The sequence below is a fragment of the Lissotriton helveticus genome, chromosome 5_1 (genome assembly GCF_964261635.1).
Source record: "Lissotriton helveticus chromosome 5_1, aLisHel1.1, whole genome shotgun sequence".
NCBI classification, from domain to species: Eukaryota; Metazoa; Chordata; class Amphibia; order Caudata; family Salamandridae; genus Lissotriton; species Lissotriton helveticus.
This window is the reverse complement of record NC_136065.1, coordinates 2,085,818,324-2,086,106,681: the sequence shown is the minus strand read 5'-3', so window position 1 is coordinate 2,086,106,681 and position 288,358 is coordinate 2,085,818,324. Positions and strand designations below refer to the sequence as shown.

At 46.7% G+C, this 288,358-nt stretch overlaps 3 protein-coding genes across 4 annotated transcripts; 2 read left to right on the top strand and 1 right to left on the bottom strand.

Moving 5' to 3' along the window:
* The first annotated feature begins 38,202 nt into the window (after positions 1-38,202).
* Positions 38,203-50,351, top strand: HSPA5 (heat shock protein family A (Hsp70) member 5). The gene is made up of 9 exons (XM_078646065.1): positions 38,203-38,553; positions 40,435-40,584; positions 40,893-41,124; positions 41,378-41,512; positions 45,941-46,053; positions 46,150-46,540; positions 46,893-47,130; positions 48,304-48,471; positions 49,419-50,351. The coding sequence occupies exons 2-9, from the start codon at positions 40,460-40,462 to the stop codon at positions 49,979-49,981; spliced, it is 1,965 nt and encodes a 654-aa protein (XP_078502191.1). The 5' UTR covers positions 38,203-38,553; positions 40,435-40,459; the 3' UTR covers positions 49,982-50,351.
* Positions 50,352-73,036: 22,685 nt separating this feature from the next.
* On the bottom strand, positions 73,037-128,865 carry RABEPK (Rab9 effector protein with kelch motifs). Of its 2 annotated transcripts, XM_078646062.1 has the most exons (8): positions 128,642-128,865; positions 118,918-118,976; positions 118,530-118,687; positions 117,276-117,428; positions 115,102-115,263; positions 97,756-97,905; positions 95,063-95,212; positions 73,037-73,402 (listed from the first exon to the last, which is right to left on the bottom strand). In XM_078646062.1, the coding sequence occupies exons 1-8, from the start codon at positions 128,642-128,644 to the stop codon at positions 73,101-73,103; spliced, it is 1,137 nt and encodes a 378-aa protein (XP_078502188.1). In that variant the 5' UTR covers positions 128,645-128,865; the 3' UTR covers positions 73,037-73,100. The 2 variants fall into 2 exon arrangements, with proteins under 2 accessions (XP_078502188.1, XP_078502189.1); XM_078646063.1 differs by lacking the exon at positions 97,756-97,905 and having other exon boundaries at positions 128,642-128,854.
* A 262-nt stretch (positions 128,866-129,127) lies between these two features.
* Positions 129,128-264,394, top strand: PPP6C (protein phosphatase 6 catalytic subunit). Its single transcript, XM_078646061.1, has 7 exons — positions 129,128-129,316; positions 201,870-201,965; positions 215,690-215,755; positions 241,284-241,425; positions 248,337-248,416; positions 252,251-252,460; positions 263,449-264,394. The coding sequence occupies exons 1-7, from the start codon at positions 129,242-129,244 to the stop codon at positions 263,695-263,697; spliced, it is 918 nt and encodes a 305-aa protein (XP_078502187.1). The 5' UTR covers positions 129,128-129,241; the 3' UTR covers positions 263,698-264,394.
* Positions 264,395-288,358: the final 23,964 nt, after the last annotated feature.

Here is a 288,358-nt window from a genome sequence, read left to right as displayed (position 1 = left end):
AAATGTCATCCCTGAGTCATAGACAGACGTATTGACCCCAAGAGTCAGCCACGGCCCGTGCAGGTAGGAGCGGTGGGGGGTATTTTGTCAGACGATGACGAGGGAAAATTAATTATTTATTTAATTCCCTTGTCATCGTCGGTCAAAATCCCCCCACACCCCACCCGGCTCACGGCCCCACAGCTTTTACCATCAAAGGCTGCGGCTGCCAAGAGTTGCTTTGCTGAATTCCTGTTTGTGAGCAGGGGGATGGGAACAGACTCACGGAGACCGGTACTGAGGGTAAAGCTGGTTTTATTTTCAGTATACGCCTCCTTAGGATCTGTTTGCGGTAGTATGGAAGTGGTAGTTCTGTTGCCGCTTCTATGGCGGAACGCCGCTCTCTGCGCCTTTCTGGTCCGGTTCCCCTTCTCTCCCTCGGGCTTCTGGGACATGTAGTCCGGTCCTCGTCACTGACGCCTTCCAGCTCGGAAAACAGAGAGAAAGGGCAGAGTCAGTCCTCGTGCAATGATTTACAGTGAATAGGGAGGGTAGTGAGGGTCACACGTGCAGAAACAATTCACCCACGTCCCAGGTGTCGGTATAGTGCAGCTGGGGTAGGGGATCAGTGCTAGGGATGCCGTGTGTTTCTCCTAGGGCGGCTTGCTCCACCTATGACCAACCCAGCCTGAAATGCGCGATCGTACCTGTGCAAGCCACACTCCCCTTGAAGTGTGGCTGGGCGAAGCGCCTTCCCGTTGGCCTCCTGGCTTGCTGATGTAGAGGTCGTCTCTCGCTCCGGGCTCTCCTCTCGCCGCCTCTGCTTCCGGAGTCCGGGCTCCTCCGCTGTCTCCGCTCTCCGTGGCTGCTACGCCTCTGGTTCTTCTCCCGTCCTCGGCTCGCGTGAATCCCGACAATCCGTCTTCCGCTTCCTTCCAACCGTCCACTCCTCCGGGTGATACACACACCTGTGTCAGGTCACGGCAGGGCTTTACGACGGACTCGTGGGCGGGGCTTGGAGCAAGTTCCGCCCAGTTAAAGAAACAAGGCTCCGCGGTCGAGTCAGTCACAGGTGGAAGGTTAGGCACGGCTGCTGTCCAATGATCAGGGTGCTGCGAGGAAAAAGGCGAGAGTAACAGGGTTCGGGTCACAACAGGGGGGTACATGTCTCTGAGTCCCGGGTCCCCCTCGTCACACACCTCCCCCCTAGGATTCTCCCGATCGGGGAGAGGAAATCGGGACAAGTAGTCGGCGTGGCATTGTCCTTCCCCTTCCTATGGCACACCTGAAAGGAGAAGGGCTGGAGGGATAGGAACCATCGCATGACCCTCGGGTTGTTAGACACGTTTCGACTCATCCACTGCAGGGGGGCGTGGTCCGTATAGAGTGTGAACGGGTGCCCCTCCAGGTAATATCTCAGTTTCGCAACTGCCCATTTGATGGCGAGACATTCCTTCTCGATGGTCGGGTACCTCACCTCCCTGGGGAATAGTTTACGGCTAATATAGAGAATGGGATGTTCCATCCCCGTCTCCGATTCTTGGGACAACACAGCCCCGATTACGAAGTCCGGCGCGTCCGTGTGCAGGATGAATGGCTTGGAAAAGTCAGGGGAGGACAACACCGGGCTGGTCGTGATAACCCGTTTAAGGGTTTTGAAGGCCTTCCACATCTCCGGGGTGGGATGCATGAAACCGCCAGTTGGGAATTGCTTTTTCAGGGTGTCCGAAAGAGGGGCAGCTATGTCCAAAAAAGAGGGTGTAAATCGGCGGTAATAACCGATCAACCCCAAGAACGCCCTCATGTCTTTTGCGTTTTTGGGAAATGGGGTGTCGGCGATAGCTCTGACCTTTTCAATTTGAGGTTCTATGATTCCGTGCCCGAGCATGTAGCCCAGGTATTTCACTTTTTGGAATCCTATCCGGGATTTCTTGGAGTTTATGTGTAGCCCAGCACCTTTGAGTTGCTGTAAGATGGTGTGTAGGTGCATGAGATGGCTCTCCCAGGACGGGCTGAATATTATGATGTCGTCCAAATAAGCGGAGCTGAAGCTTTGGTGTTCTCTGAGGACTTCGTTCATCAACCTCTGAAAGGTGGCGGGCGCCCCGTGCAAACCAAAAGGGAGGACGTTGAACTCGTACAGTCCATCTGGGGTGGCAAAAGCAGTTTTCTTCCTGTCTTCCTCTCTTAATGGGACCTGCCAATATCCCTTGGTCAAGTCCAGGGTGCTGATGTATTGGGCCTCGCCTAGTTTTTCAATCAGTTCGTCGATTCTTGGGATGGGATAGGCGTCAAACGACGATACCGTGTTTAAGGCTCTGAAGTCCATGCAGAACCTGCTGCTCCCATCTGGCTTGGGCACCATCACAATGGGTGAAGACCATTCACTGCGTGAGGGCCGTATTACTCCTAGACGTAGCATCTCTTGGACTTCTTTCCGTATGGCCTCTCTTTTGGCCGCGGGTATTCTATAAGGTCGTTGTTTAACCGTGGTTCCGACTGGTGTTTCAATCCGATGTTCGGTCAGGTTGGTTTTTCCGGGTAAGTCGGAAAAGATGGACGAGAAGGGTCGCAGGACCCTCTGCAGCCCTTCCTGATCGGTCTGGTACAAGTCTTCGTTAACCACGAGTTCGGCTAGGGTGGTGCCGTCTTTGTGTCCAGTAGGGATGGCCAGATGGTGGCTTACCGGTGGAGGTCCCAGCCATTTTTTTAACAGGTTTATATGAAAAACCTGGGATTTTCTACTGGTCAATCGAAGTTTGTAGGTGGTATTTCCTATGGTTTCCAGGACCTGGAAGGGTCCCTGCCATTCATTGTGGAACTTCTTAGTGAGGGATGGCAGCAGCACGAGAGCCCAATCGCCTACTGAGAGGCGTCTCCACTTCTTCCCTTTGTTGTAGTGGGTAGTTTGTTTCTTCTGGCTGTTCTCCAACTGCGAATACGCCAGGTCTCTTATTTTCCCCAACTTGTTTTTCAGGTTTTGGCTGTATTCCAGCAGGCTCTTGGTTTCTGCTTGGGGTTCGGTCTCCCACGCCTCTTTTGTCATTTCCAGGAGGCTCCGTGGCTGTCATCCGTACAACATTTCAATCGACGAGCAGCCCAGACTGCTCTGTCTCTGGCCTCGGATCACGTAGAGGGCCAAGGGTAGAAGTAGGTCCCACTCGCTCCCGTTCACAGTGAGCATTTTCTTTAAAGTCGACTTCAGGGTTCCGTTGTACCGCTCCACCAGTCCGTCCGTCTGTGGATGGTAGATGGAGGTCCGGATCTGGTGGAGGTTCAGGAGTTGACACACCTCCTTCATCACTCTTGACATGAACGGGGTACCCTGGTCTGTGAGGACCTCCTTGGGAAAACCCACCCTCGAAAACAGCTCCAGGAACTTGTCTGCTATATTCTTGGAGGTGGGCGCTTTTAGGGGAAAGGCTTCCGGAAATCTTGTGGCGTAGTCCACAATGACCAGCGCATACTGGTTTCCTCGTCGTGTTTTGGGTAGGGGCCCGATGAGGTCCATAGCTACTCTCTCGAAAGGGGTCCCTATAATGGGAAGAGGTTGAAGGGGCACCCCTGGAGGTCTCTTGGTGTTTTTCCACTGACATATGTCACAGGTCTGACAATGGGTTTTTATGTCCTTGTATACACCAGGCCAGAAGAAACTCCGCAGTACGTTTTGGGTGGTTTTCTCACTGCCGGTGTGGCCAGCCAACAGATGGGTATGGGCATAGAACATGATCTGTTCTCTGAAACAGACTGGTACAAGAAGCTGGAGAGGATCATCCGGACTTCCCTGTCTATATAGAAGGTCCTCTTTAATCAGAAAACGGGGATATCGGGGTGTGGGGTTGTCCTTGTCTGCGTGAGCTTGTTCCCAGGCGTTGATCAGATTCGAGTCATTGGTTTGGGCAAACCTGAAGCTACGGTCGCCCACCCAGGGGTCAGAGGCAGTTAGGGTAGAGACAAGTAGGGTCCCCAGACCCCTTTCCTTCTGTAGGGTCGCAGAGAACAAGTCAAGGAAGTGAGGGTTGTCCGTCCCTATGATTAGTTCCTCAGGGAGAGTATCAAGCACCCCGACTTTCACTACTAGGGTCTTCCCCCCCTCTAACACTAGAGCTTCATGAGGGGGTGAGCTATTTATCCGCAGCTGCCTTTAGCCTGAAGAACAGGGTTTTGGGGTTTTCGCCCGGGTCCCTCTTTCCTTCCGTAACCGGACCCGGTAGGCCTCGGCATCCAGGCCTAAGTGGTCAAGGATAATGGTCTTGATTTGTCCATATGGCGTTTGGCCCGTGCTGTTGGCCACCTGGTACGCCGCCTGAGCTTCCCCTGTCAGCAGTGGTGCAAGAAAGAATGACCATTTCTCGAGAGGCCACCCGCAGGCTAGGGCCACCCTCTTGAAATTGACAAGGAAGGCGTCGGGGACTTCGCCGGCGATGTACTTCTGCAGGGAAATGCCGGGCGTGGTGGGGTGTGCTCTACCGGTTTCTCTGACTTGAGTGCTTGCAGGCTCATGTATGACCTTCTGGAGTCCCTCGATCTGCGTGGCGACTGTATTCCTATATGCGTCCCTGTCTGCCTGCGCGGCAGCTAGCTGTTGTTCCACGGCCCATCCTAACTGTTCCTGCCCTTTTACCAATGCCTGTAGTAACTCTTCAATCCTCGTGTCCCGGACGGTCACTGCAGTGCCCGCATTCTCCACCACTTGTGAGCAGGGGGATGGGAACAGACTCACGGAGACCGGTACTGAGGGTAAAGCTGGTTTTATTTTCAGTATACGCCTCCTTAGGATCTGTTTGCGGTAGTATGGAAGTGGTAGTTCTGTTGCCGCTTCTATGGCGGAACGCCGCTCTCTGCGCCTTTCTGGTCCGGTTCCCCTTCTCTCCCTCGGGCTTCTGGGACATGTAGTCCGGTCCTCGTCACTGACGCCTTCCAGCTCGGAAAACAGAGAGAAAGGGCAGAGTCAGTCCTCGTGCAATGATTTACAGTGAATAGGGAGGGTAGTGAGGGTCACACGTGCAGAAACAATTCACCCACGTCCCAGGTGTCGGTATAGTGCAGCTGGGGTAGGGGATCAGTGCTAGGGATGCCGTGTGTTTCTCCTAGGGCGGCTTGCTCCACCTATGACCAACCCAGCCTGAAATGCGCGATCGTACCTGTGCAAGCCACACTCCCCTTGAAGTGTGGCTGGGCGAAGCGCCTTCCCTTTGGCCTCCTGGCTTGCTGATGTAGAGGTCGTCTCTCGCTCCGGACTCTCCTCTCGCCGCCTCTGCTTCCGGAGTCCGGGCTCCTCCGCTGTCTCCGCTCTCCGTGGCTGCTACGCCTCCGGTTCTTCTCCCGTCCTCGGCTCCCGTGAGTCCCGACAATCCATCTTCCGCTTCCTTCCAACCGTCCACTCCTCCGGGTGATACACACACCTGTGTCAGGTCACGGCAGGGCTTTACGACGGACTCGTGGGCGGGGCTTGGAGCAAGTTCCGCCCAGTTAAAGAAACAAGGCTCCCCGGTCGAGTCAGTCACAGGTGGAAGGTTGGGCACGGCTGCCGTCCAATGATCAGGGTGCTGCGAGGAAAAAGGCGAGAGTAACAGGGTTCGGGTCACAACAGGGGGGGTACATGTCTCTGAGTCCCGGGTCCCCCTCGTCACACTGTTATAGCTACAGGACCACAAAACCTTAAGAAGCATGACATGGTGAGTTATTAACGACAATCACTTGACCACAGCCTATCAGGAGACTGTGCCCGACCCTAAAAACTTGCACCCTGGTCTGCCTGACCTATGTAAGTCATCAGAGTCAAGTTTGGTGGCCCAAGACAGACACTAGCCTCAGTTACAGGGAACCGCTGGTTTCGCTGTAACCGGAGACCAATAGACCAGTGGCAACTGGTTTTTGGTTGGACACCAACTGGACTTTGAGGGACATTGACCCCAGTGGCCAAAGTTGCTTAACAATGGACAGAGGAGTAGCCCTAGGATAATCCCCGTCCCCGAATCAGCATCCTTCAGCATATTCAGCACCCTGTATCCCTTACATAAGAACCACTCCATTTAAATATATGGAGCTTCACCCATAGAGCCTGGAGTTGGACTGGAGACTACTTTGACTGCAAGTTAACTGTCCTGCCAAGCCCTATTAGCCCTGTGACTCGCTGCCTGCTGGAGTTGGTCACCTAAATCAAGACGGAATAGCTGAACACAACTTCATAAAAGTTTACAAAAGGTTTCAAAGTCACCGTTAACCGTGGGAATTGCCAATGCTTGTTTGCGATTTGAGTGAAAAGCAGTAAGTTGCGATTTGTTTAATAGTTTATTTCTTTGGAACCCTCTGGTGGATTTAGCTCATTTTGGTATCTAAAAATTCATGATCTATTTTTGTAAATTGGCGTCTGATTTGCTATGTATCGTGTTTCTCTCCCTTATTCAACTGTTTTGTTACTTTGGTTTGGAAGACAGAGAACTTTCTTCAATTAAATGCTAGTAAAACCAAGATCATGCTCTTTGGAAGAGCCCAACTGCTCTGGTCCCTGAATAGGTAGGCAACAGATTTAGACACAGCACCTACCCCCAAATCCTCAGTAAAACATGTGGGTGTTCGCTTGGACCAGACTCTTACTATAAAACATCAGGGAGTGCTTACCACTGGCCCTGCTTTCACATGATGAGTCTACCACGCACAGTCTTTCCTCTACTTCCACTTTCCATTTCGCAAAACCCTAGTGCGAGCACTAGTGATCAGCTGCTTGGACTATTGCAATGCTCTCCTAGCTGCCACAAATGAGTCCCTACTTGCCAAAATTCAGGTAGTCCAGACACAGCTGCTCGCCTGATTCAAAATATGCCGGCCAGATAAGCCTCCTCTCCTCTTCTACAATCCCTTCATTGGCTGCCCGTGCACATTAGAATAATTTTCAAGATCTGCTGTTTAGTGCGTAAATCACTGAACGGCAAGGGTCCCAGATACTTGGCTGAGAAACGTATTCCATACCAGCCGAACAGACCTTTAAGATCTACAGTTATAGCTCTCCTAGCTATTGCTCGATTTACAAAAACATGTACAGAGGCAGAGGGTAGAGCATTCTCTTACTTGGCCCCTTGGTACTGAAATAAACTACCCACTAACATTCAGAAATGCACAGGTCACCTACTTTTCAGAAAGCTTCTCAAAACCGAGCTCTTTCCATACTAGCTCTGCTTTGCCCATGTTCACTCCGGCACTGAGCTACCTCTTGCTGGGTGATTCAAGCCCCTACAAGTTAAATTAACTACACATAACATTATAACATGTTCCTTTGTTAAAGCCGGACTGCTCGAAGCCACAAATACCCCGTGTTAAACTAAGGTTTTGCAAATGAGCCTGAATGGCCCCAAGATGAATTTATTACACAGTGAGGTTGCACACCACACCAAATAATAATCCACTGTCCTCACAGCTGTCATGTGAAAACCTAGACCCTTCTGATAACAACCTATTCTTATGTCAAGTGTGACTGTGTGGTATGCATGTAGCACATGTTATAGTAGTACAGCTCTGTGGATAAGCCTGAGTCCATGGCACAAGATGGAGGATGAGGGCAGCTTCCCTGGACAATGGAAGGGCATTGGCTGCATTCTTGTGGCTGAAGAGTGGATATTGAGACACTAAAGTGAACAGCATTATGACATTAGATATAACCTGAAGACTTTGCTAGAAAGGAGCTGCTCATTAGGTCCTCTTGGGCACTGCCGTTCGGTTGATTATAGGGGAGATGGGTGGGACTGCAGTTTCTATTGTGCAAGATGAGAAAGTTTCTAAGTAAGGCATGCCCTTTCTGTTGTCTATCCCTGATTACTACCTTTGAGAAGCTGAAGACAGCCAGGTGCAGAAACCTCACTTTCTTCTGTCCATGTTGGAGTTGCTCCAGTTTTAAGACAAGCCCAATGTTACCTTGTTTGAGAAGCATCACTTTACACAAATGCTGTGCCTGAACAGCACTTGAAAGAGAACCACCCTACTCGTTGTGTATGTTGAGACAGTTGCTCCACATTTTCTGTCTAGAAAATGTGTATGAAGGTGGGACCCAAAGCACCTCACTTTGCATCTCTTCCAAGGTCTCAATATAAAGTAAAGGAATGCTAAACAGAGTATTAAATACACTGTTGTGTGACCAGGACAGGTATGTGTCTGATAGCCAGTCTCCCAGAGGTCAGGGCACATCGCCTGAAATCTACTTTTACTGGAGGGCTTAGTGCCTTAGTGCCTAGATACCTGCTTGACTTCCTGAAAATAGAGTCTGCTTGAGCCTGCAGCAGGAGAGGAGACACCCAGCATGTTTCTGAGCTAGAGAAGCACCAATAGAAAGTAGACTGTCTGCGTGAGTGAAACCAGGAGAGAACCATGCTGCAGAGGTTCTCCCAGTCTCTGTAGGGTATAGACAACTGCAAAAGTCTATATAATTCCACACTGAGGTGGACTGCATCCATCTTACTTGGATATCAGCCCAGCTCGGGCAGTATCTGAATTGCCGAATCGGCCAAGATGGAAGCCACGGTATTTTGTGACAAGTGTCTGCATAGGCCTAGCAGCAGGCTATAAATACCAAGTGTATCTGCACATTGAAGCCAGGGCCTGCAAACCCATGCTGGGCCATCCAGTGCAGCTACCCTAAGAGAAGATGCAAGCCATGCCTGACTTCCTCTGAGACCACTGCTGAAACTGCATGTAATGACTGTAGCCCTCTGTCAACAGTAGGACTGAGCCACTGAGCTTGTGCTGAGCGAAGAGTGAAGAATTAAAGACTTGTTTCCTACCCAACACAACTCCTGACATAACAACCTGAGTAAATGGTGGGTAGTTGACATTTGACTTCTGGGAGAAATTTCATCTGTGCCTCAGCCTTATTCATGTTTCTACCAAAGATTTCCTGGGGGACAGATCCAACTAGGGTCAGCTAGGTGGGAGATAACACGAAAGGGGTGGTAAGGGGTGTAGCACCCACATGATAATCATGATCAGGGGTAGTAATCTGTATGCATGATTGAATTGTGTAGTATGGCATACTGCTGTGAAATTAAAAAGTAATTTATTTTTCAAAACGAGAAACCTTGGGCTGGACATTAAACTTTTAGTCACCATTGGTTGATTGTTGAGGTCTGAGAACATGCTTCCCCAGCCCCAGCTACCTCACGAAGAAGCATGTGACTGCTCACTCGGACTTCCTAGAGAGTTAAGAGGAGAAAGGTTTGTACAAATTTACAGAGCCAAAGTAACATGGTCCCAGGACACCTTTGGAAAACAACCTCAACCACCACGGTTAGGGACCAGAAGCCCCTATCAGGCTTGTGCCTTATCGAACATGATCTGACAGCGAGTTTTGCTCCGTTTGCTCAACTAAACTACTATGATATATGCCCCTGCTACCACCCTTTCCGCCTCGCAGCTGCTCCTCCCTCCCCTCCTCCCCGTCTGCGCCCGTCCGCGCCTGGACCGTGCCCAGTGCCAGAACCCCTGCCCCCCCGCACCAGCCACGAAGACCGCCGCCGTTACGACGCCAACACCCTCGTCGCTCTCAACCCAGGAAGGACCCACACCTGCTGCAAGGCCGCCCCGAAGCGCACCCACGGTCCATTCACCTGCCTGAACTGCAGCTTCTCCTGCCTCGGAAGCACCAAGACGCCTGCCACGACGGAACCCAACCAGCTTAGTTGCATCCTGATCAACACCTGCTCCGCACACAAACAAGCCGTCGAACTCTGGGACCTACTCGACACCGCATCACCGGACGTCGCCTTCCTGACCGAGACCTGGATGAACAAAGCCTCCTCGCCAGACATCGCCATAGCCATCCGCGATGGGTACAAGATCACCCGCAGAGACCGCACCAACAGGGCCGGAGGAGGAATCGCTATCGTCCACAAAAACACCATCAGGGTCTCAACAAACACCAACGACACCCTCAGCACCTCCGAACACATGCACTTCCAGATCCACACGGACCCCAAGACCACCCTAAAAGGCACCCTCGTCTACAGACCACCAGGACCCCGGCCTCAGTTCTGCGACTCCATCGCCGACCTCATCAGCACGCACGTGCTGACCTCCACCGACTACATCCTCCTCGGAGACCTGAACTATCATCTGGAGAACAACATCGACAACTACTCCTCCACCCTGATCGACAACCTTGCCAACTTCGGACTGAAACAGCTTGTCACGACGCGACCCACATTGCCGGTCACACACTTGATGCCATCTTCTCCTCAAGCCCCCACGTCACCTTCAGCCACGCCTCCGAACTCACCTGGGCAGACCACCACTGCATCCACTTCTCCTTCTGAAAACCCCTCACACACCACTGCGCCCTTCAGACTTCCCGCCGCTGCTGGGGCAAAGTCACTGAAGAACTACTACAGACAAGCCTCGCACTCAACCCCCGACCAACCCCACCAACCCCGATGATGGTGCACTCACCCTTGAACGCTGGATGAACGACTGCGCCAACACCGTAGCCCCGCTGAAAAAAAACACCAACAGAGACACCAGCAAAAGAGTCAACTGGTTCACCCCGGAACTCCTCGACTCAAAGCGCACCTGCCGGAAATTGGAGAACATATGGCACAACGACAAGACGCCGGACAGCCGCGCCGCCCACAAAGACGCCATCCGCAACCACCACCACCTCATCAGGACCGCCAAAAAGACCTCCTTCACAGACCGCCTCGACCACAACGCACACAACAGCAAGGAACTCTTCACCATAGTGAAGGAACTCTCCAACCCCAGCTCCAGCGCCAACGACATCCCGCCATCATAAGCCCTGTGCGACTTCCTCGCCACCTTCTTTCACCGGAAAATCACCAACATCCATGACAGCTTCAAGCCCCGGACAACCCCTGCAGACCTTTCCGCACCGGACCCACCACACCCCACTGCCCACGACACCCTGACAACATGGGCCAACGTGAGCATCGAGGACACAATCAAGATCATGGGCACAATCCACTCCGGATCCCCATCCGACCCTCTCGCACACCACATCTTCAACATAGCCAGCAATTCCATCGCACCCCACCTGCACAAAATCATCAACCTCTCCTTCGAGACCGCTACCTTCCCTGAGAACTGGAAGCACGCAGAGATCAACGCCCTACTGAAGAAAGCCAAGGCAGATCCGAGCGACCTCAAGAACTTCCGACCCATCTCCCTGCTCCCGGTCCCAGCAAAGGTCATCGAGAAGATAGTTAACACCCAGCTCACCCGTCACCTCGAAGAAAACAACATCCTGGACCCCTCCCAATCAGGATTCCGCAGCAACCACAGCACCGAGACCGCCTTCATCGCCGCCACAGACGACATCAGGATCCTTCTTGACAATGGCGAGACAGCGGCCCTCATCCTCCTGGATCTCTCCGCCGCCTTCGACACCGTCTGCCACCGCACACTACGCACGCAACTCCAAGACGCAGGGATCCGGGAGAAGGCCCTTGACTGGACCACCTCCTTCCTCTCCGGCAGAACTCAGAGAGTCCGCCTCCCACAGTTTTGGTCTGAGGCCTCCGAGATCATCTGCGGCGTCCCACAAGGATCTTCCCTCAGGCCGACGCTGTTCAACGTCTACATGGCACCACTAGCACGCATCGTCCGACAGCATGACCTCAACATAATCTCCTATACTCAGCTGATCCTCTCCCTCACCAAGGATCCTCTCACCGCCAAATCCAACGTCCAACGGAATGAAGGCAGTCTCCGACTGGATGAAAGAAAGCCGACTTATGCTGAACTCAGACAAAACGGAGATCCTCATCCTCGGGTCCAACCCCTCAACATGGGACAACTCATGGTGGCCCGCATCACTGGGGACCTCCCGGCCCCCACCAACCACACACGCCAACTGGGAGTCATCCTCGACTCGAAACTCACCATGACCAAACAAGTCAACGCTGTCTCTTCCACCTGCTTCCACACCTTCCATATGCTCCACAAGATCTACAGATGGATCCTGACAAACACAAGGAAAACAGTCACCCAGGCCCTAGTCAGCAGCAGACTCGACTACGGGAACGCCCTCTACGCCGGGGCCCCGTCCAAGCTCACCAACAGACTGCAAAGAATCCAGAACGCCTCTGCACGCCTGATCCTCGACGTCCCGCGCCACAACCACATGACCCCCCCACCTGAGGAACCTGCACTGGCTTCCCGTCGACAGGAGAATCTCCTTCAAGCTCCTGATCCACGCACACAAGGCACTCCACAAGACCGGACCAGGCTATCTCAACAGTTGACTCTCCTTCTACGTACCCAAGAGGAAACTCCGCTCTGCTGACCACGGTCCCGAGCATCCGTAGAACCACTTCCGGAGGCAGGTCCTTCTCCCACCCCACCGCCAAGACCTGGAACACCCTCCCCCTCTACCTACGACAAACCGAAGACCTTCAGGAGACAACTCAAGACCTGGCTCTTCGACCAGTAGCAGCAGCACCCCCCCCCCCCCAACCCCTTCCCAGCACCTTGAAACCCTCGCGGGTGAGTAGTGCGCTTTACAAATTAAATGATTGATTGATTGATATATGTATTCATACTTTGCTCAAAATATATCCTGGTAGCACAACTCCTCATTAACCACAGGCTATTTGAGTCTCTCCAAATTGTGGACCTTGTCAGGGTGCACGCAGGCCAGTTCCTCTTTCAATATGCTTACCTACCCCATTACTCGCAATAAAAACATTGAGTAAATGTTAGTACATATAAGAACCCTTAACAACATGGTGCACCTGAGTCAGTGCAGTATGTGTACCACCCCCAGCAAGGCGACTGTCAGGAGGTAATCACTGTGGGCCAAGAATATTTGCACCAATTTATTGCACAAGGATGTGCCCTGATCCACGAGCCCCCAGGGCCAATCCTTAGTTGTTTCACAAGTGCATAAACCCTAACTGGGAAAGCAATATTGGAGTGGGCTGCAGGTACATGTGAATTAATTTGGGTCCAAGAAGAGTCAAAAGAGCATGTGAAAAACCTGCAGCTATGTACTGTCTTCTACCACCATTAGTCACCAGCCCCAGCCAAAGGTGGGAGCACCGCCCACCTGGCCAACCTCCTCACTTGGGCTGGGAGGGAGGTACAGACACAGAGCTAGTTTCATGCATGACTCCAAACCTAGTTCAGCATCTCTAATTCCTGCTGTGCTCTCCCCTAGGGTTGATTTATGTATTCTGTAGAACCCTCCCTGCTCTACTGTCCAATTCACCGGGGGTTGCGAAGGTTCTACATTTTCTTTTGTGAATGAGATGCCCAACAGGCGTACAGCTTTACTTTTGTCTGTGAAGTGGTTTAATCTAATTTTGGAGCTTGAAGAAGATTAAATTTCTCCATTTGCCTGTGATCAAACAGAACTGGTGGCGTCTTAGTAAGGTGATGGGAGCTGTGTGGTCATCTCCCAGTATCGTGGAGAAGAAACCTACCAAGGATAACTCAAGATTTGCACTTTTCACACCCTCCTTCAGTCTTTGAACTGAAATGTTTTTGCTCCTCTGATGATTTTCTACATCTTCTGAGCCGGTGATTGCAAATTTAGCTTGTGATTGAAAGCTGGTTATAGATGCTTTCTGGGTGCCCTCAGCTCACTTTACTTATGCAATATTGGATTCCATGTCAAGAACGCTTTTGCCTACAGTCTACAACAAAGGGGAGGGCTGTAATTTTAGATCTTAGGTCTCCACTTATGTCAAAAAGATTCTTAGACAGGTCGGTTTACATTTCTTTGCTTAGTTAAGCCTTGAAGAGATGTAGGCTGGTGAGGGGTTTCCTTTACTTTAAGCAATGCTTCCAAGCACTGCAGTTTGCATTAACTCACGGGCTGTGTTGCCAGGACCAAAAGATCTCCTAAGTGGTGAGCAGTGATAGCAAACAAACTTGTGAATCTCTTCTGTGTGGTCCTTCTGGGCTTTCATGTTGTTCGGCTCAAATAAGGGTATCTCTTGTGTTAACCCTACCAGTTGTTTTTAGGGCTACTCACATCTCCCAACATCACCCTAGGACAGAGATCTTCAAACTTTTTGATGCTGAGACTCACTTGTCAAACTTTTTTAGGAGTACGGACCCCCTCCTGATAACAATTTGAAGAACCTGGTCCTCCTCATCGTCGACAACCGTAAACGCCGCCAATTCCCACACAAAATAATGTTTACAGTGGGGAAATAATATTAAACAGTGTTTGGCAAACCAAAGGTCAGGGAGCATGGGGGCGTGGTCAAAGGTGTAGCTGAAAATAAAGGGCCTCATTTATAAGGAATTGGGGTCTGACAGCTCTGCAAGTCCTCTTGCTGCGCTGCCCTATGCCAATGCGGAAGGGCAGGAATGCACCATATTTATAAAATACGGTGCATTCCTGTCCTTTCCCCTTGCGTTGGCGCACAAATTGCTGCCTAGCACCAATATAGGCAGGATTGTTTTTGTGCAGGAAGGGCACCTTCCTTCACAAAAATAATCCCAAGAGAAGTTTTCCCCTTTCTATGTGAGGAGCAGAATGCAGCACACATGGAAAGAGGAAAACACGAGGAGAAATGTTTTCACTGGGGAGACGTGCGTTGTTGGCGCTGCCCCAGGTTTAAGTGATTTTAATAATATGGGGCAGCATCAAAATACATGGATGTTGCGTGGGAACACCCATGCAGCGCACATGGAACACCTCCTTGACGCAAAGTTAGGCAAGGCAGCAACTTGCCCTGCTTTGTCTTATTCCATGTCTATGAGGCCATGCAAAGCCATGCAGGGTGACTTTGCGCAGCTCATAGGTATGGTTAAGCCGCTCGCGCCCCCAGAGCATAAAAAACGGGTGCTCTGGTGGCGCAAGCCTCTCATAAATAAGCCCCAAAATATTCTGTATGTTTTTACGGTCTTTCACCATCAGGTACCTACATATGCAATAATGGCCAGTGTAAATTAAAAATAAATGTAAAAAGTTGTTGCTCAGTGCACTGCAGTACATTATAAAAGCACTGCAGTACATTATAAAACCTCTATTAGTTAATGCATTGCATAGATCTGTGTGTAACCAGAGAGACACAGAATTAAATCTTGGTTGGTGCAAAGGCGACTAGTGTATTTTTAGTGCTACATGATCACAGCCTGTGACAGAAAGCACTGTGAGTATATAAGTCGTTATTTTATACTTGCATTGCATTGCACACAGTAAAATATAGACTGATACAAAATGTATAAATAGTTTTAAATAAAATGGTTCTTCCAAAATTTAGATTTTAGGAATCCCATGGCTTATGTAATGCAATTTCTTTTATAAATAACTGTCCGTTCAACACCTCCTTAGGGGTACCAAGGGCTGTGTAAATACAGTTATGATTAAAAGCAAACAATTCACAGCCTAGTTGTTTACTCTTTGCACTACCACTCAAAAAAACAACTCTTTGTCATCACAAAGGTTGGAGTGATTCACCGGTCTCAAGCACCCTTTACAGTTCCAGATTAAATAATGGGGCATCCGGGCCGGCTTTAGCACTGGTGGCGCCCTGTGCGACAATGTTAGTTGGCGCCCCCCTCAAAGACCACCTCTGCCACGGATTCCCTCACTACCATCATTTGACAATCCCCCCAAGTCTCCATAACCACTGTCTCTTAGATTTGTTTAGTTTTATAGCGCCACTCATACCTGTTTAAAGTGTCAGAACACTTAACATCACACATACAGTGAATGGAGATAGCCATATATGTGTAAATCAGTGTACAGGAAATGTTACATAAGACAGAGGACAGCAAGGTGTAGGAGTCACATGTCATCCATACAGGTATGTAGTATATTTTTAAGGGACTTTGGTTTGGAAAATCATAAATTCAGAATTTAAAATGTAACACCATTGTTTAATATTAAGAATTGATTTCTACCCAAATGTTTTTGCAATATCAGAATAAGGAAAGACTAGGCAAAACAAAACGTAGCTTTAATATTTTCCTTGCAGTTTGCATGTGGCACTTTGATGACAGTAAATAGCTTACTGCTCTGTATTACGATTTTAGTTTATAAACTGGAAGCAACAAACGAATCTTTGTGACAAAAACAATAACCTATTGACCTATTTATAGTATATGCACTTTGTGATCTGAATGCAACACTTTCATTGCAGTAGGCATATTACAATGAGTCAAAACTTCTACTACCAGACAAAGCTCTCTCCAGGAAGAACATTGATCACTTTGACATTTTTATGGATGCTTTAAAATTGCTGGGACAAGGAAGGTGATCTCGGGTGCTTTTTAAACAATTAACATGGCGCCCCCATCACAAGTCAGCGCCTGGTGCGGTGGCACCGATCGCACCGACCTAGAGCCGGCCCTGTGGGACATATTTGCATTTCTTTCAGGTGCCAGGCACCCTGACACAAAAGCCTTTCACGGAACAGGAGATTCAACAGTCTCAGCAGAAGCATTTCAAACAATCGTAATTAGTTGCCCCAGGACCACTCTCCTTTTCCAAAACCAAAGCAAATGTTTTTGAAATCAAGCAAAGCGAGGCTGGGGAATGCGCGACCCCCTTCCCAGGGCTCCATGGCCCCCCTGGGGGTTGCGCCCCACAGTTTGAAGAAGTCTGCCCTAGGAGGAAGCCACCGCAAAAGTCTCTCCACACATAGCTCATCTCTCCCAGCTCGGTGCTTCCTGCTGGAAGTTAAAATTACTTACAAGTGTGTCAGTTACAGTTCAGCAGTCTTACTCATGGCTTAATGTGCTCTTCCCTCCTATCTTGCGCTGTTAGACTCAGGACCCAGCGTAAGCATAGTGGTCTTCAAATCTCAATATAGGATGGTTCCAACAGTGCTAACACCCATTTTGCCATGTAGCACACTGTCATTGCAGTTGGTATCTCCCTTTGGAGTTGTATTATATAATACATAAGAGCTCTTTACTCAGCCTCCTCACCATCACCGAACAACCCCCATTCTACCAGGCCTCAGCACTGCCTACGTAGCACCCATTCTCACCTTTTCGACTTGTACTCATTGGTGTTTTGCAGTTGGTAATGTATTCCTGTTTCTTACTACCCCGCCATCTTAAAAGTGACGTTCTTTGTTGGGCAGTCACTGTGACCCACAACTGGGCAGAGACCTCCTGCTTCGACTACCATCCAGAGTCCCAGCATTCAGCTCCTGGAATCTGTGTTGCACCCTGCTCCACAGCTAGGCAGAGCTGATGCGGGTGGCGCACCACCTCACTGCTTTCTCCTTATTGGGGTGTATTTTCTTTTTTTGAGATTGAGCAAGGGCCAAATGGTGGCTATCGCCCCTGCTGTCTGTCACCCTTTAATGCGAACACTTTTTGCCACTGCTCCTTGGCACACTCATGGGCACCATCTTGTTTGGAGCCTGGAGACTCGCTGGTTGCCCCACGAATCCTATCCGCAGTCCAACATCGAGGAGGAGCCTCAAGGGTTCTTAGTTTACTTTCACACTTCTTCCCTAGTAGATTAAAAGAAAACCACAGATACTGTATTATAAATCAAAGTGGAATGCACAAACTTTGGGTGACCTGTTCTTTCTATCCCATAATCAATAGTTGAGGGCACAAAGGCTCCCCAACTTCAATTCTGACTGAGTGACTCTGATAATGTTCCAGTGCTAACAAACCTTTTAGCTGGCCATTGTCCTCAACATCTTCGCGTCTTAAGGAGGAGCTGTCTTTGTACTTTCTGCTTTCATCATTCCGCTTCTTCCAGACAGTCTCTGAATATGTACTGTTGAATTATAAGGCAAATTGAGGCCTGGCATGTCACATGGGGTCCACTTGACTGTTCATGAGGGATCCTACTTCTGACAGCTCATCATTGTAAGGGATGAAGCGGAATAACATGATACCAAGAAGTGCTAGGAGTGCATGGTAGAACACTTCAGCCAATGGCAGCTTTGGAATGTAAAAAATCAGTGAATATATTACAGCGACTCACCAATGACCAGGTGTGGGCTGGTCACGCCAACCACATTTCAAGTCATGGGAGAAGTTGGAGCAAGTTAGGAAACACCTCCCCCAGCTGTACCTCCAATTGCTACTACCTAGGTTCCAATGTCAAACTTATATTGAAATACTAGCTTACCCGTCGCGCGTTGCTGCGATCTCAAAAGAAAGGAATGTTGCTGCTGCTCAGAAAGATAATTATCTCAGTTTCCTATGTTTTCTGGGATTGGCCTATATCTTCTGAATACCTCAGAATGGCCTTTTAAGGTGAAATTTTAACTTTTTTCTCTGGTTTGTGTACGCTTTCTAATGATACTTGTGTCTCGTACTCGATATTGGCCCCTGTGTCTTTCACCCTAGACTACTTCCCCTCCGGTTCTATTTCAAACCGGATTAGACCTCATCGCATTTGTTATACTTTTGAATGCGAGCGCGAGAGCACAGCGCTTACACGCTCATACCTTGCGCCCCCATCACGACTCGGGTTCATTCCCAATCCCGCACCGTCTCGCCAACACTCCGTCTCGGCACAACGAAGACTGATTCGACATGTTTGGGCCCCCTCAACCCGCGTAGCTGCGCTCAAGGAAGGTCGGGTTACATTAGAGGAATTCACCTTCGGAGCTATTCTCGATGGTCGTTCGTTTGAGAAGAATGGGCTTGGTCAGTTTGTATTCGAACAGCTTCTAATCTTGCTTCGATATTTAAAAAAAATTTATGCCAGAAACCTTCGCGGGAGTGTACTCAACAACTTCCCAAAGTTTCATGGCGATCGGATGAATGGTGTAGTAATGCATAAAGGACAAACAGACAGACAGACAGACATACATTCGTTTTTATATATATAGATTAATTAACATTGCTTGAATATTGGAATATAGTAGATTTGGTTCAGTATGCGTCATTTGATGTGTGTGGAGGATATTACGTGTTGAGTACAGTCCAACCCACTAAGGTAGATCGATCAGATCTGCAGAGTGTGGTCCACCCGTCACATCATTGGCCCAATAGTTAAAGTCACCGGTCAGCAAACTTTTTGCATGGTTGGTTATGAGATGGGCCATCTGCTCACCTAATATTTGGAGGAAAAGGGGTATGTTCTGAGGGGCCCTATAAAGCAGTACACAAATTAGGGGTACTAGGGTCGAATGTAATTTAATGACTACGTTGTCTACCCAGATAGTGTCTATCGTGGTGAGTGTAGTGAATTCAATTCCTGATGTATTATAGAGGCTACCCCATCACCAATTTTTCCAACTAGTCGGTTCGCCTGGAGGATTTATTAGTTGTTGGGGAGGGTGGCCAAAATATTGAGGGCGGACTCCTGTGAGTGTCAAGTTTCAGTTAATAAAAGTATGTCTGGTTTAGTTGAGTTCAGTAGTTGAAATATGTCTAGTTTGTGTTTTGCCAGGGAGCGAGTGTTTAGATATATGATTGTTGTGTCCCAAGGTTATCCCGTCTCTGGGAGTGAGTTCTGGGAAGGAAACCCTAGTTTCCATGATCCCCAACCTAGTCAGTCTTGGGTCAATAGAGGGATTGAGAGGGTAGTTTTTGTGTTTAATAACTTGAGATCTGACTGAGAGTACAAGTTCAGCGAAAAGGTTTTGGAGTATTCAGAAAAATCTGGTGCTCATCAAGTTGCGGTTGGTGTAGAGGGAATGAATACTAAAGCGTTTACACTCTGGAACACAGATCTCCCGAGGCGCTCTGCCGGGAGCAACGTTACCCTGCTCATTTTTAATCTTGTACTTGGACATTGTGCACATCCTGTTGTTGTATTTTAATTCCCCTACCTGCACGCACTCCTGAGCGGCTCCTCGCTGATCGCTCCCCTCCTCTACCGAGTTGGTTGCTGGAGCGGGGACAGGCGAGGTTTGGCCGCCATCTTTGGGTGCTCTGGGGTTGACGCTGCAGTCTTTTGGCCACTCCCCCCTGGCAAGCTACTTCAGGCGCATGACAGCTACTGCGCCCATTTACACTCTGGAACACTGATACCCCTCGGCGCTCTGCCGGGAGCAACGTTACCCATCTCATTTTTAATCTTGTACTTGGACATTGTGCCCATCCTGTTGTTGTATTTTAATTCCCCTACCTGCACGCACTCCTGAGCGGCTCCTCGCTGATCGCTCCCCTCCTCTACCGAGTCGGTTGCTGGAGCGGGGACGGGCGAGGTTTGGCCGCCATCTTTGGGTGCTCTGGGGTTGACGCTGCAGTCTTTTGGCCACTCCCCTCCCTGCCACGCCCCCCTACTATCATACTTATGATACCACCCTCCCGACCGTGCAGCGGACGCGACGAAGGCGCGCCGAAGTTGCGCCTAAGTTAAGCCCGTCTGCGCCCGTCCGCGACCGGTCGGGGCCAGGGGCCACGTACCCTGTTCCTGCCCTTGCTTATTCCTCAGCTCAATTGCTCTCTTTGAATGTGATTCAATCCATTGCTCCTTCCCTGCTCCAGCGTATTGCTGCACTGGGCATTTCCGCCCCTTCGCCTGGCTCTACTCTGCTCACTCCCCTGCTATATGTTCCTTCACCCCCTCCTGCCCCTTCCCCCCCTCTCCACCCATCACGGCTTCTGCCTGCCTTTTAAACACTCGCTCGGCAGGCAGGCACCAGCTGGAGCTCTTCAATCTACTGGACATTGAAGCCCCTGATTTTTTTGTTTCTTACTGAGACTTGGTTCTCGGCCGATTCCCTGCCTGATCTACTGTCCACCCTCCCCGACTCTTACTACGCCCTTCGGGCGGATCGCCCTGACGGTAAAGCCGGTGGGGGTGTGGCGATGATCACTCGTTCCAACTTTCAGTTTCAGCTTCTTCCCCATCCTCCCATACCTGGTGTTGATTTTTTAGTCGCCCGTTCAGTTAACCTTCTGGCCCCTCTTACAATAGTCCTTATGTACCGTCCCCCTCAGAACATGCCTTCCTTTGTGCCTACTCTGCAGGAACTCCTGGCTACGCTCGTGGTCAATAACTCGTCTGTGCTCCTTTTGGGAGACTTTAATTATTGGCCGGGCGACCCCAGGGAAGACCAGTTTTCTAAGGACTTTTCGGCCACTCTCCAATGCCTCAACTTTCTCCCCCACGTTCATTCCCCTACCCATGTTCATGGCCATATTTTAGACCAAATATGGTCAGCCAGTCGCACTATCCTTTCCCCTACCATTCTCCCATGTACCTGGTCCGATCATTCTTTGATCTCATTTTCTATCGAGCTTGGTGTATCAGAGAAACTTCTCCTACCCAAGAATCTCTCTGCTCGAAGTTGGAACCGGGTCGATCTTAATTCTCTCTGTGCTTCCCTCCCTTCCTCTCCCCCTGATCTTTTTAACCTCCCCCTTGACTCTCAAGCAGACGCCGTGAATTATTGGTTGTCTTCCTCTTGTGACCTGGTTGCCCCGCTCAGGAAAGTCAAGGCCTGCCGCCCTCATGATGCCCATAAGTGGTTTACAGACGAGTTGAAAACTCTCAAATTGGACCTCAGGCGTTCTGAGCGCCATTGGAGGCGCAACTACTGTCCTCTCTTGCGGGCCAAATATAAGTCTCTCCTAGCCAACTACAAGAGGGCTATCCTCTCAGCTAAAACCCTATACTTTTCGGAGAAAATCACATCATCAACTAATAAGTCTAAAGAGATTTTCTCCATAGTTCGCAACTTAGTTGCTCCTGATAGGGCCAACCCCAATCTTATCCCTTCTCAAGCTCTCTGTTCGTCCCTTAATGACTTCTTTATAGAGAAGTTTGTGAAGATTAAATCTAACATCCCCTCAGTATCTTCGCCACCTCCTTCCCCTGTTTTTCCTCTGCCCTCTTCTTTTCTCGACCAGTTTCCCCCGATCCCTATGGGCTCCTTTCTTGCTTTACTCCAGAAAGTGAAGTCAGGCTCCCCGGTTGACTATGCTCCGGCTCACATCCTGAGAGAGCTCTTTAGCTACTGCCCTGACCCCCCTCTTTCCCTCCTCAATGCCTCTATTTCTTCTGGTCTAGTCCCGAAATTCTTCAAATCGCCATCGTTCTCCCTATTTTAAAAAAGCCTGGTTTAGACCCCTCTCTTCTGTCTAATTTTAGACCTATTTCCCTTCTTCCATACCTAGGGAAGATCCTGGAGAGCTACATCACTACTTGTCTCTCTACTTTCATTGAGGACAAGCATCTCTTGGCCTCCCTCCAAGCGGGATCCCGCCCGGCCCACTCCACTGAGTCAGTGGTCCTGTCCGTTCTAGACGAGCTAAAGAGCAAGGCTGATTCCTCAAGCCTTGGTGCTCCTTGATTTGTCCGCTGCGTTTGACACGGTCGACCACTCCATCCTTCTCGGCCGTGTCAGCGCAGCGGGCGTTCGGGCACTGCCCTCGCCTGGCTCGCCTCATTTCTTAAGGAACGGACTCAGGCGGTCCACCTTTCGGGCTTTTCTGCCTCCACCCGCCTGGTTCCTTGCGGGGTCCCCCAAGGTTCCTCCCTGTCCCCCCTTCTTTTTAATCTTTACATTCACCCCCTTATTCTTTCTCTTCTTGATATGGGGGTCTCCTTGTACAACTATGCGGATGACCTCCAGCTAGTATTTGATCTCTCCTCTCCCATGGATTCCCTGCCTAAATTCCACTGCACCCTAGTTTTCATCTCTGAGTGGAAGAACCACATTCAACTGAAACTTAATCTGGACAAGACGGAGCTGGTCCTGACTGGCCCTACCCCCTCCCCTTGGTCCGCCGCCTTTTGGCCCTCCATCTTCGGCCCCCCTCCAGGTCCGGTGGCCTCAGCAAGGACCTTAGGCATTAAAGTCAGTCGGGACCTCTCCATGCATGCCCAGATTAGTTCAGTTGTCTCCTCTTGTTTTCTTTCCCTCCGGATTATTCGGAAAATATCCAGTTTTTTTTCTCCTGATGCCCCTAAACTTATTTTTTTGGCAATGATTCTCTCCCGTCTTGATTACGGGAATAGCCTCTATGTGGGCATCCCGGCCTACGAACTACACTGCCTTCAGGCTATTCAGAATCAGGCCGCCCGTCTTATCCTTCACCTTCCCAAGTTCCATCACATCACTCCTGTCTTGAAATCCCTTCACTGGCTTCCCATCTGCCAGAGATCCCTATTCAAAATGGGATGCCTGGCCTTCATGGCCCGTGCCCGCACTGCCCCTGTTTTCATCAATTCCCTTATTAGTCCCTACACCCCCAGTCGTTCCCTCCGCTCCTCCAATCAAGCTCTTCTCAATGTTCCCCGCTTCCGCAGGTCTAAAACTGGAGGTACTAGATTTTCTGTACTAGCTCCTCACTTCTGGAACAGCCTTCCGCTGTCCATTAGATCTACTCCAGTTTATTTTCAATTCCGCAAGGCCCTTAAGACTTTCCTGTTCTCCCAAGCGTACTCCTGCTGAATTCCATCTCGGTAGTTTTCTGTGGTCCTTAGTTATAACTCTAGCACCAGGAAGCCGCTTGGTCACAGTGCGCTCTATTAAGTATTTTTAACTTCAACTTCAAGAGCGGTGCTGCTAGAACAAGGGAAAAACAAAAACCCCTGTACAAGAGCGGGGTGGGAACCCCCCTCAACAAATCTTTTACAAACAAGGACTAGAGCACACGCAAGAAGTTCTTTATGGAGTACACATAGGTGTTGCAAGAAATAAGATCGTTCACAAGAGTCAGTTTTTCTTTTTGCTTTATAGATAAATGTGGTTCTCCTTGCAGAGGAGATCCAAAGAACATAACACCAGCCGACACGTGTTTCGTCACAAACGGGTGGTAACCCGTGACTCCTCAGGGCTGAAAAAAGGCTGTACTGGGCGATATCGGGGGACAGGTGATATTTCCAACCCGGTCCTAGTCGGGTGAGTATATCATAGCAATAAGTAGGCCAAACTGTAGGTTTAAAATCGCAATTAAAGCTACCAGTGACGGGCGGGTACTGCCGTCAAAGTATCTCCCCCACTTTGTTCAACCTCGTCATGGAACCGCTCGCCACCTTGCTCCAAGCTTCTAATGTCCAATTCCATATGTACGCCGACGACACACAACTGTACCTAAAGCTTCAATCTCCGGAAGATATCAAACATCTGAATTCCACGCTTATTAACACTCAATCTTGGCTAGCCGATAATCACCTCAAACTAAATGCTCTGAAAACTGAGTTCCTTCTCATCTCACCCCCGGCGAAAATTTCCACCACCCAAACATGGCTCAACAACCTAACAGCACTCAATGTCCAACCCACCATCGTGGACTCAGCGAAATCCCTAGGCATCACACTGGACGCCAAGCTCAACATGCAGCAACACATCAGCAAAGCCACAAAAGCAGCTAATTTCCAAATCAACACACTGAGGAAAATCAAACCCTTCCTCCCGACTGAAGACTTCCAAACTGCTGTACAAGCGTTAGTCATCCCTCGAATCGACTACGGAATTGTGACCCTCAGCGGACTCCCGCTATCCACAACAGCACCCTTAAGAGCCTCCCTGAACGCTGCCGCAAGACTCATTACTGGCTCAAGAAAACATTCGCATATTTCCCCAGATTTAAAGTCCCTAAAATGGCTGCCTTTTGAAGCCAGAATACAATTAAAAATTGCAGTTATGACACACGCGGCTGTGCACCACAATGCACCCAACTACCTCGCTCAAAAATTGTCCATATCAGGAGGTTCGAGATCCAATAGAAGCTCAAAAAATCTACTCCTGAAACCCCGTAGATTCAGGAAAGAGAAAACTTACAAGCGCTCCTTCTCAGGAATGGCACCCAGGATCTGGAATGCGCTCCCGCCTGAAACTAGGCGTATCTCCTCCGCTGCACTCTTCAAGAAAGAGGTGAAAACCATCCTTCTGGCCAAGATCTCCTGAACCTTATAGGTGCTGGATCAGAGACTCTGCATTGCCTTGTATCAATGCTCACCTTGTCCTTTGGCACTATACCTCTACCTGATGGTGACACTACTACGCTACTTTCTTCCTACCGACCAATATATGAGACACATTGGGTCACTGATTCACCCTCCCGATGCCCTCACTCAGTGCGCTCTCTATACTAAAACACTGGTATAAGCCTTCCACACACCCAAGGTGTACCTGAACACCTCTGTAATGGGATCAATGACTTGTGCCGTTATATTACCTGTTTACCTGACTGTATATTGATATGTTTTATGTATTTTATTATTATCCTTTCATGTTAGTGACTACTACATTGCTCCCATTACCTCTGTTCATTCCTACTGCCCCTACCCTGTCATTGTGAAGCGCTCTGATATCTGTAAGGATCTTGTTTGCGCTATATAAAACTTTGAATAAACAAATAAATAAATAAATAAATAAATGGGTCCACGTGGCAAGAGCTGCAGCCAGCGTGGATCGGTGCAGAGTCGTTGACCTGTTTACCGGGTGCGGAAACGATAAACAGGTCGACGACTCTGCACCGATCCACGCTGGCTGCAGCTCTTGCCACGTGGACCCATACTTTGACGGCAGTACCCGCCCGTCACTGGTAGCTTTAATTGCGATTTTTGGCCTACTTATTGCTACGATATACTCACCCGACTAGGACCGGGTTGGAAATATGACCGGTCCCACGATATCGCCCAGTACAGCCTTTTTTCAGCCCTGAGGAGTCACGGGTTACCACCCGTTTGTGACGAAACACGTGTCGGCTGGTGTTATGGTTTTTGGATCTCCTCTGCAAGGAGAACCACGTTCATCTATAAAGCAAAAATAAAAACTGACTCTTGTGAACGATCTTATTGCTTGCAACACCTATGTGTACTCCATAAAGAACTTCTTGCGTGTGCTCTAGTCCTTATCTGACTGAGAGTAGTTTGAAATTTGGGCAAAATGGCTGAAGCCGGATGGGCGCAGACGGGCTTGCCATAGACGCTCCCGCTGCACGTGTCTGCTGCGCTCCCGTCCTGCGACCAGCATTAAATAGCTGGCTGCAGCCTTAGCTCCTCCCCTACCCACTGTGATTGGATGCCCCAATAGAATAAAAGTGTGAGTAGTTTAACAGTAATTCGCCCAGGGCAGCGGCAGAGTCCTATATAGCCCGCTACCGAGCTGCGACCGGCATTAAATGGCTGGCTGCCGCCTCAGCTCCTCCCCACCCTCTGTGATTGGAGGCCCCTAATGAGCGTTCACAAGGCAGTGAATCAGCACTTTCAGTGTCATAGGAACAACAAATGAAGGTAAGTTTAACCACTACAGCGCTAGCGGGTTTTCCCGCTGTGCGCTGAATACTCATAAATCACACTTTACATAACAAAGCCAGCTCGACAAGCTGGCTTTGTCATTAACGTGGAAGGGGTTAAGAGGAAAAGATTTTAAAAGCACATTCAGATTTAATAGAATAGCACAATAGCATTAAAGCGTGAGTAGTTTAAAAGTAATTGGGCACGGGCAGGGGCAGAGTCCTATGGTATACTTGTAAGATTTCACAATCTTTGTTTAAAAATGACACGACCCCTGATGCTGCTACCTTGTTTGTTCCAGAGCTGATCGAGAAGTCCAGATCAGCAACAACGCCCACTAGCCATTATAGTCTGTCTGTGTCCTCCGAATGTTATGGTATTTATGTGCGTCTCGTGAAAGGTGCTATTGAGATGAAGTACACCATTTCTGACTGTTATGAATGCTATATCATTGGCTGCTATATTACTTCTGGTAGTGTTTGGGTGCTTACCACGCTACGTGGAAACTAACAAAGTTCTTTAAACTAAGGTTTGACTGAATGAGCAGCACAACACAATATAATTTAAACATTGTTATAGCAACAAGTATTGCAACAGCACTTGACTGAAAACTGGTTTGGCAGTGACTATCTTCCTCTGGGAGATGACAGGAATGTCTAAATACAACAATTGCCGAGCACCCAATTTAGATACTAGTTAAACTGGATGTTGAGGTACTGTTGCACTACAGTAATTGAGTTAATGCTGTTATTAGGCTTCGAATCTCACTTTACAATGGCAGAATCTAGGATGCACCCCCTTCTAATGCACAAACCCTTCAAATGCATTTTTAAAATGTGCAAGTAGAACTGCCTCGCCCGCTTACCCGGAATACCACACCTCATTGCCTCGACACAGCATAGTTTATGTTTTCGTTTAATGGTGGACCTTTGACTTCCGAGGTTTCATTTTCCTTTCAGTACCCTAGTATTTTCAAGCCTAGTTCACTGGTGGTCCATTGTCAGTTTTGCTTTTTTTTATACAATTAGGGATGCACTAGGTTTGGATTTAAGTTTTTTCAATTTGTGATAGTTCTGTTGCATGTGCTTACGTTCATGACATAAGTTCAAGTTCAAAAATTTATATAGCGCACTACTCACCCAGAGGGTCTCAAGGCGCTTGGGGGAGGGGGGTGCGTTTACTTATCGAATATCCAAGTTTTTTGTTGTTTTCTGAAGGAGAGGTGGTTCTGAGTAAGGCGGAGGTGGGTGGGGAGAGAATTCCAGGTCTTGGCCGCTAGGTAGGAGAAGGATCTGCCTCCCAAGGTGGATCTATGGATGCGTGGGATTGCGGCGAGGGCTTGATTGGATGATCGTAGTTGGCGGGTGGGGGTGTAGAAGGACAGTCGCGTGTTGAGGCATTCTGGACCGAGGTCGTAGAGGGCTTTGTGAGCGTGGGTGAGGAGACGAAACGTTATTCTCTTGTTGACGGGGAGCCAGTGGAGGTCTTTCAGGTGACCGGAAATGTGAGCTTGACGAGGGATGTCCAGTATGAGTCTGGCTGAGGCATTTTGGATGCGTTGGAGTTTTTTCTGTAGTTTGGCTGTGGTTCCGGCGTAAAGGGTGCTTCCGTAATCCAGGCGGCTGGTGACCAGGGCGTGGGTGACCGTCTTTCTTGTTTCAGTGGGGATCCAACGGAAGGCTTTTTTGAGCATGCCTAGGATGTTGAAGCAGGATGATGAGACGGCGTTGGCTTGTCTGGTCATCGAGAGGGAGGAGTCTAGGATGAAGCCCAGGTTACATGCTTGATCTGTAGGTATGGGTGCGGTTCCCAGGGCCGGTGGCCACCAAGAGTTGTCCCAGGCGGGGGGGGATGAACCTAAGATGAGGACTTCCGTTTTGTCCGAGTTCAGTTTTAAGCGGCTGTTCTTCATCCACTCGGCTACTTCTTTCATTCCTTCGTGTAGGTTGGTTTTGGCGGTGTTTGGGTCCTTGGTGAGAGAGAGGATCAGCTGGGTGTCGTCTGCGTAGGAGATGATGTTGAGGTTGTGTTGGCGCGCGATGGATGCGAGGGGGCTCATGTATACGTTGAAGAGGGTGGGGCTGAGTGATGATCCTTGTGGTACGCCGCAGATGACTTCGGTGGCCTCTGATCTGAAAGGGGGAAGGCGGACTCTCTGGGTTCTTCCGGCGAGGAACGAGATGATCCAGTCCAGTGCTTTTCCTTGTATTCCGACGTTGTTGAGACGTTGTATGAGGGTGCTGTGACAGACTGTGTCGAAGGCTGCGGAGAGGTCAAGTAGGATGAGGGCAACCGTTTCTCCGTTGTCCAGTAGTGTTCGAATGTCGTCTGTTGCTGCGATGAGGGCGGTTTCGGTGCTGTGTTTGGCTCGGAAGCCGGACTCTGAGGGGTCGAGGGAATTGTTGGATTCGAGGAAGGCGGCGAGCTGATTGTTGACGGCTTTCTCAATGACTTTGGCAGGGAATGGGAGGAGCGAGATGGGGCGGTAGTTCTTAAGTTCAGTGGGGTCTGCTGGTTTCTTCAGATGGGCGCTGAGTTCGGCATGTTTCCAGCTTTCCGGGAAGGTAGCGGAGTTGAAGGAACAGTTGATGACATCGCGGAGATGGGGTGCGATGATCGAGTCTGCTTTGTTGAAAATGTGGTGGGGACATGGGTCGGTAGGCGAACCTGAGTGGATGGAGTTCATCAGGCGGATGGTGTCTTCGGTGGTAATTGCGTTCCAGGCGTAAAGGTTGTTAGAGTGCGGTTTTGGTTCGGGGGTGGGTGAAGTGGGCTGGTCTTCGGGCTGGTTTTTGAAGCTGTTATGTATGTCGGCGATTTTGTTGTGGAAGAATGAGGATAGAGAGTCGCAGACGTCTTGGGAGGGAGTGATGTTGTTGGAGCCGGCGGTGGGGTTGGTAAATTCTTTGACGATGTTGAATAGTTCCTTGCTGTTTTGGGCGTTGTTGTCAAGTCGATCCTTGAGTGCTGATTTCTTGGTAGATCGGATGAGTTGGTGGTGTTTGCGAGTGGCGTTCTTGAAGGAGGCCAGGTTGTCAGTGGTTGGGTTTTTTCTCCAGGCTTTCTCGAGGGTACGACCGAGTTTCTTGGATATCTTAAGGTCGTCGTTGAACCAGGGGGCTTTTTTGCTACCTGGCTTGATTTGATGGTTTTTCAAGGGTGCTAGTTCGTTTGCGCTGTGGGTGATCCATTGTGAGATGTTGGTGGTTGCTTGGTTTGGGTCCGATGATTTGGCAGGAGGGTTTTGGTGAAGCGATGTGAGGAGCTGGTCGGTGGTAATTTTGTTCCAGTTTCTTCGGGGAATAGGTTGTGGGGGGTTGTGGGTCGTGGTCTTTTTGTAGTTGAAGTGAACGCAGCGTCCAATGGAGAGCTGTGGTGTGATTGAAGGAGATGTACTTGCTGGAGGTGAAGATAGGGTCCGGCAAGGTGGGTGGGGGTGTTGACGAGTTGTTTGAGTCCGAGATTGGCTAGATTGTCCAGAAGGTTGGTGGTGTTGCTGTCGTTTTTCTTTTCCAGGTGGAAGTTGAGGTCTCCCAGTAGGATGTAGTTCTCGGAGGGGAGGGCATGTGGGCTGATGAATTCAGTGATGTCTTCGCTGAATTGTGTACGGGGTCCTGGTGGTATGTAGACGAGGGTGCCTCTGAGTGTGGTCTTGGGGTCGGTGTGGATCTGGAAGTGAAGGTGTTCGGCGGTAGCGAGGTTATCGTCGGAGCTGGTCGTGATGCGGATGCTGTTCTTATGGACGATGGCGATGCCTCCTCCTGTTTGGTTGGTGCGGTCCTTTCGGATGATCTTGTAGCCGTCCGGGATGGCTATGGCGATGTCTGGAGCTGATGAGGCGTTCATCCATGTTTCTGTAAGGAAGGCGACGTCCGGAGATGTGGTGTCGAGTAGGTTCCAGAGTTCAATGGAGTGTTTGTGGATCGAGCGGGTGTTGAGCAGGATGCACTTCAGGTGGTTGTTGTCGGAGCACTGTTTGGAGTTTGTGGATTTGGTGTGGGTACTGATGCAGTCGAATTTGCAGGAGTGGCAGGTGAAGGGTCCATGGGTGGGTCCTGGGGCAGCCTGGTGGCATTGTGGTGTGCGGCCGGGGTTAAGAGCTGAGAGGGTTGCGGCGCCGTAAGTAATGCGGGTGGAATAGATTTTGCGGGGGCCAGGGTGTCTGGTGCTGGGCGCGGTCCAGGCGCGGACGGGCGCAGACGGGCTTACCTTTGGCGCACCTTTGGCGCGCATGGGGCGCGACCGCTGCGCGCAGGAGCATCTGTCATAAGTGGCTAGTGGAGGGGGGTGGGTCGAGGGAGGAGCAGCTGGGAGGCGGGAGCGGGGTGGAGAGGACGGGCTCCGAAACACAACAACAACAAAATGGCAGCAAAAGCGAAACCGGGACAGGATGGGGCACAAAGTCGGGATACGCTGTGGGGAACGAGCAGTACAAACAATAATTAAAGGTCTAAGCTAAAAGCGAGCGATACAGACTAGGACTGCACAAATAATCGATCAATGTAAAGGAGAGGCACAGCGCTATAATATGAAGCAGGCTCAATGTATAGGAGAGGCACAGCGCTATAATATGAAGCAGGCTCAATGTATAGGAGAGGCACAGCGCTATAATATGAAGCAGGCAGCAGTTAGGAGAGGCACAGCGCTCTATTAAAAATCAGGCAGCAGTTATATTTATTTATTTATTTATTTTGAGAGTTTTATACAGCGCGAACAAGATCTTTGCAGATATCAGAGCGCTTTACAAGTAAAAATACAAAGTAGAAATACAAAGTAATAAAGCGTATATACAAAGTAATATATGAGGTAGTTAGGTACAAGGTGCTAGTTACATAGGTAGGTCAAAGGACATGAGGTAGGTTACAGGTGTGGTAGTGTAGGTACACTGAGAGTAGACAAACAATTGCGTCAATAGCATAAAGTGCGATACCAAGGAGCATATACTTGCTTAAGCGTGTTTAGAGTATTTAGAGTTTAAAGGTGGGCCAAGTTGAGGTGGGTGTGTGCAGGATGTATAGTCCCACAGGTGCGACAGTAGAAGGGATGTAAAGATCGTTGAGGTGGAGAGGGTAAAGTGTGCAAAGTCAACCAGGTGCGTCAACACTATAACAATATACATAATCAACCAGGTGCAACGAGCATTATAACAAAATACAAAGAGTGAGCGTATACAATTACGTAATTCGATAATACGGGTGGTACAATAGGCCAAGGTCGGACAGGCCTTACAGAGCAGATTTATGAGTGATACGGAATTAATAGGTCATGTGTATTTTGCCATGAGGATCGCTTTAACTTCTTTCTTAAAGATTGTATTGGAGGAGATGAGTCTTGTTTCAGGAGGGAGTGAGTTCCAGATCCTGGGTGCCATTCCTGAAAAGGAACGTTTATACGTTTTTTCCTTCCGAAATCTTCGAGGTTTCAGCAAAAGATTGTTTGTGCTCCTAGTAGTTCGGGAGCCACCCGAAATTGTCAACTTTTGAGTGAGGTAGGCGGGTGAATTCAGATGCACAGCCTTGTGTGTCATGCATGCGATTTTCAGTTGAATTCTGGCTTCAAAAGGTAGCCAGTTCAGTGATTTAAAGTCCGGGGAGATATGCGAGTGTTTTTTTGAGCCTGTGACTAGTCTCGCTGCGGCGTTAAGGGACGCTCTTAGGGGTGCCGTTGTAGTTAGGGGGAGCCCGCAGAGGGCGGTGCTCCCGTATTCTATGTGCGGGATGACTATAGATTGAACTGCAGTTTGGAAGTCTTTGGCAGGAAGGAAAGGTTTAAGTTTTCTCAGGGTATTGATTTGGAAGTTCGCTCCTTTGGTTGCCTTGCTGATGTGCTGCTGCATGTTGAGATTGGTGTCAAGTGTTATGCCTAAAGATTTTGCTGAGTCTACTACGATGGGCTGTACATTTAGAGCCGTTAATTGCTTAAGCCATGTTTGAGCCGTGGATATTTTAGCGGGAGGTGAGATCAGGAGGAACTCGGTCTTCAGAGCATTGAGTTTGAGGTGATTCTCAGCAAGCCAGGATTGGGTGTTTCTGATCGTGGTGTTCAGCAGCATGATGTCCTTGGGAGATTGTATTTTGAGATAAAGTTGGGTGTCATCGGCATACATGTGAAAGTGCACATTAGAAGCCTGTAACAACGTAGTGAGAGGTTCCATAACTAGGTTGAACAGTGTTGGGGAGAGGGAGGATCCTTGAGGGACGCCTAGCGATACAGGTACCGGAGAGGACAGCAGGTTGTTGCTTTTGATTCTTTGTGTCCGGTTGTGTAGAAATGAGGTGAACCACTTTAGAACAGTCCCAGATATGCCCATTCTTGTGTTTAACAGTTCGAGTAAGTTCTCATGTTTAACTGTATCGAATGCTGAGGAGAGATCCAGAAGGATGAGGAGACAGGTATCATTTTGGTCTAGGATTTGGAGGGCATAGTCCACTATGTGAGTCATGGCAGTTTCGGTACTGTGCCCTGCTCGGAAGCCTGACTGATGAGCGTTTAGGAGATCAAACTTATCTATGTGTTTAGTCAATTGTAGTTGTACACATTTTTCCAACAGTTTAGCGAGAGTGGGGATGTTTGTAATAGGTCGGTAATTGTTTAGATCAGTGGGGTCTGCTGTTGGTTTTTTTAGTAGCGGTGTGACTTGCCCTACTTTGAGGGCGTTGGGGATGGATCCTTGTTGAAGAGAGCTATTGATAATCTTAGACCAGAGTGGGAGAAGCCAGGGGGAAAAGTCTTTTACAGCGTTAGCAGGAAGGGGGTCAGAGAGGTGATTGGAGGGTTTCAAGGCGCTGAGCAGTCTGCCAATTTCTTCTACGGAGTAAGTGTCAAAGGATGACCAAGTAGCATTGTTCTTAGGTTGAGGCACTGCTGTGTGTCGGGGGTTGGAGTACAGGATAGCGTCATTGAGGAGATCGCTTCTTATTCTCTCAGTTTTTTGGATAAAGAAGGCAGAGAAGTCTTCGCAGGAAGGAGTAACGTCCATGGAACTGATTGTCTGGGGTTGCTCTTTGGATTGTGTTCTGACTAACTCAAACAGTTTTCTTGGACGGTTTTTAGCTTGGGCGAGCTGGAGGCTGAAGAAGTCTCTTTTTGAGCGTTTTATTTTCCTGAAGTAGGCGTTTCTCTGTTTCTTTAGACTTTTTAGGTGCACTGCAGAGGGGGCTGACCTCCAGGTGCGCTCTGCCATTCGCATCGCCCGTCTATCCTCATTGAGGCTTCCGTCATACCATGGGTTGGAAGTCTTCTTGGACGAGACTCTTTTTAGTTGCATGGGCGCCACCTCATCGATTATTGTGGACATAGTATTTAGATAGTGGTCAGTCAGAAGTTGAACGTCTGTAACGCCGGGAGGGGGAAGTAGCCTATTGCAGCTGTTGGGTGGTAGGGAGTTTGGGTTGAGTTTCTTCAAGTCTCTTTTCCACACTTTGTGCTTAGTGGGTTGAACTGAGTTAAGTCTGGTTTTTTCCTTGATGAGGAAGGAGACAATATGGTGATCTGACCAGTCACAGGGTTGGATTGACTCCAGTTGAATAGCGCCCTCTTTGGAGATGATAAGGTCAAGGGTAGAGCCTCTCTTATGGGTCGGGCTGTTGCATATTTGGTTGAGATCAAGTGCGTTGAGAAAGCTTTTGAGGCTGTTTACCACTGCGTCACTGCTGTCATTCCAGTGGAGATTGTAGTCGCCAAGGAAAATTTGGGTGTGCTGCCGTCCTGAGTTGGCTGTAATTGTATCCATGAGTTGTTGGACGAAGGAGAAATTGTCCCCAGGTGGGTGGTATATAATGTGTAGTGAGCATACCGGTTTGCTTTCGCTGATGATATCAAGGCATAGGTATTCACAGGAAGTAAGTGAGGAGACGGCCACTTTGGAGACTGAGAGGTTGCTTCTGTAGATGCAGGCAATTCCACCACCTATCTTTTTGTCCCTGTCAAGTCTAATGATACAGTAGTTAGGAGGGACTAGGATATCCAGTATAGGTGTAGAGGAATCAGACAGCCATGTTTCAGTCAGAATGGCTAGGTCCAGTTCCAGGGACATGATGAGGTCAGCGACCTGCGTGGAATGTCTTTGGGCCGATCTGCAGTTGAGCAGTATGCATTTAAGGCTAGGGGTGCAAAGGGTGGAGGATGATTCCAAAACGAGGGGTACATTAGTGAGGTTGTTGGGGACAGCGCCCCTGTTGTTATCCTTTTGATGCCTGAGGTGGTTAGATATAATCGTAGGGATGGACATGTTGTTGGTAGCTAGTGGCTTTTGGGGAGCCGGGTCGTAAGAGTGGAGAAGGGTGTGTACGTCAAGGTCAGAGATCGTGTTGGTGGTGCGTCTGGGGCGATTGATGGTATTGCAAGAGGGGGTAGAGGTCCAATGTGGGGAACGATGTGTGATGAGGCGAGTAGGAGGTGTGGAGGAGGTGTTGTTAGGTGTAGAAGAAGGAGGAGTATTGCGCTTGGTAGTAATGAGAATGCAATTGTTATTGCGATTGTTGGTATTGCAATTGTTATTGCGACTGTTGGTATTGCGAGGGGGGATAGAGGTCCGGTGTGTGGAGTGTTGTGTGGTAGGGCGAGTAGGAGGTGAGAGGGACGTGGTGTTAGGTATGGTAGGGGTGGTGATGGGGGGCGGGTGTCTGATGGGTTGTGTGAAGAGCAACTCTTTAATGGAATGAAATTCTTCTTTCAATTGGAGGAGGGTGGACATAATAATGTCCAAGGTGATGATGGGCGCGGAGTTGGGGGAGGGTACTGGCGCTGAACCGGCGGTTACGTTGACAGGGGGCAGACCGGGTGGAGAGGCGGAGCTGATGTGGGTGTTGGGGGCGTTAACGAGAGGATAGGTGTTATTGGGAAGCGCATCCGTGCTAGGGGGGGAAGGGAATAAGGGGGCGATGTGATGGCTGGCTGTTGTGGGGGAGCAGGTGGAATATTGAGGAGTGAGCGAGGGGGGTGGGAGGTTGAAGGAGGGATGCAGTCTAGGTGTGGCGGGAGTGCTAAGTGTGGGCGGGGCGGAAGTCGGAGAGAGAGTCATGTTGTGAGGGGTGCCATTGGGGGAGGAGGGGTGCTCTGAGAGAAAATGTGCGGGGGAAGGTACGGGAGTGCAAAGTGTGGGGGAGGAGACAGGAAGCTGAGCGGAGGTACGCAGGTTAGTAGGGGGGCTGGGAAAGCGAATGGTGTGTGGAGGGACCAGGTCTATGTCTGTGTATGAGGGGCGGGGAGGGGTAGCTGAGACAGGCAGGTTATTGATTGAGGAGCAGGGTGTGAAGGTGCGGTGTGTGTCTTCTTGCTGCTGAACTGGGTTAGGAGAGTTAAGGGTGGGAGCTGTGACGTTAGGAGAGGTAGGACAGGGGGTGATATGCGTGTAAGTCCGAGGATTGGAAAGGTGCTCTTTGAGAGAGGGGAACATGTTGTCAAGTAGTTCCAGGTTCCTGTCTGTCGCTTGAATTAAGACAATCCCGTTGTTGTATATAGTGATGGTGGTTCTGCCTGGGAGGAGTTGGGACGATGTAATGGAGAGTGTTAGGCCAGCAGAAGGCGCAAAGCAGAGAGCGTAGTTCAACGATACCACAGGCCAGCAGGGATCGTGGGGACATGGTAGGATGATGTTCAGCACTCTTTTGCTTCTTTTAAATAAGTCGGATTTATTTGACCAATGGCCTCAGGAAAACATCGCAAAACTGTGAGAGAGACTCCAGAATGGACCCAATCCCAGAGACTATAGGTCTCCAGGGAAGGGGGGGGCACATATTTTTATACACTTTGGGAATAGTGTAGAAGTAGGGAAATTAAGGTTGTTCTTGGATAAGAAAGTCTGCCTCATATTTCGTTATCCATTCATTCTCCAAGCCCTCATTAACTTTGTAAACTGCTTCTTCTTAAACTTCACTTGAGGGGTCTTTGTAGAGTCGTTTGTAGAGGTGCGACTCATTGATCCCTCTAATAAACTTGTTCTGATACATATCCCTTGGGAGAATCACTGTTGCCCTGGAGAAAGCCAGATGATGTTCAGTTCTTCAAGAAAACTATGAATCATAAGGTCATGTGGCTGCTTATCTGCGTGATAAGTCTCATAACCTGGGAAACTGGCTCATTATAAGAGGATAACGCAGCAGTTGACTAGAGGGCAGACAGCTTAGAAGAAATCAGAGTTCAGCACTACCTCGCTCTGCAGAAGTGATTTACTGCCATATTTTCCATCCTTGTAAAGTTGCTTTCCACTTATATACAACCTAACAATTTATTTCACAAAATGTCACCCTGAAAACTTCCCTTTAGTCTTTTCCCCTCAATGACAAACTCTCAGACTCATATAGTTCAACTTCTGCAGTCTGGAGCCATGCCCTTAACTTGCTCAACTACAGACTACTTTGTTTAGAAATAACTAGTAAATAATCCAAGATTCCCCAGAGGAAGGATGACGTGCAGAACATTTACAACCTGTCAAAAGCAGCGATGCTTTATGTTATACGTCATGACTATTGCTTAAAAATAAGAATACCGCTGGTAGAGTAACCGAATTGGTAACATGAACAAAATATTCCCCAACCCTTTAAAGTTACCCATTCCGCATACTATCCGGTGCTCCTGTAAGCACCCAAACGGAGTCGCGCGCCAGCCTACAGGCACTAACTAGGTCATGGCTCAGCCCTGGGTAGACTGGCACCAGCGAGGTGCAAAAGGTGAAAATATATAATTATATATCAGCGCTTTGACACATTCGGGTAAAGTCCGATCAATATTAAAAATGCATTAAATAAAATAAAATATATAAAAATAAAATTGCTAGCAAAGGAATTGCTAGGGTAACATTGATCACTACTCCTAATGTGAGCCCTACACCACACAAATAAATTGCACTCGTTGCTGAGGCTCAAAAGCAAATAAACCATTCAGTGCAATAACGAAACCCGGCCTCTGCTAGACTGTAAAGACATATCTGTCAGATATAAAACCGCATGGGGGAGCAGAGAGGTGAGAGAATACGTGGGCCAATGAGATAGAGCTGAAGCGATAGCCCTGCAGATCACCGAAGAGGATGCAATAGTGTGCGAGAATGATGACACTAGGAGAGTTGGACGAGCAATGCCAGGAGAGTTCTAGACCTAGTGAACACAGAAGACGGACTAGCAAGGGGTTGCACAGCACCGCATACCACGAGAGTCAGGTTAAAAGATCAGAGGCGAAAGATAGAAGATGGACAACGGCAAGTATTTAGTCGAACGGTGCACCCATCTTAGAATGGCATCGAACCCCGTTCAGAATGGGAAAGAAGTATTGATAATGTATAAACTGTACAATTAAGTAAAAATACTCAAGTAGTAAGTAGACAACTGAGTTTAGATATTCAAAAATACAATATTAAGTATGCACTGTAAAATAATATTTTTTGTTATATTTGGCATATTCGATTGGACAAAAACGAAAAAAGAGAAATATATTTGCATGCAACCACCCATTGTTTGATGTATTGTTCAAAATATCGTATAGAATACTAACAATGTGTTGCAACTCCCTACATTACACCGTTGAAGATTACTAGTCAAACATGGCTACGTCGCTGTTGAGTTAAAAGAAGACACAGTGAAACTAAATACAAGTGTGGTTGATAACAAACCAAGAAATATGAGGATAACGTCTATGGGACAAGCGAAGTGGCTTGTTGTCAGTTTAAATGTTGTCATCCAATATTTTATAATAGATATTGTAAAGTGTAGCATATCCAAATTTCTATAACGTTAAAACCCGATATTGACGTAAATTGCTTTGCAATAAACCTTGTAATCGGGATATAGTCAAAACGCATGAATAGTCATATTTCTTAAGTATCTGCTGTTATTGTATCTCAAAACTGAGTGTACCACGATGGCCGCCGTGCTCCTGTGACAGTTACGTGGGCTGTTTGAGCACTGTTCGCGGTATGTGGCGTAACTCTCCGGAAATAACGACGACTGGGTGCCTGAAGCGACAAGCCACCGCAGGTTCCCACGTCACAAACTATGAATGGCACGGGTAAGAGCACTAACCAATGAGGTTAGCCAGGCTGACGCAAACCTCCAGACTGATTGGACCGCGACAGCAACACAATGACTGATGAGCACACTGGGCGGAGAAGAGTGCCCTACGTCACCGAAATCAGTTACGTGTGCGAATCCAGAACGGCCAGCATATCGGAGTTGTCCAATAGTCTGCTTCCAACGCGAGTCAGTTCAGCCAATGAGTGTGCTCCACGACTGGACGGCCGCGCAAGAATATATATGCGAGCGGCGCGCGGACGCCGGTATCATTCGTCTGACAGGCTGACAGAGATAGAAAGAGATCGGTAGAAGCATCTGGAAGCCGCCGCCGCCCTGACAGAAAGTGTGACCGAGAGCCTGCCACCCCCCGAGCGCCATCTACCTGTCAGCGTGGTTTCGGAGCACCCCCACCCGGACAGGGCCCCAGGCTGAGATCTCCGTGGATTGCGTAGCGCGGCACAGCGGCCGTCCAGAGACCGAGCGCCCCAGGTGAGCCGGGCTCCGAGGAGGGGAGAGGGAGGGAGGAGGTCGCTGTCCAGCGGCTGACAGCCGGGCCCTCAGGCACCCTGACAGTGGGTCCCGGGAGGCCTCGTGTCAGCCGGCTTCTTGAACGGTGAAGTGCCATACCCGGCATGTGCTCCCCTGGGGTGGAGGGCAGGGAGGCCTTCCTGTCGAGCTCATCGGAGGGGCCTGGGGGGAGTCGGTTGAGGCCTTCCTGTCAAGGTTATCGAATGAGGAAGGTGGATGACGAGGCCTCCCTGTCGGCATCGTGGGGCCGGGGAGTCTGGACCTTCTCGTGGGTCAGGGCCTTCCTCTCAGCAATGCGATCCGTGGTGTCCCAGAGGCGGTTGTCCTGGGTGATGTGTCCCGGCTCTGCGAGGCCTTCGCTGGGAGGGAGTTCATCACCTACCCATCTGCGTGCCTGATGAGGGCTTCCGTTATGCACCGAGGTTTCTCTTCGGGGGAGGTGGTGTCTGGGAGAGGGCAGTGTGCTCCCTTTGGCCGCTCGAGGGGGGGCACGGGTGGAGAGATGGATTGCTCCTTGTGACTGCTCGGTGCCCCCCATCTTCTGGCCGTGCTGCCAGGGCGTGGTCTTGGGCCTGTCCTCTGCGGGAGCCGTTTGACAGGAGGGTCCACTCGGCCCTGGGTTTCATTCATCGAGTGCCAGTTGTGATGAGGTTGTGTTGGGCTGGAGTGATCAGCGGTTGGCCCATGTATCGGACAAGGAGCTACACTCTTGGTTTACGATCAATAGGGTTTAACTTTCTCTGAACATGTGATGTGTCCAGCTGTGACTGTCATTCAGATCTCACTTGTTACGGGTGTAAGGTTGTTTCATAATGTTTATGCTGATCCAGCCTACAAGATACGCTTTCCATATCCTTACATTAATTGTATACCTGCATGAAAATACCTAATGAATTGAGGAATAAATGATAATGCTTTGAGTTGCATGTTATGTTTTCTTGTAAGAACATGGAGTCTTAGAGATGTTGTTGATAAAACCAAGATGCACCAACCCTGGTCGTTCACTGGTCTAATGGCTCTGATCGTGTGCCCATTGCCCCCGGGCCCCACAGTGGCCCGTGTTTGTTCGCTCTTAGGCCCCATCGCCCACTTGAGTGGCTGCGGACCTTGCTCAGGCGCCTAGTTACGCTGCCTGTCGGACTTGAGAGTAGAGCTGCACCGAGGCACCCTCCTCGTAGTATCTGACCATCCCCTTTCTCATCCTTATGCAGCTGATAAGCTATCACCGGTCTGCCTTGTGCAGCACTGTTTGGTACGCCCCACCAGTGCTGCTTTAATGTAATCCTGTACTCGAAGGGCTTGCGCAGCACTTCTTACTGAATTCCCTGCTGCAGCCTTCTCATACTAGCCAATGCGCGTTGGTCATGAAATGCACAATGTGGCAGGTTGCTTGCATTACGTCTAACCACTGGCAGTGCGCATTAGTGATCACTAGACGCACCTTGAACAGTAAGCACTATTCATAGGTAGGTTTAGGAATGTGTTCAAACATAACTAGAGGGGGTGGGGGCAATTTGTCTTGAGAGGCCGCTTCTTGGTATTTGCTTGTACTCTTCATATGCATGCGAGGCAGATTTGCGTGTGTTGGTCTTTCTCATGTATCGTGTTTAACTCACTATTGCAGCTCAGTCAGTGGTTATGAATCTTGCAAACTCGCATTAAGTTACTTAACATCCTACCCGCAAACATCTCGTGCTTGCATATCTTGATAGTTGTTTAGTTGCCAGTGTGTGCTGCCTCAGAGCATTTGAAAAGTAAACTTGTCACTTACCCTAACCTTTCTGTGACATAATTATTTCAAATGTTGACCTTCTAATTATTATTTTTTTTTATCTGTTTTAGTTTACGCCTACAGAGTTGAGGGCACATGACCAGGATGAAGCAGTTTTTTATAGCCCTGCTGGTTGTCACCAGCGCCTTTGCGGATGACGATGACAAGAAGGAAGAAGTTGGCACTGTGGTTGGAATAGATCTTGGTACCACATATTCATGGTATGTTCCATTTATTTCTTGTAAGAAGTGCTTATTTCTTTAATTAAAGGCTGTAAAAACTGATGAAAGGCTCTTGAGTACTTGGTAGCCGCTGCACCCCAACCCCTTCTCAAGGACACTGTTTGGCGGTTACTGGAAGTGTAATTGTTGTGAATATTAGTGTTTATGTACTTTAACTCCTCCCTCAGGTATATATATATCATAATGACTTTATCTAGGCCGTTAGACCTATTTGCCAGAGATGTGAATTAACCACATGATTTGATTTATTTGGTTTCACATTAACTTTTGTATTTTTTCCCATCCAGTGTTGGAGTTTTCAAAAATGGACGTGTGGAAATCATTGCCAATGACCAGGGTAATCGCATTACTCCATCCTATGTGGCTTTCACTCCAGAAGGTGAACGACTTATAGGTGATGCGGCAAAGAACCAGTTGACATCAAATCCTGAGAATACAGTGTTTGATGCTAAACGCCTGATAGGCCGCACATGGAATGATCCCTCCGTCCAGCAAGACATCAAATATCTGCCCTTTAAGGTAGGTGATGCATTATCAAAGGAAGTTGACGAGGAGTTTGGAAATAGAGAATTGCAAACGTTTTTTTCTTTTGGACTTTGAAGATGGACAGTCTGTTTCCACTTAATGTGCTACAGTTTCCAAGTACATGTAGTAATTAGTCTGAAAAACATTCCATGTAGAAAGGTCCTAATAAAAACGTAATCAAACAAAAATTTCGTTTTGTTAACTGCAATGATTGATTTGAGGTTCATTGTGCACTTCTATTGCATAGGTCATTGAAAAGAAAACCAAGCCATATATTCAAGTTGATATTGCTGATCAGATGAAGTCATTTGCCCCTGAAGAGATTTCTGCAATGGTCCTGACAAAAATGAAGGAAACAGCTGAAGCCTATCTCGGAAAGAAGGTATGTTTTGAAATGCCCTTTCATGGCGTAACCCTTGTTTAAGGTTTGCCTAAAGATGGGGTCTTCAGACTTTACATATCTGTCATACTGAGGAATGATCCTGTTGCAGAATTAGCGGACTGGAACCAAGAAACTTTTCAAACAAAAAAAAATGTACCCCTCTATACCATAAATCCAATTAAACAATTTACAGGCTTATACAGTCTTGATGCATCTGAAATGGTCATTTATGAATTGTTATTTACTATATTCTATATTTTTTTATTTATTTTTTGGTCGGTTGGCTACCTAACACCCACTAGTTGAATAAATGTACGCACCTATCGTAAAAAATAGAGAAGAAAGAAAATATATATATTAAATTTTTCCATATTTTGTACCCATATGGGGCATTTATGTTGTCCCTCAGTGATGGAGTTACAGAAATACTGCAAGGCCCTCTTAGGGGTAGTAGGCCATTCAGATAAGACGGAGGTGCTGATTGTTGGGAATGCTCAATCGGTGTGGACCTCGGCTTGGAAGCCTTAAGCGCTGGGCCCTCTACCCTCACCTAGCGAACAAGTGAGGAATCTGGGGGTATGGCTCGATACTAAGATCTCGTTTGAGCACCACACAAGACTGGTGGCAGGCACATGTTTTGGCATCCTGAGGGGTCTCAGGAAGACAGTGGACCTCTTGCCAACGACAGCCAGGAAACCCATGGTCCATGCCTTAACATCGAGGCTGGACTATGGGAATGTCCTCTATTTGGGAGCTAATGCCAAGTGTACTCCGAGGCTGCAGCATATACAGAATGTGGTGGCACGCTTGGTCCTGATGCTGCATAAGAGAGCCCCTTCTAGGAGGGCGTTCAAAGCACCACACTGGCTTCCGATCAGGGAACAGGTGTTGTTCAAAGCCTTGTGTTCGTCACCGAATCACATAGGGGAAAGGGCCCATCTATCTCAACCCGCTAACCCTATACAATCCTACCCGGCAGTTGAGATCCAGCGGGACGGGGCAGGTCCAGGTTCCGAAATTTAGAAGAGCGAGGATGGGAGCGCGCTCCTTTCGCGTTCTGGCAGCTCAACATTGGAACCGACCTCCCTCTGACTCCGGATGGAGACGTCAGATTTGGCGTTCCGCAAAGAATTGAAAACTTACCTCTTTCCCAAAGAGTAGGCCTGGACTGGGTAGCGGATGAGTGGGATGAAATATGAGTTTCTGGTGCTCTTATAGCCATACTGTAGCGCAGTAACACTAGCCAGTGTAACCAGGTGCTTTATAAATTCAGATTTATTATTATAATAATCATAATAGTATAAACATTATTATTTACCTTGTGCATAGAGTAATTCCTTCTTTACTGTAGAATAAGTACCTCCTGGCCACTATATTTTGTATGCCGGAAGCGTTTCGACCTTATTGTTGGGCAAGTGTATTTTTTTGAAGGCCTTCCTCAGGTCGAGAACTATATCTGTACGGGACACATACAGATCTTGGGATGTCGAAACCATGGGCTCCGCTTTCAGCCTTGTGTGGCTCTGCGTATGTCAATCATACGCCTGAGGTATTCAATTGCTGCTGATCATAATAATGAATTGTCTCTATTCAGAACTGTGGTTTCACACACATAGGTCAGGTCCATAAACGAATGCCTGTATTTGTATAGTCTGCTTTGCAGGGTCCCTGAAGCAGTGTCAAATACAGCAAACCGTCTGTGTATAAAATTATATTGGCCAGAAGATAACTTTTCTAAAAGTAAAGAATGAAGTAATCAATAAAAAAGCAAAGAGTATACAGCTATGACTATTTGAATGACCTCAGACCACAAAAGCGGCTCTGCAGTATTTCTGTGATCTAATCACTGAGTAGCAAAGCAAATCCTGCAGCCCAGTGAAACACGTAACCAATCTGAGGTTACACTGTTGGACACTTTTTTTATGTACACTTCATAACACACAGTACCTGTGTTTATACTGTATGTATAAGAATATTTATTCTGTCATGGTTATCTGAATGGCCAATGACCACCGAGCGGGCGTTGCAGTATTTCTGCAACTGCATCACTGAGGGACAACACAAATTCCCCCCCAGCCCAGTGAAACAATTAACCATCCTTACGTTACACAGTTGGACAGTTTATGTTCAGTTCTTTATAACACATAGCACCTGTGACTATAGATGTTGGACACATATATGTTGTCATATAACAATGTTGTATTTTGAGGTTGTTTTTTTTTTTTCCTATTGTACTGTCTGAATTCTGTACCTGAATGATTTCCCGTGTCCCATGCTTGGGAGACCAGCTCAGTTCCCCTTTTTACATGCATGTGCCCCTTTTAAAAATACCCATCCAGTCCTGAAAACTTGATCTATATGCCCTCTTGAAATATCCTACAAATGCAAAATCTTATCCAGTACTTTCTTTTTAAGCCATAGCGAGTGCCCCTTTTTCAAGGCATAGATGCTAAGTTTCACAGGTCCATGCAAAACTGGCTGGCTCCAGTCCAGGTTTTTCATCTGCGTTCTCAGACTTATAGTTCTTGTTTTATATTGAACCAAACAGGACTACAATCCCAGAGGCCTCAGGGCATATTAAACTTCAATTATTGCAGGCTTATTTTATTATTAATCTATGAAACAAGATGCCGTGGTGCCCCTTACTATGTAACTGACCAGTTATTGTAAATAGATTTGGCAGACTTGACCGGGTTTCAAAGCACCCTCCAGGTCACCCAGTAAAAAGCAACATGCACTCCGCTTGAAAATGAAATAAAGTGAGTTTTATATAGCGCAACTGTCACTCCTAACCGAGTCTCCTGGCGCTGTACCTGACAAGGATCAGTTTTATATGATAAGACCTAGATTAGGCCTAAACAGCAGGCATCGGATGTCACAAAGATCCATGTCTTTAATGCCTTTCTGAACTGCCCCTCATGTTCAATTACTCTTAAGTTCCTTTGGCATACAGTTCCAAGCATTTGCTCCCAGTACTGTGGCTGATTTCCCACCTCTAGTTACTAATTTGAAGACCAGCACTTTGAGCAAGCTTGCAGCACCAGATCTTGGTGTTCTTGCTGTAGTAGTATATGGCTTAAATCTTGTTAAAAGATATATCTGGCCCAAATGACTATGTGCTCTGAAAGTCGTCAGTATAAGTTTGAACAAAATTCTTTTATGAACTGGAAGCCAGTGGAGGGTCTTCAGGGCAGCGGAGACAGACGCCCTATGCGGGAGCCCTAGGACCAGTCTGGCTGCATCGTGCGGAACTTCTGGTAGTCTCCTCGATGGTTTTATAAATTCCTGCGTGGAGGCTATTACAGTAGTCCAGCCGCGATAGTATAAGAGCCACCGCCACTGTTTTCTTGGCAGCCAGTGGAATCAAATTGAAGAACTTTCTCGAGGTTTTTATAAGACCAAAGCAAGTCCCGGATGTTTTCAGGACATGGGGGGGCTTATACGAAAGGGAAGCATCAAAACCAAACGCCCAGATTTTTTTCTACTTCCACCGTCGATTGTGGGAGCTGTAGTGTCGTCTGGCCGCCAGTCCTTTGGTTGAAAGAGATTGTTTTTACCGATTGGTAAAATCTGTTTTATCAGTGTTGCAACAAAGATGATTATCTTTCATCCATTTTACAACTGCTGCAAAACAAGATTTAACATTTTCATCAGCATCGGTAGAATTCTTATCCAGTGACAGAATCAACTGAGTATCGTCTGCGTATGATGTGATTTCGACCCCATTGGTTGAAATCGGCGAGATAAGAGGGGCCATCTATATATTAACCCCTTCCGCGCTAATGACAAAGCCAGCTCGTCATGGGCGTTACCTGCGCTACGCGAATGACGAGGTGGCTTTGTCATAAACCGCGCATTTTTGAAATTCCAGCGCACAGCGGGAAAACGCGGAAGCGGTTAAATAGAAGTGGACTGAGTGAAGTCCCCATGTGGCACGCCAGTGGAAATGGTCCGTGCTGGTGAAATAAAGATCCCAGCAAGATCACCTGCTTCCTATTTGACAAGAAAGATGTAATCCAAGCGAATGCATACATTTACGTTAAAGTTTTTTAAACCAGTATTGAAGAATTTGGTGTTTCTTATTTAAACCCTTTATGCCAAGGTCCCTTTAACCCCCCTTGCCTACCGATGATGAGCCCAGCTCGTCATGGGGCACAGTGGAGCTGTGCTCATGACGAGCTGGGCTCGTCACAACTGCAGCGCCACTCCCCCGCGTGGCGAATTCCACACCTGTGCGGACGTTCTGCAGGAGTGGGCTGAGTCATGACGAGCCCAGCCGCGCGTGGCCACACAAATTTCAGAACGCTTTGTATTCAAGGTAGTCCTAGTTGTCAGTTAACTAGCCAGTATTCTCAGAAAATGATTTTTTGTTAGCTAATTAAATTACACCAAGCTAAGTTGTCACTTGTATTTGCGTTCTTATTTTAGGTTACTCATGCAGTTGTGACTGTACCCGCCTATTTTAATGATGCTCAACGTCAGGCTACCAAAGATGCTGGTACCATTGCTGGATTGAATGTGATGAGAATCATCAATGAACCGTAAGTTCTCAAGACCTATTTTTACCCTGCTTTTCATTTGTAGCTGGTTGGCTGTTTGTAGGTAGACTAAATCATGTGATCACTTTCCTCTTCTAGAACTGCTGCTGCTATTGCATATGGTTTGGATAAGAAAGACGGTGAAAAGAACATCCTTGTGTTTGATTTGGGTGGTGGCACCTTTGATGTATCTCTGCTTACAATCGACAATGGCGTGTTCGAAGTTGTGGCTACAAACGGAGATACTCATTTAGGAGGAGAAGACTTTGACCAGCGTGTTATGGAGCACTTCATCAAACTATACAAGAAAAAGACTGGGAAAGATGTCCGTAAAGACAACCGAGCAGTACAGAAGCTGCGACGCGAGGTTGAGAAAGCCAAGAGGGCCCTGTCGGCACAGCACCAGGCCAGAATTGAAATAGAGTCCTTCTTTGAAGGAGAGGATTTCTCTGAAACACTAACTCGCGCCAAGTTTGAGGAACTAAATATGGTATGTGTTTTGAGGCTGAACAGTCCAGAGTGTGAACATTCTGTTTGTGAATACACGTAGTTTTTAAAGTGTCTGCCTTGCTCATTAACATGAATTTCATTATTTTACTTAGCAGTGACTATATTTTTGTCTTGGGTGGAGTAAGGGACTAGATAACAATGAAATAATAGGCTATACAACAAAAGGCTATACAACAATTGGTCAAACCTAAAGGCATGTCCCCAGCTTAGTTAATAGGTGTCAAACCGTGCTGTCCATTATTGGGTGTCGATCAGTGCTGTCCATGAAAGTGCTTTTTGATCTTGTCCATAAACTGCTTCTTGTTCCCTAAATTTCACTAACTTCATTTCAGGATCTCTTCCGTTCAACCATGAAGCCTGTACAGAAAGTTTTGGAAGACTCTGACTTGAAGAAGACTGACATTGATGAAATAGTGCTTGTAGGTGGCTCCACTCGAATCCCCAAAATTCAGCAGTTGGTGAAGGAGTTTTTTAATGGGAAGGAGCCTTCACGTGGTATAAACCCAGATGAGGCTGTAGCTTATGGTGCTGCTGTCCAGGCTGGTGTACTTTCAGGAGATCAGGATACCGGTAAGTGTTTGTGTAGTTTCTTTCCACCCCCCTTCTCTTCTCTCCATCTCCATTCTTTATTAACAAAATGTACTTTCCCGACTTAACTGTCTGTTAAACATAGATGTGCTTGTTTGGCTTACTGCCTTCTAGAAAGCTCATTTAATCGCACGTCATGACCAATCAGTCCTTAATTTCTAATGGATTGAGTGCTGGTGGCTAAAGCCCTACTTAAAAAAGAAAAAAACACAGCTGAAGGTTTTAAATTTCGGTGCGCCGAATGCTGTGCTGCGTAGTCTTGGATCAACCTCATGTCTCTTCTATTCGCTCTCGGACACTCACTGTACCGTATCTTAATCTTGCAGATACCTGCTTTCTCGCTTTGCTAAGCTTTTACCGTCTTTCTCTTCCTGCTTTTCCCTCGTTTGCCATCAATGTCTGCTGAGGAACACGCAGTCGTAACTTAATTTGTACCGTAAAACAATCTATAGTGTAGTGAAATTAAGTTAATTCGTACTTGTATAGCGCACTTATACCCTGAGGTGTCTTGGCGCTGTACGCATACCGCTGTGGGACCCATCCTGGCTTTTCCCTGTGAAATGCCCACTCCTGGGCACCCCCAAGGTGAAGCCAGGCATCCCAGCGCTGTTGGGGCCGTTGTGGAGATTAAGCAAGCTAAGCTATTGCCCAGAGTTGCAGAGTGGGACCCATGATTAGAATAGGCACCGAGGCGAGAATTATCAGGTCCGAGAAAATTGAGCCCAAGACCCTCCGAGGCGGGAATTGAACCCTGGCCCCGGGCCAGACCTCTGTATCAGGGTCTGCCGCTCTAACCATTGAGCCACGCTTCTTCCGACGTTCTCTTACAGATTTTGGCACTGCTATCCATCTAATTGAATAGAAGCTGAAACAAAACATAATCGATGGACAATTTGTGTTAATCTGTAATACCCGAACTTTATACTACCAACCTACTGCATACCTGCGTCCGGTTGTAATATTTGGCCCATGTTAACTTTAACTGTTAGTCCTCCGTTAACAAATGCTAGGACGTACTTCCAAATACTCTTCTGTCTGGGATGTTGCCACAGTATCTTAAGGGGAAACTGATTTTCGAGCCCCTTGCAAAATAAAGATCTTTAAAAATGTCTTTAACCTGATTTATCTAATAACGTTGCCTCTTGTCTTCTGTAGGTGACCTTGTTCTCCTTGATGTGTGTCCGCTTACACTTGGTATTGAGACTGTTGGAGGTGTCATGACTAAATTGATCCCAAGAAACACTGTTGTGCCCACAAAGAAATCTCAGATCTTCTCCACTGCATCTGATAACCAACCCACTGTCACCATCAAAGTTTACGAAGGTAAGAGTTGATACTTGTATTAAACCCTATAGTGGAAGGATTGTTGCAGTTTTGTTAATGTCTGAAATGACAGCCATGAAATCTTTTATCCTGGACTATCTGGTTACCTCCCACTTATTTCCTTTTCCCAATTCTTTGGGGTAAAATGTTGCTACACGTTTAGGTCTAAAAGATACAGAGGATAGAGGTCGTTGCTTCGAATACTTATGACACCATATTATCTATCTAATCCTCTAGCAGTTTTAAAGGAACCATGGCTGACATTACATGCTTCTGTAATTGAATGGCATTTGTAGCGGTCTCTTACCATTTTTGTGTAGTCTGGATCCCCTTTTAAAAACTGCACCATGTTCAACTAAAGGATTTTACTTCCATGTAAAGACCTGGATACCTAGTCACGCACTGTAATTTGTAACTGTTTGCTTCATCAGTATTGGTGCTTGGTATGATTTATAAGGGTACGTTTGCATTACTGATGGAGGAGTTGGTAGGCTTCTGGAATCAAAGCGGTTTAGTCTCGAATATTAATTAAGAATTAGGAGTCTAGTGTTAACAATCCATCTGGATCTAATTTGGTATAAATTAACGTTCATTCATCTCTGAAGGGAAAAGCTTAACTTATCTGCTATGACTGGTGATGCCTGGCAAATGGCTGTGTTAAACATAACTTCAGTAATGGAATGGAACTCTGGTCTGCCCTCAAGGTGAAACTGCAACTAGGCACTCGCTTCTTCACTATTAGTAGCTTTCTTATGACGGGTGTACATAAGTCCAGCTTTGATGCAATTACAGTATGCGGAATAAGGTGAGGTGATAACTTCCTGAGAAAGGAAGGGGTTTTAGAGAATAAGACGCACATTTTGAGATAACTAGTCTCTGGATTTGACTGAGTTTTGTAAACAGCCTTTGAACTTTCTTTCTGGAGTTAATCTACTTTTTGCTTTCAGGTGAACGTCCACTGACCAAGGACAACCACTTGTTGGGTACTTTTGATCTGACTGGAATCCCCCCAGCTCCTCGTGGTGTTCCACAAATTGAAGTTACCTTTGAGATCGATGTGAACGGTATTCTTCGTGTATCTGCTGAGGACAAAGGTACTGGAAACAAAAACAGAATCACCATTACCAATGATCAGAACCGCCTCACTCCTGATGAAATCGAAAGGATGGTAAATGATGCAGAGAAGTTCGCAGAGGAAGATAAAAAATTAAAGGAGAGAATCGATACAAGAAACGAGCTGGAAAGTTATGCGTATTCTTTAAAAAATCAGATCGGTGACAAAGAAAAACTAGGTGGTAAATTATCCTCTGAAGACAAGGAAACAATAGAAAAAGCAGTTGAAGAGAAGATTGAATGGCTGGAGAGCCACCAGGATGCTGACATAGAAGAATTCAAAGCAAAAAAGAAGGAATTGGAGGAAATCGTACAACCAATAGTCAGCAAGCTGTATGGCAGTGCAGGACCGCCTCCCCCTGGTGGTGAGGAGGAAGCAGAGAAGGATGAGTTGTAGGTCTATTGGATTGGTTTGAATGCTGTAACATTGTACATATGGACTAAAGAACTTCAGTTGAATATCGAATGGAGAAACTTCTCGAATGTGTGTAATCTTCACTCTGAGTGGAGTTAAAATGCTAGCCTGGAATGGCTGTTTACTGCTTTTCATTAGCAGTTGTCACTAAAGTCTTGGGTTTATTTTTTTGGGGAGACGGGGTGCCGAAGGGTGGTGGGCGGTGGGTGGCATTGGTAAAGGTGTCTGACCGTTTTTGGAAACATTGTGTTCACATCAAAAGCATTTCTATTTATTTGAGAATTGGTCATGTTCATTCTGTGTAGAACTTTTTTTCTACCATATTTGACCACAATAAATGTTTGATATTTAACCTGTTTCTGGCAAAATGTTTTTACAAATCTCGTAAGTGGTGTGGTGGATGGACGTTGGTTAGAAGGGTTTATGGGTGTATTAGCCCTTCAGTCATATGATTTCCAGAAAAGTGATTTGTATGCGTTCTTTCTACAGCATGAACCTAGAAATAAGACCCAACCACTTCAGAGTCAAAGACCACCTTAAAGGCAATGAATGCTGGGAGCAGAAGCTGTTTTGTGGACTGTTTGTTGTGATTTAGTGCATTTTAAAGGGTGTCTTCAACTCTTCCCTAAATAGCTGCGGAGTTAGTGGATATAGGCCTGTTGCTTCCGATTCTGGGTGCATAGAACCACCAGAGGTGATGGGTTTGTGTGCAAGATAAGGATGTACTGGTCTTGATAAATGATATAGCAGGTTTCAGGATGGTGTGAGTAGGGAATGGGGGAGCCAATTGAGCTCAGTCGGGAAGGAACTTAAGTGATCATATTTCGTCTGCCTTAAGATACCTGCTGTGTAGGATGCCCTCAAGGGGTTGCCAGCGTGGAGCCTGTGAAGCCCTGGAGTATGGTATTGCCATCACCCAGATGGGGACAGTACAAGATTTTGATCAGCAGTTATGAAATCCTCACTGTTTGCAAGAAAGTTTCTCTTTCTTTAGAAGAGGTAGGTTGGTCCCAAGGGGTCATCGTTGTTTGGCAGTGTTTTTTGAGGGTGAGGTTGGTGTCCAGGTGAATTGAAGTGTCTTTGCGTTTAGTGATTAGGTGTGAAGTAGTCTACTTTTGTTATTGAGCCAGGGTAGCAGTTTTTCTTGTTGGCAAATAACATTAATGCGGTCTTGGTTGACTTTAACTTCATGTAGGCACTGATCATCCATGTCTTGTGAATCTCTTAAAGGGATTCTGAGGGGGAATTAAAAACAGACAAGCTGTGGGTAGTAAAGAATAGGGAATGTATTTATGACCATGCCATTCTCACCCATCTTCAGCTATAGAATAGTGTACAGGTTAAGTGTTGGACTGGTTCTGGATGGTGGTATAGAAGGAACTCGACAGTTAACTGCAACCAAGTGTAGGCTAGTTGGCTCTTTCCCAACGTGGTAGTGAGACTGTGGTAGGTTTAGTTGCTTTTGTAGCTGGTCTAGCTATGCCCGCTTAAGAGCTAGATTTAAACTTTAATTGTGAAGTGAGCACACCCCCAAATTCCAATGAGAATTGTGCAAACCTCTCCCCTAACTACTTTAAATCTTTTGATCAGTGTGGGTAGACCTTGTTTCAGGTATTGCTATTGTCGTTTGCTTGGTGCTGGGATTTGCGGGAGCAGTGGCCTTATAGAGGTTCTGGTTAGAATTTGGGTACAGCAGGCTACCAGAGGTCGAGCACCCTCTAGTTTCTTGGACTCCCTGCCAATCCCTGTACTCCGAGGTTTAACTGCAGACTGGCTTTTGGTTTCCAGGTGGGTCAGGGCTCCCATTACCACTAGCCTTTCTGCACCTGCAATGGCTGCCAGTGCCCACTGCTTCAATGAGGCGCCAGCCTGCCAGTCACAAAAGGGGCTCAAGAAGTTTTAACAGGCCTAGTTCCAAGAGAGATACGGTTTTATGGTGGCCTGGTTTAAGGTCATGTGGTCCTTGTGCACCCATCCCATCGTATGTTAGGGCCTCCCCTGTGAGGTAAGTAACTATTGCTGTTATATTCTAGACTTGGTTCTAGACTAAGGAAACACACTTAACTCACGTGCTCCTGTGGAGAGGCAGTACAAAAATATAATGTTAGAAGGTAAATGTTAAATGATCGACCTTAATGCCCATTAGTAAACCCTCAAAGGTACCTTCCAATAGGGTTGCATCGAAATATGAAGATTAACACCTTTCTCGTAAGCACAGTTGTATAGCAAAGTTATTGTCTGTAGCTGGATTCTGGGGTTTGGAAGTAGCAAGAGTGGTTTATTTTCAGGCTAGTCAATTGGCACAAGAATGTTTACATTGAGCCAGGGAAATGTAAACATTCTTGTGCCAATTGACTAGCCTGAAAATGGCTTTCCCTGGGGAGTGTCCCCGCGCTAACTTGTACCTTATATTGATTATCTACTGGTAGCAGCTGCATCAAAGACAGAAGAAGATTGCAAATTAGATACAACTGCGCTCCTTTACCATCTTGCTGAAAATTGTCACAAAGGCTCACCCACCTGATAGCTCTTTGAGGGATTTAAAAGCCATTCAACCTGGCTCTACACTAGATCCTTTCCCCCCCAAATTTATTTGCTTCAGAAGCTGCTCTTATTAAGCGTGTGGCTAACTTTATACTAAATGCATATTTAGAAAGTGCCATGGTTCTCAGGTCTTGGAAGCCGACAAAAATTCTACCACTAGTGAAAAAAACATTGGCAGATATAACTATTCAAGCTGACTATAGACTGATCTCCTTGTTGCCTGCTTTATCCAAAATACTTGAAAAACGTGAATAAACAACTCTTTAGCTATCTGGAAGTTAATAAAGTTACTTACCTTGTTGCTGGACCGTCTCCTTGCGGCGTGCTCTTCTGTTCTTGCAGGAAGCACACAAGTTCCCCATAGCCAAACACAACGCTGCAATGTGATTGGTCTGAGCGCCGTGGGTTCGGCACCCAGACGGGGACTGAGCCTGTGCATGTTCCTCACCATGCTGTGTATTAGTCTGGCGGGGAAAATGCTAGACTGCCAGCCAAACCGACAGGCGCACTTAAGTACCCCAACTACTCCTTCCCTGCTGGCATTGACAGCCAAGCACCACCCTGTAAACCTGACCGACAACAGAAAAATAAAATGGTAAGTGTTTTTATTCTTCCTTTTTCCACTGCTCAAATTGCAGTGCAGGCGGCACTCCTCAGCCATAGTGGAGGAGCTGCTGCTGCTTATGAAAGCATATTACCTCTTCCTTCATCAAAGCTCTTTAAGGGTTCTGTTTCTACCCTTCCTACTCCTGATAGTCAGTCCCTTCTTCACTGAAGATCTCAAGACTGGCTATAGTCGCCCACGTGTTTTTTTTTTTTTTATTGACCTCAAATAGGGCAGTAAATACTTAAATACATAGGGTAAGTCAATATAAATAGTTAATATCAGCTTGACTGTTAAATTGATCGAAAAAAGAAACTAATAGGAAAAAGCATTCGTCTTTAACCCAGACATACCAAAACTATAACCTAGCATAAAAATGTATGGCATAGTAACCTAAGTTAGCCTCCTTATTTGATTAGTCTAATGTCGCCATATCCATGGGACCCCAAATTGCTTCAATTTTAACCATGGAACGAATACCCCTAGCTTTAGCCAAGGCAGTTTCCAAATAAAGTGTTTCCCTGATAATGGTCAACCATTCGCCAATATATGGCGGCGTCGGGGAAATCCAGGCCCGAGGGATAGCTAGTCTAGCAGCAACCGTCATGATTGAATAAAGTCGTACCAATGCTGGTTTATCTACCTTATAGCCTAACGTAATTTCTAAGACAGTTAGTGAGGGACCCAATCCTAATTTAAAGTGGAGCACCTGGCCTATCTTATGCCAGTAAATCTTCAATTCCGGACATTCTATAAACATATGGATGAGATTAGCACCAGAAGTCCCACATTTGAGGCATTTAGTCTTTTCTCCAAAGTTGTTCCCTTCAGCCCATTTAGCTATCCTTTCAGGGGTAAAAGGGAGCATACATATTGTACAGAATTGCTGTAATTGTAAGCTCACGGAGTGGACTGGATCGCCTATGTTACCCAGGGCTTGTTTGATCATGCCAGGTGTTACAGCTATAATCAATATTTGACTCCAACATGTTGCTAATTTTGCACATCCATCCAACTTAAAATTGGACAGAAGTTTGTACATGTCTCCCACTCCTAAAGAAACCTACATTTTATTCTGAGGTCCTATGTAATTATCGACTCGTTTCTCTCATCTGTAATATCTTTTTAAAAAGCTGTCTGTTCAATTTCATGACTACATTTTATGCGATCCATCTCCTGTGCTTCTACCAGTCTAGCTACTAATTAACTGCAGCATGGAGTGTTCTGCCCTAGTCATCGTAGGCCAGTTACTCTTCACTAGATGATGATGGCCCCTGCCTTCTGATACTGTTAAACCGCTCAGCTGCCTTTGACACAGTATAACGTCCTACACTGGAATCTGAATGGGATCAGCCAAAAATGTACTTCACTGGTTCGCCTCCTATCTTTCCAATTTACACCAGTTTGTTCACATAGGGATCTGTTGGGACCTTGAGATGCCCATCACCTGTGGAGTGCCCCAGAGTTTCATTCTCTGTCCTCTCCAACTTGTACGTGAAGGGAGATTTTTGCTTTTTTCATGGGTAACAGAACAAATATTCACCAATATACAGATGTTTAACTCTGCCTTAAAGTTTCTATTGCTTCAGCCATCCAATGCATCTAGCACTGCCTGCACATCACCTAGACCTGGATATTCATCACCTGCCTGAAGCACAGCACAGCCAAGGATTCCTTTTATTTGCCATGAGCAAGTAGCAATACAAACCTGCCTTAATGACCGAAATCACTGGACACCAACCTCCCTCGGAAGCATTGCCTAAAAGCAAAGATGGCCTGTACTACCTCTTCTAAAGAAAGTGCACTATTCTAAGAAGCAACTGCAAAATCGCTCTCCTTGTATCCGCTCCTCTGATTGGTTCTACTCCATGGCCTCCCAGACTCCACAATGGCACCCCTTAGTGCAATCCTGCGCAGGACCTAAAGAAATATGATCACATCCTGACGGAACTCCATTGGCTCCCCTTGCCGGCCACACCATTGTCAAACACAGCTGCATCCTGTCTAAAGGATTTCCAACTAGCATCCCATCCCCACTTACCTTGCAGAGAAGCTCACACTCTAATAGACCTGTGCACAGCTGCGGCAAGTACACCATCTCATTGCATACTAAGAAGCGTCAAAATGAATACAAGGCAGTAGGCCTCTTCCGTGTATGCCCTGTGGATCAAGAACCGCCCTGTATCCATTAGGACTGCCCCAATTTAGGAAAGAGTTGTGGATGTAGCTCTTTAAAGAACAGTGCATTAACGGTCCATAAATCAGCTGCTGCTCCTTTCACTCGTTAACCTTATATTGGACTTTGACCATGTACAGAGCTCCGCTGCCGTTTGTCTAGGTTTGCGTTAGAAATGCGTATGTTTATTGTATGGGCATCTTCCTTGGAGCCCAGAAAACAAGGGTTCACAACTCCTACTGCTAGGAGGTTACAATCACCAGAAGAATCTACCCTCAAGGCAGTGGACACCATGGTGCTCAGCAGTTCTGGCACTTCAAGAAGCAGAGCTCAGTGTCAAGCCTCATTTTTATGCTTCAACTCATGCAGTTGCAAAGGCGAGTAATCAAGGATTTCTCTTGACTCATGGCTTGCGTAATATTGATGTATACGGCCTTTAATACCTAATCTAAATATACAAACCTGCATGTTCCCGCTGACTCCTTTTAGGTGGAGTTCAGGTACTTATGAATGCTGCTCTCCCAGTCCTGTGGTTGAACTACTATCCCATCCCCTGAATATCCCACTGACTATCTTCTTCCTAAGATCATCTTGCAATTTGCCAAATGAAATAAACCAATCACCAGAGGCTGCTGTACACGTCTCGTGGCAAATCAAGCAACAACGTTCATTTAATATACATTGTCTCCTGTCAAGCTACCATAAGGGCTGCCTATGTCTGACTATGCAATATGTTCAAGTCTCGAGATCCTGCTTAGTTCTATAAATCTGAAGCAATTCAGTCTGATGCCCACACCATTGTGCTGGCAGACCGTACCACCATTCCAACCATATACACGCCAAGCCAGCCCATAAAGGCCAACCACAACCTGTGAAAATAGCCTGACAACCCTTCCAGAAGGGTCCAGAATATAACCTGGAACCAGCACCTTTCTCGCTCAAATACCTCCCCCGCACAAGAAAGACACTGGTGCAGTGAATCTGCCATGAACTTTGGAACCACCAGCAAACGGACCCTAAAATCCAGAACGATAACAAGAGCACTCCAACTTGTAGAATGAAAGCCTCCTTACCCTTTAATTACATTGTCCAAATGCTGCTTTATTCAAGCAAATGCTTTTTTTAGTAATGCAATCCAGTAAGTAAGAAGGTGTGCAAACGTTTCAACTTTTTCCACTCCTACATTAAACAACCAGCATTTGCAATGCAATAGGTCTCCCATTTGTGAGAATTAGAGCTATTGGCGGCGTAAATGACAATCCCCCAGATTCATCAAAGTCCTGTTTTGCGAGTCCTTAATAGCGATTATTAAGGAATCGCTATTAAAGACTCGCAAAACAGGATGCATGTAGAAATCGCAATATTTTTTGCGATTTCTACTGTTTCCTTATTTGCGATTCGCTAATTGCTAATCGCAAATAAGGAATGGCTTTCCCATTCATTCCTTATTTGCGATTAGCAATTAGCGAATCGCAAATAAAGAAGCGATTTCAAGGGTGCCAGGGTGTCCAAAGGACACCCTGTAGCACCCCTGAAATGGTAATGTACACTGGTGTTGCGCACACACATGTCCAAAGGACATGTGTGTGTGTGTGTGTAACATACAACTTAGAAAAATGCACTAAAGTGCATTTTTCTAAGTTTTCGCTATTTACCACGTAGTTAGCCTTCGCGGTAAATAGTGACCCCATATTGCGAATTCGCAATTTTAAAAAGGTTCATGAATTGCATTTAAGGAATCTCTAATTGAGATTCCTTAAATGCAATTCTTCGCAATTTAGCGATTTATAGAATTGCGATTTTTGCATTTGGGATGATGAATCCCAAATGCAAAAATAGCGCTGGCAAAGGGCCAGATTCCCAGAATCTGGCCCTTTGCGAGCCGATTTCGGCTTGATGAATCTACCGGAGTGTCTTTTACTCATGTGTTTTGGTTTGAAAAGGAGTGGACAAGCATTCGCAATGCAATCTGTTTAGCATTTGTGAAAGCTAGAGCTCTTGGCGTTGAAAATGACTGTTTTAAAAAAAAAAATTATGTATGCAGTGGAGTGATATTTGATTGCGTTATTGCCATTCGTTTGTCGCTGCAGTTCTGGAGAACATGAAAATGAGAAATAGGTTACAAGGGAGGGGAGACGAGTAATATCCTGGGTTAAAATTTAACAAAGGTAACAGCCTGAAAATCGCGAACACTTATAGGGGTTGCAAAAGTAAGTAAAGCATGTGAAATGTAAGCAGGAACAACATAGTTACCTTAACATGTTTACACTTATTATTCAGAAATCATGGAGTCTTTAACCTGCACTTGCACATGTAAACAAAACCGTTAATTTGCAGAGTCAGGACAGCTAAAAAAAGAGTTCGAAGTATAAATAACCTGAACAGTAACAACACATGTAAGAGGGCCAGTCATCATGGTAGGATACAAAATTCTAAAAGGAGGGACTTCCAAGTGTATTCACTAATGAAAAGTCAGCATTTCTAAAGACGGCAACAGTTACCAATGGAAAAGATGGGCGTTTGTAAGCCGCCAAGAAAGGTAGCCATAGCTATCCGCAGAGCCAAATGAAAAGATGGCAAACTGCATTTTATACATGTTGGTCAATCTGGATATAGTTATAACAAACTTGTTTTTGTGAGCTCGTTGACAGTTTATGGGCCTTAAGGGACCTGTATCAATGTCCAATGCTTATATCCATACAAAATGTAAGCCGTATGGTTTAAAAAGGCCACCTCCCTGCACATTTTATAAACTGCTGCCAGCTGCCACGTTGGAACAGGAGAATGGGTGCTCAACTAAAGCGCTCCAATACCTTCCGGTCCAGTTCGAGCTACAACTGCCAACCCCAAAAAAATGCTGACTTAGGGTGCAGTACCACAGGTTGTCACTAGGTGTCCCTTGGGACCTCCTTTTCGCTCCATTTAGTACTGCATGCTGCAACATTGCTAGGCAAAGGATATGGCGCAGCGGTGAGAGCTGGGGATCCGTGTGTGAATCTGCTGTTGGCTGAACATCCTATGATAATGGACAGATTATTAAATGTCCCCGAGCCCATGGCTAGGTGCATTATATAAATAATAGCCTTTAATGTAAAATAATATAAGAATTCAATGCAGTGATCTCATGGCGGGCAAGCAGTGTTGTTCGAGGGGAGATGGGATGGATGGCCTTGACAATATTAAACCGGGCACTGCAATGCAAATTATGTGTAAAGTTACCCAAAAAAATAGCAGTGACCTCAGAAGGTTGGCGGGGGCCTGCAAGTAGTGTTGTGGGAGAGGCGAGGGAGAGGCATGTAGAGCTAAAACAATGACAAGCAAATTATGCGACTGAAGTTTTATTGCACAAGTAAAACCGTTAACGATTGGTCAGGACAGCTAAAAAGAGTTCTCTCGAAGTATAAATAACCTGAACAGTAAGAACACATGTAAGAGAGCCAGTCCCCATGGTAGGATACAAAATTCTAAAAGGAGGGACTTCTAAGTGTATTCACCAATGAAAAGTCACCATTTCTAAAGACCGCAACAGGAACCAATGGAAAAGATGGGAGTTTGTAAGCCACCAAGAAAGGGGGCCATAGCTATCCGCAGAGCCAAATGAAAAGATGGCAAACTGCATTTTATATAGTTATAACAAACTTGTTTTTGTGAGTTTGTTGACAGTTTATGGGTTAAAGGTAGCAAAATTATAGATTTGCTGTATTTGGCACATAATCCAACATCTGCTGTACAATTTGCAGATTTTAACAAAAACATTTTGTTGCGGTGCAGTGAAAAGCCCTTTGCAAAGGTTGACCGGTCACCTTTCTTTTGCTTATTTTTATATTTAGATGTTATACTGGTACTAATGAGGTACACCCAATGCCCAGACGGTGTTAACAAGTGTAAAGATGTCATAATGCTAAAGTAATACTATTACAAAATGTGCAGCATTTTGTCCTAAATTTGCCTTTTCTTGCCTGGAACTAACTTTGCAAAGAATGGTTTTCGAACATGCAAAACACATAGAATATTTAATATGTGAGCTTTTGTGCAATGTCCGGCAAATGGGTCACTCTGTAAACTGAAATACTGTCTCTTAGAAGCATATAGTAGAACAAAAATTCAATCCTGTTCTGAAGCCCATCAGATCCCTATGGAAGTTCCAACTGATATTTTCATGCTATTACTATGTGTAGCACTCACAAGAAACCTTTTAGTTTGATGGTAGCTATTGTCTGTAAATCAAGGGCATGTCTAAGGAGCAAAGCATGCTCCTTAATGTTGCCATTCTGTACGTACATAGCTTTGACCGAAAACTATCTTTAAGGAGAGAACACCTATTCCATGAATAGATTATTTTATGGGAAAGATGTATAGACAATATATTGATGTTCTACATCCATGTAGATGTTGAAGAGGGTGAGGATCAGGGAGGATCTCTGAGGCACCCCGCAGTTGATCTCTGTGGATTCTGAGTTGAACGGTGGAAGTCTTGACTGTGCGTTCGGCCGGTGAGGAAGAAGTGGATCCATTCTAGGGCTTGTCGTGGATGCAGGCGTTGTGAAGATGTGCGCAGAGGGTGTGGTGGGAGACCGTATCAAAGGCGGTTGAGATGTCCAGGAGAATGAAGGCTGCAGTCTCGCCTCGTGCGAGGAAGGTGCTAATGCTGTCTGTAGCGACAAGGAGAGCGATCTCAATGCTGTGGTTGCTTCCGAAGCCCGATTGGGAAAGGTTCAGGATGTTGTTTGGTTTGAACTTTGAGAGTTGATGACTTACTCGATGACTTCGGCTGGGAATGGGAGCAGAGAGATGGGTCTGTAGTTCTTGGTGTCCTTTGGGTCGCAAGAAGGTTTCTTATGCAGGGAGTTGATGGCTGCGTGCTTCCAGTGTTCTGTAGAGGTTGCCGACTCAATTGAACAGTTGATGGTGTGGGAGAGTTCGGGTGCGATGGAGGTGCCGGCTCTGTTGAAGATGTGGCTAGGGCAGAGATCCAAGGGGGCGCCGAAGTGGATGCTCTTCGTGATCCCGAGGGTGTTGTCAGTGGTGAGGGTAGTCCAGTTGGTCAAGGTGTGCTTGTGGGCTGGTGCCATTGGGTGCAGTGGTTACATGTGGGGTGGGCGAGTCTGCGAAGCTGTCGTATATCTCCTTAATCTTGTGGTCGAAGAAGGTGGCACGTTTGTCACAGAGGTCTTGTGTGGGGAGATGTCTGCTGTCTGTGGCAAATTCTTTGACCACATCGAAGAGTTCTTTGCTGTTGTGTGCATTGGCGTTGATGGGTTCCTTGATGGCTGCTTTCTTTGTTCTTCTGATGAGGTGGTGTTGTGCGGTGATGGCGGATTTGAAGGCCGCGTGATCTGCGGTGATCTTGCTGATCCTCCATCTTTGATCGAGCCATCTGCAGGTGCGCCAGGACTCTTGAAGGGCTGGGGAGAACCAGCTCGCTTTCTTGGAGGGTTACTTACCTGGGGGTTTCCTGTTGGCGCAGTCGGAGATCCAACGGCAGAGATTGCGTGCTGAGGTGTTGGTGCCCGTGGATTTCTGTGGTGGGGTCTTGCTGAGGGAGGTAGTGAGCCGGTCTTCGGTGACCTTGTTCCAGCTTCTTCGAGGATTGCGGTGGGCGTGGTGGGTTTGATAAAGAAGTGGAGGCAGTGGTGGTCAGTCCAGTGTGGCTTGGAGGTGTGGCTCCCTGCCCTCCCTCGCCAATTGCACTCTCTCCTGAACCCATCGATCCTCCCAACATCTGTGCTCAGCCCTACTCTCTTTAGAAAACAAACTAGGACTTCTCATCTCCTCTATCTACCAGCTTGAACCCTCCATCTCACTCCTAAGTACAAAAACTTCCACCTTTCCCAACAACCCAATTCCCCTGGCAAGCACCCACTTCCCCAAACTCCAGAGGAATAACTTGCTCCTGCGCCCCAAAAAAGCCACGCAACTGGTGCATTTGCCCACTCACGAAAAGGGCCACACTCTGGACCCCATTTTCTCAAATGACCCCAGACTGAAGCCACTGGCCCCCATATGTATGCCATGGACAGACCACTTCTTCATTCCAATCCGGTTTCTAAACCCCACATTACAGACCCCAAAATTTTACGCCCTATACTGGGACGTAAATGGCCAAGGCAGGCCCCCCTAAGCCTGGATTACAGACCGTGAGTCATCTACCCCACCTGAATCGAAAGATTTAGAAGAAGCCCATAATAATTGGTTATCCTGGATAAAGTGGAGAAGTGTGGCTCAGGGGTTAGAGGCAGCAGACCCGGAAGCTGAGATCGGTCCTGGACCAGGGTTCAATTCCCCGCCTCGGTGGGTCTTGGGCTAAAAATTCCACGGACTCGATAATTCTCGCCCCGGTGCCTCCTCGACTCACGGGTTCACACTCTGCGACTCTGGGCAATAGCTTGCTTAATCTCCACAACGGCCCCTCGCGGCGGGATGCCGGACTTTCACCTTGTGGATACCCTGCTATCTCACAGGGGAATATCAGGAAGGGTTCCCTAAGCAAGCGCCGGGAAACCCACTGCGGGTAGCTGTGCGCTATATAAGCTCAACTACATTTACATTTACATTTAAACAGATCCATAGATCGTAACTTCAGGAAGCCAGGGCCTATAAAAACCTCAATAGATCGTCCTGGTTCAGCCCTGATCTGGTCGCTCAAAAGGAAAGTTGCAAAAAGCTAGAACGAAGCTGGGGGAAAACGTATAACCCTGATCTTAAAATAGCCTACAGATTAGCTATTCAGCAATATCATAAGAATATCAGGAAAGTGCAAGCTGCCTTTTTCGAAGAAATTTATTGAGAAGTCCTCCAACTCTTCAAGGAGCTGTTTAAAATGGTAAAGTCCCTCTCTGCAATTGACTCAGGCGCTAACGTCTCCCAATGCTCTAAAGAGAGATGTAATGAGTTAGCCTCATTTTTCAAGAGAAAGGTGGAAAATATTTACAATTCACTCCACCCTAAAATAAGCTTAACACAGCAGCCACCGAAGCCCCCAACATCTCTCCTGAACCGCCCAAGAATGCAGAACAGTCAGCACCCCGCCCCCGCCCCCCTGTTCTACTCACGTTCCCCAAATTGAGTGAGGAACAGGTTCGGTCCCTGTTACAGAACATTAAATCTGGGTCCCCTCTAGACCCAGGGCCACCTCATATTCTCGCCCAAGGGGGGAAATGTGTCCTAACTCGACTCTCCCACCTCATCTCCCTATCCCTCGAAAGTGGCACAGTGCTCAAAGAGTGGAAGCATGCTGTTGTAAAACCTCTTCTGAAAAACCCCCAACTCAACCCTGCCTCTCTGGCGAACTATCGCCAGATCTCACTGTTACCCATCTTGGGCAAGATCGCGGAGAAACCCGTGAATAGCACTATCTCACAATTTCTATAAGACAATGGTTCCATTCACCAGACCCAGATGGGATTTCGACCAAAACACAGCACTGAGTCAGCCTTACTTGTTGTCACTGAAAAACTAAAAAGCATCCTAGACCAGGAAAGAGCCGCTGCGATCGTGCTACTGGATCTAACCACGGCCTTCGATACAGTAGACCATGCTGTATTGGTCAACAGGCTCAAGGATATTTGAATCAGAGATACTGCCAACCAATTGTTGGCCTCTTTCCTGAATAGTAGATCTTCCAATGTGTGGAGGCTCTTGATTTAAAAGAGTTACTTACATAGCGCATTGACAGCCTGTTGGCCGCTTTAAATTAAAGTGTACTTCATCAGTTTTAGAATCGCATTATGTTATAGGTCGCTGTAAAGTAAAGTCAGGAATTATTATTATTTTATTTAAAATATTTATATAGCGCGACTGACACCTTGCAGGTTTCCTGGCGCTGGAGAATACTCTATAACTGAGGAGACTGAGAGCAGGAAGCAAGCGGTTCAGGTTTAAGGAAATAGCCATGTTTTGATACGTTTCCGAAAGGGGAGGAGTTGCGATATTTGGCGGATGTCAAGGGGCAAACTGTTCCACAGTTTAGCCGCTGCGACTCTGAAGGATCTACCCCCAGTCCTGACTTTGTTGTATCTAGGAACTTTTACCAAGCAGGCTGAGGCAGAGCGAAGAGTTCTGGTGGGGGTGTACCAGGAGAACAAGGCTTGCAGAGGTCTGGGCCCGACTCCGTGCAGAGCCTTAAAGACAAGGCAAAGGGCCTTGAAGGCCACTCGTTGCCTAAAGGGAGCCAGTGTAGCTCTGCCAAGGCTGCTGTGGCAGAGGACCTCCTGGTCCAGCCAAGAGCTAGCTTGGCGGCGGCCGACTGAATTCTTTGGAGTCGATCCAGCAGCACAATTGGAGACTCAAGTAGCAGTGCGTTACAGTAGTCAAGGCGACTCAGGATAGTGCACCTGACTATCAACGCCCAAGCTTGTACGGGGAGGAGTGGCATGATTTTGCGCAGAGAGCGCAGTAGGGCCGAGCACGTCCCCACTGTTTTTGCAACCTGGGTTTCCGTACTCAGCTTGTTGTTCAGCATGGCCCCTAGGTTACGAACCGAGGTGACTGGCTGTGGTTTTTCCGGTGTTTCCGGAGGCCAAAAGTTGCTAGGGAACAGGCGTGGTATTCGACTTCCAGCACAAAACAGAACCTCGGTTTTGGAGGAGTTGAATTGCAGGGAATTTTTGTGCAACCAACCAGCCGTCTCTCTTAGGCAATCGTGAAATGATGTTAGGGGGATAGAGTCTTCTCCCTCCCAAGAGAGAATGAGCTGGGTGTCGTCCGCATAGTTGATAGTTTTTAGCCTGTGGGCCTTTATTAACGTGATCAGGGGCTTGAGGTACACGTTAAAAAGAATGGGGCTGATGGACGAGCCCTGGGGCACCCCATGGGGCACAGAGGCAAAGGCGGATTGAAATGGGGGAGGGACACAGCCTGCTTCCTGCCCCGCAGGTAAGAATGGAACCATAGCAGAGCCGTGCCATCCACCCCAGCCTCACCGAGTCTCTCCAGCAGAATCCCATGGTTAACCGTGTCGAATGCGGCAGACAGGTCCAGCAAGATCAAGGCTACTGCCTGGCCCCTGTCTGCATGCATACGAAGATCCTCCATGGCTGTCAGGACAGCTGTTTCGGTGCCATGGGCTGGACGAAAGCCAAATTGGAAATCGTCCAGGATGTGATTCTGCTCCAGGTGAGTAGAGAGACAGGAGCTCACCCATCGTTCGGCAACCTTTGCCGGGAATGGCAGGAGGGAGATGGGCCGATAGTTCGACAGACATTCAGGGTTTAAGGAGGGTTTTTTCAACAGCGGGGTGATAAGGGCTTGCTTCCATGGGGTTGGAACACTTCCGCAATGCAAGGATTGGTTGCAGATCCTACGCAAGGTGCCGAAAAGCTCGGTTCCAAAACTGTTCCAAATTTTTGGAGGCAGAGGATCAAGAGGGGAGCCCGAAGTGATCCCGAGCGCCAATCTTCCGAACTCAGTTTCTGAAATGGGGGGGAATTCCCGCAACCTTTCCGTGGGGAGGTGACCTGAATGCATCGGATCAGAATCGATGGTGCTAGCCCCCGGGTTGTTGGAGCTGCCCAACGGAGGGGAGGTGTTCAGGTTGTGGATAATGGTCTCAATTTTGTCTTTAAAAAATAATGCGAGATTGTCGCAGAGTGCTTGTGTGGGTAGCATAGTCTTTATGGCACAATCGGGGTGGGTGAGGTTTTTGATGATCTGAAAGATACTTTTCGAGCTATTGGTGGCATTGACAATGGTTGAGCAAAAGTAGTTGGCTTTACTTTGAACAATTGCAGTTTTATATGCCCGAAGGTTGTTTTTCCAGAGAGATTTGTTGGTGTCGGAGTAGCCTTGCCTCCATTTCCTCTCCGATTGTCTACAGGCTAGTTTGAGGACTTTCAAAGAGTCGTCAAACCAGGGGGCTGGTGCTCTGCTCTTAGGTTTGCATTTTTTCTGGGGGGCGAAGGAGTCCGAGGCAGAGGAAATCTTTGTACAGAAGGCTTTGTAGTTGTCCTCCACCGAATTAGTGGGGGAGAAACTATTTTCCACTTTGAATACAGAGCCGGCCGATCTTAATTTGTCCAGAGCTTTCCAGTCTCTGTACAGAAATTCGGGAGAGGAGTTATGTGGCGGCCTTCTAGCTCTGTTGCTAGTTATGTGGAATTTAATGAGCGAGTGGTCGGTCCAGCACATAGGCAGGATGTCGCTCAGATGTACTAGCTGAGGGGAGGAAAAGATTAGGTTGAGTTGGTGCCCTGCTGTGTGGGTGGGTTTGTTAACTAGTTGGGAAAGTCCCACACTTTCACAGGAGAGTACGAGATTGTTCAATGCAGTGTCCAGGTTGCCGTTTGGCCAGAGATTGAAGTCGCCTAGAATGATCAACTTGTTGTGGGAGGTGGCCATATTGGTGAGGATGGTGAGTAGCGATTGCTGCTGTTGGGAATTGAAGGCTCCCGGGGGGCGATAGCAGATAATGGCCGTGAATGTGGCTCCGGAGTGACAGTTTATGGACAGGCCGAGGAGTTCCGTTCCGGCAACTGGGTCCATGTCTAGGATTTTTATAGACCAGGAGGCTCTATAGATAATGCCCACTCCACCACCACGGCCCTTGGGTCTAGGAAGATGCAATATTTTGAAGTCGTGGGGGCAGGCCCAGTCAAGTTCAATGTTACAGTCGGCGTGGGTCCACGTCTCAGTAAGGAATAATGCATCAAGGTGATGATTATCAATAAGCAGTTGGATTTCATTGGCGTGTTTTGGCAATGACCTGACATTAAGCAGGCCACCCGATAGCAGACCTTTACAGGTAAAATCATGCAGAGGGTAGGCAGTGTCGGAGAATAATAGGTGACCTTCATGTGCAAATTCTCTGAGACGGAGTAGGGACTCACGAGTTAGATGCGGAAGGAGGGTGGTGGACAGCGGGGGGGCCTGGGCGTGGAGGGCTACTCCAGTCGCGACCGAGGCGCGGACGAGCGCAGACGAGCTTGCCTTATGCGCACCCGCTGCGCTCGTCCGCTGCGCTTCCGGCAGAGACTCATGTTTTAAAGTGGAGCTCAGTGCGTAGGAGGGGGGGGCGTGGCCAACCGAGGTGGGCGTGTCTGGTCCCTCGACCAGGAAATGGCGGCAAGACGCGAGACCAGGTCAAAGCAACAAGCACTCTGCTGCTGAGCGCTAGTACAGGTAATGCCCAGAATAATGTGCAAAGGAGTTTTTTTAAAAACACAGTATACAGTCTTTAAAAATTACACAAGTTTCTAAAAATAGCTGCTCCCGGCTTTCCGCCTCAGTTTTCTCAGGTTGAAAATGCAGCGCTAGCGTTCAGCGCGCATTTATATGTACCTGGGAGGGGGGGGCGTGGCCAACTGAGGTGGGCGTGTCTGGTCCCTCGACCAGGAAATGGCGGCAAGACGCGAGACCAGGTCAAAGCAACAAGCACTCTGCTGCTGAGCGCTAGTACAGGTAATGCCCAGAATAATGTGCAAAGGAGTTTTTTAAAAACACAGTATACAGTCTTTAAAAATTACACAAGTTTCTAAAAATAGCTGCTCCCGGCTTTCCGCCTCAGGAGTTTTCTCAGGTTGAAAATGCAGCGCTAGCGTTCAGCGCGCATTTATATGTACCTGGGAGGGGGGGGGGCGTGGCCAACCGAGGTGGGCGTGTCTGGTCCCTCGACCAGGAAATGGCGGCAAGACGCGAGACCAGGTCAAAGCAACAAGCACTCTGCTGCTGAGCGCTAGTACAGGTAATGCCCAGAATAATGTGCAAAGGAGTTTTTTAAAAACACAGTATACAGTCTTTAAAAATTACACAAGTTTCTAAAAATAGCTGCTCCCGGCTTTCCGCCTCAGGAGTTTTCTCAGGTTGAAAATGCAGCGCTAGCGTTCAGCGCGCATTAATATGTACCTAGGAGGGGGGGGGGGGGGCGTGGCCAACCGAGGTGGGCGTGTCTGGTCCCTCGACCAGGAAATGGCGGCAAGACGCGAGACCAGGTCAAAGCAACAAGCACTCTGCTGCTGAGCGCTAGTACAGGTAATGCCCAGAATAATGTGCAAAGGAGTTTTTAAAAACACAGTGTACAGTCTTTAAAAATTACACAAGTTTCTAAAAATAGCTGCTCCCGGCTTTCCGCCTCAGGAGTTTTCTCAGGTTGAAAATGCAGCGCTAGCGTTCAGCGCGCATTTATATGTACCTGGGAGGGGGGGCGTGGCCAACCGAGGTGGGCGTGTCTGGTCCCTCGACCAGGAAATGGCGGCAAGACGCGAGACCAGGTCAAAGCAACAAGCACTCTGCTGCTGAGCGCTAGTACAGGTAATGCCCAGAATAATGTGCAAAGGAGTTTTTTAAAAACACAGTATACAGTCTTTAAAAATTACACAAGTTTCTAAAAATAGCTGCTCCCGGCTTTCCGCCTCAGGAGTTTTCTCAGGTTGAAAATGCAGCGCTAGCGTTCAGCGCGCATTTATATGTACCTGGGGGGGGGGGGGGGCGTGGCCAACCGAGGTGGGCGTGTCTGGTCCCTCGACCAGGAAATGGCGGCAAGACGCGAGACCAGGTCAAAGCAACAAGCACTCTGCTGCTGAGCGCTAGTACAGGTAATGCCCAGAATAATGTGCAAAGGAGTTTTTAAAAACACAGTATACAGTCTTTAAAAATTACACAAGTTTCTAAAAATAGCTGCTCCCGGCTTTCCGCCTCAGGAGTTTTCTCAGGTTGAAAAATGTAACTCCTGACTGAATCTAAGACCCTAAGGATTCCGCCTGCCTAATGGAAGAAACATGCAAATACCTATTACCAAAAGAACACACCTGAGATAGAACGCTGACAGTATCGCACTTTCTATCAATAATCCTAACTGGCGATGTGAGCTCGCCCAGCTTGTCATACCACTGCAAATTGCTTCCGAAAAATCGATATGCAACACAATTAACAGCTTCACTTGTTTTTTGGGGAGGATGGATTACAAGATCAGGAAGGGGGTGTTTCAATCAGGCCGGTTTGGCTTATTGATTCCTAAAGGTCATCTCCTACCGCAGTGCATGCGCGCTGTGCTAGGCTCGACCTAAAAAGCCTATGTAGGGGCACGCGCCTACACACTGACCCGAGGATGTACTTTTTGTTTTGTTTTCCGATCCTAGTTGGATTGTTAAAGAAGAATAAATAAATAGCATGGTGAGGGGAAGCAAGACGGGAGGAAGGAGGGAGCGGAACCACGGAGGGCTGGGGAAGCAACACGGGTGAGCAGGGAAGCAGTACAGAGGCTGGGAAGCAACACGGAGGGCAAAGGTGGGGGGTAGCGAACGTGGAGAAAGGACCAAGGGGGCAGCAAACAGGCAGGGCGGAGAAGCACAAGGACTTACAAAAACTTGGTGGTAAAAGCACACAAGGGCATCATGTGGAAGTGCGTGAGAATAGCACAGCGGCAGCAGAAGGGCAACACGAGCAAGCACAGCAGGGTGGATAGAGTACACAATCAATCAATCATTGGGTCTTGTAAGGCACCACTTGTCACCCCAGGGGTCTCCGGGCACACAAGGGACGCAACTGGAAAACACAGGCACTCTGTTGAGTGCTTAAACAAAAGAAAAACACCAGCACCTTAAAAGGGAGCAGTGGAAGGACACAAGTCATGTGCGCTTGCTCCAAGGGAGGGACAAGAAGAATGGAAGCCCACATCCACTATTTCACAAGCAAGCAAATGAGAGTGTGATGCCAACCACTGGTAAGCAATGGGCAGGCTCTAAGCCCGCTGTAACCTAACAATATGTTTCGCAACAGACAATGCATGCGCTGTGTAGTCGGTGAGACCTAAAAATCTGAACACTATTGATAGGCTTAGAAGGGACATAATTACTAAACATCAATAATGCAGTTTTGGTGTCGCTACTCTCTCAGTTCTGGCCTGTTCACTGTAGGTGTGGATATTGTTCTTAGCATCCCTTAAAATGGAAACATTCCTCTTAAGCTGTGCTGTGCAGGGCACTTTGTGAGTTGCTGCTCCAGCCTCCTGGTTACCTTTTGAAGACACACTTAGAAGCCTGTGTTCCTAGGATGCAAAAGGTTATATCTGTCTGTTTTCAGTTGGGAGGAGTTGATAGGAGGAGGAGGACATGTAAGATGTAGTAAAGGAGCTGGAGGAGGAGACCGGAAGAACTTTAGCAAGGTAGAAAAGGGTGAGGACGCAGTGAATGTGTTAGACCAGGAACAGCCAGATTAAGAGGACCAGGAGGAAGAGAATCAGGAATATCGGAACCAAAAGGAGGACTGGGCCTCACGATGATCCTAGTATAGGTGCTTATGATTTTCCTAGTCCCGCTGGTGGTCCTGGTGCCCTTACTCCTGGTCTTCCTCCTCTACCTCATTTCACTCCTCTTCCTTACCCTATTCTAAGTTCTCTTCTTAATAAGGTCTATTTCCATCCCTGGTCCTCCAGGTGCTGTTACTAGTCCTTATCCTAGCCCTAGCCCCTCTTGTATTCCAACCCTTGTCCACTTCAAATTACCTGTCCTACGCATAGTTCTAGTTCTCCTCTTCGTGTTCTTCCAAGCCCTCTTCCAGATTCTAGTGTCTTTTTAACCATAGTCTTCTTAGTCTGGCTCTTAGCCCTCTTACTATTTCCTGTCCTCTTCCTAGTCCTTTTTCTAAACCTTGTTCGAGTTTTCATTCTAGACTTTTTCCATTGTCTCCCATTCCTAGTATCTTTCTAGTCCTAGTCTCATCCTATCTCTACTCCTATCCCTAGTCCTCTTAATAGACCCAGTAGTCTTTCAAGTGCCAATCACTTACTATCATTATCTTTATCCTGCCTTCTTACTTGTCGTATTCATATTCAAAATCCAAGTCCTATTCCCAGTTCTCTTCCTAGTCTTTACATATTCCTTGTTCTCTTTTAATTCTTAGTCCTTTCCCTAATTCTGCTCCTAGTTCTAGTCTCTTCTTAGTTCTCCTTCTTGTCCTCTGCTTTGTCCTGGTGCTCTCCTGCTCGCCTTTTCTTAATTCCCCAAACTCTTCCAATGCACTGCTCACTCTCCCCCAGCCTGTGTCCCTGTGGAGACATTGGTGAAGGCTATATTGTTCGGTGAACCAATGCAAGACGTTACTACTAAATCTCATTTGAGACTTCTGTGAGTGGATGAAGGCAGGATGGTTGACAATACAAACAACGGCTGATAGGATCACAAGTATCAGGATGCAGAGGCCAGCTAGATCTGTGGTCAGCAGGGCCTCATCTATGGTTTGTACGGTGGCTGTTTCTGTGCTTTAGCATGATCTGAGGCCAGATTGATAATCATGCAAGATGCTGAATTATTATTATTATTAATTTATATAGCGTGAATCACCCCAAAGGGGTATCTCTGCGCTTAGGATGGTGTGCTGGGATGTATGACGGTACAACGCGTGGTATTACCACGCGTACCGTTACAACGCAGGTTTTACAACACAAGTCGTAACAACGACTTGCGTTGGGGGGCGCTGGAAAGTGAATAGTTTAATTTACTATTCCAACTCCAGTCCCCGTGGATAGTAGAGAAGGTGTTGGATAGTAAACTAAACTATTCTCTATCCTAGAGCACCTTCCAGCGAAAGTCGTTGTAACGACTTTCGTTGTAAAACCTGCGTGGTATGAAATCAACGCCACAAAAACCGAGGTAATGGTATGGAACATTACTAATACGACATTACCAGTACAACCCTGTGACAATATGAGATATTTAGGTATTAAAATTTTAAATGATATCAACCAGATTGCCCACATAAATTTTACCCAGGTAGCCAAAGACTGCAGGAACTTAATGAATTCTTGGAGACATCTCCCATTGACGCTCTTAGGCCGCTCGAATCTGGTCAAGATGTCCATCCTGCCTAAATTGACCTTTATTTTCAACAGTTTACCACTTTACTTTGAGAAGAAAATGATAGCAAAGATGCAAAGTGACATTACTTCATTTATATGGAGGAATAAGTCTGTAAGAATCTCTTGGAATAAACTAAGGCGCCGTAGTGGGAATCCGAAACCGGTCCCAGGATGCTTGTTTCCGGTCCAGGGAAGACATGGCTTGGCAGTTCGGGCTGGACTGTTCCCATAAGGCACAGGGTCAGACTGATTTGCATATAGCCATGTCTGAACTGGGGTGGCTGAGTGAACTAAAGAATGGTGATGGATTAAACCCAGATCAGTTGACTGAGGGTGAGTGTTTGATTTGTTCAAACGCTCCGTCCATCATCCCCTTTTGTATCGCTTTGTTCGCCCTAAGTGTGGCAGGGTATACTCAGACGTGAGTCCCTTGTTCACTTGGCCACTGGATTCAAGATAGCCTGGCTGATGAGGATTATGAATCCGAAACCGGTCCCAGGATGCTTGTTTCCGGTCCAGGGAAGACATGGCTTGGCAGTTCGGGCTGGACTGTTCCCATAAGGCACAGGGTCAGACTGATTTGCATATAGCCATGTCTGAACTGGGGTGGCTGAGTGAACTAAAGAATGGTGATGGATTAAACCCAGATCAGTTGACTGGGGGTGAGTGTTTGATTTGTTCAAACGCTCCATCCATCATCCCCTTTTGTATCGCTTTGTTCGCCCTAAGTGTGGCAGGGTATACTCAGACGTGAGTCCCTGGTTCACTTGGCCACTGGATTCAAGATAGCCTGGCTGATGAGGATTATGAATCCGAAACCGGTCCCAGGATGCTTGTTTCCGGTCCAGGGAAGACATGGCTTGGCAGTTCGGGCTGGACTGTTCCCATAAGGCACAGGGTCAGACTGATTTGCATATAGCCATGTCTGAACTGGGGTGGCTGAGTGAACTAAAGAATGGTGATGGATTAAACCCAGATCAGTTGACTGGGGGTGAGTGTTTGATTTGTTCAAACGCTCCGTCCATCATACCCTTTTGTATCACTTTGTTCGACCTAAGTGTGGCAGGGTATACTCAGACGTGAGTCCCTTGTTCACTTGGCCACTGGATTCAAGATAGCCTGGCTGATGAGGATTATGAATCTGAAACCGGTCCCAGGATGCTTGTTTCCGGTCCAGGGAAGACATGGCTTGGCAGTTCGGGCTGGACTGTTCCCATAAGGCACAGGGTCAGACTGATTGGCTCTGAACTGGGGTGGCTGAGTGAACTAAAGAATGGTGATGGATTAAACCCAGATCAGTTGACTGGGGGTGAGTGTTTGATTTGTTCAAACGCTCCGTCCATCATCCCCTTTTGTATCGTCCTGAATGACACATGGCAATGATGAAGAAGGACAAATATGAAAAGACTATATATGCACTCAATGATCAGTCAGAGAACTTTAGTACTGCAAAGGGAGAACTTTCTTGGAGCATCTGAACCATAAGTTCATGAATATTAGTCAAAGAGATGCAAAAAAGAAACCGATAAACCTTAGGTCTGCTTTGTACTGTCTGTTGGAGGAGGTGATAAGATTGACGGTCTACATGAAGGAGAAGGCAAACATAGTGCTGTATAATAAACTTTAAATGGATAATAAAGACTTGAGGTACAGATAGTCAAGCAGGAGATGATTGTCATTATTATGATCTTGTAATTGTGCATATTCAGATTGTTGCATTGACATTGCAGATGATGGGGAGATGGATCCAGGCGGCTTTCTTCAGATCTATCTTGAATGCTTTGGGGAGGTGCCTTCGATGAGGGCAATCTATCCACAGTCACCCCACCAATTACATTTTAAACGAGAGTTCACAAATAAACCGAATGTAACTAGCAGGAGTAAGGCATTCAGCATATTAAAACATTTTTACTTGTAAATCTTAAATATTCTTTTAATATATTGATATTTTATTAAACAAAATGTCATTTATTTACAGAAATACTGATATTCACAGCTCCAACATGGCGACACAACAATCACTATAAAGTTCTCCTTCAGTGCTCATGCCACCAAATATGAGGCACAGCTGTACAGATGCTGCTTCCTTGTGGCCAGGGCCTTCTTTGCTTTGATTGTCACCGCCATCTTTCACATAGACTGTTTTGCAGCCCTCGTCTTCGCCTTTATCGTGGTCCCCTGTTGTATGCGTAGGATCTGTACGGACTCTCCACGGAATGATGCACATTGAGTGGTCTAACCTCTCTCGTGGCAATGGGGAGTCAAACTTTAATAGGGTCCAGGACTGATCTTCTACAATTGGGGAAAAGCAAAAGAAACAAACTATCTTTTAGTGGCCTGCATGTTCACAAGAATAAACTGAAAAAAGTGAAAGGATCTCGAAAGGTAAGATTTCATAACTATTCACACAGGGGTGTAACACAGGCCCACGCAGCCCCCGCGATGCGGGGGGCCTCTAGCTCCAAGGGGCCCCCTCGGCACTGCACTGTGGCCGGAGAGCTCCTGATTGAGCCCGGAGGGGACCTCACTAAGTACCGTGCAGGGAGGCCCCCTCACTTTTCGTTACGCCAGTGTTTTCACATTCCACATAACCTGTTTGATGCCCTGTAAATGGCACTGTTTCGGCGGAAGACTGAAAGATCAAAGTTAGTAAAGTGAAAGCCTTAAGTGACTAGCACCCACCATCCTAATCGTCAGCATTACCATCACGATCAGGGGCTTTCCAACCTGCTGTTACTTGTTTTCTCTGGAGGAGTTGGCCCTGCTTCAGGCACTCCGCTTCATCAAGGCTTTAGCATCTTCCTCAGCCCAGGAGCATGCAGATGAATTAGGCCACACAGAAGCTGTAGTCAAACACCTCTTTATTCTTCAGCATACAATCACACAGTACACATTATCTCACACTCAACATTAACCACACCCATGCACCTCCCACGCATATGACGTAGCTCTTGTTCAAAGTTTGCCCCCAGGCGCACCCTGATCGGACAATGGTGACATATGTCCAGGTGCTTGAGCTAGACCTGGTGGCAGGGGTGCTTCACGCATGGTTTCAGGACTTCAAAAGTGTTGCAGTAGGTGTCTGAAATGTGATGTGACCCGAGTGATGGATTCTCCAGGACAATGTGCTGTTATCATATGTCCCTTGCACGCCATAACCTGCAGAGGATCAGTGGCAAAAAGAGTCAGTTTTCCATCTTCATTTCGGTCTACCGAATACTCAGTCTTGGTTAAGATCAATTTCTTTCATGAACACTCGTTGGATGAATATTTTGAGGCTATCCATGAATCGTTTAACTACACCATTGGCTTGGGGCAAGACAGGTGTACTCTTTTGGTGTTTGACATTGAGTTGGACAAGGAACTCTTTAACCCCTTCGATGCTTGTGACGGAACCATTCCGTCATCAGTCACGGCTGAGCTGTGCTGATGATGGAATGGTTCCGTCATGACCCCACCCTGTTTTGGAATGTCCAGCACAGGGGCGGAATCGGCGCCGCACGGAAGCGGTTAAACTCTTTGCTGTTAAATGCTGGGCCACTATCAGATTTGAGAATTTCAGGAATGCCCTTCTTACAAAGATGTCATCAAGTGGCTTTATGACCTTGTCATGGGTTGTCGAAGATAGGTGTTCCACCAAAAGTAAATGTGAATATTCATCAATGACTACCATGAGATTGTGTCCATTTCCTAAAGGTCCAAAGAAGTCAACTGCAACTCTCTTCCAGATGAGCAGGAATGTTATACATTGTCACTGGGTGTTTCATCACCTTAGTAGACTAGCAATTGCAAATGTGGCACATTTTCAGCTCCTTGTCAACTTGGTAATTTAGTTGAGGGAATCACAATCGACCTCGTAGGGCTCTTTTGGGGGCTAAGACACCATGGTGTTCTTCATGGGCCAAGATAGGGCGTAGGCCCCCTTTGCCCTTCTTGGATACCAGAAAGTAGTGGGAGTAACAACCACACCCTACGTCTGGCCCAGGAACGCACTCGATGGCCCCCTTGGCCAAGAGGGCCGTAACTTCCTCTTGTAGAAGCTTCAAGTGATCCGACGACACGCTGTGGTACTGCGGTGGCATGGCTGGAGGGGACGCCTCGAAGGGGAGGGAGTAGCCCCTTCGGACGATTTGCAGCACCCACCTGTCCGATGTGACAGTGCGCCAGTGGTGTTAGTGATGGTAGACCCTGCCCCCCACTGGCGTCACATGGGCCTGAAAGCACGGACTAGGAGGGTTTTGAGGAGGATGCTGCAGGGGTAGGTGTGGACTGTCCTCGCTGTTATCCCCGACCGCCACCACAGCGGTTTCACATCCGCCACCGCGCTGGATGGTAGTCTTCGGCCCGTGGCTGGCAGGGCGGGTGGGGGCGCCACTTCCTTTGCCCCGAAAGGGGCAAAAGGCAGCCGTTTGCTGGCGCGGGACCGAGAGGCCCAAGGACTTTGCCGTAGCCCTGGAGTCCTTAAAGTGCTCAAGCACATGGTCTGCCTTGTCGCCATGTCCATAAGGGTGTTTTGGACATCAGCCGAAAAGTTGGCGGACCTCAATCAGGCGTGGCGACGAATCGCCACCATCGTTGCCATCGCTCTGCCCAGTGAGTCCGTGGTATCCAACCCACACCGGATGGAATACCGTGCCGCATCTCGACCCTCCGCAAGGGCTTGGGCGAGTTTAGCCCGGACCACCTCCGGACATTGTTGTAGCACGTCCGCGACCGTGTCCCACAGAGAGTGGGTGTAATGGCCCAAGAGGCATGCGGTGTTGACTGACCGCAATCCCAAACTCAGGGAGGAGAATACCTTCTTCCTGTATTGCTCATACCTCTTGGATTCCCGATCGGGGGGAGCCGACGGGAATGCGGTCTGGGAGTTAGAGGCCTGGATAACCAGGCTCTCGGGAGTGGGGTGGGTGGACAGGAAGCAAGGGTCACCCGGCCACGTTCCTATCTACAGGCTGACCTGTAGCAGGCTTGGACCAAGTACCCAGAAGAACGTCCAACAAGGCCTCATTAAAAGGCAGCAGAGGCTCGGCCGAGCTTGTCTGCGGTTTAAGGACCTCTGTGAGGAGGTTAGTCCTCACGGCCGGGACTGGGAGCTCAAGGCCCAAGGCCTTGGCAGCCCGCGTCAGCACCACCCTATAGACAGCCCCCTCCTCCGTAGCCACGGTAGGAGGGGAGACAAAACCACTGTCCAGTCCTGAAAAGACTGACACTCACGTGTCAGGGGGTCCTCGGACCCCTCCCAGTCCCCCTCGTCACCCATCGCCTGATACTCGGGCTCAAAGGACGGGGCCGGGTCGTAGAAGTAAAAGTCTCCCATCAGCGTCGAGAGCGGCGCCGCTCTGGCGCCGGACCAGAATCGATGGTAGGACCGGGGACGGCATCGTCCTGGGACGGCACCGGGGGCGACACCATGGGGGCCGGCGCCGGCGAGGTTGTCCAGGGGCAACCCGGATCCGGCGGGGCCCTGCGGCGTCGGGACCGAAGTCGCCAATGGCGTCGGAGCCAAAGCACCCGACGGCGCCGGGGCCGAAGCACCCGGCCCGCTGGGGGACCCAGTCGGGGCTGCTTGGCCCGAAGGCGCCGCGGAACCCGATGGAGGAGTGAGCGACCTCATGGCCGAGAGGGAGGCCTCGATCTCCTCCGGTGTCGCGTGCTGCCCAGAGCGATGTCGTCTCTTCGACTTCTTGTGCCTCTTACCTGAGGACTTCGAGCCCGAAGACTGATGACGACTCCCGGAACTGTGGCGACTACGGCCCCGCGACCGGTCCCTCAACCTCCTTCCGGACCGGGACCTCGAGCGGCACGGGGCTGACTGCCGGAGCTCAAGTCGTTTGTGAGACCGCTCCCGTCTACCTTTAGACGTCAGGGCCCGGCAGTCGGAGCAGGACTTGTGTCGTGGTCTGGGCCCAGACAGTGAAGACACTGGTGATGGGGGTCCGTAACCGACATCAGTCGGTTGCAATCGACGCTGGGTTTGAACCCGGGAATCCCCACCGGCACCATCAGAGTCGAGAGACTCGAAAGATGATCAAAAAGGATCGAAAAAGTTAGTCAAAAATTGACTAGGGTACAACTTTTTCCGGATCGGCGCTTGCTGGCGCGGAAAAAAGAACTGACGTCAGTGCGTGAGGGCGGCGTCTAAGTACTCCGGCGACGTCATCCCGGCGCCAACGACGGACGCGGAGCCGCAGACGACGCCTACCGACGCGCAAGGGTACTGCCACGCAAAAAGTTCCGGATCCAGTCTGACACCTGGGGATATTCTAAGGTAAGGAATCTAATACTAACCTGTTTCTTTCAGATTCCACAAGTACCAGTCGCAGACTGCTTTGCCTTGAATTGAGGCACACGTGGCACGCATAAGCAGTTTCCCCCACTATTGCAAATTCTAAGGGAGAACAGCCTTGTTTTCTTTAGGGCACATATCCCACCCTTGTCATGAGATGTAGTGTCTACCCCAACCCTGGAGCATGCAGATTTATTACGCCACATGTGAGCTGAAGTCAAACCCCCCTTTATTCTTCAGCATAACTGCACATTATCTCATACTCAACATTAACCACACTCTTAACACCTCCCCGCATATGGCGTAGTTACTGTTCAGAGTCTGCCCCTGAACCATGAGCCTCCTAGTGCGTATACCATCAATATGCTACAGTGGCCATGTTTCAGAAAACCCTTTGTGGCTTATGCATTATTGTTGTTTATGTAGTGCATATTGTAGTTCTGTGTGACACAGAGTGTCCTAGGCATGGAGGTGAGCCAAAGCGCTGTACCCTTCTGACCTACCTTCCTGTCTATTTCCAAAACCTGTGCCCATCTTTCAAGACTGTCCTCCAAGCATTGTGTTACAGCAGTATAGCACAGTGAATTGCTTTCAGCAGATGCAGACTGCAAGGCTGGTACAGAAATCACCACTTTTGGCACCGTCCATTGGCACCTCTGCCCCTTATGGTGCTTTGTCCCCTGCCTTTGGCCTGCTCCCCACCAGAGTTCATTCTGCACTAGTCTCCAGTATCTAAAAACAAATTCTGCTTCTTTAATGGGTGGCAGCTTCTGCCTGAAGCTCAGTGACCACCACTGACCCAGAATAATACCCCACGGACCGTGGGAATGGCACCAGGATTGGTGGACAGTTTCATTTCGAAAGCGGACCCAGAGAACTGTGGCTGCAGCAGCTTCTGGGGTGAATCACAGAAGAGAGACCTGGCCTGTTACTGCATCACAAGTGCCTTACTTCCAGTGGAATCTTTATTTCTCCTGCCTCTGCCCCCACCTCCCAAAGCACCAAAACTCACTGCCTGTGCCCTACCCCCTTCATGTGCAGTTGCAAGACCCCAGGATATGGCCGCCCTCCGCAGCACCTGCCAAGATGGTCCCTCCGAGTCTTAAAGTCACCACCTCGGCTCTACACTGCCACCAGGGGCCACTAAGAGTGCAGTGAGTACCACTATGTCCTACTGAGAAAGGCTGTATGAGCAGTGCTTTAAACAAAATGTAGAAGTACTGGTATTCACTGTCCAGAGTACCTGTTTACTCTTGAAAATAGAATAAATGTATTTCTACCCCTGCTGAGGAGTCCAGGTACTTTCCCTTTCAAATTAAAGTGCAGGTACTTAGTACCAGAGAGCGCCTGTCCATTTCAGAGCAGAGCATGAGAAAGTGAGAATGACAGTGAGTGTGTGTGAGAGAGGGAAGTGTGAGGGAAGCTTGCACTGCTGAGGCTCATGTGGGATCTATTCCGTGTGTTGTCTGAAGCTTGCACTGCTAACTTCTTTGTTGCACCTGTTCTGTGTGTGCAACAGAGGTCTGCACCCGCATTACCACATACATTTTAGGCCTCCTTCGCTGGTTGACAGCACCAATCGTTCAGGCTTTCTTATAGTGAAAAGTTGATCGCCAAGCCTTACTAATACACAAGTGCATAAAGGACAGCATCTGTAAACAGGACCCAGTACTGGGTGCTAGGTCACATACACACACAGAGCAGCTAACAGGAGGCAGGTATATATGCCTGGAGTGGCGTGGCGGGGCGTTCAGCATGCTGAACTGCCCCTTATGGGAATCTGCTTACACTATGTGTCGTCGTGTGCCTGGGGTGTCATCCAGCACGCAGCCCTGCACCTTATGATAACCAGCTGCTTATACATACCTGTGTCACGTTATGTATATTACCAATTTTGTCCTTTTATGTGTTTTTAACATTACAGCCCTGAAGAATTTCTGTTTCAGAACGAAACGCGTTGGCTGGCTTTGTCTAAAAAGGAATATTAAATAAGCATTGAAATATACACCAAGACTCAGCGTGTATATATATATACGGACATTAAGAGAGTAATTTATCTCTCTCGTTGATTGGATTGATTTACCAGGCGATGCTTTTCCAAACTGGAGCAAAGCTGCTTACACGGTGGCTCAGAGGGTGCCTGATGGGGCGTTCAGCATGCAGCCCTGACCCTTATGAGAATCAGATACTTAAAGAGTGGATCGCGGGTGCCTGGTGGGGCATTCAACATGCAACCTTGCACATTATGAGAATCAGCTGCTTACACAGTGGCAGGATGCAGCCCCACCCCTTATGAGAATCAGCTGCTTACACAGTGGCAGGATGCAGCCCCACCCCTTATGAGAATAAGCTGCTTACACGGTGGCAGGATGCAGCCCTACCCCTTATGAGAATCAGCTGCTTACACTGTGGCTTGGAGAGAGGTACTGCACAGCACCGCTTCAGAAGCAGGTTTGCTTCTGGAAAGGAGGGATGCGAACACCTGCAGTGAAACAATCTTACACCAGCAGGGGACAAGACCCCAATCTTTAATGCAGCCAGCTGATCCATTATTAGCAAGACTGATTTATTAATGACCTGTCCAACTTGGAGGGACCAAGTACAAGTAGCACTGCGGGATGTCTGAGGTGTGTGAAAAACATCTGCTGCGGCTACTCTTCTTCAACCTCCCCTGTGCATTACTCAAGCTTGCAAAAGCCACAACTATTGGAGGTGCCAACGCATGCGCCTTCAGCACCTTGGAAAGCCTTTTTCAAGACCTTATGGCGATGTAAGATGTGTCTCAAGGACGAAAGAAAGCTATGAGCAGAGCTTGGGACCATGGAGTCCCGAGCTTCTGAATGCTCCAGGCCCCCCACCACCCAAGCCTGTCATATCACTTGACAGGAAATTAGGTTGAAAAAGGTGGCATCACCCTTACCGCGCTCGTTGTCCTGTCCTCCCAGCTTCCACTGTTTAAGTTGAGGTTAAGCACCATCTTGCAGTGGACTGGACCGTCCCTCTTAAGGAGGCTCTTCTTTGCCCACCTTCTTCTCCTCCTCATACACCGCTCAACCCTTTATCTTCAGGCCCCTAAATCGAGCGATAACTGCCTTCAAGTGTTTCCCACCACATGATACTGCTTTCCACCATCAGGTAGCTTACCCTACCAATAACTGAAAGTTCAGTGTGATTTTAGCCTTAATTTAATACGTTTCCTGTCAAATGCAAAGATGAGCTATTTAGCCAGAAAACTTTGAAATTGTTGTAGTTCCACATGTACTATGTTGAAAGCAACATATTTTACTATTTTCTATATCAAGGGTACTTAATTGCTAAATATAATCTTGTGGCGCTTCGGGTTCGCCCTTACTGATTGGCACTGGTGTAGGCGAGGACACCTCCCCCTCGAATAGACTTACTGACACCGGTAGTTTGGGTAACGCAGGTTTTATTAACTTAAAGGTCCTTTTTCGGTGTATGGTTTTCCTGTAGTAGGGCAGGGGGCTTTCAGAATCCTCAGTGTGTCTTTGCTGGCGTTTCTCTGTCGCTTTCCGCCGCTCGTCCCGGTGTCTTCTGGGACTGGTGGTCCGGACCTCTTCCTCCACAATGTCGTGGCGTCTCGTCACTCTGGTAGCCACACTTCCCTTGAAGCGTGGCTGGGCGAAGCGCCTTCCTGTTGGCCTCCTGGCTTGCTGGGTTCTGCTCCTCTGGACCTTCCGCTTTCAGAGCTCCGCTCTGCCTCCGTCGTCCGATGTTCTCTCGCCTCCGGTCTCCTCTCCGCCTCCGTCCTCCGATGTTCTCTCCACTCCGCCTCCGTCCTCCGATGTTCTCTCCTCTCCGCCTCCTGACTCAGCTCCGCTCCGCTTTCGTCTCCTCTCCGCTGCTCCCGCCTCTCCTCTTCCTTAGTCTCCAGCCTCCACTCGACTCCGTTCTCGTCCTCCTCTTCACCTCGCCTTCCGTCTCTCTCACCTCCGTCGCCTCCGGGTGTAATACACACCTGTGTGATTTCCTGGGCGGCCTTTACCTGTGATGAGGGGGTGTGCCAAGTGACGTCGTCCTGTTCCAACTCCGCCCAACTAAAGAAACAGGGCTCACCACTCTCTTCCGGTTCTGTGTCGCCGAGAACATCTGTGTCTCTCCAGGCCCCTGTGTGCTGTTTAAAAAGAGGGGAGACAGGTAAGCCAGGCGGATCCGGGTCCTCCCCGTTACACCCCTCCCCCCTTGGATTCTCCCGATCGGGGAGAGGATACCGGGAGAGGTAGTCAGCGCTAGCGTTGTCCTTCCCTTTTCTGTGCAGTACTTGGAAGGAAAATGGTTGCAATGAAAGGAACCACCTCATCACTCTTGGGTTGTTGGATGCATTGCGACTCATCCATTGTAGCGGGGCATGATCGGTATACAGTTTAAATGGGTGTCCCTCCAGGTAATACCGTAGCTTGTCAATCGCCCATTTGATAGCCAGGCATTCTTTTTCAATCGTGGGGTACTTCATCTCTCTGGGAAACAATTTTCGGCTTATAAACAGAATTGGGTGCTCTATCCCCTCTGTGGATACCTGAGATAGCACTGCCCCTATCCCGAAATCTGAGGCGTCTGTGTGAAGAATGAAGGGTTTGTTGAAATCGGGGGAGGAGAGCACCGGGCTGGTGCTGATGACTTCTTTTAGGGTCTTGAAGGCCCTTCTCATCTCAGGGGTTGGTTTCTGAAACCCAGATTTCGGGGTCTGCTTTTTAAGGGTATCGGTGAGTGGGGCTGCTATGTCCGAGAAGGAGGGTATGAACCTACGATAATACCCCACCAACCCCAAGAAGGCCCGCATGTCCCTGAGGTTAGTGGGAAACGGGGTGTCAGCAATGGCTCGGACCTTTTCAATTTGGGGTTCGATGACTCCATACCCCAATACGTACCCCAGGTACTTCACTTTTTGAAAGCCGATCCTCGATTTCTGGGCATTGATGTGTAGACCCGCTTCGGTTAGCTGTTGCAGGATGGTTTCCAAGTGTCTGAGGTGGGTCTCCCAGTCGGGGCTGAAGATGATAATATCGTCCAAGTAGGCTGAACTGTATTGCTGGTGTTCCCGGAGTACCTCATTCATCAATCGTTGGAACGTCGCGGGGACTCCGTGCAATCCGAAGGGAAGTACTGTGAATTCATACAGTCCGTCAGGGGTGGCAAACGCGGTTTTCTTGCGATCTTCTTCTCGCAGAGGCACCTGCCAGTACCCTTTTGTGAGGTCAAGTGTGCTGATGTATCGGGCTTCTCCTAACTTCTCGATCAATTCGTCGATTCTCGGAATGGGATACGCATCGAACGAGGAGACCGCATTCAGGGCCCTGAAGTCCATACAGAACCTCCTGCTCCCGTCGGGTTTGGGCACCATCACGATCGGTGAGGACCATTCGCTTCTAGAAGGGCGTATCACTCCTAGTTTAAGCATTTCTCTCACCTCTCGGCTTATGGCTTCTCTTTTAGCTGCAGGTATTCTGTACGGTCGCTGTTTCACAATGGTCCCGTTAGGTGTCTCGATTCGATGTTCTGCCAGGTTCGTTGACCCTGGTAGGTCGGAAAAGATGGACGCGCAACGACGAAGGACTCCCTGTGCCCTTCTTGTTGCTCCTGGTACAGTTCTTCGTTGATGACGAGATGGTCTATCGTGGTCTCCCGTTTGTTTTCTTTAGCAGGGGTGGTATATAGGCAGAAAGAGGGGTGGCTCCCAGCCATTTCTTGAGTACGTTAATGTGGAAGATCTGGGTTTTCCTTCCGGTTAATCGTAGCCGATATGTTGTTTTTCCGATGGTTTCGAGGACCTGGTAAGGGCCTTGCCATTCAGTATGAAACCTCTTGGTGGTTGATGGTAACAACACTAGGGCCCAGTCGTTCACCTCGAGTCTTCTCCACTTTTTCCCCTTGTCATACTGTGTTCTTTGCTTCACTTGACTCTTTTCTAGCTGGGAGTAGGCCAGTTCCCGTATTTTCCCCAACTGGTTTTTGAGATTTTGGCTGTACTCAAGCAACGTTTTCGTATCTCGGGATGGTTCGGTCTCCCAGTATTCTTTTGTCATCTCTAGGAGACTTCGGGGCTGTCTTCCGTACAGCATTTCAAAGGAAGAGCAGCCAAGACTACTTTGGGTTTGGCCTCTAATAACATATAGTGCCAGGGGTAGCAACATGTCCCAGTCTGCTCTGTTGGCTGTGAGCATTTTCTTTAATATGCTCTTTAGTGTCCCGTTATAGCGTTCAACGAGGCCATCCGTCTGAGGGTGATAAATCGATGTCCTGATCTGATGTAGGTCCAGGAGGAGGCACACTTCTTTCATCACTCGGGACATAAAGGGAGTGCCTTGGTCGGTAAGGACCTCCTTCGGGAACCCTACCCGTGAGAAGAGTTCCAGGAATTTCTCCGCAATGTTCTTGGATGTGGGGGATTTCAAGGGAAACGCTTTGGGGAATCTGGTGGCATAATCCACAATAACCAGGGCATATTGGTTTCCCCTCCTTGTCTTAGGTAGTGGGCCGATAAGGTCCATTGCCACCCTCTCAAACGGGGTCCCAATGATAGGCAACGTTTGTAAATGTACGTTTTTGCGTTGACATACGTCACAGGTCTGGCAGTGGGTCTTGATGTCCTGATAGACACCCGGCCAATAGAAGTTTCGTAGAATGTTCTGGGTGGTTTTTTCGCTGCCTGTGTGTCCTGCGAGGAGGTGGGTGTGGGCGTAGAACATTACTTGGTCCCTGAAACAAACCGGAACGAGGAGTTGCTTGGGTTCGCCTTGTTTCCCTTGTCTGTATAGGAGTTCGTCTTGTATCAGAAAACGCGGGTACCTGGGGCTGGGGTTATCCTGGTCGGCATGGGCCTGTTCCCATGCGTTAAATAAGGTGGAGTCATTGCTTTGAGCGAACTGAAAACTGCGGTCGCCCTCCCATGGATCAGGGGCTGTGAGCACTTTCTTTGGGCCTGTACTCCCGTTTTTAAGGGTTTCGGAGAAGAGGTCTAGGAAGTGGGGATTATCGGTTCCGATAATGAGCTCTTCAGGGAGGTTGTCTAAGATCCCTACCTTAACCACTATGTGCCGCCCCCCTTCCAGCTCCAAGGGGACGTAAGCGACCTGGTAGCTCTTTATGTCCCCGTGAACACATTTAATATAAACGAGCGTCTCTGGCATTACCTGGGGAACACACACAAACCGTCCCTGAATCACCGATTGTTTGCACCCAGAGTCTAGCAGAGCCTTGACCGTCATCCCGTTCACCAGGACACTCACTTGGTAGGCCCCTCCAAGCTCTGCTGAGTACATGACGGCTCGTGGTAGATATCCGACCTCCATGGGCTCTTCCTGATTCCTCTTCCGTGGGCAGAATCTAGCGATGTGGCCCCAGGATCCGCAGTCGAAGCATTGAGGGCCTTTAAAAGGAGCAACATCAGGGTTCGGAAGTCTGGGACCAGGAAGACCGGGGGGGGGGTCGTGTTTTACGTTCTATCCGAACGGGAGCTCTGGTGTTTCTCTCGGGCTCCGTAGGGTGTAGTCTGGGTTGTGCCCGTGAAAATGTAGAGGCCATTTCCATTGCTTGTGCAGTGGTTAGGTTGGAGTGTTGCCTTAACCACCTCTGTGTCCCGTAGGGCAACGCCTCGAGATACTGTTCCAGGTAGATCTTATCCATTATTGCCTCCTTCGTGCTCTGCGAGGGAGTTAGCCATTTGTCGGCCGCTGATTTCAGGCGGAAAAACAAGGTCTTCGGGTTCTCTCCAGGGGTCCCTCTCTCCTTGTGGAAACGGACGCGGTACGCTTCTGCGTCCAAACCTAAATGATCGAGGATTATGTTCTTTATCTGTCCGTACGGGGTCTGCCCGCTGCCATTGGCCACCTGGTAGGCAGCCTGGGCTTCCCCGGTTAACAGCGGGGCGAGAAAGAATGGCCATTTCTCTAAGGGCCATCAACAAGCAAGTGCGACCCTCTCGAAATTGACGAGGAATGCGTCCGGATCGTCCCCCGCGATATACTTCTGTAATGAAATCCCGGAGGGGATGGGTAGGTGCTGTTTCACCTCTCGTACTGCGTTGCCTGCCTGATCGATTGTTATTGGTTGTAGCTCTCCCAGTCTTTTCACCACGGTGTCTCTGAAGTTATCCCGATCTGCTTGAGCGGTGGCGATCTGTTGTTCCACCGCCCACCCCAACTGCTCCTGCCCCTTGACCAGTCTTTGAAGCAGTTCCTCCATCTTTGTATCCCAGATGGTTACCGAGGTGCCCGCATTCTCCACCACTTGTGGCGCTTCGGGTTCGCCCTTACTGATTGGCACTGGTGTAGGCGAGGACACCTCCCCCTCGAATAGACTTACTGACACCGGTAGTTTGGGTAACGCAGGTTTTATTAACTTAAAGGTCCTTTTTCGGTGTATGGTTTTCCTGTAGTAGGGCAGGGGGCTTTCAGAATCCTCAGTGTGTCTTTGCTGGAGTTTCTCTGTCGCTTTCCGCCGCTCGTCCCGCTGTCTTCTGGGACTGGTGGTCCGGACCTCTTCCTCCACAATGTCGTGGCGTCTTGTCACTCTGGTAGCCACACTTCCCTTGAAGCGTGGCTGGGCGAAGCGCCTTCCTGTTGGCCTCCTGGCTTGCTGGGTTCTGCTCCTCTGGACCTTCCGCTTTCAGAGCTCCGCTCTGCCTCCGTCGTCCGATGTTCTCTCGCCTCCGGTCTCCTCTCCGCCTCCGTCCTCCGATGTTCTCTCCACTCCGCCTCCGTCCTCCGATGTTCTCTCCTCTCCGCCTCCTGACTCAGCTCCGCTCCGCTTTCGTCTCCTCTCCGCTGCTCCCGCCTCTCCTCTTCCTTAGTCTCCAGCCTCCACTCGACTCCGTTCTCGTCCTGCTCTTCACCTCGCCTTCCGTCTCTCTCACCTCCGTCGCCTCCGGGTGTAATACACACCTGTGTGATTTCCTGGGCGGCCTTTACCTGTGATGAGGGGGTGTGCCAAGTGACGTCATCCTGTTCCAACTCCGCCCAATTAAAGAAACAGGGCTCACCACTCTCTCTTCCGGTTCTGTGTCGCCGAGAACATCTGTGTCTCCCCAGGCCCCTGTGTGCTGTTTTAAAAGAGGGGAGACAGGTAAGCCAGGCGGATCCGGGTCCTCCCCGTTACAAATCTGTAAGGATGAAAGGTTGAATTGGCCCTAGCCTGATAGGCTTGGATACACTCGCTGGTGACAGTGCACTTTACAAATACACATAACATAACATTTAAAGCGCAGACACCCAGGATGGATATAGATCTCATCAGCGAGTGTTTAACTCACTGAGCTATCTTACTAGTTATCCATTATTATACTTCTTTTCTCTTTGAACATAACATTTGGTTTTGGCCCAGACAGAGCAGCAGGGTGTACTGCGACCAAACATGGGGAGTGTGGGGGGTAACATCTTCCTGAATAGAAGGAGATATGTGTCAAATGGATTGCATTCCTGTGCCCCCACTAGAGGATCTTCCACATTGACTCTCCTGCCTCCCTGGAGGACAGCATGCCTTTTGGACATGAAGGGTGAAATGTCTCTTTAAGTATCAGGTAAGGGTGGTACTTTTGTTGGCCGGATAACAGACACTTGGGTCAAGGGGTCCTGCAAGCAGAGTAAACAAACAACTGGCTGACAACATGCAGCACTGTTTGCATATTACTATGGCCAGTGCTTTAAATGGAAATATGGAAGTGCACATACTCACTCTTAACAGAATCGGTTTGCTACCGAGAAATGTCAGTCATCTCCCATTAAGTGAATTACAGCAGCGCTGATACGTGCTGGTAGTCTCCCATTAAATGTACTGCACCAGCACTGATACGTGCTGGTACTCTCCCAATAAATGTCCTACAGCAGGGCTGCTACATGCCAGTACTTTCCCATTAAATGTACTGCAGCGGGGGGCATGGTCAACCGCCAGGGGAAATGGCCGCTTCTTGAGACGGCTCCGTCCGAGCGCGCCAGTTTCAAAGAATATCCGATATGTACTGATCCAGCAGCTGGTGCGATGAGTCACCGGAATGCAGCTGACGACCCTGGGGACCTAAAGAGACTATCCCCATGATTTTCCATTCGGAGATCGCGGACAACTCTCCGGCAGCGTATCTGGCCCGAGGAAGCACCACCTCTCAGATGACGTGGCCTACGCAGCGCCGGGGCCTGCGGCCTTGATTTGGCTATCCTATGGGGCTCCGACGTCCGCGCGACGCTCCCTGATGCTGGGGCCTGTTGGAACGTGTGCTCCGGCGCCTGCAGCTGTGGCAGGCACCCAGAGACACAGGGAAGGCGTGATCCTGGAGTTGGCCGAACTTCTTGATCACCGCCGGCAGTGGAGAGGCCCTGCCTGCACCTGTCAGCGATGCTGGTGAGTGACGATCCCGGTGTCCCTCGCCTGGGGCAGGGCCCTGGCGCCATCAGTTGTGTGTGGAGGCGATGCAGCCTCAGCTTCTCCCGAACGTGGCTCGACACCCAAGGAGTGACTTTGCCCATGTGGCGTAGCTTCTCTTCTGGGGCCCCGGCCCCCAGTACTGCTCTGTTGGTCCCTCCACTTGGATCCCGCCATCTTCGACGACGCTGAAATAGCTGGGTGCGATCCCTGGGTGCCTGGGTCTGATTTCACTTTGTGGGACTGCGGGGGAAACGCACTGTGTGGCAGCCACCTCAAGCAGCTGGATACTGTTGGGGGTGTTGGGTCCTCTTATCGTCGGGCACCACATGGGATTGCCGGGCCCGGCTGGTCTTGGGCCCTGAAATAGGTGAGCTTTGCGGACAACACCGATCTAGAGCTCCGGCAGGGGGTGGCAACGTGTGCTGCCGGTGCCTGTGTTCCCTGACCCAAGTTGCTCCATCGGGTCTGGCCTGCTGCGGTACGAGGGACAGGCCAGTCTGCATGCCGCCTGCACAAATCAGTTCTCTGCCCTTAGTTCTCTGTACTCCACGTCTGGGGAGCCAATGCGGGGGTCGCAGCTCTAAAGCAGCGGTACAGGCCAAGTTGACCAAGTATGCCTGGGATGGTGGCCCGGCGCAAACTTGAAGGAGGGACTTGCTACGCCTGAGAAGCTGCAATACGGCGGGAAGAAGAAGGAACCAATGCTGCAGAAGATAAAGGAGGCCAATACTACGGTGCGTCCGTCTTTGGAGTCACGGATTGATGCTGTGTCCTCGGTGGTGTCCCTTATCCGGGTGGACATGCGCTCGATGAACTCACGGTAGAAAGACGTTGAGATAAAGACGAGTTCCCTGATTTCGGACATGTCTTTCCTGCAAAGCAAGATGGAGGCCATGTAGGCCCACGCCGCGAAATTGGAGGCACAGCTGGATGATTACGAGGGGCGCTCCCGGGGCAATAACGTTCGTATACTTGGGGTGTTAGAGCGGGCAGAGGGGCCATCAGCGGACCTCTTTGTGGAAGAACTGATCACGACCTACCTAAAGCCGACTGGCCTTTCCAATTTCTTTTCTGTTGAAAGAGCTCATCACGTGCCAGGTGGCCGGCCGAGGCCTGGGCCTCCCCAAGGCCCTTGCTGGCTAGAATCTTCAACTTCCGGAACCGAGATGTCATCCTGCAATGTGCTCGGTCAGCGGCGCCGGTGGCGTTGCAGAACAGCGCATCACCTTCTTCCCGGACTTCACCCCTCAAGGTACAGCGCCAGCACCGCAGTTTCCTGGATGTGAAAAAGGCCATTTGTGAGGAGGAACTGAAGTATGCCTTGCTCTTCCCCGCCAAGCTGAGGGTGGAATCAAAGTGGAACGCTTGGTTTTTTGCCACCCCTGAGGAGGCATGGGACTGGCTTGATGGCTGGCCCGAGGAGCAATCGCGTCCGGAGAGCGAGACTGCAGGAGGGCACATACCTATCTGGCAGAAGTACCCCGCCTGAAGAGCAGGAGGCAGCGATTGGTGGGCCTGAGTGACCGGCCTGTATGTGGGTTCATTAGGGATGGTGGGATTGCTCCTGTTTCCGGGGACTGAACGTAATTTTGCCCTCTGTTCCTATGATCTTGTCCATGTTTTCGGACTGAGACAAGGCCTTGTTGGGGACTCCTCCGCAACAGACTTCTTGTGACTTTTTTACCGATCTTTGGCCCCAGTGTAGTGTCCCCAAAATGTTTCTGGGGGGTTTATTAGCTACTTCCAATCAATCTCATTCTTTGTTAAATAGGAGTACCAGTTGCTAGTTGCTGAGAAGGGTGCTTGGTTGGCAAGCGCACCCACAAGTTTGGTAAGGGTGGGCGATAGGGATTCTACTAGTTTGGGTGGGCAGGAGGTTCTGACACCGCCAATCAGGGAGGCAGGGAGGGGGATTTTTTGGGGCTGGTTTCTTGGGTGGGGGCGGGGTGTTTTAATGTATGTTGCACTTTTTTTGTTATGTAGGCATGACACAATTTACAGGTTTTACATATGGGCGGGTGCAGGTCCCTCGTCTTTGGGGCACAATTTTGTGAATGGTTTGTGGCACCTGGGACAGTCTCCCTTTGAGAGTCGCTCCTGGTGGTTCCCTCCGGATTTGTCTTCTTCTAGAGAGGAGTAATGGGTACAGCTACCAGACATAAGCTTAAGTTAATGTCATGGAATGTCAATGGGGTGGGCGACAAAATTAAAAGGGGAGTGGCTCTCCGGTTTGTGAAGGAGACGCATCTGTTGGGCAATGCATGCAAAGCCCTTTCCCGTTGGGCTTTCCATCTAGTGGCACACTTGGCCTTTGGCTCCGGCTCACAGGGGGTGGGGCATCCTGGACCGGAAATCGGTCCCCCTGACTGTGCCCTCGGTCCACAATGATGCTCTGAGCAGATTTGTAGCCAGCTCTGGGATTTGGGAAGGGTGCACTCTCAACCTAGTTTTGGTCTATGTACCACCGGGCCTGCATACCCGAGCCTTTATTGACCTTGGTGATCTTATCGGTTTACCGGACAGCAGGTTATTGATTGGGGGCGACTTTAATTCCATTGTCTCTGACTCGCTTGACCGTTGGCCCCAGAGGGATCTGCTGCCCTCTCGCAAGCGTATCCATAGTGTTCTTGGCGCAATGGGCCTTGTCGACGTATGGAGGGGCTTACATCCATCTGATCACTAATAAACACACCTGTCCGGGCCTCACTGTAGCACGTCCCGGATAGATTATGTGCTGACGCTCGCTCATCAAATCCATATGGTTAGAGACATTCAGCACCGAGACAGGGGAATCTCAGATCATTTGCCTATTCTATATCATTTGGAAGTAGGAGAATCAACTCTTGGTATCTCACAGATCCCTCTGCCAGAGACAAGTCGGATCTCTATTTTCAAGAAAACGACGGTTTGATCGACTCGTCAACGGTGCTGTGAGAGGCCTACAAAGTGGTCATACGGGTAGTGGTTCTGTCCCATATTGCAGGACACCGAAAGGAAAGAGGGGCCGCTATGGAGTGCGGGGAGGAGGAGATCCTTGGCTTGGAAAGCGGTGTTCGAACCAACGACATGGCAGAAGGACGCCAGAAACTATGCATAAAAGTCAAGGAGTTTTCCGACTTAGGCATACCATCGGGCCACACTCACTAAGATCTACGATGTGGGAGACAAGGCGGGCAAACTGCTGGTCTGGTTGTACCGCAGAAACAGGGCCCAGCAGGTTGTGGTGGAACTGGAGACTGACTCCCCTCCCCTTCTCACTATGCCCCAAGACATAGCGGACACGTTCAGCCAATATTACCAGGCACTTTACACGTCTCGCACGACGCACTCTGAGGAAGATGCCGCTTCGCTCCTCCGTGATATCTTGATGCTGCTCCTTACTGAGGAGGAATGCACGGATTTGGATCTTGAGATCGCGGTGGAGGAAGTAGAAAAGGCCATCCATGCCCTGTGGGGAGGGAAGGCATCGGGTCCTAACGGCATACCTATAGAATTGTTCAAGATCACAGCGAGCAAGAGTGCGCCAAAACTTGTCGCCATGTTTCGTGACAGTAAGGAATGGGGTATCCTACCTGAGGATCAGAGGCTAGCAAACATAGTCATCATCCCCAAAGCGGGCAAACCCGCTAACAAATGTTCATCTTATAGACCCATCTCATTGCTTAAAGGTGAAGCGAAAATCCTGGCGAAGATCCATGCCACTCGTTTGCTCAGGGTCCTCCCACGCCTGGTCCATCCGAATCAATCGGGATTTATGCCAGCGAGAAACACTTCTCTTAACCTGCGCAGGCTTCACGGGGTTCTGGGCAGGGTACACACAATTAGGGAGGATGCGGTTGTGGTATCACTGGACGCTGCATCCGTGTTTTAAAGCCGACATTCTCCATTGGAAGTAGCTTCGGCTGACACTTTTGGGGAGCGCAGCCCTGTTCAAGATGATGTCCCTTTCCAGATTCTTATACGCATTACAAAACACTCCACTTCCAGTCCCAGCAACTTATTTTAGAGACCTCAACGGTGTTGTTCGAGATCTCTTGTGGGAGGGTAGACCACCACGTATCGCCACTCATACACTTACGCTCGGATGGTTCGATGGGGGTATAGGGCTCCTGGATATTAAAAAAATATTACTGGGCGGCACACTTAGCAGCGATTAACCAGTGCACACATCGGTCACATAACGACCCAGCCTTCCAAATAGATAGATGGCTGCTCCCGGGGGAGGGGGGGCGGTTTCGGTGGTGCGATCTAGGCGCGACCCTTGCGGCCCGTCCCCACCGGCCAAACAGAGCACACGGTGGCTATATGGAAGGCGGCCAACAGGAGTCTGGGCTGGGTGGGCAAACTCATGCAAGCCACGCTGCTATGGCAAAGCGAACAACTCGGTAAGTTGATCCCGTCCAAGGGCTTTGCCAAGTGGGACCTAATGGGAATTTCCAGGATGTGGTGCCCTTTTCCTGACTGCATCAGGAATACGATCTTGCCAAATCGGAATACTTTCGGTATCTTCAAATTAGACATGCATTGCTCGCAGTTCTCCCTAGAGGTAGCGATCTCCCCGACTCCTCCCCGCTTAAGGATAGAATACTTGATGGTGATCTACCGGAAAAGGCAATTTTCCTTGTTCATAAAAAACTCATTAATATATGGCGGACCCTCTGACCAGCCTGCTGGCTAGGTGGGACCACGATGTCGCAGGTTTGGATGACGAGGAATGGCGGGCGGTGGTCGCTTCCCCTCGAGAGGTAGCCATTTCTTCCCGGCTCAGGCTGGTCCAACTTAGGCTGCTTCATAGATCCTATTTGTCGGGACCTTTGCTGGTTCGCATGGGTTATGTCCCGGAGGGCGGCTGTGCGAGGCAGTGTGGGCAGGTTGGCACGTTTATTCATATTATCTGGGAGTGTGCGGTGATCCAGGGGTATTGGGAATGGGTGGTGGGCCGTATGAAGGAGGTCCTGGGGCAACGGATTCATTGTAACAAAGTTAGCACTATTAAATATTTGGGACCCTACCGACCTGAACTCCAGAGAGCGACTGAGGGTGATGCATGGGTTCATGATCGCTAAACGAAATATCGCACAGCTTTGGAGGGCTCCAAACCTGCCAAAAATAGTGGACTGGTCTAACGATATGGATTGGTGCATGGTGACTGAGAAATCTATCTACGAATCCAGGGGATGCCCGAACAAATGAACACATGTCTGGGGTCAGTGGAACACTTGCAGAGGGGAGATTTGTGCACCGCCACGGACCAGAGAAAACATCACTGAGGTTCTTGATGTTGTATGATAAGGTTGCGGTCTAGTTATTGTACGATGTGCTCTAGGAGAGGGTAGAGACAGTCCACTGTATGAACCACCCAGACTGCAAATGTGTTGTTTTTGTAACAAGCCTTTTTCTTTAATAAAATTCTTTTTTTTCTAAATGTACTGCAGCAGCGCTGCTACGTGCCAGTACTCTCCCCTTAAATGTACTGCAGCAGCGCTAATACGTGCTGGTACTCTACCACTAAATGTACTGCAGCAGCCCTGATACGTGCTGGTACTCTCCCATTTAATGTACTGCAGCAGCGCAGATACGCACAGGTACTCTGCAACATCACAAAATAAAATAAGTGGTTGTGTTAAAACTTTTCAAACATTCACCCCTCAGTCAAGTCTGACTTGCATATGGCTGGGTGTAAACTGGGGTGAAGTGGTGAGCATAATAACGATGGATTAAGCCCAGATCACTGACTGGGGGTGAGTGTTTGAAAAGTTTCAACACTCTGCCCATCATTTTATTTTGGGATGTTGCTATGTGCACCCTAAGTGGCTAAGGGTATGCCCAGACATGGGTCCCTTGCACACTTTGCACTGGATTCAAGCCAGCCTGACTGATGAGGGGTGATACTCCGAAATCGGTCCCAGGATGTTTGTTTCGGGTCCAGGGAAGACCTGGTTTGGCAGTTCGGGCTGGAGTGTTCCCATGGGGAGCAGGGTCAAGATTGATTTGCATATGACTGGGTCCAAACTGGGGTGATGGGGTGATGTGGTGAGCAAAATAACAATGGATTAAACCCAGATCTGTGACTGGGGGTGAGTGTCTGAAAAGTTTCAACACTCTGTCCAATGTTGCTAAGTGCCAGTATGCTACCAATAACTGAATGTATTGCAGCAGTGCTGCAAAGTGCAGGCACTCTCCCTTTCAAATTAAAAAAGTGGTGGTACCCAGGACCGAACAGTACCTGTCCATTTAAAGCACCGACTATGGTGTGAATGTAATGGCCAAGTTGGGGTAATTTCAACCTGTCTACAGGCACTGGAGTGCGGTGAGATTGTATTGCGCTGCATGGATTTAACCCACGGAGGCATCAAGGTGTAATGAGATTTCCTTAATGAGGCCCGAGTCATGTGTCACGTGTACCACTTTATTTGTGCTTCTGCCAGCACATTCACCTATGTGGTACCTGTACATGGTGTTCAGAGCCCCCATGCGTGTCCCGCTGTATCTACGCTTCTGCCAGCGCTCTCACCAGTGTCCCGCTACACCTGCACTTCTCCCAGCAATCTCACCTCTGTGGTATCTGTATATAGTGTTCACAGCCGCCATATGTGTCTCGCTGTATCTGCGCTTCTCCCAGCACTCTCACGTGTGAGGTACCTCTATATGGTGTTCACAGCCTCCATGCGTGTCCAGCTGTATCCGCGCTTCTCCCAGCACTCTGATCTGTGTGGTACCTGTACATGGTTTTTACAGCCCCCATGCATCCGTGCTTCTGCCAGCGCTCTCACCATTGTAGTACTTGTACGTGGTGTTCACAGCCCCGCCGCCAGCTTTATCTGCGCTTCAGCCAGTGCTCTCACCGTTGTGGTATTTGTACGTGTTGTTCACAACCCCGCCGCCCTAGCCTGTCCTGCTTTATCTGTCAGAGTTTTCACTATTGTGGTACTTGTACATGGTGCTCACAGCCCCGCGCTTCTGCCAGCACTTTCACTATTGTGGTACTTGTTCACAGCCCCGCCGCAGTTTGGTATCCCGCTGTATCTGCGCTTCTGCCAGTGCTCTCACCGTTGTGGTATTTGTACGTGTTGTTCACAACCCCGCCGCCCTTGCATGTCCCGCTGTATCTGCGCTTCTGCCAGCGCTCTCACCTGTGTGGTACTTGTACATGGTGTTCACAGCCACCATGCGTATCCCACTGTATCTGCACTTTTTCCAGCGCTCTCACCGTTGTGGTACCTGTGCATGGCGTTCACAGGGCCACCCGCCATGCGCGTACCGCTGAATCTGCACTTCTGCTAGCGGCTCACCTGTGTGGTACTTGTACATGGTGTTCATTGCCCCCATGGAACCCATTCCACCGAATATATAAATGTGCTTCCCGCAACTGGCAGCAGAGTGAGCAGCGCAGCCTGCTGGAACGTCCCCTTTCACCTTTAACCTTTGCCACTTCATGTCATCTGCCAAGAAACAAAAGGTGAAAGCATCATTAGGAGACTGGAGCTGTGATCTAAACAGAAACTATCACATAGCGCTCTCGGGGAGAGAACATATCAGAAACGCGCTTCCTTTCTAAAGGATCCATATGGATATACAGGGCTGTATGTATTTGTTTAGCTTATTTTGGTACCTACCAGGACTAGAGACATTTCTGTTTTTTTCAGGAGATAAACCTTGTGCGACGAAAATCTCTGATGAACAAATTGGGAAAACAAAACCAATGGAGCAAAAAAGATAAGATAGAGTCCAGGTGAATGCCAGTGTGGCAGCTGCAATTACTGTAGATTCTTCTCTAATCCCAGTCTCCCCAGGAAACAGAGAATGCTTGGGGCCGAATCCTACCCTTTGTCCCTATTTGTGCCGTGGCCACTATTAGGGGGAACCTTAAGTGAGAAAAAGAAGGCCCTGTGGTCCGACCAAACTATGGGTAGGACCTTATTCACTCTTAGATCCTGATAATTTGTAAATACTCCATCCAATGTGTGGTTTGCTATGTGGGTAGGTTCCTCTATTAACTGCTTTAGGTCAAAACACTTAAGATTGTCCACCAGGTGATTCAAATCCTGGTTATTTGAAAGTTCTAAGTGAAAATTGAAATTGCCCATAATCGTGAAAACAGGATATTCAGCACATGATGCCATACAGTGATGGATCTTTTGGATAAACTTTCCTTTGGGGCCTGGTGGTCGATATATCAATAATCTCTGAAAACGCATATGTGTTACTCAGTTTCAAATTGAAACTGAGTGCCTCACACTCAAGGTAGAAAATGGGCCGAAAGTTTGCATTAATCGAATTAATATAGACAATTGCAATACTCCCTCCCTTTCTATCTACTCGATCCAATCTTTCAATATTATAACCCATTGGGATTGCAATTTTGAAACGTGGGTCAGAGCGATTGTCCGCCTAGGTCTCCATTAGAAAGATCATATCAGGTTTGTGTTGAGTCAAAGTCCGCAAACTCATATTTATGTTTAATGATGGCTCTTGTGTTAAGCACTATACAGGGAACTCCCTCCTTAGAGTCTGCCTCTTAGTTGACTCTGCCTTGTTGGTCTTGAAGGCTGTAGGGCCATGCAGGATGTAGGGGGTCTTTGTTAAATATAAAATTACACCTTTGACTTTTAAAACCTTAATGGTTCATGTCACAGTTATGGGTCTGACAGAGAGTCCCCTTACTGGTCATGTTTAATCCCAGACGTGCCTCTATGAGGTAGATTTGCCGCGTGGAACAAGCAGGGGTCTGGTGCCTGCCGACGTGCAGGGACATTGCGATGTGGAGGATTGCGAGTGGAAGTAAGGTTTCCAACCTTTGGCTTTCTCAGCACAAACAGGCGAGCCCACAGTGGACCAGAAAGACAAAGTTTCTGGTAAGGGAATGCCCCGAGAAGTCCTGCAGCACAAATTCTCTTCCACCCTCACAGGTCCAAATAATAATTGCTCAATTGGTGGATCTGATCCATAACAAAAGTCTTCGTGAAAGCGGCTACTCTACTGCTGTAACAATCTAGAAATCTGGGAAATCTTTAGACGGAGTTTCAGATTGGAAGAGGAGTTGAGTTGGCGTTGATGGGCGGGACGTGAAGGACTTTGAGGGCGGTGATCCAGGCACCAGCATAATTGATAGTACTGCTAGAAAGTGGCTGATGTTGCTGATGTCACAATTAATTGAGTTGCATCTTTTTTAGAGCACAGATTTACTCAAGTAACCAGCGACAGAGTGACAACACTGCCAATGGGGTTCACATATGGAGTTCGACTAATGCAGACCAGCATATATATAGCATGCAGACAATACCATCTGTTCATGCATATTGGCAATAACATTGATGTTCCTCTTAACCGCACAACACTCCTTATTTCACTAAGAAATGCATATGGAAACCCTTAACATAAGGACATGATACTCCATTTGAATGGTCAGAGGAGGAATCCACCAATCACATGAATTGTAGTTATTGGCAGCCCCTTTGCTGTAAGGAGCCTCACCTTGATCCAAAGTTGTATTATCTTCAAGTCAAATAACGTTCCAGGGTGAGGTATTTCAATCCTCCGCAGGGATCACTCCCAGAATGCTGCTGGGCTGATGTGCTAATTTGATTTCAATTTGTATTTTTGTCTGCATTTTGCATAAAAGATCTTGACATATCAAAATCTTGCTTTGTAAACAATTTTCCCGGCAGGTGGTAAATGCTTGTGCGGGGTGGGAGGAGAGGTTAGTGAAGGTAGGCATTGTGGGGGAAGCAGCCAGGGCAATTTTATTGTTAACATTGTATCCTTTGTTTCTGGGAAATGTAATTAGTTTTTGTTTTTGATTTGCTTTGGCTGACATTTTCAAACACACAACAATAATGATAACACAAGTACGACACTTTGCAACAATTAAGAACATTTGGTTGTTTGAAACTATCTAAAACAAATAAAGCATCATCCTACTCAGCAAACCTCAAAGTCCTTTCACATTGAGTGTGTACATATTCCATAAACTACTCGTACCTACTTGTGTCAATGCAGCTCATATCACTATAAAATTGATCCCCCGACATTCCACCGTGCACGAAAAACGTGGTCCCCACTGCAACCATCACATGACCATGTCTCGGTGCTGGAGGTTTTCCGGATACTTCTGGTTGTGTCCACGTCAGCGTTGCTGAAAAAACAGACACATTTATTTAATATAAACAGTGGATGAACGATTCCCAACACTGCTTTTGCAACAAAGGCAGAGAGGTCCAGGTCCAGGTTTCTGACAGTCTACCAGTGGTCTACACCAAGCTAGTTTGAGGAGATCATAACAGTTGCTCTGATGTAGTTGTCCTAACTTCTAGAGACAGTCGGCGGCGTTTGAAATGGTAACTGGTTTGTAAGTCCTATGAGAAGAAGCTCAGCAATGGACAGTGAAGGAAAAGAAGGGCTTACAAAACAGGAGTGCCAGTTGGAGAATAAACCAAAACTTTGGCCAGAAAATTAATAATTAATTGTTTGGAATATGTTACGCAGAGAACAGATGGATAGAACATTACGTTAACGAAGCAAGACATAGCCTGGCAGCTCCCAATGCAGAATTTCCATAATGTGACAACCTGCAGTCATAGGAGCTAGCGGACACACGTGTACACCAGGAAATTTACAAAGGCCTTAGCTCTGCTCAGATTAGACTTGAGGCTGTTGTGAAAAGATGTGTACTTGTACTTCTTAGCATGAGGTGGGATGATATTACGCATGCTGAAATTTCTGCTGTGTATGTGGATCAGTGTAATCTTTCAATGTAGAATTTCATTCAAACATTGCTTTGCATTTTTCTGAAAGGTCCACAAAGTATTTCTTCTGTGTTTCTTTGAATATTTAATTTCCATTTTCACAAAATTACTTCTTTTGCAACTAATACTGCATGATTAACTCATTTCCACTAGAGATTAGAAATATGTCTTGTCTTAGGAACACAGTCAGTGACTGCAATTAATGAGTAACTATCCAGTGTCCATCTCAGGAATACTCCCTGCCAAATGCTTCCTCCCTCTTCCACTTGCACATCAACCTCAGATAGCCCAAGTATTCTGCCCTTAATCTTCTGTCCAATTCCAGAAGCCAACATCCTAAAAGGCAATCATGAATGTTGGAAACAATTTTGCCTTTCACCCCTCTGATATAAAAAGAAACTACTATTTATATGCAATATGCTAAAATTTCGGTTTTCTGTGTCCTCTTTCCAACTCCGTACATGAGTTCACTTATGTATGGATGGACACTTTATCAGACCGTACAGATCGGCAGCCAAGGAGGTATTGTGGTTAAAGTGGCTGATGTGTTTCGGTGTTTCAGGAATGCTCTTATTCAGTACTGAAATAAACATGTTAGCTAGCAATCTGGGATCCTTTCATAGTTTTCTTTCTTTTTCTGTCAGCCTTAATCTAATTGTAATAACCTCAACAAATTTGAAAGATTTACCCTTCCAGATATCCTCTATTTTCTTAACCCCAACAGTCAACCAGTTTTTCCAATACAATTTCTACAGTACTATTCAATATATACCATTGTACAATAGGGAGAACATTTTTATTGAAAAAGTCTGGTGAAAATCTGCCAGACACCCATCCAAGCCAGTGGAGTTCCTAATTTTCATACAGCTAACTTCAGATCTTATGTCATTCTAATTAATATGAAATTCAACACGTTTAGTTTCTGCAAACGTTAGTTTTTGTAGGGTAGCTTGGTAAAACAAATACATCTCTTGCCTGGAGGGACCAGGTCAACGGCATATGAATTACTGTTAAGTTTCTGTAACGCCTTCTTTATTTGCAAATCAAAAGCCATGTGGACCTCAAATGAGAGTATATTCTTTTTTCTTGAGAATGAGTTGTTCTACACACATATATTAGCACCAGTACTTCAAATCCAGCAGTCAAATGACTTAAACTAAAAGCGAGACACACATCTAGCATTGTAACAAGGACTAAATATGTTGTTGTTACCTTTAAATCAATAACGCGTACTAGCAATCCTTAAAAAAATAATCAGTCTGCACACTTGGCACATAGACGTTCCTCAATAGTTGTACATTAGTATTTAAAAAAATACTCTTTTGTTATATATATTTGTGCAAGTACTTCCTGAACCGCTGGATTAAAATGTAAGTCCTCATATCAGAGCTGAAATCTTAAACAGTATAGCTACTCCTATTGAAGCGAAAGGAGTGGATACATTTTTGTTGTCTGTTTTGTTTAAAATATAGACTTTTTATGACTTTATTATTTATGATTATATTTATTATTTTATTACAGGAAAATCATTTTTACTTTGTTCCCAATATGAAGGAATTGTTTTATGCCGAACCTAGCAATTCAAGTTCTTTGAAATCTATCTTATAAAAGTGAATGGTCCATATACACACAACCCATAGAACTGTACACTGAAGCAGTTTCAATCCACCAAGTTTCACTTTTATAACCTAGAGTGCTGCATAATAATATTTTATTGCAACTGTCTCCTCTTGAATTCAGCTAGTCTTCTCCTTCAACTGACTATATATAATATCTGTAATATTCTGGACTATTAAAGGAGGGGAGAGCAAACTATAGAATCCCACAAATGTAGTAAATAAGCACTTATTTAGGTAAGTCACACTTTCAATCAAACTAGCAATGACACTAAGCAGCAGGCCTTTCCCCAGATAAACATGTGGTAAATATTTAAGCTGCACGTATATAATCCAAAAGTCATGAAACTCATCAGTAAAATTCTAAAACCATTTTAGTGAAATGATGAAAAATAGAAAGAAAAGTTCACCCCCAAATTGTGAAGGTGCTCTTTGCCCCCCAATGATCACAGGATACCGAGGTTAGAAGTAAGCTATTTATTTATCCACACAGGAGAGCACCGGGAGACACATCTGCTCCGTGTTCTCACTGCGCGCTCAATCGCCCCCAAAATGGCGGCCGCGGTCCGCGTCATCACTCAGCAGCGTGAGAACTAGACCGCTACACCACACAAGCAAGAAAAATTGGATGAATGGATCAGAAGATATGAATTTTTTTTATTTCAAATCTTTATTATTTGGATTCAAAAGACAAAGAAATACAAAAATACAAAAAACCAAGAATACAAGGATACAAAGATACAGAAAGGGTAGACATACAGCAAATGGCTCCTATAAAGGATACCTTCCACATGGCATAGGCAAGTGCAGTTGATGCAGTTGGAGAAAGTAATAAGGCACCAGTGATACAGCATACCTGAAACAAATATGCAAAAATACCATTCCGGTAAGTAGTAACTGAGAGCAATGAGTAAACCGCCCATCCCTAAAGTCTCGAGCCGAAGGAGCGGATGTGATGGTGAAGAGAGAGAGGGAAGAAGAAGAGAAGAAGCAAGACAAAGGAAGGCTGGGGAGGGAAAACAGAGGAAGACGAGGAAAAGGGGAAAGAACTTGCTGCAGCAACATGACCTGAAGAACATAGCTTGTGTCCGGAAGGCATTCACTCACTAACGGGAATAATGCCCGTTGTGGCAACAAAAGACCAGGTGAAGTGCATGGAGTATGTTAATCAGTGTGTCTAAGGTGGGTCATAACAGGTTTGAAGTGTGCGATGGTCAGGGCCCTACTAAAAAAGCCCTCTTTGGACCAGAACAATCTCGCCAATTTCCGCCCAATCTCCTTACTCCACTGGATGAGCAAACTGCTTGAGAGGCACGTTAACACCATCCTAGTAGACTACCTGGAATCAGCAGATCTGCTAGGTGCCTCCCAGACAGGGTTCCGTCCTCAGCACGGGACCGAAACTGCCCTTATTGCAGTGACGGAGGAGACCCGTGCCGTGTTAGACCGGGGAGGAAAGGCAGCCATCATCCTACTCGATCTCAGCGCCGCATTCGACACAGTTAACCATACCACTTTATTACATCGTCTAATGGGTCTGGGTGTGTCGGGCGCGGCACTGGAATGGCTGTCCTCCTTCCTGGACGAGCGCTTCTTCCAGGTGTTTGAGGATGAGGTAGTCTCCCCCAAACATCCTCTTAGATGCGGGGTGCCTCAGGGCTCCTCCCTGAGCCCCACGCTTTTTAACGTTTACATGCAACCTCTAGCAGGGATCGTCCAACCCTTTGGTGTGCGTATTGTCACCTACGCGGACGATACCCTACTGGTGGTCTCTCTTGACCACACGGAAGGCGCGTCCAACACCTTAGGTCCCTGTCTGGAGGCTGTTGCTAGGTGGATGCAACGTTTGGCGTGAGGCTTCTGCCAAGGGGATGAGTATAGGATATCGTTGTCCGCCCCCCTCAAGGAAGCCAGCCATTCCTGCCACTGTGCGAAGGAGACCTCAGACGTGCTCTTCCACTTGCTTAGGATTATTTTGCAAGCCAACGTGAGCATAAGATCCAGGAGATGCCTGTCATGATCTTTAGAAATTTTTGGGTCAATCGCTCCTAGTAAAATATATGTAAAGTCCCTGGGTGGTTGAAAGTGGAAGGTGTGCTGGATGTAGGAAAAGATCTTATCCCAAAACGTTTGGAGCAACGGACAATGAAAGAACATGTGAGCCATGTCACCGACTTGTGTTTTGCAGTTCCAGCAAAGGGGGCTATCCAGTAATTTGAGTTTGAAAAGTTTCTCAGGTGTCCAATAAGATCCGTTTATCAGCATGAGTTTGGTCTGGGAGAGTATCGGAGATATTTTATTATAGAAAGGAGTGAGGTGAATCTTATCCCAATCAAAAGCCAGATTAGAGGATTTTGGCTCATTTTCCCAGTCTCTTTCGCACTTTTTATGTGTTCTCTGTGGTAAAGGTGTTATCAATTTGTAAATTTTAGAGACCATGTGACCTTGTGACATTAGGTGTATTAGTCTATTACATAGAGTAGGTTGTTGCGAAACTATGGCTCTGGCAGAGACAAGTGCTTTTAAGCGTAGAAATTTGTAAAAATCCAGTGGCTGAAGATCAAATCGCGACTGTAAGGTGACAAAAGGAAGAGGGGAGGTGCCGTCGTAAATGTCCTGTACTGAGTTCAAACCCTTTGTAGCCCAATTTTCCCAGAAAAGAAGTCCGCCATCATCCTTCAGGGCCGGGTTAAACCAAAATGATGATAGGTTTGATTTGGCGAACTTTATTTTAACTTTACAATGCCTCTCAAGGCTGAGTAGAGCCCGTTTAGTGTTGAGGAATATGTATTTGGTCTGAGTAAAGGCAGAGGCATCCATAGTCATTATGGCAGAGAGTGGTAAGTTTCTAATGATAGATTTTTCTACATGAACCCATATAGGAGTATATTCCTGAGGGGCATGGAACCAATTCGCTCCTTGCTTGCATAAGAAGGCCGTCTGATAACATCTGAAATTAGGTAGACCCACACCCCCTTTGTCTTTTGGCAATTGAAGCTTCTTCAGTGAGATTCTCGGATTTTTATCCTGCCAAATAAAACTATTGAAGAGTTTGTGTATCTTGACAAGGAAGTCATCCGAGAGCAACATGGGTAACATGCAGATTAAATAGTTGACAAGGGGTGTGATCATCATTTTCAGAGTTTCCACTCTACCCCACCAGGATAGGAACTTTGGGGACCAGCCTTCCAGGAGTGTAGATATTTTCTTAAATAATGAAGCCTCATTAATTTTGAGAGTACTAATTAAGTCTTTCTCGAAGTCAATCCCTAGATATTTAAAGCTTTTCTGTTGCCAGCAAAGACCTGTGTCGCCCAAGATGCTCCTATCTCCGATGTTACTAAGCAGCTTGACTTCGGTTTTGTCTTTATTAAGTTTGTATCCGGACACTTCCGAGAACTCTGCAATGGTGGACATCAGTGCCGGGATGGCCACGTCCGCATTTTCGGACACTACCAGGACATTATCCACGTAGGCAGAAATTTTCACTATGGTGCCCCCAAGTCTATACCTTTAATCAGTTAATTGCTCCTTAAATAGTAAAGGAAGGGTTCAATTGCCAAAAGAAAGAGTGACGGAGAAAGGGGGCAGCCTTGCCTCGTGCCTTGTTGTAAAGAAAAGGAGTCCGAAAGGCACCCACCCGCTCTGACTCGCGCCGTAGGATTGGAGTATAAGGCCATGACCATGCGTATAAATTTCGTGCCCAGATTAGATTTATGAAGAGTTGCTTTCAAATAAGCCCAGTCGACCTTATCGAAGGCCTTCTCGGCGTCCAATGTTACTGCTACAGTGGGGGAGTTGGTAGTCTTTGCCTTCTCTAAAATGTGTGCAAGGGTCCGGGTATTATCACTCGAAAGCCTATTTCTGAGGAACCCTACCTGTGATGGGTGTATCAGCTGAGGCAAGACCGCTTGAATCCTTTTTGCCAAAACCATGGCGTAAATCTTGCAGACAAGGTTGATCAGTGAAATCGGCCTATAATTCTTAGGAGCGGACCGGTCCTTCCCTTCTTTTGGTAGAACCGCAATAATGGCCTCTGCGGGCGTGCCTTGGACCTGACCACTTGCGTGAAAATTATCGTAGAGATCTGCAAGTGGATCCGTTAATACAGACGCAAAGTTCTTGTATAACGAAGCACTGAACCCGTCAGGGCCCGGGGCTTTCCCTATTTTAAGGCATTTAATGCACTGAGCAATGTCTAATTCGGAAATGGGGCAATTGAGCGCGGGGACTTGACATTTATCAAGATACATCCCCACTTTGACGCATGATTGCTGTTTCTATAGCAATCCTGTGTGCTTCCTTTTTCAGTACTGCGTCATTGAATCTCCACAAGGTCGTTTTTTTGCCCATTTTGTGCAATGCCAGAGTCATCGTAATACATGAATGATCGGAGACCACACGCGCTTCAATAGAGGTGGCTTCAATGTCTCCTTTAGCGTGAGCAGATGTGAGCAGGTAATCTATTCGTGAGTATTAGCCATGCGGGGGGGAGTAAAAGGTATAATCTCTGCCTGTTGGATTCATCAGCCTCCATGAGTCAACTAGGTTAAAACTCGTACAGAGATGAAGCAATGCTTTATGTGAGTTGGTCGGCCGGAACGGACATCGTGAGTCTCTGTCTAGAAGGGGATCCATAGGGAGATTCAAGTCACCACTCATGATATGTGTTGCTGTGTCTGGGATCGTGTCAATGTGGGAACCAAGTTCCTTCCAGAAATCCTGGTCATCTTTATTGGGGGCGTATACATTGGTCACATAGAACTCCTTCCCACCTTTTATTAGTTTGGTGGAGGCCCACCTGCCTTTAGTATCTGCACTACTATGTAAGACATCTATATTGGCCCGCTTCGCGATTAATGTGAGGACCCCATTCTTTTTGCCCAAGTCGTCAGACCCAATCGCTTCACTATAAAGTTTGTTTTTCATGGAATTGAATTGTGATGAGTCTATTTTAGTTTCCTGGAGCAATATAATGTCACCCTTCTGCTTGTATAAATAATCCAGAATTTTCCTTTTTCTAATTGGCTGATTGAGCCCCTTAACGTTGAGTGATACTATTTTTATGGTCTGCTTATCCGTCGCCATCAGACAAGAAGGTGAATGATCTTGTAGTCAGCCTGATATGTCTAGAAAAATATCTACATGGCTGTGTTCCCTTTTCGTGTGTGGAGCCTCGGACCCATGAATGGTGTGGACTGGCGTGCATGTACACACTTAGAGCATTTTCATCACTACAGGTGTGTAAAGTTTTGCTGCAAGCAAGCGGAGACAAGAGGTGAAGAGGGGATAGAGACAAGAGGGAAGACACGAGATGAATAACACATGAAAATAAAACCAAAAGATATGAATTTTTAAAGCAAATTCCCAAAACACTGGTAGGGACAATGTAGGTGTAATGTTAGCCAAGGCGCAGTACCAGAAGTAAACACTAGAGGCCACTTTTGCACTTACAAAACCACTAACAGTTACCAGCAAACTTATATGCTATACACAAAATGGGAGGTCAGGGTCAGTTACCTTTCAGCTGGTTCTCCCAAATGTTTCCAATCTTCTGGGTGTTCTGTGAGTATTCCAGCCACAAATCCAGGGTAAAACAGAACTCTTTGCCTCTTCAATTTCTGCTATAACCAAGAGTTGAAGTTTCTACAGATGCCAGATGACTTCCTCCTGGCCACGTCTGAAGCTCCCAGGCAGCTGGGTGAGCCATGAAAGGCGCAGGGCACCAGTCAGAAATAGATATTAGGCAGGTTTAACCGATCCTCAGAAAATTCCCACCTCTAGCTCAGCCTTCCTTTGTTGCACTTCCTATTGTTTTACTGTAAAAAATCCCAGGAAACCTTGACCTGGGTCGGTGGGTGGAGTTCTTAATTCTCGCCCAGTGGCTGTCATATTGAAATGAAGGAATCCATTTGAAATCAAACTCTCTATGGTTTTTCAGTCAGGTCCCCTCCTGTAAAGCGGAGACAGACTGACTTGGAATAAACCACCACCAAAGGCTTTCCTCACATGAAAACCATGCTCTCTATTAACACCCCAGAGACCCAGGCCCGAGCCTGTGGTTCATTATTACTATCCTGTTCCACACTCCAAAATAACTGGAAGTGGATGAAAGACAATTAACTCCTGCCAACCCTTCAGGTGAATGAATAAATGAATGAAACCCGACTTATAATGCGCTACTAAGCCCATAGGGCGTCAATGCGCCTAGTCCAACTATCTAAATATCCACAAAGCAAACTTACTGGTAGGCCTTAATAAAACACCACGTTTTTAATGCTTTTCTGAAAAGGGCTAGTGATGGTTGTGCCTTAATGTCAGCGGGGAGGGCATTCCACATTCGGGGGGCCACGGTGGCAAAAGCCCTACCTCCCCATCTGACTTTCTTGATGCGCGGGATACACAGAAGATTCAAGTTGGAGGAGCGAAGGCTCCTGCTTGGAGAATAGCAAGTTAGCAAGGAGCCTAAGGCATCAGAGGGACTTGCCCGAAGTGCTCCAAAAGTCAGACATAGAATTTTAAAAACAATTCTGTGCTGAATCGGGAGCCAATGGAGATTCTTCCTAGCTAAGGTGGCAGAAAAAGACTTGGGAACATCCAACACAAATCTCGCCGCAGCGTTCTGCACGCTCTGAAGGCGTTGAATAAGGCCCTTATTTATTTCTGCATACAAAGCGTTGTAGTAATCCAGCCGGGAAGACACCAGCGCGACTACAGTCTGCTTACGTGCCTGGGGGGAGAGATAATGGACGAGTCTCCTAAGAATCCTGATAACTCCCCAACAGGTAGCCACAGTTCTATTTACCTGAAGATTCATAGTCTACGAGGTGTGAAAAATGACACCAAGATTCCTGGCAGAGGGCGATGGGGTAGGACAAGCTCCCAACGATGGGGGCCACCACTCATTGGACTAGACATCCTGGTCCTTGCCAAAGATCAACACCTCAGTTTTATCGCCATTCAGCTTCAGGGAATTTTGAATCATCCATTCTGCAACTACTTGCATGCAGTTCCTGAAGGTGGACGCAGCGGTGCTGACCGAATGGGCCAAGGACACCATAATCTGTGTATCATCTGCATATGATACAACCTCCATCCCCTGCGATTTTACTAACCTAGCAAGTGGGGCCACATAGATGTTAAATAGGGTCGGACTTAACGCCGACCCTTGAGGAACCCCACATTGCAACGGTTTGGCAGGGGAGAGGAACTCTCCAAGCTTGACCCTCTGCTCCCTAAGTTCTAAAAAGGAGGACAGCAGGCTCAGCGCTGAGCCCTGCAACCCTATCTCCCTCAGACGAGCTGTTAAAGTCGAGGGAGACAGGGTATCAAAGGCTGCCGTCAGATCTAGAAGGACAAGCAGGGTGGACTGTCCTTGATCAACCTTAGTTCGGATATTATTCATCACCACAGTAAGTGCTGATTCCGTACTGTGTGATTTCCTGAACCCATGTTGGGACTGGTCCAGGTAACCAGAGGAATCAAGAAAAGCGGTGAGATGTGAATTAAGGTGAGATTCCAGCATCTTAGCAGGGGCTGGGAGCAGGGAGATAGGTCTAAAATTTTTGAGGTTTTCCGGGTCCAGGGTAGGCTTTTTAAGAAGGGGCTTAACAATTGCCTTTTTCCAAGCTGCCGGAAAAATACCCTGAAGGATAGCGCCATTCATCACCTCCAATAATGGTGGTAACAGGGAATCCCTACAATCCTTCAGGACTTTTAAAGGGCAGGGGTCCAGCAGGGAACCCGATTTCGTTTTGTTCAACAGAGTCAAGATCGTCAATGGTAAGAGGGGGAAAGACCGCAAGGGTCTTAACCGAATCTCTAGACCAGGGCTCTATACTATCTTGGGTCACACTGGAATTGACAACGAGAGTCTTTCTCTGTGCTTCTAGTGTGAAGTAAATATCCACAATTTTAGAGTGGAAGAACTCAGAGATCCTGTCGCAAAGCTCTTGCGATCCTACAACCGGATCCGGTTCTTGTAAGGAGCACAGAGAATCGACAATCTTGAAAAGCTCCCTAGATGAAGTAAGGGACATCGTGCGTTTGGAAAAGAATGCCTGTTTTTCCCTTGATGATCCTAGCCTTATGCTCTCCCAATAACCGCTTGTGACAGTCTCTATCGGACGGCTCCCAAGATTTCTGCCATTTCCTCTCCTGCCTCCTACACTTTTGCATCAGGAGTCTCAAAGACTCTGTGAACCAGGGGGCAGAGGGTTTAGCCCTTGCTGAATAGCGAAGGGATGCCGGGGCTAGAACATCAACTGCTCTGGCGATGGAATTGTTGAGTTCCTGTGCAGCAGCACCGGCATCTCTGGTGGCCAAAAGGGTCACGGATCCTATTAGAGGGGCAAGTGCCTCATTAGTGATATTCCTAAGGCACCTCTTGGGGACTTGTGGAGAAGTGTGGCTCACTGGTTAGAGGAGGCAGACCCTGATGCAGAGGTCAGACCCGGGACCAGGGTTCAATTCCCGACGCGGCAGGGTCTTGAGCCCAAATGTCCACGGACTCGATAATTCTCGCCTCGGTGCCTTCTCAAATCATGGGTTCACACTCTGCAGCTCTGGGCAATAGCTTGCTTAATCTCCACTACGGCCCCCCCGCGGCGGGATGCCTGGTCTTCACCTTGGGGATCCCCAGTAGGGGTAATCTCGCAGGGAAAGCCAGGACGGGTTCCCAAAGCAAGCGCTAAGAGATCTGTCGGTGATTTGGCGCTATATAAATCGAAATTAGCATAACATAACTCTATTAGCGGACACCTGAGAGGTCGGAGGTCCTAGAGAGGAAATCAGCTCTAAGGGCACGGCCAAATGATCTGACCAAACCAATGGTACGGGGGGGGGGGGCCCGAGGAAAGCCTAGGGTCGTTGGAAAACACCCCGTCCAGGATATGCCCTGCCAAATGGGTAGGTCTGTTTACCAGCTGAAGAAGACCACATGCCGCGAGAGGGTCCGTCAAAGAGAGAGTATCTTTCGAACTCTGGTCGTCTAGCTGGAAATTTAAATCCCCTAGAATAGTAAAGTGAGATTTACCAAAGTAAGGCTCCAGAATTCTGAACAGATCATGACTAAAATTGGATCTGGGACCGGGGGGTCTATAAATAAGAAGACCCGTAAAGGAAACGGAAGGAGAGGAGGAAATGCAAAAGTGCATGGCCTGGAAGGAGTCGGAGGGCTCAGAAAGGACCTTTATGCGACAGACAAAAAAGGATTTATAGAGAATCGCCAGTCCTCCCCCTCTACGTTTTACTCTATCGAATCTACGTAGCGCGTAACCTTCCGGGATTGCATATAGAAGGTCCGGGCCCGACTAATCCGAGGCCCAGGTTTCCGTTATAAAAACCCACGATGGGTTCCTAGCCAAAACAAAGTCATGGAAAGCAATGTTGTTTTTAATGGGCGATCGGGAATTAATTAAAAAAAACCTTTCCGAATATAGGGGGGCCCCATCGATGGAGGAGGCTTGTATACTTCCAGTAGCCGAAATGGGGAGGGAGTCACTAGAACACATACGGCAAATAGAAGAATTTAACAAAATCTCGGGGGTAGGTGACAGGCCATTGTGAAATGCGTTGTAACTGTGAATTCCCAGGGATTCTGTGTCACAGTGAATAAAAAAGCAGTTACAAGGGATTCGAGGAATATCCCCTGCAAGGGAGGATATGGGGGTGGGAGGGGGTTGAGGGGTGCATTTTGCCCACCAAAAATAATATGTGGTAGAGAGTTTTGGCCAATCATTGACAGGTCCCCCCATGTATTCACACATACCCAGGGCTGACATTTTGTATGTGTATTCTTTGCGAATCGCACTCAGACTTGTAGTAATAAGAATAATAAAGCACTTGTTGAACACATAGTTGCTTCAAAGAAGCGCCCTGGCGCTAAGCAGAATTGGTAACATTGGCAGCTAGGAACTGATTAGTAACCTATTGAAGAAGAAAGGTCTTTAATTTAGTTCTAAAACGAATATCGTGGGAGTCTTCAAGAAGGCTATGGGGAGATCCAAAGTTTGGATGCAAGATAGGCAAAAGATCTGCACCCTTTTAACTTTGCGTATTTTAGGAACCTGCAACCGCAAAAGATTGTTGGATCTGAGCCACCTAGATTGATGGTAAAGCTTACGTCTATTCCCAATGTAAAACCGGGCCTTTCTAATAAAAAGCTCTGTAGGCAAGGAACAGCGCCTTAAATTTGTGTTTAGACACTGGTAACCAGTGCAAATGCTTCAGATGAGGAGTGACTGATTGACAAAGAGGAATTCGCAGAATCAGTCTAGCTGCTGCATTCTGGATAATCTGGAGACTGTACTTCAAGTTCACTGGGCGTCTCAGGTACAGGATGTTGGCATAGTCCATCCTCGATGTGACCAGTGAATGGACAATGATCTTCAAGGTATTATCCAGAACTAGGTGAAGCATTTTCTTTAATGGATTTAAGTTTCATGAAACAGACAGATGAGATAATTTGCATTTCAGGAACAAATGATAAATTGGTGTTGAGTTTGATACCCAGATTTCTTGCTAGAGAAGAGGGCATAGGTGCATGCCCTAATTCTTCCGGTCACCATTTAATAGCCTCTGGGAGGCCTTTGTTCCAAATAATAGAATTTCAGTTCTGTTTGAATTTAATTTCAGACAATTTCTGTCAATCCATTCAGAAACGCTTCTCAGGCATGGTTTAAATATTGACAAGGCATCACAACTATCTTCCTGAAATGACAGAAGTAGTTGGGTATTATCTGCATAGGAAATAACTTTTAGGTCCTAGGACTCAACCAATTTGTCCAGTGGTTCGACATGGATGTTGTCTAATGTGGGGCTTAATGCAAAGCCCTGTGGGTCTCCATAATGGACAAGTTTGACCGCAGAAGTAAAACTGCCAGGGTTCTATCCTCCAGATAAGATTTTAACCAGGCAAAAGCCTAGTGCTTAATTTGAGCTGGTGGTTTACAGTACTCAGTACCAGTACTTAATTTCTGGCACCTAATCGCCAGCACCGGAACCTGCACTTATGACAGCTGCCACATGGTGGCGCTGTTTGTGCAATTTAAAGATGAGCAGAAAAACTGTTGTTTCTTGATTCAATAGACACTAAAACAACGAATACCTGCCACCCAAGCCATTCTTAAAGCTTTGGCAGCCTTGAACAATCTGAACTGTCACACTTTTAGCAGTGTGATGGTTAGTAGTTGTGTAGATACAGTGGCAATATGTGGTGCAAACTGGGGTGGCCTCCTGGCGAGAGCCCTGGCACATATTTGTTTTTGCATATTAAGCACTGCAAAAGCCTGTCCCTCGATCCCCAACTCCCGCGGCCTGCCCAGCAGAACTGGATGTGACACAGTATCAAATGCTGCAGACAGGTCCGATAAAACCACCACAGCTGAAGGGCTCTGATCTGAATGGCGTTTAATAAATTCAGTTACTTCAAGTAGTGCGAACTAAGTGCTGAAACCGGGACAAAATCCTGATTGTGAATCATGCAAAAGTTTACTTGATTCAAGAAATTCAGACAGTTGTTGGTTAACCCCTTCAGCGCTGATGACAAAGCCAGCTCGTCATGGGCGTTACCTGCGCTACGCGGATGACGAGCTGGCTTTGTCATAAACAGCGTATTTTTGAAATTCCAGCGCACAGCGGGAAAACGCGGTATCGCGGTAGAGGTTAACAATCTTTTCCAAAATTATTGGACATTGCCGGTAAAAGTGAGATTGGTTTAAAATTACTCAGTAGGGTAGGATCTGCTTTAGGTTTCTTCTATAGAGCGATTAATAATGTTTGTTTCCAACTCCTCTGCACTATAGCAGTTTTAAAACAATTATTCAGAATGCCATTTAAAAATGTATTAATTGAGCGCAATATTAGGCTTAAAATGAGGGAGGGGGGGCAAGAATCTAAAGGGAATCCAGATTTTCATATGTTTCATTCATTTGATGAGTGTTCTAGGGATATGTCATTAAAAGTTGCTAGGATGGGGCCAGAATCTCTCGTCAAGTCTATTAAGTCCATAGAAAAGACGTTTCCTGTTAAACTTAAATAAATGGCCTGAACTTTTTCATTAAAATAAATAGGCAAATCGTTACACAAATCCAAGGTAGAGGTAACTTTCTTTTCTAAAGCTTTGGGTAATAGTAAGGATTGGACTCATTTTTAGAGCTATCGCCAAGTATTAGAAGCTGTTGAATTCTGTGCAGGAAAATAATCCGTTAGTGCCTTTTGTGTAGATTTGCGAAAATTCATGAATGTGGATTTATATTTAAGTTTATCATTGGTATTAAAATGTTTTCTCTTCAATGAATTGCGAAACATTTTCTTTTCCTTTAAATATGGTGTGAATTAAGGAGCCATTGGTTTTTTCTTTTTGAAAATTGACTTTTAAGGGGGGCCATCCAGAATGTTTTAGCTTGGTGGCCACTGAACCACAGTTCACATCAAGACTGTGGCCTCGCTCTGCCTCACAGATTAAACAATCTGGTTTCTTATACGCACTCAGCAGTCAACAGAGTCCCATGGCTACTTTAACATTCATTTACACTGTATGAAAGGTGACCAGTCCTGTTGCTCAGAAATCAGGCACCAGCACCCTAAAATGACATACAACACTACCACAGATTAACTGGGTAAGAGGAGGATCGCCAGACCCAAACTGAAGACATATGCAACTTATGCGAATGGGACTGGCCAATATGTTTTAAGAGCCATCTTCCTGACTTGCCTCATGGAGCATTTCTGCAGAGTTATGCCACTGAAACAATAGCCTCCACATTCACATTGGACTGGGGGGGGCAATCGGGTGACCGAACAACGCCATCACAGAGATTCTCCAATAACAAACTCCACAGTCACAGATCAGAGCCTTAACCATTCAAGTGTAAAGCTGCTACATAATCTGTAAGAACAGTGCTTTATAAAAACCATGTAACCTCGCAGAATAGAGTACATTTCTTCATTTGTGGTAAAATAAGGAAGTCACTTTTTATAAAAATGAAACTAACACTTATAATGTAGAATTCCTCTGATGAGTTTGAAAATTGCTGGATAAATCATGTAACACGTTATTTTTTTATTGTCAACTCTGGTACCTTTTTAAATTATAATCTTCTAGCAACTGTTTCTTTATTTAGATAATTTACAATCATTATTTCGATTTTAGCTTCTCCATATGAAAAAATAATTATTTCCCTTGATTTCTGCTAATTATTTATTTGTAGAGCTTTACAATAAGGAATTTCAGGTTCTGAACTTTTCTCTGGTTTTGATGTTAAAAATGTATGCGCCTGCTCTATCTCCAACGCTGCTCCTTGGAGAAAATGAAGCAAATTAGATAGCACTTGTGGTGGGAATTCAAAGGATCACCACATCTAACTCCTTGACAACCCAGACCACTTTTTTCTCTCCTCAAAAGCAGTGTTCATCTTTTCATACCTTACTGTTTGTTTATCCAGTGTTTATTAGAATTCATAAATATATTCATTTTTCCAAGCAATTACATCTTTGATTGTATGAGATGTCTCTTACCAAGACCTCTGTTCCATATTAAAATCTAAGTGTTGATACAATGCAAAAGTTTACTATGTGTCTTATGAGGAGAGACCTGTGGCACCATTTCTATTATTTATAATCTCTTTTTTACATTACCATCCTCCTTCATCCCCCCGTTGTTAATTTTGCTGTTTGGTGATTAGATTCTTGTGCCATTTCGATCACCCTTACTCATTTCTACTGTCCCTTCCTTCTTCTCTAAAAACATTAAACACCACACTAACACCCTTGTACTAAAGAGCCTTGGAGTTTTGCAGCAATCCCTGCTGCTGGCAGTAATAACATCACAGCATATCCTTTACAAGACAATGGAATCTGCATGTCTGCACTTTTCATTAATCAAGGTTGTGTTTCTAATGGCCATTACGTCAACCTGGCAAATAGAGGGGGTAGAATTCTTCTCAGATGTATAACATATCTAACAATAATTCCGGAGAAAGTTGTGCAACAGACGGGAATTGATGCTCTCACAAAATGTGCCTTTAAGAGTTTATGGCAGGGCACCAAACTTGTCACTTTATTTCTGCATCATTTGGAAACAGAGAAAGGTAAAGGTCAGATTATGACAATTTAAGAGCCTTGGCATCAGTATCAATAGCTACTGAATCAGGGTGGGCAATGCTACGTTTTACTGCTTCCTGGAAACTGATCATAAGGATACTAATGCAACTTTGTCTGCTGCTAGTTGAAATAAACATGGCACTTAACAGACCCAAAGAGGAGGCTAGTGTCAACACGGTCATTCAGGTAAATCGAGTCTGCCATGCTCACATACTAAAAATATCAGTGGCCTGGGATTACAGACAAAAACCTTGGTGCTAATGGAAAATTTTTTATGAGATGCATACGCAGCAAGCTCACAGTGGAGCATAAAGAGCAATTGAGTTTTTGGTATGCAGAATAATTTTCAAAAGTTATAGTTGAGTGGTACAGCAAGAACTTTTGAAGATAAAAACATGGAACAGTGAAGTACTTCAGTATTTGGAAGAGTGCACAGGAGCATTATTTATCTGCAAATCATATGTTTACAGAGGAGAAAATTGGGTGCTCCTTCATCAGGGCTGCATTCAAAGCTGGAGAGATCAGCCAATCCAGAATGCAACTCCATTCTACACGCTCAAACGCCTCCCCCACTCCATCTCACCAACCAGTATGGCACAAGAGTTTGGGGAGGGATTCTGAAACTCATATGGCTATCCAGCATAAGATGGCCCAGACACTAGATGCCATTTTAAGAATTCAGACCAGTCAACTTACTTAGTGCTCCCGGATCTACCATCCTATAATACGTGCAAAGGCAAAGAAATAATCAAGTGTACAACATGCTACTAACAATAGACAAAAGTGGAAAATTGGGAAACTAGAAAATGAATCCCAAAACAGAAATAAAATCAGGAAAGAACAGCTCACATGATGTTTCATAGTTACCTGAATCAAATACATGAAGCATTGTGTCCTCAACGGGCTCACTTCCTTTTTCTCCACCTCCAAAAACATAGAGTTTATCTCCAATAGACGACGAAGATGTGTGGAATGTTCTTGGTGATGGAGGTGAACCGCTCACCTTTGGACTTTTCCAAGCTCCAGTTTCTATTTAAAATTAAACATATTTGATAAGTAACTTTAGCAGAAATGTAACCTTCATGCAAGACTTAATTACATCCACCACGTCACAATTTCATAAGATGGGCAGGAAATGAAAAAAAAACAATGCAGTAAGAATAAATAATGCAAAAAAGACAGCAGGCTTTACAACTGAGTCAGGAGTGCATGGCTGCATAGGTATGGGTGTGGAGGGTGTGGAGGGGGTGGGGTTTAAACTGGCAGATGTACAAACCCTTTATCACATTATAGAGCTCTGAAGTGACTTTTTGTATGTCTGCTCACGAAACGCACTGCTGTATTTTGTCCATATTTAATTTTTATTAATTTAATATACATTTTTCTTGTTCTCTTTGGTCTTACTTTCCTAATTGCCAGTCTGACTTCTATTTTCCCCGTCATTTTTCCTCCAGCCCTTTTCTTTTTCTCTACTGCTTTTCTATTTGTATATTTGCTTACTCACCTGTTTTCTCTTTTCACGTTTTCTGCCTTCCTACATTATTTTGCCTTTTTTGTTTTTCTACTTTTTGAATGTATTCATATTTCTCTTTTATGTTTATTTTTTATTCATTAATGCATCATTTTATTTAGCTTTTTCTTTCGTTATTTTATTTTGAAGTTTTCTATAGTGTATCGTCACTTGAAAGCATATTAGTGATATACATGCAACAACGTGAATTTCAAAATCTTCATTAAAAAGACAAGCCCAACAAGCCAGTGCATATAGGGGGTTGCATATTGAGAAAATACAATCTGAAAAGCTGGGTCCTTAACAGTTGACAAAAAGTTAATAGATTGAGGTTTATTCTTGAGTCACTTAAAAGAGTTTCAGAAGGTGATGCAATTCCTGAAAGTGAGTGGTGTTAAGCATGATAGGCACAGAATTGAAGACTTTTGAAAAGTGCACCCCTCCTTTGCAGATCTCATTTGTTGCCAGAGACTGTGAGTCGGTCACTGACATTTGAGAGTGAATTAAGATATAGGGTATTGTAAGAGAGAGAAATCCCAACCTGAACCTCCATCAACAGGAAACCAGTGTAATTCGGCGGAGTCTAGCTGTGCAATGGAATGTGGCTTGTAAATGTACACATTTGTATATGTAGTAAAATCGAAATATCACGTTTCAATTTAAGATCACTGTTAGAATTTAAATATGTAGAAAATGACACCGAACATTACTATTTTGATTAATAAAAAGTGCACAACAGTCTCTTCTGTCCTCTCTTCCATCAGGGCACCAGAAAAACTAAATCAATAAATGGGTTTATCAATGTGCGAGTACAAATGTCGGACAAAATTTAAATTAAAAAAACCCTGAAAAGACAGTCATCCATTACAGTAGGTGTCTACGTGGTGGCTCTTATTGCTCTTGCGGAGATACTTTTACCTCTGTAGGCCCGGCAGCATACGCTGTGATATACGAGCCTGCCTAAAGAAAGCCTTTTAAGATCGTATTGATGTCACTAGTGCATATAATGCATTTTGAACAGGGATTTACTAGAGTTCTATCACAAACACTTATATTAAGTGTGTATGCATCATATACAACTGAAAAACAAAAAACACAGACCTCAGAAAGCAGTAGTCCCAATACACAGACTCCTTGAAAATTACCTTACGCTGTGTTTATGAACTCCATTGTTTTTTTTATACTTTATTCACTAGAGTATGCCAAAGGGTACATATCAATCCCAAAGTGTAATGTAGTGCTTTATATATCTAATCACGGTATTATGATGCGTTTTCTTGCATCTATTAATATTCTCATCTTCCCACTACTATTTTTCAATTCCTTCCTAATTTTCAAACCTCAAATATAACACAAGAGCATTCATATAAATTTACTCCGTGCAGGAACAGCCAGGTCTATTCCTTCCCTTTACCATTCTTCTCTAAGTGGCATTTGGATTAATCTCGATGTATTGGCAACATTGCTTCTGGATGTGTATTCCAGCCCTCTTGCAGACCAAAGCCATTATCACAAACACTTAGGTGTTTACCTTGGTGTAAGACTTGCACACAGTTTCTATTTCCAGACTGTTCGGCTCCTCCAAACACCCAAATGCTGTCAGTCTTGCCAGCTGGAATAAAGCTGGCATGTTCGTAACGTGGCAAGAGATTACCCCAGTCCGGCACATCCCATTCATGTAGGTCTAAAACACAAAACAGACACCAGCTGCAGACATCTGTTTGTAATCTGATGGTCACAAGATCATTTCCCATTAGGGCGACAGAGGCTATCATTATTCTAATGTACAAGAATTAAGTATTATAGGGCTAGGTTAAAAAAACGACTACTTAAAGGCTAAGAGACAAATCCATTTCTGTTAAGAGGGACATAAATTGCCACTTGAATTATTATGAAACATAATCTATGGCATCTTTTTATGTCTGAATTTACTAATAAAAATTTGTTGATGTTTTCAGTATTTATTTTACACTAAGTAAACAAATTAAGTTGCAACCAGTAAATGTCCACATTTATTTAAATAAGACATAGACCTAGATGCCTGTAGGGTTTTAGTCCAATAAAAGGCATAGATTAAATACAGAATTACACTCATATGAAAACATAAACTTTGTATTAGAAGCATATGCAGCTATTTCAACTTCTCAAATAAATGTCACATTTAAAAAGAATAGAGAAACATATTAGTTTGTATCTGTATTTATGTGTAAACAAAATCAGTAAGAACAAAAAACTGGAAGACTTACTTATTATTACTACAAGCCACTAGGCAACCACAACCTTCCACAAACAACACAGGTCATAATTGCCAAGAGAGAAATCTTTTGCATAAGATCCGTAACAGGTATGTCAGCAAAATGGGACCATTAGAATCCAGTACCAAAGTGTATTCCAGAAATTTCCAAACAGGATTAGAGCTATTGCAGTACCAACGCAAACTCAGTACATTGCTGTTATGAAAAATGTAGTGCTTAGGCTTTCTTATGTAATCCTGCTTAACTGAGCATCAACATGCTTTAACAGGCGTACTTGCTGAGATCCACTGTGCAAAACTTTCAAAGACCAAAGAATGTCAATCCCTTAGAAGTATGAAGTGCATTTTACATTTTCTTTAGACCCATCTCTCCCACATAAGTTAGCAAAGGTATGGGAATGTCATTCAAACAAGCCTTTGTTAAAATAGACTTGACAACAAATTGAGTTATGTCCAGATGCATTTTATTCAGCTAGTTTTGGCCACTAAAATGCAAGGGCCTTCAGGATGAGACTCCTTCCCTTTTCTTACCAAGGTCTATAATGTAGGCATCTGAAAAGCTTCCATTGGGATTAGCTCCGCCAACAATAACCACTTTGCCTTTTCTGCCATCTTCCGCTGGAGGCAAATACAAGCAGTTGTGTCCAACACGTGCACTTGGGCACTGTCCACGGGGAATCAAATCATACCTTAAATGCCATAAACACAAACAAAACTAATATTTAATGTATGGTCACAAATAAACAAGTAAATGAGACATTCCAGTACCTTCCATCACGGATATGAAATCCAAAGTGGTTTAACAGTGATAAGGGATAAAATACAATGAAGTCTGAATAGAAGACAGCGACACAGCCTGCGAGACCACAACGAGAAAAAAACATGCACCCTTTTATGGTTCACGTATCCTAACACTGACCATGTTGACTTTTGTGGATTATCTTCTGGCTCCAAAACTTGCAGGCGTTCCATACTATCCTAAGAAGACAAAAGGGATAAACCAATAAGTCATATTTTAAAAGTAATGGAATTAGGCGGACTTAAAGTTCATTTACTTTTATTTTGTTATTGTCTTTTCTTCTCTTGGCATGCCATTCCCACACAAATCTAGGTTTAGATTGACTGTTTCTCATGAGGTGGAATGCCGGGAGCGCGATTTGTTCACATTTTAAAATTTGAGTGTCACCATATATTGTATTTTTACTACTCACCCCTGCTCCCCTCTAGCACCGAAAAAAAACTTGATTGATCCTGACTTCGCCGCGCAGCGGATTCAGCGCTGCCGCGGAAGCTGAACAGGGATACTCTTGGCGCCATCACCGGCGCTCGTCGAGGCCACGCCCCTTATTGAGGCCACGCCCCCTTAAGCTCTTTAAAAGGCGTTGATTACAAACGCTGGTCAGATTGACTGTTTCTCCTGAGGCGGAAAGCCGGGAGCGCGATTTGTTCACATTTTAAAATTTGAGTGTCACCATATATTGTATTTTTACTACTCACCCCTGCTCCCCTCTAGCACCGAAAAAAAACTTGATTGATCCTGACTTCGCCGCGCAGCGGATTCAGCGCTGCCGCGGAAGCTGAACAGGGATACTCTTGGCGCCATCACCGGCGCTCGTCGAGGCCACGCCCCTTATTGAGGCCACTCCCTCCCCTCCCTGTCCTCTATCTATAAATCATGTGGCGCTTCCGGACGCGCAGCGGACGAGCGCAGCAGGAGCGCCGTTTCAAGCCCGTCTGCGCCAAGGTAGCGCCTTGGGCCAGCTATGCTGCATATCTTGAGCCAATAGACCCCAGTACATTGCCCTCCGGCCCTCCCTACTCTAGAGAGGCGCTCTTACAACTGGGTAAGCTACATGCTGACAAAGGAACCCTTACCCTGTTACATGCGGCTTTCCCGCGAGAAGATTTTATGGGCAGTGATCTGTTAAAATGTGGGCTTTTGAAAGTTAGGTCCCTGCCCAGGCACAATATCGAGATCCAGCTACTTATTGAAACTCACGAACTGGACGTCCTTTTCATGACGGAGACATGGACTCGCCCTGATTGCCAGGTTGATCCAGGCTTTACTTGTCCCCCCGGGTACAAATTCCTACATACCCCTAGGGCCATTGGTAGAGGAGGGGGCGTGGGTGTGATTTTCACTGCTTCTTGTAATATTAAGACTCTTGTTCTCGATCCGACCGAAGGAACGGAACTTTTAGGATTATCAATTCAGACTCACTCCGGGACTATTGTTACCGGGATAGTCTGCTATCACCCACCGGGTGCGTTCAGCCTTCAGCATCAACAAGCGCTTATAGTCACTTTGACCAATATTGCCCTTTCGCATCACAAACTTATTATTCTGGGAGATTTTAATCTCTGGCAGAACGGCGTCCTTGACCCTGGCCTCCGTAACCTACTACACTCCTGCGAAAGCTTTGGACTCTCCCAGTTGGTTACTGGTGCAACCCATAGGGGCGGACACCTCTTAGATCTATTGGTCGCAGGCCCCCAGTTGGTAGCAATGGGGGAAATTCTACCCATGGACTGGACAGACCATTCACTCATCAAATTCTTTATACACTTAAATGGTAACCATTACAAGGCCCCTGGGATGATCCACAAAATTAAGTGCAGAGATTGGAAAGCTCTCACACGTCTGCATTCTTCAGGGGAAGTGTTTCAACTGGAGCAACTCTTTGATGAGGAAAAACAGATAGACGACAATTACTCCTCTCTGTGCTCAAGGATTACCACTATACTCGATGCCCATGCCCCTCTAAAAACTCGCTGCTGCAAGGGCCCCAACTCTGCGCCCTGGTTCAATGATAGTTTAAAAGTTCTGAAGCAGGGCTGCAAACATGCAGAGAGAATGTGGAGACGAGACTATACAGAAACTTTTAAGGAACTCTGGAAAAATAAAGTTCGGGAATACAAGAATTTGATTAAAAAATCAAAAACCGAATATTACTCCTCCATGATTTGTAACTCCTCCAATAGCTTCAGAAATTTCTTTAATATACTGAACAGTGTTACCAATCCGGATTGTGTAAAAAACACCATTGTCCCGTCTCAAGATCTTTGTGACAACCTTGCTGTTTTCTTTAAAGAAAAAATTTAACTTATTATTAAGGATTTAGAAGTCTCACCTGACTCTATCCCTCCCCCTGATCTGAGACCGAGACCCCCACCGAACCAGCTAGTGTTGCCTAACCTGGCTTCAAATGATCTTCTACTTGAGTTCCCATCTCTCACGTATGAAGTGTTTTGTAAACTAGCCAGAAAGATTTCCTCTTGGTCTCCCTTAGACCCTGTTCCACATAAAATATGGAAGGAATTTGAGAGGGAACTTTTTCCTTCCCTTCATGTAATCTGCAATCAATCCCTTGCGACTGGGACTGTTCCTGCTCAGTGGAAGCGGGCGTTAGTATCCCCTTTGTTAAAAAAGCCCTCTCTCGATCCGGACTGCTCTAAAAACTATCGTCCCATCTCCTTGCTGCCATTCCCAGCTAAAATTGTTGAAAGCTGGGTTAGTAACATCCTCTCTAACCATCTGGAACGTTATCTACTACTTGACGTCGATCAATTCGGCTTCCGGCCCGCCCATGGAACCGAGACCGCCCTAATCACCGCTATGGACGAGCTTCAGAGGCGTGCAGACAGAAGGCAGGCAGCGTTTTTGATCCTGCTTGATATGTCTGCCGCCTTTGATACTGTGAACCACGACATTTTATTGCAGCGGTTGCTTGAGGCTGGAGTAAGAGGATCGGCTGTACAATGGTTCCATTCATTTCTGCAGGACAGGCAGCAGGCGGTGTCTATTCCCCCTTTTCAGTCGGCTTTCACTTTGATCTCGCATGGGGTCCCCCAGGGCTCTGCAATTAGCCCTATTCTTTTTAACCTGTACCTCAGACCGCTGATCACGTTAATTAAAAGTTTTAATATTAAAATTGTCAACTACGCCGACGACATGCAAATGATCCTCTCCCTGGAGGGAGAAGACTCCACTTCAGCTGAGGTCTTCCACAATTGTCTGCGTGACACCGCCCGTTGGCTAAAGGACAACTCCCTCCAGTTCAACGCAGGAAAAACAGAGGTACTTTTTAGCGCTGGTACTAAGATTCCACGGGCATTTCCAGATAACTTCTGGCCCCCTGAAATTGGGAACATACTTCAGCCGGTGGAAACAATTCGTAACCTTGGGGTTATGCTGAATCAGAGACTCAGTATGGAGACGCACATCCAAAAGACAACTGCTTGTTGCTTTGCCATCCTCTGCTCCCTAAGGAAGGTACTGCCTCTCCTTCCCACTCATGCACGTGCCCAGGTGGTAAGATGGACCATCCTTAGTCGACTTGACTATTGCAATGCCCTTCTGTTAGGATCCCCTGGGTTTCTGCTGGATAGGCTCCAGAGAGTCCAATCAGCAGCTGCTAAACTGGCCTTAGGGCTCCCTAGAAGAGCAAACGGATCGTCCTTACTGAGCAAACTCCACTGGTTACCGGTGAGTCAGAGAGTACAATTCAAAGCCCTATGTATAGCGTTCAGGGCGCTTCGTGGAATTGGTCCTGCCTCCCTCCAATCCAAATTTGCTTGGTACACTCCAGCCAGGCAGCTCCGCTCCTCTGAAGCCAAGCTGGTAGTGGTCCCCAGATTCAAGAAGGTCAGATCCGGAGGCAGATCCTTCGAGGTGGCAGCTGCCAAGCATTGGAATACGCTTCCAGCCGAAATTAGACACATCTCTGAACTTCTCCCCTTTAGGAGAAGGATTAAAACTTGGCTCTTCCCCAAGACAACTGTCTGACAACTCCCGCCCCTGCCGTTTTCACTTTCCTGCCCCATTGGATCCAGTCAGCGCCAGGATGCCTGCAATGGTGACAGTTGTGCTTAATAAATGCTTTAAATAAATAAATAAATAATTACCCCTCAAGCACCATTTTGCTGTTCCCCATGCTATTGCATATTGATCCCATTAAGGATGCAGAGATCAATTTACCTTCACATAGACCCTAATGTAGCAAATGAATTGTAATATGTCAAGGCCCTTCAATTAGAATTACCTTGGCCCTGTATATCAGGTAAATAACCCACACAGCAGGGAATATAGACATATTTTCTCACAAATCTCTTCACATGTTTAGTTCATAATCAAACATCAGTACAGAAACATCTTCTGAAACTGCTAGAGGGTATCTGTTGGGTAATTTGTTTATGTAAACTTTATTGCCTGTTTTCTATTAAGTCACAAACAACCAAGAATGGGAAAAATCTTTATTTAAACAAACTCTGTAACTAGAAAATGTGCAATTATTATAAAGTGATATAGACCACAGCACTACCATCTGAAATTAAGAATCTATGTCTTTAAATCAGTGTAGATGTAGGAAATATTATTTGACCCCCAGGGCTTCCAAACAAGATAAATAGCAGGTCATGAGGAATAACTGTGATGGCCCATATTGTTAGGTCAGCCTCCCAAAAAGACTCGATGCATGGATATGACCACCACATATGTAAGAATGTGCCTCTATCGCCACAGCCTTTCCAGAACACAACAGAGCGACTGAACATCTTGTGCAGTGGTACAGAGATGAGGTACCATCGTGACAGCGATGTGTAGGCATTTTCTTTATAACACAAGCAAATGGAGGATTTGGAAGCTCTCAACCATGTAGCTTTCCATGACTCTTCCAAGATCCCTATCCCAGCTCTCTTTCCCAGTGGATCACATAAGCATCTTTTTTAGGAGGAGTGAGAACTGGATTGTAGCTGTAAAGCCAGGAGATGTCCTTGCATCTGATATTGTTAGTGAACAAGGACTCATTCTGTCCTTCTTTCCTCTGGAATACCCTCTGAGTGTGGTCACCCCTGCTCAATGTAAGGTTTGTGTAAGCCTATATGTGTCTTCTCAACTAGTCAGAGCAAAGTTCTCAACCAGCTCCTCTCCTGGTCTCAGATCCTCACCCCTGTAGACTCCTTCAGGCAGGGTAGCCGGCCTCAGTTCCACAGGAGGAATCCTGGATCCAACCCCCTGGATTATTTGGTAAAGGGGTGAGCAATTATGAGTTTAGGCACATGGAATGGGAGAGAACTGTGCAGACCTAGCTTTACTGGGTGGATTTATTCCTGGTATCTCTTTTTTTTGGGTATTATTGATCACATTTATATCTGCACTCTGCAGGCTGAAAACATAAGCGAGGGGGCCACTATTGAGCAAGGGAAAGGAGGGGTGTGGCGAGGAGAGTGAAGGAAGGCTGGGGAGATTGCAGTCTGGTCCCCGTGTAGCATGGCTGAGGGAGGGGCGGGGCAGTAAAACGGGTCCAGGCTGCAATGCAGCACGTACCAAAAACAATGTTACTGTCCACATATTCCAGGCAGTAAAGCTGGGTCCATTGTTCTCCTGCCTGGTAAATTAGGGTGCAAGAACAACGGCCCAATCATGATTGAGCAGAGTGGAATTCCATACCGGATTTCAGTCTCGCTCAACTCATAATCGGAGTGTGTATAGATTTACAGAAAGGTAGCAGAAACTTGCTGGAAACCAAACCCTGATGTAACATGAGCCTTGGCATAATCAGAGAAGCAATTAGCAGAGCATTATATAAGTGGAATGCAGCTATAAGTTGTCATTTCTATGCATGGCAGAAAAAGGGATAAGTCGATTTTTTTTACAGGACAAGCAGATTTTGGAAGCAACCCGACCCTTGATGCAGATGTTTTTTTCCCACACACCTGAAAGTATAAGATATTATACTACTGAAATGACATACAACACACAAGAGCATAAGGGTAGTGAAAATATTACAGAATAAGAAATATAATGATGCATGGAGGATTGGGGAGAGAGTCAACAGAATTTACAATTAGAAGAAATTGCTGCTAATGACTGCCTGTTGTTCATTTAGTGTTTTGTATCACCCATGCAATTTTCTTACAGGCATATACGATACTTGCTGCTCCAGGAGAACATTCCTCCTTTGCTCTTTAGCAACCCCTGAAGAACTGAAATAGTTTAGTGCCCCATTCAGAACTATCAGTAAAATACAGATCTTAGACAATCATGCTGTTAAATGCACTTGATGGCCCCATTCTGCCTAACGTTTTTGGGGTGGGGGTAAGAGAAGGAATCCACTGTAGAAGATAGCTTGTTTGCCACCCGCGTTCACTAGCTGCAATAAGAGACACTAGAGATGAGAGTGAAAACACACGGGAGGGATATGGGGGGAATTTTATAATGGTAAATAAAGAAACAGGATAAACAAAGAAACAATGGAGGGAGTAGTAAAAATGGCAAATGAAACATTAGAGAAGGAAAGATTGAGGATGGCAAGAGAGAGAGAGAGCCTGGAGAAGGAAAGAGAGAAAGAACTGTGAGAACAACTAGACACGAGACCAAAAAGAAGAAAGACAGACTCCAGAAAAACTGAAGGAAAAAGAGATGAATTGAGATGCCAAGAGTGAGCAAGCGAAACAAAGAAAGCTGGGAGAAACATTAGTAGGGGAAAGAAAGAGATACCAGAGATCTGTAGACACTATAAAGAAGGGAAGTAAAGGGGAAAAGACACTTGACATAGGAAAAGAAGAAAAAGAGTCATATTGTTGTTGGTATGGTACCAGAATATGGTTACCTAAATATCGCCTGACAAATATATAATGTTCAAAATATTGTTAACAAAAACATCACCCGTTGGAGTTAATTAACAAAAACTCTATAAACAATAGAGCAATGTTTTGTAAACAATATGTGAACCACAAAGATATTTTGTTACCAGTAGTCTGATATACAACCCCAGAGTGAATAGAAGGGCTAAACAGGAGTACCTAAGACACAGCAGAAAGAGCAGGAGAATAAGCAGAAACTGGAGAGGTAGAAAAGAAAAACAAAAATGTTTATATTGAGGAGGAGAAAAAAAAGGCAGCGGGGAGAGGTAGTGGTGAAATATGGGGGAGAGGAAGTTAAAGGGAGAAGAAATTAAGAAAGAGTGGGACTCTTGAGTAAGAAAAGAAATGTGACACTGTCAGAGAGTCATAGTAAAAATAAATCAGAACAGAAGATGATGAAGAGAATGGACGAAGGAGAACTAAGTGGATAGAGATAGAGAAGATGGATTGGTGAGGATAAGGAGGGAGACAGAGGGATAGCAGGGAACCAGGAAAAAAGATAGCACATGGGAGACATTTATCTTAGCCTTTCTTGGGTCTAGAATTTTTTGGTTCTGATCTAGCTGTACTCATTGAGAAATCTGCTGATGAGCTTAAGATCTCGTAATGTTTTAGGAGAAACCCAGCTTGACCCAAAGGTATCGCAGTGCATGAGCGCCAGTTACATTATATTAGCACACATTAATTTTTTTTTTCAACATTAAATTGGAAAGCAACCTCAAAGGCAAAACCAGTGCCAGGCTGCAAATCTTCCTGGTCAGGGGAGAAAGAAAGGTATGAGGCACAACCAGGCAAAGACTTTCATTCCCTAATCTGAAGTTCATGTTGCTAGCACAACCAACCCCTTAAGGAACTCATCCTGTTTCTACAAAGCACAGTTTTTTTGATGCTCATAGGAGACGGCACTCGTCCGACCTACCATTCCGGAGTGACCTTATAATCAAAGCTACCTACCAGCATCAAATGTTGCAGAGCCTTGACCCGAGATCAGTAATGACAGCTGGCACATAAGGTACAATTGGCTTGAAGGACAGTTCAGGCCCCATATTTGCGGCCTGCCTGAGGTATGTCTGGCTATCAGTGACCCCTACTTTTTGCAAAGAAAAATAACAGGCATTTGAAACAGTTCAAAGCCTCAATACTATACTGAGTCACACTGTATTATTTGTGTTTTTTAAACATAGTGCTCCTGCCAAGATGGCTTGCTTTAAAACTCATTTATGAGAATTTTAGACAACTCAAAAACACTTGGAGCTGAGGGTTTATATTTCAAGGGGAAAAATATGAATTCAGAAGTGTTTGCCCCATTTTTACCTGCATTGGCTTAAAAATACCAGGCGAAACACGGGTGCAATATTGGCCTCGTCTTAACCCTAATGATGGATGAGTGATGTACATCTTTCTGAGTAACCACTTAAAGGTTTGTCTAGCATACCATCCTCACTGCAGAATAAGGGTCTGATCAGTTCTCCCAAAAAGCGATCAGGCAGCATTCAATGTGTCAAGGCTCTTTCTAGAAATTACTACAGTAATATCACTGTAGAAAGGCAAAATCAGTTAGGGACCCTCCATTTCAGGGGTTTTACAGCAGTTTCTAAGTCTTCTGTATGGTTTTCCACTGCTCAAGAGGTGGCAATGTGTGATATTTATCTCTTTAAATAAACCTTATTCCTTGGTTTCACTTGTGAGAAAGAGTCCAACAAAATATCACACACTTGGCACTACAATGTCACTCATAAACGCACAAATTCTTGGAAATGTCACACATAAGCAATCTGGAAACTTAGCAACTATGCAAAGGCCATTCAGGATGTCCTTGTGTTTGGAAGATGTATCTAGGTAGATAATAATCTATGTGATGATACAGATGATGCGAGTTGAGTATGAGATCTCCTTTGGGTATGTAGAAAAGACAGTGATCCAGAATGTGCAGTACTGAAAATGCATTGTGTGCTTATTGGGTGGAAACTGTTGGCTACTCACCCAAATATTGCCCTTGTTCTGCTAATTTCCCAAAGCCTTCGTGTTTCCCAGACAGTTGCCCAAAATGTGAGAATGGGATAAGAGGTTCCTCAAATTGTGCGTAGTATGTGCAATATCTTTACAGATTTGAATTATTACAACTGATAAGACAATTATTTTGCAATAACGGAGGGACCAACCAACCACGCACGCAACCTAGGAGTCATCTTCGACTCTAAGCTCAGCATGACCAACCAAGTCAACACAGTCTCCTCCTCCTGCTTCCACACCCTCCGTCTGCTCCGCAAGATCTACAGATGGATCCCGGCGGACACACGAAAAACCGTCACCCACGCCCTCGTCAGCAGCCGACTCGACTACGGAAAAGCCCTCTATGCCGGAGCCCCGTCCAAACTCATCAACAGAATCCAAAGAATCCAGAACGCCTCCGCACGCCTGATCCTAGACGTCCCACGCCTGGACCACATCACCCCGCACCTGAGAGACCAGCACTGGCTCCCCGTCGACAAAAGAATCACATTCAAACTCATGATCCACGCACACAAAGCACTCCACAAGACCGGCCCAGCCTATCTCAACAACAGACTCTCCTTCTACGCACCCAACAGGAAACTCCGCTCCGCCGACCTGTCCCTGGCCGCCGTCCCGCGCATCCACAGAACCACTTCCGGGTGCAGATCCTTCTCCCACCGCGCCGCCAGGACCTGGAACGCCGTCCCCCTCCACCTACGACAGACCGCAGACCTCCCGGCCTTCAGAAGACTGCTCAAGACCTGGCTCTTCGACCACTAGCTGCTGCTCCACCCCTACCCCCCCAGCGCCTTGAAACCCTTGCGGGTAAGTAGTGCGTTTTACAAATTCCATGATTGATTGTTTGAACAATAAAAGAGTTTATCATCTTCACGGCTCATAGGATCACATAAAACATGCAAATGTCACACATATGCAAACATGAAGAATGGAACTATCTCCTATAAGCAAACTGAGAAGTTGGCAGCTGGTAAAAACCCACTCACCATGAAGTCTTGTCAATAAGAGCCTCTTCTGCCTCTTTTTCGGCGTGGGCATCAACAATCCTATCTTCTGCCAAACAACGACTGGAACCCTTCAACTGATCTTTATTATATGATTTATTGTGCAAACACAATGAGTATGTAATTTGAGTAAAGGTCGCTGACTAACTCCCGTTGTCACTCGGTGAAGCTCTGTACTAACATGCCGTTGCTACAGGGACACCACTGATAACCAAACACAGAAAACGGACAACCACATCTACGACCGCGGACAGTGACGACGGACTATCAAGAAAACAAGTGTCAAAAGGGAGTGTTAGGCGAGGAAAAACACAAATTCGCAGGATAGCTGGAAAGGTAGAACCAGTAGACAGAATTTCTAACATAAAAATTAACGTTCACGCTTCAGCCTATCCTTTTTTTCAAAAGAGATCCAAGTCCCCTTTCTTTCTCCATCGCGCTGTCTTTCCTCTATGTTCATGCCCTTACCAGCTCTGGTAATTGAGCAGTTGACAGCCGGTGACCCGGTTCTGCCTGTAGCCGTCAAAGGAAGTGACGCCTGGCCGCTTCCGGCTTCGGCCTGCAACAGTCTGTTTTCATAAGATGGCGCCCCTAGACCTGGATAAATATGTGGAGATTGCGCGGCAGTGCAAGTACCTGCCCGAGAACGACCTGAAGGTGAGGTGCCCGGGAGTTCCCGTGGAGGCGTGGGTTCGTGGCGGCAGGGATTGAGCGGGTGGAGCTGGGGTTAGGAGAGACACCCCAATAGGGAATGATTTGGTGGCAGGAAAGGGACGAGTGTCTGCATGAATGACGGGCTGGTTATGGGTGCTTGAGGGTCCCTACAGCATCAATGGATCGGGGTTCTTCCTTTGGTATAGAATAGATCATGTGAATAGGTGGGTGTAGACGGCAGGGCATCTATGTTGCCCTGGGAGAGGACTGTATGGTGGTGAGAAGAATATCCCGGTGTCATGTTCATATTTACCCCCTCAAGTGGCTGGCCAGGTAGCTCTCCCTGCTCACTAGTCACTTGGTATATGAGGAGCAGGGTCACAGTCTTCTTGAGCGGCAATCAATGAAAGGGGATTGCCCAGCCGCTCCGGTCTCCAAGAACAGAGTAGTCTGCGGTCACTGCTGATCTCACCTGGGATAGTAAGGGCTATCATATGAATGAGGGTACTAGAGCTGATCTGTTACAAGTAGATTGGCAGTTGTCTGCAGAGTATTGTAAGGAGTTTGAAACGTCTCAGTGAATGTTCTCGGCTGAGTGTTATCTCCCTATTTTGGGCAGAAAAGGACAGGGTTTTAAGTGGGATGTAAAAAGTGGATTCTGTAAAAGGGGTGTAATCAGAGGCGTGGTCTATGCAATTTAGTGTGGGTGTATGTTCTAGGCTGATGTATAATTGGCTCCTTTCAAATTGTGCTTTTGAAGTTGTACACAAAAGTAGTCCCATTTGGTTTAAAAATTGGTGTTTGTCTAAAAACATGTCAAGTACAACCCTGTGCTTCCCGGAGAGGATGTGGCACAAGAGCTGCCGAATCGGGAACCAGTTCTAGTCCTGGCGTCAGCACAACATCCTGTAATTTTTGGCAAACCACTTAATCTAACCGTATCTTTAAAAGAAAGAAAGTGTACTTGAATAATGTAACTGGTGCTCATGTAAAGCGCTCGGGTCGCGTTCGTGATATATAACACTACAAAAAAAGAAACAATAGATGACACCTGACCAGTATTTTGAATCTCTTTTTAGCTTTCTTTTATTGCTTTCAGACCTATCACAGTGTAACAAACATTCACCTAAAACAAACCAGGCCTATTAGCTTTGCCAGTGCTTGTTGACAGCATCAGCTAAATTAGTAACAATAATTTTGTTGTGAATAATTAGAATTGAAAATGTTTAACTTTGAAAATGAGACTGTGAACTGAACATTACTAACATCTGTGAGAAAGTCTGTCACTCCCGTTCTTCACTTTCCACCACTTTTCTCTGCAGTCTCTGTTTAACATCTAAAGCCCCTCTTCCCCCATATGTGAGTGAATCCTCATGTGCATATCTCGCACCTCCTCTCTTACCTCGTCAGCAAGCTCGTTTCGATGTTCCCAGCATGTGCTTCCTTGCATCTCCTTCACTACACACAGTACACCCACTCATCTCTAAGTACAGGTTTTTCTTTTACTTACTTCCTGTTAATATTTCAACAGCTGAGTATCGCTTTCACAAACTTTAACATATAATCGCAGTTAAAACTGTTACTCTTGACTTTTGCTCTGTGCAGTCTGCAGAGAGGCCGACCATTGGATGAACATGTATGACCTCCAGCAGGCACTGTGAGAAGCTACTAGCGTTTACCTTACCGTTTTTTACATTCATTGTTCAGAAATCGCCAGTGTTTTTGCCTGTAAAGTTAAGGACCTGAAAACTAGGAATAACGATAGTGACCCATTTCCGCGTTCATTTTTAAATACTGCTGGATTGTAGATCTGGATGTACCTTCCCCTCTTAAAGCCCAGAGAAGCAACATCTATACAGTTAATCCTCCCAAAGAAGAGGTTAGTCACCGTTGCCCAGTTTACGTTTATGGTTATGGTTACCACCAACAGGGCCAGCCCTATTACCTGAACCAGAGGCGAGGTAAAGACTAGAATCCCAACAATGGTTCAAGTAGTATATTCCATTTAACGTAAATTACGGAAAATATAGAATATAGATCACATAGAACAAAACAAAAAAGGAATAAATATGTACAGTATAAAACCCTTAACAAGGGATACCCCTACACAACAAGATCCACCCTTAGATAATTCTATAGAAATTACTTTACTCATAGGTCATTACCTACAGTGGTTGGAAGCACATAGTGTTTCTTTAAATACCCCTCACACACCAAAAGAGCCCTTGGTGTCGTGCTTCGTCAGAGGGGTCTTCCGACCTACGGGTACGTGGTAGCACTGATATTCTGAACTATGTGTGGAGTAGGAATGATTTAGTGGAAGGGTGAGGGGAGAGTGAAGAGTGAGTTAAAAAATACCCAGCTCCTGCGGACTAGAAAATTGTAATATTCCTTAGAGCCGGTATTATTAAAAACGTGGGTCGGAGGTATACTGCTTTAATGAGCGATCCCTCCTCTGTGTGTCAACATGTTTAGAAGCGTAAAGCCTCTTCTTCAGGACATAATAAAAAAAATTAAAAAAAAATACAAATCCCTTCTGTTCTCGCTTAACTCTCTTGACCATGTTGATTAAGTTATGAAAGGGATATATGTTCAGGTATTATATACTATGTGAACAAATAGCAGATTAGTCGTTATATGGAATATATTACTTGAACCCTTGTTAAGATTCCAGCTTATGTTTATGGCCAAGAAAAAGGTTTTCCAGTGAATTTACATGATAAAGATTTTGTTGCAGCAATGTCACACACATGGGATGCTGTACATGTAATAGAATTATGCATGAGATCTTAGTGATGGCATTGCCGAAGCGCAATCGAGGGAGTACTTGACAGGTTTGAGTGTTACATTGCACAGTTAAAATAAAATATTTGTTCAGAAATATAAAATGTTTTGATGATGTGTCGAAGCATCGATTTTAAAACCCAGGTCTTGAGATTTCAAGGTCAGCAGTTCAGAAACTAGATTTCCATAAAATAATCTGGGGGGAAAAACTCATTGTTTTGAAGCAATGGATTCTAGAGGTGGGGGCTGTGGGGTGAAGTCACTGAAGAGATGACAAAGGGTACAAACTACACGTCTAATGAGCACCTAGTAGATACTGGTAGATAACTACTGTGAATTAATGATGTAAAAACATTGTAATTAGTACCTTTATCCCACTACACTTAAAAAAAAATCCCTCACACGTCTCACCTGTGTTAGAGAGGGTGTGGAATGCTAGACTATTTTAGACATATCTGGTGGGAATGCCCGACCATTCGCCATTTTTGGTCCGAAATTCTAGCCCAACTGAAAGAGATTTTGGGGTATCCGGTCCCTAGCGACCCAGGCTTTGCACTGCTAGGGTTGAGAGATGACTCTCTAAAACACCAAACGATTGGGTATAGGTTGGTGATATGGCTCTGTTTAGGTGCTGCGAAGATGGCGGTGGATGCCGCATGGAAACCTAAAGACTCAGTGGAATGTAAGGTTGTCGCAAGCAGTCACGATTTAGCGCATGGCGGACATTTTATCAGACACCTATAAACATTTTGAGTATGTCTGGGGTCCCTTGGTAAACTACCTTTCTACAGGTGTGCCTGTCCTACCAGAACAAGGGCTCTACATCTCTTTCAGTTTTAAACAGGTAGCATCCCTGTTGGCCGTGGGGGGGCAGGGGTTTCAGCCCTCACTGTCCTCGTACTCCTTGTATGTTCCATTAGGAGGAGGTAAAGAGCCTTTCTGTATTATTAAAGATGTCCTTATGTACCATTAGTTAGTGGGTTATCGTTTTGGGGAGGGTATACGGGCTAAATGGGTTATATCTGTTTGTTCACAGTGCGGGCGATTGCATGATGCTGGGAACTGGTCAGTTCCACTCAGTGTAAAAGCTGTCTTCCTAAATGGCTGTCTGGTCCTGTGAAGGAATTGTACTACATGTTTTATTGTACTGTATGCCTGCTTGGAAAATAATCAAGACCGTTCTGACAAAAAAAAACACATTTGGCTTGCAGAGTAAATCCACCTGGAGTGTATGGAACAAAATCAGAAATTTAAGAGCACATAGGAGACCGATTTCCAATGGTCAAACAAACGCAATCACTTAAGATTGTCAGTGTAAAGCCGTTGTACATGAGCTAATTTGTTTGCCAACCTTTCAGATTAACAAAATATCTAATATATCCAAAAATATATTAGCTTTGCATTCTATAATGTACTTTTGACTCTGCTTATCAGTGTTTGTGTTGCCTGGTTTGTAAAATTATAATACAAACCCCAATTTGAATTGCAGTGTTAAGTAAAAAGTATTTATTTTAATTGATTAATATTGACCACTTCGAATCACAGCTTCACCCTGAGCTAAGATGATGTTTAGATCATAGCCATAAATGTACAGAATTATCGTTTACGCTGGGGTTGAAAGTCTAGGTCCTCCACTCTTCTGTGGTTGGGTAAGGTAGGCCATTTTTCTGCCCTATTGTATGTCCCACTGATGTGAAAAGCAGGTCTTTTTATCATCTAGAATTTTTAATTTGGCCAGAAAGAGTAGCATGTATCAAAGGCTGAGTTTATGTATGTCACAGAAAGAGCTTTTCTATTGCTGTACAACTGTAGTGTAGTTGGGGGGAAGATAAGTCCCTTGCTACAAAAGGACCGACCTGTTTTTGTGTGTGTAAGAAGTCATGATCTCTGTATTTAACCAGGCCAGCCACTACCAGCAGAAGGGTGCCACTGGTGCCAGAGACATGGTAGCAACTCTGTGTGCTCGTTCTACCAATGTTTCTGAAATAATTTTAACTGCTTTCTCACCACATTCTCAGGCAGTCCCATTAGTTTCACATTTGGTTTCTTTATATCAATTTTCATCTTCCTGTCTGCTATTCAGAAATCAAATCCCCTTCGTCATTTATCAAATATTTTCCCATAAAATCTCATCTATGGCCACAACTTTTTCAATACACATTAATTTACCATCACCCTTTCAACCAGCTTGCTTTGGTCTGTGCCGAATAGCCCCAAATACAAAGCCACTGACTTCATCTTATATTCCAGTGCACGCTTAATGTGTTTGATTGTGTTTAATATAATGCCCAGTTTGTACTCTCAAGTTTGAGCAACCTTCGTTTCCAGTGTTGCTGATTGTGATTTCAAATTATGTCTGTGCGGTTCAACTGCACATTTAGGGATCGAGAGAGGTGTAGGGTGCCTATTTGCGCAGCACTGGGGAGTTCTACCTGGCTCCGCATATTTCTTTTAGCCCTCGTCCGCTCGATGTCAGGGGCCTCTGAAGCATGGAAAGTTAATTTCGAACCAGCTGCTAGCCCCCACATGCTTCCTTTTTAGGTCGAGCTGGAGAAAGCAATGAGAAGCATTGCGTCCAGCAAAGTATCTATTGTTGTCCGCTTTCGGGAATCTGAGACAGGGGATGTGCACGCGGCGATTTCACTTCGTGGGCGCGCTCGCCCAGGCCGGCGCCGTGCACATCTCTTGTATCAGATTCACAGCAAGACAGGCTTTCGCCGCTCTCAATCGTGCGCACACATAGCCACACTTAAGCATGCGCGCACACACACACACACACATACACCCACGCAGACACAATGAATCAGGGCGCATGCACACAGAACCACATATACACACGCACAGCTAACAGACACACATTCACACATATACATACATACACATGCACAGCTACACACGCGCGCACATACACAGCTATGCCCACTCCTCCCCTCTTACCTCACCGGGCTCTTGTCACTGCGCTTCTCTGCCAGCACGACAAGGGGCTCTCCCCTTAGGCATGGGAGCCCCGCAGTGCTTTCCGATGTTCTTCACCCGGGCCCCCTCCTGGGACCCGGGACTTCAGCTGCCGGACCTGGGAGGGCGGGGGCTGCCCGCGCATGCGCGGCATTTGTAACCGGGGCTCTTAAGAACGAAAGTTAGAAATGCCGCGCATGCGGGGGCAGCCCCCGCCCTCCCAGGTCTCCTTACAGCCCGGATACAGAGCTTGTTGCTTTTGCCTTCACTATTTGAAATTCTTCATTTCGATGTGGACAAAATAAAAGTGGACTCGAGAGAGGGGATTTTTAAAAACAATGCCATTTGCATAATTTGTAAAGCGGGGAGACAACGAGGATGATAAGTCAGTGGTAAGGCTATGGCAATATACTAATGTCGCAAGTTCGGAGACGTATGATTTGCTTTCATAATAACAAACCTCGATTTATTTAGCACTTCCTTTAAATCTTTCCATTTAAGATAAGTCGTTAGCAAACACCCTCAAACTCCCAAATGTCCAACATAGTGCCCCAGTAGAGCTAGTGCACTAGCCACCAGTCTGTACCTGTACTACCACAAACATTCCGGCCCACATCCTGGCATTTGCTTTCTTTTCTGGGGGCACTGCCGGTTCGAAGGCTGATGCATGGTACTTCCTAATTGCAGAAATTAGTCCGACCTTCCAACAGTCCAGTTAAAAGGTGGATACAGCCAACAATGTTTGTATTTTTTTTTTTTTAGATAGGTGGGGTGGGGTCTCTTTAGTGGTGCTAGAGTGTTTTTCTTCCCCTCCATAAATTTGTGCAAACCCAGGAGCACATTTTGGAAAAGGGGGGTGGTGATGGACAGAGTTTCTGAATGATGCAGAATACTCTTACCAAGTCAATAGATCATGGTTTTAATCCATCACCGTTTTTTAGCTCACTGCACCATCCCAGCTCAGAACCTGGCTATATGCAAATTAGTCTGTTCCTGTCCCAGTGCATGATGGGAACAGGGCAAACCAAACTACCAAGCCAATTCTTATACTGGGAAGGAAATAAGCTTCTGGGGACCGGTTTCTAGCATCACAGCCTTCTTCGGCCCGGCTTGCTTGAATCCTGATGGTGCATCAGCCCTGTTCCCATCATGCACTGGGACAGGAACAGACTAATTTGCATATAGCCAGGTTCTGAGCTGGGATGGTGCAGTGAGCTAAAAAACGGTGATGGATTAAAACCATGATCTATTGACTTGGTAAGAGTATTCTGCATCATTCAGAAACTCTGTCCATCACCACCCCCCTTTTCCAAAATCGGTTTTATCCACACTATGTGTGGGAGGGTATACTCAGACGTGAGTCCCTTGCTCATTGCACCATCAGGATTCAAGCAAGCCGGGCCGAAGAAGGCTGTGATGCCAGAAACCGGTCCCCGGAAGCTTGTTTCCTTCCCAGTATAAGAATTGGCTTGGTAGTTTGGTTTGCCCTGTTCCCATCATGCACTGGGACAGGAACAGACTAATTTGCATATAGCCAGGTTCTGAGCTGGGATTGTGCAGTGAGCTAAAAAACGGTGATGGATTAAAAACATGATCTATTGACTTGGTAAGAGTATTCTGCATCATTCAGAAACTCTGTCCATCACCACCCCCCTTTTCCAAAATCGGTTTTATCCACACTATGTGTGGGAGGGTATACTCAGACGTGAGTCCCTTTCTCATTGCACCATCAGGATTCAAGCAAGCCGGGCCGAAGAAGGCTGTGATGCCAGAAACCGGTCTCGGGAAGCTTGTTTCCTTCCCAGTATAAGAATTGGCTTGGTAGTTTGGTTTGCCCTGTTCCCATCATGCACTGGGACAGGAACAGACTAATTTGCATACAGCCAGGTTCTGAGCTGGGATGGTGCAGTGAGCTAAAAAATGGTGATGGATTAAAACCATGATCTATTGACTTGGTAAGAGTATTCTGCATCATTCAGAAACTCTGTCCATCACCACCCCCCTTTTCCAAAATCGTTTTTATCCACACTATGTGTGGGAGGGTATACTCAGACGTGAGTCCCTTGCTCATTGCACCATCAGGATTCAAGCAAGCCGGGCCGAAGAAGGCTGTGATGCCAGAAACCGGTCCCCGGAAGCTTCTTTCCTTCCCAGTATAAGAATTGGCTTGGTAGTTTGGTTTGCCCTGTTCCCATCATGCACTGGGACAGGAACAGACTAATTTGCATATAGCCAGGTTCTGAGCTGGGATGGTGCAGTGAGCTAAAAAACGGTGATGGATTAAAACCATGATCTATTGACTTGGTAAGAGTATTCTGCATCATTCAGAAACTCTGTCCATCACCACCCCCCTTTTCCAAAATCGGTTTTATCCACACTATGTGTGGGAGGGTATACTCAGACGTGAGTCCCTTGCTCATTGCACCATCAGGATTCAAGCAAGCCGGGCCGAAGAAGGCTGTGATGCCAGAAACCGGTCCCCGGAAGCTTGTTTCCTTCCCAGTATAAGAATTGGCTTGGTAGTTTGGTTTGCCCTGTTCCCATCATGCACTGGGACAGGAACAGACTAATTTGCATATAGCCAGGTTCTGAGCTGGGATGGTGCAGTGAGCTAAAAACGGTGATGGATTAAAACCATGATCTATTGACTTGGTAAGAGTATTCTGCATCATTCAGAAACTCTGTCCATCACCACCCCCCTTTTCCAAAATCGGTTTTATCCACACTATGTGTGGGAGGGTATACTCAGACGTGAGTCCCTTGCTCATTGCACCATCAGGATTTAAGCAAGCCGGGCCGAAGAAGGCTGTGATGCCAGAAACCGGTCCCCGGAAGCTTCTTTCCTTCCCAGTATAAGAATTGGCTTGGTAGTTTGGTTTGCCCTGTTCCCATCATGCACTGGGACAGGAACAGACTAATTTGCATATAGCCAGGTTCTGAGCTGGGATAGTGCAGTGAGCTAAAAAACGGTGATGGATTAAAACCATGATCTATTGACTTGGTAAGAGTATTCTGCATCATTCAGAAACTCTGTCCATCACCACCCCCCTTTTCCAAAATCAACCCAGGAGCACATGACGTCTAGACGGCACCCATTGTTGGAGCATTTCTATAGTAACAGTCGGATGTTTGGGGTCTTACAAAACAACTGTTCTGCTTCGCCCCCCTTCTTATTAGAAAGTACCTAGTGACAACGGGTGACAGCCTGGATGGAGACCCAGGTGGTGTAGGTGTATACTAAGTGGATATGCCAGAGTAGGCCTTCATGCCAGCATGTGTAGGGGGAAGCCTCTAGGACCATTACTTGATCGTTAATGGGAGTCACCAGTAAGGAAGCCAGGGTATTTCGATGCTTCAAGTCTTGACGCTCAATCGTACAAAGAGCCATGCCTAGATGTAAATGCTGTTAGACCGTGTTTGGTGGGTCTTGGATGGAATCCTTGGAGGTTAAGAGCTGTGTAGCTACTAAAGAAACTCATTCTCTGGCACTCTTGCGCTCGTTTGCATGTTTGTAACTCTGCCTCTTAAGGTAACCCTCCATTCTCCTGTTAGGTGATTACCTTCTTAGTCTTTGAGTGTCCCCCCCGCCCCCTCTCCCGGTTACTTTGTCAATATGGGAATTAGGTAAACAGACCACACAAAGCACGTCAGTTGTTGGCTGCTGTTTCTCCCACTTGCAAGACATCTGACAAACAATATTGTACGATTACTGTTGGCTTAGGTAAAAAATGTCTTTGTAAACAGTTAAAAATGAAGGGATTTCGAATTTTGGGTCAAGTGTGCAGAGCAGTACTGTCCCTGTGCTCTCTGCGCAGATTCAACACCCGTCTTCTCTCGAAACGGCAAACAATTGTAAGGCACACACACTCCACAAGTGACCTCTTAGTGTTCGGTTAGAAATAACACAAAACTAGTTCAAATATGTTCTCTCAATGTTTCAAGCTTTATTACAAATGTCACAAAAAAATGTTAATATTTCACATCTGTTCGTGGATTTTCGTCACAATACAATGAACATAATCTTCACAAAAGTTATTTACAAAAGCTATTGCCATTATAAATTACAATAACTTTTTAAAGTATTAATTAAAAAAAATTAAAAGCCATTTTTATTTGTATGTCAATACATCAAAGTCACGTAAATACAACACATATTGCATTACAAATGCAATATGTGAGAAGTTGGCCTGATATATGATGCTCACTAGTTCTAGTGATCACCTTGTATCAGTCCAAACAACCCTTATGGTGATTGGTTGTAAAGTCAACCGTATAGACCAGCTATCCTAGTAGCGTGGACAAAAGCAGTCTTTTAGGCTAATCTCTTTTGGCATGTGAAGCCAGCTGTTTTACCATAGCATAACCCCTTGAATACCAAATGAAAGGACACCACACAGGTTGTTATGAAAATAAACAGTCTATTTATTAATAACAACACCTCTGAACTCTTTATGAGATCAGAGGGCTAAGCACATGACAATACTAAAAAGGAAATACGAGTTCGCACAATATTTACACAAGTGCCTTAGGGGCACGACAAACCATATACTCAAAACAATGGAATGAGAGGAAAGAAAGTACTGTAAGGAGATCCAGAGGCTGGAGGATCGCTGGGAGTACGCTACAAACTAGGTAAGTAAGGGACTCGCGTGCAGAGTGGAAACTCTCACGCGGGATGCGTACCAACGTCTATGGATGCAACAGTTTACAAAGTTACGGATTCCGGACGAACCCGGCTGGATGGAGGGAAAACAACAGTGGACCTGGACACTAGGAGAGTGAACACAGACTTCAGGACCTAGAAGCTTTAGTTACCTAACCCACAGGCTGCGGGTGCATAGGGCTGAAGTAGTGTCGGGTTTGCTGCGTTGATCCCGGTGATGCCAGAAACAAGAAGTTGCTGGCAGGCAGCCAGATGGAGGAGTCCGGTGGTTTCAAGGATGGAACTAGGAAGAAGGAAGTCCTGAAAAGGAAGGGGACAGAGTCTTGGTCACTAGCCAGTGACGGTGCTGGAACCAGGAGGGAACCAGATGCTGTCGCCGCGTTCAGGTGAAGGAGGGGTCGCTTCTCTCTGTAGCTGTGCGGACCAGGAGCAGTTCTTCACGACCAGGCTGGAGGCACGAGCTGTCCCACGTAGTCTGCTGCTGTTGGCGGTGTCGGATCTTCGATCTGGACAACAGGCCTTGGCTAATGCAAGCCACGCGGTGGAACAAAGATGGCGTCTGGTGCGGACCAGGAGGGTCCGGGGTGCTCCTGTTTTACAAGGGAGCAAGGGCCAGTCTGGGGGACCAGACTAGCAGTGTTGAAATCTTCGGGTCGTCGTCTCAGAGGTCACTAACCAGCCGGCAAGTGACCAGACAACAGGAAGTGCAGCAACCAGGCAAAAGGGCCCCACGCAGATCACGGGGATGCTGGGGGGCTGGTCTTTGGTGCAGGAGCTGCGTCGGTGTGGGGCTTCTCAGTCCCCAATGCACTCACTTGAGGAACCCTCAGGGGTCGTGCAGGAAGCGCTGTGCAGGTTTCTTCAAGATGGCCGTCTCCACGTTGCTCGTCGCACCCACGGGTCCCAGCTGTGCTGTGGGTGTGGGTAGAGGTCAGAGAGGTCTGGAGGTCCGGGTCTTGTCGAGCTGGGTCGTCGGATTCCGGGATGGAAGGACGGTTCAGCAAACCGCACAGGAGCTTGATGGTGCCTGCGAAGCAGGATGGTCACTCCCTGACCATAGGGGAGATTCTTCAGTCTTCTGATGGATCAGGAGGTCGAAGGTCAAGAGTTTCTTCGTGGAAGGTTGTCAAGATTAATCTAATCTGGAATGGGACCAGCTCCTACCTTTATCCGGCTAAAGGGGGCTGCACTATGACTAGGTCCCTCCCCTGGGTGGGACCAGGAAGGGGGGTGGCTACACCCCCTTTCCTTTGTCCAGTTTCCCGCCAGAGCTGGGGCTGGAGTGTCCCAGCAACTGGTTGGAACTGGTGTATGCACAGGGCACCTTGTGTGCCCCAGGCATGTCTCATTCCTTTCAGCCTGTCCCTACCTAATACACAAAATCCTGTCTGGGGTGGTGCTAGCACCTCCCAAGGCAGGAAACCCTTTGTCCAAGCCACCCTCGCTGGAAGGACTCCCAGCAGCAGGAGGTCAGACTTGTGTCTGTGGTGGCAGCATCCATTTTGTGATGCTGAGGCTCGAGTTAACTTTAACCGGGGTTTACAGTTACATACATGTCGTGTCCCTCTAGAAGGGTGGAATGCTACCCCCGTCGCCAGAATTGGCGAGGGGGTAGTATTCCAATTCGTATGACACCTTACTCGACATGTTTTGATAATGTTATACCAGAGTTAGCATTTAACCGCGAGGATTATAATGCACTTAAGAGTATATGGTATAGCGTTATCATGGAACAGCTATTAGGACTTGGTTCCGCAAGCTGCAAACGGGCTCAGCTCATGCCAGAGCACCATCTCACATAATTCCAAGCACTCTGCCTTCAGGATTGACAAGGCCTGCCATAGGAGTGACTGACAGGAATATATGTGTCCATTTTAGGGTTAGATATAGGAATACTATATCTAAAGCAAAGGGTGTTTACACCACCTTGCCCCAGCTGTCGTGCAGCCAGTTGTGTCAGATTTGGGTGACCAGCCAGGGGTGGCATAATACATGCTGCAGCCCCTGGTAGGCCCTGGGTACACCTATGCCCTGGATACCTAAGGTATACTGTACATGGACTGATAAGGTGGCCCTGTACCAATTGGTAAATGCACCTAAGGTACATGCTTGTCAATTTAGAGAGAGAACAGCTAGGCTGTGGGTCTGATTAGCAGGCCCACAGCCAGGGAAAGTCGTAAACCAGTGAAGCAAAAAGCAAAAATCTGGGGTGGCCATGGGATTGCAGACCCCACTCTCCTACATAACCCCCCCCCCCCCAAACTTAGGGACATTAAACTAACCATGACCAGGTGAGTCTTCTTGCTCTAAGTGGAAGTACCTGGAGAGACCATCTGCATTACCATGGTCAGTCCCTGGGCGGTGCTCCACTGTAAAGTCCATCCCCTGTAGGGAAATGGACCACCTAAGAAGTTTGGGGTTTTCACCCTTCATTTGATTTAGCCATAAGAGGGGCTTATGGTCGGTCTGAACTTTGAAGTGAGTACCAAACAAGTATCGCCTCAACTTCTTCAGGGCCCAAACCACAGCAAAGGCCTCCCTCTCAATAGCTGACCAACGTTTCTCTCTAGGGGTCAGCCTTCTACTTATAAAAGCAATGGGCTGGTCATGACCATCAATATTCAGCTGAGATAGAACAGCTCCCACACCCAACTCAGAAGCATCTGTTTGGACAATGAAAGGTTTGGAGTAGTCTGGACTCTTGAGAATAGGTGCAGTGCACATGGCCTGCTTTAGGTCATCGAAAGCCTTCTGACCGCTAACTGTCCACTGAACTTTCTTTGGCATTTTCTTACTTGTCAGGTCATTAAGTGGAGTCACAATGGTTCCATAATTTCTGACAAATTTCCTGTAGTAACCAGACAGGCCCAAGAAAGCTCTGACCTGTGTCTGGGTGGTTGGAGGAGCCCAGTCCTTTGTGGCCTGTATCTTGCTCTCCAGAGGTTAAACTTGGCCTCCACCTACAAGGTGGCCCAAGTATACAACTTGACTCTGCCCTATCTGGCACTTAGTAGCCTTGATAGTGAGGCCTGCCTTTTGCAGGGCCTCTAAAACTTTCCTCAGGTGGATCAGGTGATCCTCCCAGGTGGAGCTAAAGACAGCAATATCATCTAGATATGCTGCACAAAAGTCATCCAACCCAGTGAGAACTTGGTTCACCAACTTTTGAAAAGTGGCAGGGGCATTTTTCAAACCAAAGGGCATCACCACAAATTGGTAATGACCTCCTGGGGTAGAAAATGCTGTCTTGGCCTTGGCATCCTCAGCTAACCTGATTTGCCAATAGCCAGCTGTCAGGTCAAATGTACTCAAGAACTTGGCAGAAGCCAATCTGTCAATGAGTTCATCTGCTCTTGGTATTGGATGAGCATCTGTCTCAGTGACAGCATTGAGACCCCTGTAGTCTACACAAAACCTCATCTCTCTCTTACCATCCTGGGTGTGAGGTTTAGGCACTAGAACTACAGGACTAGCCCAAGGGCTCTCTGAGGGTTCAATGACTCCCAATTCCAACATCTTTTGTACTTCAGTTTTTATGCAGTCCCTGACGTGGTCAGGTTGCCTGTAGATTTTACTCTTTATAGGCAGACTGTCTCCAGTGTCCACCTCATGTGTGCACCAGTTTGTCTGACTGGGGGTCAGAGAAAACATTTGTCTGAAGGATTGAAGGACTTGCTTACAATCCTTTTGCTGATGCTCAGAGAGGCTGTCAGAAAAGACTACACCATCTACTGACCCATCATCAGGGTTCTGAGTGAGCAGGTCTAGGAGAGGGTCACTCTCTTCCTCCTGTCCCTCATCTGTGGCCATGAGCAAGCCCATGTCCTCCCTGTCAACAAATGCTTTGAGCCTATTCACATGAAGTACTCTGTGAGGGCTCCTGGGAGTTCCCATGTCCACCAAATAGGTGACTTCTCCCTTTTGTTCAATGATGATGTGGGGTCCAGACCATTTGTCTTGGAGAGCTGCTGGGGCCACTGGCTTCAACACCCACACCTTCTGTCCTGCATGGTAAACAGTTAGGACAGCCTTTTGGTCATGCCAAGCTTTTTGAAGTTCTTGGCTGGCCTCCAGGTTTTTAGATGCATTCTCCATGTACTCTGCCATCCTGGAGCGGAGACCAAGTACATAGTCCACTATGTCAAGTTTAGGCTTTTTGAGAGGTAACTCCCATCCTTCCTTCACAAGACATAGGGGTCCTCTTACAGGATGTCCAAACAAAAGCTCAAAAGGGCTGTAACCAACCCCTTCTGTGGGACCTCTCTGTAAGCAAACCGAAGGCAGGGTAAAAGGATGTCCCATCTTCGCCTAAGCTTTTCAGGTAACCCTTTTATCATCCCTTTGACGGTCTTGTTGAATCTATCAACAAGCCCATTGCATTGTGGGTGATAGGGTGTGGTGAATTTGTAATTGACACCACATTCCTTCCACATAGCAGTCAAGTATCCTGACATGAAGTTTGCACCTCTGTCAGAGATCACCTCCTTAGGGAACCCCACTCTGGAGAAAACTCCAACCAGGGCCCTTGCCACAACAGGAGCTGTAGTGGTCCTAAGGGGAATAGCTTCTGGATACCTTGTGGCATGATCCACTACCACCAGTATAAATCTGTGCCCAGATGCTGTTGGGGGGTCCATTGGTCCAACAATGTCAATCCCCACTCTCAAAGGGAACCCCCACCACAGGTAGTGGTATAAGGGGGGCCTTTGTTGTGCGACCTGATTTGCCACTGGCTTGGCAGGTGATACATGAACGACAAAAGTCCTTAGTGTCCTCAGACATGTGAGGCCAGTGAAAGTGTGGGGCAAGCCTGTCCCAAGTCTTGTTCTGGCCTAAGTGACCTGCAAGGGGAATTTCATGGGCTAAGGTGAGAAGGAAACCTCTAAGAGACAAGGGGATGACCATCCTCCTGGTAGCACCAGGCTTGGGGTCTCTTGCCTCAGAGTATAGGAGTCCATCGTCCCAATATACCTTATGGGCACCTGTAGCATTCCCTGCAGCCTCAGCAGCAGCCTGCTGTCTGAGGGGTTCAAGAGATGGGCAGTCTAACTGTGCCTGCCTCAAGTCTGCCCTGGAAGGTCCCCCTGTCCCAAGAAACTCAACCTGTTCAGGCTCAAGCTCTTCTAGGACAGTTCCTTCTGGGGTCTTGGGATCAGTCTCCTGAGAGAGCTGATCCTCCACCTGAGGCAGGGGGGAAGAGTCAACCTTACCCCTACTGCTCTTTCTCTTGGATCGTGTCTGGTCCATTCTTCCAGGATCCAGCACTAGTTCAGCTGGGCATTTCTTGGCCTGTGACCTAGTCACAGCAAGGACATGTGCTGACAAACCTAACATTTCCACATGAGTCCTGTACTCCACATCTGACCATAAGGAGGATTCCAAATCATTGCCCAAAAGACAGTCCACTGGGAGGTCTCAACTAACAACCCTTTTGAGGCCAGTTACCCCTCCCCAGGAGAAATTAACAAGTGCCATACTATGGGAGGTAGTGGCATTGCTAGCATTGGTCACCAGGTAGTCTGAACCCAGTATTACCTGGTCAGGGTCCACAAAGTTTGGTGTCACCATAGTGACACTGGCACAAGTGTCCCTGTAGGCCTGAGCCATTTTTCCATTAATCAAAGGCGTTTGCCTACTTGCCCAGAGTACTGGGACTTATTGTAGGGGTCATATCCATGTCCCCAGTACAAACAAGAACAGCCTGAGTAGGTGTTCTGACTAAGTCAGAGCCCGCCTCAGTTCCCAGGGTTAACCCCACTATAGCCTTAGGAGAATACTACCACTACTAACTGTACTAGGGGGTGCAGATGCCTTAGGGGCAGTAGTGGTAGGAGTTGGGCCTTTCTTGGTGCACTCACTAAACCAGTGAGTATTACTTTTACAGTATTGGCACCATGGTTTCTTCTGACCATTATTCTTCTTCTTTTGGGAATTCTGGGACCCACCCTCTTTAGATTGTTGGGGCCCTGTTGAAGACTTCTGGTCATTTTGCTTATTCTCATTACCCTTGGGATCTGCTTTCTTCTGGCCACCACCCTGGTTCTGCTGCTTGACCCTTGTCCTGACCCATCTGTCTGCCTTCTTTCCCAATTCTTGGGGAGACGTCAGATCTGAGTCAATAAGGTGCTGATGCAACAACTGATTCTGACAATTACTTAAGATTTGTTCTCTCATAATTAGATTATACAATCCTGTGTAATCAGTAACTATACTTCCCAGTAACCAGCCTTCCAAAGCCTTAGTGGCACAATCAACAGTCAGCCCAATCTTGAGACTGAATTTTCTGGGTGTCTCTGAACAGCAACCTGTACTGCTCAGTGGTTAAGCCAAACCCATCAATCAGTGTATTCTTCAAGACTTGGTAATTGTTAGCATCCTCAGCTCTAGTAGTGAGGAGCTTATCTCTACCTTTACCTTCAAAGGAGAGCCACAATATAGCTGCCCACTGACTCTGGGGGATGCACTGGACAGTGCAGGCCCTCTCCAAAGCAGTCATCCATTTGTGGATGTCATCCCCTTGTTTAAAGGGGGGCACTATTTTACTCAGGTGTCTAGTATCAAAACTCCTGTCTTTATCCTTAGGGATATTGCTGCCACCAGTGGGGACTACCCCACTTAACTGTTGCTCTCTAGCAAAGGCAAGCTTCTCCTTGGCAAGGGCAAGTTCTTCCCTCTGAATCATCAGATTAGCTCGTCACATCCTTGCTTCATGTTCTCTCCTCTGAGGGGAAGTCATTCTCCTCTGGGGAGAAGTCATTCTCCTCTGAGCAGAGGCATGAGAGTGCACAGATCTATTGGAGTCCCTAGAATGAGACCTATCTCTTCTAACTCCAAAGTTAGGCCTGCTTAGGGTCAGTACTGGGGGTCCCCCAGATCCTTCCCTATGTAGGTCTAAGTTGGCCCTAGTAAGTCTGCTGACTAGCTCAGGACCATTGTCTGCCTCATCCCCAGAAATAACCTCTTCATCCTCTTCCTCCACTACTTCCTCAGTTTCAGGGAGGTCAGGATCACCAAGGGTACCTTCTAAGGGGGCATGCTCCCATCTGTATGAGTAGCTCTTCTAGCATCATAAGTCTCTAAGAGACCTAACAGAAAAGGAGTGGTAGGGTTAGAACCCTGTTTTAGTTTCCTGGAGGTACACAATTGTCTCATCTCCTGGAAGCTAAGGGCTGCATATCTGGAAGTGACCTGTGGAGGGTCAACAACCACAAGGGGAGTCTCTGAAGACACTCCATGGGTAGACATGCTTCTAGTGTGGTGTAAGTGATGCACCTACCTACACTATGGGTTTACCTACTGATCCCTTGCTAAGAGTTGTAGTCAGGGTGTGCTAGGCCCTTTCTACTACAACAGCTGGTTCAGTAGAACTCAGAGTATTTCTAAGCTTGTTATATGTACCTATGTGATTTTTCAAATGATATTTTCAAGATTATACGTGGTAAAACAACAGCAAGCTCAAATCCCAACCGCTGCACACCAATGTGAGAAGTTGGCCTGATATATGATGCTCACTAGTTCTAGTGATCACCTTGTATCAGTCCAAACAACCCTTATGGTGATTGGTTGTAAAGTCAACCGTATAGACCAGCTATCCTAGTAGCGTGGACAAAAGCAGTCTTTTAGGCTAATCTCTTTTGGCATGTGAAGCCAGCTGTTTTACCATAGCATAACCCCTTGAATACCAAATGAAAGGACACCACACAGGTTGTTATGAAAATAAACAGTCTATTTATTAATAACAACACCTCTGAACTCTTTATGAGATCAGAGGGCTAAGCACATGACAATACTAAAAAGGAAAAAGGAGTTCGCACAATATTTACACAAGTGCCTTAGGGGCACGACAAACCATATACTCAAAACAATGGAATGAGAGGAAAGAAAGTACTGTAAGGAGATCCAGAGGCTGGAGGATCGCTGGGAGTACGCTACAAACTAGGTAAGTAAGGAGCAGGAGGCCCACGGGACTCGCGTGCAGAGTGGAAACTCTCACGCGGGATGCGTACCAACATCTATGGATGCAACAGTTTACAAAGTTACGGATTCCGGACGAACCCGGCTGGATGGAGGGAAAACAACAGTGGACCTGGACACTAGGAGAGTGAACACAGACTTCAGGACCTAGAAGCTTTAGTTACCTAACCCACAGGCTGCGGGTGCATATGGCTGAAGTAGTGTCGGGTTTTCTGCGTTGATCCCGGTGATGCCAGAAACAAGAAGTTGCTGGCAGGCAGCCAGATGGAGGAGTCCGGTGGTTTCAAGGATGGAACTAGGAAGAAGGAAGTCCTGAAAAGGAAGGGGACAGAGTCTTGGTCACTAGCCAGTGACGGTGCTGGAACCAGGAGGGAACCAGATGCTGTAGCCGCGTTCAGGTGAAGGAAGGGTCGCTTCTCTCTGTAGCTGCGCGGACCAGGAGCTGTTCTTCACGACCAGGCTGGAGGCACGAGCTGTCCCACGTAGTCTGCTGCTGTTGGCGGTGTCGGATCGTCGATCTGGACAACAGGCCTTGGCTAATGCAAGCCACGCGGTGGAACAAAGATGGCGTCTGGTGCGGACCAGGAGGGTCCGGGGTGCTCCTCTTTTACAAGGGAGCAAGGGCCAGTCTGGGGGACCAGACTAGCAGTGTTGAAATCTTCGGGTCGTCGTCTCAAAGGTCACTAACCAGCCGGCAAGTGACCAGACAACAGGAAGTGCAGCAACCAGGCAAAAGGGCCCCACGCAGATCACGGGGATGCTGTGGGGCTGGTCTTTGGTGCAGGAGCTGCGTCGGTGTGGGGCTTCTCAGTCCCCAATGCCCTCACTTGAGGGACCCTCAGGGGTCGTGCAGAAAGCGCTGTGCAGGTTTCTTCAAGATGGCCGTCTCGACGTTGCTCGTCGCACCCACGGGTCCCAGCTGTGCTGTGGATGTGGGTAGAGGTCAGAGAGGTCTGGAGGTCCGGGTCTTGTCGAGCTGGGTCGTCGGATTCCGGGATGGAAGGACGGTTCAGCAAACCGCACAGGAGCTTGATGGTGCCTGCGAAGCAGGATGGTCACTCCCTGACCATAGGGGAGATTCTTCAGTCTTCTGATGGATCAGGAGGTCGAAGGTCAAGAGTTTCTTCGTGGAAGGTTGTCAAGATTAATCTAATCTGGAATGGGACCAGCTCCTACCTTTATCCGGCTAAAGGGGGCTGCACTACGACTCGGTCCCCCCCTGGGTGGGACCAGGAAGGGGGGTGGCTACACCCCCTTTCCTTTGTCCAGTTTCCCGCCAGAGCTGGGGCTGGAGTGTCCCAGCAACTGGTTGGAACCGGTGTATGCACAGGGCACCTTGTGTGCCCCAGGCATGTCTCATTCCTTTCAGCCTGTCCCTACCTAATACACAAAATCCTGTCTGGGGTGGTGCTAGCACCTCCCAAGGCAGGAAACCCTTTGTCCAAGCCACCCTCGCTGGAAGGACTCCCAGCAGCAGGAGGTCAGACTTGTGTCTGTGGTGGCAGCATCCATTTTGTGATGCTGAGGCTCGAGTTAACTTTAACCGGGGTTTACATTTACATACATGTCGTGTCCCTCTAGAAGGGTGGAATGCTACCCCCGTCGCCAGAATTGGTGAGGGGGTAGTATTCCAATTCGTATGACACCTTACTCGACATGTTTTGATAATGTTATACCAGAGTTAGCATTTAACCGCGAGGATTATAATGCACTTAAGAGTATATGGTATAGCGTTATCATGGAACAGCTATTAGGACTTGGTTCCGCAAGCTGCAAACGGGCTCAGCTCATGCCAGAGCACCATCTCACATAATTCCAAGCACTCTGCCTTCAGGATTGACAAGGCCTGCCATAGGAGTGACTGACAGGAATATATGTGTCCATTTTAGGGTTAGATATAGGAATACTATATCTAAAGCAAAGGGTGTTTACACCACCTTGCCCCAGCTGTCGTGCAGCCAGTTGTGTCAGATTTGGGTGACCAGCCAGGGGTGGCATAATACATGCTGCAGCCCCTGGTAGGCCCTGGGTATACCTATGCCCTGGATACCTAAGTTATACTGTACAGGGACTGATAAGGTGGCCCTGTACCAATTGGTAAATGCACCTAAGGTACATGCTTGTCAATTTAGAGAGAGAACAGCTAGGCTGTGGGTCTGATTAGCAGGCCCACAGCCAGGGAAAGTCGTAAACCAGTGAAGCAAAAAGCAAAAATCTAGGGTGGCCATGGGATTGCAGACCCCACTCTCCTACACTATAGGTGTCACATTTGCAAAAGTTATAACTATTGGCATTGTAAATGACAAAGCTATTAATTTCGCTATTTTCAAAACCAACACATAAATGAACAAGCATTTACAATGCAATGGTTTTGCCTTTGTTAAAGTTAGAGCTATTGGCATTGCTCTTGACATTTTTATTTATGTTTTTTTTTAACATAAATAAATGGCATTGTCATTTACAATAGCAGGGCAAGGCCCAGGGGAGGGGGGGCGAGGAGAGACGAAGGAGAGCTGCGGGCTCAGGGAAGGGGGGACGAGGAGAGACGAAGGAGAGCTGCGGGCTCAGGGAAGGGGGGGCGAGGAGAGACGAAGGAGAGCTGCGGGCTCAGGGAAGGGGGGGGCGAGGAGAGACGAAGGAGAGCTGCGGGCTCTTGTTGTAATGCTTGCATGGATGAGTTGGTGGATGCATGGATGGGTGCATGCATGGATGGGTGTATGGATAGATGCATGGATGGGTGGATGGATAGATGCATATATACAGCCAATCCCTCAACAATTTATGCAATCCACCAACCCATCCAACCAACAACCCATCCATGCATCCACCCATGCATCATGCATACATCCATCCATCATGCATCCATCTACCCACTGCGTCCCACTCCGACCCCTCTAAATATAACTCATTTTTTCTGTATATAGAGATGACTGTATTCACTAGTATGTGCAGTAGACCTTTCTACTCTATCATTTCTATGTGACTCTTGCAGTACATCTATTCATATCCCTTCCATATGTATATAGAAATATAACGAGAAACAACAGTCTCTTCTTTGTGTGACTACATCTAGTACATTTCAATTGTTTTCCTGTTTGTATCTTTTACTTAACGCATGTAAATCAAAGTCCTTAGGTTTGGCAACTGGTTCTTATGTAAAGCGCTCTGACACCTTTGGGTAAAGTTCGCGCTACATAAAATCACATTAAATAAAACTTTACCCCACAAATCCAACCATCCATTTGTGCCTAGGCTTACATTTTACGGCCTCGACGCACACAGAGAAGGGACAGTTTACTAAGTCGAGGCTTTGTAGGGTGCATGGCAGGGGACAGTTTTAGGCACCAAGGGAGGGTAGGGAGCAGAGTCAGAGTACTTCACGGTGCTAGGGGGCACTTTTTTCTGGTTCAGGGCAGGGGGCTACGGTACTTTTTGGAGCATGGCCTTATTTTAAAGGGCTCAGTTCAGGTGGAGGAACGGCACAAAACACCAGGCAGACAGAGGGCAGAAGGACACAAAAAATAGGGGAAACAATTATAACTAAGGGCAGATTGGCACAAAAAAACAGGCAGACAGAGAAGAAGGACACAAAAACGAGGGCGGGGAATTCTAACGGAGGGCAGAACGGCACAAATCCTGAGGCAGACAGAGGGCAGAAGGACACAAAAACGAGGGGGGGATGATTCTAACAGAGGGCAGAACGGCACAAAACACCAGGCAGACAGACGGAAGGAGGACACAACAAGCATTGGAAATGCAATAGGTCTCGCATTAGGAAAGTTTGAGCTATTGGTATTGTAAAGGACACTTTTTTTATTTATGTGTTGGTTTTGAAAGTAGCAACATTAATAGCTTTGTCAGTTACAATGTCAATAGTTTTAACTTTTGCAAATGTGACACCTATAGCATTTGTAATGCAATGTGTGTTGTATTTACGTGACTTAGATGTATTGATATTACAAATAACAATGGCTTTTAATTTTGTAATAATTAATACTTAAATAAAAGTTATTGTAATTTATAATGGCAATAGCTTAAACGTTTGTAAATAACTTTTGTGAAGATTATGTTCAGTGTATTTTATTGTGACGAAAATCCAAGAACATTGCAATTTGCACTTACACACACACAGAGCCACACACATATAGATGTGGTGGTGGTGGATCTGGGGGATATGGTGGTGGTGGATGTGGTGGTGGATGTGGTGGTGGATGTGGTGGTGATGGTGGGGGTGGATGTGGTGGTGTAGGTGGTGTAGGTGGTGGAGGTGGTGGATGTGGTGGTGATGGTGGTGGAAGTGATGGTGGTGGGTGTGGTGGTGGATGTGGTGGTGGTGGATGCGGTGGTGGATGTGGTGGTGGTGGTGGATGTGGTGGTGGTGGTGGATGTGGTGGTGGTGGTGGATGTGGTAGTGGTGGTGGATGTGGTAGTGGTGGTGGATGCGGTGGTGGTGGTGGATGCGGTGGTGGTGGATGCGATGCTGGTGGAAGTGGTGGTGGTGAATGTGGTGGTGGTGGTGGTGGATGTGGCGGTGGTGGAATATAAAAAGGGGAGGGGTGGAAGTGGCGGTGGTGGATGTGGTGGCGGTGGTGGATGTGGTGGTGGATGTGGTGGTGGATGTGGCGGTGGATGTCATGGTGGATGTGGCGGTGGATGTCATGGTGGATGTGGAGGTGATGGTGGTGGTGGTGGATGGTGGATGTGATGGTGGTGATGGTGGATGTGGTGGTGGATGTGGTGGTGGTGGATGTGGTGGTGGAGGATGCGGTGGTGGTGGTGGATGCGGTGGTGGTGGTAGTGGTGGATGGGGTGGTGGTTGTGGTGGATGTTGTGGTGGATGTGGTGGTGGATGTAGTGGTGGTGGATGTGGTGGATGTGGTGAGTGTGGTGGATGTGGCAGTGGATGTGGCAGTGGATGTGCATGATATGGGGTCCGCAGACGTTTTGGTAGACTTTTCTTTACCACTTACTATAATTCTCGCCAATGCGCTTGAAATGCTTATTTCTGAGAAGTGCCTGTACACTCTAATTAAAAGTATTACGTCTCCCTTGAGAAGAGCCGGTACTCTCCCTCTCAAATAAAAAAAAAGTGCCGGACCACAGAACCGGCCCATTTGTATAACTGTTGAATGTTAGCTGGCGGGCTGATGAGCTCTCGGTCACAGTCATTCTCTCGTGCGCACGCCCATAGGCTTTATGAATTTACATATGCAAACATTGGCACTCGCCCTTCCCTAAGCCAATAGATGGAAATGCTGGCGCTGCCGAGCCAGTCACGCTTCCTGAAACGCGAAAACTTGTCTTCACGCGATTGTTCTAAATCAGCACAAACGCTAACCTGTCCCTTCCGCATTGGTTGTTTCCCAGCCAGGGCAGGTGTTTGTTTATATGAAAACTATCATTAATTATAGCAAAACAGTGTCTAGCGAAATAAGCGTTTTAAAGAGGAGAAATAACTGCAGCGGTGCAGCCCCAAGGACCAATATTTTTTTATAGGGAACCGGCCTCGTACGTCTGTGAAGCATGAGCGGTAGAATTTAGAAGTAATTTCAGTTATTTTGTGTTATTTCCGGAGCGCAACCGTCGCAGAGAACCTACGGAATACAGCAAAGCCGGCCACGTGACAAATTAGTCATTTTAAATTTGTATTTTGTAACGGGGTGAGGTGGAACACAAGACAAAACCGATAGCGTTGAAATTAAAAGCCGTACGTGAGAAGGGCAGACCAAATAAGGAATGAAATCGGTGCGTTTACCTTTGCGAAGGTGACTGTGTCCAGAGGCACTGCTCCCTTGGTATGCAGAGCATCGTTACTTCTCAAACATAGCGCAAATAAAAGTAGCGCGAGAGCCGCAGCGGCACCACTGCCTGACGCAGCCATGGCGAGAATGGATCACATGAGCGGATCGATGCCTGCGGCGTGGGAGGTTGGGCAGCACGCGTGTATCCTGTCTGAGCTTTCAGTACCAATGACCGTGCTGCAGGGGTGGCCTGGACGTCGCGCTCCATGGAAGGCTGAGAAGGCAGGCCAAGCGCCCAACGGGGCATTGGTGCTGTAGCCTGCGGACGCCTAGGTTGGCAAACCCCAAGCAGGAAGAACGCAGGAGTAGGTGAGGCTCCTAGTGCTAGCCATTGGTGCAGACTTCATGACACGGGCAGGGGAGGGGGCGAAGTGGGGAGAGGGTGTTAAGCAGCAAATAAAATATATGCAACCGGGCGCCTGCTAAAATATTAAGCGCGAGGAGCAAATAGTGGAAAAGCGAGCGCAGTGGTGCACCCTAAGTGCGGCGCCAGAGTTTCCAAAAATAAAGAGATGTTAACAGAGTTGGGCAAGCCGTGCGGAATTACAATGAGAAACAAGACGGATTGAAGGCAGAGAAGGGGGGGAGGAGAAATGCGACATGGCGGGCAGGGGAGGGGGCGGAGTGGGGAGAGGGTGTTAAGCAGCAGGGGCCTTTGAAGTGAAGCTAAGCTTCACTTCAAAGGTGTGGGAGGAGTGCGCCTGAGGGAACAGACGGCGATTTGATGATGTGCACGCGCCTTTTAGGTCAATGCGCTTGCGCATTGACCTAAAAGCCACGGGCACAGCACCAAATCGCCACAGTTAGTTAAACTTTGTTTAAAGCCCTATAGTCTCGCTTCTCTCAATGCGCATGCGCATTGATAGGTCACGAGACCTAAAAACGAGGGGGGGATGATTCTAACGGAGGGCAGAACGGCACAAAACACCAGGCAGACAGAGGGAAGGAGGACACAAAAACGAGGGGTGGGGGTGATTCTAACGGAGGGCAGAACGGCACAAAACACTAGGCAGACAGAGGGCAGAAGGACACAAAAACGAGGGGGGGGTGATTCTAAGAGTGGGCAGAACGGCACAAAACACTAGGCAGACAGAGGGCAGAAGGACACAAAAACGAGGGGGGGATGATTCTAACGGAGGGCAGAACGGCACAAATCAGGAGGCGGGCAGAAGGACACAACAAGAGGAAGGGCTAGAGAAAAGGGGGGGGGAGACAAGAAAGCACGCAAATCAAACCTAGAGTGCTGGGTAAGAATAGGAAGATTGGCTAAGAAACCGTTCGAGTCAAACAGAAAAAACCCCAACTATTTTACGCATTAGTACTATTGGTCAGAAAGATGAGCTGCTTGGGAGAATCACATTCCTAGACTGGAATTACTCTGAATGCAACAATAGAGGTGTCAACGTGTAACACGGTGCACGCTTAGTAACAGCTGGCATGCTAACACATGGATAGCCTCGGACTTCAGTGAATAGGGGACTTGTGGAAAACATGCGCATCTTACTGCACAAGCTAGGGCCGACGGGAAATAATTTACACCGGAGTAAGACTTACTCCCTGCAACAGATAGCTTACCACACACCTTTCTCGTACAATTCACCTTTCCAATGAAAGACAGGTTCGTCGTCAAATTGTTTGTCCCTTATGTGGTGGTTAGAATGCAGTGCATGTTTACAGGCCTTTCTGAATCACTGAGGATCCCTTAACACTAGATTGCATGGTCACTGTCAGGGCCCACTGCCCAAACCTGCAACTGCAGTACTCTCGATCGATGTCCGCATTTGACATGCTAGAAGTAAAATAATTTGAAATCAGGTGACCTGCATTTAACTGCCAAAATGTAAACAAGCCTAAGATGTGCTTGCAGCTTTCCAATATAGAAACCAAATGATACTTTATTCGCAAAAAAAATATATATATACACACTACAATTGGACTCCTTGGGTTCACTCACATGCAAACCTCCAGTGACTCCAACTACTAAATCTACATTCACACCAAAAAAAAAAATACTTGACACAAAACCGACCAATAGGCATGCCAAAACCATGCTCAAAACAGGCCAGAAAGTTAGTCTCGTTTTGGCAACCAGGAATAATGAATTTACAATAAACATGGCCATTGAAAATGTATTCTTAAACGTCGAAAAGTCTATCCTTGCTAGCTCGCGACCGAGATGGCCGCGCTTTAGCTCGGCTCCGTTCGCCCGCCTGTGTTTTTCACATTTATCCTGCATTTATCCTGCCCCGGGAAGCCCTCCTTGCTGTGTGGTATTATTCCGACGCTCTGCAGGCACTTACCACTTGTTCCAGTTGTCCTGGCTGCTGTGGGTCCGGTGCAGTGCCCCCGACCGTTCCCGGGACTCGAGAGCGGACTGGCCTGGTTCTTCGTCCCGGCTCCTGGGCCGGATGCAGCCTGCGGGCTTGCCCTTCGGAGCGCGCTGGAGGTGATTGGAGGGCCGCTGTTCGTGTGAGCCGGAGGTTCCTGGCTGAGAGACTCCTGTGTGGCGGCAGCCTTGGATGGTGCCGCTGCCCTTCATTATTGGGGTTCCTCGTGTGTTCAGCTTCCTCCCCCTTTGTTCTCCGGTCCGGCCATTTTGTTCTTTGCCGCCCGGACTCGGAGAGCGGGACTGGCGACATTGGGGGGCCGGCGAATCCCCTTCTTCTGGTGGCCCCCCTTCCTGTCCGGGGTGTTCCTCTGCCTGTCGGCGGGACTTCTTCTGCTTGACTGCCGCCCCGGCGGAGGTTGTTGGCCGCGCGGCCTGTGCGGGCTCTCAAGATGGCGACCAACCCCAATTGTTTGGGCCGGGCCCGGACGAGCACTGGGGGCCCGCCGCAAGGCCCGGGTGTCGGATACTGTAAATGTTTTCCTGCACTTAAGGGGATCTTGAACGTCCTGCTATCCTGGCGGCTCTCGGTGGCCGCGCCACTCCTGGCTCTGGAGACGGTTCCTCACTGCGGGCCTTCCGGGCCCCCGCGACCGGATGGGGCATTGATATCGCGGGGTGTGGCTGGTACTCTCCTGGCGGCCTCTGCCCTGGCTGCCGCCCCGGAGGTGCGCAACCTGACGGCGCCTTCTCCTCCTGTGCTGCCTCCTCTGCCCTTGGCCCGGGAGCTGGATTTTGTTTTGCCGGACTTTCATGATTCTCCTGGTCCCTCTCAATCACCACTGCCCGATGACGTCTCCTGTGCCGGCCCGGATGGGTCGGTTTTTATGGATATATCCTTGGAATTGTGCCTGCATCGTTTGCTACATTCTGTGATTTTCCTGGATCTTCCGTGCTTTTCTTCCTGTGACTTTTTTGGACTGCCGTTGGACTCTCCTGCTGCCTGCCTTCTGTTCTTTCTGGCAGGGTCCTCGTTGGGTCGGACCCTTACTGCTTTGGATAAAAAGGGTCAGGGCTGATGAAACCTGGCTCTTATATGCGGTAGCTCATGAACGGTTTGGATGATCTATGTGTCCTGATATGGTTCTGTGTAACTGGTTAGTGCTCCTGGACTTTGGCCTGATACTCTTTGGCTTCCCGAGGACTTGGACCTTCAACCCGGGCGGGTGGATGGGTGTGTTTACTCCTGTTTTTGGCCCTCCCCCGTGTGTATGTTGGTATGTCTTTACTCCCTTCTTTCCTTCCCTTCCTTCCCCCCCCCCTTTTTTTGTCTTTTACTTCTAACTTTCCTTGCTCCACTAAATTTCGGGTTCTACTTAGGGCGACAGGCACGCTGCGGGGGGGTAGGCCGTAGCCTTCTGCAGGGGTGCAGGGTGGGCTTAGGGGTGGGTGGGTGGGGGGGGTCTGTTTGTGTCGGGGGGTCTTTTTCCCCCCTTATTTTCCCTTTTTTGTTCTATGGCTCTTGTGTATTCACTTTTTCGGGACTCTGTCACCTTGTATCTCCCCCGGGGGTTTTCTGTCCTTCTTCCGGTGTGTGGCTGATTGTGGTTCGCTGCCTATTCTGGTATTGTGTTTCTGTTCCATCGCATGCCGGTTTTATTGTCCTGTTTTTCCCCCTGGGGGTGCACGGTCTGGCGGGTGTTCCTTTTGTTGTCCTTTTCTCCCTCCTTCCCTTCCTCCTTTATGGAGGTGCCCTTTTTCCGTTGGGGTGCGTATTGCATAGTCTTTGTGCTGGGGCTTTTTGAACACGTCTTCTTTGTTCGGGTAGGGGCGGAGGTGGGTGAGCGCGATTGATTGTTGCCACTGTCGCTGTTTGATGATCTGATTCTGTTTTTGTCCTTTGCTAGATTTGATTATATGGCTTCATTTTCTTACGTTGTGTTTATAAAATGGCGGCTTGCCGCGGTCCCTCCCTTGTATTCTCATATACGGCCCGTTATTCCTTTGGTCCCCTCCCCGCGCTAGAAAACTTAACCTTTATTATCCTGCTCTTGCTGAACGCTCGATTGTCTTATTACTTCACCAGTGCTCCTGCTGTTATATCCTGTGCAGATCTTCTTTTGTATGCTGGTTATTTGACCATTCTGTTTCTGGCCAGCCCGTGGGGTTGTAGGCCAGTATTTGTGAGCTTCCATTGTTCAATAAAGGTTTTCCAAAAAAAAAAAAAAAAAAAAAAAGTCTATCCTTCACACAATACCACCTGTGAAGGTAAACATTAGTATACTACCCACACGAATGCCTGACTTTCTGGCTGACGTTTAAAAGTGCATTGTAGCATAGAAAATACTGTAAATAACCAACTGTGTGTGTTGGAAATTCCAACTGACATCTACACCCAAATTCTACAAATGTAGCCCGGCATTTATCAATACCAAACAAATTGTACTTAAAGAGAACGGAAATTACCATTACTGAGGTGGCGTGAGCATAACTATCACCTGCAATTATGGTTCCAATGAATCTTAAGCATCCAAATGTGTGTTCAACATGAAGATGATTTGCGGACAATCCAACTCATCCAAGATTTGACAGATTAGTTTACTGAAGACACTTTTACATACAGTTTAACCAAACTAAAGAAAACTGATCTGAGGTACCCAAATGTTTGGAGGCGTATTCAGATCGCAGAACCTGTATGCTAACATTTTCCTCTTAATTTCTCTGATAGCTGACAGACCGTTAGGACACCAGGTTGGCGCTGTAAAACATGAGCAGCTTCACCAAAATGATGCAATACAAGGGGTGCGGAGACTCCACATGCAGTAGTTGGAACAGTGTGGCTCGAGGGCTGCATCTACCAAGCAGTTTGAAAGCATGCATCAGGAATCTCTGCAAGGAACAGCATTTCTGACAAGCGAAAATGGCAAGACACGCCAAAGCAAGCAATACGCGTCATAGTGCACACAAAAATGTCCAAGTACATTAGCCTGAGGAATCCATGTATGAATTCCGATCAGCTAAGTCAGCCAAGCTGATTTTCATCTTTAGCTATGCTTTAAAGGGTTTGAGTCATGCTGCAATGTAGTACCTTTTTAGGTCTCGCCTGTCAATGCGCATGCGCATTGAGCAGAGCGAGACTATAGGGCTTTAAACAAAGTTTACCTAACTGCGGCGATTTGGTGCTGTGCCCGTGGGTTTTAGGTCAATGCGCTTGCGCATTGACCTAAAATGCGCGTGCACATCACCGAATCGCCGTCTGTTCCCTCAGCCTCATTCCTCCCACACCTTTTGAAGTGAAGCTTAGCTTCACTTCAAAGGCCCCGGCTGCTTCACACCCACATGCCGCTCTACCCGCTCCGCCCCCTCCCCTGCCCGCCGTGTCGCATTTCTCCTCCCCCTCCCCACAGCAATGCCCTCCGCCGTCTCTCGTGTTTCTTTTGACTCGTTTTCGTTAGGGTTGGTGCTGTCTTTTCCTGCTGCTTCACACCACCTTTTGCAACAATACTTGTGTCTTGATTTGGGATTTTATCTTTTTACACCGAGTTGCAATAGGTTCGTGGTGAATTCACATGTTATATTGTTCAGCAAAGTGGATTATTATTATTCCAATCTGTAAAGTTGCAAAACAACCCCCAGTAAGAAACGTGAAACTGTAACTCGGGTCAAGAACTGCATCTCCGTCATTACCGCATGCGTTCATGCTTCACCGTGTCACTGATTAAGGTAAATCAGCAGTTAGCTGTATCTTTGAATTTGGAGCAAAATGTCATTGGCAAACCTCTATTTTTTTTATTAGACTGCATCATCTAAAGAGCTCCTATGCAGAGCGAATAATCATGTTATGCCGCCTCTCCCGATACTAATTTACTGGAAGTTTCTACTAGACAGCTTTGACTATCTATCCCAGCTGATACAATGTCAATCAGAAAACTGAGCGAGTCACGGATTTTAATCATAACTATTTTTATAACCCTTTTAACAAGACACGGTTTTATGGGCAACTCAACATTTCATATAAAAAAATAGGAGATTAAATTCCTGCTGCTTCACACCCTCATCGTCTACACACACACCTACAAGCATTCCTCCAAGTTGTCTCTCTCTTCAATCATGTGTGTTGTATCCTGCACGAGCGCCGCGTCAGCTGTGACCCCGCTCTGTGCATGTGGACGCTGTGAATGTCCCTGCGTGTGCGCTCCACTCGTGTCTTTCTATGCAGGCTGCCTTCTGCTGTGTGCATGCGTCTGCTGTACTCGCAGACTGTATGGGTGCCTATTTGTGACTATGCCCGCAGGCGTGCGCCATGTTTTGTATACTCTAAGTGTGTGTTCTCTAAAGGAATGCATTTACTGTTGTAGGCACAGTTTGTGTGTACATTCACTTCGTCATCTGCTATGTAGGTATACCTTATGCACGCTGTGTGCGTGAGCCTTCTGCGATTGCCGTACGTGCAGCCTCCTGTGTGTGTTTGCGCCGTCTGCTCTGTCTCACCCTCAACCCCTCACCCTCACCCTCACTCACCCTCAACCCCTCACTCACCCTCAACCCCTCACCCACCCTCAACCCCTCACCCTCACTCACCCTCACCCTCCCTCAACCCCTCACCCTCACTCAACCCCTCACCCTCACTCACCCTCACTCACCCTCACTCACCCTCACTCACCCTCACTCACCCTCACTCACCCTCACTCACCCTCACTCACCCTCACTCACCCTCACTCACCCTCACTCACCCTCACTCACCCTCACTCACCCTCACTCACCCTCACTCACCCTCACTCTCCCTCAACCCCTCACCCTCACTCACCCCTCACCCCTCCCTCACCCTCACTCACCACCCTCACCCCTCACCCTCAACCCCTCACCCTCACCACCCCCTCACCCACTCAACCCCCTCACCCTCAACCTCACACCCTCACTCACCCTCACCTCCCCCCCTCACCCCCACCCTCACCACCCCTCCACCCTCACCCCACACCCTCACACCACCCTCACCCCTCACCCTCAACCCCTCACCCTCAACCCCTCACCCTCAACCCCTCACCCTCAACCCCTCCCTCACCCTCCCTCACCCTCCCTCACCCTCCCTCACCCTCCCTCACCCTCCCTCACCCTCCCTCACCCTCACTCACCCACCCTCACCCACCCTCACTCACCCTCACCCACCCTCACCCACCCTCACTCACCCTCACTCACCCTCACTCACCCTCAACCCCTCACCCTCAACCCCTCACCCTCAACCCCTCACCCTCAACCCCTCCCTCACCCTCCCTCACCCTCCCTCACCCTCCCTCACCCTCCCTCACCCTCCCTCACCCTCACTCACCCTCACCCACCCTCCCTCACCCTCCCTCACCCTCCCTCACCCTCCCTCACCCTCCCTCACCCTCCCTCACCCTCCCTCACCCTCCCTCACCCTCACTCACCCTCACTCACCCTCACCCACCCTCACCCACCCTCACTCACCCTCACCCACCCTCACTCACCCTCACCCACCCTCACCCACCCTCACCCACCCTCACCCACCCTCACTCACCCTCACTCACCCTCACTCACCCTCACTCACCCTCAACTTTTATTTATTTATTTTTATTTATTTATTTATAGAGTTTTGTATAGCGCGAACAAGACCTGTGGGTATCAGAGCGCTTCACAAGAAGGATACATTACATACATTACGGTGGCAATTCAAACATAGGTATACAAGAATATAAAGGTCTAAACCAATAAGCTGTAAAGGGGTTATGAGTAGGAGTTCATCAGCCTATACAATTAGTGTAAGGAGGTGAGTGAGGTAGTGTTGTATAGCAAAAACAGTGCAAATATCGTGGGATAAGGGGGATTATAAGATAAACATGAGTAAAAGGTTTGAGGCGATAGGCTGTAGGGGGTCAACCACCCTCACTCACCCTCACTCACCCTCAACCACCCTCACTCACCCTCAACCACCCACCCTCACTCACCCTCACTCACCCTCAACCACCCACCCTCACTCACCCTCAACCACCCACCCTCACTCACCCTCACTCACCCTCAACCCCTCACCCTCAACCCCTCACCCTCAACCCCTCACCCTCAACCCCTCACCCTCAACCCCTCACCCTCAACCCCTCACCCTCAACCCCTCACCCTCAACCCCTCACCCTCAACCCCTCACCCTCACTCACCCTCACTCACCCTCACTCACCCTCACTCACCCTCACCCTCACTCACCCTCACTCACCCTCACTCACCCTCACTCACCCTCACTCACCCTCACTCACCCTCACTCACCCTCACTCACCCTCACCCTCACTCACCCTCACTCACCCTCACCCCCTCACCCCCTCACCCTCAACCCCTCACTCACCCTCAACCCCTCACCCTCAACCCCTCACCCTCAACCCCTCACCCTCAACCCCTCACCCCCTCACCCTCAACCCCTTACCCCCTCACCCTCAACCCCTCACCCCCTCACCCTCACCCTCAACCCCTCACCCCCTCACCCTCAACCCCTCACCCTCAACCCCTCACCCTCAACCCCTCACCCTCACTCACCCTCAACCCCTCACCCTCAACCCCTCACCCTCACTCACCCTCACTCACCCTCACTCACCCTCACTCACCCTCACCCTCACTCACCCTCACTCACCCTCACTCACCCTCACCCTCACTCACCCTCACTCACCCTCACTCACCCTCACTCTCACCCACCCTCACTCACCCTCACCCCCTCACCCCCTCACCCTCAACCCCTCACTCACCCTCACTCACCCTCACTCACCCTCACTCACCTCACCCCCTCACCCTCAACCCCTCACCCTCAACCCCTCACCCTCAACCCCTCACCCCCTCACCCTCACCCCTTACCCCCTCACCCTCACCCCCTCACCCTCAACCCCTCACCCTCAACCCCTCACCCTCAACCCCTCACCCTCAACCCCTCACCCTCAAGCCCCTCACCCTCACTCACCCTCACCCCTCACCCACCCTCACTCACCCTCAACCCCTCACCCACCCTCACTCACCCTCAACCCCTCACCCACCCTCACTCACCCTCAACCCCTCACCCACCCTCACTCACCCTCACTCACCCACACCCCTCACCCCTCACCCCTCACCCTCAACCCCTCACCCTCAACCCCTCACCCTCAACCCCTCACCCTCACCCTCCCTCACTCACCCTCAACCCCTCACCCTCACCCTCACTCACCCTCACTCACCCTCACTCACCCTCACCCTCCACTCACCCTCACTCACCCTCACTCACCCTCACCCTCACTCACCCTCACTCACCCTCACTCACCCTCACTCACCCTCACTCACCCTCACTCACCCTCACTCACCCTCACTCACCCTCACTCACCCTCACTCACCCTCACTCACCCTCAACCCCTCACCCTCACTCACCCTCACTCACCCTCAACCCCTCACCCTCACCCTCACTCACCCTCACTCACCCACCCCTCACCCTCACTCACCTCACTCACCCTCACTCACCCTCACCTCACCCTCACCTCACCCTCACTCACCCTCACTCACCCTCACCCACCCTCACCCTCACCCTCACCATCACTCACCCTCACTCACCCTCAACCCCTCACCCTCAACCCCTCACCCTCAACCCCTCACCCTCAACCCCTCACCCTCAACCCCTCACCCTCAACCCCTCACCCTCAACCCCTCACCCTCAACCCCTCACCCTCAACCCCTCACCCTCAACCCCTCACCCTCAACCCTCACCCTCAACCCCTCACCCTCAACCCCTCACCCTCAACCCCTCACCCTCAACCCCTCACCCTCAACCCCTCACCCTCAACCCCTCACCCTCACTCACCCTCAACCCCTCACCCTCAACCCCTCACCCTCACTCACCCTCACTCACCCTCACCCACCCTCAACCCCTCACCCTCAACCCCTCACCCTCAACCCCTCACCCTCAACCCTCACCCTCAACCCCTCACCCTCAACCCCTCACCCTCAACCCCTCACCCTCAACCCCTCACCCTCACTCACCCTCAACCCCTCACCCTCAACCCCTCACCCTCAACCCCTCACCCCCTCACCCTCAACTCCTCACCCTCACTCACCCTCAACCCCTCACCCTCAACCCCTCACCCTCAACCCCTCACCCTCAACCCCTCACCCTCAACCCCTCACCCTCAACCCCTCACCCTCAACCCCTCACCCTCAACCCCTCACCCTCAACCCCTCACCCTCAACCCCTCACCCTCAACCCCTCACCCTCAACCCCTCACCCTCAACCCCTCACCCTCAACCCCTCACCCTCACTCACCCTCACTCACCCTCACTCACCCTCACTCACCCTCACTCACCCTCACTCACCCTCACTCACCCTCACTCACCCTCACTCACCCTCACTCACCCTCACTCACCCTCACTCACCCTCACTCACCCTCACTCACCCTCACTCACCCTCACTCACCCTCACTCACCCTCACTCACCCTCACTCCCTCAACCCCTCACCCTCCCTCACTCACCCCTCACCCTCAACCCCTCACCCTCACCCCTCACCCTCAACCCCTCACCCTCACTCACCCTCAACCCCTCACCCACCCTCACTCACCCTCAACCCCTCACCCTCAACCCCTCACCCTCACTCACCCTCACCCTCAACCCCTCACTCACCCTCAACCCCTCACTCACCCTCAACCCCTCACTCACCCTCAACCCCTCACTCACCCTCACCCCTCACTCACCCTCACTCACCCTCACTCACCCTCACTCACCCTCACTCACCCTCACTCACCCACTCACCCTCACTCACCCTCACTCACCCTCACTCACCCTCACTCACCCTCACTCACCCTCACTCACCCTCACTCACCCTCACTCACCCTCACTCACCCTCACTCACCCTCACTCACCCTCAACCCCTCACCCTCAACCCCTCACCCTCAACCCCTCACCCTCACCCTCAACCCCTCACCCTCAACCCCTCACCCTCAACCCCTCACCCTCACTCACCCTCCCTCACTCACCCTCACCTCTCTCACCCTCACCCTCACTCACCCTCACTCACCTCAACCCCTCACCCACCCTCACCCTCACTCACCCTCAACCCCTCACCCTCACTCACCCTCACTCACCCACTCACCCTCACTCACCCTCACTCACCCTCACTCACCCTCACTCACCCTCACTCACCCTCACTCACCCTCACTCACCTCACTCACCCTCACTCACCCTCACTCACCCTCACTCACCCTCAACCCCTCACCCTCAAACCCTCACTCACCCTCAACCCCTCACCCTCCCTCACCCTCAACCCCTCACCCTCAACCCCTCACCCTCAACCCCTCACCCTCACTCACCCTCAACCCCTCACCCACCCTCACTCACCCTCAACCCCTCACCCTCAACCCCTCACCCTCACTCACCCTCACCCTCAACCCCTCACTCACCCTCAACCCCTCACTCACCCTCAACCCTCACTCACCCTCAACCCCTCACTCACCCTCACTCACCCTCACTCACCCTCACTCACCCTCACTCACCCTCACTCACCCTCACTCACCCTCACTCACCCTCACTCACCCTCACTCACCCTCACTCACCCTCACTCACCCTCACTCACCCTCACTCACCCTCACTCACCCTCAACCCCTCACCCTCAACCCCTCACCCTCAACCCCTCACCCTCAACCCTCACCCTCAACCCCTCACCCTCACCCTCAACCCCTCACCCTCAACCCCTCACCCTCAACCCCTCACCCTCACTCACCCTCACCCTCACTCACCCTCACCCTCACCTCACCCTCACCCTCACTCACCCTCACTCACCCTCACCTCACCCACCCTCACCCTCACTCACCCTCAACCCCTCACCCTCACTCACCCTCACTCACCCTCACCCCTCACTCACCCTCAACCCCTCACCCTCAACCCCTCACCCTCAACCCCTCACCCTCAACCCCTCACCCTCAACCCCTCACCCTCAACCCCTCACCCTCAACCCCTCACCCTCAACCCCTCACCCTCAACCCCTCACCCTCAACCCCTCACCCTCAACCCCTCACCCTCACCTCCCTCACTCACCTCACTCACCCTCACCCACCCTCACCCACCTCCACCCTCACCCACCCTCACCCACCCTCACCCACCCTCACCCACCCTCACCCACCCTCACTCACCCTCACTCACCCTCACTCACCCTCACCCACCCTCACCCACCCTCACCCACCCTCACCCACCCTCACCCACCCTCACCCACCCTCACCCACCCTCACCCACCCTCAACCCCCACTCACCCTCAACCCCCACTCACCCTCAACCCCCACTCACCCTCAACCCCCACTCACCCTCAACCCCTCACTCACCCTCAACCCCTCACTCACCCTCAACCCCTCACTCACCCTCAACCCCTCACTCACCCTCAACCCCTCACTCACCCTCAACCCCTCACTCACCCTCAACCCCTCACTCACCCTCAACCCCTCACTCACCCTCAACCCCTCACTCACCCTCAACCCCTCACTCACCCTCAACCCCTCACTCACCCTCAACCCCTCACTCACCCTCAACCCCTCACTCACCCTCAACCCCTCACTCACCCCAACCCCTCACTCACCCTCAACCCCTCACTCACCCTCAACCCCTCACTCACCCTCAACCCCTCACTCACCCTCAACCCCTCACTCACCCTCAACCCCTCACTCACCCTCAACCCCTCAACCCCTCAAACTCACTCACCCTCACTCACCCTCAACCCCTCACTCACCCTCAACCCCTCACTCACCCTCAACCCCTCACTCACCCTCAACCCCTCACTCACCCTCAACCCCTCACTCACCCTCAACCCCTCACTCACCCTCAACCCCTCACTCACCCTCAACCCCTCAACCCCTCAAACTCACTCACCCTCACTCACCCTCAACCCCTCACCCCCTCACCCTCAACCCCTCACTCACCCTCACTCACCCTCACTCACCCTCACTCAACCTCAACCCCTCACCCTCAACCCCTCACCCCCTCACCCTCAACCCCTCACCCTCAACCCCTCACCCTCAACCCCTCACCCTCACCCCTCACCCTCACTCACCCTCAACCCCTCACCCTCACCCCTCACCCTCACTCACCCTCACTCACCCTCACTCACCCTCACCCTCACTCACCCTCACTCACCCTCACTCACCCTCACTCACCCTCACTCACCCTCACCCTCACTCACCCTCACTCACCCTCACTCTCACCCACCCTCACTCACCCTCACCCCCTCACCCCCTCACCCTCAACCCCTCACTCACCCTCACTCACCCTCACTCACCCTCACTCACCCTCACTCACCCTCAACCCCTCACCCTCAACCCCTCACCCTCAACCCCTCACCCTCAACCCCTCACCCCCTCACCCTCAACCCCTTACCCCCTCACCCTCAACCCCTTACCCCCTCACCCTCAACCCCTCACCCCCTCACCCTCAACCCCTCACCCTCAACCCCTCACCCTCAACCCCTCACCCTCAACCCCTCACCCTCAACCCCTCACCCTCAACCCCTCACCCTCAACCCCTCACCCTCACTCACCCTCAACCCCTCACCCACCCTCACTCACCCTCACCCCTCACCCACCCTCACTCACCCTCAAACCCCTCACCCACCCTCACTCACCCTCACTCACCCACACCCCTCACCCCTCACCCCTCACCCTCAACCCCTCACCCTCAACCCCTCACCCTCAACCCCTCACCCTCACCCTCCCTCACCCTCAACCCCTCACCCTCACCCTCCCTCACTCACCCTCAACCCCTCACCCTCACTCACCCTCACTCACCCTCACTCACCCTCACTCACCCTCACTCACCCTCACTCACCCTCACTCACCCTCACTCACCCTCACCCCTCACCCTCACTCACCCTCAACCCCTCACCCTCACCCTCACTCACCCTCACTCACCCTCAACCCCTCACCCTCACTCACCCTCACTCACCCTCACTCACCCTCACTCACCCTCACTCACCCTCACTCACCCTCACTCACCCTCACCCACCCTCACCCTCACCATCACTCACCCTCACTCACCCTCACTCACCCTCACCCACCCTCACCCTCACCATCACTCACCCTCACTCACCCTCAACCCCTCACCCTCAACCCCTCACCCTCAACCCCTCACCCTCAACCCCTCACCCTCAACCCCTCACCCTCAACCCCTCACCCTCAACCCCTCACCCTCAACCCCTCACCCTCAACCCCTCACCCTCACTCACCCTCAACCCCTCACCCTCAACCCCTCACCCTCAACCCCTCACCCTCAACCCCTCACCCCCTCACCTTCAACCCCTCACCCTCACTCACCCTCAACCCCTCACCCTCAACCCCTCACCCTCAACCCCTCACCCTCAACCCCTCACCCTCAACCCCTCACCCTCAACCCCTCACCCTCAACCCCTCACCCTCACTCACCCTCACTCACCCTCACTCACCCTCACTCACCCTCACTCACCCTCACTCACCCTCACTCACCCTCACTCACCCTCAACCCCTCACCCTCAAACCCTCACTCACCCTCAACCCCTCACCCTCCCTCACTCACCCTCACCCTCAACCCCTCACCCTCAACCCCTCACCCTCACCCTCACCCTCACTCACCCTCAACCCCTCACCCACCCTCACTCACCCTCAACCCCTCACCCTCAACCCCTCACCCTCAACCCCTCACCCTCACTCACCCTCACCCTCAACCCCTCACTCACCCTCAACCCCTCACTCACCCTCAACCCCTCACTCACCCTCAACCCCTCACTCACCCTCACTCACCCTCACTCACCCTCACTCACCCTCACTCACCCTCACTCACCCTCACTCACCCTCACTCACCCTCACTCACCCTCACTCACCCTCACTCACCCTCACTCACCCTCACTCACCCTCACTCACCCTCACTCACCCTCAACCCCTCACCCTCAACCCCTCACCCTCAACCCCTCACCCTCAACCCCTCACCCTCAACCCCTCACCCCTCACCCTCAACCCCTCACCCTCAACCCCTCACCCTCACTCACCCTCACCCTCACTCACCCTCACCCTCTCTCACCCTCACCCTCACTCACCCTCACTCACCCTCAACCCCTCACCCACCCTCACCCTCACTCACCCTCAACCCCTCACCCTCACTCACCCTCACTCACCCTCACCCCTCACCCTCACTCACCCTCAACCCCTCACCCTCAACCCCTCACCCTCAACCCCTCACCCTCAACCCCTCACCCTCAACCCCTCACCCTCAACCCCTCACCCTCAACCCCTCACCCTCAACCCCTCACCCTCAACCCCTCACCCTCACTTACCCTCACTCACCCTCACCCACCCTCACCCACCCTCACCCACCCTCACCCACCCTCACTCACCCTCACTCACCCTCACTCACCCTCACCCACCCTCACCCCCACTCACCCTCAACCCCCACTCACCCTCAACCCCCACTCACCCTCAACCCCTCACTCACCCTCAACCCCTCACTCACCCTCAACCCCTCACTCACCCTCAACCCCTCACTCACCCTCAACCCCTCACTCACCCTCAACCCCTCACTCACCCTCAACCCCTCACTCACCCTCAACCCCTCACTCACCCTCAACCCCTCACTCACCCTCAACCCCTCACTCACCCTCAACCCCTCACTCACCCTCAACCCCTCACTCACCCTCAACCCCTCACTCACCCTCAACCCCTCACTCACCCTCAACCCCTCACTCACCCTCAACCCCTCACTCACCCTCAACCCCTCACTCACCCTCAACCCCTCACTCACCCTCAACCCCTCAACCCCTCAAACTCACTCACCCTCACTCACCCTCAACCCCTCACTCACCCTCAACCCCTCACTCACCCTCAACCCCTCACTCACCCTCAACCCCTCACTCACCCTCAACCCCTCACTCACCCTCAACCCCTCACTCACCCTCAACCCCTCACTCACCCTCAACCCCTCACTCACCCTCAACCCCTCAACCCCTCAAACTCACTCACCCTCACTCACCCTCAACCCCTCACTCACCCTCAACCCCTCACTCACCCTCACTCTCACTCACCCTCACTCTCACTCACCCTCACTCACCCTCACTCACCCTCAACCCCTCACCCTCACTCACCCTCACCCTCACTCACCCTCACCCTCACTCACCCTCAACCCCTCACCCTCACTCACCCTCACCCCCTCACCCTCACCCCCTCACCCTCACTCACCCTCAACCCCTCACCCTCACTCACCCTCACCCTCACTCACCCTCACCCTCACTCACCCTCACCCTCACTCACCCTCAACCCCTCACCCTCACTCACCCTCAACCCCTCACCCTCACCCCCTCACCCTCACTCACCCTCAACCCCTCACCCTCACTCACCCTCACCCTCAACCCCTCACCATCACTCACCCTCAACCCCTCACCCTCACTCACCCTCAACCCCTCACCCTCACTCACCCTCACCCTCACTCACCTCACTCACCCTCAACCCCTCACCCTCACTCACCCTCACCCTCACTCACCTCACTCACCCTCAACCCCTCACCCTCAACCCCTCACCCTCACTCACCCTCAACCCCTCACCCTCACTCACCCTCAACCCCTCACCCTCACTCACCCTCAACCTCACTCACCCTCACAACACATATTGTGTTACAATAGGTGTCACATTTGCGAAAGATAAAACTATTGCCATTGTAAATAACAAAGCTATTAATTTCGCTATTTTCAAAACAAGCACATAAATAAAAAATGTGTCCTTTACACTACCAATAGCTCAAACTTTCCTAATGCGAGACCTATTGCATTGTTGTGCTTCTCTCCCCTGCTGCACTCTCCTGCTCTACAGAGATGTGGCCTAACGACCAGAGCTGCCATCTAAGTGACGTAAATACAAAACATGTTGCATTCCAAATGCTATAGGTGTCACATTCGCGAAAGTTATAACTATTGGCATTGTAAATGACAAAGCCATCAATTTAGCAATTTTAAAAACCAACAAATAAATAAAATATGTCATTTACAAGACCAATAACTACAACTTTTCTAATGCGAGACCTATTGCATTTCCAATGCTTGTTATTTCTGAAGCCATATTGCAGTTTATTAGGTTAACTATATTTTAATTTGTCCCTATGAATAGTGCTGTTATTACTATTACAAATTACATTTGGCAACACGTAAAATCGTTACCTACTGCACGGGCTGTTTAGATTTAAAGTCAGACTCACCATGGTCAGTAAAGGTTCCATCAATAGAGGGGTTGGGTTGGGGTGGGGGCGGGGACTTTTGTGTAACCCTCACTGCAATGTGAGCTCCAAGCTGCGATCCCGACCCCAGGTTACTGGTATCTCATACCTGACCAAGGCGGCCTCGCTATCCCGCGAGCGGGCCTATCTATATAGGGGCCGTGAAGGCACATGGTGGATACCCACAGGCTTGTTTGGGCGGTTCGGGCACTGCACGCTGCCAAAACATCCTTACAACGAAAGTAAAGGAAGTGTCCATGTATGTGTGGCAGGGTGATCATTTCCTGCAGCAGACCGCTGCCACTCCAGTTAGCTGCTCTACAGCATGCTTTGCCTCAAATATGGCCACGCCCCTTTCCCGGGTATGGCAGTTCTATCTTAATAAATTACGTTTAGGATAACATGGATAGGATAATGTGTTGAGAGTAACAGGTAGGGGCGAGACTGCAGGCGGACAGGCTGCTTCAGCATGATAGTAAGGACAATCATTAAACAGTTTCCTAAGATGATTATTTACTAACACAACATGTTGAATTAGACACTTTCGTTAAAATTCATGAATTAACACTGTCCGTAGTATTTAAGTAAATAATTGTATTTATAGCCATAATAATCTAATGAATGCTCGGAATTTGGTTAACACTTGTACAATATGCAAGCCTACTTAGTCGTTCCTTGCACATGCTCCCCAACTGTACCCAAACAAACAAATCAGACACTTTCCCCACTGCTCCCCAACTGTCTCAACCCAAAGGCAGAACTGAAAGCGCTGTAACCGTCAGTGTTTCTTTCCTCCGGGTCAGAACTACAACTATAATCATATCAGCTTGCTTTGTAATTAACGAAGCAAACTTGTCAAGCTCTATGAGAAAGGTCGATATGAAAAGGAAATAGCTCTTTGATGCACATTCAGCTTGTTGAATTAAAACCCAAGATGCTATTAAAAACAAGAAGGCAAGAAACAAAAAAAAAAAAGAGCACTCACCTGGACATCTTCCAGCAGATCTCTTGCTTCCTGCTCTCCACTCCTCCTCCCGATGACGCGGCGGAGGCTCGGCCGGCTGGGCCAATCCCAGCGCGGCCCTGGCTGGAGACGGACGGCTGCTTCCTTCGGCTGGGGAACTCGGCTTCGGGGGCCGCGGCGGGGAAACAACGGGATAATGCCGGGTGGGCACCGGCTTTAGAGGTCAGCAAAAGCGCTCCACGCGCTCTAAGTGAGGCTCCTTCTCACGGCCCGAGCAGGAAGGCGGGTGCCGGCAATGCCGGACCAGATTCGGGGGCGTTCCCGAGAATTGGCTTTCGGCTGACGTAGCGTGACGTAGCCAAAAGGGAAAAATTCTCGGGAACGCCCCCGAATCTGGTCCGAGATTGACGGACAGAGCCTTCTCCCAATGGCTAGCCTCCATTTATGGAGCTAGCCAATGGGAGGAGGGGGCGGATACCCGACCCCACAGAGAAATTACATAAGCTTTTGCTAGCGCATGCGTACTTCGTACGCATTGCCAAGCAAAACCTAAAAATGTGTAATTTACAATACCAATAGCTCAAACTTTCCTAATGCGAGACCTATTGCATTGCAAATGCTTGTTGTACCTGTTTTCTCTTGTAGCTCCAGGCAAGACGCCACCAGAGGCTTTGCAATACTGTTCTTTTCTTTCCGGTCTCACTGCAGATTCTCCTTGCCTTTCCTAGAGTCAATCCTTTGGGGCACAGGGCGTTGGGGAACCCTATGCTCATTCTCTTACCGAGCAACTGCCTCATTGCCACTGTTCTCCCCCTCTTAAGTTTTTAGTTCTCGCCTAGACAGCACGCATGCGCTGCTCTAGGAGATGACCTTTAGAAATTGGTCAGCTCTTCTTAAGCACTTGTGCTTATGCTGGCATCCACCTTGCGAGAGCGGCCCGCGCGCTAATTGAAATCAGATGGCCCGCGCGCCGCTGCTCACTCCCGCAAGGTGGATGCCAGCACAAGAACGAGTGCTTGAAAAGAGCAGCACAGCCCGCGCGCCACTCCTTGCTTCACTGCGCTCAGCTCTAGTCCTCATCTGGCTTGCGCTGCCCGTGCTCCCGTCACCTAGGACCCAGCCTCCCTCCTCCTCTCCCCATTCACGGAGTCTGAGAGCTGCCACTGAATACACGCAGCTCACCTCTTGCCGCCGGACCTGCTCACACTCTCACTCGCACACTCTGCTCCGACTCCACTAGCTTCTGCTTCCGCTTGGCAACGAAACTGGTGCTCATATAAAACACTCTGATACTTAAAGCTTGGATTGGTTGTTGCAGCAGGTGTATGCTATCAATGAGAAATAGCGTTACGCTTCCCAATCAGTCCGCTTTCCACTAGCGTCACTCTGTAGGTTTGTAAACACTGAAGTGAGCCCACACTGTTGATGTCTCAAGGCCAAGCACCCTGAACTCTTTGCTGAAGCTCCATCCACAGCGCTTTTGTACTGAAAACGTATCGGAAAATAACCATGAAAAATATTTGTATAAATAAAAATACATAATTAATATAAATACATTTAAGTAACAAGTAATAATAAAGTGCCTCCTTCTGTTTCTTAAAAGCTTGCTATATGGACAGTGACACCTGTATTTATTTCGTATCCCATTCATAATGACGTAGATACAAAGCATTATCTATCTTTAGTATTCTAGAACAATATACTTTACTTTCATATTAGGGGAGTTCCTTTAAAATGACGTGATGATGATTATTGGTGTCTTATAATCCATAAATAAATATTCTATACTTATTGCTTAGAGGTGCCCTTATTGCTTAGAGAATGCCTAGCACCCTCTATTTGTCCTACTCAAACCTGTGCCAGTATCTCCGTTCAAAATTCTAATAGCACACCTAGTCTATCCAAGGTGATGATTGCACCAACACACACGCCCGCTAAGCGAGCGAGAGGTAAGAACAAGACCAAGAGAACCTTGCAACATAAAATACATGGCCCCCCACCATCTAAAAAAAGACGCAAAAAGTAGGATACAACCAAACAGAAGTTGAGTCATTCTGAATTTGGGAAGAATCTAAAGTCCACTACTTCTAATGTCATGGGTACTACCGCTGCTATGGATATAGTTGAAATGGTGGCCGCTTCTCCATCATTGCCACTATCTTTACATCCAGACAGAGAGGTAAATATTGAACTTGTTCAAGTGGTTGAGGGGTCACAACCAACTCCAAATACCGATCTACTGGATAGTATTGAATTAATAATGAGAAGCTATACTCTAGCAATTGTAGAAAGGCTCAAAAGTATGGAGGATAGACTAGGGAAAATTGAGTCAGTTTTGGGTAGAAAGGTAAATTCTTCCAGGATAAGTGAAAACAAAGTGATAGCTACTGTACCAACTCCCTCTCAAGCTACAACATCTGCCCATAATCCCCTAACAGAAGCTAACAAAAATGTATCCTCTAGCACCATTCCGTCCATCATCGCGTTACCAGCTGCACCATCTGCACCTAACCAGCTGTCTACCAGTACAACACCTGTACCCATCAACCCCCATATATCACACAAAAATCAGCCTAAAGTACCCCTTACTAAACCAATAATGAAATCTAATAGTATCCCAATCATACCCGCCAATAAACCAACAAGGGTTTTGGGTATACCATTAATTGGAAAATCAGGAATGGAGGAGGGAAGCTATAGGTATTCAAGGGGGGCTCAAGGTAGGAGACCGCCAACAGAACTTCCGCCGGAAGCAGCACCTTTCGTGGTGGTTCTCACTGGGGTACCTGAGTTGTCTGAGAACAAGCGGGAAGGTTTCTTCCAATTGAAGAATAAGGTAATGCATTGGTTGACTATATATAGGCCAATCGCTAGTTACATTAATGGCGACATAGTTCATGTACGCCGCCTTCAGTGGGTAGGAGGAAGACCCAAAGATATTGGGGGAGATGTGGTTGTGGTCAATTTCAGGGACCAGAATGCAGTTCGTTACATTTTAAACTGGCGACAGGGTAATGCTAACAATAATATCATCCCTCGCCCACTAACATATTTCTATCCTAGATCTGCAGTTTTCCCACCACAAACTTTACATAGTAATGCCATCTCCACTAATCATTTTTTAAATATGGAGAAAACCAGCAACGCACCTACCATGTACTATCCAATTCCAGCTCCCATCACACCTGGGTGGGACACTATACCCTCCAGGTTTAATCAAACAGCACATGGTAGGTTGAATTACCTATTACCACTCACACCATTGGAGTTATCAAATAGGTATAACATTTTTAGTGGACTGGAAGATTGCGATTGAAAATTATTGAAAAGAGGGGAGGGGGAGGAGGTGCAACTATCCCTAGTTCAGACGGATCTGAGGTGGAAGATCGCCTGGGAGCCCTTAAGGATGATATTCTAACTACTGTAATTAGTTCAGCAGCAGAAATGTTAAACCCAGCCTACTATCCCCGGTGTGATCTCGGAACTCAGGGTCCGATTAATGACACTATTAGAGCGGAGGAGTTAGCGAACACCTCTCCCAACCATCACACTGGAAATGACCATCAATCCAACTGCTTAGAAGAGAATAAACTGCTTGATATAACCAATAATGTTCTTAGCAATAGGGTAACAAGGATTGCTTCTCCCAACACCTGTACAGACAATGTTAATTTAATTGGAAATGTGATTGAGGAAAGAGAAATATTGTTTGAGGGAGCGCAGGTTAGAAGCCAGATAGAGTTGGGATACACTGTTCCTCAAGGGGAAGTCTGTTTGAGCGACAGTAGGGCCCATGACCTAACACAGACACATAAGGGAGGTCAATATGTGGCATCCTGGAACGTGGCAGGTCTTAAGAGCAAGCTGGCGTCCAAGGATTGGGCCACCTTTATAGACAACTACATGATAATAGCCATGCAGGAAACTTGGGCCGTTGAACCGCAATATAGATCTGGGTATCTTCACTTTGCGTCAGCGGCAACACATGCAAACAAAGGAAGACCAGTGGGGGGCTTGACCATTTGGGTCAAGCAGGACGACCGATATTCAACTACTCAACTTGAAACCAACTCTAGGGATATATTGGCGGTTAAGTTGAAATCCCCTTTTTTTGGTAACCTTATAGTTTTTAACGTCTATGCTAGGGGGAAACCAGGGGGGAAGACGTCAGAGGTAGTTGAGGCACTGGGTCACTATGTTAGAACCTGGAGAGGAGGTGCCAACCTACTCATATGTGGTGATTTCAATTGCTCCTTTGAGCCCCTGGATCATAGTGACCTAGAGCTCTTGGAGGAGGAAGATATCTGTTCGCAAATTCCCCCATTAAATCTACCACCAATACGAAGGTGGACCCAAGCAGCACTTCAACTTACGTCCCTTACCCTTGAATGTGGGCTACGAGCCGTCAATGGGAGAACACCAGGGGACAAGCAGGGTGAACCAACATTTAGTAATGGCGTGAGTTCAAGTAGAATAGATTATATATTAGTGAACCTTGAACTCTGGTCCTCTGTTTGCGATATGTCTATAATTCAGCGACCTGAGAGTGATCATAACCCGCTTAGTCTTGAGATACTGCTTCTTAAGGGTCAAGGAACAACGAATGATGATACAACAGACGATATTGTTATGACCAATGATACAAGGCGACTAAGATGGGCTGAGTGCTTCGGTGATCCAAATTCCATTAGTGAAATGGAGGTTCTAGTCAAAGAAGCAACTGCCGAAATACAGGGTCAGTCATCCCATGCAGATTACGACATCAGGGTAGTTCAGATTCACTCGACTCTTTTTTTTTTTTTTTTTTTTTTTTTTTTTTAATTAGGTAAATTTTTTAGTATTCAAAACAAGAGACATTCAGGTAAAGGAAGACGGAAACCCGAGTCATGGTATGACAAAAATTGTAGGTTAGCGTATAAATCTTTAGCCTTAGCAGTACGCTCAACTGATAGGGAGACCATTAAGGGAGCCAGGAAACATTACAAAAGGACGCAATTCGAAGCAAAAAAAGTATGGGATAACAAATATTGGGATGAACTACTAGAAGCAAGTAAGTCCAGAGATATGACGGGTTTCTGGTATCTGGTGAGGTGGGGTAAAGGGAACCAAAAACCACAGCCCGAAAACCATGTCCCTCCTGAACGCTGGACAAAGTATTTCAGGACCCAGTTTGCCAATGATAATTGTTTCCCATCAACTGTTTTGGATCCAATCATTCGTCCATTAACCAATGGCATACTTTTGTTTACCAGGAAAGAAGTTGATTATGCCCTCAATTTAATCCCCAAAGGTAGAGCCCCAGGCCTTGACAGAATACCAGCTGATCTCTTCTTACATAACAGAGAAGTCTGGGTTCCGTACATTGAACTACTGGCAAATGCTATTGCAAGAGGCACTGCCTTGCCGGATACATGGCGGGGAGCAGAAATCATACCTATTTACAAAAAGGGGGACCGCACTGATCCAGCCAATTATAGGCCGATAAGCCTAATAGCTTGTATCCAAAAAGTTGTGGCCAGAATGTTACTCCTCAGGATCCAGAACTGGATGGAGGAATCTGGGGTTATGTCTAAGTTACAGGCTGGCTTCTGACCCTCCACCAGTACAGTGGATCAAGTTTTTAGGTTTTCCACAATTTACTGGAAATGGGTAATTTTGGGGGGCGGTACACTCTATGCAGCCTTCGTTGATCTGAAGGCTGCATTTGACCTCGTCCCACGAGATAGATTGTGGCGTGCGCTTTATGATCAAGGCATGCCACCTGAACTGCTCACAGTATTGATCAAATTGCACGATGATAATTATGCGCAGGTGAGATGGGGCACCCAGAGTCAGGTGACTGACAGATTCCCAACGACAAGAGGTGTCCGACAAGGATGTGTGTTGGCACCCACATTATTTACCTTATATATAAATCGGGTCATAGATTATTATAGGGATTCCCATACAGATGCTCCTAAACAGAATGGTACTTCGGTTCCATTGTTAATGTTTGCCGATGATACTCTTCTAGTATCCAAGACCCAGGAAGGGCTTCAGAAATCAATCGGCTGTTTCGAAAAATTCTGTACTGACCATGGGTTATCTGTAAATGTTTCTAAGACTAAATTCATGGTCATGCACAAGAATAAGAACATCAGGGGCAGAGTTTTTATGAATGGGGAACTCCTGGAACAGACTAACAGTTTCAGCTATCTGGGCATAATATTAGGTTCTAGGCTTCAGTGGAAGCCACACATGTCATATTTAACCTCCAAGCATGCTCAGTTGACCGGTGTGCTAACAAGAGAGTTTAAGTCCTCAGCCACCAAACCACTGGCCCCAGTACTTAAAATCTACGACACAAAAGTTAGATCATCCGTGTTATACGGTGCAGAACTCTGGTGGGTTTCTGACATCACGGGCTTGCAAATGGCACACAATAAATTTCTTCGCTGTATAACAGGGTTCCCACACTCTACACCTTTTGTACCATTACGCTTGGATTTGGGGAGTAATAGCATACAGGACATTTGCAGGTTTAGACCAATTGCATATTGGAGGAGATTGTGGGTGACGCCTGAACTTTCTCACTATGCGTCAGCTTTGCTGGAAACGCGAAACATGGATACAGGGGGTAAACTCTTATGGTTTAGGAAGGTCAAAACTCTACTCAAGGCCAAAGGTATGAGGGAGCTATGGGACAATCCCCAGGAGAGTATATTCCCCTCAAAAACTAAGCTAAGAGAAGCGTATTGGGCGATGGTATCACAAGAGGTGTTCCAGTCACACACTGATCCTTCGCTCACTAGGGCATTTTTGGAGTTGAAACATTTTCCTTCGTACGAGAGATATTGGGATTTAATTACATCGCCATTTGACAGGAAACTGTTTCATCAGTTTAGGGTTGGGACCCTCCCTCTCAACTCCAGTTACCTGCAAATGGTCAACAAGTAAAAATGACCACTCGTGCCCTTTCTGTATATCACACACGGAAAGCATAGCTCATGTCCTGTTTGAATGCCCAGAGTATAAAGCTCCTCGCCATAAATGGATTAGGTCGATCTGTATCCTAAAGGGGATTCAGACTGGGACAGCAGCACTGAGGATATTTCAGACAGATTGTTCTGACGCTTTTGTGATCGCGCTTGCAAAATTTCTAAAGTGGATGTGGTCAATCCGTAATAGTAAATTGAAAGTATTGTAGCTCCTATAAACCCATTGTGGTATATATGTGGAATATTTTTTTTACTAACTTTTAAATGTTTTTATCTAAACACAATATTTGTTTTAATTGGTCAAGATGAATTACCTTGTTTGTGGAAATTATAATCTGTTGATCCAAAAGATGTACCTCCCTGTTAATATTAATGTTCCGAAATGTTTTTTAAATTTTATGTCTTTTGTGACTCAAAAGTCGAAATAAAGACTAAATTGAATTGAATATTCTATACTTCAAAAAATCGTCTGGTCTGCATGAAACGAAACCTTGGGGAAAAAACAGGTTTCTGACACTCTTCTGTCTTGTTGGTACCTTCCAATATCTGAGTCTACTGAAAGATTAATCTAATTTCAGCTCTTAAAACAAGCATTGGCATAGCCAATAGGTCTTGCCTTTGGGACCATATAAGTGTTTAGCCATGCAACAGTTGATTTTGTTGCACCAAGGATATTGTGCATCATAACTAAATACTTGTAAGGTCCCAAAGGCGAGACCTATTGGCTATGCCAATGCTTGTTGCTGTTCTTTCCGAGATGCCCTACTCCCAGCCAGGTGCCATCTTGTGGTGATAGAGAAGGTGTGAGGATCACCTCCCATCTTCCCAACAAAAGAAACTAGCCAGGTGGTCGGGTTTGGAAAGGAGGATCTGGGATTGTTCTTGCTCCCTTCTCTTCCAATCCCCACTTCCTGATACATCTTCGCACAGCTCTTTCATCTCCCAATGAGAGGCATTAGGAGACGAAGGAGCTGTGTGTCTGTGCCCCAGCAAAGAGCCATCCATTGTTGGAACTTTCTTTAGCCTAAGAAATAATCCAAACAAGGTCGGACTCCTTTCTGCATTTTATTCTAGTGGTAGCCAATCTGCTTTTGTGAACATTTTGAAACCTTCAAACGAGAATAATACCCTTTTTCACAGTTTTTTTACACAATTTGTAACCCTTTTAATTTGTGTTTCTGTGTGTTAGAAAACGCCACCATGTGACAAAAGTGAAATTGATATACATGAATACACTGTAGGATCTTTGTGCACAACAGGATCTGGTAGAATAGAAAATAACTCTTATTTACGCATTTTTGTTACAATCCTAACAAAACCTCTTCTAGTCCCACTGAGGTCCATAATCAATACTTTTTTGAAAGGTCAACAAATAAGGATCATGAGGGATTTGATGTCTCCATCACTGCTTTTCTCAGACTGAATTAAACACATTTCCACATCTATTTTGAGATGCATTTGGCTGCAAGACCTTCTTCAGAAAAATAGACCCATGTGTTTTTAGGTTTCGCCTGGAGAACGGAGCGTAAGCTCCGCCTCCAGAGAAATCTCTTGATTTCAGTAAGGACTCTGGAATACGCCCCCCTGTCCCATTGGCTAGCTCCATAAATGGAGGCTAGCCATTGGAACAGAGATCTGTCCGTCATTCACGGACCAGATTCGTGGGCGTTCCCTCGATTTTTTTTCCCTGGGCGTTCCCTCTGTGAGTCATGCGGCGGTGGGCGGAGTTGTTTTTGTTTTTTTCGGCGCCATGTTGCTCTCATTCTGCGGCCGACCGATGTTGGAGGAAGTCCAGGTGGGTGAGTGCTTGTTTTTCCATTTCCTTGCCTTCCCGCCCCGTTCACGCCCGCACCCCCCTCGCTGTCCTGTGCCCCGTTCCCGCCCACCCCCCCCTCGCTGTCCTGTGCCCCGTTCCCGCCCACCCCCCCCCTCGCTGTCCTGTGCCCCGTTCCCGCCCCCTCCCGCTGTCCGTTCCGCCCCCCTCCCCGTGTGTCCGTTCCGCCCCCCTCCCCGTGTGCCTGTTACCGCCCCCCCCTCCCCTTTCACTCTCCGTTGCTTGTTTCTAAATTGGCAACAATGAAAGCTCCTCAAGAGAAGCAACGTAAGAGACAGCGTATATTCTAAACAAGTCTCCATTTCTTTGGTTGAGGGCAGACTGTTGACTCTGATATAAATAAATGCAGTTCCTGATGTCTTCTCGGTGTTATCGATTTCTCTTCCCGGATTGTCCTTCCTTCATTTCTTTCATTGTAGGCCAGACGGTGACGCGAGTGTCGCGCGCCGGCTCAGCTGAGTGGGGCTGGGTGACGCGGGTCGCGCGCCGGCCGCTGTGCGCAGGAGGGGTTGTGGTCTGAGCGATGCGGAGCCGGGCGCACTCGCCGCGGCAGGCTCCTGGAGACGGCTGTGTGAGTAGCCGCGGCCCGGGATGGGTCTGCTGAGATCCGGGAGGGGCGCGGACGGGGCAGCTGTGGGCCAGAAGGGAGAGATGTGCTCGGGACGTGTGAAGTAAACCTTTGCCCCTTTAGCACGGACAAATACTGTTGAGGGAGGCAATACGGTGTCACCCTCTGAAGGAGAGGCAGAGCCAGTCTGTCCCGGGAGAGAGGGGTGAGAAAGGTATGTTCCTTGTTTAGGGTTAAAGGGACTTGATACGGGGGCTAACGAGCTGTTTGCCTTTAGAGAAGGCAACGAGATCCCTGGGGACCGGCGCCATGTTGCTCTCATTCTGCGGCCGACCGACGTTGGAGGAAGTCCAGGTGGGTGAGTGCTTGTTTTTCCTTTTCATTGCCTTCCCGCCCCCCCTCCCGCTGACCGTGTGCTGTTACCGCCCCCCCCCCTCGCTGTCCTGTGCCCCCCCCCTCGCTGTCCTGTGCCCCCCCCCTCGCTGTCCTGTGCCCCGTTCCCGCCCTCCCCCCCTCGCTGTCCTGTGCCCCGTTCCCGCCCCCTCCCGCTGTCCGTTCCGCCCCCCCTCCCCTTTCACTCTCCGTTGCTTGTTTGTTTTTGGTGCCCAGGGGGTTGCATTCAGACTTGTATCGCCCAAGCACGTGGTTGCCATACTATTTAGAGCAAGTTTAGGCTTACTATTTGACTGCAGTTAACCCCTTCGACGCTCATGACGAGCTGGGCTCGTCATGCAGTAGCCTCCCAGCACGCTCATGACGAGCCCAGCTCGTCATGAATAATGGGTTTTTAAAAAACTCAGCGCAGGAGCGGACCTCATCGAGCACCGATGTGGTTAACAAGAAATCATCTGGAATGCACTCGGTTTACATTGCCACTGAAAACGCAAAGGTTTAAATGGTTTCTTCTGTATGGCTTTTATCTAATTGGGAGCAGGGCATGGTGCTATTAAGAGGATTAGCAAACTTTTGATTAAATGCACTATGCCTTGAATTTATTATGTTGAAGTGGACTCTTTTGGCAGTAATCACATCGCCAGGAGAATAATTGAACACCGTGTGCTGTTCCCGCCCCCCCCTCGCTGTCCTGTGCCCCGTTCCCGCCCTCTCCCCCTCGCTGTCCTGTACCAGGAGGCGAGTGACCAATACTCCTCTGACTGGATCCAAAGCCCACTGTGTACATCATTTTATTTTTATTATGTCTCACCTCTGTCTGTTGCCAGACGTTTTGGTACTTTACAGTGGACTTAGCGCCCGCCCATTTCTACTTCGGTTTATTGTCACTCTCCTTTGCTTGCTTGGAATTCTTAGCTTCGGTAGGTTTTCCTCCCTCTACTTTATTTCTGTTTTTTTTTTCTTCTTTAGCGTTATGGACGCACTGCTGTCCATCCACGGCTCACTATTTCAGGTGGTACTTTTTTCTTTTTATTTAAGCACCACTTTATAAGAGTGCGTGTTTCCTCCAGCTGGCTCCCTTGTGTACTTCTCCCCCTCTGTGTTTCTCACTCATTCTGTTCCTGCCTTTCATCCTTTGTCATTTTGCTTGACCCAGCATCTCCTACCCATCCTTCGTTGTCAGTGTGCTCTCCCGACCCTCTCCTGCCCACCCTCCATTGTCCATGTGCTCTCCATACCCTCTCCTGCCCACCCTTTGTTGACGTGTGCTTTCTTTACCCTCTCCTGCCCACCCTCCGATGTCCGTGTGCTCTCCCCACCCTCTCCTGCCCACCCTCTATTGCCCGTGTGCTTTCTTTACCCTCTCCTGCCCACCCTCCGATGTCCGTGTGCTCTCCCCACCCTCTCCTGCCCACCCTCTATTGCCCGTGTGCTTTCTTTACCCTCTCCTGCCCACCCTCCGATGTCCGTGTGCTCTCCCCACCCTCTCCTGCCCACACTCTATTGCCCGTGTGCTTTCTTTACCCTCTCCTGCCCACCCTCCGATGTCCGTGTGCTCTCCCCACCCTCTCCTGCCCACCCTCTCCTGCCCGTGTGCTTTCTTTACCCTCTCCTGCCCACCCTCCGATGTCCGTGTGCTCTCCCCACCCTCTCCTGCCCACCCTCTGTTGACGTGTGCTTTCTTTACCCTCTCCTGCCCACCCTCCGATGTCCGTGTGCTCTCCCCACCCTCTCCTGCCCACCCTCTGTTGACGTGTGCTTTTTTTACCCTCTCCTGCCCACCCTCCGATGTCCGTGTGCTCTCCCCACTCTCTCCTGACCACCCTCTATTGCCCGTGTGCTTTCTTTACCCTCTCCTGCCCACCCTCTGTTGACCTGTGCTCTCCCTACCCTCTCCTGCCACCCTCCATTTTCCGTGTGCTCTCCCCGCCCTCTCATGCCAACCCTCTGTTGCCCGTGTGCTTTCTTTACCCTCTCCTGCCCACCCTCCGTTGTCCATGTGCTCTCCCTACCCTCTCATGCCAACCCTCTGTTGCCAGTGTGCTTTCTTTACCCTCCCCTGCCCACCCTCCGTTGTCCTTGTGCTCTCCCTGCCCTCTTCTGCCCACCCTGTTGCCAGTGTGCTTTCTTTACCCTCTCCTGCCCACCCTTCGTTGTCCATGTGCTCTCCCCTCCATCTCCTGCCCACCCTCCGTTGTCCATGTGCTCTCCTTACCCTCTCCTGCCCACCCTCTGTTGCCAGTGTGCTTTCTTTACCCTCCCATGCCCACCCTCCGTTGTCCTTGTGCTCTCCCTGCCCTCTTCTGCCCACCCTGTTGCCAGTGTGCTTTCTTTACCCTCTCCTGCCCACCCTTCGTTGTCCATGTGCTCTCCCCTCCATCTCCTGCCCACCCTCCGTTGTCCACGTGCTCTCCCTACCCTCTTCTGCCTACCCTCTGTTGCCCGTGTGCTTTCTTTACCCTCTCCTGCCCACCCTTCCTTGTCCATGTGCTCTGCCTACCCTCCGTAGTCCGTGTGCTTTCTCTACCCTCTCATATTTAATGTACTTATAAGACCTTTGGGATAGCTCCTTTCATCCATTGGTCTGTTTCTGCATTATTCACATTTTGCTTCCACCCTCCAACACATACACCATAGGCCTGCGGTCTGCGCACTTCAGTCGTTTGGATCCCCCGATTTATGTATGGCTCATGACAGCCCCAGCTCCTTCCCTATTCCTCTGCCTGGCTCACTGCAGTGTCAGTAGCTTCGCAGACTCGGCCTCCTACTCTTGTTGCAAATGGGAATCATTGCAACATGTGTTCTATTTTGTTCAGTATAAACATTTGTTGTCAATTTAGGAGTACTATTCTCAATATACTTTGTAAGGTGCACAGCGGTTACCCTAGACTCCCCCTATAACATGTGTATTGTGAGTATGTGAAGAAAAAGTTACATGCCTGTGGTAACGACCTATCTGGTGGATGCTCGGTCTACCTGCAGATTTCTTACCTGTAGAATAATCCCAAGGATCACACTGGATACGGAAACTTCAAAGCTTTCAGACTGCTGTTAGTGGTACGCTGGCTTTGTATCGATGCCGGAAGAGGCATCAGATGACATCACTAAACATCCTGGTGTAACAACATTCAGTTCCCATCCATTATTTCCAAGCCTTCAAGGCGAGCTGACGGATTGGCATTGACAAAAGTAGTACAAAACTAAATTTGAATCTGGGGATTTTATTAGCTTTCCCCAACAAAAATCCATCAGAGAGGCGGGCTGGTTGCTAAGGTATTATATATATGAAAGAGCTTAAAGATTACAGCCTAAATGGTATCAACGGTCAGCATCTTTTTTTATTTGCTACATATGAGAAAAAGCACATGGAGGTCAGCAACTGTCGTTAGTGACAGTGGAAGAGTAGACTGTATCTGACATTCGATACCCGACAATCTCTGTAGGTCAAAGGCCAGCGATTCTGAATATTCATTGAGGTAACCAATTATTCATGTATATAGGAACACAAAAAATTAGCGCCTGTGCTAATTTGGAATCATTCACTTCAGCGTTTTTTAGCTATGGTGTGGCAAAATACTCTTATGGGAATATGAAGGGCAAATACAACCTATTTCTCAGCTCTAGAATTCCTTCTCTCCCCTTCAATATGTATTCATCAATTTGCATAAGCCTTTTTTTTAATTAACTTTAGTTACATGAACTATTTTTGGTAAAGTTTCATGAAAATTATTGAAGTGAAGTTATGGTTAGGTTATCGCACCAAAAACTGTTTTGATAAAAAAAACCTGGAAACGCACAAAAACACGCACGCACGGTGCAGTTATGATTGTGAATTAAAGCCTAAAAATCCCACTGACATTAACAATCCATAAATTGCAAAATAGTCATGCAAACTATAACTCGGTCACCAAAGAAGAACTAGTGGATTTGCCAAAAAGAAAAAAAAACAAGCATTTACAATGCAATGGTCTCGGCATTTTTAAAGTTAGAGCTATTAGCATTGCTCATGACATTATTTTTATTTATGTTTGTTTTTTTAAACATAAATAAATGGCATTGTCATTTACAATGCCAATAGCAGGGCAGAAGAGCAAGCACAACGAACGAGGGGGCAGGACAGCAAGCACAAGCAACGAGCTATAAACAGACACAGAGAGGAGGAGAGAATCCCCAGGTACATGGAACACTTACCCAATCAACAATTGTGAGACTAAAGGTATATAGGAAGGCACACAAAGCACCAGTTTCTAGAAGAAAGTATGTTGGGGAGCTCATGGGAGGTCAAATGAGAGCAGAAAGAGGTAAGGGGGCGCTTGAAGACTGGAAGGGATCGTCAGAGCAGAAGTCATGTGGGGAGAACAGATGGCCAAGAAATAAGAGTGCAACAGAGAAAGGTAGGGCAGGGAGCAAGGAGAGAAAAGGCAAAAACATTAAAAAAGTGACAGGTTAGGAGATCCTAATGATAAGGGGGTACAAATGAGGGCAGAGAAATGCACGCAAAGGGAAGGAAGTCAAGTTGTCATTTACAATGCCATTAGCTCTAACTTTTCCAAAGGCGAAACCGTTGCATTGTAAATGCTTGTTATGTTAGTGAGGAATAATATTCCACTGAGGCTCTGTTTCAGGGAGATTGTTCATATTTTCCTCTGGACATGTAGGCTTTTTGCATTTCTATAGGCATTCGTTAAAGGATGATTGTAGGATGAACCAGGGTTTTAGGGCAGCAATTTAATTGGAAATGTGTATATTTTTCAGATTGTTTAAAAGACATTCACATGTTTGATAGTGTGCTGGAACTTTATCTGAGCACTTGCATAGGGCAGAGTTCTAAATTGGTATATTATGGTTAAGAAAATTGACATCAGGACAAAAACGTCATCAACTATGCAGCAACAATTTATTAATTTACCTCCACCACCTCATATCCATGACACAGACTCAGTGAAGGACATATACTGCTAGGACACATTGGAATTGGTAAATTTGGGGCTTTGTTTGTATTATCATGCCATCACCACTCTAAATGGGCCCCATCCATTATCATATAGTGAATAAAAATCTGGTCCCCAGGTACTTATTTCCGTGCCACAGCAAGGAACGGGGCACTGTTTTTTTTTGTATTTAAAAAAATATATATATGTGTGTATTTATGTATGCATATGTGTATCCATTCTCACTCACGTAGGAACTGAATATCCTGAACTGCTAGTACAAGTATGTGCATGAATGTTTTGGATGCATATGTATAGTTTAGCTAATCTATGGATTCATATGTGAATGTCTATAATTATGCATTCAGTTATTCTTTAATTTTATTAAGCTTTGACTTTAAGGGGCGGGGAGCTAGATTAGGCATTACAAAAGTAGGAAATGATTAAAAGATTTGGGTATCTGCATGCACATGGTACTATAAATCAGATGAGTCAATGTCAGAAAATGAACGGTCCAAGGCAGTCCCAAGACATGCCCCTGGTAGTGAGGTGGGTGTTAATGTGGCTAAAAATGAGCAGTCTGACACGTGGGGGCGATCCATTATAATATATGCTATGCTTTCAATGCCTTGAATGTTGAGCAGATTGTATGGTAGGATTATTGCTTGCATCAAAATCAGCAGACCAAGGATACATCTAAAAGTATGAAGATGGAAGTATGCTGATTGTGATGAGCAAACCATGTTAAAGTTCGCTATGCATGGTGTTTGCCACTGTATAGTTAGGTAAGAGTTACCACAGGAAGAGCGTTTCTTGTTTTGCTACTAACTTTGGTGCAGTTTAATGAAACATTAAAAAAAGTTTTGCTCACGGTCCATGATGCAGGGCTCAAGAAAAGGTAAAATGTTGATTATCCATGGTAATTCCTCCACGGAAACTTTGCTCTTCAATACAGAAAACATGGGTGAACAGAATTGCACCAAATTGTGGCAAAAAAATGTAATTTAAAGTTTACTTTTTAAATATTTGGAGTGAAAAATCCATTCAACCGTTTTTGAGAAATTCACTTTAAAGAGGCGCTTGGGTTGGAATTGAAGGGGTTAAAAGGTTAGTGTATCAGGATGGTTGATCCCGCCGTGCCTAATTTAAATTAAAATGTTGTTCTCCCATCTGCCGTTTCACTTCTGTGGGACCGGTCCTGCATTACAGAGCGGTCTGATTGACTTGCTGCAGCCAAGGAAAATAAATGTTCTGGTAGCCATTACATCCCTTGGGGTCTCATTGCCCATGTCCTGGAAATATTAAAATATAGAGCGCTCAAGAAGGATATTACTTGTGCAGTAAGGGATTTAGTGTCCCGAAAAGCAGCTGGTGAGGATGCAATTTCATCAGAATTTTATAAAACATTTGCAACTGTATTGACAACTATTATATGGAAAGTAATAAAAGAAATCTAACTCAAAGAGAGCCAAAGTCATGGCAATAGACTAATATTGTGATTTCTGAACCTAAGATAAGCCTGCAGATCAGTGTAGTTCATATTGGCCCATCTCCTTAATCAACACTGACACTAAAATAAACTCTAGGAGTCTTGCTAATTGAATTACTAAAATTATTGAACAATTGGCCTACAGTATCCAACATGGCTTTGTCCCATCCGTGATACAACAACTCATATCAATTGTGTAGTTAACATGCTTGATATCTCTGAATTCACAAAAACGGAGTTTGAGAGGATATTGTTGCATGTTGAAACAGGGTTCGACAGAGTTTTGTGGCAATTCCTGGGGAGTGTTATGGCACGTATGGGCTTTGGGGATATACGATTTATACTCTAAACGGTATGCTGGGGTAGTACTATCAGGGAATGCATGTCTGGATATTCTGATTACACAAGGGACTAGATCGAGATGCCCTGTGTCCCTGCTAACTTTCACACTTTTTGTAGAACCAGGTCTACACACTTCACTTTCACATTGTGATGTTATCAGTGGTTTGCAATTTGTTGAAACTGAAAATATTAGCTTATGCTGACAACATTGTTGTATACTCAACTGAGCCATATAATGCAATTAAGGTGGTTGAAGTGGTTGAAATTATTGGACGATCACCTGATATAAGCTGCACAGGGACAAGGCGCAGATAGTTATGAAAATGCAGCTGATTGCAGGGGCAAGCCAAGCAGTCACTTCTGCAAGATACTTTGGCGTTCAAATCAGCAGTAATTCAGAAAGTGTTTGCGTTCAATTATACTACACTCCTTGAAGAAATGCGTATATCTTTCATAATTGCCATTGCCTACCTATTTATCCGATTTTCAAAGTGTAATATATTTGAGATGAATACGTTTCCATGTTTGTTCGGATCTATTCCCCTCATGATTTCAAACTTCTTTTGCAAACTTGATTTAGCAATATGTTGTTTTTATATGGGTTTTTCAAAAACCCATATAAAAACAACCTAGAAAAGCAATCCAATTTTTAAAATTGCCTGAACAAAAAAAAGTTAGGCCTTGGCGGACTTTGGCGGACTTTAAATTCTTCTACTGGCCTGCTATGGCACAACCAGTGTTTGATGGAAATACCAGCACACTGTTTTCTTCCCATGTTTAAATGATTACATCTGGGGCTAGGGTGATACTCGGCAAAGTATTTTGACACAAACTATTTTAAGAGGCTCCAATTTGTGTTGACGCTTGTCGATCCATCTGGTTCAAATGGTGCTGTATGTATGAATCAAACTAATTAATAAGTACACTCCATTCAAGGGTAAATCCTCTTTTCCATAAACATTCAGAGACCATGTTACTATTAGATGGGTTACTATGGGACTCCAGAGAGTGGAGACATTTTTCAAATGGGATGCTCAAAGTTTTTAATGAGCTTCAAGAGAAGTTTAATTAGATAAGGAAAGAATTTTTCAAATACTTGCATAGCAGAGATTTTGTTCAGCACGTTTGAAAAAAGCCAATTAGAAATTAAAAAGATAGATACAATTTAATTAGCAGTAAAGATGGAGAGGTGTTAAAATCGGGGCAATTAATAACTGTTTCTTAGATAGCATGGACGGTTATATGGCTCCTATGACTGAGATATAGTCTAAGCAATTGGTACTGGAAAATCTTAGACAAAATATTCAGATTGCTATCGATACTGGTAACACGGTTTTCGTAGCAGCTAATCTGCGATTACAGCCGTTTAACGTAATTCATAGATTGTATTATACACCAATGAGATTACATAAGTGGGGCATTCAGGTTTATTCCAAATGTTCCCCAATGCCAAATGGAGAAAGTGAATGACATTCGTACACTTCTGAACTATAATAAACTAACTTGTTTCTGGGCGGAGGTAACCAAAGCAGTTTGGACAGGAGTACAATTTGGTTATCTTGGCACAGAATATTGTCATTGGCACAGGTGCATAATCCTGTGACACTGTTTGCTTTCACAGCAATCTGTACTGCTAGATTATGTATTGCCAGGGAGTGGATCAGCACTATTCTGCCGAACATAGATACATGGTGGGGTCAGCTCTGGAATTATTATGAATTGGAAAGAGCAACCCAGGTATTAAGTGAGAGAAGGAAGAAAACGATCTGAAATAACATGGGGACCAATGGCCTAACTTGGGAGCAGAAACAAATTAATTATAGGTTTTTTTTCTGGATTTGTTTTAAATTATACTTGAATGTTTTTTGCCCTAATATAAATATTTTAAAGTCGTCCAAAAGAATAATATTGGTTGTATATTTCTATGTATTGTCCATAAATAAGGGGGCACGGGATTGACATCCTTATCCTGAGGCCCATGTGGGCGGCTACAGCAGGCTCTAGCGCAGCCCATCCAATAAATTCGGTGATACTTTAGCTGGAACTGGCAGTCTATATTACCTACCCGAAATGCACAGATAAAAACAATGGTTGAAGTGACGTATGTATGATCTTCCCTCCCAAGTATATATATATAAAAAAACAGCAGAAAAAAAGATGAAATAGACTGTATAATTGGGTATAACAATATAATAAAGATGAACTTCGAGAACAAAATACATTTTCAAATTGAATAGTTGCTTTACTGAGCTAATTATATTTTGCACCGCTTATAATCTCAAATGTTACATCACTGAAGATGTTTTAATTACATAATTGATGACATTATGCAATCACTGCAACACCATCCTATAGGGTGTGTGGACTTGAAGTAATTGAACACACTATACACGTGGACAACTTGTATTCACCTTAATGGGATTACCCTTGTAGATCTTTAATTAAAGAAACCCAAACAATTGTCAAGTTTAATAGGCAGCTTTTTAAAAAAAGTTTAAAACAAAATACTTTTTATTGATGTTTCAAATACAGAGCTAGACGAAGCAAACGAGGCATTGTAAGTGATGTTGGAATACAGTATAATAGCACGTATGAAATGATTTCAGCGTAGCAATTTTAGCATCACAATTCCCAAACCTCTCCCGATCAGGAAGAAACGAAGGGAGAGGAGGCGGTGCAGGTAGAGGGGAAGAAGCCACTCAGCAGGATTGGAACAGAATCAAATCTTCTAGAAGCATAGTTAGCTGTGCATCCAGAGAATCAAGATCTCAGTGCAGCACGCAACAGCCCAAAGAGCCCATTACGGGAAGCACTCCAGGTGGCAGACAGAACATCAACTAATCTGCCCCTATATGTCAGGAGCAGTATCCTTGGCTCTTTCCCCATCTCGCATACCCAAGCACAAGTCCATGAGGGGACAAGATGTCTTTAGGCCGTGACCTCAGTTCCCAATAAGCACTTAAGGTACCTGGCAGTACGCTGCATTCTTCTGCAGAACCAGGTGATGACCCCAGTGTATATATATAATCCACATTTGTAAAGCGCGAACAATCACCCGTAACGGTCTCTAGGCACTGGGGGCCGTCGGGAAGATTAAGCAAGCTATTGCCCAGTGCATCTCCACTTGCCGTTTAGCCAGCAGGAGCTCAGTCAATTTCCGCAACTCTAGGGGCAACACTTTGACATAGCCTAGCAGCGCGACCTGGGGAGTTCGCTCCAACTGCAGGCCTGTGATGTAATCAATGGTATCAGAAACATTGTTTCAGAACCTCCCCACTCTTGGGCTGACCCAAGCCAAATGAAAGAAATCCGCGCACAGTGCCGAACAGCGTGTGCAGCATGCATCGTCTAGGTGGTCGTACCTATGCATTTGCTCGGGGTGTGATATAGTCTTTTGTAGATACACAAAGTCCACTAATCGCAACCAGTAGATGGGTGATAACGCTCGAGCTTGAGCACAACAGAAATGTCACTGTTCCTCTGAGATGCTGTAAAGGCATTGGCCTCGCCTGTCTTGGGAAACAGCCTTTACAACATGGTTTTTACCACTGGGAATGAAACGAGGAGCTCTCGAACCACCACCACCACTCGCAGCTGGTAGTAAGTAATCGTGTCCAGCATGATGATGATGTGTCCTTGTAGGGCTTGTTGTGATATGATAAAGGAGCCATTGGGATAGATGGCACCCTTGGTAGTAAGTTGCAGCTTGCTCAGTCCATTGTGTGTGCTAGTGTCTAGTGTAACGGACAAGGCCGGCTGATCAGTTAATGGGATAGAGGGGGAGAAAAGGTCATCTACTCAAGCTCCATTTCGTTCCATGCCCAAACTGGGCAAACCACTGTATCAAGCTTCTCTCTGGGGCAGGGCCCTTCACACTCGGAGGGGGGTTTAAAGGGGGGCCTTAACTGATCCTTGGGGGGGGGGGGGGGGGAGAGCTTTGGTTAAAAGAAGCACCATGCTAATACAAGTGCTTTGTTTTAAGCTGAAAACAAATGATCCGCAGAAAGCTGCTCTGTAATGGGCCATTACTAACATCTTCTGTCATTTACATCTGGATGGGAGTATGTGTCAAAATGGTAGGGACTCCAAATATTCTTCAAACCTCCCCGCCACCATTTGGGAAAATCACACTTTGGATACTTTAAGTAAGGCCTAGCTAACCAGAATCGTATATTTGACAATCATATATTTGATTGCATTTTTAAAAGGTTTAACATGATAATGTTTTAATAAGTCTAAACATATTTTAACATTGCAAACTGAATTAAAAAAAAATCTGGCGGACCCTATTTTTTTTTTTTATGGCGGTCACAGCATTAAAACGTTTGAAAACCACTGCTCCAGGGTGTCTCCGAATCTGGTTCAGCACCATCCGCAGGGGCCACGGGGCAGCGTTGTCATGTTCAGATGCTGTATGAGCTAGATACGGTTAGGGATAGAGCCAATAATGTGCGAATTGCGCCTGTGCGCTTTAACAGTAAAGGTCCATATCCGGTGCCGCCAGCGCGCCCTGCTTGAAGGGGAGCGTAAGTACCTCCCATGGAATCCTAGGTCGTTTCCTCACACACGCAATTGCCACCAAATGCGACCAGAGATTCCGCTTAAAGCAGAGCTTAAGATCAATGAACAGGTAGAGACACTGGCCATGGCAATACGATCATCTTTGCCAGGGCCAGTGTGCCAGACCCTGAGAATGGGAGTTTCACCCCGACATTCGCCCGCCCGTACAACCAGACCATCAGACCACCATAGGTGCATCGCCAAAGGATATCAAGCAGGCCCCGTAAAATCTACCTGCCCACTCGCAATTGCGTGTAAAATTATATCGGGTTGGGCTATTTTTAGCACCTACCAGTCCCATCTGGCGACTAAACTTACGCAGGAAAGGAACAGGTATTCTGTTCATTCAGAAAGTGAATGGTCAAACAACATGCCATTAAATATTGTTTTTATCTGTATTCATTTGCTGTCTGTTCAAGATAGGAAGTCCAATGCCAGTTTGTCTTTTAACGAATTGCGGCTTGGAAAATGTGGTTTATTTTTCTCTCTTACTAGAGTTAGAGTTTTTTGTCAAGTGAGCTGTCTGAAGATGTCAGTTATTTTTCTCTAACAAATGACATTTAAATAAATAGCCTGTAAATCAATATTACAAATATTTCAAAATATATCCGGAATTACAAAAGCAGTTTTTTGTAATTACAAAGTGTGAGTCAAACAAAGAGTTAAAAAGGAGCAAAACAAACCAGAACACTTTAATTGGTGATGTGCAAACGACACATATTTGCAGAAATTCTATTTCCAAACATTATTGTTTGTACACTATATAGTATTATCAGTAAAGCTGCATGTCAGTAAGAATGTTTGTGGCCATTTCAATGTAAAACCTGCTGATTACAAATTAGTGTGCTACCACTTTGTTTAGTTATGTATTTATTGTGAGTTTTAAACATGATTTGACAAACATTCCTGCCTTCGCCCTGATGACAATGCTGTTAATGAACTAAGAGGCAAGTGAGGGGTCATGTGTATTCTATATCAGGCTAGATTTGTATTATATGTGGAAACAAAGTTAAGTCAATTAAATCGGAGTTTTGTGTACAGCAGTCATGCTGAATTCACACATTTGAAGGTGCTCTCATATGTGATAATGAAGAAAATGGTGGCTCAATGAATTACAATATTTGCCCACAATCACATAATTTGAACCCAGTTTATGGGTCAATAGCATTACAAATAGGTTGAGAAGATTATTTAAGTTACTAGACCTGCATGCCTGGTAAAATAGTTATGATTTTTCAAGGTCTGTCCAGGTCACGGGTCAACCAGACACCCAGGTACTTCTTAAGGTGCAATCCGAAGCAACCTCTTGGGTCAGTGTCATAAGTGGAAATATCACTGATTTTGAAAAGTGTATGATAATTTCAGAAAGCCTACCAAATCTTTCAAAAGCAGCTTTTATACGTGATTCATGGGAACATGAGCTAGGCAGCAGCATGTCCAGTATGCCAAACTTTCTCTAGGTGTTTTATACACGAAAACCACAAAAGGCTTGATGATACAGATCCAATCATATTACAGAGTGAATGATTTCTTCATCATACATGATGAGTTGTTGACCAAAGGAGACAAAAAGTTACACAAGCATTAAACGTCCAACTAATCACATTGGAATAGCATCTTGTGATAGAAGCGTTATACAAGATGGCGGCAGGTATGATGTCCACATGCTCGACTGTTGGGACCATCCAGTGCATCAGCAGACAGGATTTGCACAATACCTGTCCAATAAAATGGAGGTACTTGACCATAGCTATATGTGGTCATCAATATGAGATGCTGTTTCTGGGTGAGTGAGGAAATGCAAGTCACATGAGGTGTCCTTGAGGAAGCCTTGCGTTACAAGTTTTTCAGCATTCATTTATGGTACATTCATTTATCTAAGGTCATCAGACCTCCACGCACATTTTGCAGGCCTTGTAATCATTAAGTACAACCGGACAAGACCAAACCAAAATGGATTTCACACCCTCTTAAATGCGTCACGTGATCTGCAGTTTTAAGTCAAAAGGTTGGCGGGTATACATTTGCCACTGAAAAGACACCTTTTTGTCAGGCCCTGTGAAAAATCTTCCTTAGTTGAGTAAAATACACTACACACATTTCTTGGAGGAGCACTCTGGCTTACAACCTTAGAGCCATGATTACAATACCAGTGTAAGATAAACCTCCTCTAAGTGGACACACCAATAGTCTACATTATTCACTAGCCTGCAATGCCTTAAAATCTTCTGCGAAGTTCTGGAAATAAACATCCACAGTCTCCTTGCAACATAGAATATATTTCTAAAATGAGGATTTTTATATTATAATTTTTTTTATATATGTATCCAGGGCTTGGATCCGGCCCTTCCGTCTTCACCCGCTGCTGTGCGTATCAACATTTGGGCTCACATTGTGATTAATATATATATTAATCTAAAACTGAATCAAAACTATTTAGCGTTGTCACATGCCCAGATGCCCACTGGTTGATAATTTGTCAACATATGCTTTGGCCTTCATCGACGATTTTTTGGGAATAGACTTTGGCTTTAAGTCTTTACCTAGATTCAAACGTACCTCTGCAAACCACATCAGGTATGCCCAGTCTTTACCTTGTTTCACATGAAGTAACCCCAAACTTTATCCTTAGTAATTTGTAAATAGTACCCCGTATAGCTTTCAACATGCACAACTACACTAAACTACAAGACTTAAGATATTTTCATGTTATGAGCCCACATTCTGTGCTGTATATGATCGTTATCAGTAATGTCATCAATGATGTCATTTGAGACGTCAATAATGACATTTAACATGTTACTGTGATATAGTATGTTAAGTAATAAGCATTGCATGGATGGGGCGCACGTTATAGTTGGCTCAGTAAACTAACTGGTGAATTTCAATGTATATTTTTTGTTGTTTTTAAACATTAGATTTTATCTTACTTCAGCACCTAAGTATAAAGTCACTTTAACCTTTGTGTTTTATTCAGTGAATTTTTTTTTTTTTTTTTTTATCGCATTCAAGCAACTCCTTATCTCCCATCCCTCCGAGGGCCTCGACTCATGCTAGGCATTGTATGTAACCCCCTTTTGACACCCAACCAATTATAATGTTATTTAAAAAATAAATCCACGTACTGCGGTACTTGGCACTCAAGTTTCACCCTCTTGGAATAGTGCACGCTTCCTTGAGGAAGCTTGCATGGTATTGTGGCCCTGTTGGGATACAGCTTCAGCGGCGCTCCCGCAGGAGTACTGTGGTACCTCATGGGAGGTGCTGTGCTGGGTCCTGCTGTACCTTTTAGCAAGAAAATAAATCTCACATTTTGGCTACTGCTGTGGTCCCTCTGAGTCACCCCCACACCCCCCAAAAAAGGATCAGTCCCGACCATTTCTCCTCTGCCCTAGTTTTAAAAAACATTTTCAGGACAGAGTTCCTGAGTCCTCTAATGGCAGCCGCAACATCAGTTGCGCAAGCCAATCGGTCTGTTCTGTACCACGGGACTATTCCCAGGGTACCCAGATGGGAGAAAAAGCTCCCTCGGCCATTCGGAGGGTGCTCTCTTATTGCCAATTTTTGTGTAGATCTGTTCAGGCCTTTTATTCTAGGCCCCCACTTCATACATCGGCACAAAACGGTCCAGGAATGAGTTGAGGTGGATGAGCTCTTTTTGGGGAACGTTTTGTGAAGATTTGTCAAACTGCATCAAAGTTATTAGCTAAACAAAAAACACTCTTCCGATGGGAATTCTGATCAAACTTTAACCTAGCTAACTTTAACACTAACTTGTCGTAATCACCAATCTTCCATCTTCCTACGTCTGCAAACTTCTAAGTAAGCAATAATCTGTTGGAAGTCCCTCTTGGTTTGGTGGAGGTTGCAGTTTTTGAGTGCGTCTCAAAGTGCATGATTATAGCACCCCAACAAAGCTGAAGAGTTAGCCGCTTTTAATATAGTGAAAGATGTCTGGCAGGTTTTCTTGCCTAGGCATGTGTCTGATGTTGCTGGACTAGGCACTGTACATATTTTGCAGCTGAGAGTAGTATAAAGTAGGATTGTCTTTCATGAGTTTTGGATCCGATTCAGCTACACCTGTTTTTTTTCTCTGATTTCTTCTTAATTGGCTGCACAGAGAAGTGAGTGATGTATTGATTTGAGAAGATAAGGTCTGAGGAGTCTCACTTATTGGCGGTTTGGAATTTCTAGAGCTAAAGTTTCAAACAAAGTTCCCTAAATGTTGAGTTAACCTTATGAAAGGCTACTTCTTCATCCACTGGCAAAATCCTTATTGTGATGCAGTCTCGAGACTTAGCTGAAATGTAGCACCTCTGGGAATCTGTGTTTTTGCCTGTGGTGTTATTACTTCTTTGAGTAACTTCCTTCACACTTGTGGTTTGCTCCTCGTTAGGATGACCTTCAGGAGGCTCTAATCCCTGGGTGGTCTTTGTCAATCAAATGCATCCAATACAGGACTATTCTCTCTATTGCATTCTCTTCTGACAACAAAAGCCATTCAGGAGCAAGTCTCCGCTTTCTCAGTCTTGAGGGCATCCTTTTCTAATTCACCCATGCAAAGCCATGTTTTTCGGCATGTTTGCATGATCTTCTTCAACCACTAAACCTAATGAGTAGGTCACAATAAAATAAATACCATCAGAGAGAAGAAAACTCACTAAACTCCCCATCTTAAACAACTCCTTTCCAAATCTTCTGCCACGTGAGACATTTCTGTCCACGCCAAACTAGTAAAACCTCTCAAACCAACAGCCTTCTACAGAGACATGATTCAAGCTTACATCAAGTCAAACTTTTTTCTCTTGATAAAATGTTTGATCAATGCTTCAGTCTCCTGGGAGAACTTCCCAAGTTCACTAAAACAGTTTAGGTTGCTCCATTCTTGAAAAGACGAAGGTGAACATCAACCTTTTAGCTAATTTCAGGCCTGTCTGTAACTTGCCTTGTTTAGGAAAAGTCATTGAACACAGTGTCTCAACTAACCAAGTGTCAATTTGGTTTATGACCTGAGTTCTGCATGGGGATGAACAACTCTGAAGGTGCACTTCATTCTAGATGGGGTCAGAACCAATTGTACGAGTACTGTTTGTCCTCTGTATGATGATCAGCAGGGTCGATTCTCACAGGTTGTGTACCATGCTTGAATAAAGATTAAACTTCTATATTCAAGTTCTAAAAGATCTGTCTCTGGTCTGCCCTTGCACTGCAACTAGTTGGTCAAGATTAGAAACTATATTTCAGATAGCTAACCAATAGCAAGTGGTGTCTGTCAAGGCCTAAGTTTACTATGGACTACGTATATAACCCACATCTCAAGCCTTCCAGCCCTTCACTGATATACTCCGATGCCCCCAGACATATGACTGCAGCCAAGACCCCACTCTTATCGAAGACCTCTGTCATCAAAGACGTTTCCATCCTTGCTTCTCTTCTTTTGAAATTTGACCTGTGATTTAACAATTTTCCTTGGCTAAATTAAGTTAATTATTTTCATACACCAGTTCTTCATTCTCTGTTGATCACAACGTGTATGTTTTTGCCACTTTCTCTACCCCACAGAAAAATTCCATGGTTACCATTGATCCTACCACCCGGTTATGTTTCATTCCATGTCAACAAGGTTAGCCATCATTGTTCTTCATTCTCATAGGAAGATCAATCCCTTCCAGTAGAGATTCTTCTCTAACCAAAGTTTTCACAATCTCCGGTGGTCAGTGAGTTGTCAGGTGCCAACTGAAGTGAATCAATCCATCTCTGGTGCTCCTAACAGGTTCTAGAACGCTTTGATCTAAACCTGCTGTGCTGAATAAAAAATGCTGAAAACACATCGCCTCAGACTCCCTTCTGAACTAGCTTGGGAGAAGCACAGTGCCATCACATCACATTTTTACTGTCATCTGTCTATCTCGCAATGTCTCCCTTACCCAGCTGTAATTCCCTAAACCCACTTTTCTGCATTTCATAGTTTGGGATTCTACTGTAATGTTTTGTTCTCCATGTCATTGTAGCCCTACAGAACCCCACTGACTCCCTTAACGCAAGTTAATATTCTAATTTATTTCTGCATAGCAGGGCTGTAGAAGAGTATTAAAGAAAAAATGCATATAATTCTAAGGTGATCCTCTGTTGGTTGATCCTCTCTAGGTCTCATGTTTTGACTCTAGGAGAGCTTGCCTTTTCTTAATATTCTGGTAGAATTGCTTTTGTGACTTTCTTCTCCTTTGTTGGGAAGTAGCCTGATAGATTTGTACAGGTCTGGAGAGGTATGTATGTGGTATGGTAGTTGCATTGCTTCTGGAGTGCCTTGCATAATGCCCAGTGAAGAGGTGCTGTGTGCTTTCTACACAGAATTATCGGAGTCAGAGGATTGATTTGGGGTTTGTCTGTTGACCCTTTGGGATGAGGGCTAGGGGCCGACCTGGTGCTTTCAAGACCGAAGGAAGAAAAGGGCCTCATCACTTTATTAACAGGGTCTCTGTTTTCGTAGATCTAACTCCTTTTTTTCTAAGCTAAACCTCTCTGCTTCTTAGTCATCTGCAAGAGATCTCTAGAAAGAAGTTGCCTACCTTAGTGGTGTAGGAATCGAGAAGGCAGACCACATAGATCTGATATTCATCCTTTTTGGACATTACCCAACCACTGGATGGACACTTAAAAAGGCATAGTGTAAGGAATGTGATCATTATTTGGGGTGGCTGACTACCCACCTCCAAGTTGCAATCGCAACTCATGCCGATATTAACACTCAAAAGTTATTAAATAAATCCGAGCTCAACCTACTGGTAGCTAAGGCATAGAACAGATAGGTTTATCTGTTCTATGAGTTCTGTTCCATGCGCTAATAGTTACGTTTTTTTTAATGCCGTACCAAAGACAGCAAATAGGGATTTTTATTGTGTTGTTTTTTTACCTAAGTGTTTTCGAAAATATAATAAAATGGCAAAAATCCAATAAGGGGAACCAAAATGATTTTTCTGGCATTACTAATTGTGATGTAGTCCAATATGTTCCCATAGATCAACGAGTGAAAATAGCTTTTGGGGCTTTTTCATTGTAAGGACATGTTTAACATTAAATTCCTACTTATAATTACCATTCACATTCCCTAAAGGGCATTAAGGCCTCCACATTGGTAACTTACAAACATTTATAAGGAAGGTCTTGACTTGTCAAAAGGAGTTATTTTGACAGGTTGAATTTGCAATTTAAAACTGCAGCAGCCAGGCTACAAATGATCGGCCTGCAATCCTATTTGCACTGTCGCTGTAGTGGATGGCACATTGGGTGCTGCAGTCCACTAGTGACATATAACTTGCAGACCACGGGTATCCTTTGTACCATATAATGTGGATTTACTGGTAGGATAAAAATTCCAACAAGTGGTATGCCAACTTTACCAGGTTGAAAGGGGGAGCACAGGTACTTTATCATTGGTTAGCAGGTGCACAGAGTTCTACAGCTAGGAAAAATATAGGGTCCAGCAAAAAGCAGAACCTAAAGGGTGACCCAGCCGAAAGGGCACATTTGCTACATATAATGATTTGGGGCAGATGTGAGCAAAGAAATGCCTTCATTGAATCAAAGAAACAAATACTCCTACTAGTGTGAATGTAAAATAAAATAAAATCTTCCAGCCTCCAGAGATGTTTAATGAATGCAAGAAACTGAGCTGAAACCATTGTTTTCACTCCAAAAAGTCTTTACAGTTGACCAGTGATCCACATAAAAACAAATTGCTTAAACGATTCACTGATGTGCCTGCTGTGCATTAATTAATCGTAGTTCCTGAAGTGGCAGGGTTCAGCTTTTCAATCGTGTATGGTCTAGGTACAGGAGCACCATTCCCTGTTTATTTTAAATTAATAAAATCTAGTCCCAGGGTGGTGTTTCCAGTCTTAAGTAATTTTTTTTTCACAGCAGGATTTTATTGTTGACAACCAAGACAAAGAAGATACCTCATCTAAGTAATTTAATTATGATTGATTTGGCATATTGTATTTTTAACTAAAAAAACAAGATAACTTGATCACAGTTGGTTTTAAGATTTCAATTAAAAAAACTACATTTAAAAAAAAAAAAAAAATTGATCGGGCCTATACATTAGTTAGTCTGTTGTATATGAATATCCGAGGTAGCCCCATTGTAAACTATTTTTTTTTTTAATGGCTGCATGTAATACTGCACTGAACATTGCAGGTAGATGCCTTAGTAACGTTCTGTATATCTATGTTTTTCTAATAGAGGGGTTTGTCTGAATATTGAAGGGTTGACGTGTCAGTGCACACATTATTTAGGCTGCTGGCTGATATCTGTTCATTAGGCAACAGATATTGTGCACAATAGCTGGAATATTTTGCCCACAACGCAGATTCTACTTATAAGTGGTTTTGTTTAGGTACGGGGTTCTTAAACAGTTTTACACACAAAAAAGAATGTGAAACTACTCATCAAGGGAGTCTTGCAAAATTCAGTGTTTTCTTTAGCTAGTGAATCCAAACTTGGAAAAAAAGGTTCTGTGACCTTAGGAAACATTAATCTGCAAATTTTTCCAGTAAATCTAATCAGCAGAGCTTTATATTAAAGACATGCTTTGAGTAGAGCAAGAGATTGTCACAAGAATAGAACCTTTCAAGAGCAAAGCCACGGCCAAGACATCCATTTTGTTTGGCTACTTCTGCTGTGCATTAAGGATCTCATTCCTGTCTATTTCATGTTTCTCTATTTTATGTTTTATAAACGTAGATTTCCAGTAACCGCTTTGATTTGTTTTCCCTCTAGCGATTGTGCGATTACGTTTGTGACCTCCTGTTGGAAGAATCTAATGTGCAGCCTGTTTCTACACCAGTCACAGTTTGTGGTGACATACATGGACAGGTAACATTGATTTACTTCGCAACTGTTGAACAAAAATCATTATTCACTGTTTTTTTGGGTCAGTGAGCTGCACTATGCTTTGAATGTTTGAGTAGTGGGAAAAGTACACTTCAATAAGAGAAGGAACCCAAATTGTAAAAATAATAGTCAGGGCTATTTTACTGTACTGCATTGCTTTTTCAGTATTACTTTGCTCCTTATAACTCTTACCAGATCCTGAAGTACTTCAGTGTAGTCAGTTAAGAGGCTACTACTACCTTTGTTCATGGGTTTGAAGATTGCAGGCTTACTTTGTGGTTAGGTGTGGTACTCCAAGGGTGTCATGGTTAACATGTTGTTTTTCTTGGGTATGGCATGGAGCAGAGCGATATGGTTACAATATGCATTCACTTTACATTCTTACCATCCGCCAATGAATGGACATGAGAGTAGCCATATCCTTCTGTTTGGTTAACAGGGTTTGGTCCAGTTGGTGGGTGCTAGAATAATGGAACATGTCTTTTATATTGTCTAATGACCATCCAGGAGTGGTAGAGAAGCACCCTGAGGTGTTGGTGGTTTAACCCACAGTGAATAGTGATTGCCACAAGCTGCAGACTGTATTAATACCTCTGTTACCTCTTGATCTACTTATCAAAACATGGTGGTTGCATTTTTTGACTTCTTTAAAATCACACTTCTGAGATGCACCTCACACTTTGTTAGAGGACTTGCTCTGGTAAGGAATTTGCATCTCAAAAGATAACCACGCTTTGTACTTAAACATTTGTAAGGACTGAGGTTCTGATGCTGAACCGAAGTTTTTCTGCCTCCTGTTCTGCCACTTTCTCTTTGGTCTTCTGTCTCCCAATCTCCAATTTCACTGCATTGCCAGATTTGGACACACTCGGTGCCCTTAAAACTTCCAATCTTATCTTGATTGGGGTCCTTTATTTTTGTGTTTGACTAGGGCTGTACTGAGGTACCAGTCGTCTTCCTGCCTCTGCTGGAATTTGTGTAATCCAGGAGTGTTCGAGTCTATGCATCAGGCCAGGCACATTATCAACCTCATCTGCATTTTTCTACACTCTCACAGTCTTCTCTGAAGTCTTACAGTTTTGGTACCCGATCAGGGATTTGTTAATTTGGATATGCAAGTTATTGCTCAACGTTCTGCGACCCATTTATTCAAATGGATATTTTTTTTTACAGCAGATTCCTCACCTTTAGAATATTCCTGAAGTGCCAGAGTGCAACTCCACCTAGGTTCTTTCAGCCCTGGAAGTGATAGAACGGAGCTTCATATAAGCGCCACCTGTGCACGCTGGCGCCGGTATGCCATCAGATTCCAAGCTCATAACAGTTGTCGGTACCAGTGTGCAGACTTCTAATTTGGGACTGTTTTAGATGGTAAAAAGAGACCACTCCACAGAACAGCAGATGGGAGTGCAGGGTGCAATCCACTAGAAACGGTATTACTGAAGGTGAGTAACTTGTTCCTATGATGAATACTTCTAACCACAGATTTAGAATAAATACCAACACAGTGCCTCCTGAAGATTGACAGTCTGTGAAATGGGTTCTGACCAGAAAACTTGCAGGACCTGATGATCGAAATGCCCGACTCCTCGGACCTAATTGTCAAGGCAGTGGTGCTTCACAGTCGACACAGTAGTGGGAGCCTAGCCTTATTGGAATTCCAGAGTTTTTTTTTCCTTCTTGCCAATGTGTAGTTGATCTTAATGCAGAGGACTGTCCACCTCAAGAGTCTTTCTGCACAACATTGCCTTTCTTCACCCCAGAGAACCCCACAAAACACTTATCTCCTCCTCCCCCCTCCCACCCCCCACCTTTTCTTTGGTACAATCCATGTAGAAGCTACAAGATCTTTTGTGGCCCAACCAATGAAACCTCGCTTCTTGTTTTGATGCATGAGGCTTGGTAAAAACACTGGTCATGGTTTTTACAAAAGGCCACCAGAGTACACGGCACTATTCGTTCCGGAAAAAGGGTAGTGTAGGGAGGTTGTGCCAATAGCACCTAGAGTTCTCTAACCCAATGAGCTGAAGTGATCACAGTGAAGAACACAGTCTTTAAGATCCGAAGATGCAACAGCCAGTTGGTGAGGAATTTGCAGTTAGTATCCACCAGAAAAAGTATTACAAAAGGTTAGGAAACTCATTCTTCTGCAACTCCATTAAGATGGTAGCCTAAAGTTTCCAGTGACAATCTCTTGACTGCATAGGGCTGTCACCTGCATTGCCTGCTGATTTTTCTGTCGACACCTGTCTTTCTCAGGCTAATTAAACACCATTTTGGATTATATTACCCTCTTTCTAAGTTTGAAATCCTTTTGATCTCTGTGCACCCTGGTTCCAGGAACATCTCAAAGATCTTAAACTTTCTGCAAGAAAGCCGAACACCACTGGCATAAAGTTTCTGTAACCAATCCAGAGTTGCATCTGGGCTTGAAAAACATAAAAATCTGTATTTTTAGGGGCCGCTAATCCCCCCTTCAGGACGCGAATCAATAAAACATCCAATTCCTGAGACTTTTAATATTGTGAACTTCTCAACTCCAGTACACATCCCTGCAAGTGAATATCTTTGTCGAAACCTCTCTCAATTTTCCTTTTCCAAAATTAAATTTATTCAGAAAGAAGTGAGTTGGGTTGGAGTTACTTTCTTAAGTTAGATTGCAATATGCAGACTGGCTGAGTGATAGGGAGAAGGCTTAAGCAGTAGGAGAACAAGGCCGCTTATGTGATTCCCCAAAGAGCGGACAATTCCAGTACTTCTCAAGCATATCCTATGCACTGTAAAGAGTTCAGTAATGTATGGAACTATATTTTGAGCAAATCTTGCACCCAGTGCATCTCTCCTCAGACCCTGGTAACCCCATGGTCTCCAAGAATGGGCACCACCAGAAGCACACCATGTGATATGAACTCCAGCCTCCAAAGTGGAACGAATTGGGGATGTGCAGTCATTCTTTGTGCTTGTCCAAGGTCAGCACTACAGAACAGGGTCATCAAAATAGTGCACACTGCAGGATGACCGGCCCCTCCCAGTGTATGCTCGGCATCAACATTTAAAATCGCATTCATCTAATTAGGGTAGGCCCCTGGAGTCCTTAAAGAAACAGTACATTTATTTTTTTAAATTTTATTTTGAAAGTTTTATATAGCGCGAACAAGATCTTTGCAGATATCAGAGCGCTTTACAAAGCAGGGAATACCAAACAAGGGAATGAATACGTGAGGGAGCATAATGGTACAGGTAAATCAATAATGCAAGTAAATAGTCAGGTACGTGAAACAATAAAGCAGGTACAACACATATTCGTAGGGATCTAGCAGAATAATACAGGAAAAACATAGTCGTCGGGATCGAGCAGGGTAATATAGATTGGTGCAGATACTTTACAGATCCAAGTTATAAGCTCAAGTGTATTTGGCCATGAGAAGAGCTTTTACTTTCTTAAAAAGTGTGACTGAGGAGATGAGCCTTGTTTCAGGAGGGAGTGAGTTCCAGATCCTGGGTGCCATTCCTGAGAAAGAGCGCTTATACGTTTTTTCCTTCCTGAATCTTCGAGGTTTTAGCAGCAAATTGTTCGTGCCTCTAGTGTATCTAGAGCCGCCAGAGATTGACAGCTTCTGAGTGAGGTATCCGGGAGAGCTCAAGTGTATAGCCTTGTGTGTCATGCAGGCGATTTTCAGATGTATTCTGGCTTCAAAAGGCAGCAAGTTCAGGGATTTCAAGTCAGGGGAGATATGCGAGTGTTTTTTTGACCCAGTGATGAGTCTCGCTGCAGCGTTTAGAGAGGCTATTAGGGGTGCAGTAGTGGTTAACGGGAGACCGCAGAGGGCGGTGCTGCCGTATTCAATTTGCGGGATTACTAGTGCTTGTACTGCAGTTTGGAAGTCTTTGGCTGGTAGGAAGGGTTTAAGTTTCCTCAGGGTATTGATTTGGAAGTTCGCACCCTTAGTAGCCTTGCTGATATGATGCTGCATGTTGAGATTGGAGTCGAGAGTTATGCCTAGAGATTTTGCTGAGTCCACGATGGTGGGTAGGACATTGAGTGCAGTTAGCTGTTTAAGCCACGTTTGAGTGGTAGAGATCTTCGCGGGAGGTGAGATCAAAAGGAACTCTGTTTTCAGAGCATTGAGTTTGAGATGATTATTGGCAAGCCAGGCTTGGGTGCTTCTGATCGTTGAGTTCAGGAGTAAAATGTCATTGGGAGATTGTAGTTTGAGATATAGTTGGGTGTCATCTGCGTACATGTGAAAAAGTACGTTGGATGCTTGTAACAAGGTGGTGAGGGGTTCCATAACTAGGTTGAACAAAGTTGGTGATAGGGAGGATCCTTGGGGGACACCTAGCGAAACAGGTATTGGCGAGGACATCCGGTTGTTCCTCTTGAATTTCTGCGACCTGTTGTGTAAGAAGGACGTGAACCACTTGAGAACAGTCCCAGATAGACCCATTCTTGTGTTCAAAAGTTCGAGTAAGTTCTCATGTTTAACAGTGTCGAATGCTGAAGAGAGATCAAGAAGGATGAGGAGGCAGGTATCATTTTGATCTAGCATTTGCAGAGCGTCATCAATTATGTGGGTCATAGCAGTTTCAGTACTGTGTCCTGCTCGGAAGCCTGATAGATGAGCGTTGAGGAGATCAAACTGATCAATGTGTTTAGTCAGCTGTAGTTGTGCGCATTTTTCCAATAGTTTGGCGAGAGTGGGAATATTGGTAATGGGACGGTAGTTGTTTAGGTCAGATGGGTCGGCAGTAGGTTTCTTTAGTAAAGGTGTGACTTGTCCAACTTTGAGGGAGTCAGGGATGATCCTTGTTGGAGCGAGCTGTTGATAATTTTAGTCCACAGTGGAAGGAGCCATGGGGTGAAGTCTTTGACAGCGTTGGCAGGGAGGGGATCCGTAAGGTGATTGGACAGTTTCAAGGTGCTGATCAGTTTGCCTATTTCTTCTTCGGAGTAGGTGTCAAAGGATGACCATGTAGCATTGTTTTTTAGTTCGGTGGGTGTTATGCAGTTGGATGTGGTGTAGAGGCGTACATGGGCATCAAAGGGCTTCTTTAGGGCAGGACACTGGCACCTCAGTACAGCAGAACTAACCTGACATACATGTGCACAAATCATTTCAGGTAAGGTCAATTTTGACTTTTCTAATGGTTGCAGTGTCTCGCATCACTATCCCATATGGACTAAGTCTGTGTCTCTCTCCTGGTAACATGGGTATATCTTTGTGTTGACTCGCAGTATAAGACTCCAGCCAGCTCGGGGTGAGGTAGGTGTAGTGTAATTAATTGAAATGTGTCTATTTAGGTCTCATGTTTCTGGAAACGGTCTGCGTATAGTTCATGGTGTTGACGTACTTCCTCTTTGTAATGTTCCAACCAAGGTACCATTCCCACCTGTTTTTGGCCTCCCGTAGTGTGGTCCGAGTCATGTGTATTAGGGATTTGTGAAACCAAGAAAACAATTTAGTGCTATCTCCATTCGCTGAGTTTCTTGACCCTGTGTTCTACATCATCTAAGCCGCACATATCTCGAACAGTCTTTCAGAGTGGCTCATAGGTTAAAAAGTGTGTTTGTGGTAGTTGCATTTCATTAACTATATCCTCCATTGTCGGTAAGTCCCCTCCTTATAACCATCCCCAATGGTGAAAGGCCCTGCGCCCTTCCAAAGGTTTAAGGGATTAACCCATTCTGGTGACCTCTCCCACCCTAGGCTTGGATTCGGGATTGTAAGGTCATATAAAGGCACCATTTTGGTTTTAAAAGCACTTCTATGCCAACATTTGATAACTACTTTCACCAATTTGGGTAGTTGATGGAGGCCCGCGGTCCAACACAGAGCATGGGCTATCAGATCATAAATCCTCTTGCTACTCTCCATTTCCGCCTGGTCCCTTCTGTGTCTCCCTTCTAGCCACCGGAATAACCACTGTACTTGGGAGGCCAAGTGGTAAGCCTCGAAATCAGGTGCCCCTAGTCCATTCTCCTTTATAGGGACTTTCAAGATTTGTGTTTTCACCCTGTGTCATTGTACGCCCCAAATAATGTCTCCTAGCAAAGCGTCTCGGTATTTAGCCATTCTCGCTTAATCCACACTGGTAAATTAACAAACTAATAAAGCAATGTAGAAAGCATTATCGTTTTGGAAAGTACTATGCTGCCAATCGGTGAGATTAGCAGGGTTTGTCAAAAGGTGATGCTACCCTTAAGGGCCTGCAGCGCCACACCCACTTTGCCCTCCGGTACATTGGTTTCGCTGTGTTAGACACGCACCCTGAAGTACTGAAACATGGAGGTGCACCACACGACTCTCCTGCGAAGGCACATGTTCGCCTCCAATTAGTGCGAGGTGGTATCCTTGCCGTCACGCAACTGTACCCCCCCCTGTCTGCATGTTTCCCCCAAGAGTTCTATCCGAAATAAGCGGAGGAGATAATGTTTCCGGTACAGACTATTATGGTACAGTGGGAATGTAGCAACTGGGTCCTCTGTGTCCATCTCGACCCCCCCCCGCCCCTCCATTTTTATATGATGAAGAACTCTGAGGAGGCTTCTCCACCTCCGTGTATCAACAGCCTTTTCAAGGTCTATTGACAGTATTATGGCCTTCGTACTGTCGATGGACAACGCCTTCTCAAGTACCCTAAAAAGGCTTCTAATATTAACCTATGTACTCCAGCCGGTTATGAACATGGATTTGTCTGGGTGAATCAGACCAGTCATCAAAGTAGTAGTTGATTATCTAACACTTTAGTCAAAATTCTATAGTCTTTATTTAATAGAGAGAGAGCCCTAGAAGATTTATCATGGGGTTCTAAGAGCGGCTTGGGAAGCAAGACCAGCAGTCTCACACACAGACAGTGGTAGGTGTCCCTCCTCGAGCCCTTCGCATATAATCTTGTCAGATAAATGATTAGGAGGCCTGAATCTGTGAATTCTACTGGCAAACTCTCACTCCCAGGCACCGGTCAAACCTTGGTGCCTTGCCCCTGGTTTTGCCTTTGATAGAAGCTGGGACCTCAGGTTCTATTAGCACTGCATCTAATTGTTCCCTGTCTATAGCAGGGATTGTCCTCGCTGTAGTTAATCTATTATTGCCTGCTCAGGAGCCCTCCTTTTGTGGCTGGTATAGCGCCGCATAATAGTCTAGAAACACTGTTCATGCTTGAGAGGCACAGGTAATTTCCTGCGAGTCCCTGATTTGGGTGATCATGGCGGCTCCTAGGTGCAGCCTTGCAAGCCAGGCCAGTAATTTAACCACCTTATCACCCTCTGTGTGATGTGTCAGTTAGTGTAGTGGAGACACCGCAGCTACTCTACCAAAACTGTGTATAGTTCCCTGGTTGCACCCAGTATTGCACTTATCGCTCTGTCAAAGAGCGTAGTCTTTTCTAGATTTTTAAACTTTATATCCATGGCTTTCAACTCTTTCTCCAGAGTTTTGAGGCTCCTTACCGTTACACTTATACAGTGGCTCCTCACCACAGTCTTAACTCCTCCCACTCCACTAGTGTTGTTGCTGCTGTTTTAGTGTTTTCTTGAAAGCAGTACGTTATCACATCTCGCAGTCCTCTGAACATTTTGTCTTCGAGGGCGGCCCCATGAAGTCTCCCCATAGATATGGGCGGTGTGGGTTAGCCCCAGTGTAGACACTGCAAGAGTGGATTGTGGTTGGAGATTGTGTGTCCCATATATTCTGCCCTAGAGAACATCCTATCCCCTACTCAAGAGGCAAGAATTCTATACAGGCGAACATGTAATTCGTGTAAAGGCGAACAAAGTATTTGCGCTCTTGGACGTTCTGCGTGCCAAACATCCACTAGTTGCCAGTCTGCCAACCATCTTGAGAGCTTGTGTGCCAATATTGCTGTCCTAGTATTCTGAGGAGGGGACTAGTTGTATGTTTCATGTAGTGTCACATACAACACACAATTCTTATCCCCACCTAGTACCATGGTCGTGCCCGCTTATTGGCCAGTCAGGTCGACAACATGTAATAGACTCAATTTTGTTCAAAATTGGGGGAATACATCCCTCCCAGCATGATGGTCTTTCTGTCTAGGTTACCTGGGGTAAACACATACCAGCCCTCGCCATCTAGATCCGTGGAGGTGACCACAAATGGGACTCCTTGGGCGTATCCAGCTCAACATCTCTCTGGCAAAAGAAGAATAGTCCATTTCATATATTTGCCCTTACTATTTCATATGAAGCTTATGAGCCTACAGTCTTGTTAAATGCATCTTCTGTAAGAATGCTATCTGCACCCCTCTCTTACGGAGATCCGCATGTATTTTATATCACTTTAAGTGCTGACCCCATACCTTAACATTCCATGTTATGAGGTGTAGGTATTTGTGCGTGCCATAAACTGTATTTGTAGTGCCTCCTACTCCCATCTGGTCCCACGACTCCTCCCATTCCATGTTAATACCTGCAAACTGAATTCATAAGGGAATCTAACCACAGTAGGCTTAATGTGATGAACTTCAAACAATCCCCAACTTCCAGGCTGAATGGGAACTGGTCATCCTCTCAGTAACACAAACTATGAAGTACTTCTGCTTATCGCCACTCCATGCCATGCTAATATGAAGAGTTGTGATTTTACCAGTTCGTGTTCTTTGAGTGTTCTATATGGCCTGCCCGGCTAGCCACAAACAATGTCTCTTCCAGACGTCTTAGCCTTACTTGGTTCCATTCAGTGCTGCCTCACTTGTTGCACAGTTCTACAATCATCCACTGAATGAGGTGATGACAAGGAGGTTATTGTTGCCCAACAGCTGTTGTTCAGAGATGGGACTGATTCTGGATACCTCTGATTCCATTCTGTCTAAGCTTGAGGGTTTATCCTGCCTGCCTAGTAAAGTCCCTGCAGACCGAGCCACTGCCTTGCCCTGTTCCTGTTCTGTGCCTCTGCGGCAGCCTCTGGGTGAGCTCCTTCACTTTGTCCTCACTCTTTCATTCGTTCTCCCACTGTCCTCATAGCCCTGTATTTTTTTGAGCCAAGCTTTTTGACAGTTCAAGCGAGCTGTCAAAGACCATGTGCAGTTCTTGCAAGGTGCACACTGACTTTGATATCTGTAGAACAATCTGAACGACCTCCCTGAAGCTTTTAATGAATGAAATCTTGGCCATTCGCAATTGTGACATAGTCTACAACAACAGCAGTTTTCAATGAGAACACCTTTTCAAATTGAAATTTTTTATGTGAAAGGTTTTTTTTCGAGCTCTTGCACGAGTTTGTGCTTTACTGGTATGGTGGCAGCATTTCCATCAAATTATGTATTTTGCTGGAAAAAGATAATGCGACGATGTCCAAAATGCACCCTTTCTTTTGCTACATCCATCTCTATGTGCTAACACGGTGTCTGGTTGGACGAAACTCTTACTATGGCAATGAAAGCATGGAAATGTAAATTTAGTGATTGTCAAACAGCTTTTTCTTTTTCAATAACATTTCTCCTGCTTCAGTTCTGGGTATAGTTTCGATCCATCTTCCAGGACATCTAGTATACTTGTCTTTTTATCGTTATCCACGTATTGTTTGATCCCAACGTTTTGTAGTCTCACATGCTCAGTCATTTCAGAGGAGTTCCCTTGCTGATGCATGAAATGAAGAAGGCTGTCAACATGTTTATTAAAATGTTCCCCTCTCTCTTCCACAAGTTCGTGGTGAGGAACAATTTTACGATGGTCCATCAATTTTGAATTTGTCATCTCTCAGAAAACATTGCAAATAGAAAGATCTTCATGGTAAACTAGCTGCCATTGAGCAATATATTCACTTTCTGTCTGACTAACAATTCCCTTGGAGCTTTTCGGTGTCCTCTAGATCGTCTGTTCCAGGTTTATATCTGGAGCCACATCATTGAAACTTCCCCCTCTATCTTATACCACAAAATGTCTTTTGATTCATTTTCTGTAGAGGTATAGTTTTTCCACCTCTAGCTTCTTCACTCTTTCCAAATACCAGTACCCATATCTCAGGTAATTCATGCAATCGAATTTGCAAAACACAGAAGTCAGTGACTTCAGTCTTCACGTGCAGCTCCCAATCAAATTCCCTATCTAACCTGTATCAAGTTTTTCACTAAAGCTATCATGTGTAAAACATTATCCCACTACTTGCAAAGTTCTGATTTTTCTTAACAATCTTTGACAAACTCTGCGAGCTTGGTTTTCAGTTTTTCTTATTTTTAACTGAGTTAATTGAACATTGCCTGGCTTTTCATTAAGTCTTTTGAATGATGTGCTCCCTGTGCCTTGTTCACTTCAGAGATAAAATATAAAAGCCTATTTTGTAAATCTTTTTCCAGAAAGCATTCCATTGCAGTGTTTCTATAACATCAGATATGATGAGCATACCTTGTAACAAATTAACATAATGAGTTCTCCTCAATACTGACTGCACAGCGTTGCTTCCAAAGATTTCAGCCGCACTAAGTGCATAGTCTATACCACATCTACTGAGAACTTCCTGCATACCACAACGCAAAGTGCGTCCAGTGGAAAACGCCCATCATTGCATAAAGATCATCAAACTGTACTGAATTGCTCATAAAAATGTCAGCTACAATACGGAAAACACCTTCATTGCCGAAAAAAGGCAGAAAAGGCTGGTCTTAAAGCTAAGCACGTATATTTTGGAAATTCTTTAGAGCGTTTTATACTGTTGTGTAGTTTGTGACTGGTAAAAAGCCAGCCTTCTTTAGTGGGACGGTATTCTGGGAGATCCGGGCATGAATTCCAGCCCACGGAGGAACTGGCTTTTCTTCATCCTTCAGGCCGCACCGAATAAGCGATATCAAAAATTCAGTTAAATCAACTTTGTGGACCGCAGCATCAGGTAGAAGATCGATGTCGTCAGCCACTTTGAAACTTTCTGGTAGACTGGGACGTGTTGATGGCTTGTAGTGATTTTGCACACGTTGGCTTGGCAGTTGGGTTATAAGTTTTCAGCCTCTTTTGTTTACACCTGACACAGCTTGTTTTCCAGCAGCTGCTTCATCGGTACAGTCTTGAATACGCATCATGGCAGTATCATGTCCGCTGTATGTTCCAGACCAAAAAGAGCCATCTTCAAAATTATCAAGAGCAGCAATTGTAAATCCTTTCCTGGTAAAGTGACTTAGTAGTGGTGTGCTGTCAAATTCACATACAGCATGAGTTCCGGCTTTGTCATTAATAACTTGTTGATACACCAATCCTCTTCATTGAAATGATTGTCATGTGTGACAGTTTTTTTTGTTGTTTTTTTGCCGTGATGTAATTCATAAAACATGATTTGGAAAAGACAGTAAATTTGCACAGCCTAAGCCTGTCGGTTCATGGGATTGTCTTCCACTTCTTCACTTATATCTTCAAAGCCATCCTCAATTTGTCTGCTTCTGTTCTGCACTGAAGAACTTTAGTTTGTAACAGATTTGCTTTGCTGATATTAAATAATTATGTAAAAAATGTTAAGACCACATTCGGCATTCCTGTTGACTCCCATGATTTGTGGAGCTCTGGAGTATCACAAAATTGGTCATTTAGTCCAAAATCTAAATCTTTCAGGATGTTTCTTAAAAAGGTTCCTGCTGATTTTACTGCATTCTGTGATCTTATTTTGACAGCAAGAACTTCAGGAGTCAAATCAGCTGAGAACACCATCTGTGGCTCATTCTTTTGTTAGACTGACCAAAACAAATTCTGTCATTGTACATTCTCAACAGAAAAGTCTTAATTTCATTATTATGATCAACGCCGGTCCCTCAATCATGACCATTAGTTCTGTGATCTCACGGAGTGTGAACCCGTAGCCTGCACTCTAGTGGCTTTATAATTTATTTGCTTTTTCAAAAAGTGCTAACTGCAGACTGGTGGTTACGTTGCTGCTGGGAGCTCACCTTCATATTTTCGAATGTATGCACACATGCAGTTCGTGTGGGCATACAAATCTGCTATAAATACATTCACCTCCCTGTTTTGATCAGCTACTTGGTTGAAAACTTCCTCTTGGAAGTAACTCGCTGCAGATAAAAACATGTTTGCCCTTTAAGACTCACATACTCTGTACATTGTTCTTTTTTTCAATCTCTTTTGCCCTTATTCTGGTTTAAACCACAGATAACACATTGACAGTCCTCTGCTTTCTGGGCAGTTGTTGGAGGTGAATGAGGGGTAGCCATTGATCTTCTAAGTAGATGGGCATTGGGTTTGGTTGTCCTCGCTTTCTCAGAAGACTTGGATTCTTGTTGTGATTCACTGGCTTCTATTTTTTCCCCATTTTTTTTTCTCCAGCTTTCTTCCATTGTATGTGATTGTAGCACTTGTTACAATGATAACATATTTGATCCTCTTAACCCATCAGATTCAATCTTTTATGAACTTTGTCTTGCCATTTTTCTGCAGCATCTCGTACTCTCTTGGGTACAGCCGCAGTTGATGTTGGCTTTTCTTTTGTATTAGTTTGACATATGACACATTTTACTTTGTTGAAAGAGTCTTCAGATTTTGTAGTTAGCAACATTCTGTCTGGAGGTAAAGATCCACTCCTTCCACCTGCTTCACTCACGTTTATGAATTTGAATCATTGGAAAATCTGAAATAAAAATAATTTTAAAATAAATTATTAACATGATGGTTAAACACATTATTATAGAACTGCCATATTGGAATGTGGTAAAAGGGTTGCGCTGAGGAGTTATTTTCTGTCTCTGTAAGACTACTTGACCCTCTAAACCTATGCTTTGACACCAAAATGAAGTATATAGGTTTCATGGTACCTGCAATTATGTCATCACTGCAACACATCTGCCATTTTTTAAAATGTCATCCAGAAATATTCGGCCTGGATTAGCAATGTCTACCAAAGCTAAGTTATTTAACTAATGATACAAAAACACTAATCAAAAATGAAAATCTCTGGACAAGAATTTTTTTACAGAGGTATAGCAAGGGGCCAGGACTAGAACCGCTGGGAAGCGAACATTGTCCCCCTTCCAATAGTATCTTTCACTCACTGATCAGTGCTCGCAGGACAGTTCTGTTCAACACCAATCTAAGTGAAAGCAGACCATATCTGATGCCACCATCGAATTTCTTATTGTTAACAGTAACTTGCAGTTTCTTAAATTACAGTAAACATACAAAAATAAAATTCTGGACAAGAGGAAAGCTGTTCCCTTGCATCCTGACTTTTTTTTCTTCTCCATTTCTTTTAAAAAATATTTATGAAATAGCTTTCCATTCTCTTCTTAAAATACTTTTATTGAAAGAAAAGAAAGTGTATGATTTTTGTAAATATATATTTTTTAATACGTGCTCCAGGATCTTGCACGTGGGTGGAACAGTTCAGTATTGATGACGAAGATTCCCATGTAGGAGATCCAAGATTACAGGTAACTAACTATTATTTGCTGGTGCTAGTAGTTTGCTCTTCCAGTATAATTTCAGAGACATTCCTTACTTCCAAAGGAAATCCATTTCTGCACTCCTGCAAACAAGTGTGAGAGGGAGATATTGTGTCTCAGACCACCACCAATTCAGGAAATAAAAAGTAGTGTTACATAGGACCAGTCGACTACATTGTGAAAAAGACCAATTTGTTTTCTGTTGTAACCTCACACTATGACATACTCTTAAATTCAGGTCTTAAAGGAAACGCGTTCTAGAGGCTGACCCCAAACACTGAATTTAACAGTTTTCTTTGTTTTTTCATTTCCAGTTTTACGACTTGTGTGAATTGTTCCGAACTGGAGGCCCAGTTCCTGACACAAACTACATATTTATGGTATGTTATGTTATTTGATTAGTAAAAAATCATGATTCAGATGAAATTAGCTGAATGGTTGTTGGTCTAATAATGTATTCTTGGCTACTGCAGTATGTTCAAATCCATTTTGTTTTCCCTTTGTATAATCTTGTGTCCTGTTAACCTCAAGTTGTGCCACAGATAAAGGCACCATGTAAGCATGGCATTATCTCGTTCTTATCCCTAATGTTAGTCTGTTGCTTGTTTTCAAATTTGACACATAATTTGGAAGTGTTAATGAAAATCTTTTTCGAAAGATTTAACATGCTTGAATACCAATTTTCCTGGCTTCCCTATGTCTTTGGAAACTGGCAATACAGAGCTCAGAGGATGCAAATCCACATGTAAATTCGACCATCAATAAGCCATGGCCGCCTAGTAATTTGTTTATAACTTAATCTTAATTTGATATGTTGCAAACCTCAATGATAATACAACAATATGAAATTTGACTTTGCGCTACCAGCCACAAAGGAAATGTAAGTTTGGCAGTAAATGATGCTCACAATTCAGTCCACCTGTGACTGTTAACGCCTACTGGAGTGAGTCTTATGCTCACTTTCCACTAGGGACATGTTTAATGTGATAAGGATGGACCAGATAAAGAGAGGATAACTGGTGAGTTAACTAATTGTGCTGGGTGGGAATCACTAGGTGGTTAGACAGCGCCTTTTTATTTGTGGAGGCACCCATTGCATTTCTTTAAGATGCACTTAAAACTCTTGAAACAGTTAAACCGGGTTCATTAATTGTGATTATTTAGTGGCAGTGTTTTTGACATTGAGCGGTAATTTCTGAAGAATTGAGGTACTGGATTTAGTTAATGATTTAAATCACTCCCTACCAAATGGTTTTTTAGGGCTCGGCTGAACGTGCGGAAGCGCGTCTCCGCCGAAGCTCTTTTGTCGGCATGTGTGCTTCCCAGGAGACAATCCTGGCCGCGCGCTTCGCCTTTGAGGCGATTTGAAAGTGGCACGCGCTGACTGGCACGCGCCGCGCTCGGCCAGGCTGTCTCCTGGGAAGCACAATCATACCCAGGCACACCTCCCCCTGCACGCATGCGGCCACACACACACACGAGCGCAGACAGACATGCAGACACGCAGACAGAGACACTCCCCCCGTCCCCCGCACACAGAGACACACACACAGGAGCGCACATACACGCACACATACAGACACATGTACACACATCCACACCGTGATGCCTTTAAAATGTGGCGCGCATGGCCCTTGCGGTGCAGTTTACCCTATTTCCAGACGTGGCTCGCACCCATCCATGCCCGGTCGCCTGGCGCCCTCTCCCGGTCCCTCCTCCGGGTCTTGCTCTGCTCCCCTCTGCGGGTCCCCGTCCTCCGTAGCTCTCCAGAGCGACCCCTGGCGGAGAGTGTGTGTCCGTGCCTGCTACCTCCGGCTTCGCTGGGCAGCCCCGAACTCCTCGTTGCTGCTTGATCTGGGAGTCCTTGGGGCCGCCCCGACCCCCTGTTGGTCCCAAGTTCTCTGCCGCGCTCCGGGCTCCTCTCTGCGGCTGCAGCCCTCTGCTCTCTGCCCCTGACCTCTTTCTCCCTCGGCTCGCACACTCCCCGATCCCTCTCTCAGACCCCGGAGGTCTCCGCTCCTCCTCCTTCTCCCGGCCCGCACTTCCCTCCTCCACAACTCATCCCCCTCCCCTGATTTGGACGTCCTTTTCCAGGACACCCCTCCCCTGCACCTCCTCCTCCTTCTCTCTTTATTTATTTATATATTTATTAATGCATTTTTATATAGCGCGGACTTTACCCGAAGGCGTCAGAGCGCTTCACATTAGGAACAGAAATGAAACATAATGAGAAACATTACAAAAGAACAGATTGCAAAAACAAACGTTACTTACATAAGGTAATAGTGACAATTGTAAGCAACCAAAATACATGAGGTAGTAAAAACTGTGAGCAACCAAAATTACATGAGGTAGTAAAGGTAATAGTGACAATCGTGAGCAAACAAAATACTTGAGTAAAAATTGTGAGCAACCAAAATACATGAGGTAGTCAAAAGTGCACAAGAGGCCCCCTCCTGCCCAGGCATCGGAGCAGCAGCCACCTGGGTATGTATAACCACTGGAGTACGCCATAGCCTGTGCCATCACTCACACGGAGTCTGACAGCATACGGGGTTACCTGGCAACGTGCACTGTCCTCCCCTTGTAATTGGTAGCCTCCACTAGTATTCCCGTGAATACCTGACGGCGCGCACAGTTGCGCACATATAGTGTATGTAAACAATGATTGGTAGCCCCAGGGAGCAAATGACACCCTGCATTATTACCTAGGGCAGTACCCCACAGAATGGATTGTTGCCCATAGGGAATAGGGCATATGTGCAAGCATGCCACGTTAGCCCTGCACCACACCCGGTAGTAATAGCATACAGGCTTTAATGCCTAGCCTACATTATTAGTCCCAGGCAGTACATGCAGTATGCTTTGTTGGTCACGGGAATATTCAACAGGATGCACTGTTACCGCTCCCCCCCCCCCCCCCCCCGATCTAACTTGCAGTTTTATCCCCAGCCTATCTGACGCCTGCATTGTTAGTCCCAGGTTGTACATGACCGCATGTACTGTTGGTATCAGACACGGAATTTCTGAGTGTGTGCACATTTACAGCATGACGGCATAAACTGTTAGACCGAGGTGGTGTTTGACAGCATGTTTTTTTTACCCTACAACATGTATTGTTATTTGCTCCATTATTATTCCCAGGGAGTATCTGACTGACAGCGGTCACTGTTGCGAACACAGAGATTCAGTAAACCTCCATTTTTATCCCACAGAGAGTAACTCACACCATGCATTGTTACCCCCAGGAGTAACTCTCAGAATACAATGTCATTTATTTAAGATTTAAAAAAATAAATAAAGAGCAATGCCAATAGCTCTACCTTTAATGCTGCCGAGACCATTGCATTGTAAATGCTTGTTACTTTCAGATGTTGTGGCGGAGGTTGAGGTATGGATCGCACTGCCCTGCTTGCTGAAGAGCAGTGATCTCTCGGGCAAGAAGCTTAACAAAACACCCATGAGCAGTAAAATAGAAAGTACGTGTGTTCTGGGGGCGTGGCTTGGCCGGCTGCAAGATGGCCGAACACTGAGTGGGCTCTGCCGGCCAAGCATTAAAATCCGTAATTGATCCTGCAGACATCCCTACCTTAATAGTGCCTCTCAGCTGCATCCTGACTCCCTCTTCAGTGTGGAGCCGAACCACCATTCCATCGTCGTCTGGACGTCCTCGGAGGCGAAACAGCGCCATTGCTCCTGTGACGCCGGGCCTCCGGTCTCAGGCCCGTGTGATCGGGCCCACTCCACGTGGGACTGCCTCTGAGCGCTGGGCATCGTTTAGCATTGTTGCTCCCCTTGGGTGAGTGCGACGGCTGCTGTGGCCTCGCGGGCTGGGTTGGGGGCCTGTCCATCTCGCCCGACCTAGTTGTTGCAGGGTCGGCGCCGGGCTTCTTGTGGACTCCGGGCTGCTTCTTGCGGCTGCTGCGGGTGCCCGAGCTTGGGGGCGGCGGGCCACCTGCGTCTCCCCGCTCGCTCCTGTCCCGGCTGGTCGTCCCCTCCCCCTCACCGCCCCTCTGTGTCTCGGAGTGCGGGGATGTGGCCTGCTGGAGCCAGGACCCCACCTGCCCTCTAATCTGCCTGTGTGCTGTGCCCCCGAGGTCGGGCCTTAGTCCTGCATCGGCCTCGTCGGCCTCCGGCCCGCCTCCAGACTGCCGATGCCCGGAGCTGCTTCCTTGCCGCCTACAACTGCTCCCATTGGAGGGGCTGGGTCCTCTTTGCCCGCTGGGTCCTGCGACCTCTGGATTACGGGATCCTCCATCTGTAGCAGCTGATCTTCGCTGGACGATCCTTGAGGCCTGAGGGGAGGGGAGTGGGGTGGCCTCTGCGGCTTGGTGGGCGGGGCTGGGGGCTTGTGGGCCGTTCCGCCCGTCCTGGTGTGCTGAGGGGTGGCACCGGTTATCTGACTACCTCCTGGCCGTTTTGTGCGGCCGCCGCAGGTGCCTTGGTTCAGGGCTGTGAGTGGTGGGCCCCCACGCATCCCTGCTCACCACTGCTGTAGTCTGGTGCGCTCCCCCCACCTCCCTGGTTTTGGGCGCTGGTCGCTGAATGCGGCTCTCTGGGCCCTACCTGCCCATGCTCCTAGTTCTTCATCCTGGTCAGGGGCTGCACCTCCTTGATTGTGCCCTGGACCTGTTGGGCCTTCATTGCTGCCTTCCCTGCTCCCTCCTCGCTGCCGCCTAACCTGGCCCGCATGTCATCACCAGGAGCGCACCTGCAGCGCCTCTGCTGATTACCGCCTCTGCGGGCTATCTGGTGCCTGCTTGAGCCCTGCACTGCAGCTCTGTCCGGTGCCTGGCCGTGCCTGGCCGTGCCTGCCCGCTCCCGCCCTGCCGGGCCATCATTTTTGGAGTGTGGCCGTCTGGCTTGATGGCTAGTTGTGTGGAATATCGTCAAACCTGTTTCTCATAGCAGCTCACTCCTTTACGGCTTCGGTGGTGCCCTCTTCGGACTCACTTCTGTGTGGGGGCCGGAATTGGTTGGCTGATTGTATTGCCCTGTTCGGCGCCCCGCTGGACATCCTGCTTTGCTGCCTTGTTGGCCTGTTACCTTGGGGGTGCTGACCACGGTTGTGCCATTGTTTACCCACACTGTTTTCTATGCCTGGGGGCTTCACGTCTTTTCTTCTCTGCTCCTTGAAGTGCCCCTTGCCTGCCCCTGGAGGTGTCTTGGGTGGACTCCACCCACCTCTCGCTCCCTTCTGCTGTCGGCTGTTGGACCTCTGGCTCCCCTTCACTCCTTTGGGCCGCTCCTTAAATGCTGGGGCCGTTCACAATGGGGGAAAACGATCCAAAGCAGCCCAAGATTGCCTTCGAGCTCCAGAAGTCTTCTCGCCTGTTATCAACGAGGAGGGCTCCTTGACCTGTGAGGACAACCTTAACACCATCATGCTGGACGTTAAGTCCACGGTGACGGGTATTGCCGCCCAGCTGCACCAACTCTCAGCCCGCGTGGACACAGTGAAGGCTCGTGTCGACTCCCACGACAATCGGATTCTTCACGTGGAAACCAGGGTCTCTGACGTTGAAAATGCCGCCACACAGGACCGGCAGAAACTTCTTCAGATGGACTAGACCTTCGCCATAATCCGGGATAAGAACGAGGTCTTGGAGGCCCGCTCCTGGCAGAGTAACCTCCGCATTACTGGCCTTCCGGAATCCACAAACATTTCCAGGATGGAGGATTTCGTGGAACAGCTGATCAAGGAACTCTTCGGTGATGTCTTATCCTCTGTTTTCATCGTGGAGCGAGCTCATCATTCTCTTGGTCCCGTCCTGGCCCCGTCCTGGCCCCGGTCTGCCCCCACGTCCCATTATAGCTAAGATTTTGAACTACCGAGACCGGGACGCTATCCTCCGTGCTGCACTTGACAAGGGCACCATGACTCACCAGGGTACCCCGATTATACCCTTGCCGTCCAGGCCGCACGGATGGCAAACGCATCCTACGAAAACACGAGGTCTCATTCACTGGCCTATCCGGCAAAGCTCGAGTCCGCCAAGGAACAAAAACACTCGTTTTCCCTGACCCCAGAGAGGCCCTGGCGTTTGCCAAGAGATCGGACAAGGATGCCCGCTCCTCCCCCTCTATGTCTCAACACAATGGGACTGGCCGCCTCAGTGACAATGACTGAGAAGTGCACACATTACTGGTTTACTGACTTTCCCCCTTTTGGTTGATATCTGACTACTCCACTGCTTGGCCACCCTGCTCCCCCGCAGGGGTGTACGCCTAGCCCTGCCCTGCCCTCACGGGATGATTCCCCCGTCCTCCAATGTTCTTCACTCTCCTAGTTGTGGGTTCCTGGGTTGGGGTGGGTGGTCTACTCAGCCTGTTTGGGGGGGGTTGGAGTGGGTATGGGGTGGTCGGGGTCCTCTGGTCTGTGGTTGTTCTTTTGGGGTGGGGGAGGGAGAGTTGGGGGGTGGGGGGGCTGCGGGATGTTTTGCTCCTCTATTGAGGTGGCGGCTTCAGTCTGCTGCCGTGTTGTTGATCATTATTGTTTATGCATGCTTCACCATTGACACTGTACTGTGCTTATCGCTTTGGCTATTTGCGTTTGACTTTGTAGGCTACGTTCCACTGTGCTCTTTGACTTGCTCTGCTCCTGTTATATGAGCTTGGTTTGTCGGTCAACCTGTTGCTCTCCTGGTCCCCTTCTCTCTCAACATACCCCCCCTTTTCGCAGTCTGTCCTGTGTTGGGCTCTCATTATTCATTGCAGTGTTTTGTGCCCTGGGCCTTTCCTGCCCGTAGATTGCTTGCGCGCCTCTGTTATTGCCCCGATCGCATATCCCCCCCTGTACGCCGATCTAGGGTGTTTGGCCCCGCCCCCCCGGTCTGGGCCACTTGCTGTTGCCTTCCTCCCCCCCCCGCCCCTAGTCTCCATCTGCGCTGTGCTCCTTTGCGGGGCTTTGCGCCCACGCTGTGTGGTATGGTGTTCGTTATTGCTTCCCTATGACTGATGTAGTATGCTAGCCCTGGAATATTCGGGGCTTGAATGATCACCGCAAAGCCCGCCTGATCATTGCACATTTACAGCGCCATAAAGTGGACATATGTCTTCTGCAGGAGACGCACCTATTGTCGGGGACCATCTCCAGGCTCCACTCTAGGTACTGGGGGGAATCCCATTCTGCCGACTTACTCCTCGTACGCCAGGGGCGTCTCTATCTTGATAAGGCGGGGCCTTCCTTGGCAGACTGACAGGGTGATCCTTGATCCGGACGGCAGGTATGCGATTCTTCATGGCTTACTATTGGCACAACCTGTTAAGATTGCCGTGACCTATGGCCCCAATAGTGACGATGCGGACTTCTTCAACCATGTATGGCACCTCATTTCCTCTTGCAGTCCCGCGGCGATCCTTTGGGGGCAGGGACTTAAATGTCACCCTATCTGCGAATTTGGACCGGTCGGGTTCCAGTACATCTCATCCGGACGCTGCTGTAGCCCTTTCATCTATTCTGACCAATAATGCTCTTTACGACGTTTGGCGCCACTTCTATCTTGATGTGCGGGAGGGCACTTGCTTCACTGGTGCGCGGGGCTGCTGGTCTCGTATAGATTTTTGGCTTACCTCCCCGGACGTCCTTTCTTGGCTCTCTGACGTGAAGCACATGGCGTGTACCTTTTCTGACCATTTGCCAGTCCAGGACCGTTTCCGCCCTCCACATTCCCTACGACGGGCCTTTTCGTGGCACCTTCCCCCTAACGCTCTCCGGGACTCTGTCTTCTGTGCAGAAATCCAGACCGCGATCACCAACTACTTTGACCTCAACGCGGGCTCGGTTGAGTCTGCTTCCACCCTCTGGGAGGGGTTTAAGGCCGTCATCCGTGGCGAGTTTATTTCGAAGCAGGCAGGTGTCTTTCGATCTAATAATGCCACTTTGGCAAAGCTGGAGGGGGAAATCAAGACCGGTCTACCGATTGAGCTGTCGATCGTCTTGCCATTACCTTTGGTTATAAGAACTCTCTTTAGATTCAGTCATAGAGCCACAGATTGCCGGTAATATTACCAAACAACAACCAAGTCCCTAGATAAGAATTTCCACGACGTGAGGACCCAGAATATTCCGGACGACTTGATATCAGTCTCATGTCCGCACCTTCTGGTATCTATCAGCCTTTGGATAATATTGGTTTTAAAACATTCGTGACAATCTATATTATTGTGTATTCCATCTCAGGGACCTCAAGTTTAAAAGAGTCCTCCCAAGGGGTCACCATCACAAATATATGTTGTCATGAAGAAGGGCTTACGAGTCAACAACACAAGACCGAAACGTCGAATGTTAAGTCCATCTCATTGTTGGCTATTAACCACACATTTGACACCTACTAAAATTAGTAGGCTTATGTTATGATTTTGCTTTTGATTGGACTTGTATTCGGATGTACAATAGGACAATTAATTTACTCCTTTGACATTTGAAGCTCTGATTGAATCTGTGATCTATTTTGTACCCTTTACATTTTTAAAACATTTTTGCATTCATAAAAGAATCTTTTTTTCATAAAAGATTACCCGTGTTGCTATATTCTTTCATATTCTTTCATGTGATCGTTCATTGTTGATCTCACTTAATAAGTGTTTTGTGATTAATCAAGTACAGACCCCAATGCGGTAAAGTCAGAAGAACGTACCATTTATGGGTTTTAATCTGACGTCTGTTAATCATTTATTCGTTTGAAATAAATTCCCTTGCTGGTATCCGTTATTTAACCTTCACTACTATGGCATTCTATTTGGCGGAGGGGCACGGTCTGATTAACCCAAAACAGGCCCATAAGGTATCATGGCTTCAATAGGTTAAAGAAACACTGTCAATATTGGGCTTTGATTCCCTCTATACATTCATGTCAGTCAATTCCTAAAGCTAAAATTAAATCTCGCTATAGTTGGCACTGGGAAAATAAAAGATATGCACAAAATTGGGTCAAAAGCACGGTAGCTATATACCTGGGGCTCCCCACAATTGCTGATGAAGTAACTTCATATCTGTCTTTCGTAACAAATAGCCAGCATCAATATATACTGGTGCGATTTAGGTTAAATCTTATCCCGTGCATGCTGGGTTTTCTGGCGGGTGTGTATTCAATTAATGATCTGCCCCTCTGTTCATGTGATGCTACATCCCTTCAATCAAATTTGCACTTTATATTCTTTTGTAAATTTTATATGTATGAACGTAAAAAGTATATTCGTCCCCTTTTGAGGAAATATAGCTTACAACAATATCGCCCAGCTCTGACTTTTTTACAAATGCTCTCCGACCCTTATGTATGCTTCTCTTTTGCTTCCTACTTATGTATGGCTCTATCAACTAAGAGATTGATTGCCTTTTAACTCTATTTTAAACAGACTTGGCGTTTTTTGCACTTTATTTTGTGGTCTGGATGAATTTAGTATGGTGTAACAGTTTTTTTTTATCTCGGTTGTAGGAGAGTAGGATCTGCTTACTATGGTTAACCCCACTTTTTGCTGTGTTTCACCGGTTTTTCGACTTTAGTCTAGCTGTGGCCCTGCTAATCAGGACCACAGCCTAGCTGTTCTCTCTCTAAATTGATTAACTGTACATTAGGTACACTCCAGATTGGTTACTGGGTTATTCTTGTGATACCCTAGTATATGGTACCTTAGGTACCAGGGGCATAGGTACCCCAGAGGCCTACTAGGGGCTGAAACATGCATTATGCCACCCCTGGGAAGCCTTCCAAAATGGCACCACAGGTCTGCACTTGCAGCCTGGGTAAGGTGGTGTAAGCACCCCTTACTTAGATACAGTATACCCATATCTACCTTTTAAAACCGACATCTATAAACCTATAATTCACTCCTATGGCAGGCCTTGACAATCCTGAAGGCAGAGTGCTTGGTTTTGTGTGAGAGGGTGCCCTAGCATGAGCTGAGCCCCTCTGCAGAGGCCTTTAGCTATCACGAGAGACGTGGAACCGGAACTCCAGGACACCCTGCACATTTGTTAGTGCATCTACTTCCTGAGCTCTCCCGAAGTTGTGCATTGAGCTACTTGTAGTCAAAGCCCTGAGCACCTTTTGCATCGAAGATTGTGGGCCTACACTCCACGAGTGTTCCGTGGGCCTGCTTTCAGCATTTCCGCTTGAGGCTCCTCGCGATCCCTAGCCCGTTGGCTAGTGGGTCCCCACGAATGACAATCCTTTGTTTCTTGGGCTTCCCTGGTTGCTCCAGACGTGCCCTGACTCCCCTCCGAAGGGTGAGTCCCACAGACCTTGCTGGTCTGCTCCGAAGCCAATTTTGTCATCTTGCATAGGTTGCTGTTGCCAAGGCTTGTTGGGTCCAATCCGGATACCGACTTTGCAGCACTTGACATCCTTCGTGGGAGAGCTCGAATCCAGCTCCTGGTCATCGTCGACGCCTCCTGGTCCTCGTGGTTGAAGAGTCGAGCTTCACCTGCATCACTTGAAAGCACGCGACATCGGCTGGCATCTTCTTGTCGCCATCCTGGTCACTGGCTAGTGACCCAGACTCTGTCCCCTCTGCTTTCAGGTTCTTCAGATCTCCAATCCACCCTTGGATCCATCCGGACACTTTTCTCCTGGTTGCCTGCAGCACTTCTTTGCAGCTCTCCATTGGAAACGGTGAAACCTGACACGAAAAGACACCTATGCACCCGGCTTCCTTGGGTGAGGTAACACGAGTACTTTGGTGCTCCCGTGGGTCTTGACTCTCTAAGTTTCCAGTACTGAAGGGCATTTACCGTAGTCCACTCCTAAGTGTCCTTAAACTTTAACTTTGTAACTTTAATTTCCCCCATAGAAGTCAATGGTGATTCGCGGCTGTGTTTAGACACTGCACGCGTCCCCCGTATGTCTCCTGCGTCCCTACCTTGGTTGGTTCCTGGTTGCCCTAGCAGTTCTACAGGCCCTAGGCCTTGTCTCCATGCGTAGAGCGCTACTTATACCACTTTCTTAGTGTATGGTTTGTGAGGCCCCTAGGGCAAAACGTATACTGTGCTAATTTAGTGTGTGTTATTTAAGTTCCCGTATTGTACTTTTACTTCTAGCCTCATAAAGAGACTAGAGGGGTGTGTTTAGAATAAATACATATATTTTATATATATATACCTGGTGTGGTTCTCCTTTCATTTGATTATTCAAGGGATTATAGACTGGTAAAACAAGCTGCTTTTACATTCCTTCAAGACTTAGCCTGAAGGCTACTCTCCACAGCTACCACTAGGATAGCTTTCTATAAAGGTTGTCTAAACCTACCATCAATAAGGGTCGTTTGGACTGGTGCAAGGGGCCCTCTAGAATAGTGGACATCATATGCCAGGCCAACTTCTCACATCAGTCTTTTTATCTATGGTTTTTTTCTGTGTTTACCTGTTTTTAAATCTATTGGATCTGTAATGTATGATTGAATATGTATTTTATGATGAGATATTTTATGATCTTATTCACAAAGATCGATGGAAGTTAAATTGAGTGATGGTAGGGAATGCTTTCACGTTTTGTTAGATTGACTAAAGTTGAGGTAAAGGTAAAAAAAATAGGGGAAAAGCTCATGAACTCTGCATCCTATGCCTGTCTAACAACTACCACGTGTACAGTGTCACTAATTTTTGAAGATACCAAAAACCACTGAAAAGTCATAAGAGGATTAAACTCTGAGGTAGGGGAACCTTCCAAGTTATGCTGCTGCGACACCAGGGCAGAAGGAAATGTCAAGGGGAACTTCTGCCTACACCTCCGCTCTTTCAGTGATCTTATTACACTGTTATGAAATATTAAGGAAGAAACAAATTACAAGTCTTGTCAGGATTGTCGTTCAATAGACAATAGAGGCGCCAGGTTCACGATCAAGATCAGACATTGAGGACCCTGACTTCCTCGTATTCAGTGTCAAGGAGGTCCCAATCTTACTCCTGGACATTTTTAACATGTATGCTGTATACTTTGAAATTCTGATCATGTTGCCATCAACCTTTATGTTGTCTGTGTATGGCGAAGAGGGGTTTGACTATGGATCTGTGGCCAAAACAAAAGCAGCATCCCCAAACTCTCCTTTATCAGCAGCTTCAAGCATGTCTATACCGAAGAGACAACTATAGATAGTGCCAGCTATTTGGATTTTGGCTACTGAGGAATCTGGGAAGCAGACCACTCTCTCACAAACGCCAAGTAAGCGTAAAACAACTCCTGCACTATCTGGGCTGATTATTATATCCAGTTGTTTGCCGCCCTTCCCCAATTAGTTGCCAAAGTAGTGAACCTCATAACTTGAAATTTGATAAACCAGGCCCTTGGACCTCTCCTTGTCCACGTGGGGTCATCATTTGGAGTTGTACCCTCGGGTATTGACACAGCGGCCTCCTCACCAAATTCAAAATATTTTCCTATCCTGGTATACATTTTTGTTTTTTAAAAAGCCATCTTTAGGTTCCTCCTGTAGGAACTCTGTGGTGCATCTGTTTCAATGTTACTGAAAATCAGGATTCCCAAGAGTAATGCTCTCTTATCGCCCAAAATTGCTTGCTAACACAGAAGCCAAAATATTAGATGATTGATTGATCAAAGTAGTGGGCACTCTGGTGAATCTGGACCAATAAGGATTAATGCCGGGATGTAGCACATACATTATTTCTTATGCAGAGAGTTGGTCCTGGCGTAGATCATGAAATTGAGGGACATGATGCGTTGGTCATAGTTGATTTTGAGAAGGTATTTGAATCAGTGAGATGGCCATCCTAAATCAGGTTTTGGGCAGGAGGAATTTCAACCCTCACTTATTCAAATATCTTCAGGTGCTTTATTCCTCGCCCTGGGCTCAGGTCTGTACTTTGTTGAAGCCATTTCTCACGGAGTGTGGCACTTGACAGTGGTGCCGTCTGTCCCTTCCTTGCTGTTTGTTCTGCTGATCAAGGCAGTGGTCGAGTGACTATGAAAGGTGCGCTGCTGTGGAGTTTTTGATGGGAGGGGGGCATTAAGGAGTCACACCCTGCTGTATATACAGCACGCTCCATTTTATTAGCAAACCCAACTTACCTGGATCTGGATTAAAGCACCTTCTAAATGTATGTGCAGGGGCCTCAAGACTGGTCAATTGATTTAAAGTTTACACTAGTGCTGCTACAGGGAGGCCTGGCAACTAGCTGGCAAAATATAATGTGCACTCCGAATATTCAAATACCTAAGCATGTACGTCTTAAGTGACACTTGAAGTGTTGGGTACTCAGTATGGTTATACTTGTAGCAACAATCTGGGGAGAAATGCAGGATGGAATACTTTGCCACTCTTGGTAATTGGAAGAGTGGCTACCAGGTTATTCTATATGATACAAGTCTACTAATATAACATTGCATAGGGCTTTTTTCAGGGATCGCATGCAAATGTGTATGGTGAATAGGCTGAGAGTGGCAGGTGTTCAGCTTTTATTACTGGGCTGCACAGATGCTACTCATCAGCGACACCCTCCTTGGGGACAGAGATGACCTGGCTTAGTGACTTCAGGTCGACTTATTGACCATGGGGATAGTTCTGCTATGTGGTGTGGTTGCTCCTCTCTCACTCCCCTGGCTCATAAGGGTCCCCTTACAATGATGGTGAAAAATATTGAAATGGTTTAAATATTACAGTAATACCATAGGGAAGATCTCATTATGGGAAGGAACGCGACTTACCCACCAGACGAGAGTTGTGGTTTTGAGCAGTGGGACCTGGACGAGACCAAAAACTTGGTTTTTGTGGACTGGGATTCATACGAAATCTTTTTTGACGACCTGAGTATCAATTCACACTTTAAAACTCCAAGTCCTGTCTTTATTTGCAGTTGCAATATGCAGCAGAGGCACAGGAGCTGGCACTTCACCCCCTATTTGACTTGACACTTGAATCTTAAAGAAACAGTTAGTTATAGATACCTTACGTTAGAATTACCCCCAGGCGTCAGACTGGGTACGGGAAGTTTTTCATCAGCAGTACCCCTGCGTGTCGAAAGGTGGCATCGGTCGGCTCCGTGTTAGTCGTTGGCGTTGTGCTTGCCGGGATGATGTCGCGGTGGTGACTTAGAAGCCCCCCTAGCGCGCTGACATCAGTACTTTCTTTTTCTGCGCCAGCCACTGCAGATCCGGAGAGAACGGTACCTCCAGTCACTTTTTGACTGACTTTTTGCCGACTTTTGTCGACACCGTTTACGAGTCTTCAACTCCTGGTGCACGTCAGAGATGTCCAGCTTCAAGGCTTGCGGTTCCTGTAGGTGACTGATGTCGGTGACTGATCCTCACCGCGAGTGCCTGTTCTGCCTGGAGCGCGACCATGACCCCAAGTTGTGTTTCGACTGCCGTACCATGAATCTGAAGTCTTTGCGGCAGCGGTCCGAAAGCTTCTCGAGGCCCGGCAGTCTGCTCCATGCCGTTTGAGGTACTGGTCACGTGGGAGGTCGAAGAGTTATCATCATTCATCTTCCAAGTCTTTGCACTCTGGGTCAGGTAAGTCGAAGCCCAAGAGGAAGCCGAAGAAGCATTGTTGCTCTTCGACATTTTCCCAGTCCGGTGGTCAACACTACGAGGGATGCAAGTGGTGCTCCTCCTGCGACTCCGCTTGCGGAGACCGAAGGGTCAACTGCGGGCTTCACTCCCTTCCCGGGATCTGGAGCGACCCCTGCCCAGCTTTGTCAATTTAAAGAAGGAATGCATGCCATCTTTGGTCAGCCAACTCTGACGTGCCTTCGGATCCCGCGGATTCAGTTGTGGGCCCTGGGCCTTCGACGCCAGCGACTCCGGCACCGCAGGGTCCCCTTGCATCCAGGCCTGGACCGGATTGACGCCGGTCGACCTCATTACACCTCCCTGACACCTATTCCACCGGCACCATGTCCTCTGCAGATGCCGGTTGTGTCCCCAGCCGGCGTCGACCCCGCGCCTCCATCCCGATGCAGACACAGAGCCGGACTGGCTCAGACTGGTACGTTTGTGCTCTTGTTCTACCCTGGCTCTTTTAGACCAGATTGGGAGCCAGAGGAGTGTGAGGAGGACTGGTAGGGGTCTAGAGACCCTTTAACTGACCGGTTGGGCTATGAACCGGACTGGAGAGAGGAACTGGGTGAAGCCAGTGTTTTGGATTCCTCAACAGACCTTGGCTTGTTGTCTCCTCTTTCCGTGGCTACGGAGGAGGGAGCATCTTACACTGGTGTTGCGTAGGGCGGCCGAGGCTCTCAACCTCGAGCTACTTACAGTGGCAAAGACTAGAAAAAATGGTTAGGGGTTCTGCCCACCTCACCCTCCCGTACCTGAGCAGGAGACATCCAAAGATGAAAAAGTAGAAACAAATGGTACTGAAGGGATCAATCCACTTTTAATTATCAAACAAGATACAATTAATTGTCTTGTGATTTGCGAATTATACGCAGCGTAAAAATATATTAATTCATATACACATATATGAGCGAACAGCCAGAGAGGCACATTGTAAACAAATAACAGTCTATATACAACACATCAGATGTACATTATATACAAATACACAAAACACTTACAATATCAAAAACACTCTCTGTACCCTTGAGACAAAAAAATATTTATATACACCAATTTACATATGTACCTCCTCTTAATTTGGGGTGGAGTACACAACAAAATGGTAGTCCCAAAAACAAAGCACCAGGGGGTTGACTTATCAACCTAGCCTACATTTGTGTTGGTGCACCTAGGAAAAAATCAAATCTTCCTTAAATTTTTACAGGGGACTCAGTTCAAAGCATAAGGTGTCGACGCAGTCGCGTTTCAGCCAGATGATATAGGCTTCATCAGGACATGGGTACTATTCTTCACGGCCCTGGCTAAACCTCGGGCTGGTATCGCCGGCTCCCTCACAACCACCCAAAGGGGTGGGGTAGGAACCACCGTCTCGGGTCTCTTCCCGTAGACTCTTTATATCTTCACAGTGTCCGCTCAGATAGAGAAAAATATCTGAAGTGGCTCAAGTCTCGCAGTCTTCCTTCAACATCCAAACAAGGTCGGCGGCACGTAACCTCAGTGCTCGCTACAACGCCTCTCCAGCCAAACCACCAGAGAAAAAGGAGGGAGCATCTTACACTGGTGTTGCGTAGGGCGGCCGAGGCTCTCAACCTCGAGCTACTTACAGTGGCAGTAAGGACTAACCTCCTGACAGGTGCTTCAACCGGCAGCGAGCTCTTGGGAGCACTTGCTACCATTTAATGAGGCCCTCACTGACATCCTTTTGGGCACCTGATCCAGGCCCAACACAGAGGCTCCTGTGGATAGGATGATTGCCGGACACCTCCGCCCGGCTCCGGGCGACCCCACTTTCCTCTCCCAACACCCCACCCCTGAGAGCTCAGTGGTCCAATCCTCCACCTCCAAAGCTCATTCCCTAACGCACCACCTGATAGGGAATCCAAAAAGCTGGACCATCTTGGGAAGATCTTTTCTTCCTCCAACTTGGGACTGCGGTCGGTAAAGACCTGCATGTCTGTTGGGCCGTTGCATCCACTCCGTGTGGGATACGGTAGCGCAAGTGCTGCCTCAGTGTCCGGAGGAGGCCGCGGTTTCCTGTGCAGTTGCTGAAGGGAGAGACGCAGCAAAGTTTCCCATCCGCTGTGGACTGGATACCGCCGACTCACTAGGCAGGATAATTTCCACGTCTGTAGCCCTTCGACGCTACGCCAGGTTGAGGTCGATTGGTTTTTCAAGGGATGTCCAATCCACCCTTATGGTCAGTTGCGGTCGTCTAAACGCCTTTCCGCCTATACTACTCCTGCCCAAAGTGCTGAAGATCAAGCGCGACCAGGCCCAAGTCATTCTTTTGGCTCCGGATTGGGCACAAAGAGTCTGGTATCCCGAGCTCTTACACATGGCCATCGATCCTCCGATCAGACTGCCTCTTCGGGAGGATCTTCTGTTGCAGCAGCAGGGGACAGTCCTCCACCCGAACCTGTCCAGCCTCCACCTCCTTGCGTGGAGATTAAGCGGCGGCAGTTGACGTTGTTTGATCTGCCTCCCTAAGTCAGTGATGTTATCTTGGCAGCCAGGCGTCCCTCCACTAAGACAGTATACGCCTGTAGGTGAAAAAATGTGTGGCATGGTGCGCAGCAAAGGCTGTGGATTTCCTTTCTGCCCCTCTTTCTGAGGTTCTCTTGTTCCTTCTTTCTTTGGCACAGCAGGGCCATTCTCTGGGCACTCTTAAGGGCTACCTCTGCCATTTCAGCCTTTCTTAGGCTTCCTGATCAGCATTCTCTTTTCAAGTCCCCTGTTGTAAATCACGTTTTTTTAAGGGCATTACTCATCTTTTTCAATTCGTAATGCCTCAGTGTGACTTGAACTTGGTTCTTACATATCTTAAGTGCACTCCTTTTTAGCCGCTACATAACTGCCCTCTCAGGCTTCTGACCTTAAAAACTGCCTGTCTGGTGGCGATGCCCTCTGTGCGCAGGGTGAGTGAGCTCCAAGCACTTTTTTCTAAGCCTCCTTTTCTGACTGTTCATCTGGACAAGGTTGTCCTTCGAACTCGTCCTTCCTTCCTTCCTTCCTTCCTTCCTTCCTTCTCAAAGTGGTTACTCCTTTCCATATTGGACAGATTATCACTTTGCCTACCTTCTTTCCGCCTCTGCTTCCATCCAAAGAAGAGAGGCTCCACCGTCTGGATCCAAAGCGTGTGCTTTCCTTTTACTTTGATTGCACGTAACAATTTCGGGTGGATGACCAGCTCTTTGTTGGCTACTTGGGCGCCAAAAAAGGCCATGCACAAATGGGCTATTTCTAGATTGGTCGTTTTGTGCATCAAAACTTGTTATTCCTTGGCAAAGAAGGAGCCTCCAGTGGGGTTGCGCGCCCATTCCACCAGGGCGACGGCAGCTACCATTGCTTTGGGACGTGGAGTCCCCTTTAATGACATCTGTCAGGCAGCTATGTGGGCATCCTTGCACACATTCACAAGACACTACTGCCAGGACAGCCAAGTCCGGAGAGATGGCTTCTTTGGCCGATCTGTTCTCCAGGACTTCCTGGTGTGAACTTAGTTCGTAGACCCACCTCTGGGGTTGATATTGCTGGGGTATCTATTCTTACTTAAGGAATCTATAACTAACTGTTTCTTTCAGATTAACAAGTTACTTACCTTCAGTAACCATATATCTGTAAGAAACATAGGTTAATTATAGATTCTTACCGCCCCGCCCATCCTCCCCGTTCTGCGAACTGACTTCTAGGGTTAAGGTCTTCCTTTCAGGGCCCTAGTTTTGTGCACCAGTGGTCAGTGTATTGCATGGCTCTGAGCTTCTGGCGTGCAAAGTTGTGTACAGAACTGACGTCCGCGTGCGAGGGTGGCGTCTAAGTAGCTACATGGACGTCATCCAGGCGACCACGACGCCAACGACTAACGCGGAGCCGACCAACGCCACCTTTCGACAAGCAGGGGTACTGCTGATGAAAAACTTTCCGGATCCAGTCTGATGCCTGGGGGTGATTTTAAGGTAAGGAATCTATAACTTACCTTTGTTTCTTACACATATATTGTTACCAAAGGTAAGTAACTTGTTCATTGAGTCCATGGGGTCTGCTGTATATAGTCGCTAGCGATAATTATCACTCACCCACTACATGACTCCAGAGACCATTTGTCTTGGGATATCGGCCCCTTCGGAAAGGAGGTCGCTGGCAATTTCAACCATTTGTTGTAGACCCAACATAAATGTTTTCACAGGGTCTGCAGTTCCCTGGAGAATGTGGAAATGAGTAAGAACCCGAATATGTATTAGATGCTATAGCACAGTAAAAGTCATCCACATTTTCTGAGTTTGCCCAGTGAACAAAGTATTGGTTGCAAATGCTGCATATTATGGGACAGTGTTGGAACTATCAATTGACTTGGACTCCGAGCTGGGACTTTTGATAATAATGGATAAGTGGCTAGTTTATTGATCTGGATGGGCCAAATCCTGGCAAGAGAGCTAAATATTGGTCCTCCTTGTGAGGACAGACATGGTTTTCTGAAAGCAATAGATGAAGGAGAACTCGTTTTTAAACAAATAAGTGCATTAATGGATGTAGTGGATCTTTTCGCATATGGCTGCCTTGAAGAACTGCTAATCATTACTGTGTTTCACATTTTTAGGACCCGATGCACAATGTATGTTTGTTTACTGATTTGCCAATTACCAGCCACTCACTCCTTTACATTGCTAAGCTCATTCAATAAGCAGTGGATGCACAACTTCAGGGTCACATCAATGCCAACCATTTTGTGCACAAATATCAGCTCCGCTTCAAATCATGCTGCAGCAGGGAGACCGCTATCTTACAAATTATAGAGGACTTTCCTGACCACAGAAAAAGAGCTCTCCTACCTCATATTACTGGACCTCTCCAGCCTCTCAATGAAACTCGTGGGAAAATACTTGCAGATGACAACATCAATGTGTCAAGTGACACCATTCAATCGTTGGTATATCGATTTTGGGATTTCATAAATATTCACCATTTGTAACTCTTTTTGTTGCGAAAGCTTAGCTCATCAGACCATAAGACAAAGTGATAAAGTGCATTGTGCGTTAGCAACATACACAAATGTTTGGATAGCATTTTCCAGTCGAACTCCTAAAGTGCAGAAGACCATATCCGGGAGCCTACAAACCCTGTCACACACTACACATAACTAAATATTGGAAAGGCCCCAAAAAAATCTGTACTTTTGTCTGCCAGCAGGGTGCAGCAAAATCTCAGGCCAGTTATTAGAATGCACTGTGCCATATCATGAGCTGATGACACACAACTGTATTTGACGGTCTCCTGTGTGGCAGACATTCTATGCTTCAAATGCTCCATGCTTCTGATTCGGATCCTGAACGACATGAAGCTTAACCAAAACAGACTAGAGTTCCTGCTGTTCAGGAAGAACAATAAGCAACAACTAGACCAAGTCTTGCTCAATGGCATGAACCTGGAAGTATTCAAACCCTAACTTTTACCCAATGCCAAGCATCTTGGATTCACCCTGAACAACGAGCCCCCCCTAAATGAACTCATTAACCAGACAACTAAGACAGACTTGTTCTTTCTGCTGAAGAATGTGAAACCAGAAAGTGACTTAAGAAATGATGTTAAAACCCTGGTACTCTTGTATATGGATGGTGATGTAAGCCCTTACTCCATGCCCTCACAAACTCCATGTTCTCCCCTTACGGACTTGCCACATTCAACAGCATGCCTCGGAGGCCTGATTAAATACGACCTCCTCATCCCCACCCTGAGGGAGCTCTATTGGCATGTTGTTTAGGAGCCCACTTCAGGAACGTCTAGTGAACTAATGGGATCAGTGTTCTGGAAAGTAGCAATGACAAGTTGACCTTGTCAGTGGCAACTTTGCAATCCTTTGTAAAGTTGACGAAATGCAACAGTCTGAGAAGATATTCATACAGAAGATACCTACATAGACAGTAGTCACTGATACTTTCTTGCTTGGCTCACAAGCACACTTTGTAGAACTGCAAAATCCAAGGGCCTAGTCTCACAAGTAGCCAAACCGCAATATTAACATGTTGGAGCTCTGAGCAGTGCTTTTTTAGGTCGAGCAGACGTACTCTCAATGCGTGAGCATTGAGAGTGTCTGTCTCGACATCTATTGTTGCCCGTTAATGGGAATGTGGACACCGATGTGGATGAGCGTTTCCTTCGCGGTTTTCACCGCGGGAGCGCGCGTCTCACCCGCGCATGCGCAGAGTAACTCTGCCATTTTTTTTTAAAAAAAATTTTTTTCCCAGCCCCGAACCGAATCAGGTATCAGAGCGCTTTACATATAGGCAGCCCCCACCCCTCTGCATGCGCACACACAGGCGAGCGCATGCACACGCAGGCACACACATACAGGCACACGGCAGACACTCGCTCACACACACCCCCCTCCCCCACAGTCACACACACGCACTCCAGACACATACACACACGCACACACACATACACAGCCCGCCCCTGCACTCGCGCGCGCGCACACATGCTCTCCCCCCCCCCCCCCCCTCCCGCTCAGCAACCCACTCACCGGCTTCATTCCTGCGGCGGCTCTCCTCAGCTGCAGGGCCCGGCAGCAGGACTCTTCTTCCCTCCTTCGGCACCTGCAGGGTAGGCTCCTGCCAGCTCCGGTGCTTCAAACGCGGCTCCGGCTCCTGCCAGCTCCGGTGCTTGAAACGCGGCTCCCGTCGCGGCTCTTCCGTTGGAGGCGGGGTAGGCTCCCGCCCTCCTACTTCCTGTTTCCTGTTGTCGCGCCGGCCTGCCTGACTTCCTGGTCGCAGGCCGGCACAGTGACGGCGGTGATTTGCGGTACTAATTAATTTAGTTATTTATGCATTTTTATATAGCGCGGACTTTACCCGAAGGCGGGATTTATTTCTTTATGTATTTATGCATTTTTTTTATTATGCCGAGTTGATTTGGGCAAATGAAGGAGCGGGCCTTTGCAAAATGAAACACAGGCTTTTTGTGCGGAATACACAATATTTTGAGGTAGCTAGAGAGAGTATTTGTTGCTTTGTTCCTCGAGGTCCGTTTTGCACTCGAGGCAGCTGTATCATGGCTCCTGTAAGCCGGCCTTTACCATTTGTCTTTACTTTTTTGCAAGTATTGCTCTAAAACCAAGGACGCTTTTAGTGAGTAAATGTTTACTTGTGACTGCTGCACACTCCTTTGCCGCGCTTCCCCTCGAAACTGCGCACACTGCCTTGCATGCCATCTGGATGGGAGTCTGTGGGTCTAAATATTTACGCCTCTGTGCAGCGATCAAATCTACTGCGACAATTAACGAGTCTAGCGCGTGCCAACATCTAGTCTTTCCTTGGAGCGCGAGAAGGGACGCACTTTGTTCCCAACGGCATTGATTACCGCGTGGCTTTCGAGAGAAGTGCCTGGTTATTGGTGCTGTGACGTGAAGTTCACCACTGCATGGCTTTTAAATGGAAACTCTGGTTGTGGCATGTGGTGGTAGTTTACAGGAAAGAGTTCCTCTGTATACAGGACACAGAGTTCGGTGTGCTCAGAATGGGGTTAATGTAAGTTGTGCAAACATAAGGGTTGGTGAACGCGGCTTGAAATGCGTTTAGAAAGAAGTCATGGAACCCACATCAAGCGGGAGTTCGTTATTGTGATGACGCAAAAGTAGTATATTTCGTAGCCGAAACCCTAGTGTGAGAGACCTCCATGTTCTGCAGACCTTGCAGATGCATATGTACTACTCGTGACGCTTGAGCACAGGTGGCAAGAAGTGCCTACAGTGTCAGCTGTTTCAGACTCGGGGGGCGTAAAAACTGAGTGGAAGGCTCAAACTAGTGCAGCACTCGGGCTCTTCAGAGATTTAAGGAGTAACAAGTCATTGGGCACTGAGTGGGCGAGGGTTTCCATGTGCAGAGCTTACAGTACAACCAGTCCTATTCAGAGGTGTTGGGAGTCCCCTCAGCACTGTTTATAGCAGCACACCATATAGCAGGGGTCTCCAACCATTTATTTACTGAGAGCTACTTACGTTCAATGAAACTCATTGAGAGCTACTAATATTATTAGTGTTGTATAAGCTCAAATTTGTTATATGTATGTTAATTCAACCAAGCAAAAGCTTTCTAATTGAATAAGCTGAGATGCTCCTGAGTGAGCTACTGTGTATGTGTGTGTGCGTGCGTGTGTGTATGTGTCTGGAGTGCGTGTGTGTGACTGTGGGGGAGGGGGGTGTGTGTGAGCGAGTGTCTGCCGTGTGCCTGTATGTGTGTGCCTGCGTGTGCATGCGCTCGCCTGTGTGTGCGCATGCAGAGGGGTGGGGGCTGCCTATATGTAAAGCGCTCTGATACCTGATTCGGTTCGGGGCTGGGGGGAAAAAAAAATGGCGGAGTTACTCTGCGCATGCGCGGGTGAGACGCGCGCTCCCGCGGTGAAAACCGCGAAGGAAACGCTCGTCCACATCGGTGTCCACATTCCCATTAACGGGCAACAATAGATGTCGTTACATGGGCAAGGTGGCACTTGTGCAAGTATCAAAGGCAAAGACATGTGAGAGGTAGCAGCCGTGTGTTGCAAGGGCAGAGTGGTGTGTGCATGTTACAAAAGGGCACCGAACACCAGTACATGGAAAATACTGCAAAAAGGCAGACCCTCCAATCACAGGCATACACTGGGAAGGCACTTCCATGGTCATGGAAAGTAGAAATTATCAGTAGTGGGAAGTCTTCCTCACAAATAGCAAGAGGACGTGAATTACTTTTGGAGGTGTCTCTGGAGGAGGAGAACTTTGAGGTCACTTTTGAAGGCCTGGGAGGAGGCGGTGGTCCGGAGCTTTTTTTTGTCCTCTCGCGGTTTGTAAATACAAAACATATTGCATTACAAATGCTATAGGTATCACATTTGCGAAAGTTATAACTATTGGCATTGTAAATGACGAAGCTATTAATTTAGCTATTTAAAAAAAAAGAAACATAAATAAAAACTTTGCCATTTACAATACCAATAGCTCAAACTTTCCTAATGCGAGACCTATTGCATTGCAAATGCTTGTTCTGAAGTAGGTTATGCTTTTTTTAGCCCACCAAATATGCTGGTTCAGACGGACAGTACAACAATTAAGTATTACCTTTGCGAAAGCGCGACAGGCTCAAGGGTGCTGTCGAGGAAAGCTCATGCCATATGATGGTGCCTGTTGTCCAGGAATATTCAGCAAACGAGTTAAGCAGATGTATGTCACGAGGCCACAAATGGGTCGTCAATGAAGAAGTTTTGCATCAGACTTCAGCAGATGGGGCTATTTGGAAGTGCATCTGTTCTCGAGTGTAGATTACTCAAAATGCTGGCACTTTGCATTAGGTATCAAAATACAGGATTTCTGTTAATTGTAGATTTGTTAAGTTAGTGAAGGCATTTCCGTACTTTTTCACCCATCCATCTCATTCAAGAAGTGAACATCAAGCTGAAATAAGCCCAAACAATATACTGGTGGCTCAAGGGAGGCCAAATTAAAGATGGTACACAAACTAAAACAGTGACTTCTGTGTAGACTAGATATCTTGATATGGTGCCACAGCTTGACATTGCTGAACTTACAGTGTTGAAGTTTTAACATTTGTCCTACATCTGGTGGCCATCAAAACCACTTTTCAGATGCTCTTTTAAAATCCCAGTAAACAAATATTTTCCAGAAGGTTTTAAAGTGTGTTCAAGAATCAGACGTCTGTCCCCTCCATGGGATTTAAATGTAGTGCTGGCTAAGTATATGGGTCCTCCCTTCAATACTGTGTGCAATTCATCCTTGCAACGTCCATTATGGGAGGTGACCTTTCTGTGGGAAATTAGTTTGCTTGTAAAATGAGCGAGATTAAAGAATCTGAAAGAAAACTGGTTTCTTAGTAGCACCAGGTTCATTCAACCAGGGGAAAACCTGTTTCTGCATCTTCTTCGGCAATATTTGCCTAGCAGAAATATGTAAACCACTTACCTGCAGGTTAGTACCAACATTTACAAGTCTGCTGTTAGACTTTCACTCCAGGATAGACACTCATGAAAGTTGTGCATTTTTGCACAATCTATTTGGTTCTTTCTGTTTGGACAGCCTGTTGTTTTCCGATCTGATGACTTTACATTGATCTTGGTTTTTGAGGTTTGAGATTGGTTTTCTTTTCAGTTTCATGAATATCTGCTAAGAACCACTGAAGTTATAGAAATGTTTGAATTCATGAACAATACTTTTTCTTCGCTGGGAACTTGAAGTCCGATGTAATGAAAGACTTTACATTTGAAAGCTTGTATGTGTTTCTTCTAATTTATTTTGAATTTTTAATATTATCAAAGAGAAATTTTTTCTGTTTTTATAAAATCCATTTAGAAAATATTTTATGGTTCATTAGTTATTTTTCTCACTTAAATACTATGACAAAAATAAAATAAATGTAACTGTAAGATAGTCATGATTAAGTTATAAATTTGAAATGTGTTTTTAAGAAAGATTTCTCTTATAGAATGTGTCCTGGGATCCGAGGTAGAGGCTGCGATATGTAGTGTTTATAGAAAAAGGGAGTGGTCCAAGGAAAATCCAAGGCTATATCAGTCTTCACGTTGTATTTTGTAAAAGAGACACACTCAAAAAAACTCTGGACCTCTTGAGTTTTAAGCAGTAAAGTCTTTAGGGGAATAGTGAGTGTGTTGACAACAGTTCTTTTATATCATAAGGCTGAATCCTTGCTCATATGAATTAAATCAAAGGTCCATTTTATGTAGATAAAGACTCTTTATTATTTTTAGTAAGAACATGAACAGCCGACACGTGTTTCGCCCCCTATGGCGATTCGCGCCAGGGCTTTTTCAAGGCTATTTACAATTCAGTTCGCTCATTGCAATTCTTCATCATTGTTTCTACAATTTTCCAACAAAACATCCGGTTTTTCAAAATATATATTTGGGGGAAAAATCCCTGAATATTGTAGTCGTGGTCGTGGTCATTCCTTCCTACACGCGGTGGTCGTGGTCATTCCTTCCATCTCTCGAACTGGAATTTCTCAGATCATTTCATGATCGTTTCCAAAACAACTTTAGCTGTTCCAAATGACTCCAAAGGTAGCATGAAACACCCCAGATATGTTAATATCGAACATCAAAGGTGTACCGGGTTAGCTTTCTCCAGACCCATATAATTCTGTTGGGCATGCTAGACTACATCACGATTTACTTGTCCTAAAGTCGTTTTATTTGCATTCTTAATAGTAAAACACTTCTGCCTCTTAAGTGGGCCAAGCACACACTGTAGAAAGAGAAAATCCTGTCATTCACAGTGGCACTTGGTGCTAGTGATATTGCTGTAACGATAATTGTATCTAACATTTTAAGTACTAAATCTAAATTGTGCAATATTCTTGAATTCTTATTTTGAGGTGTTTTTATTATTTTATTTGTGCAGGGTGATTTCGTAGACCGAGGTTATTACAGCCTTGAAACCTTCACATATCTTCTTGCACTGAAGGCTAAGTGGCCTGATCGTATAACGCTCTTAAGAGGGAATCACGAAAGTAGACAGATAACCCAAGTTTATGGGTTCTATGGTAAGTGTTTTCTTTTCCTTGGTTCTCTGATATTTGCTGTTCCTTACTCATCCAGTTATACTCAGATTGTTATTGGTTCATACAGGTTGTTTGTCATTGTGTGGTTAAATTATGCGAAAGGGTTTCCAATTATGCCCAGTCACCGCACATGTCTGTGCTTGCTCTGATGTGATTTTGTTTTACAGCATTTCTTTATTGAGTTTAATCAACTATGCAGAAGGATTACTAAACATCATGTATGCCCATTAGCGATGATACCACACAGCATATCTGCATGCAACACTATGCCCGGCGTCTCGCCAACTGGCATGAAAAGAGAAATCACTAGGGATTTACAAAGGTCTAGAAAAGAATAACAACAATCTGGTGCGTCTAGCATCCAATCCCACAGATGGGTGGTTAGTAACATGAAGTAGGGTTCCTACACTTGATGCTGCAGGGGGTAGTCCCTTTTCTGGGGGTTGGTGTGAGGGTTATAATCATGTATCTTTCAAAGCTTGCTGTGATGTCATAATGTAAGTCAAAATGTATTGTTTCCGGTTATTTAAAAACATTAAAATATATCAAGAGAAATTTAAAATAGTCTGAACAAGAATGGAATGTTAAATGATCACTACAAAGCATACGATTGCCCATTATTTTACACCATATCGTACAACCGTCTGGCAACTGCTTCTATATTAATAAAATTACATATGCAGAGACCTATGCAAGATGAAGGGCATTGTCTCTACATTTTTCCATTCAATATGAGAATCTAACTATGACTAACTTTTAGTAGAGTATTGTTCAACCGACTTTGACATTCCAAAGCGACAGTTAAGATCAACAGGACAAATTCCATTGTACATTAAAAACGCACCAAAGTTCTTATATTTACTAAATTGACAAGAGAGGAGATGTGTCGGTGACACCATTCAATCGTTGGTACATCGATTTTGGGATTTCATAAATAATCACCATTTGTTATTCTTTTGTTCCGAAAAGCTTAGATCACCGGACACCAGACCGAAAGACAAAGTGATAAAGTGCATTGTGAGTTAGCAGCATACATAAGTGTTTGGATAGCAATTTCCAGACGAACTCATTAAGTGCATAATACGATATCAGGGAGCCTACATAACTTGCCATGCACTAGACATAGACAAATATTGAAAAGGCCAAACAAATCTCTAATTTTGTCTGCCAGCATGATGCTGCAAAATCTCAGGCCAGTCAATCGAATGCACTGTGCCATATCATGAGCCGCTACACCAATCATCAACTGTACTTGGGCTAAATTTGAGGAGGTGAAAACAACCTGCAACTTTAACCGCCCTCAGTAGTCATGTTCATTATCTTGTAAGCTTCCCTGAGAACTTTCCCAAACCTGTCCGAGAGCTGTACATTTACTCCATTAAGGCACGTGGATATGGCTTTTTTACATTGGTTTATGCCTAAATTAGGAAATACTGGTTTAAACCATGGTGTCAATATGGATATTAGTGTCTGCTAGTTTAAGCAACTGTTGTTGATTTTTGCATTTGCCTTCATTTCTGCAGTCATATTGAGGAAAGTAAATTATCAAGCTTCAAAATGTATTATTCTGGTTTGAAAAAGGTTCATTTATTTTAGTTTATTTTCCCTTCTACTAGTACGCAATTAAAAGTTTTGGAGCTCATTTCATGCCAGTTAAGACGTGTTAATTAGTAGTGTTTTGGGCTGTCCAGAGGCTATTTACCGAGGGTGTGAAAACCGTGTTCTAGATTGTCTGTCTGATATGCAGAGCCTTCTGTCTCTGAGGACATTTTCGGTGGCAAGTACCATATCATGGTCTGTTTTTTTTTCGTAAAAGCAGGTTAAAAACTTCAAATGGCATCACTCGCCAAAACAGATAAGTTGTACTCGCTCAATAGGTACTCCCACTTACAAAACTATTAAATGAGCTGCATATCAAAAATGTATTATGCTGTTCATTGTCACTACATCTAAAAATCAACCTTCTTATAATTTTTTGTCTTCAGTTTTTATAGAACGTGCTACGTTCTTGTCCAATTTTCAAAGCAAACAATCTGAGTTGATGAATGAACATTAATGAATCCACTCCGCACTAATGCACCTGAATTAGCGGTTTCCCATTTACAAAGGATGGCTAACAATTCCTAAGCAGCTCTAAAAGGATATTGATTCTACAGAAAACTTTAGCTAAATAAAATGTAACACATAAGGTCTAATATGGGTCATTGCTGATCTTTCTCAAAGTTGGTCCATGCCTGAAGAGGTTTGCATGTTCACAGAGTACATCCATCCGTATGGAGCCACTTCCCTTAATGGTGTTAATGTAATTAACAAATGCCTCCTAGGTTCATTGTAAAACAGCATGATGTTCACAATATCTTCAGTTCTTGCCAAACCACAAGGGCAAATTTCTGATGCCTTGGGCTCAATTGTTTCTTTAGTTTCTTTAAATAGTGAATAGTGGAGACTGTTTTAGTGCTAATCTGGTAAACAAATGTCTTTCTGTAGCTTTGGAGTAATATGGTTTTCTGCATGCTAAGTATGATATCTGAATACATGTCCGTATAGTACAGTGGTCTTCAAACGTTTTAATGCTGCCTCTCCAGTAAAGAATTAAAGTTAATCAGGCCCCCCTCAGTTTTTTCACAATGATTCTATTAAACTGGAAATGTTTAAATATGTCTCGACTTAAACACAAGATCTATTTAAACATACAGTTAAATTCCGTTACCATTTTTCCCGGCTAGGATGTAAGTGACAAAAGAAGCTAGTGATGGCCCATTGCAGAGTGGCTTATTGCTGGTAACTTTTCCCCACCGCTTAGAACAAAACAAAGCACTGCGATCAGCCTAATTTTGGCAAGTGCCTTTCACCCCTCCCTGGGATCACTTGAGGGCCCTCCATGGGGGACTCACCCCCAAGTTTGAAGACCCCTGGTATAGTAGTATACTTAATGACTTGGATATTTTTTAGGTTGAGCCTATTAGATAGCGAACGCTCTGTCTGTTTCAAGAACATACATGGCCCTGGAGCCCGCCCATTGCTTACCATTGGTTGGCTTTTCTATAACTCATTGGCCTGATTCTTCTTCATGTTCCTTCTGAGTGTTGTATTTGTCCCTTCCATGAGCATAGCCTCTTTCCTTCCCTTTTGATTGACTGGCTTCTATGCTTCTACTGCTTGCTTTTCAAGCACTGCTGTTCTTTTTCTTCAGGGTTAAGCATTCCACTGGAATGCATGTGTTGTTCAGCTTTTTCTCCCCCTGTACTCAATGTTGTTGTGTCACCAGTGTGGCTCTCCCAACCCTCCTTCATGTTGTGCTCACCCTTGTGTGCTTTCCCCTGTTGCTTTTTCAGTTGTTTACCTCTCTCCCATTGTTCTCTAACCTGTTGCTTCTCCGCCTTAACCGACCACCATATGCTTCCCCCATGCGCCCTCCTACTCTCAACAGTTGATTCTACCCCCACCTACCATGTTGCTTCCCCCACCTGCGCCCTCTTCTCTTGCCCATTGCGACTCCTTCTCACCCGACCCTCCATGTCACTTTGTCACACCCGCTCCCTCCTCTTTCATCCATTGCTTCTCTATCCCAGTGTTACTTCCTCCCAAACACACCCTCCGTGTTGCTTCACCCTCTGTTACTTCCACCAAACTCTCCTAACCCCTCCCTCCTCCACAGAAACGTCTTTGGGCTACTTACAAAGTTGTTTTTTTTTTTTAAACCAATCTAAATTGGTTAATGGAAAATAAATGCTTTTGTCGTTTTGTAGGTGCACACATGTAAAGTACACACGCCTACAATATGACTCCGCTGCTGCGTCACAGCTCCTTTTTCATTATATCTTGTTTTTTAACCTTGGCATCGTCCATATTTCCCAAAGGCAGGACCTGTTGGCTTTGCAAATGTTTGGTCTGGAATATGGGCTGTATGTGCTACATTCATGATCGTTTTTACTGACAAACACAAAGGCTAAAATGATGGTCGGTCTCCTAATATTAAAAAATCTACCTATTTTTAATGCCAGAAAACAATGAACTTCACCAGTTGTATGTAAATGACCCAAGTATAACTTGCATCACCATAGATTGGATATGTCCTCATTGTTTTAATATGTGAGGTCATAAGCTCTGCATTGCAGTGGTGTAAGTTATACTTGGGTCATTTTCATATAACTGGTGAATTAAATTGTTTTTGGGTTTTTTAAATCGTTTAAAAAAAAATATTTTAGAAGTCCTACGTATAGCGTAATTTATTTTTTGTATTTTTTTTGCGTAAAGTAATATATTACGCTACGTCTGCGGTCATCACCCCTCAGGAGGTCACGCCCCGTGCATGCTATGCACCCACACAGCGTTGTTCTTCTGTTTTTTTCTGCGCTGTTTATCGTGGGACTACACAGGGCCTGCTGGTTCCCGTGGGAGTCCCACAGGTCCGAAGCAAGCTACAATAGTATATATTTTACATTTTGGACTGTTGTGGGGGTCCCTATGGATCATCTCCAAAAGGTTGAGGGTATCCCTGCCTTGTTCCTTTCAATATTTTTTAAAATTCTATTTGCTTTAGCGCTCTGGTACAGAGTCCCCGAATTCTGTAATGGCGACCACAATATTTCTCCTCACAGGACCAGCCAATCGAAATGGTTTATTTTAAATTTCAGTCCCACAGGACTACTGCTGCACTAGATGTCACTATTTTTTATACTATTAATTTCTTTAAAACGGCTGAACACATTTGCACCAAATCACAAAAAGCTCACATTCTGAGTAAAGAGCTAACTTGCTGCCAAAACTAGTGTAATGCTGTGTAACTGCTTTCTGTATAGTTTTTCAATTTTTTTTATGGAACTTGCATGGTTATGGTAGGGTAGTGTTTTAGGACTCCACCCCGCTTTCTCAGCCCCTGCTTGAGTGAAGATTGTCCCCCTCTGATGTGAAGATCAGTCAACAGTGCAGAAGTTATAAACAGCAGAACAAAAAAACACTTCATATGGAATCTCTATCTTTCGTATAGCTACACAGTCAAGACTGCCACTGTGCTATATATATAATAATCAACAGTTAGGCCTGTTGTCAAATTGGGCTCCTCTTTGAGCCTGGTTTTAAACCATTGTAACTCTAGCATTGGACATTTAGTCAAACCCAACCACACAGGAGTAGCAAAATTACATAATCTCTGTAGCACATCAAGAATTCTTGTAAGAAAGTTGTTCTCCATAATCAGAACAGCCTTTGACTTTACAGGTTAACACTCCACTGTACTATTCCTCATGCTCTTGCACGTTTTAAGAATTGCCTTATTTGATTTGTGTTAATGGTAATTTACGTTATTTTCATGTTGCCAGCATAAATCTGTCAATCTGATTCCGTGAAAATTCTACGATGTCAGATTTTCACCTTTCCCATCGCTCAGTACATATTGTTTTTCAGATTGCCTTTCCTGGCCCATTCCCATCACTTTTAAAATGCTGAAGTTTTATCTTTGTAAAACATTATATGTATGCACTATCGGAGAATGCTTGGATGGGAGTTCCAAGCTCTTCTGTCCTCTGGAACGTCCAGTTCTATTTTCCTCCATTGGTGCACCCCACGTCTATCTCAAAGCTTTTTTTTTTTCCTTTCATCTTGCTCAACTCTGGCACATGCCAACTCTGGCACATGCCAACTCTGGCACATGCCAACTCTGGCACATGCCAACTCTGGCACATGCTAACTCTGGCTCATGCTGTGTTACCATTATGCAGCAGCATTAGGTAGTTTGTACCTTTTTGCGATCAATTGCTCTAGCGTGCAAAGTAAGCCACAGACCGTCTCTGTTGACTGCATTAAATGCAATCTGAATGTCAATGAAGACCAAACATGGACAACCCTCTATAGTGGCAAACTGTAGAACTCTTTAATCGATGACACCTTTTTTGTTTGCTTGGCTGCCTAAAAGAGTAATTGAACGACAGTGTGATTGTGTTAACCCTTTTCCTATTTTTAAACACTTTTTGTATCGCACATCACAAACAAATCATAATATAGCTAAGCTTTTTATCTGCTACTTACGAATGTGGTCATAGTAGTGGAAGTGTATCCTTAGTGAGCACATTTTTTGGCTGGTTCATTTTACAGGACCTTATGAAAAATGTACTTTTTTTTCCTTTTAAAATTTTGCTGGTTGATTCTAGCTGAGCCCAATGCTTTTCGATTGTTTTATAAAAATCCAGGCTTTTTATTGCACTACAAATATGCCCATTTACTATTCTATTAATTTGTGATATGGCAAATCGAGAATTGATTGTCTAGGCTTTGTTCAATGGGTTATGCTTTAGCAGATTAATTTTATTGATCTTTTTGATGGTATGTTTCAGTGTTTTCCCAAAATACTTCAAACGTAGCTTCCGAATCCCGAGATGCTTTTATTTTTCAATAGCAATGCAGTTTTCCAGATCTTCGACCAAAGTCTTTAAAAAGTTGATGTTGCAAACTCTTTATAAATTAAAAATTAAAACTTGGTGTTCTTCACTTAACTTGAGCGGGTCCTGTGGCTGCGATTCTAGCGCTCCACTGGGATACTGTACATTTTGTATTTTTATGTAAATATTTTAGTCACCCTAGGAGGCAGTTTCTCCGACCCTTTTTAAAATCTTTCAAGTTTAGGCAAGCCCGAGTGGCGCTAATGTACTTGCAGCTCCTGCCCAACTAACATACCCTTTTTATAGTCACAAACTTCCTGCGGGCTGCCTTTTGATCAAGACCCGATTGGTCGTGGTGGGGACTTATTTTCCTTTATTTTGTTTTTATCCGGATGTAATCATGAGTCTTTATTTTTAACTATTTATGGAATTGTAATGAATGTATTTTGTACCATGATTTTATCTTTTCTGGCTGTGACCGCATCCGAATAAAGATTAATTTCATTTACTTACTAGATGAATGCCAAACGAAATATGGAAATGCAAACGCCTGGCGGTACTGCACAAAAGTGTTCGATATGCTCACAGTAGCAGCTGTAAGTGAATTTGCGTTTATTCCATATTCTCACCAGACTTAATGGGATTTTATTTACTGTGTTTTGCTAAGTCTGTTTTTACTGTATTTTCTGTGGCACTTGTCTACTCACACTTTATTGTACATTTATGCCACCTGATATTAGTCAATACATTTGGTCTTCTACTATTCCATTTGATTTGAAGTTGTTTTCCTTCTAAAGGTCTCTGAAACCTTTCTTCAATTTACCTTGGTACTTCACATTTGAAATGGACTTAGCCTCAGTCACTGATGTACCTGTCCCATTCTCTAGAAGTTGGCCTGATGATGGTTGGACAAGTCTGCAAAAATCACTTGTGAAGTCCACAGTACATTTTTAAAAGAAAAGGGTGCAGTTAGTATGTAACTGTTGGCAGCAAACCCAATTAATTCCAAAGAGGATTTAAAATTAACTTAACCATTCTAGCTAAATGTGGGTAAATGTGGCCTTACTGACTGAGTGTTGAACTATTACAAAAATCATACCTATTTGAAACATGTGTTTTCTGTCTGTATTCTCCTAAATCAAGAACTCATCTAAGAAAACCAAAGAAGAGTGACAATCCTCTGTTGCTCCTTTTCTATAGTGTAAGATGTTGGATATAATAAGTGGATTCCAGAAATTAATTGTTGCCACCTCACCACTACTGAAACTTGCCCACCACCAGCATCCTTTGTAATCTATATAGTTGTTTTAAAAAATCACTATTGGATTGTAGTGTATGCACTATAAATTACAATTACACATACCACATGTATTCTAAGTTCACTTTAGGGCAGCGGCAATTTATTCAGTAAACAACTTTATTAGCATTTCTGTTAAAAGTATTAAGAGTATCGACTGTATAATTACAGTTGTTGGTCCACACTCTTCAAAATCACATGCATAATCTACAAAACCATCATGATTGGCATTCACACAACCTTTAGTGGCTCTAGGCACTGCTGCAACAAGGACCCTTTCAAATTGGGGTCAAAGAAGTGCAAAAAAGAAAGACCAGGCAAAAGGCCTGTGTATGCACCCACGATGTTAATCAGTATACTTGTATCCAACAGGACTGACCCAACCCTTTTCCAATTTAGGGAACCGCAGAAAACTCGCCTCATTTAAAGAACACAAAATTTCAACGCAATAATTGTCCACTCTTAGTCTGAGGATCGAGCTCCCATCCAAACTCTCACTGACTGTATTTTTGCCTTTAACCACATGCCTTTTTGTGTGCCCTTCAGCTAACCCCCCCACACACACACACATATATTTGTGCGTGTGTGTGTATATATATATTATATATATTTCTATTTTCTTTTTTTTTTTCACTTTGAAAAGCCAAAGGTTATAAGTCATTATAGTTGGGGAATAGAATTTAAAAATCCTTAGAAATTCACAGAAAAAAACAAAGGTTACAGGGACGTTATAGTTTGGCTAAGATTTCACTTGTACAAAACCAGTGATATTCAGCAGTTATAGGTACTTGAGAAAACTATAACGTGCGCCTCCCCGAGTGCACTGCTTATGCACTCGCATATTACATCACGCATGACATGGTCAGTGACCTCACTGATTACATCATCCATTGAGTTTAAGTAATTTGTAAGAGTATATGCGTGTTAAATATTTATACAAACTTACTTACAAAAGTTAAATTGGTATACTAGGTGCACTACTACTGAGAGCTACTATTTGTAACATACTAAGTGAGTTGCTATGTGACTATATATCCTTGGGTTTATGGGTGTGAGAGTGGCTGTATGAGTGTGTAAGTGCATGTGTGAGATTCTGTGTGAGCGACTGTCTGAATGGGTGAGTAAGTGGGTGTGTCAATGGCTGTATGGGTGAGTGGTGGTGTGAGTGGCTCTATCGGTGAGTGAGTGGCTGTTTGAGTGGGTGTTTGGTTGAGTTGGTGCGTGTGTGTGTGTGTGCGTGTGTGTGTGTGTGTGTGTGTGTGTGTGTGTGTGTGTGTGTATGAGTGGATGTACAAGGGCTTGTAAGGAAGAGTGGGTATGTGTGTGTGTGTGTGTGTGGATGTACAAGGGCTTGTAAGGAAGAGTGTGTGTGTGTGTGTGTGTGTGAATGAGTGGATGTACAAGGGCTTGTAAGGAAGAGTGGGTATGTGTGAGTGCTTGCATGCTGAGTGGCTGTGTTAAGAGGCTGTATGGGTGAGTGAGTGGATGTGCGTGAGTGATTGTGTAGGTGAATAAGTGGGGGCTTCATCCCCCAACCAGCAGTATGCCAGGAGGCGCATTTGCATAGTGGTGAATAAAGAGGCATGGTCTCCGAAGACCTCTCAGCAATTCAACTGTGTGAGACTTACTGGAGGTAACAGGAGGCCTTTTTGGCCCCTAAGGACATGCTTACAACCAAGGGGACTAAATCCTTCAACCAGCAGAGCACCAGGGGGCTCTTTGCAGAGTGGTGGAGAAAGGGGGAATGGCCTTTGAAGTAGTCTCGGCAATTGCGCTGTTTGGGACTTATTGGAGGTAATGAGAGTGCTCGATGGCCCCCAAGGACACTCTGCAGCCAAGGGAACTTCATCCCCCAACCAGTTGTATGCCAGAAGGTGCGTTTGCAGAGTGGTGGTGAAAGAGAGCGGGGGCCTCCAGCGACTTGCCGGTCCCGCTTTATTTTTTTAATTTATTTATTAAGGGAGGTGAGGGCCGGCCCCTGGCCCATTTTCAGGCCCGTGGACCACATCTCCCGAGGCCCTGCCCCTTTTTTTTTTTTTTTTTTTTTTTTTTAAATTAAAGGGAGGTGGGCCGTGTGGCCACCTCCTGGCCTGATTTCATCCCTGGGGTCCAGCTCTCTTCTGGATGCCTTGGTCCCACCCAGGGCACCCCGTTACTTTTGTCGAGGACAGCAAGAGCAGCCTGAAAGCCCCAGCGGCGTTGCTTTTACACATCGGGAGCTGCGAAACATGCTGCTCCCTCTTTGTAAAATCAATTGTGCTCAGCTTCTAGCAAGCAGCAGTTTTAATGCTCTCGCTGGCTAGAAGCGGAGCACAGTTTGCATTGGCTTGGTGGGATCTGTAAAGCTCCTGTCCAAGCCATAGCAGTTGGCTGTGTCCCAGGGGTGGGCACCCAGGACATACCAGGAGCCGGCCCTGGGGGGTGGTGGTCCCTAGGGCCATGTATGTCCCCAGGAGTGAGGCTATACGGCTCCCCTCCTTTCTTATAATCTACCTCAGGGAGGTGGTGGTCCCCAGGGCTGTGAGGGTGGGGATTCCACAGGTCCCCCGCGTTTAAATTTGTCAAAAGCACAGGTGAGGTGGCGGTCCCTGTGGCTGCAGTGGGTGGAGGGGTGTCCTGCCCCACATTAATTTAAATGAAAGCCCCAGGGAGGTGGCGGTCCCTGGAACTCGGTAGGTGGCCCTAGAGGCCCTCCAATTTATGATTAAAAAATTCTTGGAGAGGCTGTGGTCTCCGGGCCATCAATAAGCCCGGGAGGGTGTCCCGGGTGCCCCTCCACCCCTCCTTTATTAAAATACCCCTCGGCCAACCGGAGGCGGATTAGTAACGAAGCGTAGGAGACCGATCTTCATTTGTTTCTCAACCCCTGCTTGATGGAGCACACCGAAACTTTCAACATAACAGCTGAACCGACTAAAGTAAAGGTTTGAAAAGTTTGTGAAGATTCCTCAAGCGATGCCAAAGTTATTGCAAAACAATAATGCTCTTCTTATATGGAAGATAGTTCCTCACTATAACTAGCTACTAGCTCCTAACTAGCATTTACAAGAGAAAGAATTAGTTTATCAGTCTGAAATGAATGATTCCTACTTGGTCTATTTAGCAATCTGCTATAACATTATACTTTCTTTAGTTAATAGATGAGCAGATACTGTGTGTGCATGGAGGTTTATCACCAGACATCAAGACGCTCGACCAGATCCGAACGATTGAACGCAATCAAGAAATTCCTCACAAAGGAGCATTTTGTGACCTTGTGTGGTCTGATCCTGAGGATGTTGATACCTGGGCAATAAGTCCAAGAGGTGCCGGCTGGTTGTTTGGCGCAAAGGTCACGAATGAGGTAATTTGCAATTATAATAATACTTCAACTTCTAATGGGTTCGGGTTGGATGTCAAACACTAGTGTCTTCATCATTTCAACCAGTGCATTTATTATGTATTATGCAGTAGTAGCATTCTTAGTTTTCGTTATTTCATAGTGTGAATAATAAAAGCATTTTCTGAAATGAAGCAAGGAGTTCATCTGGTCACTTGAGTTCTGTCCCGAATAATTCTTTGAAAATGCTAAACTGAACTCACTGGGAATTCTAGTAGTGCACGTAGAATGGAAGGAATGTAATCCTTATAAAATATTGTACTTGCGTTTATGGTAGGAAATTATAGACTATATATAGCCTGATTCTACAAACTATCATTATATGTGAGACTCTAATTAGAAAGATTGATTGTGTGGAGGAATAAGAAATATTTTGTTCGAGGCATGTGTGCTGTATATACACATGCTTTTCATACTCCTGCCATCTAGTGTTTGGTCCGGATGTTTGCAAAATGCTTTTTTCTGAAGAAGTCTTTTCCAGTTACGAGGTAAGGTGATTACTCCTTTCGGTGATGGTGCACATGTGCATCGACTCTATTAGATTGTTTTCTTTCCACCATCTGGTTCGGACGTGTATTGCTGTGCTCTGGTTCGAAACCATCTTTCGGGTCCCCCGTGGTGCGCAGTCCACTGTTCCCACAACAGTATTGTTATCGTACTTCTTTCCCTATTCTCCGCGTATCAAATCGCTCGGGAACCATTTTCGGTCGAAAACATTGTGGGTGGCCTTCGGGCCTAACCGCATCTGTCCAGCCTTCTGCCGATGGAACTGACTCAGTTTCAACTTTGTCCTCGATACCACTCCAAGTACCCTTGCACCAACCTACATAAAGTCTGTAACTTGTGCCTCTCACTGGAGCACAAGGAAGAAGATTGCGATAGAAAAAGACACTGTAGGATCTCCTGGCTCGACGAATAGAAATGCAGCGACAAAGCATCTAACAAACACCGAATATCTGTGAGTCTCACACTTTGCAGCAGTCACTCTTTTGCATTCATGAGTCTCGCACCTAGGCTTGGAGCAGCCAGTGTCTTAAGGGACCACTGACTTTAATGAATGTTTTTGGACAGCAACCACACATTTTCGGCTAAAACTAACTTATGAGTCAATATTCAACAGCGCACCCCTTACCCCTGACTAAGAACTGATCTCTTGTAACATGGACAGTGTATGGGAAATACCGAACGCAAACAATACTTTCCAATTGAATAAAGGAGTGGATATAGGACCCCGAGGGGGGCGAGAAAGAGGCGCTGTCCTGCTGTGGGGGGAGCGGGGACTCTGGCTCCCTGCTCGCGGCCTGCCCGTGCTCCGGCCGGGGCGGCGGGGTGTGCCCTAGCCCGCCGGCCCCCGGGGAGCCATGCTTGAGGGACTCCCTGCGGAGCGGCTCAGGAGGAGCCCCGGGGCGCAGCCGGGGGTAGAGGCGCGAAGTCGGCGGTCGGCATCTCGGAGAGCCCGCCAGCCGAGCCGGGGAGAAGGGACGATATCAGCGGGGCTCGGACCCCGCGCACTCCAGCTGCGCAGCGGGGACCGGCGCACTCTGCTCCGGCGGGAGGGTCCCTCCCCTTCTCAGCCTGGTCGGCACAGGTCTCGGTTATCTCTCTGAGCCTCCTTTGTGCTGGCGTCCGTGCCCGGTCCCTGCGCCGCTCTGGGGCTGAAGGTGCCTGCTCTGCCCTGGTGCCGCCGCGCGCCGCCCTGGAACCTGCCCGGCAGTGGCTCAGCATAAATGAGCAGCCGGGCGAGGAGCTCCAGCCGCCGCCTCCCCACTTTTGCACCAGCCCAGCTGTCCCCTCCCAGCGCAGGCTCCGTGCCGAATGAGAGCGAGGGGGCGGCGGCGGCGGCTCCCTGTCAGCCCCGCTCCATGCGCTCCCCAAACTTTACCCCCTCCACTCTACCGTGCGTGGCATTTATGTTGTCACAAACTTAAAACCCCAGGTTTGAGGTGATTCGGAGGAGCGCCTCACACGCTGAAAGGTGTCTGGAGAAGTGGGGTGTCTGGGTGGCGCGGAGAGGAGGAACGCCCGAGAAGGACCCGTGGTAAAAGCCCGGTCTTTTATTAGAGGGTCTCTATTGTGTGTGTGCTAATTACAAAACTCTGTCACAAGGGTGAAGCGCGCTCACCGCTGAAGAGGGACAGGGCGGGGCGCCTCGTGCTTCAGGCAGATTCTCGGCAATTGGACAAGCGCCACTGCCCACTACGCTGCTCCGGCCGGACTCATGCCAACCTCGCATCAAGGGCGCTGCCCTCCCTCCGTGCCGCCTGGAACGAGCTGCCTGTCATGTGCCCTTTCACAACGAACCACCTCCCTCATACGCCAGTTAGACCTGTGTTTTTGTAAAGCTTCGCGCCCAGTTTCATGTGCTAGAATTGTCTATGTTAAGAACAAGCGCTCGCCATGTCTGTAAGCCCAGTCCTTTTGCGATTGGGGGGGGCGTGTTTTTCTTTCTCCCCTCTTCTCCATTGACTGAAATGTAAACAACTGGCGTGTTTTTGACTTGTTGTATACCATTCCAGGCAATGGAGAAGAGGGTAGAACAAACCTAAAAAACACGCCCCCCAATCCGAAAAGGACGGGGCTTAGCTTCTCCAATGGCTGGGCGCCGTTTAGGAGGCCAGCCAATGGAGAAGAGGGGCAGGGTTTACCCTCGCTACTCAGTCATTAAATCTCAACAGCGAGACTGCGCATGTGCGCAGCCTATACTAGCCGTGACCTAAAAATGGGGATTCCCACAAATAGATCTGTTCGCCACAGTGGACAACTCAAAATGCTCAAACTTCGCCACCAGTTTCCAACACCCTCTACCCAAAGGCAAAGCCCTCCGGATGAATTGGTCAGTGATATTTGCCTACGCTTTTCCGATTCTCCCTCTCCTTCCATTTCTGGTTCATAAGCTCAGGCAAACCTTGCTCACACTAATCTTAGTGGCTCCCACATGGGCCCATCAACCAGGATTCCCCACACTCTTGGAACTATCAGTGGTTCTAAGTCAAACGCTGCATCTCATTTCCAGCCTTCTAACTCTGAACCATTGAGAAATCAGACACCCAAACCCCAAGGAACGTAATATAACGATTTGGCTTCTGAAGTCCTGGAGTTTGGATACCTAAATTTGCAACCAGATAGCATGACTATTCTTAAAGATGCAAGAAAGCCTACTACCAGAGCATGTTATGCAGCAAAATGGAAAAGATATCTTGTATATTGTAACAACAACAATATTGGTCCGCTAGATGCCTCTATGCAAAATATTATATCCCACCTCCCAGGCACCTGTAGTTGTTGCAGTTCTCATCATTTACATTATATACTCATGTACATCTCTGTACTACACTCATTACATTCTCACCCTCTTGCGTGAAAACAAACAAACAGCGGAGTCGATGCCTATGCGCACGATAACCAAAAGGAGGAGTCCCCTTACCTCGGGACCGGATAAGACTTCTTTGAAGAAAAACAACTTGCAAACATCCTGACCCAACACTAGATAGCAGGAGTACGCAAAGTATGCGAATCTACAGCTCTACATGCCAAGAACAGATGATTACTGGGTAAGTAACATAATTCTTCTGTTGGAGGCTAGGTGGTAGGCTTGCCTTACAATGGTTTTCCAGAGTGTGTTCCATAGTGAAGTCCTTAGTCTCCCAAAACTGCATTATCTTTGGTGCCTTAGCTTATTTCAAGACTGTACTATGGTTTTTAAGGATGGGTACTGGATAAACGTGGGGGGTGGAGGGTTCTGTCTTCATTTTTGATGTAATGCCTGGCACTGTGTGAGAGGCACAGGGTCTCATAGGTGGTTTCCTTATTTAAAGGAAGATTTTTTTATTCATCTGAAGAAGCAAGGTCATTATATTCTTATTGCAGCTTTTTTGTTCAGCACTGTACAAAAATTTGGAAACCCTACATGAAGAGCTTGTAACATGTATCTTGTACACTTTATGAGAAATGTTGAAGACCGTTTCATCCATGGGGAGTGTGCAGGAAATGTGGCTTCATGAAGGCCGTCTAAAAAAAAAAAAAAAAAAAAAAATAGAATGTCAGATATTTGCGGGTGGGGGGTGGGGCTGTGGATGTGGTGATTGGGTTCCACTTCCAGAGTAATTTATTTTGTGTGTGTATTTTTACAGAGTAAACAAAATCGAAGAGGATGTATGAGCGCTTCGTAGTCAACAGGGTACATTAACTCGTAGTCTAGATTTTATGAACTGTAACAATTCCATTTACACATTTGTACTAGTGATTGCCGTTCCAATGACAATCTAACAGTCTTTTGCAATGGGCCCTATATTAATATGCTGTGTATGCATTTTTAACCCCTTGACCGCGGCGCAAATTCCACCTCCGTGCTGGGGAATTAATGAGTGGGCGTGTTTCGGACGGTCCCTGGCCATCCTCCGCCCTCCCCCGCCCACTGTGATATCGGACGGCCACGGGACGTCAGACGAACGCAACAAGTTAAGTGAAGGGTAGGACGTCTTGTGTCATAACCTGATACTCTGGATCTGAGAAGCAAGAAGGCTGACTTCAAGGTTTTCTTTTTTAGTTTAGTTTTCATAACCTCTATACATCGACGCCCTTCATGTGGTATTGGCTAACCCTAACAAAACATAGCTATCCAATTTGCGAAGAGGTCAAAAAGCCGGTGCCACACTACCTCAGCTCTGGCCTATTCATCTTTGTTCATCCAGACCATGGAAATCAAATAGGTTTAATCCTAGGACCTTGTTTTGGGATTCTAGCCAGTCTATTACTTTTTGCCAAAAGAAGGATCTTTCTGAGTTGCAACACAGCTCGTCTTGCGACCTTGTCCTATGAACAACCGCCAACCAGTCACTCACCATGGGAGGGGAGGGGGGGGAACTGGGGGGGGGGGGGGGGGGAAACGGGGGAAGGAACGGGGGGCGTTTATCAAGCCAGTTCTTAAATATCTTATACCTGGATAGTAAAGTTAAATAATCATTCTCTCCCAGCATGTTGGAGATACCAAATGGAATGATGGGCTTACCTTGAATACTCTATTTAGTACAACAGACCAGATCCTACTTCCATTCCAAAATGTATGGTGAGCAGGGCAGTCAGCAAACGTGGATATCCAAGAGCCCACACCTCCGACATCCAGCCTTCTCCTTTTTGTAATTTTTCTTGGTGTCCAATAGGCCCTGTGCAGGGGAAAGATGATATTTTTACAAATTGGCGGGACTGAATGTAAGAAATGGGGTTACCCAAATCTCCAAGGGGGTAGCATGGAACCAAGCGGGCAGGCCAAACTTCGAGGACATGTGAAGCACTCACGCAGTACCCACAGACGACACACCAGGTGCACCACAAAAGAGGCAGGACACCAGTTTGAGTTGGAAAATTAAGAAGTTTAGTATCTCCAACCTGCAAGGCAAACCTGCATCAACAGTGGTATCATAACACGGCGCCAACTGGCACCAGAGCCAAGTGTATCAAGGGGGATTATTTACATGGGAAGTAAGGGCTGAGTCTGTAAGTCCATATCTGAAAATAAAGAAGATGATTAAATTAACATTCAACCTGGGGCCAATTTGGCCGGGCCCACTCAGGCTCTCATCCTTAGAGGTAGGCTGAAATTGCAAGATCCAACATTAGCATACCTACATAACCTGCATTATAACTCCAACACGACCCTGTAAGGGAAAACATCAGGGCATCATAGCACATAATAGACAGGAGCACCTGTAACAAATCAGCGAGGCTTGCTCCTTAACAGGGGATGTGACTAGGGGCTTGGAACGTATTACAAAAAACAGGGGTCCCTAGTAGTTCAGGGATCTTTCGCAAAAATGATAGACATACGCTCAATAGTATGTATGACCTTTGTCCAGCCGGACAGGAATTTTAATTAAAGTGATAAGCAAGAATAAAGAGGATTTTTTACACAGTGGGTGCAGCCAGCAACCCACAGGGGACAAGACAAAACAAGGGGATGGGGTTAGAACGAACAAGGCGGTCTGTATACTAGTAGTTCAGTGAACAGACAAAAATACATTTTAGAAGCATCATTGTATACAATTTATACTTTTCATTTTACATATGACGCTAAAATGTCGACGACGTTTCGATGCCTATTGTGAAATGAGTGGCATCATCTTCAGGACAGAGAATAAAAAAGCTTGTCTTGAAAATCTTTAGGCAATTTTTGGCCAAACCAGTGCAAGAAAGCCTCTTCATAGGAGACCGGACCGATCGTGTCTCATTCGATCCCCGCCCATCTGAGCCCAGAATTGCCATCGAGCAACCCAACCAGGAATGAGACACGATCGGTCCGGTCTCCTATGAAGAGGCTTTCTTGCCCTGGTTTGGCCAAAAATTGCCTAAAGAGCCATACAGGCTAATATCTGGTAGCTGAAACCCACATTTCCCGATTTTTTTATTTTTTTTTTTTTATTTTTTTTTTAATTATTTTTTATTTTCTTCCAGTTTATGCAGACCGCTTTAGAGGCTCATACAAAAGAGTTAATATCACTCTGAATCTTATATATTCAGAGTTAAGTCAGTGGAAAGCTATTAAATAAAAAAAGTTAACTTTGGTGAAGCACACCTTATAATTGAATAACCCAACAACTTTCCCGAATCCTCCAGCTACCTGTTTGAATCTCTTTATTGATAACTCAGCGGCACTAGTGTAAATCAGTAAGTCCTCCGCATATAGAGCCACTTTTTTACTTAAAGCTTGGGTTTTAAAAGGGGTAATTATATTAACCAGGCGGAGCATTTCCAACAAGGTTGAAGAAAAGTGAGTACAGATGACACTATCTAGAAAAGATATATAAATGAGTCCAGTTCCTTTCAACTAGTAATACAGTGAAGTTCAGGTGGGCAAACATTCAGAGAGGCACTGAAGAGCAGGTACCGTTTTGGGGAATTTTTTTTGTTTAGCAAAGCACTGAAAAGCGAGTTCAAATTCTGCATGTTTTTTTTTAATTTTATAGTTTTAATTGAATTGAAAATGGGGGAGAAGCAGAAACATTAAACCAATCTAATGCTTCTATATTAGCCTTGTGCAACACATATAAAGGCATTGAGTCGAAGAGAAAGTTATGAGTGGGAGTAATACCTAAGCTAAGTTTTTGAAGAGGCTTTTAATTAGAAGCCAGTGTTGTTTGTCCTTGTCCGTTACAGAGCTATAAATAGTCACCAGCTTCTTGCAGGTATGGTGTTGAGTGACAGAGTGTGGATCACCTGCAGAGGCTGAGTAAAGAAGCATGGTGGCTGTGAGAGGGAGAGGTGGCCGGTGTGCTGCTGTGGAGTTAAGGTGATGGAGCTACTAGTGAACAGAATTAGGCTTGGGTTTGTGGCATCTCTTTGGTGCTCCAGTCTCAAAATAGTGTCTCTTTACACAGATAACTCTGTATGATGTCTCCCAGTTAAGTTACAAAACATTGTAGACTGTTTTAATATTGGGTCTTTGTATCAACTTAAAAAATGTACTTTGTCTATATTTTTGGAGAGCACAGGTGATTCCTGCACTCCAGCCTACTGTAGTCTGCAAGCTGGTTTAAATATCTGGGTATTAAAATATGACGCTACCATTACCATGTTGAGAATATTACTGATTTACACTAGGCAGGAGTGTAGGTATAAAGACAGCTATTGACTCGTGGCTGCGTGTACCTCTGTCTGGCATTGGTTACCTGGCAAACCTGATTAAAAATCATCCATTGACTACTCTATGTATTTCAGTGCTGCCTAAATGTGATCCTTAATTCAAGGGTGTTGCAGGTCAGGGAGGGTGCCCATGGCATCATTTCTCTCTGGGATCTGCCCTGTTGGCAGAGTGGGAGTGGGGAGGTGGTGTCTGGGGGAGTGAGGAGGCTTAGACTCTGAATGGTACGAGTATGCGTATCAACTCCAGTATGCAGTAGACTGGTTGTATGAAGAGGTTTATTCTAGAGAGAAGTGTTATTTTGCAGTCTATGAGAAGGCACTTGTCTATAGAGTTTAGGTGTCCATGGTAGACGTCAAGGGGAACATGTTTTCCTAACTTCTGTGATACAGCAGCCATGGAATGTTGGAGGTTACATTGAAGAGCATGCTGAGGTCCCTTATTGTCTTTTAGAGCATGATGCTTTTTGATTATACTCATGGATGAAAAAAAGGCGTGCTTGCCTTTCTTTTCCTGCTACTCACCCCACCACCCCTCCATGTCCTTCACCCTCTTAAGGTACCAGTCACCTCTAGCTTCCCTTGCCTATAGATCCCATCAAGGGAGTTTTGTGTGCAAGAGAACTGCTTACCTATTTGAAACCAGGGTCTGGAAAAAGTTTATAATTCATACTTATCTGTACTGCTCTCAAATCTGAACACATGTGCAAAGTTTTTTGTATATAAACATGGATAGTGGTCCAGAAGGATAAGTTCATGGCTCCCCACAAATGTCTACCTGTTGTCAACACTGTGTTAATGAATTATTAAAAATGGAACTCGTTTCCATTCAAACTACTTGTATACCTGACCCATATAGAGCACTATGTGCTAATGTCTGACAAAAAAAATCCCAGAATAATATTTATTCAAATTCTAGTAGGCTAACATTTGAACCCACTTCGGAAGTGCCTTTGTTTTGCTAAATTTCAAGTAATGCTAACAATAGCAGACAGATATTTTAAAACCATGATCTGCTTGAGAATGGCACTTATTTTGGTGCATGGCAATAGCCCGGTTAGGGGGAATCCTTTGTATCTTGGCAAAACGGCTGCAAAGGGACAACAAAGGTGTTAAGGCAGAAAGATTCTGCCCACTGTGGTATCTTAGCACATTCAGTGTAGTGTAGTGTAGTGTGTGTGTGTGTTTTTTCCACACTTTATTGCTTCAAAGATATATGTATGCATTGACTTAATTTACATTGGAGCTTTTAGTAGTAGCTTATTTGTATGTGATTAATTAAATTATTACAATGAGATATCAAAACAGTTTTGCCTTTTAAAATGCTTAATATACACCATAAGATTATCTGCAAATTCTTAAAATATAGCTGCCACAATTCCAGTCTCAAGTTAATCATCAGGCATGTCAATTAATGCCACCCTTTGAATGTATGCTGGCTAATCCTCTGTCGATGGACCCTCAGCGGTGTTTTAAATATTTAAGATGAATATACTTCCAGTTACTGGACGTGAAGGAAGTCATATTTGTAATCTTCTGGTTCAGTTGGTTGAGTAACAATGCCTCATTAGGGATATGCTTCCCTTTCTGTAGGCAAATAAGCTGCCCCAAATTCTAGACAACAGAGTAGGTGTGTGATGGATTCTCTTTTATAGTTACAAAATCTACATTTGTGATTCTAGACCTTTTACTCCAGTTTGATCTGTATTCACTTACAGAGTATCCGAAATCTAGCTTGCATGAGGTTTCTTCTACAATCTCAGAATCAAAGATTCTTGCAGATAGTATTACATATGTGTTGTATCATGAGAAGGAAGCAGAAGTCTAAACTGTTGCTAAGGATTCCAAGTCCCTTTTCCTAAATAATGCCACAAGATGTCTCTTCAGGATATTCAGCAGAGTAAGAAAGACTTGAGCTTCATAAGGCGTCTATATCCATGTCTAAATCACTACACCCTGTTTCTAAATGTATGTTCAGTCATTGTCTGCGCCATTAAAAATCTCTTGTAATACCCTTTTAGTGTCCCATTTGTGGTGTGGCTTATTTTTGGCACCAACTTATCCTTTATTACCCTTATAATGGCTTCGGCAGAAGGGCTGTATAAGTACTTGTTTAGGTGACAAAGGGCAAATATCAAATTTCTAGCTTTTTACTTGAAGTGGATTAGTCAGTCAGTCAGTCGGTCAAAAACAATGTTTATTTAGACCTTAGTCTTTAAACTGCAATACCCAACAATATAAACATTAAAACAGGGATAAATACGTATTCAGTAACCAACAATAAGAGACAACATATTCATCAATACATTCTTATTCCTGGATATGCTTTTTGATGACCAAATTCAATCTGGGGCTCACAAAGTAGATACAAAACGTACTTACTCATTAAAATTCTACAGTCGATTAGTGATTTTCTCGTATCTGCTAGCCAAATGCCCAGATAATTATGTGAGGTGGGCGTAATCAAGCTTGGCGGTTAGCAATTTCCACAATCTTTGATTTTTCCTTGTATTTTCCAAAGGCCATGATTTGTGTTTTGCCTGCATTTCCCGCCAGCTTGTTCGATTGCATTACTGTAGTCCAGTGTTTGTTTGATCCAAGATGACCAAGTTATTTGCATATTATAAAATTCAGATTTTATGCAGACCAATTCTTGAAGGAAGTTACTTCACCTTTTTTACACACTCCCTAGATCATTGGTATATAAATTGAATAGCAGCGGGGCCAATACGCATCCTTGTTCGATGCCGCTATTTGTAAAGTTTTTATTTCTGACCTTTGTCTCCAAGATCAGCTTGACGAGCACCCACGTATCTGAATGAAGTGCAATGATTGCATTAAATTGTATTTGTGGTATAACCTAGACAGCTAGTTTCCTCCATTATATTTGGCAATCCACCCCGTCAAAAGCTGCTGAGTAGTCTACAAAGCAAGAATAGACGGTTGGCTAAGTGGGTCGATACAGACATGTGGCAAATATGAAAGGGCCACTATTTTGTCCATAGTTGATGCTTTCAGCCTGAATACAGTCTGACCCACGCATTAGCTCCTGCAGCATACAAAGATCAGCCAGGTCCATTGTCTCCATGGCCAGCAAACCATGGTAAATTTTGCATATTCAAACCAATGGTAATTAAGTAATAGCTGTCTGTGAAGAAATCCCATTATTTCTTTTACTTTTGCCCCTGCCAATGAAAAGTGTATTCAGAAAAAATAATAATTAAATAAATTATACTTCAGATGGGGTAAATATTTGTGGAATTTGTTCATTAGACCATGAATGCAGCTTGTTTATTGACAAACCTCTTTGTACGTTTCAGTTTGTTCACATCAACAATTTAAAGCTCATCTGTAGAGCACATCAACTGGTACACGAAGGCTACAAGTTCATGTTCGACGAGAAGCTAGTGACGGTGTGGTCGGCTCCCAACTATTGCTACCGTTGTGGGAACATTGCATCAATCATGGTCTTCAAAGACGTAAACACAAGAGAGCCAAAGCTGTTTCGTGCTGTTCCAGATTCAGAACGCGTGATTCCACCTAGAACGACTACGCCGTATTTTCTCTGAGGCCTTTGTCCCTTTCTCCCTTCGTCACCTGTTCCTTGTATTATCCCCTGTCTTTTTTTTATTTTTTATTGAGCACTTGCTGCTGAAATGCTGCCTCTTGCCTTTTTTATTTTTAAATTATCTAAAATATATTGTGGATTATGGTGTTTATATCAATTCTTATTGATTTCCTTTATCCCTCGCCCTTTCCATGCCCTCTGCAGCACATTTGAATGCCTGTGAAATGAAATTGAAGTGGTACAGTATAATTGCCTTTTTATGGTCTTGGAGTGAATGAAAACATTTCTTTTGAATACTGTCTTGAAAATCTTCGAACCACTCATAACATTTGATCTTGCATTTTCTTTTCACTTTAAATACTTTTAAGAAATTTCAGCAGCAAAGGTATTCAATGAACACAGTGGACTGTACGTTTATCGTTGTGCGCACGTCCAAGATGTAAAGCTTAAATATCCTTTTGTGGGACGTTTTAAGTGGATGTAAAATAAAGTGGTCTAGTGGCCTGCACCTTTTCTGTTTTTATTTTATTTTTTAAATATCAACTGAAATACAGAAAAAGATATAACAGTTGCATTTGTACATTAAAATAATTGTACTGATCTCTTATTTCTTCAGAATACTTGTATTTTAATAAAGTAAATATCTTAAATGAAACCCACATAGGTTCAATATTAAAAATAAAAGATATGCATTTTGATATTGTTTTGAATGTGTGTTTTATTCTCTTAAAATAAAGAAGCCAGATCTGTTCGTGAGGAACAATGTTTATTTTCCAGATTGCTATATGTCTTAATTTTTTTTATAGTTGGTAACTTGTCTCCCAATATTCTTGAATTAAATGTCTGCTCTTAAAACCCTTATGTAGTATATAAACTTAATTAATGCGGTGTATTAACTTAATGCTGAACTTGGGTGCAGAAATATATATATATAATATATTCGCACCAACAACTCCAGCAGTCCCACATGCAACAGGACTCCGCCAAAGAAGGAAACGAGAGCCGACCCAGACTTGAAGGTGAATTATTTATTTTGGTATTTTCTCGCCACCAGCATATATACACATACAGTGGTGCATTTGCGCCCTTGTAGTTAAGGTGGATGCCTCAATTCATAGAAAATCCCATTTTTGAATCCTTAAAATCTTACTAATTTGATCAAGCTTGGGAGGCGGGGGAGGATGCATTTAGGGTATCTATGAGCGTGCAGAAAGCTTAAATGCTTAAGTAATAAGGGGGTGCCAAATCAGACTACATAGTGCTAATGAAGTTTATGATAGTACCTCTTTTTTGACATTCTTTACCTTTTCTTGGTTAGTGAAAATCTGTTCAGCTATTTGGGAGACAATAGGCAAAATGTGAGAGTTGTGCACTTGTCAGAATATGGATATTTTGCAGATTGTTTCCAATATGTAAGATTGGGGACAAAATGACACACTGTGCATTGTGCAATATGCACTGTGCATATTGGATGCTCACGTTTCCTTATTCTACCAATGTTTTCCTTTAATGAAAGGAAAAAAGCAAAACAAAGCACAGCGAGAGAGCCAGTGCGACTTTATTCATAAGTGGGCGTTTGAGCTGGCCTACTTAGGAATATCTCTCCTTAAAATGTTTGACAGCTTGTGGATGTATAAAAAACAAATTGAGTATTAGCTCGGTAGCTGTTCTGGATCTTAGTTGCAGTATACCTCCCCCTCGAACCCTCCACCTTGCCCCAGGACACCTAGAAGCTGCCCTGCTCCTCCTTTGCCTGCACAGTCCTACAGGTGAGAATGGAGCAGATCGGCTGCCTTGTGCAATTAAGCGGACCATGGAGGAGTGGTGTGCTTTTTTTTTTTTCCTCTACTTTTTTTCTTTATTTTTTGGTCTATTACATACCCCACCCCTTCAGCATGTTGGGATCGTGGAGTGTAGAACCAATTGTGCTGTAACACTATTATAACAGACACCTACGACCACCACCAATCCCTGGCTTAATTGTTTTTTGGTAATCTCTCCCAAAATTCACAACACCAGGAGAGTTGTTGTCGTTCCGAGGTTAGAGGGTTTTAGATCTATACCAATATAGATCTGAAATCCCCAACAACAACCTCTTCTCTGCTGGTGTTGCAAACTTTGGGAGCGGTTACAAATATATGGATATTACTCAGTGGCATAGACAGGTTGTTTTGGATTGCTAATAACTTTGACTAGCCTTCACAAAACGTTCCATTATGAGTTTGTCCACCTCGCTTCTTCCTGTAAAGTTTCGGAGTGGTCGGTCAAGCGAGGTCTGAGGAGAAAAGGGGAGGGGGCAAAAACCAAATTTCTCAATGCATTTTCAGTAGACTTTTTTAGACTGGATTCGTACAGTCTCTTCAGTGGCCTCAAGCGCGTCCACTGCATCAGCTTATATGGAGGCAGCTAAACTGCTAACCTCCTGATCTGTAGAGTTTTGTAGACTGGTAGGTAGAGTGTTGTACAGGGGTATAGAGTGGAGGAACATAGTCTTGTACACTATTGTAGAGTGGGATTTCATAGAGTGGAGTTGCATGTCAAAGATCAGCGGCATAGAGTAGAGTTTGGTAGATTGAAGAAGATTAGAGTGCTGTACAGTGGAGTAGAGTATTATGCAGTGGTGTGTCGTAGAATGATGTACAGTGTCATAGAGTGGCATAGTTTTGTAGCACAGTGGAGCGGAGTTTCGTGGAGTTGTAGAGTGGTGACATTGAATGGAGTAGAGTTTGGTAGATTGGAAGAGTGTCGAGTATTGTGCAGTGGCATATAGAGTATCGTAGAGCGGCATACAGTGGAGTAGTCTCGTACAGTGATACTGAGTGGATTAGTGTAGAGTAGCATAAAGTCGAGGACAGCTTCATAGAGTGGGAAAGTGGAGTGGCATACAGTGGTGTGGTGTTCAGTGCAGCGGCATATGGCTGATTTGTGCAAGCGAGGGTGGATGTGGTGTGATATAGCCCTCTTCTGCTGGGGTGGGGTCTGGTATTTTGTTTGTGAAATCTTTTGGCTGTACTAATAGTTGTCGTCTTTAGCTTAACTATTTTTCACACATGGATAAGTAGCAGGGCAGGTCCCAAAGTCCTAGTACTGTAATTACTTTACCACTATTCAACTTTTGGTCTGATGTATTTCGTGCTTATGAGTGTGCTCAGATAGCATGGATATGGTGTAATAATTTTGTATATGTCAACTATAAACTTGTACCTGCGTGGTCTACAAGTGCTGAGTTCTGTTGTATGTGGTTCTTATTGTCAGTGGGGTTGCTGCATAGGCTATCTGATCGAGACTACTAGCTGCAGATTCTTTAACATCGAATATTCCCCAAGCGTAAGACTGGACCCAGAAAATGTTCTTTTCCAGCATCCCTGCGCGTGCTGACATCAGTTTTCTTCTTTTCCGCTTGCAATGCGGAACCGGATAGTGTTACTGGCTGATTTAGGCCTTTCCCTTTTCGCTCTTGAGCGTTTTTCTCTGGGTACAGTGTGTGAATGCCTTCAGGTTTTGAAGCGTGCTCGTCTTGCGCACGCCAGATGTTGGCAACGGATCCCCATTCCATCTTCATGTGGTGTTTGGGGGAGCACCACGACTCCACGGACTGTGAGACGTGTCAGCAGTTGAAGCCGAAGTCCCGGCGGAAGTGCCAGATGAAGCTCCTCTCGGCTCGCATGTCTCGGTCTGTGTCGTCGCCGCAGCTGTCCCCTGCGGACGTCTCAAAGAACCGCTGCTTCTGCCTCCGACATCGTCCTTCTCCCGTGCCGCAGGAGCGTCGCTCGCCTATTGGTAAGTGTCGCAGTTTGTCCTCGCGGACTGGGTTCCGGCCTGCTGGGGAAGTGGGCTCTCTGCGGGTGGTGCGGCCCCCCGCGTCGTCACCCTATTTGCCATCTTCCGGCGCCTGGGCGACGAGCCCAGATGGAGGCCTATGCGGCGGCCTTGCAGGCCTCGTTGTCTCCTCCTCCTTCTCCTCCTGGGACGTCTGTGGATCCCTTGCCGGGTGCAGGGCCCTCCGCAGCGTCGCCGACTGGTACGCTCCAGGTTCGGAGGATGTGGTGTCGTTGGGGTGCGGCCCTTCTGGGTTCCCTCCTTTGGACCACGGCGCCTCTGCTTTGCCGTAAACCTGTGCGGGGGTCCCTGTGGTGTCGCGGAAGGTTGCCAGGGCTCGGGGCAGGTCCCCGAGTTCCTCTCGGCCCTCTGGACAGGCGGCAGCCTTGTCTGACGCCGCTCAGGTGCTGGCGGATACTGGCCTGGGTGGCGCCGCAGAGACTGGCAAGGGGTCGGGGTGTGTCCCTGGGCCCCCCTTGTTCCTCCACGCAGGCGGCTGCCTTGTCAGAGGTCCAGTCGGCGCCTTTTTGGTGCTGTTCCTTGGCTGCCTCGGCTCCTGCCTGTCCTCTGTCTCCTGCGCCGAGCGGTGTGGCAGAGGTCGTTCCGGCGCCTCCTTCGGCGCCGGTCGGTGTTGATCCGACTCCGATTGTGGAGTCTGCAGTGCCGAACCGGTGCCGGGTCGCCGATTCCTCTTCAGACTCTCCTCTTCATCGCCAGAGGTTCGGCAGTTGATGGTGTCATCCTCTCCGGAGACGGGTTGCTGAGTTGTGGCTTTTTGATTGTGTCCTCTGATGCGGATACTTTTTACTAAGAGGTTTCCCATGTTCTTGGGACGTAACTTGCCCTATATGGGGCAGTGGTGGCTATTACATAGGTCTCTCCTGTGCTAGGGAGGTGTGGTCGTCCTTCGGGCCTCTGCTCCCGGTGGCGTCACGGTGCGACCATCTTTTTCTTCGTTCCTGTCTTGTCTGAGGCCGGGGACCCACTACTTAGTGGATTGGGTCCGTCTGGGGCGATTCCCCTTGGGGCCCTTTCTGAACGGTTTCCTAGCCTTGCCCTTGTTCTGAGACTTTGCCCTTGTTCTGAGACTGACGTGGTCGGGCGTTTAGTTTGTGACATTGTCAGCAGCTGGCTGCCCCCGCCTGCTCTTCTGTTCTGTGACCAGCGGCCTTGGCTCGGGCCCTCGCACTCCTGTTTTTTCCCAACGGGGTCATTGTGAGGTCTCGTTCTTACTCTCGGCTGCTCTTTTCACTGGGTTGTTTCCCGGTGAAGGGTTTTGCTGTACTTCTACTTCTAATTATTCTTCTGCGCCTGCCTTCTTGCTGAGGCATGGGTGAGTCTTGCCTTTGAGCGGTGGGGGCCCGGCTGCCCTTCTCATTGGGTTGTTTCCCAGTGGAGGGCTTTGTTGTTGTTCTTTTTCTTCTGCCTGCCCTCTTGCTGAGGCGCTAGTCAGTCTTGACGTCGAGCTGTGAGAGGCTCGACTGCCCTTTTCACTGGGTTGTCTCCCGGTGGAGGGCTTTTGCTGTACTTATACACCTACTCCTTGAAGTCTGTAGGTGGCTCTTCCTCTGCGTTGTCTGTACCTTGGGGCTTGCGGTGAAGGTCCCTGGTACATGGAGGGGCTTGCGGTGGTCTGGCCTTTTTCGTTTGACCCTTGCTTCTCCCATTGGTGGAGACTGGGTTGCCTTTTTGTTGTTATAAAGCGATACAAATGGGGATGATGGACCGAGCGTTTGAACAAATCAAACACTCACCCCCAGTCAACTGATCTGGGTTTAATCCATCACCATTCTTTAGTTCACTCAGCCACCCCAGTTCAGACATGGCTATATGCAAATCAGTCTGACCCTGTGCCTTAGGGGAACAGTCCAGCCCGAACTGCCAAGCCATGTCTTCCCTGGACCGGAAACAAGCATCCTGGGACCGGTTTCGGATTCATAATCCTCATCAGCCAGGCTATCTTGAATCCAGTGGCCAAGTGAACAAGGGACTCACGTCTGAGTATACCCTGCCACACATAGGGCGAACAAAGCGATACAAAAGGGGATGATGGACGGAGCGTTTGAACAAATCAAACACTCACCCCAAGTCAACTGATCTGGGTTTAATCCATCACCATTCTTTAGTTCACTCAGCCACCCCAGTTCAGACATGGCTTTACCATACCCCTACATATTTATCAATTTACTATCTTCACTCTCTCATCTCAAAGCCTTTCTACTACTAGGATCCTTCCTAGACTCCTCCCTCCTCTACACCTCATGGCTCACCCCAACCATCAATTTACTACTACGATCTTACGAACAACCCTACTATAGTCTCCCTCATGTTATCTCTCCTTTGACTTATCCTAAACCTAATTTTTCTACTAATTCTTTCTCTCTAATCCCTTTCTAGAGGCTCTTTACTCCTTTGTCCCTCCTTTACTCATCCCAGAACTCCACTTGCTAGTATGAGCTCCCAATTAACACTTTTGTTTTTTTTCCTTCTATCCCTCCATTACTCTACTTAATCCAACTAACGGGCTTGCATATCCTCAGCTCAAACTAACTAGTGCCCCCCTGTACTAATACTATTTCCCTATCCTAATCCACTGCTAATTCTTTTGGGTTCTGGAGTAGCGTGCTGCTAGCTGAAAGCACTGTGATGCCTTGTCTGGGGTAGTAAGCGTTATATAAATACAATTACAATACCATGTTGTACAGTGTTGTAGAGTGGCATACAATGGAGAGGCATAAAGTGCAGTAAAATGTTGTACAGGGGAGTTGCATCTCACAGTAAAGTGGAGTGGTGTACAGTGGAGTGGCATATGTAAAGTGGAGTGTCATAGAGTAATGGCGTCTTGTTGAGTCGTTTACATTGGAGTTGTGTGTCTTACATTGGAGTGGTGTATAGAGTGTTGTATAATTGAGTAACAGTGCAGTGGTGTGTTGTAGAGTCTTAGAATAGAGTGGAATACAATGGAGTGGCATGTTATACAGTATTGTGTCTTCGTGTGGAGTGTCGTGTCATAGTGGAGTGGCATCTGTAAAATAAAGTGGCATGGAGTGTTATAAAGTCAAATGGCGTCTTGTGAAGTGGTGTCCTACTTTGGAGGTGCATAGAGTGTTGTATAATGGAGTAACAGAGTGCAGTGGTGTGTTGTAGAATGTCTTAGAATGGAGTGCCGTACAGTGGATTGGCATGGTATACAGTGTTGTCTTAGAGGGAGGGGCGTGAAGTATTGTCATATAGTAGAGTGGCATTTGTATAATAGAGTGGCATGGAGTGTCAAACAGTCTAGTAGCATCTTGTAAAGTGGTGTGCATACTGTGGAGTAGAGTGGCATAGATTGGAGGGCATAGAGTGTTGTACAGTGCAGTAACGTATATTGCAGTGACTTGTCAGACTGGTGTGTCGTATAGCATCTGTGTGGAGTGGTGTAAAATGGATTGGAATCTCGAACAGTGGAGAGGGTTGTAGTAGGCTACAGTGGAGTGGCGTATCGTACAGTGGGGAAGAGTGATGCACAGTGTAGAGGTATAGAGTGCAGTAGAGTGTAAGGGCGTAGTGTGGAGGGGCATAGGGGAGTAGCGTGTACTAGAATGGAGTGGTGTTTCGTAGACTGGAGTAAAGTGTTGTAAAAGGAAGTGGTGTAAGGTGGAGTGAAGCTGGGACTAACAGTGTCATACAGCGCAGTGGCATGTGGTAGAGTGGAATCTTGTCATACACTGGAGTGGTGTAGACAGTTGTGGAGTGTTAAACACGAGTGGCGTGTTGTGGAGTGGGTCTCGTGGAGCGGACTCACGTGTCATACAGTGTGGTAGAGTGGAGTAGAATGGCATAACATTGAGGGGCCTAGAGTGGAGTGGCATGTTATAGAGTAGAATGTTGTACGTTGTGTTTGTGGGGGGTTGTACGTTGTGTTTGTGGGGGGTTGTACGTTGTGTTTGTGGGGCGTTGTACGTTGTGTTTGTAGGGCGTTGTACGTTGTGTTTGTGAGGCCTTGTACGTTGTGTTTGTGAGGGCGTTGCACGTTGTGTTTGTGAGGGCGTTGCACGTTGTGTTTGTGAGGGCGTTGCACGTTGTGTTTGTGGGGGCGTTGCACGTTGTGTTTGTGGGGGCGTTGCACGTTGTTTGTGGGGGCGTTGCACGTGGTGTTTGTGGGGGCGTTGCACGTTGTGTTTGTGGGGGCGTTGCACGTTGTGTTTGTGGGGGCGTTGCACGTTGTGTCTGTGGGGGCGTTGCATGTTGTGTTTGTGGGGTGTTGTACGTTGTGTTTGTGGGGTGTTGTACGTTGTGTTTGTGGGGTGTTACAGTGGAGGTATGTGGAGTGGCATGTGGTAGAGTGGAGTGGTGTGTTTGGAGATTGAGGTGATCGGATATAATTTTCAATCTCTGAAATGCTTGGAGAAATAGATGATTTATTGCTTTCCAACAAGGTTGTTGTTTTTTAGTAGTATTGGGCTATGTTTATTGCCCACTTTGTTAATAACCAATCACAGAATGTTATACTTATTAATTGTATGGCTTATCTTTTTTCTATTGGTTTTCATGGCCATGTGACCAGAAATGGGGGTTTCAAATGCTTTTCTAATACGTGTGAAACTTCATTACTACACACAAGTTTATTTTCTTTGTATTTAAGCCAATCATTTTCCTCCTTTCAAACTGAAGTTGTTAACATTATTTACTTTCCTACTGGCCAATCATCTGTGTGTTCCTCATTTTTGTATGCCAGTGCATGTCTAAGATGGTTCATGTTTGGCTTCATGGGCACAGTTTCACTTTTTGGGCCAGAGAGCATGCCAAGAAAGCAGACTTGGAAGCCTAATTTAGGTTTGAAAGGAATAGAAGTAACATGGACTGGTGAAAGTGGTTTGATATTGAATCAGTTGGTGCATGTGACCATCCCAAGTTTATGGTTATTCACTCTGATGGCAATGATTTAGGCAATTTAACTGTAGTTAGACTGGAAATAGACATTAAGGTGGAAACAATCTCCCTCATTTCTGTTTCCGAGCACACTTTTTGTCTTCTCTAAGATTTGTCGGAGACAAAACTGGAAATGGTCTAGTCTAAAAGCTGCTAAGTTTGAAAAGACTTGAACACATGTCAACATGCAGTTTCAGCATTCCTTCAAGATTATGGAATGTCTTTAATTTTTCATTTGGATTTCTAATATTCCAATGCAGCACTGTATCGTCCCTCCTGATGGTGTCCATTTTACAACCTATGTTTAGTTGGAAAAAACTAACAAAGGCTCTTTTAAGAGTCACCCTATATTGTGTCAGATTTAATTTTATCATGTATTACTTTTTTTCCAAATTTCATCAGCTGCCACTGTACTGCCTAGATACTTTTGCAATAGTACTGGAATACTCCATGATCTTAAAACAAATCTATTAAACTACCTTTCACTACCTCTACAGAGTATGCTAAACTGGTTTGTTTTTACTACGTTAATCGTTAGTCATAACCAATATACTACATTGAAACACATAACAGAGTGGTCTAATCAATATTGCTGCTTTTCCATTTTGCAAGGACTTAAACCAGTCATATTGCGTTTGGTCATCGTCGAGTACTGCAGTCCAAATAATCCTAAGTGTTTGTCTCTTATAACTTAAAAACAACTTAATCAATTTACATTTGCTATCAAAAAGGACCCTTTTCACACCATAATCTATATTTCTGCCAAATTTCAATAAAATTCATTCAGCTATTTTAGTGCTACGTCAGTCTAAAAGGTCAATGGAAAATGCATTGATGGGAAATCATGTTTTGGGATCCCCCTTTTTCTTTTGTACTCCCATAGCTAATTGTCACACAACTTTGCATCATCAGCCATTGTAGACAAAAGGAAAAGGTCTGCAATATTTTGTAGAGATTCGTCAAACGGTGGCAAAGTTATTACCAAGCAAAAATCTGATGAAGTCTTACCTTTTCTGTATTTTAACTAGAACTACAGAGTGGCTACTGCCACCACTCTGTAATAAATTGTGTGTGTATGTGTATATATATATATATATATATATATATATATATATATATTTAAAAAATTCAAAGCCCGCCGCGTCACCTGTCTTTTATGTGACAACTTCCATTGCTCCTTTAATGTACCAGCAAACCAGGATTGCTGTTTAAATTTAGAATTGATTCCAGATGATTACAAGTTTTCAGAGGAGTTGTAATATGTGGATTAGTAATCTATGGCAGTTTACTTAAGGAGTATGGTGACCATACAATCGTCTTCAATAAGGGGCAAATGTAGTTTTGCCATTCTATAAAGATGTGTGCTGCTTTGTGCCTCATCTTTCCTCATTCACTGCGTTGCATGACTTACCGTTGCACTATCCAAAATTGGATGGCCATGTGATTGCGAATGAGTAATCTTGCAGAGATTTTCTTTTCTTCATCTTTTTTATTGTATGTATAACAAATACAGAAGTAGTGCGTAGAACCCCCTGCAACATCTTCTCCATTCGCTCATCATCTGTACCCAAACATAACATCATAAGCATGTGTAAATTGGCAAGTATCCTGGTCAGTCATCTTCTCAGAATTCACACCGCTCCAGATAAGAGCCTTCTGAGCATTGTCAGAAGCCAGATCCTTGAAACCACTAACAACCCAGGTTATGAGCATGCCTCAGCAGCACCTCTCGCATGCCAATCCCCCCCCCCCCCCCAAAGCCCCATCCACTCCCCATCTTCCCTGTGTATAGCCTTCTCACTGATGCATTCATTATTGCATGGAGCGGAAACGCTATAGGGGGCGCCGTGCGCCCTGACCCCAGTGTAAGGTTAGTGCATGTTGCATAGCATTTTATGTTGAGAATTGTCCCGCCAGAATTTCGGCTGGGTCCCTGGGATCCTGGAAGGATCATAGTGTACCATCACAATAATGATCCCCTATTGTTATACCTGCATCCCTCCAGCTCACCACTTCATGCTGTTTGATGACCTGTATAGCCATCACTCGCCATAGCTGGATCAAAGGTGAGTATGGGTGGGTCTGGGCTGCCTTGCCCTGAATGTACTTTTGCCAGCTATGTCTGCCAATCCACATCTGATGGGCCTCACCTGGAAAATGACGCCCAGGGGGTGACAGCCAGGTGTAGATGTGTAACCTGTCCAGTAGACACCGGACCACCAACCTCAGTGCACAAAGTTATCCCAAGCCAAGGCAGCGGCCATTGCAGCATAGTGGGGTGTACCAAGGTTACCTATCACATGAAAGTAGTTTCATGAGATAGGTGATATTTCTGCAACACGGGTGGTGTATTAATTTGACAAGCTCCAAGTGTTAGATAAATATTACCTATCGCATGAAACTACTGGTGTCGACCATTGTAATATTTCATCAATCAAGTACTATATTTGTACATTGACATTCTAAAAAACTTTATCCTTGAACGTGTGCCAAGGACTTGGTCTTCATGGGGACCGGAAAGGGGTTGCGAGCTTGCTACAACACCTCCTTCACTACTTGTGTGTGCCACAAAAACAACAATTATACCTAGGGGTCAAAAAAGCAACAAACTAAGCTCACTGTAACCACAAGACTCCCATATGGAAAGACAACAAGTGTGTAAATGTATAGATTAGAGGTGAAGACCCAAGTCAGCTCCCAAGTGTGACACCAATGAGTGAGCTAAAGCCCGAGGGCATGGGTACTTTATCCCATCAGTAGCCGCTCTGTACCGCCCTTTTTGACATCATTTGGGTTCTCCTTGCCCAGGAGGAAAGGGAAAAAGGAAAACAAGCCATGATGTTTTTTAGGCTGTTCCAAAAACCTTTTAGTGTGAATTGACGTCAATACTGAATATTGTCTTTTAAAGTATGAGTGGCGACTATAAAAAGCAGTGTGAAAACAAAACAAGTGAAAAAAATATAATTAAAATTGGATATGACTGAGTAAGTGTGGTGCTTTATTGTACTTCTCAGTTTTCCAAATCTAAAAGACTAAGTGCAAAAACAGATTTAACAAAATATCTTTGAGCAATGATGGTCGACATGTTTCAGCATTATTATGGTATAGTACCAATGCTTTCTTCAGGACCCGATGTTTACTACTGCTTGTATAAAGTGAAATTAAAATGTCACCTGCAAGATCCAGGTCAGAATAAATCCACCACAGACTGTTGTCACATCATGTAGAAGGGATAGATACACAGGAGCAAACATGAAAACATAAAAGCACAGAACATATTAGCATATTCATAAGCTAATAGACCGTGATGTCATCAAACGTAAGACATCTTCTTGTCAGTAAGTCATTTGTACCAGCAGGTAGACAGAATCATGGCCACTCACCCATTAACTGTGGTGATGGCACCTCACCCCACCTGGCTACAGCTCAGGTATAGAGGAGCACCGCTCTAAAAATAAATGGACAAAGAGACATCGAAAAAACCATGGAACAAGGACTATCAATCAACATTCTATTAAAAATAAACATAAAATCAGTGTAATCCGTTTGTTAGGACCATAGATGTTTATGCTGTTAAATACATAATCTGCACATATATCAATGTGTAAGTATATATTATTAAATCAATGGGAATTTTGTCAATGGTGAAAGCATGCCAGTGCAAATGATTTAATTTATCATCCGTATGCCCAAACTACTTGCAGTTTATGAAAATGGACTAGTAAATTTAAATATGCAAAAAGCCCATGCATAGAAACCTCTATGAACGGCATATTCAATGATAGAAAATGAGTTTTTATTCTCCATATGACATTATAGGCATTCCTATCACGGTCGAGTTGGTGCTTACAGAACGCTGCCTGACGTATGGCCAGTGCTTCAGTTGTATCGATACAGGTGTTACCAAAGCGCTGGTGACCAAAAGCTCAACTGTGTATGTAGGGGCGCTTCGAGAGTCAATAAACACTGGCAACTAGATAACAGCGGTGTTGCTTAATGTAGTATTGAAGATGCCGGCATAACAAAAGCGCTGGTACTAAGGCTTAACTTCCAACGCAGGGACGCTTACTGGGCTCATATTGAACGGCAAACTGGTAACTGAAGTGTCGCTTACCTGTCCGTCGGTGTCTCCAGACGTGCTTCTGTGCTGTCTGGGGAGGCACCGATCGGACGTGATATCGCCATTAATAATCCCAGTCTGCCTGAGCACGTAATTCCGGTCACGTGATGCTCGGCATTCTGGGTAATGTAGTTTGGATTGCCGGTATTGTTGAGGAAGAGACCGTTTATGCTGGTTTATGGGATAAAAGTACATTTTGAAAGCCTCGTTTTCATTTATCCATAATAGGATTAATAGTTTAATAATTACCACAGCGTTTCTAAGAATATGATTTTTTTTTTTTTTTAATTCTGAATAGAACAGCTAGTAATAAGGGGTTTTAGTGTGTGACAAACCTCTCAGATAAGACTATATCCAATGAGCAAAACCATGTGGATTCTACATATTGATAGTCAGTGGACTAGTTGTAGAATATTGTTAAAAAGGAAAAGAGACTCGTAAAGCAAAGGTCGTTTGTATACACCCAGGTCAAGTCTCAATGACCAAATATGTTGCCATTTTTTGGCCCACTCCATTACGTGTTCCTGGCTTGTATTAACAAGAGAGGTGTTATGGTGCTGTATGACCGGAAACACGTTTTGACCCAGTTCTGGAGTTAGACGAGAACTCGGATGATAAGAGATTAAAGATTAAAGCGACATCCAGGGTATTGGTTAATTGAGTCCTTCTTTGTCACTATTTAGCTTGTATACCCATTTCTGTTCTTTTTTTAACAGAAATCTGCTGACGTCAGGGCAGTGATCGGGTACCAGGGGCTGTTCCAATACGGTCCAGATGAAATCATTAGGACTATGACCAACTTCAAGAAAGTGCGATGTTAAGCGTGTCGCTTGTTTGCGACATCGTACTGTGCTTTTATGTTCCAAGATTCTTGTTCTTATTTTCCTAGTTGTCATACCGATATATCACTTATTGCAGGGGCACGTAATCATATAAATGAGATTATCGCTGTTACAATTCGTGAAACGGCGCTGCTGCCACGGTCTGTTAGTACCTATGTCAACAGTCGTCGATCTGCGAGTTTGTGGGCATACCGAACAGATGCCACACGGGTGGTGGCCCTGCACAGGTGGCAGATCCCATAGCGTGCCAACTTGTCTGGGTTCCTTTGTTTTTGGTCTAGTATGGACCAAACGGTCTTGCAGATTTTGTCCTCTTTTGAAAGCAAACGAGGGCAAAGGGATGTTATCTCCACCTGTGTTCAGAATGGACCAATGCTTTCTGATAATCTTTTGCACCTGGTTTGACCTTGTGTTAACAGTATTAACAAATGTGATTCTGTTCGTCTTTTCTTTGGGTAGAGTCACCTCGAGAAGAGCTTCTCGGTTGTTGTTAGATGCTCGCTTTTTTGACTGTCGGATTATTTTCTGAGGATAGTTCTTTTCTCTGAGCTGTTCCTCTAATCTTTTTGAATGTACAGTGAAAGCCTCTTTAATGGAGCAATTCCTCTGAACCCTGAGGAACTGACCAAAGAGCAGATTGTTCCTCAAGGCCCTGGGGTGGCAGCTGTTGTAATCCAACAAAGCATTCTTAGCCATAGGCTTTCTGTAGAGTTCTGATTCTAAACCCCCTGTACCCGTTGGTGATATCTTCAGGTCAAGGAAGGATAGATGTGTTTTGCTATATTCTACAGTGAATTTCAAAAATGCATTGCGAGTATTCAGCCATTTATGAAAAGCTAGCAAATCTTCCTCACTCCCACGCCATATAACCAGTATATCATCTATAGATCGCTTCCAAAATTGAAGCGACACTAGATAGGGGTTGGTGACTGTCAGAACTTCGTTTTCCTCGAAGTTGTGCACATACAGATTAGCAAGACTAGGTGCGAAGACACTACCCATGCTCGTCCCAGATGTTTGTAGGTAGGTAGTGTCCTCGTATCTAAAATAGTTGTCTTTCATCGCTATTTATGCTAGCCCCATAATGAATGACACCGGTGTGATGGATTGAAGATTTCGTCGTTCTAATAGATTACTGACTACATCGAGTGTTTCTGTTTGGGGTATTGAGGTATATAATGACTCTACGTCAAACGAGACTAAGATGTCTGTGTTACAATCAAACTGTATCTCAGGGAGCAACCTCAAGACATCCTTAGTGTCCTTAAGGAAAGTGGGCATTTCACTCACCATAGGGTTTAAAAAATGGTCCACAAATGGCCACCTGTTCGAACGTGGGCCTGGGCCTGTTACATGGTCTCCTGGAGTGCTGACAATGCGGCAGTGGGGTCATCCATCCCTTGGCATCCTAAGGCTGCACCGGCTGCTCTGCCATTCCCTCGGCGTGTAACCAGGTCCAAACGTTTTCCGGGGTCGGGATAAAAGGTGTTGAGTCTCCATCAGCCACTCTAAGCTTGACTGGGAACAGAATAGTGTACATCATCCCCAGACTCTGCAATTGAGGCTTCACACTCATACAGGAATTACGGCACCGCAGCACCTGTTCTCAAATCGCATGGGGCCCTTTGTCCAGAGGAGCTGAAGAAGAAAATGTCTGTCGCTATAGTTGAGCGACTTGGAAGTGTGACCCGGCAGGTGGGGAGCACGTTCGATCAGAAAGGACTTCGGCACTGTCATGTTCCCCGGGACGCGACGCATCTCATTGGAGCAACAGCCGTATCAGCCGCAGAACGCCGCGTCACGGACGGACAGGAAACTACATGAACCAGCATGCCCAGCGCGAAACGCGCATGCAAGGAAAGGCGTACTTAAGAAGCAGAGGACGACGGGAAAGCCGTCGGATATTCTGATCCTTGCCGGCCGTTGGAGTTGTCTTGCTGTTCTATGGTTTGCCTGGAAATCAACCCTCGAGATCTCAGAGGAAGCGGACCCGCTGTGTAGGTGACAAGTACTCACGTCAGGTAGGCGAGCGGCGGCTCGTTTTGTTTTCAACTCTTAGGAGTCTGGGTGGTAGCGTTGGTTTCTAAGCTCCCCAGACGGACCTTGGCACAGCGACGCACACCAAGGGAGGTGTTTTCTGCGTCGCTGTGTGTGGCTTCCTTTACGTATTAGACCCCTCGGTAGAGCGCTCGGCTGGGCGTTCCCGAGTGTGAGACTTCTCAGCGCAGAGACGCTGTGACACGTTTGAACAAACACTGCCTTTCAGTACCAGCCCCATCAGTCGATCTCGAACGGCATTTTCGGCCGTCACTTAGCACGGTGTCCTCTGTTGGACCAACACCGGGACCGGTGTTGTTGCAGAGGACGGTTGGACTTTGGCCCTCCTATGAACAGGGCCACGACTGATGGGTACCGTATACTTTATATTTGTATAGCGAGACTTTTCATCGCTCTTTCTTCTTTTCTTTTTCGCTTGTATGTTGTTGTGTGCATTAAACAGAGCCATACTGGCATAACCTACACTTTGGTGTGATAGTGGGATTATTACTGTTCCTCGATCCCGAGAACTAGGGAGATCACAGGCACCTTACAGACCAGTATCATATCCATCAGCCACGTCGAGAGGAAATGTTCCATATTCTGACCTTCAGTGCACTCAGGGGAACCCCACAAAGCAAGTATTATTGCACCTTGATCACTCTTTGGCATTGTCCATCCTCCACTTCAATGAGGAGATATCAGCCCTCATTTCCTCCACCTGTCTAAGATTGTAGTTCCTGAAGCGTGGGATGCTATGTGGTCAAAGCCGAGTAAGTGTCTTCCGCCAGCCTAAGATGATCTGCGCAGAGTAACCCAACATCTTGAGACACTGCGTCAATTTTGGATTCCAGTGTAGTTTTGGTGTCGCGGATAGCCTGCAGGATACGTTAGAACTGGTTCTTCGATCCCGAGAACTAGGGAGATCACAGGCACCTTACAGACCAGTATCATATCCATCAGCCACATCGAGAGGAAATGTTCCATATTCTGACCTTTAGTGCACTCAGGGGAACCCCACAAAGCAAGTATTATTGCACCTTGATCACTCTTTGGCATTGTCCATCCTCCACTTCAATGAGGAGATATCAGCCCTCATTTCCTCCACCTGTCTAAGATTGTAGTTCCTGAAGCGTGGGATGCTATGTGGTCAAAGCCGAGTAAGTGTCTTCCGCCAGCCTAAGATGATCTGCGCAGAGTAACCCAACATCTTGAGACACTGCGTCAATTTTGGATTCCAGTGTAGTTTTGGTGTCCAGGATAGCCTGCAGGATACGTTAGAACTGGTTCTAAGGTGCCCTTGAGGTTGTGCAGTGCACCATCCCCTCTGCTCTGTTGCCCATCCTGGGTCGACAATGCCCCTTCAGGCTGTTAGGTGGCTTTGGGCTTTCTTGCTTTCACTATTGTTCCAATTACCAGTGAGGTGTGGGAGCCCCATGCCTAGGCCACTTAAAGATGTTTAGTGGGTACCCCTGGGCTCTATCATGACATCTAGGCCACTCTGTGCTCACCGCATCATCCCAGGTGCAGTATGCCACCACTAATCCCCCTCCTGCAGCGTCCACCAGGCACTAAGGGATTACACACTGTTGTCACACTTCTGTCTTTCAGGGAATTAGCGGCGCTCTGGGCTCACACACCACCGACCAGCCAAATCTCCAGTGTCTTGGGCCCTAGAATCTCATTGAGGCACCACTGATGTCATAAAAGATGGGGGCGGGGGGGCAGCCACAGCTGACCCCACCTGAGACCTCAATAAAGCCTCTCGGGGTCCGCCACGGCACTGCAATGTGCTCCGGACACAGGCTATAGCCCTTCACTCAGGTGCCTCTCGCCTCGGTCTCTCAGTTCACGGTGTACTGCTAATTGCACAGTTCTCTGTGGTTGTGGGGGACACAGGCGGGGGGACCAAGCACATCCCAACTCTATGACAGTATCTGGAGGCCCCAGTGCTCACAGCGCCATTCTTTGCTGGGTGATGAGGGACCCCCACTGAACGAGAGCCTGCCTACCAACTTACACATTAGTGCCACAGGCTGTAGCAAGGAGATGAGTGGTTTTTCCCCAGTCACATGGCCCCAGTCAGGCCGGGGTGTCCTCACCACTCTCAGTTCACATGGTAGCCGGTCAGGCACAGCAGCCGGTCTCCTCCAGCCGCCTCCGCATCAGTTGTTCTGGGCCCTCGTGGGCACCGGCGCTCATCCTCACTTTCTGGATCGCCTGCAGTCGTTCGCACTCCTCGGTGCCGATCAGCAGGCCCGACCCACTCGGTGTAGGTCCCAGCAGCCGATGAGACTGCGCAAAGGGATCAAGGCCGCACCACGCCCCAGGCATAGTCTCCAGCCTGAGGCCCCCATCACAGACCCAAAGGATTTCCATTCAGGGGTCTTGGAGGCAGGCCATCTGGGCCTGGATGCTTGAAATGAAAAGAAGAAATGAAGAAGGTTCTTAATAAAGCGCACTGCGACCAAGCGGCTTCCTGGCGCTAAAGGTAAAGAGCTAAAGAGTAGGTATTGCCGAAGGAGATCAGCTAGAGTAAGCTATGAAAAACAAATGAGTCTTGAGAGCTTTGTGGAATTGGGAGTAGACTGGTTTAGATCTGATCGACAGAGGGAGGGTGCTTGCCCTCACTCGCCCTCTCCCTCCAGGGACTTCCATGCGCATCCCCTGGCCGAGAGGTGCACCACAGCATGTGCTCACGTGCTGTCTCCCCACGCTGCGGGCAGGGTCTGCGCTCCGGTCTATGTCCTATGTCACCCCAGAATGCCAAGGGAGGTGTTGCGGTGTCTTCCCTCCACCCCCCCCCCCCCCCCCCCATGTCCAGGTTGGCGGCAGGCACTCAGGATGATGTCTGAATACACTGGGAGGCGACCGGGGCTCATATCGAGATGTCCGCTTCGGACACCATCTTGGCCACGCCGCCAACCTTGCTGAGATTGGCTCCACTGGCTGCAACAACAGTCTTCAATCCTCTACCTCATTCTTATTAAGCTAAAAACTGTGACTCATTTTTATTTCTTTGACGATCTCCTTTGCCTACTACTTCCTGCAACAGACATGGAAAATTAGCTTCAACATAATTTTGCTAAGACTTTAACACAGTAGTCATCCAGCAAAACTCACTATTTTCCAGCAAGCTGGATTACTACAACTGACTTATTCTGAACCTTTTTTCTACTTTCAGCTCTTAAAAACATTCATTTTATTTTATAAATCTTTTTCTTTTAAAGAATGGAAACATTGCGATGACAGCAAGTATCGTAGTAGATAACATTAAAACACATTACAACACTGATCAATTACCACACACTTTGGGACTCTCCTTATATCCCTTCCTCCCCGACAATTTAGCGTTTTTCAACCACGGGACATGTTTTTTTAATACAGCTCAATAGGATTAGCTTGGTCAATAGGTGCACATAACATCCCCCTAAATTCATGCAATTTCCCGAGAATTTTGGTCACTTATTGGGGCAACCTCTGCTTTCATATAGCATTTTCTCTGCTGCATACACCAATTCATGTCTATTTTCCACTTCTTCAGGAACGGAGTGGACGCAGCCCTCCACATCCTGCCTAGGTTACTTTTGGCTACCATAAAGCCCAGCGCCAATCCTTACTGTTCAGGTCTGTTTCATAAAATCTATTTAGCAGGCACTGCTTAGCCGATATTGACATTGCAGTCCTGCACACGTTCATAAGACCCCCAAAACATTCTGGAGTGCTGGGCACCCCCATATGATACAGATAAATGTGCCCTCCAAGCCACAATCTCTGGGGCACTGCGCCTACTTCGCCCTGCCCATTTTAACCATTGTCGTGCAGGCATAGTAGGACCTTTGTAAAACCTTTAGTTGTACGAGTCGATATTGTGAGCACACAGCTACCTCCCTTGGGGATGCAATTGCCTCCTGCCAGTCATCATCTTCCAAACTCCTCATATCTCCCACCCAGTTTTCTCAGAGTTGAGTTAAGCATTCCAGGGAGTTGTATAACAGTTTGCAGTAGGTTAGTGACATCGCTTTTCTCGCCATATAATCACCTAGCAGCCCGTCTTCCAGTGGGGAGGGCTCTGGAAGCTCCTCTCCCTTTTGCAGTGGCTTGCATAGGGTGTGACTAATCTGTAGATCGCGATATGCCTCTTTGTGTGTTAACTGGTAGTCCCTTTGCAGGTCTGCAAAGGATACCATCTCGCATGTGCCCACCGTCCCCCACTCTTGACCGGCCTATTAAGTCCCATTTGTTGAAGCCCTGCTGTCTAATATGCCCCATTACACTGTGCCCCATGGTGGGGTGGCACGGGTGATCTTACCTCGCCAACCCAGTGCCGTTAGTGCTGTGTGCCATACTTGGAGCGTAACTGAAGTAGAGGTTGGGAACGAATTGCGGCACCTCCCCCTGTATATCACTCTGAGGTAACCCCAAGTTGCATATTCCATCTGTTCATTCTATAACCAGGTTCATCGGCATGAAGATGTACCAAATGATTGACAGTCGTAAGTTGGGCTGCCCAGAGGTATTTCTGGAGGGCTGAAAGCTCTATTCTGCCATTGTACCAGCCCTGTGTCAGTTTCAGAAGAGAGATACTTCAGGAATCCCATCTCATAGGAGCATTCGGGTCACTGGCGTAACGAAAACTGAGGGGGACTCCCTGCACGGTACGTAGAGGGGCGCCCTCCGGGCTCAAACATGAGCTCTCTGGCCAGAGTGCATTGCCGCGGGGGCCCCTTGGAGCCCCCCCGCACCGCGTGGGCTGCAGGGGCCTGTGTTACGCCCCTGATTCGGGTCACATTGTCCACAGCTTGAAAGTATGAAAGCAGGGACGGGGTATTGTGGGGCACATAGAGAAAGCGGGGAAGGGACATCATTTTAAAGAGCGATGCCTTTCCCAGCAGTGACAGTGGTAGGGAGTCTCCAGTACTGGACATCGCTCCCACACGCGAGTGGGGCCCCAAGATTGTGTTCATAAAGACAGCGGGCCCTGGTCATGAAAATCCTCAAATAGAGAAAACCCTCCGTAACCACCCGTGCTTTGCACTCTCTAGGGAGTCGCAGTGTATCCCAAATATCTGCAATCCAACATGAATATGTGTAATATGCTGTCAAGAGTATTGTGAAGCACATAGAGAAAGCGGGAAAGGGCCATAATTATAGTAACGAGCGATGCCTTTCCCAGCAGTGGAGACGGAGTCCATTTAGCGCACTAGAGCTACTCTAATGCCCTGTATCGCCGCCACAACATCTTGTAGAGTGGGGGAGGTCTCCTCAGCCGCAAAGGCCACCTTGGACAGACGTTGCTGACCCTCTGTCATCGCAGCAGGCGCAGAGGTTTGGGGCTGTGCGTATTTGTCCATCCTAGTCTGATGAGCAACGCAGGTCCCTCTGCTGCCGGCCATTACTGTCTTTGCCACTGGGAGTGCCACCTGCCCGGCCTCGCTGTGGTAAGAGTACTGGGGGAGGTTAGTAGTCACTGCCGCCTGCCACAGGGTGTTGAAGCTTTTGATGCCTGTCTGGTTTCCTTTCACCTCCCCACACACCTCGCCACACACATGTGGAGAAGTGTGGCTCACTGGTTTGAGCGGCAGACCCTGATGCAGCGATCTGACCCGGGACCAGGTTTCAATTTCCATCGCGGCAGGGTATTGGGCTCAATGTCCGCGTAACCGATAATTCTCGCCTCGGTGCCTACTCTAAGCATGGGTCCCACTCTGCAACTCTGGGCAATAGCTTGCTTAATCTCCACACTGGCCCTAATCGCTAAGGATGCCTGGCTTCACCTTGGGGTGTCCAGGAGTGGGCCCTCACAGGAACAGGCCAGGATGGGTTCCTCAGCGGGACAGCGTGGGGACACACTGGCTAGTGTAACCAGGCGCTTTATAAGCTCAGTTACTTACTTACTAGTTAGTTGCTCCCACTTCTTCATGTCTTCAACCTCTCCAGGTATTTACTCTTGTGGGGGCATCCAATGATCTCTCCTCATACCGCCAGCTGTCCTGTATGGAAAATCGGGGTGAACCGACTATGAAGAGGCAGCCTCACCCTAGTGATGGAATGTCTGAGCCAGGTCTCATCACCTGGTCACCAGGTATGCAGCAGGCAGTGTCAGTGCCCAGGCTAAGGGGTCCGGAGCAGCAATGCCCTTCAATGATGTCCCTTCCAGGGGCCCCAGGGCTATTCAGGCAGGCTTTTCAACGGGGGATGCACTGAGTCTAGCTTGGCCAGTCAGCACAGCCACCGGGTGGGAAAGGGAAGTGCAGCGGCCCCCAGGGCACAGCATGGGGCCAGTCGGCTCCTTCTTCACCTCCGTGTTTTGGTCTCTGGTAACTCTGCAGTCTCAGTGCGCTCGCCTCCCAATATTTCACGGACCCCTGCGGGTGCTTGAATTTCGGGCAGTTCAGCGTCTGGCGCCAATCACAGTCCCGGCCTCCTCCCAGAGGCCAGCCCGATCCAGGTCCTCAGTCACTCACTCACTGTGCATAAGATTTAGGGGACCCTCCACAGGTCTTGGATCGGCGAGCCCCCTCTGCCCCCAACCGCAGTCCGCGCACCGCTGTGTATGTCCCACATGGTCGGGGTCTCCCTCAGCTGTCTCTCCGCGACTTGGGGCTACGTCAGTCCAGAGCCTTACCTTGCCCTGCAGACCTCCTCACCATTCACCATGTAACAATGTCAAAGGGATGATTTGGAGACACCATCGGCTATCCCACAGTCTCGTGAACACTCCCACTTCTTTTGTTGATGGCTAGCAAAGATGTTTAGCGGGTGTCAGTTGATTATCACGATGGGCAATGGAAGCCATTTTTGGAAGTGGCCATCTTGTTCGGCGGTTGGCCATGCCCCCTCTTAACAACATTCTTAACTTTGGCTTCTGAGCTATGTTTATCTATTCCCAATCTACCTGCTCCACATGTCTGCTACAGACTTTAAGCTCACCTGGTATAGCAAGGATTCTGCTAGTTGCTTTCGCTAGGGTAGGGTACAGATGCCTACCACGTGCATAGTATGTCCCTCTTTTTCACTGCCTCTGCCTAATTCTTGCCAGCCCAGCACATGGTGAATCAGATCAATTCCTTTCAATAGAGGGATGTTGGATTTCTTGACCAAAAATTCGCTTCTAGGATCAACCCCCTTAAAGTAGCAATAAAAACAAAAACCATTTCATAAATATTTACTTTGTCACTTTCTTTCCAGATATGATCATTTCGACAAAGTACACCATGATGACTGAAGGACTTGCATAAACTATCTATACCATTTTGCGGTTCCACTGTCTCGACTGTGTTGTATAAGCAAGCCCAGACTTTTGCTCATGTGCCATGTTTTTTGACTTGCTAGTTGTCCTTCACCGTCTATGTTAATGTAACTGCCATTGTTTTAGCATGAAAATGCATGTTACCATGTCCAGAATGTAGAGCCTACAGTATGTTTGAATAAAGGCGGTACTGTACTTGGTTGAGAATTAGCAGGTTAATCTTAATTTTTCCAGATCTCCTTTCCTCGTCTTATTGTTACAATGTGAGTTGAGTCACATCTCCAAGGCACACAATCCAGAGCTAAATTCTGAGAATGCTAGCACCGCCCCACTACTGGGCGCCAAAAAGAGTGTGGCAACCTCCTGGACCTAGTCAAAACCACAATGGTATGAAAGACTGGAGGAAGGGTAGTATGTATGATAGGACAATTAGAACTAGGAGTAATTAGGATTACCCATAAATAATTTAGCAATTACCTCTACATCCCTGTTACTCATCAAAGTCGCTTCACTACCATTGAGGAGCACCAAAGTATGAATTCAAGCCATTGAAACAACAGTAAATAAAACATGACATTGCAACACTCTTCGCTGTTTATAACCAAGAATAGAAGTTACAGAGAGAGGAAATCTGTGTAGCTGAGATGATGGATCTCAATGCTTTCTGAAGTGTAAAAGAAGTGGTGGTATGTGAAGATATGCCGAGTTTGAACCTTCTACCTATCTTTCACGGGGATGGACTCCTAGGACAAAAGGTGTAGAAGAAGATTTATATTTGACTTCACCAAGCCGAGTAATCAACCAAGAGCTATGGGGCAAGATCAAACTGTAAAGGACCTGTTTTGCTTCCACCCCTGATGATCCTGGAAGGGCCCCCTCATCTAGGTATGAAAACATTGCCAAAGCCTTGAATTTGTAAGGGCACAGTTTGCTCCAATATCTTTGTGAAAACTGTGGACGTGGAGTAGAGACTGAAAGAGAGAACCTTGAACTGAAAACAAAGTTTGAATTGAAAACAAAGAGTGTGAACAGCAAATTATGGTAACATGGTAGACACTAGTAAACATCCATCATATCCAGGGTTGCCATTAACTATCCTGGAGCCACCAAACGAATTATGTTCTGAAGAGGTTCCATCTTGAGTGGTTGATGCTTAACCATCTTATTCATAAGGTCTCTTATGAGACGGAATCCTCCTGAGGTTTCGACGACTAGAAAAACAATTGAATACATTCACTGCCGTCTCCGATGCCAAGGGACAAGGATTATGGTATTCTTATTCAGCAAGTCCTGTAGGGCTCCTTAGAGTTTCTCTCTTAGGTCATGAGTTGGAATAACCCCTATTTGATCTCTATGGTGTAATATGGCTGAATCACTCAGACACAAAACTTGTCTAAAATTGATGCGTCCTAGGCTCGGGTGCTCCAATTGGTCTCTTCTGATAGTTAGTTAGCCTGGTGTTGTGGATGGCTTTATGTGTGTGGCACAGAAGCTTGGCCATTTGTGCGCCTGCAACCAATAAAGGGACTTATGTGGTGGTATTGAGAGGGTACGGGATGGAAGAATAAGAACCATCTGAGCATTGGCTTTTGAATGGTGCGGAGTCTCTTAAGTAGATATTTGGAGACGTCTACATACAATGCATCGCTTTAGTCGAGACAGAGTACATAGAAGATAA

Bases quoted from the DNA above. Each gene is read 5' to 3' on its own strand.
- HSPA5 (XM_078646065.1), top strand. From the start codon at position 40,460: ATGACCAGGATGAAGCAGTTTTTTATAGCCCTGCTGGTTGTCACCAGC. The intron at 41,125-41,377 runs GTAGGTGATGCA...TCTATTGCATAG, and splicing joins TCAAATATCTGCCCTTTAAG to GTCATTGAAAAGAAAACCAA. The intron at 46,541-46,892 runs GTATGTGTTTTG...ACTTCATTTCAG, and splicing joins AGTTTGAGGAACTAAATATG to GATCTCTTCCGTTCAACCAT.
- RABEPK (XM_078646062.1), bottom strand. The intron at 115,264-117,275 runs GTAAACACCTAA...AATTTTAAATAG, and splicing joins TGTGCAAGTCTTACACCAAG to AAACTGGAGCTTGGAAAAGT. The intron at 95,213-97,755 runs GTAGGTACGAGT...GTTTCTTGGCAG, and splicing joins TATGAGCTGCATTGACACAA to ATGACATGAAGTGGCAAAGG.
- PPP6C (XM_078646061.1), top strand. From the start codon at position 129,242: ATGGCGCCCCTAGACCTGGATAAATATGTGGAGATTGCGCGGCAGTGC. The intron at 129,317-201,869 runs GTGAGGTGCCCG...TTTTCCCTCTAG, and splicing joins TGCCCGAGAACGACCTGAAG to CGATTGTGCGATTACGTTTG. The intron at 201,966-215,689 runs GTAACATTGATT...TTTCATTTCCAG, and splicing joins GTGGTGACATACATGGACAG to TTTTACGACTTGTGTGAATT.